Consider the following 281,574-nt stretch of genomic DNA (forward strand, 5'->3'; position numbering starts at 1 on the left):
ATGGTGCCCACCTCACTAGGACATGCTGTATACTCAGACCATGTTGGGATGAAATTGTTGCATATTTTTTGTCTGCTACCACTCTCAACCCCGTAATAGCACAATCTGGAGAAACACCAGATGGGATGATATTATGTATGCAATTTTTTTTCTACTATCCTATCCTATATTGACTGCATGTAGATTAATGTTGCTTAATTGGAAGAATCCTAATCAGGGTTGCCATATGTCAGGGATGGCCTGAAAATGTCCTCTTTTTAGGTGTCTATCCTGGTGTCCAAGTAGATTTTACAAAACTGTCAGTTTGTCTTGGTTTTTCACACTCTGACCCATCGTTCCCAATCAGGTTTACTTTTTTTCAATTCACCTTCTTTTTTTAAAGTTTTACCTACGATATAATAACATCAGATGAACTTACAATGATGATGCTGTAGTTATGTGGTTCTCAAAAGATGCAAAAATTATGGAAGTAATTACAAACACCAATTCTCTGACAAGGAGGAAAACTTCAAGAGGGACTCCCTGCAGTATCAACTTTTTTCAGCTTGGGAAATTATGTAACCCTAATCACCTCTAATAACTCAATGGGAAGGTGATGTCTCATATTGTCTTAAAAAATTAAACCTTTCTCCAAAGAACAGTTAAAAGGTTTTTAGAATTTGGCAAAGTGCACTAATTCTATCATAAAATAGCTTATAGGGATATTAACTTGATCTTTGCTATTGTTTTAATAAATATACTGAATGAAGAATCACATTGTGGTTAAGGGAAATAAATTATGCTCCATCTTCTTAGTTTGATAGACTTTTCATTTTCTTTGGAACGTAATGGTTGTACCACTGTATTGCTCATGTGAGTCTATCTTTGACTGAATTGTGTGTTACTGTTTATGTTTTTTTCTCTTACATGAAATTCTGAATACGTTAACAAAAATAAAAGTGTAGAAATCAGTTTTTGAGGTGTTGATATGGTCTGTAATCAACAGGAAATGCATTTATGTTGTTATGTAAACATTGCTAGAAACATGTGTTTGATGTTTCTAATATCATTATCAGAAGATCAATTGAACATTCTTACCAATACAAAAAAAATGTCTGCTTGTTTTAAGGTATAACATTACAGTACAACACTTCCAGAATACTGTCTGTTGTATGTTCTGTTCCTGATAAATGATTTCTTTTTTTTATTTCATGATATTATTTTAAAGGTAATATGTATTGGGGGCAGCACGGTGGCGCAGTGGGTAGCGCTGCTGCCTCGCAGTTGGGACACGTGGGGACCTGGGTTCGCTTCCCGGGTCCTCCCTGCGTGGAGTTTGCATGTTCTCCCCGTGTCTGCGTGGGTTTCCTCCGGGCGCTCCGGTTTCCTCCCACAGTCCAAAGACATGCAGGTTAGGTGGATTGGCGATTCTACATTGGCCCTAGTGTGTGCTTGGTGTGTGGGTGTGTTTGTGTGTGTCCTGCGGTGGGTTGGCACCCTGCCCGGGATTGGTTCCTGCCTTGTGCCCTGTGTTGGCTGGGATTGGCTCCAGCAGACCCCCGTGACCCTGTGTTCGGATTCAGCGGGTTGGATAATGAATGGATGGATATGTATTGGATTAGCTGTTCTGAATGTAAGGTTGTGTTTTTCATAAAGGATACATTTCCTATGTATTTCAACAAAGGAGCTCCCCATATATGGTCCCAGGATTTTGTTACAGGATCAGGCATGCATTTTAAAATGAGAGAAACAAAAGAAGAGAGGGTGAAGTATTACAAAATATCTCCTTATGTTTAATTCTTGAAAGTAATATTAATATTGATTTTTATTTTTAAAGTTTACTTTATTTAAGAACAGCCCAGCTGTCCAGCAGATAGCACTGCTGTTTAACATACCAAGGCTTTGGTTTTTGAATGCTTTACCATCATTGTGCATGAGGGCACTTCTTCCTGTCTACATGGTTTTACTCTGGGTACTTCACTTTATTAATCTCGTGTCTCCAAAGATTTCTTGATTACTTTAATTAGAAACTTTAAACAATCCCAATGTGAGTGTCAGTGTGTGCATGAAGAAGACCTGCAATGGACTGGTTCCCTGTCCCTGCACCCAGTGCTACTGGGATAGTCTGTGGTCACCTGCGATCTTGAATAGGATTAAGTGAATTTGAGAATATTACATTATGTACCTTAATTCTATACAGTATATAATTATATACTAAAACATGCAGTACATTAGACCATCAAACCTTGTATACTAAATTGTAGCTTACTATGAGCACTCTCATAATGGCATAACAAGCTGTGATAAGCCAGGGGGCTTACCACTCCCCAAACCCGACACAGACAGGCACAGAGACACAAGTGCAAGCACACAATTTTACAATTTTATTTTACTTCTTTTCAGCACACAAACCACCAACCATTAATAATAAGGCTCTTTAGCATACTGCTCACTCCCTTCTCTCTCTCTCTCTTTTGCACTTCCTTTATTTCTCTTCTTTGCCACCTCCACTCCTCCACACAAGCTTTGTCCTTGACCTCCCGACTCTGGCTCCTTGAACGGAGTGAGGCGGCCTGTTTTATACTGCAGCCGAAAGTGCTCCAGGTGCTGTTCGGTCATCTTCTGGCAGCACTCCCAGGTGTGGCAGAAGTGCTGCATGGGCACCTGGAAGTACTCCAGGTGCACCCAGATCCTCTTCCGGAGGACCAGGGCTCTAGAATTGTCCAAGCGTCCCCTGGCGGTGGCCATGGGCCCCAACAGGGTTGAGCTTCCAAGCTCCAAGCCTGTGGCCCTGATCCAATTCAGGGGGTGTGCCCTCTCATGTTCCAGGGGAGGTATTGCCCTGAATATGTCCTCTCCCCCGGTCCTTCCATCACAGGGGCGTCCCGCCCAGACAAGGTCCCAGGTCGTCTGCCACAAAGCCAACAGTGTATTGTCTCCGTTTCTAATATCTTTCTCAGAAATAGATAAGAAAGATACACCATAAGAATATTAATACATCACCAACCATTACATCTACCATTACTTGCTGATATTCTCCATACAAAATGTATTACCAACAAATTCCACCATCACTATATTTCCACACGTATTACAAGTCTGGGTACACAAGTAGTCTGCTAGTACTTTGTTTTTATTTTTCAGTACCCATCTGTCCATTGTCACCTGCTCTATAGAGACTTTTAAGCTTAAAAGGGACAGAACACGAGGGCACTACCAAAAGGTTCTGCAGACAATGCAAAGTGAAGCTTCTTACTGAAGTTCTAATTTTAAAATCAGCTCTCTAGGTTTTTATAATTACACACATTAGCCAGGGCAGTGAATATCAGATGGTATATCTTAATTTATTGTTTTCAGAAAATGCCTTAAATTGAACCCTGCAATAGACTGGCATCCTGTCCTGGGGTTGTTCCTGCCTTGCGTCCTATGCTTGCTGGGATAGGCTCCCCCACCCTGTCCAGAATTACGCAGGTTGGAAAATGACATGACATTAGATTGAGGCAGACAATTTTTAGGTTTACATAACTGTCTTCCATTGGAGATTAAAAGACTATAAATCTGAAACTATTGGTCAGAGTTTTTCTTAGTCTTAAATTCAAATATATGCAGCACATTGTCAAAAAATTTCATTGGATCTTTGGATTGTCTCATGAGTCTCTAAATGTCAGTGTGGTGTTAAAGCCCTTTCTCCTTGTGTAATTTTATACCTACTACTTTAATGAAATGAGATGTAGGGCAGATTGGCGCTTTGATCTATGATTATTTCACTATAGGCACATGCTTTTGAAAAGAGCTGCAGCAAAGCTTTGGAAACCTGCCTGACCTTGGTGTTTTCATAAGGGAACCGCTTGTTGATATCTTACAACATAATCATAGATCACTAGAATGGACTTCAACACTTAGCAATGCATTTTTAAAGCCAGACTATATCTGTTGCCACAATAGTAAATGGGAAATCAATAACAAGTAATCAGCACTCAAAGATTGTACAAGGAAAGAAAAGAAATAGACTATCAGCTTATATTCAGACTACATCTGGCAATACAAGATCACCTTCTGTGAATACCCCTTTTGACAGAAAAAATGTACTCGGTTCATAGCAAATATTAAAAAATACCTCTAAGTAAATTTCTTTGTTGGGTCTCCTGCTAATGCAAACTCAAAATACAATATGATTTTTCAACCATATACAATGGTTGCATCGTACTACCCACACTTCTATGCAAGATGATGCATTTTTATTTTATAGCGCTACAAAAACTTTTTTCTTGTTAGTATAAGATAAAATCATCACTGACATGGACTTTCTCTGTGTACTACACTTAAATTCCAAAGACATGTATGCTGAATTATTTTGGTCCTGTGTAACTGAGCATGACTGTCTTTTGTGATGGACTGGTACCCTCCACAGTTCGTTCAGACCATTTCCTGTCACTGGCTCCCTGTGCCATTTTAATGGAATAAGTGGTTTAGGAAGATGGATTGATGGGGGAATAAAATGCTGCACTTGTAACATGTAAATGTGTTTTTCTGAAAATACCCAAAGGATTAATGTATGTGTTCTTTGAGCAAACTTTTATCAATCTCCATACATTTCATTTGAATTGCATAAAAATAAATTGAACACAACCTTTAATTTTTTGCACAAACATAACAACACATAAAAATGAGTAAAATGCACTGTGTTTTTTAACATATAACACTAAATGCACTTTCAAAGTAGAATTCTGAGTAATGTCAACTGGCCCTAGTTCTACAATTAATCAATGCACAATTAATGCACAGGTATTGTATTTATGTTAATCTGTTTCTACTTTGTTGTTCATGTATTTAAACAAAACTGTATCTTAACATGTAATAATTCTGTATTTGGTAATTTCTAAAATCTATACTTGTATTTTCTCACAGTGCTCTGTCTTTGCATTTAGTGAAGAGCCTTATTCAAAAATAAATTAGATCAAATATTGCTCTTTAATAACAACACATTTCAACTTAGATAAAACCTAATGAACTGAATGACAAGAGAGTTGCTACATAACCTAAATAAGACATACTTTATCTGCATAGTAACAGCTGATAATGTTTTTAAAGTGAATTACATCTCTTGACCTCTTTGGTTCTTGATTAAGAGTATGTCTGTCTTATTGGTCAACATACTGTCATGCACATGGGCATCACAAGTGTTTACAACAACTTCTGCTCCTGTTGGAAGATAACTGATATCACAAACAGGACCCCAACTTCTGCTCCAGACAACATAAAAGAAGACCATCACAAGAGAAAGCCATCACTTGACCTGCTGCAGTCAAGAGCAACACAACTCCGACAAACTGAACTCCGAAAGGCCTTGGGCCTTTATCTACACAAACAACTTTCCATTAAATGGTGAAACCCTAGCTGAGGTTGAAGATCATTTTTATATCATATTGTGATTTCTTTCTTTATCCAATTTTCTAAATATTAAAAAAAGAGATGATGGGGTATGATAATATGACCAAGGTAAAAAAAAGGTTTGATTATGCTAAGGTTGTCTTAGCTGAGGGTCTCTTCAAAACCTCATTTGAAATTTACCAGTTGAGGTATGCTTTTGTGAGTTTGCTGTTGCTTTATGAGTACAGTAAGTATGCAATAATCAGTTATACAGAATATTGCATTCTTCAGTATATTAGAAAAAAGAAATTAAAATTTAGAATTCATGTGGCTGTAAATATAATAAATTCTATTGCTATACTATGTCACAGACTGACTATTTTAGCAATTCATATTGCTCTGTTATATGGTATTAGGTGAAAGTGAACATAAAAATGTTTTTCTTTACACCTTGAGCTCCTTGCTTATTTGAAGACAAAAGCTTCTTTCTGTCCCTTCAAACCAAACAGTTCAGGAGTTCATAAAATTTCTTGAAAACAGAGACAAAAAATATTATGCTATTTATGTGTTTTTGCAATAAAAATAATAATAAAATATCACATTTAACACATCTTTTTACTCTATTTATTGCTCCTGTGACTGGACTAAAATGAAGATTACAGAATGAATAACTGGTGTCGAGCATAAGTGGACAAATATCAAATGAAAGCCTGTGTAGGCAGAACAAGAAGGATACCCCAAAATGACAGCAATTATATTATTGCAGTAAATCAATTGAATATTTATTCCACCTGAAATGTCTTGTACATTTTCTTTATTGTGCATACAGTTTCTGTAAAACACCTGGTAAACTATACTGAAAACTTCACGACATCTGGAACCCTTAGGTGTCTGCACTTTCATTATAACAATAAATGAAAACTGAGACTACCTGGGAGTCTGCTGTGCTAAGAAGAAGACACTGAAGATAAACAGGCCAGGAGATCAATCCCAAATTGATGAATACAAAGATGTCTGATATTAAATGGTCAGTAGGACAATTCTGAATGAAAAAATGCACACTTAGAAATTATGCAGGATTTTCTGGCCTAGGTGGTCTGTATTTTGTTAAATGTTTCAATCTGATAACAGTTAAATGGAGTTACTACAATAGCCAGTTTTTTTCACCAGTATTTTCTCAGCATGTGTTACTAATATTAAATTTTCATGCCTACACTGAATATTGTTTGTATGCATATGGTAAATACAATCATTTTTATTTATCTACAGTATAGAACCTAATAATACTTTACTTTTTATGTTTAGGTTGCTTCGTTAGACTAAAAAATTAAATCTGTTTTACAGCTTCAGAAAAATCATTAATTCACCAATACAAAATCTGTACAGAAACAGCAAATATGGAAACAATCCAGTGTGAGGGATGGCTGGCCATATATTCCGGCCAACACCTCCAAGCCGCCAGATGGAGCCCTCCCGGCAGCATGGAAGTTCCCCGAATTCCAGCAGGGCCTCATGGACCTTGTAGTTTTTACAACCAGACCTGCTGGATACCATGGGGACCACCAGGAGACGCTGTAGGGAGGCTCAGGGAATACTACGTGCCCTATAACCCGGAAGTGCGTCCTGGTCACATGGACAAAAGGAACGACTTACTTCCGGGGTGAAGAAAAGGATTTTTACCTGACCCAGAAGTGTTCCATGTCACGGGGACAGAGTGGGCGAAACACTTCCGGGTCACGGACTATAAAAGGACCATGGGAAATCCCAGACGGGGAGCTGAGCTGGGTGGAAGGGTGGCAACGTGTCTGGGAGTGTGGAGGATTGTGTAATTATTAGTTATTGTGTGGTATTTATGAGTATATTGGAGTGGAGGGTGCTTGGTGCACATTATTATTATAAAATAAATAATAATAGGACTTTTATCTGGTGTCTGGAACAAGGGTTCAAGGGAGCGAAAGCGCCCTCTATCTGTTACACCAGTCAGGCTATGAAAAAGACCAGAAAGTAATAATTATTTTAAAATGAAATTTTTTTTTTCTCTTTAAACTTGTTGTTTTATTTGGAGTGGTAGTATACCCCAGTGGACTGACTTGATTTCAGAAAAGAGCCCAAGGCTCGTAACTAGGAAATCAGCCACTCAATAATATCAACTTAGAAAACCAGAATTCTGTGTCAGGGCCAAGAATAAAACAGACTTAAGACACTACAATCAACAAGAAACTAGGATATTTAACTGGTGATTTGCCAAAAAGAAACCTGCAATTTTAAAATGAAACTGGGCAACTGCCATAAGATGCCACTTGCAAACTTGAATTTCAAGTTGGTTAACTGGCTAAAAACATGGACTACAGGCACTGCAATGCAGCCATATGGATTTACTGTCATTCATGGGGATTGGACTGAACTGTCAAGTAAATGCAAAGGAGAAGTTGTGTGTTTTATGGTAAATATAGTGGGGTGTGTATGAATGATAAAATTGTCTTCAAAAACTTTTCACTTTATCTGGAATATTTATTGATCAAGTGCCATCCAGAAGGAATTCTCCTGTGTTTCTCTGACTGTTGTTCATATTCATTCTCAAACCAAAACCAACAATGCGCTAAATGATCTGTATAGAGTTATTATAAAACATGTTATTATAAAAACATGTTTACAACCTGAGGAGTAATTAATTCTTGCTATGGACTTCAAAAAAAAAATTAAGGAATACTTATTCTAGAAATCACTGGCATGTCACCCACTCCACAAGGGATGCTAATTCTCTGGATCACTTCTACACTTTGATAAAAGACACTTACCACCCACTACTGCCACAACTCCTCCTGCCAAAATGCAAAGAAAGGCTGAAATGTGAGAAGCCAGCAAGAAAAATGGAACAGTGCTGGACCAAAAAAAACTAGAGGAAAGGCCGCAAGACTGCTTTAATTGTGTAAATTGGGACATGATAAAAGACTGCTCATCAGATCTCAATGACTGTGCAGATCTCGCAACGTGATTCATCAAAAACTATGAATGTCTGTTTGCCTACGAAAACAATCCTCATATTCCCTAATGGACACTGTGGATCTCCGCTGACATAAGGAATTAACTGAAAGTATATAGTATTACATTTTGAAATGATGCTATGAAAACATACAAGAAATGCATATACAAACCAGAAAAATAATTTATAAGGCTAAACATCAGTATGGGAGTAAATTACTGTCGGAATATAGCAGTGTCACAAGCATCCTATGGTGCAAATGATCTGGCATTTGGAACCGACTGGAACTAAAGGTAAAGTGAAGGACAGAAAAGAGATGACAGTGTTATTCAACAGCACAGTTCAGTTCATTTACATAACAAGAGTTCTTGAAGTGAAACATATTTATAGTTATAACTGGGTTGTATCAAAGTACAGTTTAAATTCAAACATACACAAGTGGGTTTTACAAAACAAGACACACAACAAATAATAAACCCAACTTTGTCCATCTCAGAAACAATGGAAAAAAAAGTTCCTCTGTACAATTCTGTTTACCTGGCTAATCTACAGAAAGAAAAGATTAAGTCACAGCCCTCCAATAAAAAAGAAAAACTAAGCCCAAAATTTGATAATTCTCCCAACTACATCAGAAGCCAAACCTGGCTCACAGGAGTAATGCCAATCACACTCAACCTCAGAAGGCTATATCTTCACCATCGATGCACTCTTACTTTGCTCTTAGAGTGTTTGACTGTATCTAATTTTGATTGCCGCCTTTATAAAGAGTAAGCTGTTTTTCTAACACCTATCCTGTCTCTGAGCGCAACAAATTGCCAAGGGTCAAAAACTCTTGTCTTCTTTAAACTTCATGTAGTACTGCAGCTTTTAACATAACACAAAAGAAATACCCATATTCCGGGAAATAAATTCCAAATGACTAAACAAACCTTAAACCAAACATTAAGTATAACACATTCCCAAAACTGTCTCCCCCAAGCCAATCAATATGATCCCATTCGCTAACCCACAGCTACTTTGCTAGAGTGGCATCTTTAAACTTGGCACCCCAGCATGTGCAACTGCATAGACTGGAAGTAGCTTGGAAATGCAAATACAGCTGGTAGTAAAAATACTCCTGTTTTTAGTACCCTTATGTTGTAAATAATTAAAGTTTAACAGACTGGAAACTGCTGTCACTGTCAGAGATATGTGTACGCTCAGTGACAAACATTGCCTCACGTCCCTTTTAAAGAAAAGCTGCTCAGTCCACAAATGTGGACCACACTTATTTATATAGCAATTTTTCATACAACAATGTAGCTCAAAGTGCTTTACAAAATGACAAAGAAAAAGTAAAAAAAAAAGGAAAACAATTAAGATAAGGCAATAATATTAAAGAATAAGTAACAACAAAACAAGGTAAGGTCACATGGCTGGGAGGACAGAAAAAAAACAAAGAAAACTCTAGTTAAGCTGGGAAAGAAAAAAACAAAAGCTGCAGGGGTTCCAAGGCCACCACGTGGTATATAAGGTACTATGAGGCATCACAAGCAGCTGCAACAATTTACACAAATTTTGGCAAGGGCTAGAGATATTTATGGACTACAATTAAAAACTTATTACAATTTCATCTGCATTTTCCTTTCCCAATGAACCTAATGCCATTTGTGTGCATTTTCAATACACACAATAATACAATACAATAACTAGCAGCATGCCAATCAATTGCCTGCAGAACTACACCCTTCTTTGTTTCTGTACATGATGTAATGAGACCTTTTTTTAATAAGTTAATGTTCATAAGGCATCCAATTTAAGCTGGAATTTCAGGGCATTTTAAAAACCTATATGTGATGGGGGCGGGTCAGCTCTTTGCTTCCTCTTCATTTTTGGGAGCCTTTTCAACCCGACACTGTCAGTACCGTAACGAAATGAGCGTGGCAGATGAGGACAAACACACATGAATCAAGAGAATGATGAAAAGTGCTCAAGTGCTTTTATGAAAACAGTCAAACAGCAGTGTTCAAAAAGTCCAGTACTCTAAATGCTCCATAAACAACTAATCCATAAAAACAAAGGTGAGGTGGAGGTTAAAAGTCAAATAAATAAATCCATTAAAGTCAGAGGTTAAAGCACAGAAATAAAACTTCTCTAAAAACACTAGTCTCTGTGCCCTAAAACCGACTCCTCCTTGTCTAACTCCTTCCCGGATCTTGCAGACCAAGGAGAAGTCCACCAGCAGATGAAGACAACCTTTTGTCCTGGTTCGTGTCCTCATCGCCACTTCCTCTGTGTTCCACAGGGGAGACATTGAACCCTGCTCCACTCATAATCCTGCCAGCCCATTGGCTCCTCCCGGCGAGAGCACATTCCTGAGCTCAATGGTTGCTCCTGTTCAGCCCCTACCAGAGTGCTGGCCACACACACTCCTCTCTGGGGTTCCATACACGTTCGTCTGCTTCCTTGCCTCGCACTGGCTGTCTCTCCCACTCCTGCCTCACTTCTCTTCTCTTCCCTTTAACCTTCACTCTTCTTTTCTTTAGTTCGTTCCTCCCCCCTCTCTCGCACTCCGCACTCATTCATCCCTTTTTTAAACATGGGGACGTGGCATAGCTATAGCAATTCTACACCTGTGCACTAAGTGTAGGGCCTGTCCGCTCTTGCATAACGCAAGGGAACCTCTCTCGCCACGCTGTCATGCCCCCCCACATAAAGATGCGAATGAGGTGATTATTTATTTAAAACAGCAATCAGCCACAGACCCCACTTTACCACACTGTAACAACCAATAAGTTCACCTCTTCAGCGACATCTTTTACACGTTGCTGAGAGGAATTGTGGTCCCTGTCTGCAACACATTGCCATCTTAAACTCCTCCTTCATTGATGACATCATAACGCACAACTTCTGGGTATCTCAGAATTAATAGAACTGTGCTGCTATAAACAAAATGGCCACGAGACTCAAAATAATTACAAAATGGCGGTGTTTTATGTTAAACAAAAATACAGGTAAATGTTAAATTAACATAATAAAAAAATAGTCTTCAAAAGTGAATATAAGTAATACAGAATAGTACAAAGATAACAACAACTGTGTACCCAAAATTCATCTCACATGCTAAATATATGATATTGTGTTGATGGTTATTGTATTGAAACTACTTTTTGAGCAAAATGAATTACTATATAAAAACAGGAATTTCAAATAATTGGTAGTTTGATGAGGTGGATTGTTTTTATACAGTATATTCCATTTCAAAAGCAATATCTATAGCATGAAGTGGCTACTATAATATTCCCAGAATATTTTTCAGCCAAGCTAAAAATGCATTTGAGTATCGATCTGATATGCATTTCACCAGCTACATTCAGTGTAATAGTGTAATCCAGATGTTATGGTTAGTGTAGCTGTAAGCCCAAAGATATGATACAAATTCCTATTATGGTTTGTCCTTTTTGATTAAATGAGCAGTCCTATTTCATATGCACTAAACCATCATGTAGTGACCTAAACATAAATATCTAGAAAAGCCTCCTTATCAATATATTGTGTAAAATAAAATATTGGTAAGAATCGATATTTAGAATATTTTAACTTTAAGGGTTAAATCAGAAAACAAAATAAAGAAACTATGGCATTTTGAATGGGTGTTTTACAGATATTTTATTTATTTTTGACCTTAATCCAAATAAATACCATAATTAAATTAATTGAACAATATGAGTCAAGTAAATATTTTAGCTATGTGTTTGTATATCTTTATTTAATGTTTAGTAGTGTATAGCCACTTATGTACGAAGTACTTCACCAGCGGGATGCTGCCATAATTAAAAGTTGTTTGTAAATGTTGCAATAAACCCACAACTCAGTCAAACACAATAGTTATATTTTTACAGTCCCAAGGATGTCTTCTTTTAAATAAATCATAAGTTTCCATGTTGACTGTTCTATACAGTGCTGTTGTAAAATAAGATATTTTCATGATGCGAGTAGAATGTCACACCTGAGTGAATCTGCTTTTATCAAAGATCCCCAAAATGTTGCACCACATACAGTGGAAGACTCATTTAATAGCTGAGATCAGAGCTTTTTAATAATGTATAGTTGTCTATGATTGATCACTCGGTATACATGTCACAGCCATGTGTAATAGACAGGAAATAAATTGCTTATGCGACAGCAAATCTTTATGCCTCTTTATGCCAAAGCTTCTGAGAGACTCCATGAGAATTGTTTGGTTGATGTGCAATAAGACTTAAACTTTGTACTAGAGAAATGTCTTCTACTTCCAAAAAAGAAAACATTTGGATGAGGAAGTCTTAGAAAAATTACATGATGCTAACAATAAGGAATATGAAGAACCTGAGTCACAGTTTTGACTTTATTGAGAATGATGTCAGTAGTATAAGCCGGTTTCTGTCAAAATGATTGATGACCTTAAGCCTTGCCCCTTTTGGACGGTTGACCTTAAACCACGCCCCTTACCTGTGATTGGTGGATTTGAATGATGTGCCCCACCCCTCCACCTGATTGGTTCTCCTTTCTGTCAAGGACATTTTGATGGATGTCTGCCCCTTCCTTGAACCCACCCCCACCCCCACCCCCCTGTTAGCCCCAGGAAACTGTCAAGAGCAGACTTGATGGATGTCTGCCCCCTCCTTGAACCCACTCCCACCCCCACCCCCCTGTTTACCCCAGGAAACTGTCAAGATCCTTTTGATGGACGTCTGCCCCCTCCTTCACCCCGGCCCCCCTCTCCCGAGGACAAGTCCAGGCATGTCATTGCCGGACCCTCGACATGTCCGTGCAAGTTTCTAACCAGACCCTTCCACTTCCTTACCCACTTCTTCCGAGGACTGGCCCAGAAAATGTTCCAGCCGGAGCGATCTACCTTATAGCCGTTCCTGTCTATACTGTTTTGGGTAAGAACCCTCTGTATCTATCTATCTATTACTTTAAATATCTATCTAACCTTTGCTTTATCATTTGTAAACCGCTTTTATTTTATCTAAGTCAAGCCGCCTTCCCCATCTCACAGACAGACTCTGCAGTAAAAACAGCCTTAGCAAAAAACCCCAGTCTCTGCGCTGACAAGCTGCCCTGCTGTTAGCAGCCCCATGCTCTCACTCTCTCCCCACAGTTGACGAATGAGAGCAGAGTAGGCAGCCTCTGCGTGCGTGTGCCCGTGAGATGTCCAGGGCTGAAGCTCTAAGCGCACACGCAGGCAAGTGCGTGTAGTTCAAAATACAAGCTGACCAGCTCTCTCTGTCTACACAGACAGACCCCCTGCGTGCCCCACCGCGAGCAGGCACGTGTCTATAGCTGGAAGCTGCAAACTGTATGAGCCCTGGAGCGCTGCTGACAGCCCCCCTACCCAACCCCCCTGCTGCATTCGTCCCAGCGAGCATGCTTATCAGCAGATGGGCGTAAACCCCCACAAGAGGTAAAATGCTTTAATGATAACGTGTAAAACACGAGATAACTAGTTCGATATAAGCCCTGTAAAAATCACACACACACACACACACACACACACACACACACACACACACACACACACACACACACACACACACACATAGTTAAATAATATACAACAGGGCCCTTTTAAAGAACGTTTGAGACGTATACAAAATCAAGCCTCGGATGTATACAGTAATCCCTCCTCGATCGCGGGGGTTGCGTTCCAGAACCCCCCGTGAAAGGTGAAAATCCGCGAAGTAGAAACCATATGTTTATATGGTTATTTTTATATTGTCATGCTTGGGTCACAGATTTGCACAGAAACACAGGAGGTTGTAGAGAGACAGGAACTTTATTCAAACAATGCAAACAAACATTTGTCTCTTTTTCAAAAGTTTAAACTGTGCTCCATGACAAGACAGAGATAACAGTTCCATCTCACAATTAAAAGAATGCAAACATATCTTCTTCTTCAAAGGAGTGCGCGTCAGGAGCAAAGAATGTCACAGAGAGAGAGAGAGAAAAGCAAACAAAAATCAATAGGGCTGTTTGGCTTTTAAGTATGCGGAGCACCGCCGGACAAAGCAGCTGCAAGGGTGTACAATGTAAAGGTAGTCTTTCAGCATTTTTTAGAGGAGCGTCCGTATCCTCTAGGCCAGTGTACGAACAGATCCTCTGCTCACACCCTCTCCGTCAGGAGCAGAGAATGTCAGAGAGAGAAAGAGAAAAACAAACAATCAAAAATCAATACGTGCCCTTCAAGCTTTTAAGTATGCGAAGCACCGTGCGGGAAGCATGTCGCTTGACAAAGCAGCTGCACAGATGGGAGCAACGTGAAGGTAATCTTTCAGCATTTTTAGACAAGCGTTTGTATTGTCTAGGGGTGTGAACAGCCCCCCTGCTCACACCCCCTCCGTCAGGAGCAGAGAATGTCAGAGCAAGAGAGAGAGAGAGAGAAAAGCAAACAATCAAAAATCAATACGTGCTGTTTGATCTTTTAGTATGCGAAGCACAGTGCGGGAAGCATATTGCTTGACAAAGCAACCATATATAAGCCCAGCAAAGAAGAGAGCAATGTGAAGGTAATCTTTCAGAATTTTTTGAGGAGCGGCTGTATCCTCTAGGGGTGCGAACAGCCCCAGTGCTCACAATATAGTTGAGGAGTTTTATTTAATACGTAATACGCACTCTGGTTGGGTAGCTTCTCAGCCATCTGCCAATAGCGTCCCTTGTATGAAATCAACTGGGAAAACCAACTGAGGAAGCATGTACCAGAAATTAAAAGACCCATTGTCCGCAGAAATCCGCGATATATATTTAAATATGCTTACATATAAAATCTGCGATAGAGTGAAGCCGTGAAAGTCGAAGCGCGATATAGCGAGGGATTACTGTATCTTAAAAAAGCCCTATTCCATACAAGTTAGAGTGCCTTAAACAGATCGGACCTCTGGGGATAGAGAAATGCGTTTTAAAACACTCTTTGGCAAAACCTTTGGGAGCGATTCACAGCTCAGATGCAACTGTTGGGTCCCCTGGATCAGACTGGATCATGATCTTTAAACCCATGTCAGATCATTCGGGGGTCAGTGTGAAAAATGGCCTTTCCTTGTGACATACAGATGCTAAAAGAAATCAACGGCTTACAAAGGTGACTTTTAAAAAAATTACTGGACTTTTCGGCGTCTGGCCAAAGGTTCGGATGTGAACCCGGAAATCGGACATTACACAGATGTCCAGTAAAAATGATTGTCACACATCTGCTATCACAAATCACCATAAACCCTTCCAAAATACCGCTCTTTTTTTCTATAAATTGAGTTGCTTCGGGAACACATGCTCTTTTCCCTGCTCGCCGTTCAGAACAACAAGATGAATTTCAGCCGTGCGTTTTCATGAAATTCTTAATGAATTCTAGTGTTTATGGCTAGGACTAAATGAAATATAATTATCGTTCATACAGACTATTCTGCAGAGAACCACGTCTCCCATGATCATGGTAAGCCCTATTCATGATTCTTATACGCATTAAACGAGTATGTTTTAAAAACGGTGGGGTGAAACCTTAGCGATTGGCTCAATCCTTATATATTTTTTTTTTTCTTAGAACTGTACATCCGAGCAGACTCGGAAAACGGTAAGGAAATTTTAAAAAAATGATAAATATTTAAATATTCGCATGAAATTTGGGCATGTTTGCGCGTGGGAGCGTGTGCTTGCGCGTGGATATGTTTGCGAGAGGGAGTGCACGCTTGCTCGTGGGCATGTGTAAGCGCGCATGATCAGTTGTAGCCTTTTTATATGGACATTTTCTATCTGTCTGTACTGCTCATGAAAGGGTTTGATGAAGGGTCATGTGTGAGTGAATATTTGAGTATAATTACGGTTGTATAATGGAAAAGATACAGTGATAGAGGTCTATACACCTGTAGAGTCTCCGATTCATTATGCGGAAGCAGGTAAGAAACTTTTTTTTTTTGTTTTGAAATGCTCTGTTTACAACGTGTCTGAGCGCTCATGCGTGTGTGTGTGAGCTTGGGAGCACGTGTGTCTGAGCGCGAGCTTAGGAGTGCTTGGGCGTAAGCATTTTCATTCATTCAATTCACTAAATGTAATTATTTTAATACCGTCTAGTAGACCCTAAGTCCATGTGACTTTTAGACGTATCAAGTGTATTGTTGAATCATGTGTAAATGAATAGGATTAAGATGTTCCTGTATTTATGAGATTATATCTTAAGAACCAGGCTGTTCTTTTTATACATCTTGGTGTAGGGATTGCGCGTGCGCTTTGTTAAAGTGTTTCGGGTAGTTACAAAATAACCTATTTAGGGCGAGAGTCTGTCTAGCTACCATAAAATAGAATTTTTTATATGGACACGCTTCTATCGGACTGAATCGTGCATGAAAAGGTGCGACGTGGAATAGAACATGCAGGGTTTAATGGCATGAGCTGTGCGTGCACGTGTGTGTGTGTGTGTGTGTGTGTGTGTGTGTGTGTGTGTGTGTGTGTGTGTGTGTGTGTGTGGATTGCTTGTTTAAAGAGAGACTGCATTTTGTATGAACTGCGGCAAGCTTTGGAAGCGGGGCTTGTTATTTTAAAGAGCATATGCCTTTTGTTTTTTTTTTTTTTTAGACGATAACCCTTTACAAAGTGAATCAGTTTCTCAAAGGATTTCCCCCGGGCTGCCCAATCGCAGTAAGTGTCATTTTAGATTTCAGTTTATCGAAGAAACATAGGAGGCATACAGAGCTCCAGATTTTGTGAAAAGAGGTCTTTAACTGAGAAGTTCATACTTTATTTCCAGGTCCCAGTCCCCCGGGTATTTTAACACAAGATCAGAAAATCTAACCCTGTACCATAACTGGCAGAATCTACAAACACCTCCGCTCTCTGAGAGCAGCGTTCAGCATTGTCCAGGGCCCTCTGAGAGCGGAGTTCAGCATTCTCCGGCGCACACTGAAAAAAGATTTAGTTCCATTTTCCTCCACTATCATCGACGCCCTCTAATTCTAGCCGGTGGACCCCTTTGCCAGCAACGCTTAACTCTGACTGCGGATCTCGGCGTAGAATTCGTTATTCACACCGATATTCCCTTCGTCCTGACCACCAGCGGAGACATCGAGAAAGACTGGAGCAGCTGACTGAACAACTTCACCGATTACTGGTGTAATTTGTAGAATTAGAGGCTCCTGTGTACAACTCCATACCCAAAATGTGTTTATACTTGATGCATCTGTATGCTTTTTACATTGCTGTAACCCATAATTAAAGGTTAGGGTTTATATTACTTTTTTCATGAAAAATAACATTGATTGCAAATTATTATTATTATTATATTCTGTGTTAATAATTGCAAATTATTATTATTATTATATTCTGTGTTAATAATTGCAAATTATTATTATATTCTGTGTTAATAATTGCAAATTATTATATTCTGTGTCAATAATTGTACCCTTTGATTAAATTTAGGTCATGCCTGAAAGCAGCTCTAGCAGCAGCAGCATCACCGGCAGTGACAGCAGCAGTGATACAGACAGTGTGTGTGAATATTCTGGAGGGCGTAAAGGTAGGAAAAGACCATCCAGTGAAAACCTGCGACTATTAAAAGATATTTCTGATAACCTAGAATATACTATAAAGCCCCCTTAAATCCCCACCCCTTCGTGATCTCCTCAAATTGTTTAATCACCACACCCAGTGACACATCCGATCGACAATTTTGACCTCATTAATAATTCGCTCCAGGTTCTAAATTCTGATGAAATAGCTGTAGTTAACGCTCTGCTGGAGCTTTTGAAGAATACCTCTTCTGAGGCCAGAACGTCTTCAGGCCCTTCACAACAACCTAATGCCCTAGACACGGATGTAAAACCCCCACAAACTTCTACCTCGGGGATGTCAGAGTTCTCATGCTCCTCCGGTGCAAGTAGATCCCCATTTCAACACTTCCCTGTCAGCGACCCGGTAATACAGCCTTCTACCTCAGGGTGCAGCAAGGTCCATCTTCAGCACTCGCCTGCTGATGACTTAACAGGGTCGGATAATTCAACTCCTCAGACAGGATCTATGAGTGACTAATCCGTCCGGGGTAAACTCGACTCTCGAAGCCAACTCTCCACAGCCATCTACCTCGCATCAGCACTCGACTGCTGATGACTTAACAGGGTCGGATAATTCAACTCCTCAGACAGGCTCTGGAGTGACTAATCTGTCCGAGGTAAACTTGATTCTCGAAGCCTACTCTCCACAGCCATCTACCTCGCATCAGCACTCGCCTGCTGATGATTTAACAGAGTCGGATAATTCAACTCCTCAGACAGGCTCCAGAGTGACTAATCCGTCCGGGGTAAACTCGAGTCTCGAAGCCAACTCTCCACACCCATCTACCTCACATACGGACAATCCTTCGTCTCCAGACCCGTCAGTAAGCTCCCCACAGCCCTCCACTTCTAGATTAAATTATTTGTCTATAACGGGGTGTCCAAACTTTAACAATATCGAGATTAGACACCGCTTCAATTTTTTGGAGGCCTACACACTTGATTCAATCGCCGAAGTTTTTAATCATATACATGAGACCCTTCAGCAAATATTAGACAGTTTTACAAGCACTTTGAATCCTAAGGATCTAGTGCAGTTAGAATTACGTGCCGAATCTCTCAACCCCAGTGTTTTTTCCCTAACCCCCGCGGGTATGCTTTCTGTGGAGGATTTTTTTAATCAAACTGAATTACTTCTCCAGAGTCACGCTACTATTTTAGCCGATTCCAGTCTGACGCTAATTGTTCCGGTAGTGAGGGTTCCATCTGGTGGCAGGGCTCCTACACGTAAAGCATGTACCCTTTTCAATGATATAATCGTTCAGTAGAAACGGAAGCACCTATGGATCTCCTTCAACCCGGATGATCAGTGCTGTTTTGCCAGGGGTTTGCTGGCTGTATTAAATGCTAGGTTCAGAAACAATCAGAAATTGTGTGAACAAGAGGCTCGTCGATTGCATGTCAGGGTCGGATTATCAATGGATCAGAAACTAACGTTTTCAGATATTGAAAAGTTTGAGAGTTTAATGGGAATTAAAATTATCGTCTGGTACCGGGAACTGAACATTAGCAATCTATTAAAATTTGAAGCATCTTGTGCCAGAAAAACAAAGATGGCTTTCCTGTTTTTGCACCATGAACATTATTATGGTATTTTGAATCTAAAAGGCTTTCTGGGATTTTCCTACATCTGCGATTTCTGCTACACGGGGTATTCTAGCCCGTCACGACATAGTTGTGAGCAGCACTGTGACGTCTGTTTATCTACAGACTGTCGTTGGGTTGACGGGGAGGCTTTTCGATGTTCCGATTGCCATCGTTTCTGTCGATCAAGGTTTTGCTTCAAACTCCACAAAACGCGCAAATTGAATGAAAAGACGCGCAGGTCTGAAAGTATCTGCGATGTCCATAAAGTCTGCCCTCTCTGCAACGGGGATACATTGTGAATGCCGAGTCAAAACCTCACAAGTGTCGACCCAAACACTGTCGCGTTTGTAGAGCGGTCATGAAAGAATTGGATGAAAATCATCAGTGTTTTATTCAAAGCTTACTGCAAAGACTAATCCACGAAAAGTATGTGTTCTATGATTTTGAGTGTTGTCAAGATGACGGAATCCACATCCCCAATTACATCCACTGCATGCATTGGAACGGTCAATTGTGGAGTCAGGCCAGGGAGGACTGTGTCGCAAAGTTCTTCCACAGATATCGACGTCCGAAATAACAAGAGTACACGTTCATAGGTCACAAGTCTAAGGGGTATGACGGCTATTTCCTAATGAAATATCTCGTTGAGAGCGGGCAAACTCCAATTGTTACATCTCAGGGTTGTAAACTAATGTGTTTTATAGAAGAAGATTATGACTTGAGATTTATCGACTCGTTGAGCTTCTTACCCATGAAATTGGGCAGTATGCCCAAAGCCCTGGGATTCCAGGCACAAAAAGGGTACTTCCCCCATTTATTTAACACTGTTGAAAATCAAAATTACATCAGCCCGTACCCTGAGCCTAAATATTACAGCATTCAACACATGATGAGCCAGGAAAGAGAGGAATTTTTGTCTTGGTACAATTCGATTAAAAGCAGTACCTTCAACTTTAGACAAGGAATGGCTTATTATTGTAGAAACAACGTGGTTATTTTGAGAACAGCATGCATGAAATTTAGAGAGGAAGTGCTCAGGATCGGTAATATTGATCCTTTTCAGTGTATGACCCTAGCTTCTCTCTGCCTGTCCATGTACAGACAAAATTGCATGCCTGATCAGGCATCAAATCAAAGGCAAACAGGGTGTATCCCCAGGAGAAGTCAGAACGGCTGATGGCTAGAGGCTGGTCTTTCAAATGCTTTCTGGAGGCCAACACGAGGTTGTAATATTCTCAAGCTGTATTGTCATTAGCAAAATTGGGTTGAAAGGGCTTGGCTGGAATCTGCTCTCCGTCTAAATACAAGGCCAGGAACTCCACCTGGTTATGCTTGAAATTGAAGGGGTTTCTAGCGTAATCCCTCAAAAAGGCCTCATTATCCACCATGCCTATGACCACGTACTTGGGCAGCTGCCCCAAGAGCAAGTTCTCCTGATTGCATACTCGTATCTCTGCTGGTATACTGAGAACTTTCATATTCACTCTTTCCACGGGGTACTTGGCATTGGCGGTTGTGAGAGCGTGGGCGTGCCCTAATTTCACCGCCGACGAAAGGCCATCCATCGAGTTATAGAATTGGTAAGATTCAGGCCTTGAAGCCTCAGGCTTTGGAGCCTCAGGCCGGAACCCTGAGGTTGTTACGCCGAGCCCTGTCATTTCAGAGTCTGTAGCGGTCGACATGCGGGGATCTTTAAAAGCTTCAACGAATTCTTAAATGGTCTGGTCCTCCTTTTCGGTCCAGTGACTAACAGGCTGTGTATTTATGGTAAAAGGGAAGGTGCGTGGCATAAAATAAAGGAGGGTTTTCCATTTCGTCATGTTTCAGACCCCTTAGTCTGTTACTCGACCACCGCTTCAGTTTGCAGAATTCAGTCCTTTAATACTAAAGGCGGCGGACAGTTTTCCTTGATGTCGTCTGATGCCATCCGTGCTTTGCACGACTTAGACCGGTCCTTGTCTGCTGCTTCAGCTTCAAGAAAATCAGGCACCAAACATTTTTTAACCCTTTTCAAACTATCCTTCTAATAAATCCTGCGGAACCGACTCTTCACTGGGGCATTGGGCATAGATTCCAATTTTCTTCAGAGTCTTTAGAACTGAAGATGATCCACTTTTTTATACAGCACTTTCAGAAGGGGTCAGGATGTTGTGGGGCCACCAACAGGTGTGGACAGCAGGGTCTGGATAGAAACTTGCACGGACATGTCGAGGGTCCGGCAGCAACATGCCTTGTCCTTGGGAGAGGGGGGCCGGGGTGAAGGAGGGGGCAGACATCCATCAATTCTGCTCTTGACAGTTTCCTGGGGCAAACAGGGGGGGTGGGGGTGGGAGTGGGTTCAAGGAAAGGGCAGACATCCATCAAATGGATCTTGACAGTTTCCTGGGGAAACAGGTGGATGGGGTGGGAGTGGGTTCAAGGAAGGGGCAGACATCCATCAAATGGATCTTGACAGTTTCCTGGGGCAAACAGGGGCGTGGTGGTGGGTTCAAGGAAGGGGCAGACATCCATCAAAATGCCCTTGACAGAAAGGAGAACCAATGAGGTGGAGGGGTGGGGCGCATCATTCAAATCCACCAATCAGAGGAAAGGGGTGGGGCTTAAGGGCACCGTCCAAAGGGGGCGGGGCTTACGGTCATCAATCATTTTGACAGAAACCGCCTGGCTTATACTACTGATGTCTTTGCTGAAGGACTTGATGTCATGCTTGATTCGTGTGTTCAGCATAGTATAGCTCTGAAGCTTTGTGCCATGTACTTTTACAGTACTAGTGTCATAGGTTCAATTACCTCATGTTCTCAGTTACCGCAGCAGTGCTCTTCCAGTATCAACTTCTTTACGAACCTGCTTGAAGTTTCATGTGAGGAGCCCTTTGGTCAAATGTCACTGGCCATGCCAACTTTCAGCAGGGATTGACTCTTCAGTCAAATGGATTTGTATAGCACCATGCTGAGCTGATCCTTGCGATTTCACATGCACACAAAAGGAAATTGATTCCAGAGCTGGGCATCATGAATTGTCTTGGTTATGTACTATAAAATCCAGTTTGTTTTTTTTAAAGAAATCCTCTTTTTCTAATTTATTTAGTTGAAATTGGTGTAAACAAAGGTTTTTAATCATATAAATACATTGTTTTAAAAATCTGGAATGTTGTACTCAGTACTCCTCTGCCATTTGCAGCTCCTTTATTACATTAGCATAATAACAGCCATTTATTTTGGGTATGCAATTTAGGCACAATGATGCCTTAGTACATAAGGGGTTAACATAATCTGAAAAAAAGTCATAAGCACTTTCAATTTTGTTTTTGTGTTTTTTTAACTGCAATAGAGCTGTAGGCATCACAAATATCTTTATTTACTTTGTAGCATATATCTGCTATTAAAGAGGCATGGGTATTTAATTTACTTATTTGGCTGACGCCTTTATCCAAGGTGACTTACAACATTTATGATACAATTGATTGCATTTATTGTGGTTTTCCAATTGGAACACAGATCAGGGTCACACAGTGTCAGTATTGGCATTTGAACCCACAGCCTCAAGATCTGAAGTCCAAAGCCTTAACCACTACACCACACTGCCTGCCTGTATTATCGAAGTTTATATGATTTTGTCTGCCACTGTTCGGAAGTCTTCTAATTTACAATACGTATGTATTTTCACTTGTAGATTTATGCACTCTCTGCATGTGCACATCAGAGTAAACAGGGTAGGGAATAAAAAGAATAATCTCTTTTTAAAGACTTTTGCCTCAAGCACGTATCACTCACATATACACTTAATTCAGGCAAGCACAGGTACAGCATGTCTATAGTTATTTTACAAGATGACAAAAAGCTTGTAACATTTTTAAAGAAACTCTAGAGAAGAATGACTCATTTAAAGATGACAGTGTAGGAGGCAAAAGGAAAAAAATGATGAACTTAATCTTTTTATTTTACATAAATAGTGATCAAGCGGAGACAATGACACAGAAGACATAGAAGTGTTTGAAATAGAGATGCAGACGTAAAGCAAATGACAGTTGTTACTTTAAAACTGTTTTTTCAACAAGAACATGGGCACAGATAAAAGCTGGTCTAAGATATCTTTACACAAACTTAGGAAGTGCTTCTTCACAAAGTGAACTATAGATACATGGAACTGCTTACAAATTAGTGATGCTAAAAATACAGCCTTGGGAGCTTGTCAAGTCTTGAAAATATTTTGGAAACATTAGGTAATTAAGAATAGCTGAACTTGTCAAATAAGTGCCGCAAAGGCGTGCTCACAGGAATGGCAGGCCCTGTAGCACAGCTTCTAAACATGCCTTCCTGTTAAGCACCACCAACTGTACGCACCAAGAGTTCAGATCAGGGCAAGCCAGCAACGAAACAAGCAAATTGTAAAATATTCCTTTTATTATTATCCAAAAGCTCTAAATAAAATATCAGAATCAAAAAAGCCAAGTAAGGATGAAACTAAACTCTTAGAAGTCAAAATCTGGGTGCTGTCATTTTCGTTTTGAATTATAAGATGTTTGTTTTGGCTCTTGTATTGTATTAATTATTGTATTGTTATGTAGTTTATTGTTTGTGCTGTCATTTTTATTTTAAGTGTCTTTTTTGTATTCTCTGCCACTTTGTGTTCATGGTTGTGGCCATGTTGCTGACTGCTTCAGTGGCCTGTTGTTGTCTCATGATTGTTGTTGATGCAGCATGTGATGTCATAGTTACCAACGTAACCAGTACCATCAACCAGTGTCCACATTTTTGGATATAAATAAAATCAAAATACAAGGTGTTCTGCCCAAAAGCTACAAGAGGACCAGGAGATAATATGTACTTGAAACTAGAGACAAGTCAAAGCTCTACAGATGAAACCTTTTGCACCAAATCCTGACCAGAAATCAGAAAATTGAGAAAGAACTTTGCACTACATGCAATTATGTTTTCATCTAAATCACAGATGTGATGTCGGTATTTGAGGGGTCATGCTGATGACTTAAGATGTTGCATTGTTTGAAACCACATTCTTTGGCAACTGGGAGCAGCATACCGGTAATGGGAATCCTAACCTGGTGGCACCCAAATACAAAAAAAAACAAAACAAAAACATTGTGGCAATGTGAAATAAATATTCACAATAGTCGGAAACATTATAATGCAAAAGTAACTGCACAGAAATGTTCCACAAATAAAGAAGTCCATGATGCCACATATACATTTGCTTAGAAAACTGTGTTATAAGAAAAATACATTTTGCAATTGAACATTTCATGACACTGGGGTAAAGTGAGGTCCATGGCTGTTTGCCATTTTAAATAAATAATTGCCACACTTAAAGTGGGGGCGTAGTTAGTTTGGCCAGAGTGGTTTCCCGGGTGCAATAAGGGCATGGGCGTTTCTGCACTGAAGTGATTAATGTCGGGAGCTGCTAATTGGTACATTTGTGCCACGTCCCCATTATAAATAGGAGGAGTGTGAGTGCGGAGAGGGGAAGAAAAGAGAGAAGGATGGAGGTTAAGGGAGAAGAAGGTTGGAAAATTGGGGAGCCAGTGCAGGAGCAAACAAGCAAGAGCAGGCTCACTGGAGTAATGACATGCAGCTGGGAAGAGAGCCCTGGTGGGGTGTTTGGCCAGCACTTGGTGGCAGATGGATTGGGTCACTCATACTGAGTTATTCAGAGGAGCAGGAGTGATGAGGATCAAGGATGGCTCGCCGCAGCGAGAGTCGTGGAGGCTTGGGAGGGAGAGTCCCAGTGTGAGCACCCTAATCGTTGGGGAACCCAAATCTTGGTCTGGCGTTATGGCTGTACCATCACCTTGCTCAGATTGATTTATCTCCATCTGCCAATTCATCCGGTTACATTACCGACGGTGTTGGGTTCAAGAGGCTCCCAGAAGAGAGGTGGGAGCATGAAGCTGGACCCACATTGTCACAGACACAAGATGTGCAAAGGATTAGGTTAGAGATTCTCTAATTAACATTTGCCAGGCACGTTTTTCTTTTTTTTTGTGAGGAGCTGCTTATTTTGATATTTAACAGTGACCATTTCCTACTTCCTGATCATTTTGGATAGTCTATGAACTTGCTTTCTCTGCACCATCTCCACTCAATTTTTAATCTTTCGAGACTAATCCTTGAAATGACTGTTCCTGTGTCTGGAATCCTTTACAAATGATTACAGATACAAACCCCTGGTGCCACAGACTAATCCCTCTCTACCTGAGCAGTTGAACAGCTTTTATTGCAGCTCTGACAAGCCTCCTTCCACCACTTAGGACATCAAACCACACGGTGTATCTATGTTTTAGACCAACTGTAAGGACCTCTCCACACTTCTGAACATGGCTCTCCACTACATGTTGCAGAATTTAGACACATCAGCTACTTAAGCCAGTGATCTTATTTGTGGATTTCAGGTCTGCATTTCACACAATCATGCCAGAGCTTCTCTGTAGTAAACTTCGAAGTCAGAGATGTCAGATACAGTAGTAAAGATGAATGAATATTAGTCAGGGCTGTTTTCTGTTTCCTCTCATCTTCTTTTTCCTCTCTACACCAGTGATTGTGCCTCCAGTGACACTTTTGTTAAACTGCTGAAGTTTGCTGATGACACCACAATGATCGTCTTGATCTCAGATGGGTACAAGGTGCCAAATCGAAGGGAGGTGGATCAGCTGGCCAGTCACTGCATCCTCAACAATCTTAATATGAATTCCTTGAGAACACCAGAAATAATTGTAGATTTTAGGAGACACTCCTCATCTCACGTACCCCTAGGTATAAATGATTTCATTGTCAATAGGATGCAATAATACAAAAAAACGATTCAAACAATCTGCCAGTGTTTTCTAAGTCTAAAGCATACTGACTAAAAATGTTACAGAGCTTTAATAAACTCCATATTTTTCCAACAACAGCGAAATAATTGCATCTCTTTCCTCCTACATTCTGAGTCACCTGTCAACTTAAAGTATTAATACCTCTAGGTAGGTGTCAACTCACAGACTGTTTTGATTTTGGTAATTTAAACTAGAATTATATTTAAAAAGGAATATTAAAAGGCTAAATTGAATGATTCTGATAATTTTCTTTCTTTACCATAGTAAGTTTAAAGATCAAGATTAAAAACAATTACTGGGTAAACCTACAAGTATTGTCATGAATATTGGTAAAACATCCATCCATCCATTTTTCAACCCGCTGAATCCGAACACAGGGTCACGAGGGTCTGCTGGAGCCAAACCCAGCCAACACAGGGCACAAGGCAGGAACCAATCCTGGGCAGGGTGCCAACCTTGGTATAATATTTTCTTTTTAATATACTGTAAGCATACACCTTTTAATTAAAAAAAATCTTTTGTATATGAAATGGTATGCATTCTAGTCTTTGTTGCTTGTCATATTTAAAGATAACTTTATGTCACTTCAATATGTGTCACTTGTTTTTGTAAATACAATACACTGATGTGACAATATATTATACTACACAATAGTATACCATATTACAAAGAGTTTCTTTAAACTAGAAAAAGTTTAGGAATTGATCTTAGCCCTTCAAAAGAGTGGACTCTTAAATGATCTAACTAACTAAGTTAAAGAATATTTTCTTTGGCAGAGGGGTAGTCAGCATCCCAGTTATCTAAGAATGGGTTAAGCCTGGATGCAGACTCTAGCAGCTCTACCAGAGGAAGACACTAAAAGAGCTAGTCAGCTGACCTAAACCTCAGTATCTACAAGGGGTGGCTATTTCTGGACTACAATAGAACATTGTCCTAATATCCAATATTAAGATGCCTCGTGATGGTTTTAGCAATAGCCTAATTACCAGGCATGTCATTGGAGGCACATTGTGTGTGATTGCATTTAAGAAGGTATGTGCATTGCTTTTTATCTAAGCTTTACTAAAAGCAAAATTCTGCTTGGAGACCATCTCATTAGTACAGTTAGGTAAAGGAAAGCTTACTGACATTTTGGACCTCTTTTGCTCTTTTTTGAGTGATAATGTTTTGCCTTACAGTTGTGGGTTTTGTTCTCCAGTTGTTTACTTCCTTATTTTGAAAGAACCAGCTTAATGAATTTTCTTTTGGTTGGTCCTTAGTCCATTTTTGTATGAGGACCTTTTTCCATGTCAGGTCACAATACCTCAGCATGTATAATGTGCAATAAAATTTTGTAGGTAATATAATACTAAATATAGTGGCCAGTCAGAAAATAGCAAAGAATGGATTTTTTTTTTTTGTCACATCAACTGAGAATGACATCTGAGCTTGATGGCCAAGGCAAGCTAAGCACAGATAAAGTGGATTAAAGGTCTCACATGGTAATAGATATGACTGCACTTAGTCTTAGTCTGCTGCTAATCTGCAGCTCTGAGGCACACTGCAACAGTCTGAAAGTTTGGCACCATTTGTCTTGTCTCCATAAATATGTATTAAGACCAGGCGAGCACTGGATCATCTCCAGCTCAAAGCACAAAGTATGTTAAAAAGTATGCACTCAGAGTAGTCTATTAATGTTGTTTTTGAATACGACTTATTCTTACAAAAACATATAATAGAAATATATGATAACTGACTTTCTCAAGTAAATAAAAAATGATAAATGCTTTAGCTTTCAAAAAAGTTAACCAAATCCCTAAATGCTCCTGAATGTTGCACCAAGCTTACATTTTCTAACTTGTTCAATTTTGTGGGTGAAAGTCAAATATGTTTTAAAGGTGTTAATGCAGAATTAGATGAAGTCAAAATGAAAAATACTATATGAAGAATGGTAAAATATATTCTGTTTTACCATCACAACTGTATTAATTAAATTTTCTTTTTGAAGATTTTGAAATTGCCATCTCTGTCCCTAATGGCAAAAGGAGAAAAAAAAGTCTTCTTGAGTCACATAATGACACTGATTTCAGTCTAGCACCCTATACAGTAACTATAACATTATGAAATTCCCTATGTTTAAATTTTTAAGTTAAACTTTAGAATTGAAATGGGATTACTGAAGTGTGAAAGTGGAAATCAAAATAAATGTCTGCAAACTTTGATGATGATTTATCTTGGTGGTTTATATCGATTCAAAATCTGTTTTTGCATTGCTCCAGCTGGACTTGTAATGTGAGATTCAACAGTTGGAAGTTGCAGATGGTCAGCAGTTTTTATACATGTGAAACGTAAAAAAAATACTGTACAGTAATTATTACACTTCAGGGTAAAAATTATTTTAGATTGAAATGTTTTATATTTATGAGGCTGCATGCTAAGCATTTGAGAAATGATTGGCTCATAAAAATAAGTTTCACCTCATATTTTATAATTATTATTAGCTGACATTGTATATTTATGAAAAATATACACTTAAACATTTTTGTTATTAATGATTATGATTGAACATACAGCATTACTTCTGCTTTGTCATTAGTCTTAAAAAATATATTTCCTTCCATTGATATTTTTATAGTTATAGTAAGAAAATATGCAATGCTGCAGCTTTTTCATTTATAATGCAGTAGAACATACATGCCGTTCTCATTCCTGTAGTTCAAGCACAAGCAAAGTCTTTTCTTCTCCTTTAAAATAAAAAACTTAAAAACAAGGTTTCAGGCTTCACTTTCTATGCAATTCAGCCCAGAAAAGTCCATGTTCTGTATACAGAATGAAGAATGCACAGCAGGAGAAGTCTCCAATGAAATCTAAACATAAATCTTTGACTTAGTTTTTTTTTGTTACATGAAAAAAAGTCACTGGCTGATTCCTTTTTTTTCACCTTTACTTCTAATGCTACATCTGATGACATTAATCAATGCCTCTGCAGCTGCAAGGTTCTTTTTAAAATGTTGTCTGACCTTCTCAGTGAATCGAGGACTGAATGGACTTTTAGTTTGAATTGTAAAGGACAGTATAGTAACATCAGGGTAATAATCTGAAATAACATTAAAGTCATTTTTCTCTATCTGAAAGCACAAAATGCAATAAAATTCCAGAAAAGCCACCACATGCTTTTCATTTCAGGCATAATTAAGAGTAACATACTGCACTGTGCAAGCTATGAAGGTCATGAAATGCATATGGCAAGCCAGTTGTTAGTATCCCGTAAATGAGCCAGATTTCAGCTGTTTTAAGGTCTATCCTACCTTAGAGGAACCATATGTTCAGAAGTCAGCAGCAATAGTCAGGCGGACAGTAGGTTAATGGTACATCTGCTGTGCACATGCTTGTATTTTTCACATCCCATTTGCAAAACTTGCAAGTAGACATAAAGCAAGGCAAATGCATACACCGTTAATTTGCTACAAATTAAAACATTTGAAACAGTGCAGTAAGTTTATAAATTGGAAATTATAAATCAATTCAGGCTGAATATTGGAAGCATTGCAAAAAATAATTCATGGCTGTATTTTACTTTGTGCATCTGATTAGCTTCGTGGGTTGCATATTTATTGTTGGATTTTCCAAAATAATTACTAAGTTAATTATCAGTAGACCAATGGAGCTTCATATATGTGTATGCTGCCTCATCGCATTTCCTTTTTCACTATAAATGTTTATTAGTCAAACAGTAAAATGATATTAGGCAAAAAGATATAAACATCTAGTGGCTGACACTCTAGAAATTTACCAATAGTAAGAAATGGCCTACAGTACTACATGTTTGATGTATATTCTTGCTTTTTGGCAACCTTGACTAGCACTTAAATAAATACAGTTAGGTTTCACAGGTGGCTGGACACATTTTATGCCAATTTATGTGCTTTCATGTATTCTTTTTTTGCTTATATTCTCATGTTTTTCTCAATTTTTCTACTGGTTCTCCTACACGGCGCAGCAAGCATCTTGTGGAAGGCAGGAACAATCTCTGGGCAGGGCGCCAGCTCGTCACTATCACTGCGCCACCGTGTTCCCATGTTTAATAACATGCTTTAACTCCTATCATCATGAAAATGATATCAAGTATACATCTCGGTAGAAATTCTTCTATTTTCCCCCATGCATTTGCCATTGCCTTTTCACAGAACGCTGAGCTTAAGGGCTATTTATATTGATTTGCATATTCAAAGAGGCGAAATTCTGGGAGGAGATGCTGTCCGGGATTTATGGAGCGGAAGAACGTGGAGGCTGGCATTCGCACCGATTTATGCATCTGGATTTTTTCGTACGTACATACATTTCCGCTTTCGTCCGTACGCCATGTTATAGTGTAAATTCTACGCACGCGTTATGCACGAAGCCCCAGGTTTGAATCTTTTGAACTTACCACTATATTTATATTTTTTGACTTTTACTTCTGAAGCACTATTTTCCCCTTTTGTGCTTTTTGCATGTTAATTTATTTTACTGTTTTGTGCTTCTTTTGTCTTTTCTCCTGTTTTGGTAACTTTATTGGCTCTCTAGGAGCTAATTTATGTTTAGGTAGGTTCTTACTATTAGGATATTCATTTATTTTTATTTTTTTACACATTTTGTCGCATGGGCTTCCAAAATCAAACAGTTGTTTTAGAGGATTTTGAGACTCCTGGTTATGATTATGATGTTTTTATTTTTGAAAATTCCAACTGAATAAAAAATTATCTAATTTTTTGGACCTCTTCATCAGACATTTTGTATTACACATCACAGCTGCTATGGTTTGTTCACGTTGTCAGAACTGCTTTTTGTGCTGCCAGGGGTGTGTCCTCAGAGGTTGCGACCTTTGGGTAACAACGAGACTGGATAAAAGGTAATCTAAAAATGACTTCCTTAACCAAGCTGTGGATACAGAACCCTTTTCCATAATGGTCTTTCTAAAACTCTTCAGTGTTTCTTTCCTGGTTCTGACTTTTTTGCGCTGTGTTTTTGTCCTCAGGTTTTGTCTCTCGTTTGGTTTTAATGCTCATGTCTTTGATCTCCTAGTTTTGAACTTTTTTTGTTATTCATTTCTTCTCCTGTTTTTTTCTCAAATTTATTCAGTTCATTCACATAACACTTACGTCTGTCCATATTAGAAAACTGAGTGAATCAAATCTTTGCAAGTCTGATCGTAGGCTTATTATAACGAAGTCAGTTTGCTCTAAAAACATGTTCTTTTCTGCACATTTCTGTCTCCCTCTCATTGCTAAAATGTTGGTGACTCAGTAGCACATGTTGTGTATTTCAGATTATTATTTTTGTATGTATTTACCTGATAATTATCATCTATACTGCTCACAAGTGCAGAACTATAAATATCTACACAAACATTTGCACACAAACACAGTGTGATGAATGTATTATACAGTGAGTAAAGGAGGTTAAATCAACAAATGTAAGTACAGTGGAATTGTTAGCATTTACAGAATAGTTTTTCAATATTAATATGTCAGGAATGAGCTGGGATGCTATTCTTAGCCCCCTTTTTTAATATTTTGCCCTGCTTCCTCCAACCACGCCTGTTGCTATACGGCTCTTATTGCACAGTACTCATGTGATTCCAGCAGCCCATTTAGTTCCCCTTTCTATAGTGATATTGCAATAGTTAGCATTTTTTTGATTCTGAGTTTTCTCTAGTCATTTGCTTCTTTTAGAATCTACATCATTTTGACCCTTCCTTTGTTTTGGAACTGTTTGTTAATTTGTTCTCCATGTCTTTTGCCTCCTTGTGTGTGACCTCTTCATCTGTTTTTTCTTTTTTCTTTTGAATTTTCTTTTTGAATCAAATAAAAAAATATTAATTTTGTAATTGTCATGCCTGCTTCATTTATGGATTGCCTCAATTTGCAATATTACTTTGGTATGCAGATGTTCATCATGCAGAGATATGTCTCACAGTATTTACCCAGCTGCCTCTTAAATGTTGAAGAGTAGGTGCTGAGGGGTCGTACTGCATGTGCCTCGACCTCTGTGAGTTTACTGAACCAATGTACCCTTGACAGCCTGCACCTACATAAGGTATAAAAAATAAAGTTTACTTTAATTTCAGTTTAACATTATAAGCAGTTACCCTTGACAAACACAGAGGATTGTACATGCTCAATTCCATAATGTAATGTGTGCTGTTCCCCCTCCCATTCTGAAAATCTGCATGTTAAGGTAGTGGAAATGCAAAATTGGCCACATAGGAGTGAATATGGGCGTGTGTGGAAGTGCCCTGTGATGGACTAGTGCCCAGTTCAAAGTTGTTTTACACCTTGAATGCAGTGCTTATAGGATTGGATAAAGCAGTTAGGAATGGATTGATGGCTGGAAATAGGTACAAATTACCTTTGGATACAAAGCACAAACTATTAAACAGGCAAACAAAATACACATATATTTACATCCTTCCATTTTCATACAGATGTAATTCAATTTAGAGGTAGATATGGCTATAGCCCCACAGGAGCAGTGCAGGAAACAAGAGTGAATGGAATACCAGTCCACAATAGGGCATAGCATACAGATCTAATTAGTAGCTGTCAGCATAAAATGCACAACCTTACTGAATATATTTTAATAATTACATTCTTAGAGATTGTAGTAATAATAATAATAACGGAATTATATGCTAAAGTGTAAATATGTTTGGCTAGCCCCCATGAAGAAGAAGAGGACCTTCATTATGTGTATACCTGAAAAGGAACAAAAACATGGCACTTGGTCTAAAAAAAAGTTGGTCTACTGTCAAAATATTGTAATTTACTTGTAGCCCTTCAAGCAAGTGGTGACTAGTAAAGACAATTTTCTTAACAACTTCAAAAGTAAGAAAATTATGTTTTCAAAGATAATAGGAAAACACATGCAGAGAAAATTAAAAATAAAACAGTGCAGAGGCAAATAGTGATGATAATGTTTTTAATGGTAAGTCAGAAACTATTTATTTTTCCTATGATGAAAGCAGAGAAGCCTAATAATAACCAACTGCCAATTAAATGATTCTTTGATGCCTGCATTAGTTACATTCTTGTAAACTGCTTTGTCCAGCAAAACAACTGCCTTTAAGATAATAAAAAAGTAGAGATTTTTAACTCTTCATAGTGATAGAATTACAATTGTAACAACTATAAAAATGCAACAGCTGCAAAACCATTCACAATATACTATTTTCTCTTACAAATGTATACTGTGTAGCAAGAGAATACAGAAGAGTGTGGCATTGTCCCTAATTACTTATCAGCATACACAGAGATTAATTTGTAAATTATGAGGTGCTGGAACTAATAGTGACTACCTGGGGCGGAACAGAGGTATGCAGACAACCACAATTTGAACACTGAAGTGTAGCACTCCTAACATTAAATTATGTCATCAGCATAATAAACACATGAAATGAGCAGTGTTTACACATATACTAGCACACAAAAATTGTATTTCACTTGGATTCTTGCCATCTTACATTGTTCCAGTGTGCAGCACACTTGTATGATAATTTTCACACTCCTTAACCTCGTCTGACGTGTGTTTATGCCCTTTGCCTTGTTCCAGTTCCTTTTAGATTTCAACCACCTTTTTTTAATTACATTGACCTGGTGGTTTTTTACATTTTGTGTGGTTTCTGCTGTTTTTGGCACACCTTTATCAGCCAATCGGAAAACAGATAGACATAACATTCACTAGGCTACTTTTAGAAAGTTTAAACAAAATCTGTAAAAAAAACTTGTTTGTTTAAACAATTTACAATTTTAAATCAAATATTTTATGTAGATTTCGGGGTCTCAAAGTGGAGTGGGCTCAAAATCAGAGGAGTCAGCTGAGAACATCTTTAGCGATGAAAAGCAGAGCCTCATGAGCTAAACAACCTGTAATGATTTTGTATTCCTTGGTCACCTAATCACATAGGAGGAAGATTAGCTGGTAAGCTTGCATTTTATAAAATTGTCACTGACAAAACAAAGAGAAAAAAGCATTATCATTTGATTTCTAAGCCAGTGCAATAGTGCAAGGTTAGGACCTTGTACATAAAAAAGGTATTGGATGTAAACAGAGCATGACTTAATTGTCCTGAATAAAAAAGAGCTTTCTTTAATGGAGACCTTAGAAATCCAGATAATAAGTTTTCCATTATATGTAAAAGAGACCCGTGTTTAGTATCCTAAATGAAAGATGCATTGATTCCAAATCTACTGACGAGTAAAACAAATCATTAACCCATAAAGTGAAAGAAGTTCTCACAGAGGTTGTAACTATAACAATTTGTGACCCAAGCCATCTTCTTGGAGGTAATATGGATAGCAGGGGACTTAAAAATAAAACATGTTTTTCTTTTCAGAAATGAAAAGGAAATAGCAACATTAGAGAAATGCATTATCAGGAAAAATATACAGTCACTTAAATTAAAACACCTAAACTTTATGCCCTGATATTGATTGATGTACAAGTAATAGCACAAATTATGTTTCTAATCTTTCAGCACACTAGCTCTATCACCCTGTGGAGTGACATTACATATATGGATAAAGTGTGCTGTAGGATGTATCTTCTTATTGCTTGCCTTTAGTAAAAGTGGATGTCTTTCTACATGTAAAAGAGGAAGACCCCTCCATTATGTAGATTGCTCCCAACATATCAATGGTGAAGGCCCTCTAATAAAAGGACTTTTAACTTTTTGGAGGAGCAGTGAAAGTAATTCTTCATAAAACCAAAAATAGAATGAAAGTGAAGGGAGATTTGTTTTGGAGCCATGGTCAATGATATTCCAGATCAGAGGAATCACAGTTTTCTTACTTTTTACTGAATTATTTGGTCAACGATGCAGAGTGATACCTCAGGAAGTGATTGTGATTATTTTTTCTAGTTTGACTATAAACTCATTGGTTGTATAAGTTTGACTTGATTGTATAGAATGTTATCCATCCATCCATTTTCCAACCCACTGAATCCGAACACAGGGTCACGGGGGTCTGCTAATGTTATTTTCTTCAAAAAAAAAAACCACCTTCCAGTGTCTAATAAAGCAAAATCGCATTAAGAAGATGGAGAACCTCTATTCTGGAAAAAGCATTATACAAAAATAACTTGAATTTATCTTGGCACTGTAATGTACTGTATGGAATTTTTACCTAATACATAATAATCTACAGTGATCCCTCGCTATATCGCGCTTCGCCTTTCGCGGCTTCACTCCATCGCAGATTTTAAATGTAAGCATATTTAAATATATATCGCGGATTTTTCGCTGCTTCGCGGGTTTCTGCGGACAATGGTTCTTTTAATTTCTGGTACATGCTTCCTCAGTTGGTTTGCCCAGTTGATTTCATACAAGGGACGCTATTGGCAGATGGCTGAGAAGCTACCCAACTTACTTTTCTTTCTCTCTCTCTTGCGCTGACTTTCTGTGATCCTGACGTAGGGGGTGTGAGCAGGGGGGCTGTTCGCACACCTAGAAGATACGGACGCTCGTCTAAAAATGCTGAAAGATTATTTTCACGTTGCTACCTTCTGTGTGCAGCTACTTCCTGAAGCGACATGCTGCACAGTGCTTCGCATACTTAAAAGCTCGAAGGGCACGTATTGATTTTTGACTCTCTCTCTCTCCCTGCTCCTGACAGAGGGGGTGTGAGCTGCCGCCTTCAACAGCTTTGTACCGGCGGTGCTTCGCATACTGTTTGCTTTCCTCTCTGTTTCATTTGAAGAGGAAGATATGTTTGCATTCTTTTAATTGTGAGACAGAACTGTCATCTCTGTCTTGTCATGGAGCACAGTTTAAACTTTTGAAAAAGAGACAAATGTTTGTTTGCAGTGTTTGAATAACGTTTCTGCCTCTCTACAACCTCCTGTGTTTCTGCGCAAATCTGTGACCCAAGCATGACAATATAAAAATAACCATATAAACATATGGTTTCTACTTCGCGGATTTTCTTATTTCGCGGGTGGCTCTGGAATGCAACCCCCGCGATGGAGGAGGGATTACTGTATTACATTCTGTTACAAGTATATTTATATATATACTAGTGGTGTAAGCCCGTGCTGTAAAAAGTCCGGGGTCCTAGAAACTATTGAAATCGTCAGAAAAAAAATTGAAATGTAGAGATGTCAGGTAACTGAAAGGAACTATTCTGGGCATTTCTCTCCTAGGAGGATTTGTTTTGCTGACATGTTAACATTGCTTGAGCATTAGCAGAGGGAGGAAAAGTAAAAGGGATACTGTTTTGCTGATGTTAGCAGCTAAGTGACTTTGTCTTTCTTCAGAGGTTTCGTTTTGCAGATGTGCTGGCCTCGCTTGTGTATTAGCGATGGGAGGAAAAGTAAAAGGGATACCGTTTTGTCAATGTTACCAGCTAAGTGACTTTGTCTTTCTTCTGAGGTTTCGTTTTGCTGACGTGCTGGCCTCACTTGTGTTATTAGCGGCTAAGCGAGTTTTCTGTTTCATCGAAGGTGGAGCCCTTATCCCGACTCCACTTCTCACTTCCAGGCCGGACAGACAGACACACTTCCAGACGTTTATATACAAGATATATATGCTCTGCTTATTTATGTGTTGAAGATTCCTTCCATATTCCAAATACATGTGCTAGGATAATTCATTGTTTTAAATTGAATTAAGTGTGGTTGGGTGAGAGAGTAGGGGTGCTCTTCATTGGACTGGCATCCTGGCACAGTTGGTTGTGCCTTGGGCAATGGCTGCCCAGTCAAGGTCTGGCCCCTTGTAATAAATTCTAATTGTAGAATAAGTGGTTTTAGAAAATGAATGGATTATTTGTAATATCATTTCAAAAACTCACTTATTCTTTATTGCTGTCACTAAGATTTGATAAAAACAAAATGCCAATGTGTAACATTTTTACTTTCCAGAAGTAGAAATTTTTCTGAGTTTGTTTTCAACTAAGGTCAATCAAAAAGTAGGAGAGCATAATGAAATTTCTTTAGAGGATGCTGGATCATTTCTATCTGCCTTTGAAATATGGTTTTTTGTATGCAGCATGTCGATTTGGCATTTGTTTCATGAGACTTCATCACATTCTGCACTGCCTTTCATGATATTATGCTAAAATGTGTTTGTCAAATCTTATCACAATCGCACATGCATGGTCTTTAGGAAATTGTTTGAGAAACCCCACACAAGACAAATCTTTCAGGTGTGGACCTGAATTTATGATTATTCTGTACACACATGAAATTAAATCAACATCTACACTAGATGTTATTGGTTTATTAAGATTTATATGTCATTATAGAATAAGTCAAAGTGTTTATTATTTTTTCTTTTTTACTTTTGCTATAAAAAATTATCAAATGTTCTGAGATGTAACTTGATATAGTACCAACCAAAGCAAAACTTTACATTAAATAATTTAAGTCTGTGGCATGTAATCTTCTGTGTAATTAATTTCCACGAAATTCAAAAGTAAAAATCCATTGAAGTCAGTCAAGAAAGACTTAATGGGATTGACTACATGTCAAAATTCTTAATGTCACCATACCCAAATTTGTGGAGTCTACTTTTTATAGGTCTTCATTATCTACAATGTTAAGACTTAGTTTTGATCTCTGCTTTAGCCAAAGATTCACTTAAAATGTCCTCTAAAATTATCAATAAGGTTAAATTCTTTACCAAAATGCCAGTAAGCATTTTAACGTTGCATTGTCATGCAGTATGCTAGCACACAATAAGATTCAAAAAGCGATTGCAGTGACCATATTCTGAAACACTTTAACTATAATTACACTTTGATCCTGGATTTATACCCCTTGGCCAAATGCAGACCTTTGAGGTTATTCCAAAAGAGCCTGCTTTTGGATAGGACTATGGTAATGTTGAAAAGGTGGAAAATGCACACGAATTAGATGACATTTACTTGAAATGATTTTTTTTTAATTTGCTTTATTAAATTTCCCTCACAGATTTTAGCATAAGAAATACTTGAAGAAGATTACAGCAACATGCAATTAAAGATACGCCAGAAAACTGTTAACCCATTATTCAAAAAAAGTACAACATGGTTTTGGGTGACATACAGTAGAAGAAATAATAGTGAGCTTTTTCATTGTCGGCTATATTATGTTATTATAAAAAAGAATGAAAGAATGAATGACTAAGCGCAGACTCCACAATAGCACGCCCCTGGGAGTGGACGGCCAGTTGACCAAAGTCTCCAGGATTGTGACTGTGTCTGATCTATATTCTTTTATTTTCTCTCTTACAATTGACTATGGACCTGCAGAGGTTTTATTTTCTCCAGGGTTGATGCTGACTGGAGGTTTTGTTTTCCTCTCTTCCATTGTCAGCTGGCCATAGTTCAACAATTAATTAATGGGCAGATATTGTTGGTTCCCATTTATCTTAATCAGTTTCAAACTACTTTGTTTTCTTTTGTGTTTAAACAAATCTGTGTTTTACTGTGTAGAAATAATCCACACCCTCCTTATTTATTGGATAACAATGTGAATCACGTCTCCCCAGGATGTAGAAGGTGTTTTTGTTTTTTTGTCCAATTTGAGCCTTGTCTCAGGTTTGTTTGTCATTTGTAGCTTACTTCACTGTGGTCTCACTGGTGCAAGAATTTGGGGATAACACCAATTAATTTCCATTATCTTCTAAGAGATTTTCAAGTTACTTTAAGGCCTTGACATGGACCTTGACAGTCTAGCGTGCAAAAGCATATTTTCTAACTTAGATGCCATCGGTGGTAAATGGATTGATATTACATTTCTTTAAGAATTTAATCAATGGAGTACTTTTGTTCAGCTCATGGTATTAATATATGGCCCTCTTCTGTAATGAATGGTGCAAAGAATTTAGACCAACGGGCTCTCAGCCAATCTAGCCTGATTGCTATTACTTCTAAAACCCTGAGATGGACTTACCAGTCATTGGAACAGGTTGTTTATAATGACTTGAAGGTCTCTTGAGGTGTCTCTGGTTGCCTCATACCTAAGAAATGATGAGAGCTGTTGATATAGAGTCTAATTTGGAAGCTTCTTGGATCATCTTTCCTTTTTCAAAGCTGATGTTTTGTTTTAACAGCATTACTTGTATTTCACAAACACAGTATATAAGTTAAACCATATCCTGTATACCAGAAACTGTATATTCTCTCAGTTAGGAAAAATAAATCTGAAGATGAAACAAAAATTGTTCTGGAATCTGGAGTCCAAAAAACAATCTGGATGCTGTAATATTCTTTCAGCTGTTGGTCCCCCTGTTTATTTCCCTCAGTCTCTCTCTCTCTCTCTCTGTTTCAGTCATTCAGATATTTTCTGCCAATCATGTTCCCTCCAGGCAAGGGGGTAAGGTGGCATCTGTCTAACTGACCTGCTTGGTTCTGTATTAGTAATTATAGAAGTAGTGTATTCCATATGACTAATGACAGTTCCTCAGATTTACGAGCACATAAGACACCCCACTGTTGTGAAAAAAGCACATTTACAGGCTGACATACTCAGCATGGCTTCTTCTCTTATCAGTTCCCTGTCTAATTATTTCAACTGACCTGTTTTACTAAAATAACACTTGATGCTACTTGGCTACGAAAGTCCCAAAATGACCTTGTTCCAGAATGGTATGGGCTATCTCTTAACCAAATTTGAATCTAATCAAGTAACTGTGACATGAGATATAAACTAAAAAAAAGTTATTCAGCGAAGACAGTTACCACCAGCTAGTCTGCAAGAGCTATAGGTTACATTAGATTTGACCTGGACCAGCTGCTCTGTACCACACATTTAACTCCTTGTTGAGTCAATATCCTTGTGAACTATACATGTGTGCGAGTGTGTGATTATCGGTTTCTGAAAATGGGTTGAAAAACTAAAAATCGGATATTGAAAAACTATTTCACATTATTTTAAATGGAAAAAATAATAATGCTTTTTCATACAATTTCCTCATATAATATGGAAATACTCTTAAACATCTATCTTTTCATGTCTTTATGATATAAAACAGTTAATTTATCAATTACCTAATTAAGAGACTATTAATGAGGTTATCACTGGGAATGTCGTAGCACTTTAGACAATGTTCATAGTGAAACAGAAACCACTTCACAACTGTTAGCATTTCTATAGGTGTTTCTCCTAAGTGCAACAGATTTGTCACTTGGATGAACTTTCGGGTTCCAGTGTAACCCCTCTGTAACAGGGTTGCCTGCTAGCAGCAGCTTCCCCAGCAGCACCTGAGAACACCAACATGGCTGCCTCAGCAAAAGTCTGATGCAGCCCTGTTGGTGTCCGAACAGGAGCCATACCAGAGGGAAACTGCACTCCAGTGCACTGGGGAAACACAAAGCCTTGGGAGGCAGTTGTCCTCTGTCCTTCAATTATAGTGGCCTCCTGACCGGGGAAAGGTACCACTAACCAATGCGGTCAGGATGACCATCCATCTATAACCTGCCTTTATCTTGGCTTCCTGGGTGGGTAAGGAACCATCTACTATGGCCAATAAACCTGTGTGTTCTATGCCAAGAATATATATATTATATATATTGTCACAAACCATAGCCATAGAGCCATAGCAAGGTTTGGGGCAGCCACCCGTATATTATTTCCTGGCTGCAAAACTGAAAAACAAGTGATAGCACTGGTGTGCACAAATCAGAGTCCAAAATAGAACTGAGGGGATAGGGGAAAGGTAGAGGCTGTTAAAGGCCAGTACAGGAAGTAATGTCCAAGGGGCCAGGACCAGAAGGGTCTTCAACCATAGTCTCGGGCTCGGAAATGACATCAGAGGGGCCGAAACAAGAAAGGTCTTCATCCTAGGTTTGAACTCGGAAGTGACATCAACAAGGCCAGGTGGAATTTCCCGTGAGCGGTCTGCAGAAAAGCAAGAAAAATAATCAGTGCACTCTGTCACATCCTGGTCTGGTTCAGAATTGCCCTTATTCAAGCCCTTTAGCTGCCTCCCATGTGCATGTGTGTGACAAGAGATATATATACAGCCATACATACTGTATATATAGTACAAATACAGTATTAGCATATTTTCTTCATTACATCTGTCTGTCTGCTACCCACCCTTATGGGTTTGTATTACTTCAAATGGGAGCTGCAGCTAAAACAGACAATAATGAGTACAATGTGGTAGATAAGAACAACAAGTGAAAACTCTAAGAAAAAATGGAATACCTCAGTCTTCAGAATGCAGAAATAGTGAGGCTGCATCATTTCTCTCATTGAGTGAATCAGACGCCTAAAGACATTGCTGCAGCATGTATACAAGAAGCTTTTCCTGGCTTAATGTGTAATTTTATTTTTGCCAAATATTTATGATGGGTATTTGCTGGGTTTCGTTGACCTAATATGAGCTGACATCATTAGTGTCTATGTGGAGTCTGAATATTCTCTCTGTGTCTGCGTTGGTTCCTGCTTTGTTCCCAATCCTTCCTGAATAGCCATTTGGCCTCTGTTTCCCTACAATGGATTAAGTGGGTGTACTAATGTGTAAATAACATGTGTGGAAAGAACAATTTTCAAATGTATCTGTTCAAAATATGCTGTTTAACAACAGTGTGAGCTCATTTAAATATGTTGCCATTTTAGTAAATAAGAATGCACACTGTATTCCTTTCTGATTACTATTTTTTGTAAGCAGAGATGATAAAAGTAGGCAATATTTCTTATTTAATTTCCTTAAGTATGGGAAAGGTTATTCTGTTTTTATTTGGTGAACACCCACCTGCACTCTGAAGTGAAATTGCTTTTATTTACATTACAGTAAGTGGAAATGTCTTTTCATCTTTATAAAAAATGCACATCTGATATCTAAAGCTAGCTTGTTAGAGAAACCAAGAGAAGTAAAGTGAGTGCACTCTCAATATCATCATTTCAATTTATATGGAACCTTGAAAGTGCGTATGAAATGCCCACAAATTTTATTCCATGAATAGTTCATACTGAAAAATATTTTGAACAAGGTTGCATTGTTAAATGGAATTACTGTTAAAATAAAACTAAAACAGTGTTTACAATGTACATTCAGAGTGAAGGCTTCATTATTTTTACTCTCAGATTTAAATGTGTCGGTTTTCTCCCTGCTTTACATGAGACCTTTATATATCTGTCTTCAATAGCTAGTTGTTTTCTTGCAGTAAGGTTATCCATTATAATTACCATGAGGCTCTAACATGGATTTCAAGATCTATAATGCATTTATAGTGTAGCAAAGAGGGTTATTTCTTTACCATTTGCACTATTTTTATTTGTTTAATAGCACACATCTTCACTTTTTAGAATGACTTTTTTTTATCTTAGGAGCATATTGCTTGCAATTAGAGTTTCATGTTGGTTTCTTTCTGAAATGCCTGTGTGTGTTTTTCTACAAATTCTACCAAAATCTAGCAGCACATAAAATATTCTTCTGCTGCTGCCAAGGGACTGAATTCATTTCCAAGGAGAGCACAGGAATAAATCGAGTTGTTACAATTCAACTATTTAGCACATAATGAAATCTATAGCACTAAATGCATCAAGGTTAAAATGCTGAGGAGCCCGGCTGTAATTAAGTGGTCCAGAGTAAAAGCTAATTTAAAAGGCATCTTCTGAAAACTCCAAAAGAAATAAAAATGGCTTTATCCAATAGAAAATGCTGAAAAATAAGAAAGGAAATCTTGCTGCTTTACATTTATTTTTGTCCTTATAACACTGGTGTATTTTAATGGTAGAAGGACTATGTTTTCACCATCTCATTAAGGCCAACATTGTTCATTTCAGATTTCAGTTATATAACATTATTTTAAGATTGGATAAAACATGACCAAAATTGTGCAGAGTCTGAATCACTGCTTGTCACTGCTTGTTTAGACTTTGCCCATTATCCATACAATTATCTGTACTGATTTTACTGATCCCAAATGCATGCATTGTAGGTAAACTGATCCCCAGAGGAGTGCATTTGGGTATTCCCAGTGATAAACTGGTGCCCCATTTACAGTTAGCTCCTTTATGTACTCAATACTGTTATGATAGACCTTGTAACTGTGAAGTGCAATAAGTAGGTTCAGTGGGGGGTGGACGGATGGAGAACAGTGCCTGAAGAATTCACTGCATAATTAGAAGTAGCCAAGGAAGGTTCCAAAATATTCACCTATTTTTATTCAGCAAATCTCAAACTAATGCAGTTGTATTCCATTAGTGTAAGCTGCTAAATAAATTTAAAAAACACCAAACTTACATGTGGGGATGAAGGTTTGGACAAAACATTTTATCAAAATACTAACCCTATCTTCTTTAATGTGAATAACAACTTTAACAAGAAGCTCAATGAAACAATTTGCTTTAACCTAATTGTACACACTGTAGTCTCTGAGGGGCAGACAGGATTCTCAGGATGAGAATGTACATCTGGGGACAACTCATTAAATAGATTGTTGTTAGCAATGGCTCCGCCCACGGGGTTTCTATCTAAAAACCTGCCTCAACTTCCTACAGTCCATTTAAAGAGTTTGGGGCTGCAGTATCCCATTTCAACTCAAATACGTAAAATAACTATAAAAAGACAGGAAGAGCAAAACAGAAACCAAACAAAAGACTCCATTCTGACAGAAAATAAAAAGCTACTTTTGATGTTATCCATTCGAGAACTCAGTGGCTCAAGGTGATGAAATCTTGATTTATTTATATATATTGATGTCATTTTGACTATTGCATCACTACGTGGCATAATAGCAACAAATAGTGTTTAGAGAATATTGTGGTCTGTATATATGCCATGTGTTAAAATGCTGTGACTCTTTTCTGGTATGGTGCATTTAGAATCAGAATTCACTTTATTGGCCAGGTAAACTAATGTGTAGATAGAGAGATAGAGATAGATAGATACTTTACTGGGAATTTGTCTTGATAGTATTAGTGCAACATACAAGGACAACACAGGATACAAAAGATAAATATAAGAAGATAAAATATAAAATATGATGCAGCTTACAAGGGCAATACAAAAATTAAAGAGATAGTAGGATTTAAATGTTCAGGCAGTCTAGTATGCAGATATACATAAAACTTGAGTAGAAGCTCAGACTTGATTAGTGAGAATAACTGCACGTTGAAAAAAATTGTTTAGGTGATGTGTTGTTTTAGCTTTCACTGAACGAAGACATGTGCTGGAGTGAAGTCTTTGGAACAGGTGATGTCCTAGGCGTGTCGGACCAGTAATGATCTATGTGGCCCACGTCCTTACCCTAGACTCATATAGGACTTGAATGTGCGGTAAGTTACACTCTATGATCTGTTCACAGGCTCTGATGATGCGCTGCAGAATGGCCTTATCTAGGGAGACTAAATTTCCTCAGCTGACACAAAAAGACCATTCTCTGATGGGCTTCCTTAATAATACATGCGATGTTATTGGTTTAAGGTTTTGTGACAGCACAGTGCCCAGAAATTTAAATGATTCTGTCATCCCAAAGGCAGAGCCATCTATAGCAAGTGACTGTTTCCTGAAATCGATGATAATTTCCAGAGTTTTTTCAATGTTAAGGTCCAAATTATTATGGATGTGCCACAATGTCTGCTCTTCCACCTCTTGTCTGTATATGGAGTCATCATTGTTTGACAGTAATGTTAAATTACTTTAGTTGGTCACTTTGATGTGCAGTCAGAATGTGGGTGCTGTGCTTCCTCATCCATGGTCCTACTGGAGTAGTGTCAGTGTTGATAGGCACATTTACTATTTCTGCTGTTTTGAGTACCAAAATCTATGTCTGCTGTGACTCTTTATTGTAAATGTGCTTAACATGAATTCAATAAACTGGGTGTGACAGCACAATGTTTAGCTTGAATGAATATTGTACAGCTCATCTTTTCACTACTTCTTTGAACCCCACATCTATTCTGTGAGTGTCACAGAGCACAAACAGTAATGGATCATTCACCTTTACCACTAGCCCAGTGATATGTTTGTATACCAAAGTACAGTATAATCTCAGTCAGTCAGTCATTTTCCAACCCGCTATATCCTAACACAGGGTCATGGGGGTCTGCTGGAGCCAATCCCAGTCAACACAGGGCACAAGGCAGGAACAAATCCCCAGGCAGGGCGCCAGCCCACCGCAACAGTGTCACCATGCACGCACGATCAAACGTGCAAGCTACTGCAAAACCCCAGCAAGCTATAAGTGACCAAGTTAGCCTTCCAATTCATATCTACTAAAGAAGGAATATAAAAAAATGACTGGGGGGTGCTGGACCAAGTAAGAAATCAAAAACTTACCACTTCCATGTGGAATGGGAGGAGGATTTTTTTTCACCATGTCACATTCGAAGTGCGTTTGTCTGATCTGTCAATCTATCATTGCTATTCCAAAGAAAGGAAATTGGGAGAGGCACTTTTGAACTGTTCATAAAAACTATGACACTGACATTCCTCCAAAAAGCAAGCTGAGAAAATGAAAGGTGACTCTTCAGCTATCAATAAGTACAGTTATACGGTGCTGTGAAGTAATGGGCGATGATTTGACACAGCAGTTTTGGAAGGACATTGCGGACTGCGAGTGTTTCTCACTGCAATTAGACAAGTCTATTGACATAAGTGATACAGCCCAGTTGTGCATTTTTATTTGGATAGTGTTTACAGATATGACTGCAAAAAATGAGCTGTTAACAATACTACCCATGAAAGAACACATGCTGGGAAAGGACATTTTTCAGTCTTTCAAAAACTTTATTGAGTCAACCCAGCTCCCAGTGTGTAAACTAATGTCAATCACCACAGATGATGCACCCTCAATTGTAGGCCACTCAAATGGATGTATTGCCACATGCAGGGAGGACAATGCTTTCCCCGACTTCCTTAATTACCACTGCATAATACACCAGCAAGCATCATTTGCAAAAATGCAAAACATGAAAGAGATAATGGAAGTGGCAATGAAAATCGCCTGTTCAATTTGAGCGAGATCTCTTCAAAGACGTGCACATCTGGAAAAGGCTAACTGCAACTACTCTTACCTCTTGCTACACACTGACGTGAGATGGCTTAGTAGGGGGGAAATTCCTGCAGAGATTCCGAGATAAAGGAGTTTCTCCTTGTCATTAAACATGCAGAGTACAAGCAACTTAATGATGATCAGTGGCTATTAGACTTGGCATTTTTAAGTGATCTGACCAACATGTTGAATGAGCTTAAGTTAGAGCTGCAAGGAAAAGACACAACCGTGGTCAATATGATCAGCTCATTTAATGCTTTTAAACGAAAGATGCAACAGCTGCAGTGCCATGATTTGGGGAACTTCCAAAACCTCATGTCAGGGGTGGAGACGCAATGGAAGGCATGTGTGCGCTACGCAAAGCAGATTGAAAATTGTCTGTCAGACTTTGACAAACGGTTTCAAGAGTTTGCTTTACTCAAGCCAATCGCAACATGTATATGCTATCCATTTAGGGAAGATGTTGAGGTTGATTCACTCACATCAAAAATTGCAACACTGTTTCACCTGAACTTGTCTACAGTGGAGGATGAAATTTTGACACTACAGGCTGACATTCAGCTGAAGTCCAGGGCTCATGGACAATTTTGGAACTTACTCGCAGTGGAAAAGTACCCAAACATGAGGAAATGTGCTACCTCTTTGACTGTATTATTCGTCTCACTTTATTTATGCGAGTCAGCTTTTTCCCACATTAAGATTATTAAGTCCAAATACCATTCCACCATGACTGATGATCATTTGTAAGCCTGCTTGAAGATGGCTACTAGCAGCTACTGTCTGGACTATGTCACCCTGGCTGACTCCATTCAGTTTAAGTCATCAGAGTAAAGTAGTGACCATAAATGTATTGAATTGTATTGTGCCATAAGAGTTCATGCAGTTATGCAAGGTATGCCAACATATTGTATATATATAAATTTATATTTAGCATTTTCTAATGTAGGTAGATCAATTTGACCTGGTTATTTTAAAAGTAGCTCACAAGCTGAAAAGTATGGGCACCCCTGGTTTTATCTATTGTAACCACAGGCTTAAAGGTCAGACAAATGATAAGAAGCAGCTTTAAATCACTGCCTCTCCTTTTAGCTATACCTACAGGAGGCGCTGAATTGCTTTAGAAATGCCTCATGAAATGTCATCCGCATTTAAGCCAAATTCACTCATGGTTGTCTCCAGTTGTAGATGATCTGATACTGAAGACTGAAACACTGCATCACAGAAATACTTGTAAAACAGTTTGCTGCTATTGAGTGAATGATGTTTGTTATCTCATGAATTCACTATTTTTCTAAACCCCTTTGGTCCATGCCTGCAGGAACCTGAGTGAATCTTGAGAGCACTGGGGGCAAAACAGAAATCAATCCAGGATGAGATGCCAGACTACCACTGGGCACAGTCCCTTGCACAGCAATTCTCAGTTATATTGGAATAATAGATGGCCACCAGTTAACCTAACTCTATGAGGAATGAGAAGATGCTGCTAATATTGGGAGAGTGATGTTTATAATTGGGCGGCACGGTGGCGCAGTGGGTAGCGCTGCTGCCTTGCAGTTGGGAGACCTGGGGACCTGGGTTCACTTCCCGGGTCCTCCCTGTGTGGAGTTTGCATGTTCTCCCCGTGTCTGTGCGGGTTTCCTCTGGGCGCTACGGTTTCCTCCCACAGTCCAAAGACATGCAGGTTAGGTGGATTGGCGATTCTAAATTGGCCCTAGTGTGTGCTTGGTGTGTGTTTGTGTGTGTCCTGCGGTGGGTTGGCACCCTGCCCGGGATTGGTTCCTGCCTTGTGCCCTGTGTTGGCTGGAATTGGCTCCAGCAGACCCCCGTGACCCTGTGTTCGGATTCAGCGGGTTGGATAATGGATGGATGTATGTTTATAATTATGGCACAATGTCTGTGAGATTAGTGTCACAGCTTCTTCATCTTGTAAAGCCGTAAATGTGTTTGGAAAATGGATGGAAGGCTAAAAAAGGCGCAAAATAAAGAGAATAAGATCAGTTTGGGTGGCACAGTGGGTAGCGCTGCTGCCTCACAGTTAGGAGACCCAGGTTCGCTTCCCGGGTCCTCCCTGCGTGGAGTTTGCATGTTCTCCCCGTGTCTGCGGGGGTTTCCACCCACAGTCCAAAGACATGCAGGTTGGGTGCATTGGCGATCCTAAATTGTCCCTAGTGTGTGCTTGGTGTGTGTGTGTGTGTGTGTGTGTGCCCTGTGGTGGGCTGGCGCCCTGCCTGGGGTTTGTTTCCTGCCTTGCGCCCTGTGTTGGCTGGGACAGGCTCCAGCAGACCCCTGTGACCATGTAGCTAGGATATAGCGGGTTGGATAATGGATGGATGGATCAGTTTGATTACCAGCTTTCTTATTACCTTGGAACACACAAACATTTAAACTAATTCACAAAATATATATTTTTTTTTTACCATCAGCCAGTCTACATTATAATACCATGTCTTATGGATTAAATAGATATTATAGGTTTTAATGAAAGCAGATGTTTACTGTAATAAAATGCTATGCTATCTCTGCTCCTGTTTATCCCTTTATTGTGTGCCCTGACATTATTATTTTATTTTCAGATTACAAATAACAGAAAAGAAATGTTTAAAAAGTATCTGTTTCTGTACAATCATAGATTTCGAGGAAAATGAGCAGCAAAAATCAAATGAAGCTTTTCTACAGAAATGTAGTGTAGTAGTGACACCTGCTGACCATTGCAAATGTAATTTTTGCTACACGTGGTTGTCATAACATGATACATAATTATAAAAAGCCAATAAAACAAGTGTTTGTGGTTATGTAGAATAATCAAGATAATATATAAAGAAACCTAATTAATCTAATTAATCTAAATAATTTGGTTTCTAATTAGCACCACAAGGCTACTCCTTTGATAATGGCAACTTTGATCTCATTGTCAGTTCTAAATTTGGGAGAAGCTTTGTATGATTAATGGACAGTTTGCCTAGCCTTGAGAATGGGTGGCCATCACCTGCGTGCTTTTGTGTGACAGAGAAAAAAAGTAGAATCTATTGTTAACTTTCAGCATCACCCAAGAGCTTCATTTTAACACCCCTTAGAGTAAAGCTGAGAGATTTGAGAGATGACAAGCATTTAATGGTGACTACGTCAGAAGACAGTCAGGATATTGATATCAGCTGTGTGGGAAGAGAAGTGAGCAACCTTCCCAAGAGACAATGCTGTCACCACAGGAGGATTGGCTGTGATACAGCATTCTGCCAAATGCAATAGACAGGTCTGCAAAGCCAGACCTCCTTTGTATTTTCAGATGCTGAAAAAAAGAAACTTTGTGTGTGGGTCTGGAAGTACTCATTATTGCCTGTGTTTCTGCAATCCAGTCGAAGAGGAGGAGGAGGAGGAGGGGGAGGAGGAGGAGGAGGTGAGAAATGAGAGCAACAGAAATGCTCATGCTGATTAGTCTAAGTGGAGGGTTGGTTATATTCCCACCAACACACACACATTTTTATGTTTCTCTATGTGTGTGTGTGCATGCATTGGCATATAAAACAAGTGCTTCTTTTTGTCTTTTTTAGAGAGACAGTGAACTCACGAGCACTCAACATCAGATTTAAGATTTGTCATTGAGGGGGGTTATTTGGACTTGCTTTAGGCTTTCGCAGTCTAATTTTATTTTTAAATTTAATTTTAAAGATGGATGAAACCAAAACAATAGACATATCACATGAGCTATTGTTGTGCATCTCATTTATTCTGAAAAATTATTATGTACTTTAACCAGTGCTGTCGGTTGAGGGAAGGACAGGACTCGAAAGGAGTGGTGGGGTGCCAACCAGGCTACCCCGTTTACTTAAAAGGCAAAAAAGTAGCTGAAAAGAACATACACGTGATAACGCAAGGGCTAACGAAAGCATAGTTTAGCCATTGGCTTCAAAATGATAGGCTCTGCAGAACGGTCCAGTCACAGGTTCAGATCTCCATAAGGTGGTGAACTCACCTTTTGAATAAGACTCCACCTTTCAGAAGCACCACAACTGTATGGATCCTGGATTCAAAGGGGCATGGTCAGTTGCCCTCAGTGGGTGCTTTTTCTGAGCTGTGATAAAAGAGATACAAGAGTTAGCAATCACGAACCCTGGTGTCCAAGAGTGGTAGTGCTTACCTCAGACAAGACAAGAAGGTAACACTCGGACACGCATGCGTGACACCAGCATACATTAAAATAAGCTTTAGTCATTAGATTTCCACAAATGCAAGTAATATGAAGGAAAAACTAATAAGAAAAATAATAACAACGGAGCAGCAGAGGGTAACAGGGAGTCAAGATGGAAAAATCAAAAAAACCCTAATTTCAACCTGAGCCTACCATTGCAGGTTCTGTGCTTTAGTGCTCTAGTAATGTAGTGGGGTTACCATTTTTTCTTTGTTTTTTTTCAGCTCTGCCTTTCCTCTTTCTAACTTATCTCCCTCTTACCAGTTGAGTATGTACCCTTAGCTCTCCTCCCAAAGTCAAACCCAATTAAGCTAAGGCAAGGAACTACCTCTGGGGACATATCAGACATAACTTTTTAGGTCAGGAACAGACTATGGAATCTCTCAGGCTGTCCTGACATCCCCACTATGTTCCAGGTGTCCATGCAGTCCTAAACACCTTCTCATTCTCTAAGGGGTAGGAGGCCGGATGTCAGTAATGGGGGTCCATCCATCCATCCATTGTCTCCCGCTTATCCGAGGTCGGGTCGCGGGGGCAGCAGCTTGAGCAGAGATGCCCAGACTTCCCTCTCCCCGGCCACTTCTTCTAGCTCTTCCGGGAGAATCCCAAGGCGTTCCCAGGCCAGTCGAGAGACATAGTCCCTCCACGTGTCCTGGGTCTTCCCTGGGGCCTCCTCCCGGTTAGACGTGCCCGGAACACCTCACCAGGGAGGCGTCCAGGAGGCATCCTGATCAGATGCCCGAGCCACCTCATCTGACTCCTCTCGATGCGGCGGAGCAGCGGTTCTACTCTGAGCCCCTCCCGGATGACTGAGCTTCTCACCCTATCTTTAAGGGAAAGCCCAGACACCCTGCGGAGGAAACTCATTTCAGCCGCTTGTATTCGCGATCTCGTTCTTTCGGTCACTACCCATAGCTCATGACCATAGGTGAGGGTAGGAACATAGATCGACTGGTAAATTGAGAGCTTCGCCTTGCGGCTCAGCTCCTTTTTCACCATGACAGACCGATGCAGAGCCCGCATTACTGCGGATGCCGCACCGATCCGCCTGTCGATCTCACGCTCCATTCTTCCCTCACTCGTGAACAAGACCCCGAGATACTTGAACTCCTCCACTTGGGGCAGGATCTCGCTACCAACCCTGAGAGGGCACTCCCCCCTTTTCCGGCTGAGGACCATGGTCTTGGATTTGGAGGTGCTGATTCTCATCCCAGCCGCTTCACACTCGGCTGCGAACCGATCCAGAGAGAGCTGAAGATCACGGCCTGATGAAGCAAACAGGACAACATCATCTGCAAAAAGCAGTGACCCAATCCTGAGCCCACCAAACCGGACCCCCTCAACGCCCTGGCTGCGCCTAGAAATTCTGTCCATAAAAGTTATGAACAGAATCGGTGACAAAGGGCAGCCCTGGCGGAGTCCAACTCTCACTGGAAACGGGTTCGACTTACTGCCAGCAATGCGGACCAGGCTCTGGCAATGATCGTACAGGGACCGAACTGCCCTTATCAAGGGGGCCGGTACCCCATACTCTCGGAGTACCCCCCACAGGATTCCCCGAGGGACACGGTCGAATGCCTTTTCCAAGTCCACAAAACACATATAGACTGGTTGGGCAAACTCCCATGCACCCTCCAGGACCCTGCTAAGGGTATAGAGCTGGTCCACTGTTCCGCGACCAGGACGAAAACCACACTGTTCCTCCTGAATCCGAGGCTCGACTATCCGATGGACCCTCCTCTCCAGGACCCCTGAATAGACTTTTCCAGGGAGGCTGAGGAGTGTGATCCCTCTGTAGTTGGAACACACCCTCCGATCCCCCTTCTTAAAGAGGGGGACCACCACACCGGTCTGCCAATCCAGAGGCACTGTCCCTGATGTCCATGCGATGTTGCAGAGGCGTGTCAACCAAGACAGTCCTACAACATCCAGAGCCTTGAGGAACTCTGGGCGTATCTCATCCACCCCCGGGGCCCTGCCACCAAGGAGTTTTTTGACCACCTCGGTGACCTCAGTTCCAGAGATGGGGGAGCCCACCTCTGAGTCCCCAGGCTCTGCTTCCTCATTGGAAGGCATGTTAATGGGATTGAGGAGGTCTTCGAAGTACTCCCCCCACCAACCTACAACGTCCCGAGTCAAGGTCAGCAGTGCACCATCCCCACCATATACAGTGTTGACACTGCACTGCTTCCCCTTCCTGAGACGCCGGATGGTGGACCAGAATCTCCTCGAAGCCGTCCGAAAGTCGTTCTCCATGGCCTCCCCAAACTCCTCCCACGCCCGAGTTTTTGCCTCAGCAACCACCAAAGCCGCATTCTGCTTGGCCTGCCGGTACCTATCAGCTGCCTCCAGGGTCCCACAGGACAAAAGGGACCGGTAGAACTCCTTCTTCAGCTTGACGGCATCCTTCACCGGCGGGGTCCACCAACGGGTTAGGGGATTGCCGCCACGACAGGCACCGACCACCTTACGGCCACAGCTCCGGTCAGCTGCCTCAACAATAGAGGCACGGAACATGGCCCATTCGGACTCAATGTCCCCCACCTCCCTCGGGATGTGGTCGAAGTTCTGCCGGAGGTGGGAGTTGAAGCTGCTTCTGACAGGGGGCTCTGCTAGACGTTCCCAGCAGACCCTCACAACACGTGCACATATGAACACCCCTATGCTTGAACATGGTGTTTGTTATGGACAATCCGTGACGAGCATAGAAGTCCAATAACAAAACACCGCTCGGGTTCAGATCGGGGGGGCCATTCCTCCCAATCACGCCCTTCCAGGTCTCACTGTCATTGCCCACGTGAGCATTGAAGTCTCCCAGCAGAACAAGGGAGTCCCCAGAAGGTATGCCCTCTAGCACCCCCTCCAGGGACTCCAAAAAGGGTGGGTACTCCGAACTGCTGTTCGGTGCATACGCACAAACAACAGTTAGGACCCGTCCCCCCACCCGAAGGCGAAGGGAGGCTACCCTGTCGTCCACCGGGGTAAACCCCAATGTACAGGCTCCAAGTCGGGGGGCAATAAGTATACCCACACCCGCTCGGCGCCTCTCACCGGGGGCAACTCCAGAGTGGTACAGAGTCCAGCTCCTCTCAAGGAGATTGGTTCCAGAGTCCAAGCTGTGCGTCGAGGTGAGTCCGACTATATCTAGCCGGAACCTCTCAACTTCGTGCACTAGCTCAGGCTCCTTCCCCTTCAGAGAGGTGACATTCCACGTCCAGTAATGGAGGTGCCGGGCAAAATATATAATTTCTCCAATCAGACTGAGGACACCCTAACACATACTATTTTATTCCTTACTTTTCATCTAAGCCCTAGAGGTGCCTAACTGTAGAGCTACCTACATAATTATGGGATATGGTGTTCTTGGTGGTGGCAGCCCAGTTTTATTGTCATATTTTCAAAGACAACCATTGCCATTATGCATGCTGTATCAGCATCTCTCTTGTTCTGAATAATGCAAAACTGTTTGTAGCTGCAGGCCCAACTGTGGCCTTCTCCATGAGGAACCATAACCAATCTATAGAGTTATAGAGTGCAAGTCATTTCTCCACAATCTAGTCAGAACTGAATTCTGCATTGCTGAATAAAAACTATAAAAATGAGTGTGTTTGCAAAAAATCCATGGGCATAAAACTCAGGTCAAGTATTACCTGGCAAGCTTTAATACAGTTTCTGCACTACAAAGCAATCATATCAGCCATGGATTGCTATTCACGTACAGTACTAATGGAGGCATGAGAGATTTATTTACTGGATATATGGGGTAATAATGAACAATACAACAGCTTCCTCTGAAATAATCTCATATCTGACAGATGAGTCTTTAATTTGCTTCTTTTACAGAGTGTTCACAAATGGTGTTATTAAAAGCAGCAAGAAAATACTCAGCATTTTAGTTGTGCATTTCCATAGTAATTTGTGTTGTTTTTACTTACACACCGTCTATACAGCTGTCATTTGCAAAGAGAAAAAAATAACATTAATCACATCTCCATATATAAGATGAACAAATAATGTAGGTTATTTATAACAAGGTTAGGAAATCCATCAGTAGAAAAAAAATTAAAACATTGAGTTCTGTTTATGAAAAAACAGTTTTTAAGTCACTGGAATACTCTTTATTGAAGTTCAGCATATACAACCACACAACAAGCTCTCTCTTTACACATGTAAAAACATACACTCACTCACCCATGTGTGTGTTTCTTGTTTTCAAAACAATTTATTATCTAACATCCCCATCCCAAGAATAGAGAATAAAATGATATTACAAAATCCTGTAAATATTTTTTCCAGTAAGTCCCGTAAATAATAAGGTATAAGCAGAAATGAGTATCAAGGAAAAAAAATGTCAGATGCATACCAATAAGAAAATTAGTCAAAAGTAGTCAAAAATCATAATGTACTAATACAGATCAGAAAAGACAGTATACATTTTTTGATCTATTGCCTCTATAATGGGGGCTTATCTGTATATTACTTGCAGTTGCCCTCTATAAAATCCTATAAATTGCCAGTGCGTTGACAGAACAAGTGAGGTAGAAAATCTTGAGCAAATGATGATTTATAGGCTGGGACATCAATTCAGATGTAGTTAAGGAATTAAGTAAATTCTGTCTAGATGAACTAAGGCCAATTGTCAGTCGTAATCACATGTAGAAGTCCAAAACAATTCAGCAGGGTATCTAGTACGCTGATTACAGCCTTTGTAGTGATGGTGCACACAGGGACAGTTTCAGGCCACTTACAGTACAGATCATATATCAAGACAAGCTGGGGAGCATGCACCGGTACAGTGCATTGCCAAACCCAACACACGACGAAACAGCTTGGCAATGCCCCAGTCAGACACGCGGTCCAGTGCCACCCTCCAGAAATAATCCTCTATCTGCTGCAGCCAGGTGTTACGTGGGCGACCCCTTGGTCTGGTCCAGCCACTCGGGTCCCCAACAATGAGCATTCTATGAGTTGGATCACGCTCTGGGAATCGCCCCACATGGCCGTGGTGCCGTGAGAAGGAAATGATGGTGGAGGGGGCATCACAGATGTCCTGTTGCAGATGCTTCTGTGAGTGTACTGGCCATTGAAAGGGTCAAAGGGGTGGAAGTACATTATGCATGATCTATTCTTTCAAATAGCCAGACAAGCTCTTAATGAGAACTTCAGTATTGTGGTCAATACCCAATATGTTTCATCTTTACAATTCCTGAATGTCCTTCGTGAGTCATCAACCAAAATGCTAGACTGAAAAATGCATGGCACCACAGCACAATAACAGCAAACAAAGAAGGTATCATTAAATCATAACAGCTCCTCTTTCATGAAAGCCTGGGCCAACCCGTATGTTACAGCGTATAGACCTATTGAAAGGTGTATTGTCTTCTGAAGGCTGCTGGAACTATAAGTGTACTAGAGAAACAAAAGGTCAAACTTGGTGTTAGCTGATGGGTAAATCAGTTCCAGAGTGGGACAATAGGTCATCTACCATATTTTCCCATTCTGGCTTAAACACTAGTTGGAAGGCAGTCATACCACCTAAGCAACCAGAAGGGCTTGTGTCCTGTTCCAGATTTTGACAGCAAAGAAGCTGAGGGTCTGATGGTCTGTCCTCAGACTGACTAGTCTACCATATGATTATATGTCATCATTGAACAAGTGCAGATGAATACCAAGGCCTACTGCTGTGGTAGCAAATGCTTTTCTACTCCACTTGCATCTATCTATTAAAGAACAACCTCAAGGCCAAGACAAAGCATTACAAGTAGCTCTCTGAGTTAAAATAGGAGTTAAAATAGTTAAAAATGGTGCAGCTGGTATTTCAGGAGGCCCATGGTGCGTCCTTTTTTAGAAGCTTACATAATAAATGTGACTCAAAAATCACCAGGAAAAAATATTTGTAAATGTTAATGCAAAATGAATGCACTATAATGTGTAACTTCCACAACTATTGTAATTAGGAATCTTAATTCACTTTACAAAAAATACAAATGCAAAATCAAAACAAAATGGTTGGCAATGCTGTTTATGCCACAAATGATACACAAACACTTAATAGTTTACACAAAAGAAAACTGCAATGACTGCTGTTTTTATTTCTGCTTGTACTGTTTCAGGATAATGTAGAGACCATATGAAATGGATTAATGAGTGCTTATGATATGTGGATGTGTCTCTGTTGGTGTGTTGTGAACTACTGGTTAGTGCAGTTATCTGACCAGTGACAACATCCAAGTATTTTAGGGTCCAAATTAAGTAGGCAAAAGTGTGTTATGGAGCCCATTAATGCACTGCAGCTGTTAACTCCTTTCTCCTGCTGCTTGCCTGCTCACGTGCTATATAATGAAACAGTGAACATTTTATGGAACTTTGTTTAGCAGAGACTCATTTTGTGAGAGGTAAGATGGAAAATGCCTACAGGGCCTCTTCACATGTGTCACAGGTTTGAGTACATTTTTTGTATTAAATTGAAAATGATTTACTTTTGTCAATTATTGTTTAAATTGTTCACTTTGTTATGTTATTCACATTTGTTTTATTTGTTTTAAATTAGATTTTTTCTTTAATAAACTGTGAGTTAATTGATGTATTGCATGTGTTTTTTCTTTAAGTGCTGTTTTCATTTAATTGGTTAATTGACGGGTTAAGTCTTGATTTCTTCCAGATGAAGTTAGTTAGGGCAATAAATGACAGCTGAATGAGGCTGGGTGTAGATATAGAAGAATAACACTGCTTCTAGTTTTTGTTTTAATTGTTAAGATTTTACATTGTTCAAGTTGAAAACTAGACAATATTGGGGACCTAAACTGAGTTTTTTTTTTTTTAAATGAGAAAAGGACTTTGGCTGGAAAAGGGTGCACCCTTGTGTATGGGAAATTCATGAGGCTTGGAATCTTTGTGCCATGGCAAGGAGAAAGGTGGTGGTGGTGAAAACCTGAGACTTCAGATTCTAGTCAGTTATTTTCAGACCTGCTATATCCTAACACAGGGTCACAGGGGTCTGCTGGAGCCAATCCCAGCCAACACAGGGCACAAGGCAGGAACAAATCCCGGGCAGGGCACCAGCCCACCGCAGGACACACACTAAGCACACATCTAACCTGCATGTCTTTGGACTGTGGGAGGAAACCCACGCAGACATGGGGAGAACATGCAAACTCCATGCAGGGAGGACCTGGGAAGCGAACCCAGGTCTCCTTACAGCAAGGCAGCAGCGCTATTACAGCGCTACCACTGCACCACCCCTGTTAGATTCTACCTTTAACTAAATGCCTTGTGAAGCACTAACCTGATCACAGATAGTAGTGGAGTGTTCCTTCCTTCCACTTCCTAAAGGAGATTTTTTTTCTCTTCACAGATTGGTGGACCTGGTGCCAGTATTGAAGAAGCGGGAGTAACTGTAGCAGCTTCAGCTTTAAGTCTTATTGGGCATTCTTGCCAGTCTTATTTTATCTTTTAAGGGGTAGAGTGTGTATAGTAGTGTATAGTTTCATTGTGTGGAACCTGGTTTTTTAAAAAAAAATCTAGTAAAATCCTAGTGCTCGATGCATTATCTTCACTTGGTGGTATATTTGGCCTAGTTGGTACTAACATTTTGGGGCACATGTAATAATGTGTTTTCTTCAGTTATTGAGCACCTTGCACAGTCAGCCTGGAAAAAACCAAGCTGTTTCCATACAACAGAGTTAATCCAACTGTACTTTTAAACACCCCCCCACCCCCCTCATCACACCCAGCAGGCAACAAGAACAGAAACAATACAGTAAAAAAGATCAATTGTGACTATGTGGAAAATGTTTCTATTAGAAGTTGTCCAAGTACTGCACATTGTGATATTAGCTTTATTTTTACAGGGTTTTTTATTACTAAGTAAAAGTGAAATTTCTATATATTGCCCATCAACACATGAAATGTATTTTATTTAAGGCTGAGTTATTGTTTGACCTTTGTCATAAAGGAAACTACTTTTGATGCAGTGGTGTCAAAGTGTATCAACAAAAGAGAAATCTTGATCCCATTTGCACCTATGTGTCCATTAAACCATATTTGTTTTAACAAGATACTTGAAAATAAAAAGGGATGGTCTTAAAAATATCAATCCATATATGGGGCAAAAAACATTTTGATGGTGACCTCAGAAAAATGAAAACCAAGCATTAAAAACACCTGGGGTCTCACATATAAACTGTGTGTATGCACAAAAATGTTGCATACGCCTGTTTCCACGCTTACTTCAAAATGTATAATAACTAAAGTTGACGGAAAGCCGCACACATTTTCATGGCAGCCTCACATCATGCATATGCATTTTTTTGCTCGGTTTTGCAAACAGGCAGTACTCAGCGTCAAAATAGTGCAACTGTTTCTGTGTGGTCTCCCTTTCTTTTTTAGATTCACACCCATTATGTGGGCTTTATAAAATATACCAAAATTAATTGCATATCACTTACAAACTTAAGGCATTTGATTGCAGTTATTCTGTAACATATAATGGTGCATGGATTGGCCAAACTATTCCAAATACCATGGCTGCTTTAGCGTTGTTACTCTCAGTGCACCAATGTGTGTGGTATCACAGCTCCACAGCAGCTGAGCGGGAAGCCCTACAGTGGGTTGTGTCAAAAGCGCAGAGGAGTAGAGGGATAGAGCTTCCAGCCCTAGAGAACATTTGTAACACACACTGCCTCATGAAAGACACTGGCATCTGCATGGATTCCACTCACCCATGCCACAGTCTATTTGCCCATCCAGCAAACACTTTAGAGCTTTTCATGCACAGACCTCGAGGCTCAGAAACATTTTTATCCCAAGAGCTATAAATGCTCTTAATCAGTCCATCAAGTGCTCCTGGTAAAAGTTTGTGCTTATAATTGGCTCACTGTAAACCTGCACTACAACTGTAATATTGCACAGCCTGAGCCAGTTTATAAACCATTTGCACTACCTGCACTATATGTATATGTATATTGTACTTATGCATTCACATTGTATATTTTTCATTTTTTGTCATATTATTATTTTTATTTAATTTAATAGTAAAATGAGTTTATGGAGGAGTTGTATATTGAATGTACCATGCAATGACAATAAAGGAGTTCAACTCAATTCAACAGAAGAGAGGGTGTATTTACAGATGATTATGATTGGCTTCTAAATCGATTTAGATTTCAAAGATCTATCCTCTTGAAGCTGTGTGCTGTTAGAATACTAGGATGTATACTTGATATCATTTTTATGATGTTTTGTATAATACATTTTACAGATAACTTGTTAACTTTATTTAAATAATGTATACTGTTAATAATTAAAGGTGGAGGCAAAGTGGCACAACAGTAGCAATGAGCTGCTGCCCGATTCAGGAATTGCTACTGCTTTGTGCTCTATGCCTTCTGAGACTGGTGTGATTCTGGATGGATGGAAAAATCAAACATGTATAATGAAGATTTTTCAATGTTCCTTAAAGGTTTTGAAGAATTGGCATTCTAAGCTTGCAGCTGGTTTTACATTTATTACAGACGCTTATTGTGTGGCGATTGATTACGTGGAAAAAGAAAATGGAAGGGCATGAATTGGAGGTTGGTACGTTTGACAGAGAAAGTATTGCTGCAATAAATTATTCCATCTAGGTTTGCGTGCGTCCCAACAAGCATCTTGTGGGAAGAAGGAACAATCCCTGGATAGGGCACCAGCTCATTGCTACGACTTCACCACTGTGCCCCCACATGTTTAATACACGTGTTAATGCATTTCATCATGAAAATAATAATATCAAGTACACATCTTAGTATTTTTAAAAGTTCAGACAGCTGTAATATCATGAATGTAATGTGTTCTGTGTGGCGATCGCTGCCTGCACACTCCTCTTGGAGTAAGAGTAAGCCTGTTTAAGAAGCAAGTAGTGATTACCAACTGCATCAGGATACACATAGAATACAAAGCATTTAATGTGCTTTAATGTGTTTAATTACAAAGGAATTTGAGAAACTATAGTAAATTGATATAGAGATTTATGATATTCTACTTCAATCACAAAATAAAATTCAAGATTAAAGTGGAAATTTCGATATTAAAGTCAACATTAATCTCGACAAAGACCTTTTTTTCTTCACTGTGTCCCTTTTTTTCTTTCTCTGTGGCCCTAATATGCTTCCATATGACACTCAGACACTTGCCTTTTCACATCTACTTTGGCATCTGACTACTTCTTTTTTATTTCAGGCACTGTGCAACTTTTTGAACTTGATATTTTGAGTGCCACTCCATCAATTTCCTTTTGTTGCTCATACCACTGTCCAAGCCCCCAAATAGTATGTTGTTCCTTGCTTCCACTTCACTGAGTAGGGCCTCTATTCTTTTTTTACACTCGCTTTTACCATTGCCTTTTAACAAAACACTGAACAGAAGGGGCTATTCATATTGAGTTACATATTCAAATATGTGAAATTCTGGGAGGAGTCAGGGTTGGACTATAGGCATGTGCATATGTGTTGAAATTCAAATTTATTAAGATTTGTAAAAGGGAAGTGTGTAGAACTTTGCTTATGCACAGTGTTATGCATCTGAATTTTTTTGTGCGTACTCGCCTTTGTGTTTTTGTCTGTAAACCATGTTTAAGTGTGCATTCTATGCATAGTGTTATATAGGAGGCCCTTGGTCTGGCAGAATCAGAAGCAAACCTCAGAATTAAATAATGTGTATTATTAAAAGCAAACAATGGGTTTGAATAAAGACATTAGTAAGAGAGAATATAACTTCTGAGTTATCTGGTGTCACGCATGGGCAATAACCTGTTGGGACAACAGGAAGTGCTGGTGCTAAAAATGCCTTTTTTTTCTCCTCTGTAGTTCCAAGAAGCCACTCAAGGAGCACCTCAGCCACACCTCTGCCCAAATAAATCATGCCCCTTCCAGTTGGGACAACATAAATTCAAGGGCTTCTGGAAGATGGCATTTCAGTCTGAGGTACACAGTCCTGCAAGACAGAGCTCCATGCTCAAGAGAGCTGATAGTTTGGGGGAAGCCTCTGAGCCTGAAAAGGCAGATATTGCACCTGATTTTTGTTGTGCCATTGCACACTCATTTTTGTTCTTTGTTTTGGGTACTGACAGTAAATGGGGTGACCCAGCTGCCCCCCCCCCCCAACTTTTCTGTGGTCCTCCCCTTCCATATTTGTTTAGCTACAGATTAAAAAAAAAGTTTGGAATGATACAAAAACAAGTAAATTAAAAGTAAGGCAAATATAGAGTTTTCAGTCAGTATCAGTATCTATCTATCTATCTATCTATCTATCTATCTATCTATCTATCTATCTATCTATCTATCTATCTATCTATCTATCTATCTATCTATCTATCTATCTATCTATCTATCTATCTATCTATCTATCTATCTATCTATCTATCTATCTATTTGATTACTAATTAGGAAAATGGCTTGAATACAAACTTGCAGTTACTAGGGCCCACCAGGGTATGAATTTGACACCTCTGGTTTACCTTAAGAAAATGAATGTCTCTCTGCCAAATTTCATATTTTTGAGTTTCTTTTGTTCACTACTACATGTTGAAAAGTACATCATTGTTAGTCATGTCTTGATATGTTAACCCATAGAAATGACAGAGAATGTATTTACTATTTCTATATGATCATAAGTTTAGGGATTTTAACTGGTAATCTGCAAGCTTCCAATTATTATAGATTCAATTAAAGATACTTATTCCACTATGTTATCAGTTTGATTTATGAAGTAATTAAAAGTGAAGAGAAAGTAAATATTTTTAAATGAATATATTGTATTTAGTATTCTGGAGTGATTTAAGCGACTCTTGTCTTTGTCTTATATTAGATGTGATTATTCCATTGCTCTTCTGTAAGCACATTTTCCATTTCCTTTGAGACACTGCATTCACACTCCATTCAGCTGAAAATGTGAAAAGATTTAAAGTGTGACTAATTTCTTTCAAGGCCACACATTATGAACTAAGTTACTTGCAGAGAATTACAAATGAAACTGAATACTTTCAGACAAAAATGCAAACACCCACAAACAACTGAAGGACACTATGAATTTAGAAATTGAGAAATACAGTGTTTTATATAATTAAGTACTGTAAAGCAAATGCCAAAAAGTCAATCAGTTCAGAAGGTGAATAAAACTAAAACTCTGACATGCAAACAAAGTATTGTGCACTACAGCCAGAAGTAGGACAGCACTCTTTCATCAACAGTGAATTGATTAAATCCTTACATCTCTCAGCTTTTTACAAAGACGGCAGTTAGAGTGAACTAAATTATCATAATAATTTAAACTTTAGACCTGGTAAAAACTATGAAATTACTAAGTAATACTTTGCATTTTAGGAGTGTTTTAAGGTTTTTAGTCAGAAGTTATATTTACATGCATGGCATGTGCATCTTTCATTGCAGGGTAATTTTAGAAGGCATTTAATTCTGAATGGTGCATTCTATTCCATAAACATTGACATTTTAATAAAACTGTTTTGATAGACACGATGGGAATGATCTATTCACTTTCATATAAATGACTGTATGTTTAATACTGCTGATTCCAAGTATTTACCGCCGCAGGTGTTTCTGGAAAGCGAAACTAAATTAGGATAAACATAATGGCTTTTCTTTCATTTATAAAAAAAAAAGAAAGAAAGAACCATACATCAAAATAAAGGAGTGTGAGGAAGTGCTAAACATAATGGTACCTGACTGAGTTGCAGAAAATGAAACTCTCAGTCTGGGTTGATTTAACTCCGAATGCATTAATAAATCAGGTTTTATTTGTTGGCGGAGAGTTGGACCAAATGGAGAGTTTATTTGAAATTTCTGTAAAAAATACAAATATTACATGTATATAGAGTAGTCTATTCAAAACATGAGTGCAGTGAGGTTTATCCCATAGTAATCTGTTCATTTATCATAGCCTAGCTTATTCATTATGGGTAGCCAGGATCTATAGCACTGGCACAAGGCAGAAGTTCACTCTAGATTTGGTGCTGATGTTTCATAGTGCTACACATAAAGCCTACAACGTACAGGTATACTTTATTTTTATTGCACTGCAAGCTTTCTTATTTTTTTAATACAAATGTAATTGCTTCTCAATAGGTATAGAAATGTATTCCACAATAATAAAAAAGGTCCACCACTGACACACATTTTCAGTTTTTAGCACTGCTACAAGAAACACAAGTGATGCTCTGTTGGTCCCACGGCTAGGACCCATGAATGATGAGCTGCACATTTTGACCACTGTAAACACAAGTGTGATGATAATAAATTATAGGCATTTAAATGTCTGGATAACACCCTTCCATCTTTTAAATGTGTTTTTATTGTGACAGTAGTGTGGTGTAATGACTCGGGCATTTGACTTTAAACCACAAGGTTGACAGATTAATGTCAGATTCTGTGTTCGTGTGTGCATAATGTTGAAAATATTTATGTAAGTAACTGTAGTGTGTCCTGATTTTATAAGGCACCTTGTGCAAAGATGAATGCCAAACATGCAATGATAATTAGAATGTGAAGAGTGGATTAACATACACTTTGGTTTTCATTTCTTAGTAGTGTTTTGAAAAGATATTCCTTACTGCACACATCTTTGAAAATATTTGATTGTTGACTCTGCTTTGCTTAGCCTTTCTTGTTTTTGTTTTAGCTTAATTCAAGAACAAGCAACAATCATCTGACTATATCTCCAGTCTCTCAAGTTATGTGTCTCTCTTAAAATGAATTTACCTGTTACATTTCTCTGCTGTCACCCATTGTTGGTCATGTTTTGCTTGTGAAGACCAAGCCACCATGGTACTGTATGTCTGCTATCTCATTTGGCTCCCCTCAAAGAAGAGTTAGTTTGTGAAAATAGTAAGCACTGCAGTCAGTCGTTTGTATCACACAGAGTATATAAGAGGCACGTGAGATGAAGATGTTGACTCTTATCATGTGTTGTTAAGGGACAATAAGATGTCATATTTTATTTGGTGTGATTCTTGTAGAACATATCTTACTATTCTCAAACTGGCTTAATCCAATTCAAAGTGTCAGGGGGTCAAAGTCTATACCTTTAGCACTGAGTGCAAGGCAAGAAACAGCCGTGGTTAGGATGTAATCCATTGCAGGGCCCAGCCTCTCTCACATGTACACAAAATTCAGTGTCCTGTTTTCAGTTAACCTAAAGTACAGGGCTTTGGCAGGAACAACGGCGTATATGAAAGAAATTGTACATAGACGCAAGGAGAATGTGCATGTGCCATGCAGACACCAATCTGCTGTGAGATTTAATGGGTCCAATTTGCTACCCTGCTGCATCCTGTAGATCAAGTTAAAGAAATAATTAAGTATTAGGCTGGATAACGAATAGGTGAAGGTGTAAAATGGCATAGCTGTCTAAGGAGTCTTACTAAGATAACAGCACTTAAAAAAACAATGAGATGGGTAGCTGGAAAAGAAAAAATGTTTTATACAGAAAACGGGACAGGAAACTTAATGGATAGAATGGCAGGAGAAAATTAAAGTTTATTACAGAGTCAGAGCAGAAAAAACAAACTGTTTTTCAATACATTTATTTTCCTGCGGAACACCTGACTGTGCTGAATTTGACTTTTGTTTTAAAGTTTTTTGCATCATTATGATAATGATGCTCAGTATGCCTTCTTATTGCCAGCTCTCTTCTATACTCATTCACATAATTGTTTTATATTTTAACTGATACTAGGCTAACTGTAGTCTCTTTCAATATCTTTGTATCTCCCAGTGATTTATATAATAATTTCATTATTTTGTAAGCAACCTGATTCTGTGTTTTAATGTGTATTACATTTTTGTTCATTATTTAAAATGTTGTATTATGCTACTAAATATTAGGCTGTACAGAAAATAAAGATTGACTGTTTTCAATGCCAAAATTGCCAAGACTGCAGTGTAAAGGTGAGCGACACTCTACAAGGCTTGTAGACTTTCTTAACAGATTTAACAGTCTTTTCTGATTCTATTATATCACCTACTATTTGAGTCCCTGCAGCAACATAAATGTAATATAAAAAGCTTGCTATTTATATATACATACAGTGGCCTGCAGTTGCTGTAGCAAAGCCCCAAACATCATCCACAAGTCAAGTGAAGTTAATTTATTTTACAGTGTACCTTGCCTGACTCCAACTCCTTGAATGAAGTAGACTGGCTCCGTTTATGCATGACCTGGAAGTACCTCCATTTTCCACAGCATTTAACCCTGGAAGCAGCCATAAAGTAGGAGAGACCTTCCTTGGCAGCATCCCCTAAACACTCAACAGGGTTAGCTTCTCAGACTACAGCTCCCATAAACCTCTGTGGCAGCCCAAATTGAGGGAACGCCAATGGAACACCACCACCTAGTCCACTGGGGGACTCTTTACACTCATGAAGATGTCTCCTATTGTTGTTCTATCCTGACCAAGACACTCAATCATCTTGCTGCTCCCTCCAGGATGGTGTCCTTGTGGCCAGGCAAGGTAGGACCTTCCATCCCAGCAGATGGGTCAATCCACCTGTACACATTAAACTATGAATGTAATTGTGGTAGCTAAATGTGTGACAGAACTGCAGTGGTCATGGCACTGCTGTTTCTTTATAAGATCCTTTCTGAAGTTCACAATCAAGTAATTTTCTATATTCCACTGCCCTCATCATAGAAGGAGTATCAGCCATAACTAGATAAATAAATAAACTAAATAAATAACTAGATAAATAAAAAGTGTTCTCATACAGTTGGATTGTATTATAAAGTGACACATTTCTGATACCCTGTGTGACCTTGTAATACCAACTGACTGCTGCTGCACTAAATAAGGAGCTTCTAAATTTTAAGTGAGCAATTGGAAGGCCAATGAAAAAAAATTATCAGTTAGAAACAAACTGTATATATGACTTATATTTGTACATAATGTGTATAGATAAAACTTGTACACTGCCTCATGTTAGACGTGCCATTCTTCACCACATCAGTTTTTAAATCCGAAAATAAAAACATTCATTTTACCAATATGTTCTATTACATCTTTTGAAAATCATTTTCCTCTTGCAAAGTACTTGTTAGTGTCCTTCAGTGAGCTTCTCATTCATCCAAAACCTCTAGAAAGGAGCTTGCTTGTATGAAATACACATTCACAATAGATCAGCAGCTGTGGCCATCTTGCCTCCACACTTGTCAAAGTTGAGCTGCAGTGAAAATCGCATCTGCTTTCTTCTGAAATGTAATTTGAGCTAGAATGAGCTAAAAAGTGTGCAATTTGGATTAGTAATTAAATGCAAACATGTCAATATGTTTAAATGTAATGTTATTCACATGATTTCAGGTAACATTCTAGTATGGATTTAAATATATAAGCATTTAAAATAAACTATTATCTGCTCATTAATTTATATAATTTAATTATTGATAATTTTATGATAATGACAACCAAAATTTAGGAATAACAGTTCCATGTGAGGATCCTTCATATCAATCAGGCACTTTAAATCTCCTATGAGTAATGTTTAAATTGCTTAAAAATCTTCATTGTTGAAAAAATTGAACCTCACAATCATTCTCCTGTAGGCTTTTTATTAATTAGCTATGTAAACGGTAGTCAGTCTGTAGTCATAAAGTAAATATTCAAATAAAGGACAGACCCTCATTTACTACAAGCCACAGATTAAGCTCTCCAACTGAATTTCTTAAATAAATAACTAGATAATTACCCTGCTAATGAAATTGTCACAAAAATGAAATTATAAAAATAACTAGGTATTAAATGAGATCATCTTTATAAATTTTTAATTATCATAAAGCCTGTTAGGGATTATTCATCTGTTCATTTTCTGCATGTACTGTACTTTATTCATTGCAGGGTCATAACAAAGCACAGTTTATCTCAGCAGCAAGAGGAACAAATCACAGAACAGTAGACGGGACACCAGTCCTTCACAAGAAAGGCCCAAAACATGTACTGGATATGATTCCACACTCACTTATTCCAGTTCAGTCATTATTTAACATAGCACATATTTTTGGCATGTTGGATGAAACTGGAAAAAATCTGTTCAGACAGAGGAAGAGAGTGCTTCATATACAGTAGAAAGTGTTTGGGCCTAAAACTGAATACAGGTGAATGGTGATGTTAGCAACTCTAAGAATTTACAGTTTACTTTTATTAAATTTAACCCCAGAGGTAAAATACTTTGCATCTGATGGTCACAACTCCTGATGACACTCAAATCAGAACCAAATCAAATTTGATTTGTCACATACAAATTATACACACAGTATAATACAGTATGTAGTGAATAGCTTAGTTGGTAAACTCCAATGCAGTAAAGAAGAATAAAAAAGGACAATAACAATATTGCATGACTTTATAATTATCAATAAAAATCATTAATTGAATTGTAAAATATGATAACTAATGAATAACAGCAAAATAAATAGTTTAATAACTTAAATTATTTAATGTAAGAGACTTAACAATAGGACACCACGTAGTAATAGACACCTTTCTTATCCAAGATGTGGATAGACTGTGAAAAGAAGCTTCTCCTCAATGTCTCTGAACATGACTTCAGGCAATGACCTGACCATAGCTCAAAAAAAGAGGCTGCTGTTGGGTTGGCTGGTATAACTGATAATTGTCTTTGCCCTGGTCTGACATTGCTTGGTATAAAGATAGATTATATATTAAAATATCTTAAAAACATGTCCTGGAATGCTATCTGGATCTGCTTCCTTGTGATCACTTTCCTGAAAGCTCTCCTTATGTTATGTTCTGAGAAAGGGAGCGCTGTTTCCTCGATGATAGTTCTCCCGCTACAGATGTGTTGTTGTACCACTGCCTGACATTTGCACTTTATACATCGAAGCGTGCAAAGAAGTTATTAAGTACGTCTAGCAGAGATGTGTTTGGATTTACCGTAGTGGGGGTAGTTGCTTTATGGCCTGTTATTATCCACAGACCTTGCCACATGTGCCTAGGATTGGACATTTTCTTCACATTTTCACTTTACTTTCCAATACGTTTGTAAGCATTTCTTCAATTGCATTTTAACCAGAGAGACTGAGAGAGAGAGAAAGAGAAAGAGAGAGAGAGAGTGGGAGCATGCGCTGACAGTGCACTCACCACACAACATACCACCTGGATTGGAAGACACTGTTTTTTATTACTTAGCTTAATGTGTGTTTATCACATTGACACAAGTATTCATACACTTTGCTATGACACATGAAATTTGGCTCGGGTGCATTCCATTCTATTGATCATCGTTGAGAGGTTTTTACACCTTGTTTGGTTCAACCTTGAATGTTTTTGCACATTGTTTCACATTCTCTCTCTGTTACAATAACTCTGAGTACTTTCAGCCAACAGATTATTGCCTGCAGAGCTTAGGGTCAAGATTGTGCTGAGGAAGGCAACAAAAAAAAAACTCCTGCTGCATTGAAGATTCCCAAGAGCTTAGTTGTTTTCATAATTCTTCAATGGAAGAAGTTTGGAATAACTATGACTGTTTCTAGAGCTGGCCTGCCAGCCAAACTGAGCAAATGGTAAGAGAGGTGACAAAAACACCTGATGGCCACTCAGATGAGCTCCAGAGAACTGATGTGGAGAAAGGAGAAGCTTCCAGAAGGACAACCATCACTGCAAAACTTCACCAATCTGGGCTTTATGACAGAATGCTCAGAGAGAAGCATTTCTTCAGTAAAGGACACAATGAAAGCTCACTTGGAGTTTATAAAATTACAAATAAAGGAGAAAACAAGATTCTCTGGTCTGATGAAACCAAGATTACTGTCATGTCATGATTTTCTGGTCTGATGAAACCAAGATTACTGTCATGTTTGGAGGAAAGCAAGCACTATCCATCCCATGTACGATTCCATTCCAGCAATAAAGTGTGGTGGTCTGAATACTTTCCAAATACACTGTTTCTAAATATTGTATGATTGTGGTATATGATATTTTTAAATTGGTGTTTTAAAGTGCATCAAATGTTTAATCAATGAAGAACACTACATAAGGATGAAATGAATGCAATCAAATTCAGTTTGGTTCTTCAGCCCAATCTAATATCTAGAAAAACAGTGCATTTTTATCATTCATTGTCAGCCTATTATATGTTGCTTAAAGCAGTAAAAATAACAACTGATTTAATATTACATATACTGTAACCCTCTTTAGGCAGTTTTTACTATCTGATTATATTATCCATTGTAAACCAAATAAGAAGGCAAACATAACGCTGGGCTACTTGTCCAGAACAGTGAAGTAGCAGTGAGATTATAAATAACAAAGTCTTACTTAAGAATTCACATCACTGCCTTTTAGAGGTGATTAAACAGTGGCCCTCAGATAAACAGATCAGTTGTTTTGTCTTGGTAGAGTAATATATATTGCTCTACTTTCCCCTATTGTATTATTAATATGTAGCCTTAGAATGCCTAATCTCACAGACTTACCACTGTTTATACGGTATTATTGTATATAACTTATCCCCACCTTCCCTTCTATATCTATAACCTTAGGCAATTAGAAATAGTAAAAGACAAGCAGAAGTTAAGTTACAGTTTAAACAATGTATTAGTATTATTGATAAGATTCATAAATAATAACAAAATGCAAAGTACATTTGAATATTGGCAACCATACAACCTGATTAAATGAAGATATGTAGTTCAGGTGGCACACAGTCTTCTGGTTACTTAAATGTCTCTAGTTAAGGCATCATTGATGCTCAGCTTTCAGCCACATGTCTGTTCAAAATGGCTGCTGAGCTGTGCTGTTCATTGTGTTCTCTTCAGGTTAGCAAGAGAGATGCTTCTTCATCATATGTTGGTTGGTAAGAGAGAGATACTGAGGTTAAACACATACATTTATAGATGTTCTGTCCAACCTCGAGAGCCAATAGCACATCATGGTACTTAAAGACTTCTGAACTAAGCCAATTCCAAACAGCCATACTTCAGACCAATGGGGGAAATAGAACATCTTAACACCTGCCCCCAAACCATATGTTAAAGTACACCTTAGCCCATTTGCGGGGGTAGAAATGACTTTAGCAAAGAAACACTTGCCAAACTGATTTAAAACACACATCCCCCAAATCCTGTCGTAAAATTCAAATAGACCCATTCCTAAGGGGGAGGGGTAAACACTAAATTACATTGCTTTGTCTAAATTACAAATAAAGATATACAGTACAAAATATTCATCAAGTTATATGTAAAATCTCACATCACAACACCAGTATAAGGGTAGATGAACGCATCCATCTTAGTCCAGTTGAGGCTTATGGGGACCAGACTATGTTGAGGCATCACCATCAGCAATAGGCAGGGACTCACCCATGTGTATCACTGCAGCAAAGTGAAGCAAAAGAGAACAAAATGGATTGCATTGTATGGAATAACAAAAGATGCACATATTTAAATTTTTATGTATGAAGCAAACTTTGAACATCTACATTAAACTTATCAATTATGTTGATTCAATAATAAGTTTAATAAGTTAATGAGCATTTAATAAGCAACTACACAACATATAGACACTAATCTTTCCCTTCCACAACAAATCCAACAAATACCATATTTATAGAATTATTTCTTCATAATTTAACACTGATAAATTAATAAAGTTTGCTATAGAAACACATTTCGAGAATATAGTGTGACGTGTAGGGGGCGCCACTAAGCCCCCAAACACCCCAACATGGATGAGGTTGAACGGCTTTCCTGCAGGCACTGTAGCTCAGGAAGACTGCCACTTATGGTATCGGGGAGTCAATAGTCCATGTAATTGGTCTTTTCCAGTCCTTCCATTAAACTGTCCTTCTGGCCAGGTAAGGAACCTTGAACCATCCCGGCCAGAACACCAGCCCATGCCTGGTGTCCATAATAATAGATATAAATATCCTAGTGACGAGATATCTTTCTGTTTTCACTTGTTGTAAACACAATCTTAAAATATCTCTCTTTATTTCTAAGGATTTTAAGTTGTTTTTATCTGTAGCTTACCCTCAGTCCTTTGCTGCTAAATGCTGGATAATACTTAACAATAGTTATAGATTTGTAAAGCTTTCCACTATGGGAAGTGTGTATATCTTTTATAATTCCACTTTCTGAAGAAATCTGAGGTTAGACAAGATTCTAATTTAAAGAGTCTGAGCATATGTTACTTAAAAATGAAGCCACATGTCAGCAGTTCTTAACCTGGATAGATTGTAATCCACATCTGATGACCTCCCGTGTTTAAAAAGAAATGAATAAAAATTGTTTAAATGCTCCACTCAGCAAAAATGACAGTATATTTCCTTTTTAAAACTGCAGGCATTTAGCTGTTTTACTTTTATAAGGTGGGAATATGCAATACAGAGAATTTTTCAGTGCATTACCCAAGATTTAAATTGGCCTTTGATGCAATCAGAGCAACTGACTTTTCAGCTTCAAAGAAAAAGGCATCAGTGATAATATCACATGTTCTCTTTTTTTTGCGTACGATTTCTGCAGTGATTTTGGAGATGAGTGAAATGAGTGTACCTTCCAGGGCTGGTTTTAGCCTTATGTCTGATACTGCTGGGAAAAGCTATGAACCACCATGATTCTTGTGACCAGTTTCTTTCTCTCTGTCTCTATCCCTCCCCCGGAGGCCTTATGCAGGACTTATTCCTTACATCTGTCCTGTGCCAGCTGGCCACTCCTGTCAATTGGCTTCCAGTCAAGATGCCAGAAATTTGAAGAGACCTGTACAATTTGGTGAAAATGTACATTAAATAATTTTTACTTTTTCTGTTGTAGTTTGGACATGGTGATAGGCTATTTTTCAACAAATACCCCATACACCCTTGCAACAATAAACCAGATAATGAATATGGATAATAGAAGATAGAAATAAGCAAAGTATATATAGAGATATATTGGGAGGAACCAAAGATTCCCTTTATTGGTCAATAGAAAAGGAGTTGGGTTTAGTTATCAACTATGCCACAAGGTATCACATACATACAGTCTTGTTGATCAGTCTGCCAAGTGGCACTGTGCTGATTTGATTTAGATGCTGTAACGAAAAACAAACACAGCATAAAGGTTTGGGGTTTCCGGCCCCATATACTGTACAGTTTGCAAAAAACAGTCAAAATGAATTTCATAAATATCATCAGACAACCAAGATGGCGTGGTGGGGAATATTTATAGTGAGGGACCAGAATTGACAGAGGAATGCTGGGAAGGAACCGAAATGGAAGCTGGGAGTCATGATGTCATCAGAAGTCGACAGAGGGGAGGGAAAGAATGCGGAAGTGGCAATGCGTGGTCAGGGACTCAGAGCAGATTCATGGCGGCGGTGCTTCCTTCTTTCTGAGAGAGAGAGGTTAGTGCCCCGCCATTCCCTTTTTTCACGAGATTTCACGCTACGTTTTGGGTCCTTCCGTGGCTCCCTATGCGTGCGTGCGTGACATGACCCCTCCCCTCAGCCCAGACCCATCGGGGCGGGCGCACCGGACCGAGAGGTCGTGAACCCGGGAGAGAGCATCAGCATTGGCCTGAAGGTTACCCCGACGATAAGTGATGGTAAACTTGTAGGGCTGAAGGTCCAAAAACCACCTGGTGACCCGGGGATTCTACTACTTATGAAGCGCCATCCACTGGAGCGCGGCATGGTCCGTCACCATGGTGAACTCCTGACCCAACAGGTAGTACCTCAGATGAGTCACCGCCCACTTAATGGCCAGGGCTTCCCTCTCCACTGCTGCATACCTGGTCTCCCAGTCCAACAGTTTCCGGCTCATGTAGATAATGGGGTGTTCGACACCATCGACACTTTGGCTCAACACGGCACCCAGGCCTGTGTCTGAAGCATCGGTCTGGAGGAGAAAGGGTAAAGAAAAGTCAGGAGTTTTCAGTATTGGTGCCGTTGTCAGGGCCGTCTTTAGGTCACTGAATGCCTGTTCTGTTTTACTGTCCCATACCACGTATAAAGGAGCCCCTTTCTTTGTTAAATCAGTCAAGGGTGCTGCTCTCTCAGAGAAGCAAGGTACGAACCGGCGGTAGTACCCGGCTAACCCTAAGAAGGCTTGCACCTGTCTCTTGGTACTCGGATGGGGCCATTCAAGGATGTCTTTGACTTTGGAGCATTGTGGTTTCACCTGCCCTCGTCCCACTAGGTAGCCTAAATATTTGGCCTCCAACAAACCAAAGAAACACTTGCGGGGATTAATATGGAGGCCGGCTTTCGCTAGCGTTGCGAGAACAGCGTACACCTGCAAAATATGTTCCTCCCAGGTGCCGGAATAGATGATCACGTCATCCAGGTAGGCGGCACAATAGGACTGGTGGGGCCGGAGCACTCTGTCTACCAGACGTTGGAAGGTCGCTGGTGCCCCGTGCAGCCCAAATGGGAGGACCTTATATTGCCAATGTCCACTAGGGATACTAAAGGCCGTTTTCTCTTTTGCGGATGCCGTTAAAGGCATTTGCCAGTACCCTTTGGTCATGTCAAGAGTAGTCAGGTAGCGAGCCATACCCAAACGTTCAATAAGGTCATCCACCCTGGGCATAGGGTAGGCGTCGAACTTGGAGACCTGGTTAAGACATCTGAAGTCATTGCAGAATCTCCAAGAGCCATCTGGCTTGGAAACGAGGACGTTAGGACTGGACCAGGGGCTATGACTTTCCTCTATAATGTCCAAGTCCAGCATCCATTGGATTTCCAATTCTACCTCCGCACGTTTTGCTTCCGGAAGGCGATAGGGCCGTTCCCTGACCACCACCCCGGGCTCTTTGATGATGTTGTGCTCAATCAGCGAGGTACGGCTGGGCATCTCGCTAACCCACTTTGGGGACGGCAAGGATTGCCTGTTCCAGCTCCTGCCGTTGGTATGACATCAAATCCTGACCGAGATTAAGAATCGTTTTGTCTGAGTAGAGGGAGAGGGATGTACCGGAGGTCAGGTGGTCGTCCCGGTCTCTCCATGGCTTTAACAAGTTCACATGATACACCCTCTCGCGTGGTCAGCGATTTGGTTGTCAGACCAAATAGTCGACCAGCCCTTTTCTCTCCTTAATCTCATAAGGGCCCAGCCAATGGGCCAACAATTTGGAGTGGGAGGAGGGTATGAGCACCATCACCCAATCCCCAGGCTGGAATTCCCTGAGAACTGAGTTCCAATTATAACACTGCGCCTGCAGTGTTTGAGCATGTATCATGTGGTCTTTTAAAAGTGGTCGGATTTTATTCAGTCTATCGCACAGTTGCGCGATATACTCCAAAATATTACTGGAAGGAAGAACCTCCACTTCCCATCCTTCTTTCAGTATGTCCAAAAGTCCCCGGGGTTGGCGTCCATATAGAAGCTCAAAAGGGGAAAAGCCTGTGGAGGCTTGGGGTACCTCTCGGTAAGCAAAAAGCACGAGAGGCAAAAGCTGGTCCCAGTTCCTACCGTCCACGCTGACTACCTTGCGTAGCATCTGTTTAAGCGTCTGATTAAAGCATTCCACCAACCCGTCTGTTTGCGGGTGATAGACAGACGTCTTAAGATGCGTAATACGGAGTAACCTAGCCACCTCCCTGAACGTATCCGAAGTAAAGGGAGTGCCTTGGTCCGTGAGGACTTCTTTGGGCATTCCCACTCTGGAAAAAAGGCTTACTAGTTCCCATGCGATATTTTTTGTATTGGCGGAACGCAAGGGAACCGCCTCTGGGTACCGAGTCGCGTAATCAACCATGACTAATATATACTTATGGCCACGGCTCGAAGGCTCGAGAGGTCCCACTAGGTTGGCTCCGATTCTTTCGAAGGGAATATTGACGAGGGGAATTTGCACGAGAAAAGCACGAGCCCTCCTAGGTATCTGACGTATCTGACACTCCGGACAGGACTGACAGAAACATTGGACCTCCTCGTTTATTCCAGGCCAATAGAAATGGAGTTTTATCCTCTCCAGAGTTTTTTCGGCCCCGAAATGGGCACCTAGGCGGTGGGCATGCGCTAGTTCACAAACCTCCCGCCGGTAGGTCTGCGGTACTAGCAACAACCTCCGCACCACACCTTCGTGAGTCGCGACTCAATACAACAGGTCATTATCCAAAACAAAGTAGGGCTCTGGTGGTAAGGGATTGTCTGACAAATTGCCATCAACAGAAACAATGGCATTCCTAGCAAACTTAAGGGAATCATCATTCCACTGTTCACGTTTAAAGGTGGCCTGCGTGGAGCGAAACTGGTGATCCATGCGGCCTAAAGGGTCGTCTGTTGCCAGGAAGTTATCGTTTACTTGGTTTGGGCCCTCACCAGGTGTTTCCGGGTCAGGGTCCGACGCCTGGGAGTCTTCCCCCCGGCAACCTACATCATCAATGTTTGCCGCAGTGCACGGCATGGGAGCCGCGGGGAGGGTGCCCGGCCCGCCCCTTGCAAGACCCAAGTTGGCTACAGGAGTGGTTTTTATTCCACCACTTTTAGTTTTCAACAAGTCATGTCCCAAAATCACAGGGAAGGGAGGTTCAGGTAACACAGCGACCAATAGTTGGTTCATTTCCCCCTTCCAAGTAATATAGCATTTCGCGGACCGATATGCCCTGGTCTCTCCATGCACACAAGTAACTCTCATATGTCCTCACAGGTGGCGCGGTGGTAGTGCTGCTGCTTGCAGTAAGGAAACTGTGGAAGATTGTGGGTTCGCTTCCCAGTTCCTCCCTGTGTGGATAGCGCTTTGAGTACTGAGAAAAGCGCTATATAAATATAATGAATGAATGAATGAAAATGAATGAATGTTGGTTTAACCACTGTCGCTGTAGAATATAATGGCGAGCTACAATGGTAATGTTGCTCCCGGTATCAAACAAAGCCATCACGGAATGCCCATTTACCAGTACCACTCCTACATTAGGAACTGCCAAGGGATTAGATAGAGCACAATACCTTTCCACCGCTGTCCAGCTACAGTCCATTGGCTCCATATTCAAGGGACAGGCAGGTAGGATGTGACCGACCTCGCCACACTTGAAACAGCGCGGTGGGGCCGGCTTCTCTCTGAGCTTCACCGGAGCTTCCGCTGCGCGACGGGTGGGCTCGGGGATTGACAGCGTGTCCCTGTCGGGTCCCATGAACCGGCCTCTCCGGGCCCCCGGCTCAGTGTACCGCAAGCTGACGCTCCAAGACCTCGAGGAGGCCTTTCATGTCCTTATAGGGGTGCCGCCGGACCTGCTCGGCGAGATAATCCGGCATGGCATTGACTAAGCCTTTGCACGCCACTTGTTCCACTACACGGAGTGCCTGGGGGCCTTCTGGCCGTAGCCAGCGGCCCATCTTGCCCCAGAAATCAAACGCCTGCGCTTGGGCTGGGCGATCCGGATCAAAGTGCCAATGCCTCCACTCACTCGCCTGCTGTTCCGACGTAATGCCGTAGCGGCTAAGGATCTCTGCCTTAAGGAGGTCATAACTCGTGGCCTCCTCCTCGGGGAGGTCATGATATGCCCGCTGCGCGATTCCCTTCAGGTACAGCGCCAGTATGGACCCTCACTCCACCCGCGGCCACTGGTTCCGAGAGACTGTGCTCTCGAAGATTCCTAAATAGGATTCTATGTCGTCCGCCTCCGAGAGGGGAACGATCAGAGGAGGCAGAGGCTGGGCGGGCTCCGGTCTTACCGCTTCAGCTGTATCCAGGCGAGCCTTCGTCTCCTTTAATTCCCGCTTGGTCGTGGCATGCTCCAGCTGCAGGGTCTGGAGCTGAGTTGCCAAGGTTGTCAGAATGGTATTCAGGTCCTGTCCTTCTGTCATTTTCGGATACTTTGTATCCTGCTGACTACGCCACTGTAAAGAAACACAAACACAGCATAAAGGTTTGGGGTTTCCGGCCCTGTATACTGTACAGTTTGCAAAAAACAGTCAAAATGAATTTCAAAAATATCATTAGACAACCAAGATGGCGTGGTGGGGAATATTTATAGTGAGGAACCGGAATTGACAGAGGAATGCTGGGAAGGAACCGAAATGGAAGCTGGGAGTCGTCATGTCAGAAGTCGACAGAGGAAAGGGAAAGAATGCGGAAGTGGCAATGCGTGGTCAGGGACACAGAGCACATTAATGGAGGCGGTGCTTCCTTCTTTCTGCAGGAACAAAGAAAGAGAGGTTAGTGCCCCGCCATTCCCTTTTGGCACGAGGTTTCACGCTACGTTTTGGGTCCTTTCACGGCTCCCTATGAGCATGTGCGTGATGTGGAAGATGAATGTTCTCTTCGTTCCCTTGTACTAATCCTTGTCTAAGGAGTTAAGCAGAAGTAAGCTTTAAAAACATGCTTTGCTGAGCAAACAGAAAAAATATTTGTCAGAAGGACTCAAGGTCTAAGCTTCTACACTGAGACTGCCTTATCACGTTTTCCCTTTGTTTACATCTGAACGCCATAACAAGGAGCCAAGGAATCAAGTTGCACAAGGAGCATTGAAGGGGCTCAAGGATTGTGTATAATAAAGTGTTGACTGTTGCATTTTCATAATGAATATTAAATCACACATTCTATGGGTATAAAAACTTGCCCCACCCAATAAACAGGGTTCAGAAGAGCCCTGACGCTGTCATGTAATATTGATTGCCTGCTTTTCTGAAACCTGTTCACTGTGACGATGTGAAAATAAAGCTGCTATATGACCACACCTGCTGTCTTGTCTAAGTGATCGTCCACAGTGACAATGCATATTTCTGACATTTATTCTACAATTGTGTGGCCAATTTTTTTTCAACAAGCCGAAAAAAGCATGTCAGGTCATTGAACCATTGAAACAAAGATGATCTTATTTTTCGTCATTAACAGCTTTGTTAATAAAGGGTTTCCCCCAGGAACAGACTGTTGATCAGAAACATCATACTAAACTGCTGAGATGTCAGCGAGTAAGCATCAGGAAATTTATGTTTGGAGAAGTGGTGCATGCAAAACTACATTTTGCACCATGACAATGCACCTGCACTCGCTACTTTGCTCAAAGAGTTTTTGACAATGAGGTGTTGCTTCACATGTTCTGTATTTACCAGATCTTGCTCCATGTGACTTGTTATATTTCAGAAATTAAAATTAAGACTGAAGGGAAGATGATTTTCTAAGTGTTAGAAATCCAGAAAAAATTGAGGATGTGGACTCAGTAACCAATTATGTGTATAGGAAATGTTTCCAGGAATGGAAGAAGTGTTGGAATGAGTCTATTGCATCTCAAAGGGAGAATTTTGATGGTGACTAAAAGGAAAGTTGTAAAATTAAGTTTTTTTAAACAATTCTAGGAATTTTTGAGCCCCCCCTCAGATATGTAATAGGTATATAGATGATATATAGAGAGAAAAAGGCACATAACTTATGAATTCTATCTCTTGACTTAGATTACTCTTTTTATCACCTGTGGAAAAAGGCACACAACTTATGAATTCCGATCTTTCAATTCATATGGTCAAGATGGATAGTTCTTTAGCTAGTTATAAAGGTTCTAGTGCCTGCAATCTGAAGGTGGCATTGATTTGCTTACAGGTAGTCTGCCCTCGTTTACCTCCACATCCAGTTCAAGTGTGTGTGAGGTGCTGTTCTGAACTACCTACCGGATTTAGGAAGAGAAACCTATAAGAGCTAAAGACTTATCCCTGACAAAGGTTATTACTTTTCAGTTACAGCGATACGAACACCATAATATATTAGCTGGCTATGTCCCAACTACTAAGTTACAATTAATTATTCTCAGAATCAAAGTAGGTGTACTAATGGTTTGGTGTAGGTGATGCTTTGTTCCTTTCCATGTCCATTTGTGAATTTTAAAAAAGGACATTAACGTCAAACTTTTAATAAAGAGATGTGGAGACATTCCCCAAAAATTCTGCCCATACATCCACTAATTTGTAGAACACAAAAAATGCTAACTGCTAACCTGAAATGTTTAAAAATGACATTGGAGAATTCAAAGAAGGAGTGCCCCCTTTTTTACAAGACATTTGTGGATGATTGTCCTAGAAATGGCTTAGCAAGGTGCCCCAAGAATTTCTTTTGTTTGTATGTGGGCAACATAAAGAATATAATAACAAATCTTTGACTGAACTAGAATAACAAGCCAACAAATTTTATTCCATGTAGTTTGAGTCTCTTTATAGAGATGATGTTGAAGTCTATCTATTCATAAATATTCTTAAGTTTCTCATTTTTGGGACATACAGAAGTTACTATAAAGTAATTTTTAACACCGGCTGAAACACAAAAACCCCGCCCTGGTTGGGACATTAGGCAAGAGCAGGAAACAGACATCCACATACTTATACAGTGCCACTTTAGAGATGCCAATCAACCATAAGAAGCACACAAAATGTAAATGTGAGAGAATGTACAAACACCATACAGGCATTCAGCAATTAGTCCAAAATATACTGTCACGCTTGGGTCATATATTTACATAGAAACACAGGAGATTGTAGAGACAGAAACTTTATTCAAACACTGCAAATGAACATTTGTCTCTCTTTCAAAAGTTTAAACGTGCTCCTTGACAAGACAGAGATGACAGTTCCATCTCTCAATTTAAAGAATGTAAACATATCTTCCTCTTCATAGGGGTGCGCGTCAGGAGTGGGACCCCCAACAGGAGCAGAGGATGAGAGAGAGAGAGAGAGAGAGAGAAAGAAAGAAAGAAAGAAAGAAAGAAAGAAAGAAAGAAAGAAAGAAAGAAAGAAAGAAAGAAAGAAAGAAAGAAAGAAAGAAAGAAAGAAAGAAAAGAGCAATCAACCAACCAACAAGGGCAGGTGCGGTTAAGGCTTTTAAGTGTGTGAAGTGCTGCGCAAAAAGCTTATCAGACAACAAGTAAGCCCAGCAAGTAAGGGAGCAATGTGCAGGTAGTCTATCAGTGTTTTTAAGAAGGGTTTTTTTGAGGAGCGTCCGTGTCTTCTAGGGGTGCGTTCAGCCCCCCTGCTCACAATACGTTTTTCAGAGCCATGTGATTTTTTTAAGGCTTTAACTGATCTTGACATTCTTATATTTTGCAAAGTATGTGATCACTTGTAAAGACTGATTTAAGAATAAAGCCCCTAATACACCAGTCCATGTCTATGAGTACTTTAGAAAAGCAGATAAAAGAGTGTTCACTGAGGAAGAGTTCTCCTTTGAATTAACCCGGGATTGAGAGCTTTAGATTGGGAAGATAGACTTAAAAACAGCCTAATGTCTTGAGGAGAGGATAAGGAGATGTTAAATAGACGCTTTCTGATTCTTCAAGGGTGTTAGCAAGGTTAATTGTGCCCATTATTTTTCCCAGTAGATAGATAGTCCGGCACAGCATAATGGGTTTCAGCAGAGCACAGCTGATTTCTGAACAATGGTGTGTTGTGTGTTTTTGTGCTTTATTTCAAAGGCTCAAGATCAAGACTATATTGTCAAGACATGCTATTCAGGCTGATCAACAGCACATATTTTAGAGACTCGGCTCATTCGTTTGGACTGCATCCTTAATGCAGGGATATAAATAAAGCGTGAGTCTCATTTTTCAAAATAGAGAGGGAAGAAAGCCTTCATCACTGTCAATTAACAAATTTATATGATTTTTTTTCCACACTACAGAATTTTTACATATTCATTTTCATAATGGTTGTGGTAATTCTTTCAAGAAGTTAAACATTTAAAATGACATCTACAAAATTTATATATGTACAGTACACTTTACACTTTGCTCTGATACAAAGCATGTAGATGACTTCTAAAAGCAATTTTCTTTCTTTGTTATAGAAAATCTGCAGTGTGCCTTCAGTTTTAAGTACAATCATAAAGTATCCATTAAGGATAATCTTGCATAAGAAGACGAAGTACCAATTCAGAATCAGCATCAGAAAACTTTATTAATCCCGAAGGAAATTACTTATGTTAGCTTAACAACAGACAAGGGCCATGTTACACTAAAAGCAAGTATAAAAGTAATCATGTAAATATAATAAAGTATAATAAATGTAAGTATCAAACTAAAGTACAGAGTGTTGCACCTTAAGTTAATATTGCACATTTTGAGAACAAATAAGGTTATTCTCATGTGAAGAGCAGACAATTTATTGCACAAGAACAGATAGTATGTTGCACATTTCAAGTACTTGAAAAAATGTACCTGGATATTCAATAAAAAAAAGGGTAATTAATAGCTTAAAGTGTGGGTGAGTGACCGGAAAAAGAGTTATAGAGTCTGATGGCTGTGGGGAGGAAGGATTTCCTGTGACGTTCAGTAGAGCACTTGATGCTAGTCAGTCTACTGCTGAAAATGCACCTCTGTCCAACTACAACAGTATGAACACAACTATGAAGTGGGTGATTAGCATTTTCAATAATAGACTGAAGCCTAGACAACATTCTCTGATTTGCCACAGTTTTCAAGCTGTCCAGTTTCTCTCTTACTATAGAGGCAGCCTTCTGAATTAGTTTGTTTAGTCTCCTGATGTCTGCCACTTTCATGCTGCTCCCCCAGCATGCCACAGTGAAGAAAATGGCACTGGCCACCACACTGTTACAGAACATCCGCAGCATAGAGTTGCTGACACTAAAAGATCTGAGCTTGTGTAGGAAATACAGCCTACTTTGACCCTTCTTGTATATGGTCAGCGAGTTCTTGGACCAGTCTAGCTTATTGCTCATATGCACCTCTAGATACTTGTACTCCTCAATTCTTAAATATAAAAAAAATACTTTATAGAATACAACCATAAATCACCTTCTTCATTACAACCACCTACAGAAAGAAACTCTTTCCAATCAATTGAACACAAGTAATGTGTTAGATGGTTTGCTTTTGGTGACACTGTGATTAATTGGTAGAGTACACAGAGTGCTGCCACCTTAGCAGTCTTTAGACCTCAGGTTTAATTCTTGCTGGATGGACATTCAATATTAGGTTTGCATGTTGTTCCTTTATTTTTGTGTTTTTCTGGGCCAACCTGTTACAGATCAAAAGGATATAACCAGGTCCATTAGCTACTTTAGATATCCCTAATTTGCTACTATCAGACCACTGCAACAGCTGCATTCCACCTCTTCATTTTCTGGTCACACACCTGAATTCTCTTTGTAAACAAAGCTTGCTAAAAGGGTGAAGTGCTTGAAGGAATGAAAATGAAAAACTAAATGATAGATCCGAGTGGTGATTCCTGGCAAGATTCCAGGCAAGCCATAAACTACAGGAGTACCCCTTTCCCCCTACACATTGCAAGGAACAATCAGCTTGATGACAACCTGAATGTGTTTTACTGCAGGTTTGATAAGTCCAATGTCACACCCCTCATTAGCTCCAACGCTCCCAGTATACAAACAATTAAGACCTTCTCTCCCACACATTCTGCAATTCAACCTGCATCCTGCACTAAAGACACAATTAACATGCACAGTAGTGAGGGAGGAGCCTGGTAATGTGGGAATAGGCAACAATTGTATATAGTTAAAGTACATTCAATAAACAGTCAGTCATTTTTGCCTGCATTAAGAAAATGTTGTCTGGCTCGTTTTCTTTCCTGGTAGGGCACTACAGTGGTGACCCCAACGCTCTTGGACGATTCCAGAGTTATGTTAATCATGTCTGCCAACACAGTGGTGTTAAAGTTACCGGAGTTTTGGGAACAGCAAGCCACAGCATGGTTCGCCCAAGCAGAGGCACAGTTTGCGTTGTGGGACATTACGACAGATGACATGAGGTACTACTACATCGTTGCAGCTCTCAGTGGCTCTACAGCGTTCAGGGTGGTGAGTCTGCTTGAAAATCCCCCAGACACAGACAAGTATGTAACCTTAAAGACATACCTTTTAGAGACATACGGCCTCACAGAGTTGGAGTGGGCAAGGCGGCTACTAAATTGCCTGGCCTCAGAGACATGAAACCCTCTGTGTTGATGGACCACATGTTAGCTTTTTTAAGGTAGCCATAAGCCCTGTTTTATATTTAGAGAGAGTTGTGTCTCCAACAGATGATGGAACAAGTACGCACTGCCCTGGTCAATGTGACCATCATCACAACTTATAAAAACTGCTAATTCCAAGTATAATAATCACCTGTGGGAAGCCCATTGGCATACAGTAGAAATTTTGGCTCATGTGTCTTTTGCAGTTGACCTGCACTTGCTCAGAGTAATGGAGGGTATTGTCCCAGGCATGTTTAAGGTGGCACATATAACATACAGCAGATTGCCCATGTGTAAGCACCAGGATATACACCAAATATTCCTCTCTTTAGTCAGGTACAGCCTCGATTAACTAATATCGGGGAGTTGGGTACAAAGTATCTGATTGGGCATAGGGCTGTTTTGAAGATTTTTGGCGGATAAACAGTTATTTTCCTAACTACCTATCAGTCCATTGGCACTTTATAGGCAAGTACAGACATACCCTGGTGTAAGTCTGTCCAGCCCAAGATGCAGATCGTCCTGCCAGGTTAGTATACTTTTGCAGAAGTGGCTTTCAATAAGGAATTGTATCAAAATGTGCTCTAAAGGAAAATGTCAGAATATCCTTGCTTTTCATGCATACAGTGCCTATAAAAAGTATTCACCCCCTTTTATTGCTGTACAACATTGAATCATAATAGATTTACTTCAGCTTTTTTGGCACTGATAGACATGAAGACTCTTTAATCTCAAAGTGAAAACACATCTCTGCAACGTGGTCTACATTAATTACAAATATAAAACACAAAATAACTGAAACAGACCTAGAAATGTCATGTTTTCTTTACATCTGGGTTGGTCTTCTTCTAAGTATTCCAATTTTCCTCTCATATCACCATAATGTATGTGTTAAGGCAGTTTGGCCTAGTAGACAGGCAATGTCGTGTATCGCAGTTAAGACCGGACTTTCAGACATGAGGTTGTGTTGAAATCCCACTACTGACACTATGTAAGAATGAGTAAGTCACTTCCCCTGCCTATGCTTCAGTTGGGAAAAAAAACAAAAAAGGAATGTAACAAATCATATCTCAAAAGTCGTAAGTCACCAAGGTGTGATGTAAATACAGTAACAAATGAAAACATTTAAATGGCCTAGTATGAGTGAGAGTGGGTGTGCATGTCACTGTGTTCTCTCATGGACTAGCAGCTCAAAGTTGGTTCCTGCGAGTTCTGCCATGAGAGCCTATGATCCTCATGACTCTGCCGTAGATAGAATTATTAAAAATAGATAAATGGATATTTAAATAAATTAAGCTACTTTAATGTGACAATATCAACAAATACTAGAATACAATACTAAATATTCATGCTAGCAGTAACCTTAAATCTATTTTTATTTGATTATAAAGAATAACAATAAATTGATGAAAAATATAGCATTTTGCACCAAAATACATTCAAAGATATATTTAAAAGTCTTTTAACTTTCCCGCTTAAATAATTTTAAAATTACTTTTCTTCAGCAGGCATTATGACCTCCCAGAGAAGTATAAATGGTTTTGGATCAACAATAAATTAGCTTGTACATGTTTTGCAGAAATGATTTTAACACAAAATATTTTAAAAGGTACCGTAAATTCTATTTTCAAATTTTTTAGTCCCTCATAAGCCCCCAGTAGTCATTCTGTGCTCCTTTCGGAAGGCAATTAAGATGTCCTTGGCAGACCTTGACTCATTCATCCAATGAACAATAAACTGCAGTTGTATTGAAAGTTAGTAAAATGCTGCAAATTCATGGAGTTCCAGACAGGATTTTTATTTTTAATGAGATACTTGAATGCTAAGGATGATATCTGCACTTCTGGCATTCTTCATGTCATAATTCTTATTTTGTTCACCAATAAAGTTGAGGTAGCTGTAGCCGTAATTGGAAATGTGATAACAATACTGGAACATTCACTAATTAGCTTGAAGGGAGAGAAAAATGTAACTTTGTCCTTTACAGACAGGATATAAACACGCCAGAGGATATGATGGCAGAGCATTCAGCCATGTAATAATAGATACTCCACTGTCAGTTTTAGCAGACAGCCAGGGATGTCTGAGACTCTTCTGGAAGGAGTGACCTTATTAATAGCATCCCAGACACAGTGTGTGTGTATATACTGTATGTGGCTTTTTAACATAACATCTTGCACCCTGGTGACAACTTATTTTAGATGATATATTATTAATGTCTGCATTGACTACCATGGAGGAGAGATAATTTTTAGGTAACTTCAAGTTGTTGTGAATCACATTGTAAAAAGAAGAATTTTACCACCAAGGTCTACAGAGAGTTCTTTGGATATCATGGATTGTTTTTTGTGCTGTTATGCAGTGTGAATTATGGGATCTGCTCTACCCGGATGTGTGCCTTTCTAAACAATGCCCAATCAGTTCAATTTGCCTCAGATGGACTCCAGTCAATTTCTAGACCCATCTCAGGGACAAATAAAGGAAACAAGATGTACCTGACCACAACTTGGAGAGCCACAGCAAAAGGTCTGAATACTAATATGAATGAGGGATTTCAGTCTTTGATGTTTAGTAAATTTGCAAACCTTTCTGAAGACATGTTTTCACTTTGTCATTGTATGGATATTTAGGTACAGACTGATGGGTAGAAATGTCAAATTTTTCCATTTAAAATTAAATCTACAATACAATAAAGAGTGTAAAAAGTGAAGGAGTCAGAATACTTTCTGAATCAACTGTGTATCACTATATTTGTCTTAAAATATTTTGGAAACAAAAATACTACTGTTAAAATGCTAAGTCACATTATATTCACTTATCTTATATCTGCCATGAGCTGCTAGTTTTCCTTGGCTTCATTTACCAGAAATTCTGAAATCCAATAAAACAAGAATAAAGTATATGCTTTCATGAATGTGAATATATAAATAAGTCAATAATCTATTTAAACTTACAAGTAAAATTTTATATAGGTAATACTAAATCAATGAGTAAAATAGCTATAATCTTACATTTATGAAACTCTATAGAAAGTTTCATACAATCAACCTTAGGGGTACATTTACAGCTTTTCCAGGGGCAGCAAAAATACTGTCCTGCTAAGGTCCAGGGGCCTCATGTATAAACGGTGCGTACACACAGAAATGTTGCATAAGAACGTTTCCACGTTCAAATCGTGATGTATAAAACCTACACTTGGCGTAAAGCCACGCACTTTTCCATGGTACCTCATACCCTGTCGTACGCAAGTTCTCTGCTTGGTTTTACAGACTGCACCCAGCGTCAAAGCAGTGCTACTGTTCCTGTGTGGTTACCCTTTCTTAGATCCACATCCACGACGGCGGCTTTATCAAATACACTGAAATTAACCGCATATCGTTCATAAATTTAAGGCATCTGATTGTAATTAACCTGTAACAATATAATGGTCCACAGAATGGTCAAACTATTCTAAATACCATAACTGCTTTAGCGTTGTTCCTCTCACTGCACCTTCTTCTTCTTCTGTCAGCTGCTCCCGTTTGGGGTTGCCACAGCGGATCATCTTTTTCCATATTACTCGCACTGCACCACTCGGAGTATTTATATCACTGTATCTGAGTGTGAATCACAGATATTCAGCGATTGGAAAGAGAATTATCGGTATACAGAATCAAGCACTCGCTGCCTCAGCCATTCGCTATTTGAACTGCTCTCATCCGATCAATGCTTCACAGCCTTTCCTGTACTGACCTCGCGGTTCACAAACAGTTTCATCCCAAGAACTATACACGCACTCAATCAGTCCATCAAGTGCTCCTTGTAGAACTGTTTGTACTTGCAAGTTACCGTGAGGTAATTGTACTTATGATACAGTTATAATATTGCACAACCTGAGCCACTTTATAAAGCCCGTATTTACATATGATGACGATATCATTTTTAAGATGAAATGCAGCAAAATATGTTGATTATATTATACAGATAAAACTTTAACTTTAACTACATGGTGCCGCAGCGCTAGCGAGCTTGAGCTTCGTTCACAGTTTGTTCCTGCCTCGCGCTGTATTCATGCTGTGGCTGGCGCGACACTGGAAGGATAGATGGATAGAATAATTAAACATTACAAAGATGTTTCGATGTTCCTTAAAAATTTTGAAGAATTGCCGTTCTAAGCTTACAGATGGCTTAACGTCTATTACAGAGCTGATTGTGTGGCGATTGGGTATTTGGAGAAAGAAAAGTAAGGATAGGAATTGGGGGTTGGTACATTTGAAAAAGACAGTACTTCTGTAATAAAGCATTTCATTGAAGGTCGCACAAGGCGCAGCAAGCATCTTGCTGTAAGACATGAACAATCACTGCGCCACCGTGCTCCCATGTTTAATAACATGCTTTAACTCCTATCATCATGAAAATGATATCACGTATACATCTCAGTATTTTAATTATTCAGAGAGCTATAATATTACGAACGTAATGGATTCTGAGTCCTGTCGGAGGAAGAGCACGTAGTGATTCTCACACATAGAGGACATAGAAGATCAAATACACAACAAAGCATTTAATGTGCTACTTTAGTTACGATGGGATTTGAGAAACTAGTAAATTAAAAGATTTTAAGATGAAGTTTATGATGTTCTACTTTAATGACAAAATAAACTACGTGATTAAAGTGGAAATTTCGAGATTAAAGTTGACATTTCGTGCTTTTTTCCCACTGTGTGCCTTTTTTTTCACTGTACCCTAATAACCTTTCATATGACACTCAGCTACGAGTTGCCTTTTCACGCCGACTTTGATATGTGACAACTTTTTTATTTCGGGCACTGTGCGACTTTGTGAACTTGAGCTTTCGAGTTTCTCCGACACGCTATGTCACTCGATCAACTTCCTTTTGTTGCTTATATAACTGTTTAAACCAACAAATAGTACATTTTTCTTTGCCTCCATTTGGTATTCACTGAAATTCTTTTATTTTTCCTTGTACTTTTGACATAGCCTTTTCACAGAATGCTGGGCTTAAGGGCTGTTTATATTGATTTGAATATTCAAAGAGGCGTAATTCTGGGAGTAGTTGGGGTGGGACAGCAGGCGCGTGCATGTGCGTTTATTTCCACGCTGAGCGGGATTTTTGTAGCAGAAGAACGTGGAAGTTGGCGAACGCACAGATTCCTGCATCTGGATTTTTATGTGCGTAAGCACATTTTGACTTTTGTGCTTACGTCATGTTATAGTGCGAATTATGCATGAGGCCCCAGGACTTTAAACTACGAGACTGTCAGTTCAAACCCTCTCGCTGTTATACTGTGTCACCTTCAGCAGATCTCTAAACCTACCAGAGCTCCAATTGTTGAAATATACAGTAGACCTGGTGGTTCATATGAACAACAACAAAGTGGACTGGTCTGACAACACAGTGGCTCTGTATAAGAAGGGCCAGAGCAGACTGTACTTGATAAGGAGACTCAGGTCTTTTGATGTGTACTGCAAGCTGCTGAAAATCTTCTACCAGTCCATAGTAGCCAGTGTGGTGATTCTATGCTGCAGTCTCCTGAGGAAGCAACCTGAACTCAAAAGAAACACCATGGCTGAACAAAATTATCATTAAAGCCAGCGCCATCACAGGATGATCCCTGGACACACTGCTGTTGTGGAAAAGAGGATGGTGGCAAAATTGAACGCCATCATGAAAAATCCCTTCCTTCCCCTCCAGGAGGTGCCCTCTTGGAGCTCTTTCAGCCACAGGCTCATTCCACCACAATATCCTAATAAATGCCTTTGGAGGACTTTTCTGTCCACTGCTATCAGGTAATTCAATGCTTCCACCTGACTTACTCATTAAGTTTATTTTTATTTATTTATTTACTTATCAATTGATTGATTGGCTGTATTTTTTGCCTTGTGAGTCTGTATCCTTGTTTTTTATGTTTCTGCTGCTCTATGCATCTGAATTTCTCCATGCAATTAATAAAGTTTATTTAATCTAATTTACTCTAAATGTGAATTTAGCTAGTGAATGTGCCAGGTAAATAAATAATTATACCCACAAATTAATACTGCATATCAGGATAGGGAACATGTAGCATGTCAAGCAACTTACCTTATATACTCTGGTATAAGTCGGGTCTTGAAACCCAAAAAATCGATCATAAAATCAGACCCTGACTTATACGCCCATTCAAAAATACGACTCTTACATTTTTTTGCCTCCTCCGATCTCACATCAATTTCTCAGACAAATTGAATTTTGTTGCAGCATCGCAGTTTCCAATTTCTTTCGCCACTTTAACAACTTTTAATATAAAACCAGCTTCATATTTTCGAATGCTCCAACGTAGATAAGGGATGCTCTTACGATAAAGGTTTATGAGGGTGTGAGATAAAAAAAAACACCAATCAGTGCAAACGTTGCTTCGGACTAGTTTGGGTATTACTGTGTGGTCACATAGGCACAATGTATAGAAAAAAAAAGGCAGTGTGCTCTGTGGTTACTCCCTGAGGTGGGCGTTAGCATATCATAATCTCTTGGACCAATAGCGTGAGTTTTCCACATTCGACTTATATGACCGACATTATATAATACTTGAAATTATAAGGTAAAATCAAGCCCCAACTTATACACAGGAGAAATTAAATGCAAGTATATTTGGTACTTTCTTTTAATTTTAAAAAAAGCATGTCATATTACACCTTATTCAATAACATATCAAAAGTAAGAAGCAGTTCAATTAATAGTTGTTACGTATTGCTTTTTTTTATCAGAAACAAACTTAATATCTCTACTATTCTTAAAATTAAATAAATTTAAGTTTGACCAATGCAGGCTTCTCCAGCATTGTTTAGGCTAATCCCTGATAATATTTCTTTAGTTACTGGATATGATGCAGCTTTGGTACATCAAGAAAAAGGAAAGCAAACAATCGGGAGTAATTATGACTTCTCTTTGTACACAGGTACTCTTAATCCACAGACCTTTCATGTTGCTGTCTAAGAGATTGTAGCCTTCATTACAATTGTGCTAATAAACTGTATACTGTACTGCATCATTGTCCAAGCTGGATGTTACCAGTGTGTTAATGGCACAGATTTTGCTTGTAATGAAACACAATTTGCTTTGTGAATTTTTTTGCAAACTGAAAACTCTTTGTGTTTCACTGCATATCATATTCTCACAAGTCATTTCATTCATCACTAAACTGTGAGTGGAATTAGTAAAGTGGATCCCAGTTGTTTCTTTAAATGAATTCAAGAACGCAGGAACACAAATGGAAGCTGGTTAAAGATAAATTTTGCACAAACATCAAAACACAGAAAACCAAAAATAATAACAAATTACCAAGTAGTGTGGCAGATAGTAGTACTTTGGGAGCCTTTAAATGTGGAACTGATGGTTTTCAAAAAGAAGGAGGTGAAAAGGCTAAATGATTTGCTCCCGACTTCTTTTTATGTCTCTGTTGCTTCTTTCTTGAGGCTCTGGTTTTGTCCTATCTACAAAATATCCATGTTAGGTTAATGGTAATTCTCAGTTGTCCCTGTATGATTACATGAATAAGGGTCATGTCGTTTTGAGACCAGGGTTGTAGATAGATTTGGAGCCTAATCCAGATAGCAGAGGGTGCAAGGCAGAAACAAACCTTGGACAGTGTGCTTGTCCATCGCAGGGCGAGCACACATACAGCCAGGCCAATTGAGCATTGCCAACCCACCTAATCTGCATGTCTTTGGACAGTATGAGGAAATCGGAGTATCCAGTGGAAACGGGAAGAATGCAGGGAGGAACACCCGGGATGTGAATGCTGGTCTCCTTATTGTGAGGCAGCAGCTGCTATGTATAAGAGGTGTGCTTTTTAAATGACTGATGTTACATCTTGAATTGGTTCCTGTTTTGTACCTGTGGCTGCCAGAAATGGTTCCCGACTCCCATTATTCTCAGCATTTTCACATAATCTTTATATTTTTGATGTTTTTACAGAGAAAAGTCAACCTTTGAGACTTTCACATCTGGTGTATTTAGGTACTTGCTTTAGGTACATGGAAAATGTTATAATAAATTAATAATTTTGTTTTCAAGTCAGGACACTTGATTATACATTATATCTTTAACAACATTCTTTGAAAAATGTTTGAATATTTTTATATTCTGTATTTGAAACTGAAACATTAAGGTAGAATGTTAATGTCTCAAGTCACATACCGATGAGAGCAAGGGGTTGGGAGGATGCACTGATTACAGAGCATTGCCGCATCTACCACATGGCAAACCACCCGGATTGAGATCCGAGTGCAGCCGTAAAATGGGTGACACCTCAGCACCACACTGAACAGTGTGAGGTTTTTTACAGTTGGACGTACACTAAAATATCATTGTATTTCACCAAAAAATGAGCCACTTTTTTATCAACAGTAATTACATTACTTGGCCACTAGATGGCAGCAGAGAACATCTCATTCTTCACATTAACACACCAGCACTGCTGAGTCACAGCCAGAATGATTAAGCAAACAAGGCAGACCATCAGAGCAAAACCTAATACAGTGTCGCAGCGCTGCAAAAAATAAGACAAGGCAACTGTTGTTTTTCCCAATGGCAAGTTAGCAGTTAACTTTATTTATATCTGCAGAATCTTACCAAACAGTAGGTTAATACAGAATATCAAACAAGTAGTTTTCATTTTCTCTTAATACATACAAAACACTATAAAATGGCACACTGTAACACTGCTTTCAAAGCAAGCTTGTTTTTTTTCAACATTCAAAAATTTTAAAACATTTCTACATCTGGTTCACATGTTTAATTTTAGTCACTTTTTTAGAAGGGTCAAAAGTCACTTTCAATGTTTTATTTTTTCAGACAGTACCTGAAAAAATATCTAAAGAATGGTGGCACAGCTGTTGAGGTTGTAACATTGCAACACTGAACATTTCCTTCTGCAAACTGAAGACACTATTAAATATACTTTTTCACAAAATAAATTAATCCTAGCAAACATTTAGTTTCCTTGGATAGTAACCTCTGATTTTCTAGCTTATATTGGCCACCATCTAACACAAGCCAGGTCTGTGTTTAGATTGCTAAGTTTTCATAGATAAATCTTGCTTTTTTTGTTCTTTAAAGCTGTGAAAACACACTGCAGTCAATACAATCTGGAACCAAAATATCTTTAAAAAAATTCACATAGCTATTCAACAAAAATATAAAAATATAACCAAAAAGCAACTTTTAACTCAGTATAAGGACTAACCTTATAAAAGAAACTAACAAAAAAGGCAGAAAGTAAATCAAGGGGTGTTTCAGTTTTAGTGCGTATTTCCTTGGTTGTGATGTCAGTATTGTGTCAACATGCACGGCAAACACCTTAGTGCTTCTAAAAAAGTCTGGATATAATATTTTGGCACATTGTTCAAAATTTAAAAAAAATTCTTCATTTCTAGGCACTTTGCAGGTTAAGTCCATTGGGTAGCAAAGATAAGGATTTAAGAGCTTAACACAAGGGTGTGATTAAGGCACAGTGACATGGAAGGGGCTTCCTGGTACATTCTCATCCCCCCATTTCACAATAAGGATGTAGTCCCCTTTTTCTTTGACTGTGTATGTTACGTTGTACATTCTGTTTCCCACATGTTTCACATAGACTTCTTCACACGGTGTCTTAGGACCATGAACTCCTACCATTAGCATATTAGTCCCTGAAAACACAAACAGAGAAAAGTCCAGAATAACTATATAACTTTCACAATCTTTTGTAAAGTATACATCACTTTAGTTGACCACCCAACAAAGCAAAATAAATTGAGTATGCTATATAATGACTTAAACCAAATCATGGATATTATTTAAAAACGTAAATAAAATTAAGTCTACACAATGCACCAACAGTCTCTTACCTGCTTTACTGCAGTCTACTGTAAAAATATTTTTCTGTCCTACAAAGGCCTTGGAGAGACCAGCACCTCGAGATACAACTTTACTGGCATCCGATGTAAATTTTGGCATTGCTCCATAAGCACCCATGGTGGCTGATTTTGTTACGGTTTCCACCAGCACTGTTGATGTTTCATGTAAACTGTGACCACCGGACAAGCGAACACCTAAATGGAAAAAAGTTGTAGACATGGCCAACATTTTAGTGTGAAAAAATATAATACAGTATGCACTTGGTTAAATGACACTGGTGTAAGCATATACAGTATAACAATATGAATTACTCTTGTGTTGTGCAGTTATCTTCAGAAATATCTGACAATTTCATGTTTTATTAATTTATTAATGACAGTCTTTACATAACTTTACTTACACTAAAGGTCTGAGAGCAATGACTGGTCTAAAAACACATTCATTGATTAAAAAAATATGATGTTTTTATGTTTAAGATGCTAAGATTTGCACTGGGTGTGACGAGGATGGACAGGATTAGAAATGAGTACATTAGAGGGTCAGCTCAAGTTAGACGGTTGGAAGACAAAGTCAGAGAGGCGAGATTGTGTTGGTTTGGACATGTGCAGAGGAGAGATGCTGGGTATATTGGGAGAAGGATGCTAAGGATAGAGCTGCCATGTAAGAGGAAAGCCTAAGAGAAGGTTTATGGATGTGGTGAGAGAGGACATGCAGATGATGGGTGTAACAGAACAAGATGCAGAGGACAGAAAGATATGGAAGAAGATGATCTGCTGTGGCAACCCCTAATGGGAGCAGGCGAAAGAAGAAGAAGAAGAAGAAGATGCTTTTATGTTTACACTATATTTCAATATTTACTTTTGTTATTATTATGTTATATGTGGTGTTGTGCATGTGCGTTGTGGGAGTGTTTTGGGGGGCCCAATCAGGAGAACAAAATGGGGATGCACACACTGACTGTTCATCCTTTTCCAGAATGAGAATGGAAAAGGAGCACTTGGAAGAGTATCAACCTGACTCCTGGTGCCCCCTGGAAGCCCTGCCCCTTTCAGCACCATCACTATATAAACACCGGAATGGCTGCAAGTCAGCATTTATTCTTGGACCTGTGATGGTTGAAAGACAATGTATATTCTTGGACCCAAGTCTGGAGCCATGCTTGCCTGCAGAAGCATTACTCAGAAAAAAGCTTGGAATGATGAAAAACATCTAAAACTCCTTGTTGCCTTTACAGAATCTCTGGAAGATCCCAACACTTCCATTTCTCCTCACAGTATTATATTTGGTTCGAACTGTATAGTACCAGTGGGCACTGTATTTCAAAAAATACTCCACCCACAAATGATTCATTTTTTTAAATGTTACTCACCCTGTTTGGTTTGCAGTGATGAGAGAGAAAAAGTTTTCATGTTCTATGTTTTCATACCGATCAGAGCCAGAAAGTTTATGCTTTAATAATAGTATTGTAATAATGTAATATGTATTACATCTTGCCTGAAGAAGGGGCCTGAGTTGCCTCAGATGCTTGCATATTGTAATCTTTTTTAGTTAGTTAATAAAAGGTGTCATTTTGCTTGAGTACTCATTACATCCATAATGGCTAACATTGGTACAACACCCTAGTGCTAAAAAATAAAAAATACAAATTTTGGGATAAGGTAATAATTCTTAAAATAAGGAAAACTATATTTAATATCATGATTTAAATACTTTTCACTTGGCTTAGATTAAAATTTTTTCAGTGAAAAGTGTGACATGACACACTGGCCAAGATTCCTATCTTCCAAACCACAACCCTGTGTGAAATGGCTTATGGGTTGTGGGCTACTTTTTGTTTTCCTGGAGAAATTGATTTAACAACATTTTAGCAAAAATGCATACTTTTGGCATGTTTTGAGGATACAACTGGAAGACCTGATGTGGGTTATAAAATTCGAGTTATATGAACTTTTTTTCATGGATTCTTTGATATTGTTTGCTGTTGTCAAGTGTTGGTCACCACCCCAGTTGCATAAAAGCATAAACTTTGCTAGCTCTGTTCTGGATGAAAACATGACACTAAAATTTTTTTTTCAGCCATCACTGCAAACCACATAGGGAAAGTGACATTTTAAAAAATCCAAGACTACCCCATAATTTCTGGGGCTATCTTTTACCATAGAAGTAATCTGTGTGTTTGTCTGTAAGTGAACCCTGAGAATGATTTGGTTTAATGGTTATTTTTGTCAGTTGCTAAATGAATCTGTCTGGCTGGAGGTTTGTGGAGGAGAAATTGAATGACAAGAGATGCCTTATGGTGTTTTTCATCCAGACAAGTGGGTGAGCAATCTTGATAAAATGATTATGTAAGAATCAGATGACCAGTTAAGCAGATAGGCCTTTTACTTGTGCTTCAGTTATATAAAATTCTGTTGATTTAAAATGTAAAAGAAAAAGATTCTTACCTGTCACCTTTGCTTTAAAAGGGCTTCCTACAATGTGTTGAGGGCCACCGTATTTGATAGATATAAGATAGTTGCCAGGAGCCATTGGTGTGTATGAGACTTTGTACCCCTCTGGACATTCATTACAGTCCATCTTAACTTTTGAGGGGCCATCGATAGTCACTGACAATGCTCCAGAACCTGCATTGCACGTATTCACAATGAACTCTGAAGGCACACCTAAATAAAATGAAAAAAGTACTAAATTAACAATACTGTCTATGCATCAGCAACGAATACACCAAAAGAACTATTTTTTGATGTGATATATCCCACCTTAACATATACATTTTCTTATTACTAATGCATGTGCACTATGCATATGTCCTGGTAATACTAATTAAAAAAACAAATATTACTGTCTCTTATTTTAATGTATACATTCTGGTGTTCTTTATAAAGTTATCAAAGTGGTAAAGAGCATCATCATGTACCTGTAGCTCCGCCTTCAAGGCCTGGACCATATGCCGAGACAAGCCCAGGATCTCCCACTTGACCAGGTTCTCCCACTCGGATTCTAAAAGGACTCCCAGGGATGTGACTGCCATTGAACTTCACATCTATGGAGTGCACACCGTTTTCATGTGGAATGAACCGGATTGCATACTTATCTACATCAAAAGGGAAATTAAACAAAATTGTTACATTTGAAGTATTTTTTCCTTGAGATTTAAAATCTAAATCTAAGTATACAAAGAGCGTTTTTAGAATAAGCTATATGTTTCCTATATATAAAACATTTCAAAATGTAAAAGTAAATGTTATATTTTTATATGATCAAAAGAAACAAACTTCTGCTATATTTTCATATTTATCCCTTCTCCTATTATAGTTTAGCGCACAATTTATATAAATGCCTCAGGGACATATTATTGTAGCCTGGGATATTTCAGTCATAATTCCAAGGTATATTTAGTTGTGATCATTAAGACAATGACCAAGAACATTATGATAGCACTCCTCAAACAAAAGTAATCCAATCTAAATGACAAATTTAATATGAACTGCTGTGAAACAGACATCACAATACCCAACTAATGACTAAAGAAACCTCACATACGGAATTGTACTCAATTACAAGCAATGTGTTATTCTGCTAGAAGTTCACTTGCATTAAAATACTGTACTTTTCAAAAACATCTCATCAAAGCTCCACTCTTCTTGTTACATTTATGTTATCATATAAACTCTTGACTTGCATGGTAATGAAACAGTGCTATATTATTGTTCTTTCAAATTAAACGCTGACTATGTCTGCAGATTTGAAACCAGAAATTTTTGCTGCCCATCCATCCATCCATTTTCAAACCCGCTGAATCCGAACACAGGGTCACGGGGGTCTGCTGGAGCCAATCCCAGCCAACACAGGGCACAAGGCAGGGAACCAATCCTGGGCAGGGTGCCAACCCACCGCAGATTTTTGCTGCCCTCTTTCACAAAAATTGTATTGATCCTTGCATATCTGTTTTACATTCACATCTTATATATCAAAAATACAGCAAACACAGACTTGACAGAGTTGTAAAATAAGTAGGAAAGAAATTAATTTTACTGTATATCCTGTATATCAAGGGTGAGCAACGTTGGTCCTGGTGGGCCACAGTGGCTACAGGTTTTCTTCCAACCCAGTTGCTTAATTAGAAACCTTTCCTTGCCAATAACAGATCTTATTTAATTTCATAACTTGCTAATGTTTTAACATTTTTATTTTTTTAGTTTCTAAGGATATCATCCAAGTGATTTGAAGCCTAAAATGGATGAGTAATTTTCAGACCTTCACTTTTTGTCTTCAGCTTCCTACTAAGTATTTTATTAAACCAAATCACGCACAATGACTACACACAGGTGTAAAAGTTAGATGGAGAACTGCTGGTTCCTTTGTCATTTGCATCTTATTGCTAAAAAGGAGAATTAAAAACGGTTACTGCAGCTGTTTAAGATCAAAATAAACCAGTAAGGGTTTTAAACCTTAACAACATTTTGCACAACTAAAATGAAGAAGAAAAAGGATATTTCATCAATAAGTGTTTCATCAGCAATATATGACTTCTCATGGGTTGGAACAAAAACCTGCAGCTACTGCAGCCCTCCTGGACTGATGTTCACCATTGCTGTAGATCAAACACTTTACTATCTGTTTCTGCTATCTCTAATGTTATGAAATTCAGCATACACGACTGAAATGCTGCTGAAAGTATAAAACAACTCAACACCTTTCTATAGTTTATACATTTGTAGTTATGTATACATATTTACCACAATTTATACTGTGCTTTATTTTCCTCAGCTGAATTTAGAGATATATTACAATAAATAATGTAAAAAAAGAGTAATTGAACTTGCAATCTCATCATTTAATTTTATAAACTTTCAAATTAAATTATACTCTGAAAATTCAAAGCATATTCTGTTATCTTTTTTATTAATGATATGATGGTGCATATATTGTATGTATTTATGCATGATGGTGCAGTGGTGAACTCTTCTGCCTTGCAGCTCCATTTATTTGATTCTCAAGGGATCTAACACAGCCATCCCATGCCTACTTATTTTTTCCCCTAGGTCCCTAGTTTACCAACACATCCCAAAATAATGTACTGTATGTTAGGATAATTGCCAATTGTAATTTGGCCCAGCGTGAGCAAGTGTTGCTGTTTGTGTTAGTGTGCTCCATGAAGGGTTGACGCCTGCTTCATACCTCATTTTAAACGAATAGGTCTCTTCAGCCATCTAAAGGTATGCAACAGGTTTAAAAAATGAACAGCTCAACTCAAGGGGCTTCTTAAATTTTCAGTTAAAGAGTGAATTACTTATCTAAAAACATTAGTGGAAATTATGGGGAAGTGCGCTAAATTAAAAAAAACTTTGCAAGAATCAGGAATAAACTACCAAAGCTAACAGCTGATTCAGAAGACTTTAAAAAATTATCTGAAAACTATTTGGAACAATTTTCCCATTACTTAAGCAATCGACTTTAATGAAGTGAATCGTCTTTTCGAATTTGCCAAATTTCTTATATTTGAATGTACGTTTGTCTTGATCATCATCAGCCTGCTATTTGTGATCCGAATGTTCACTCCACAGAAGAGCTGACAGCTTCTGCGCTGTTTTTTTCAGTATTGGTATGTAAGTATGTAAATGTGGCACATGCTTTATTGACCAATTTTCCATGACAGCCTCATATTTGTATATCTGTACAGGTACAGTATTCTGTGTCTGTCTACTATTAAAAGAGCCGTATAAATTTGAAATGATTTCAGGTTAAATTGAATTGAGACTGTCACCCGTGAATACAGTTGACAGTATATATTTTTAGCAAATGAAAGCAACATGGTATACTAAATCAGTATCCTAATTATCAGTACAAATGTGTGAAAACAGGAATTCAGATATGTTGACATCTAATCTTACAGCTACTTTAGCAGTGTAATTTGAGGTAAAACACCGTCCCCTGTGCTTTCCCAGGAACCCTTTCTCTCCAGCATTTTTTCTGCTGATTTAATCAGTGATGACAAGTTCCTGGCAAAGAAGACCAAGACTTCTTACAGAGAGTCCAGGGCATCTGCTGTTATTCTTCTATGGAAAATGTCACCCAAGTTGTATGAAGAAAGGTAAAAATTATGGCTTTTCAGACCATGCTTCATTTAATGTACTTTAGACTAAAGCCAATTATCTTTTAAATTGTTTAATCCATTAGATATGTGCTGCCAAAATAAACAAAAACGAAACACTCCATTTTTACCAGAAAAAAAATGTATCCCAGTGTGGGCCTTTAAAACAAACTAAAAAGGGTATACTTCTTTATTTGCTCAGATTAAACATTTTCCTGATTCATTACCATTAAATAAACCAAAAAAGCCTGTGGTACAATCTGAGCAGGTCTGACCTCATCTTGTTGCAACCTACAATGTTACTGACAGCAGCAGCTCTCTGTTGTCAGAAATTTTTATGTGTGTTTTTTGTTTGTTTTTATTTTTTTTTGTGACCTTCTGTAAAATTTTAATTTCCTCTTGGGGACAAATAAAGTATATTCTAATCTAAATATAAATATTCAAGATTTATCATTTTGCATCCACAATGCTTATAAGTATACTGTATAAATTTAAAGGCAGACAAATGAAGATAGACAGAACTTTATTTGTCCCTAGGGGGAGATTTAATTTTTCACAGAAGCTCTATAAATAAATTCAAATAATGCTCTGATTGATAAATCTCTCTATATATAAAAGCCAATGTTTGTCTGTCTTCTTTTCATGAGAGAACTACTTAGCGGATTTAGATCGGGTTTTTTTCTATAATTTGCTTGAACATTCCAGTTGATTTTGCGACATCTCTCATTGCGCTATGTATCATAGTTCGCTTGCGGTACTGACTTATTTGTGTGAATCTGAGAGACATGAAGCAGGCCAAGGGCAGGGGGGCGGGATCCTCCTCACTCATGTTCCATTTGAGGGGTGTGTACCTTACCTCTACTTAACTAGCAAATGAGAGAATTACTTAACAGATTTAGATCAGCTTTTTTTCTATAATTTGCTTGAACATTCCTGTTGATTTTGCGACCTCTCTCATTGCGCTAAGTATCATAGTTTGCTTGCTGTACTGATTTATTTGCATGAATCCAAGAGAGATGCAGCAGGTCAAGGGGAGAGAGGTGGGGCCCTCCTCACTAATGCTCCAGCCTTAGGCCGTATCTTACATCCGCTTAGCTAGTAAACAAGAGAACTATTTAACAGATGTAGATCAGGCTTTTTCAATTTGCTTGAACATTCCAGTTGATTTTGCGACTTCTCTCATCATGCTAAGAATCATAGTTTGCTTGCAGGAACGATTTATTCACGCTAATCCGAGACAGAGGTTGTGGGCCAAGGGGAGGGGGACATGTGACATCAAGAGTATGGAGCCCAGCAGGACCCTCATCACTGTCCTGTTTCACTACTATGCTGCTGGAGCTGCGGGGGATGGCTAGTAAATAAATAAACACACCCACTATGATCTGAATACACTCCAGAATGACTAAAAGGAAGACATTTTGTAAATTAAAGTAAAGAAAATTGACTTGGCAGTCCCAGTCCCAGTGAGGCATGTTGCTATTGGTATAAAGGAGCCCCAGCAGCATTTCTTGACATAATTTTACTCAATAATTTGTGGGGTGAATGTCCTCAATATCAGTATGTAGGAGAGAGGGTGTACAGCATTGTTCATAATGGCACTCAGTTTTATTTTAGTTCTCTCCTTTGCTACTACCTCCTAGGGACCTAAAGCTAAGCTTGTCCTTTTAATTAGCTTGTTCATTCGATAGGCCTCTCTTGAAGTTATGTTACTGGCCCAGCACACCACAACATAGAAAATCACACTGGCCATCACAGAGTTGTAGAAGATGTGAAGGATGTCATTTCCTATATTAAAGGAACACCATCTCCTAAGGAAAAAGCCCCTGCTCTACACTTTCTTATATTGTTCCTCTGTGTTCCGGGACCAGTAGAACCTGTCATTGATGTGGACAAACTCTACACCTACTCCCTGAACAGTGACTGGACATAGAGGCTCTTCAGCGAGATGAAATTCTATAACCAGTTCCTTGTTTTTGCTGATGAAGATAACAAAATCCTAAAGTTAAATGTAACATACTTTATGTTGCTCCAGTTTGCTGCACCACTGGTAAAAAAAAAAATAAACTGAGGCCAGCAAGCCAAAATAATTACTCAGATGTTTAGTGGATAGATAAATAGAGGACACTACTTGTATTAGTGTATTACTGACACTTTGTACTAGGCTCATATTTATGTGACATGATGCATAAATAGTCAAACGGTTCTGTTATACATTCAATATCTATGAAGTTGACAAATGCCCCACAGATCTCAGGTTGCTGCAGTCAACAGTTAAGAAAGCAAACCCACCATTACAAGCTTGGCAACTTTTGGTGAACCTATGTTAATTAAAGTGTGTTCAAAATGTATATGACTTTAAATCTAAAAGAGTCTACATTTAATGTTTTATGTAAAAAATGTGCATATCCTAAGCATGCCATAAATTGTTTCTTTTATAAAGAATGACTCTGTTACAGATCATCTGTGGTAATGGAGGTGATTTAATCAGATTCAATATCCTACCTTTGGTCTACAATGTTATTTAAAAACATGTTGTATAATCAGAAAAACTGCCTTATTTTTATGTAAGAAACAACTTACTGTCATTTACAAAATAATGAAAAACAACTGCTTTTGATTTACATTGTCTGTAAATGGAGCAGTCGAGCACCTCAAGCACAGCAGAACAATAAGGACTTATGTTCTGTGAAAACACCTAGGAACACACAGTAATACTCTGGAAGTATGTCATCATGATAGTTTTTTAACAGTCTGGCAAACAGTCATTTAGATAGATCACAGAACACTTAAAAACATTACATACAATGTGATCCAGGATGTAAAGTTAAATCCGAGAACAAGACAAGGTCGTATGTATATTTACTTTTTAAAGTAGTGCATACAAATTTAATTGAGTGCACTGTCTTGGCATAATAAGTCACACATGTCTCCAGGCAGTATGCACATGCACATTTTATTGTAGTTAAAATAAAACCAGACACAGTATATTCCACGGACAATCCCATAATCTGTCCTGTCAGTACGAGTACTTCACTACAAAAGATGACAGAGGAGAATGACAAGTAAAGAAAAAGTAGTGATTTGTATTGGATTTACGGAGTTTCACATATTTTAAACTGCCAAAGTCTAATAAATGAAAAAACTTAGATTTTTACATATATGTGCAATGAAATGAACCTGGTTTAGCCCTCTGTATCTTGAATTATTACATGCTGCTGGTTAATTTTGGATACTTTTTTGCATCTCCCACAAGCTGATCAAATTGTGACTCTTAGTTTCTTTAATGGCAACAAGTTGCAGTAAAATATATGTTTAGAGTTGGTGTGAATGGGACATACACTATTCAATGCACAGTAAACTACACTATAGTTGTATTTTGAATTACATTTGATTGCAGTGTTGCAGCAGCTACAAGAATGCACGTTGCAGTGATTAATCTTGTTAGCATGAAGATTTACATATGCATAGATTTAAAATGTTTTGGGATTTTTAATTGGTCATATTTCATGTCTATTGTGAAACTACATTAAATAAATACATACATCCATCCATCCATCCATTTTCAACATACATTAGATAAAATTACTTCAGCCTACACTGATCTGCCTTTATCCCAGAGTCTTTTCTCAGATTTGTAAGACCCTGTACAACTGGGTTCATGCTGGTCAATGTATAAATGTCTAAAGGGATTGTTACACAAAACATATTAATTTCCCCGTGATAACAGATGAAATAGATCAAAGAAATACCACTTTCTTCAAATAATGGTCTGATACTGCAAAAGGCATTGTAACCTACTCAAAAGACACTGGGCAAAGAGGCTGTGTGATGACAGACTTGAGAGCCATGAATACTGTTATGTTATTATCCTCAACTAAAGAGAGAACTGGTCTTAAAGGTGAGATGCTCAAATTTATACCTGGTTTAGGTGCCCTGGTTATAGGAGAGCAATTATGGTGGGTGTGACACTTTCATATAATTTGAGATCAACATAGAGTACATGGCTTAATTCTTTTTGAATTTTATTAATTATGTTTCTTTTTAACAATTCATTTTTGCTTAGTTTTAAGCTTTCACAGAGGGAGTAGATACTATTACTTTATAAATAAGCATATACTCACCACTGTCCAGTTCAGAGACATAGCATTCTTCCACTGCACCAGAAGGCGTGTGAACTTTGGCATCAATCACTCCTCTGGCTCCATTCAACTGTACTGCAAAAGATGCTGGCTGGTTGACCTTTAACCCAGTTTCCTGGAGAGGGATAAGTAATCAGTGTCAGATTTAACTACTTGGTTATTTCTGCTAGATATGGAAATGTCATACAGAGACATTACTTGTGAAAACGTGTCCATGAAGTTAGAGCTACGAATGCCCCATGGTCCAAATTTGAAGTAAAATAAACAATAAAATGTAATAACAATACTTACAATATTGCAAGGGCAGTTTGCATTTGTAACAGAACACTAAACATTAATGAAAGTCCCCATAACAACTAAGGTTCTACCAACATTTAATCGAAATAGAAAAGCAAAATCAGATGGTCTAGTTCTTTCAGTATGTAAATTGATAAACAAATAGAATTGGGTATGAGTGTGGACATTCTAACAGCCCTTCACATTAATTTTGTATAACTAATGATCCAAAAAATTACAACTACGTCTACGAAACATTCCTTTATTAAATCAAAAAAAAGTCTGATGCCATATTCAGGTTTAGTTCTTTCTTTGTTTCTGTTAGTTTATATAGTTTTCACGTCACGGCAACCTAATACTAGATAAACGTATTTAGAAAGTGGATTAAAAAGTTAAAAAAGCACATACATTTCAAAACAAGCATTTACAAAGAAGAAGTACCCTTTCTTTTTATTTTAACATTGTTTTAGAAAGGTATTCACCTATTTTATGGAGGAAAGAATCTGATCCCATGCATTCATACAGAGCAGGATGTCACAGCCATCACCTAATGTCTTATCACACCACTAAGTACAATGTCAAGACATGTAGTGGGAGAGAGTATCTGTTCTGCTTGTACCATTATCATCTCTCATTAAATCTCTACCTCACCACTACTTTCATTTGTATTTTTTAAGAAATTGTTAATATTTTCGTACATTTTATGCAGCTCTAAACATTTTAAAATAACCAAGTTAATCCCCCCACCCAATATCTAGTCAAAAATGTCCTGAAGGACAAACAGCAACGCAGAACAGAAGGCAAAAATCACAATTATAACATTTCGAGAGGCTAACTTCAGCCCGAAGTCCATATCAATGCAAAAATTTTTTATCAAGCAATAATGTAAATGCTCTACTCAAAGAATGTATTAAAGTGAGGCGTGTTCCTAAATATTTTCAAGTAAGGACAGCAGGATCACCTTGTTGGCAGGGATGCAGTAGTAAAAAAAAAAATAAATAAATATTAGCTTTGCTTAATATTTGACGTTAATCTATTCTTTAGTCATACTATTCCTTTATCCACTGTTTAAGATACTGCACATAGAGTTTTGTTCGTATAATGACATTTGATCTTCAAATTATTCTATTTCAAACTTAAGCCCCCAGGGAGAGAGGGGGCATTATTGTGACCTGTCATGTCTCTTTCCTTCTCAGCGCAGAAAAGATGTCCCAGGAAGCCAATTGACCACAGCCCCATCATTTCCTCAACCTCCGGCCCCCTCAGTTAAAAACATATAAAAACATATAAAAGGAGCCTGTCCCTGTAAGGTGGCATCTCCCTTAGACCCAGAAAAGATATTAAACAGGGTGGCCTGGTTGGTGCCCCAACTATTTTTGAAACTCTGTAATTTCACTCATTCACCAAAGTAGTTAAACTCATTAATTAAGGGGGAGTGTGACATGTTGATTAATACTTGCAAGTAAAAATTTCAATCACTCTGCACACATGACAACACTAAGTCTATGAACCTATAAACAACTGATATATTCCCTTTCCTATAGGGAAGCTATACACACTCTAATACTTGAATTGCCTTTATTTAAAAAAAAAAAAAAAATATTAGCTTTGCTGAATATTTGACGTAAATCTATTCTTTAGTTTTCTATAGTTTTGTTCAGATAACGACTTTTGATCTTTTTATAGTTTTGTTCATTTAACGAGTTTTGATCTTCAAATGATTCTATTTTTAACTTACTTCTAAATACTGTCAAAGAACTGATACCAGAACTAGGGCTTGCCAACTTAAAACAGGTTAACTTTCACATTGGCTTGCATTTAAAGACAGTCAATGATTCTTGTTCCCATTACCTATCAGAACTTACTGCTACCTTCCCAAGTGGAAGAAAATGTAAAGAAGAACATGTAAAGAAAATAAGAAAATGTAGAGAAGAACATAAAGACATCTGACAAATGATAGACCATTCAGTCCAACAAGCTTCCTTGGTTAGCTAATAACTACATTTTCCCAGTATCTCATTCAGATACTTTTGAAGCATTGTCAAGATTTCCACTTTAATTATATGACTCAGGAGTTCATTTTCATTTCTAACAATCCTTTCAGTGAAGAAGTATTTCCTAGATTGAATTTTTAACGTACATCTTCTTGACTTCCGCTTGTGTCTTTGAGTACAGAATTCACAGTTTACTGTAAAGAGTTCTGCAGTATAAACTTTATAATGTCTTTCAGAATTGTAATGTAAGACCTGGAGTCTTTAGCTATAGGCCCCAACAACTTGAAAAGATCTTTGCGCTTGTTTAACAGATACTTTACTGATATCCGCATTAGAACCTAAACTGATTACTCATTATTTTAGGTTAGCATTAGGGATGTGGGTTTAGCTGTTCGTGTTATAAAAAAGCCAGTTAGCTAATTATATAAAATATTATTATGTAACTTATCAGGAGCAGTTATTTTCATATTCATCATGTTGCTTTCACATCCATGTACGATGATTTTGCATCATCCTAGTTTTATCTTGACTAGGAGACAGTGACTGGTCACTTGGCCCATTAACTCTGACGGGTTAATTTTGCTCACAAAAGTGCTAAATTGAATGTTTTCTAAGTACATCCTTTGGAATCAGGCAATATAAAGTATACAGTATAAGACTTTTTGTTTTTTGTAACTGTACATATAAATAGATATGTGTGTGTTTATGTAAATGTATTCTGTTGCTGATTATTATATGTAAGTCTCTGACAACGGTCTGAGGTTGATCTGAGGGAAGAGCTCCGTAGAAGGATAAATTAACTCAACAAACAAAAACTAACATTTTCTTATTCATGATTCAGCATTCCATTTTTTTCCAAAATGCATGCCAAGGATTTATTAAGAGATGCTCAGAAATGGAATGTTGGCTTTGTTGACAATGAAACCATGTCTCATTTAATAAGCTGAGCATCCTGAACCCTAAGGCTTCTGTTTCTTGATGAAAGCAACATAAGCTGCACTAATTTAATTAAAAACAATACATAATTTATGTCTTTATTAGTTAGCAAGCACCTGTATTCCATTTTATTTTTTGTGACTACAATTAATATTGTTAAAAACAACAAAGCTGAAGTGCCGATGTTTTCTGAACACATGCATGCATACAGCATAGAAATAACACAACATAATATTCTCAAACTAACTTAATCTAATTCAGGCTTATGGGGGTCCAGAGCCTATCCTAGCAGCACTGGAAACTGCTCTTCTTAAGGTGCCCAGGGTCCATTTATGCTCACACTCATAGCCACACTCACAAGGGTGATTTGAAATCACCAGTTAACCTGAAACACTCATTTCTGGAGATTTTTAAAGGAAAACTGGGGTTCCAGGGAAAGGCAAGCAGACAGAATAGAACAAGAAAACTCCACATGGACAATGCTGTAGTTTGGAAGTGAAACCCAAGGCTCTGGTTCCGTAAGGCTGTAGTGCTACTCAAACATGCATTACAGAAAAATCAAATATTGCTTTTAGTGCCGCCATTTACCTGTAAGCTTGTTACTGTGAGTCGTCTTGCATCGTCAGACAGAGTGGCAACTGGCACAATGAAAGGGCTGTCTGGGATGTGTTCATCATTAAACTTGATTGAAACTTCATAATCACCTTGAATGAAAGCAATATTTATTTTAAATAATTATCATGATAATACAGGCTACAAAAGCTCAATTATATTATATAAATGCCTTAGATTTCTGAGAAAAACTTGTCTCTTTGGCCAACAGATATTGTCGGACAGCTGATTTAATTTAGACATTCTCATATTTTAATGTGTATTAAGTCACAAGTCAATAACAGCAAAAATAAAAACTTACCAGGCTCTTGAACAACATATGATACACCACATGACCCATCTTTCCTATCTTCAAATGAAATTTCAGCTTTACTTGGACCCTCAATTGCTATGGAAAGACCACCAGCACCAGCTTCTCTTGTCCAGATGCTAAACTCAGCTGTAGAAAAAAACAACTTTCAGTTTTGGAACTGAAAAATACAGCAGACTCTAGCCATTGCTGATCTGTACTTCAACTAATATTCTAAATTCCTTCATTTTATGCATTTAGTCTTACAACAGAGAAATGTCAGTCTCTGAATTATATATTTTAAGTACTATAGAAAGATTTTTTTTATCACTCTCTATGTCGTTTTAGATAAATGAAAAAAAACTTTTTTGATTGAAAATTCTTTAAAAATCTTTTAGTGGTTAGCTTTGTTTCCCCAATGATACAGAACCAAATACTCAAGGGGCAGGTCCTGCCAATTCTGACACAAGATCATGGGGAGCTAGACACTATCTGAGTGCACAAAAGGAGCCAGTCCATCATAGGACACACACATCCACACTCACTTGCAGAATGAATATGGGGTGCTGGCGCTAACCTTTTTCTTGTCTATTTCTTCTGCAGCAAAGAGCAGATGCCCAGTGAGGGCAACAGACTCTGCCCCTTCTGGCCCGCAAACCTAAAAATCCTAGAACTGCCAGAAGGAGGTGTTCCATTTTGAACAGTACTCACCACAGAATGGCGCTCCTGTGGTGACTGAAATACGTTGCCTGATGGCTTTCTTTTTGTTTTGGAGTTTTCAGTTACATTTGTACCTTTAGTGGCCATTTTTATTTATTTTTCCTAAATTGGATTAATCGGGGACAACCTGGTTGGCTCCCCAACATTTATTCATGGGTGTATGTATATATTCTGTTTTTTCTAAAAAAAACAATCAAAGTAATCTACATTTACTTTATACACAGAGAAACTCTGTTATGTAAAACTATATAATATGTTAATATACTAGGGGAGTTTCAAGCCTTTATAAGCTAAAATATTTTAACCAAGAATATATGCCCCTCTTAATAAGAGGTCAGTAGGGATGAAAACTGTACGTTGTTCACCAAAGACTGGCCTATACTGTAACTAAGATGAGGCAGTTGCACTAACTACACTACTATTATCAAGAGAACGAAAAAATTCTTCAGTTGGAAACTGATTCAAACCACTTCTACTTTTTAAAAAAAGTTTTAGTTATTAAATATACAAAGCCTCTTACTGGTGGTTTATATTTATGTTTACATTCTTATTTCCTATTACTGATAAAAGAGACAGGTGTACACATGACATTTTCTAAAAATATCACACTACAGATGAAATGGCTGCAGTGATAGTTTATTACTGTAACTAAGAACTAGTGATTAGATTTCAACAGTACAAAAATAGTCTTAAAGATATATACACACTATTATTTGACTGAAAAAAGTTATTTTTAATGTTAGTTCAAGTAGTAAGGCTGCCTTAAATGCTTGTTCCCAACATTAATTGCCAAACAAGAGCTAAAACATTAACTTTTTGAGGAATGTCTCTAGTAAAACAGGGGTCTGCAATGTATGTTTCAAGCAGAATGAAATTCAGTTCATTCTCAGTTTATAATGCACATGCTATTGAGAAACTCAAAGCACATAACCTAATTTGTAAAAATTGTATGGTTTCATAATTACTAAATGCATTTATTTTATGATGAATATATAATTATAAATTACTAAATAAACAATTACATAATAATGATGATGATGATTGTAATTAAATTGTTAAATTATGTAATTTATTTATTGTTAGGGGGCAAAACAGCTGTTAAGATGTGTAAGCACTCAGCCTATACTCTGTGAAGTACACTACACAAAAAAGAAAAAAAATAATTGAATTTATAAATATAGTTAAAACAAATCCCAAACAAAACCATCTATTAATACCATATAAAAACAGAAACGGCTATACCTGGAACTCCTGCCACTCCTTTCTCCAGCCCAGTGCCACCTGCTCTGACCTTGTGGGCACCCCCTTCTCCAAGTGGCCCCACTGTGAACTGAAAGGGACTGCCTGGGACGTGCTGCCCACGGTACTTGACATTCACTGTGTGAGGACCCATCTCCTGAGGCACAAAGCGCACGCTGTAGGTGCTGTCTTCTCCCTCAATAATTTCAGCATCATTGGTTTTGCCAGAAGGACTGGTTACTTGTGCAGTCATTTCTTGGGTGCCAGCTTCTCCTGAAAAAAGGGCAAGGAATGTAAATGAAGTTTAGATTCCCACTGTGACTTCTGCCATGCTATCCTTTTTCAATTATTTCACAATATCCCATTTTTGTTATTGTACTGGTAAACAGCAAGAATAGAATAAAATATCCAATTACATCAGAAGAGATTCTCAAATCACACAAGGACTAAAGAGTCATGCAGATTTAATGAAAAAATTCCAGCAGAAACGCCTGTTTGTTTTATTTGGCAAAAAAGACTATTCCTGGACAGCTGCAATTTCCAGGCAGTTAAATATTGCATTTATTTAGTTTTTGCCTGAATTAGAGATTGGAGGTAAAACACTTTTTTAGTGTTGAGCTCCTGAGAACTTTAGAATTGTTGTTTATTAAAGAAAAAAGGAGCATTCAATTCAAGAAAACAAAAGATACATAGCGCATGGAAAACATAATGTTGTGTACTACGAAACAAGCCTTCATAGCTTTATCTTGTCAATGTAACTGGATAATCAATTTTCTGCAGCACAGGTAAGAACACCATTTCACCATTTGTAAAAAACTTTGTATAAGTATGATGCATACATTTTCTGAAAGCTTCAATTATGTGGTGCAGTTGGCAATATATTCTATAAGTATTTTATTGCCAGTAAAAATATGTATAAAATAAAAGGGTTAAGTCTATGACTGAATCAAGACTGAAATGCTAATGGAACACGTTTTACTAAACCTGTAACATGTAATGGCCAAAAGAAAGTATTGTTTGGCCATTTCCAAGTTTCTGCTCCTAGCCAAAAAGCAACTGAATATGTATTATATTCTGTATTATGAAGAAACACAGTATTACAGTATTTGAAGAAATCACTTACAACAAGACTGATAATTTCTGGGTAATACACATTCATTTCTATTGAAGTTAGTGTATTACAGCCATTTTAAAGAGCCAAATTTAAAGAAGGGTTTGCTAAAGTTTTCGTAACGTAAAAATTAATACCCTGTATTGACTCTTATTGTCATGAATCCAAGTATCTGTTTTTATAATATTACACACCAATAAATGTCCTTTAATCATGCTGGACACATATCATGATATTCTTGCTTTCCTGAACTTGGTGTGTCTTTGAATTTTCTAGACAATAATTTCATGCATTTATACACACACACACACACACACACCCTCTTGTCTTGTAATGCCACTGAACGTCCCAAGGCTCTCTCGGCCGAGAAACTCTCCGAAGACATCATGGAATGGGTCTCCGCCAACTTGCGTGGATTCCTCCACCCTCACCTCCCTCTTGGTCTCCCCTCCCCTCGTTTTGCTGATCTCAGTGCGCTCAGTGCGTGTATAGGTGTGACTGCTGCGTGTAAAAGTACGTGTCAGGCGTTCCTGGGCTGACACCATCTGGAACCAGTTTCCTAAATAAAGAGGAGAAGGAGAGAAAGAGGAGAGGAAAGAAAAGAAGGAATGAAGAAGATGGGTTTAGCAGACAAAAGGATTGTAAAGATTTCTTTCTAAAAGAGCAACCTTTTCTACTAATAAAGCAGTAGAAAAACTGTCACAGTGCAAGATTTACATTACTTTTTTAGTACTTTCTTGGGAAACATTTTTCATTCTTGCACTACTTTTCCATACCCTTTAAATGAAATAAGCGCCTTGAGTGAATAAATTTTAACAACATGCGGTTCAGGGGAGGAACAGATTCTGGACAATGTGCCAGGCCATTGCAGGACATTCTCACAACAAGTCAGTTTAAAGATTACAGTTAACACTAACTGACCCACTTTGGGGATATGGAAGGAAATCAAAGTATTTGCAGAAAAATCACAAAAACACAATGGGAAAGATTCTGAGGCTACGAGGAAACAGTATTAATCACTGTGGCATTGCATAGTCTGGGACATACTTCATCCATTAATACAGTATATCCATTTACCAATCCTTTTTAATCCAGCTTTACAGCCTATTCTGGCAGCAACAGGCACATGTCAGGTTCCAACCTGGGACAGGGTGTCGTTTCACCAGTAGGGCATGAGAAATACTTGCATAACCTAAATTGTTACCCACAGTTCCAATGGGGATAGGAAATACTTAATACTCTTGCATATAAAAATGAATAGGACTAAGAATCGAATCCTGCCTTTGCAGTTCTAATCTGTTAACATAAAGAACAAGAAGTCTGTGAAATGAAAGGAACTGAAGATAGGCTTATCAAGCTAATACTGTATGTTGTTAGAATAATAATGTATGGCAATTTTACAATTAAAATGGTGTTCTTTTTTTAAATGGAACCATGCATGACCAATCAGTTACACTAATTGCATCAGGAATGACTACATTTATTATTTGGCACACTCAAAAATGCTTTAGCATAATTTCCTAATGGTCACAGTTGAACTGGGAAACTGGAAACATGCAATCTGACTTTGCTGTTCCCCTGCTTTCCTGCCAAACCGGTGTTTCCTGTTTAGAATGGCTTCAGTTATTCCAGGAACAATACAGGAGGAAAAAGGTAAAGGCTGAAATAAACTGGAAAGTGCAGTGTACATTTACAAAAAAAAAAAATGAAAGAAAGAAAAGGAACTGAAATAGAAGTTACTGACTGTATAAGGGAGTCAATGGTAGGAGGTGCTTATTTTTTTTTAATCCTTGGCCATTTACTTTATAGTTTATGAAATAATTTTATTTTTAAATCTATAAATGTATCTGATACAAATTTGCTAGAAAACGTTTTTTACCTGGAATTTTAAGATTTAAGTCACAAGTGCTGCCAACAGTGGCAATGGATGGTGCTTGTCTCTTTCTGGTGATGCTCTCTTTCATACGTCCTTCACCAATCACCTTCACTGTAAATGGGCTTCCTAAAAGTAAGAATTTACATCATTAGTGTATATTATTGACTATAAATAGTTGTAAAAAGTATAATTATAATTATTGTTTAGGTTAAGATAATGTCCAGAATCTAACTAGAGTGGCTATTTAACATTTCTAATGTTGATAATGTTGCTTGTTTTTACCTGCTTACCCAAAGGACACATCTGACAGAACACACTTTGAACCATGTAGCTGCTTGGGTGCATTTATGTATGTGAATATCTGATATGAACACAAAACAAAATATAGGAAAATAAAGTAATACAACCACAAAAAATAGAAACTCTTACTTCAGATGAAAAAATATTTACAGCAATACATAAACTGCTTATTCAATGCCCAATAACAGCTGTCATTACTGGTACCTCAAACTGACAGCATTAACTTGCATCCAGTATTAAGCTTTTGTCATGTATCACGCTTTCCTTTTCTTTGAGAATCACCTTCTAATGACTACTACCAGCAGTGGCATTGTTTGTTTTTAATTCTAGAATGTGACATAGGACTATACTGACTAAGATATAATTGACAAAGGAAAGTATGTATGTCAAATTAGCAACCAGATGCAATATATGCAAACATATGTAATTATAGTGGAGAACTACCAAAGACTGCGGTGGGCTGGCGCCCTGCCCGGGGTTTGTTTCCTGCCTTGCGCCTTGTGGTGGCTGGGATTGGCTCCAGCAGACCCCCGTGACCCTGTAGTTAGGATATAGTGGGTTGGATAATGGATGGATGGATGGATGGCTGAACTACCAAAGAATCACAATACAGAGCAAGCACCATACACCAGCAAAAGATTTTGGTAGGAAAGTTGTCAGAAAGACAAACAGCAGAAGCATCATTAAAACAAACTAAAGAAACCAGATAAACTATCAAGTGATCAATGAATGTGACAAGTTTTTTAATATTCTAAATGATTAAAATTGGAAGTAATCAGGAGATAACAAACTAGGTTTGCATTGCCATTCACCTCCATGGTCAAGACTAACAACGGTTCTTTCTGCTTGTTGCATGTAATATATTTTTTGAAATGAACTTCTCTTGTTCTGGCTTCGTACATTTTCCCACTCTTACGTGGTATTATCACATTAGTCTTTGCTTACTCATTTTTGCTACATTTGCCAACTGCTAAGGAACAAAAACAATCATTTTTATATTATGGACAGTGACTACAGTCTCAGGACTGGTAAGGTCCAAACCCATGAACAAATGAAAACCTAAAGCAGGCCCCTAGCCATGGACATCTGCTAGTATTAATCACTATACGCTATGTTTAATCACTAAGTAGACTCATCATTATTTTTCGGTGTATTTTTGTTTGGGAATGTCATGTGAAAGACTTATGTGAAACAACTCTTTTTGTTATACTCCTTGACCTGTATATTTCTAGCTGTAAATAAAAACAAACAGTACAGTTTCATTATTACAATGATTCCTGTAATAATGATGGCTAATCAAATGAAGATATAAATATCTAATGTTCATTACTAAACAATGGTTTACTATGTCAACAATGAATGACTTTCACAGCATTTAGAAGAAGGTAAGCAGTGTATATATCACTTTAAAACTATGGAGTATCATTTCTCACACAGAAACCAATATATGGTTTTCTTGTGTGCTGCATGTGGTAAGTCCTGCAACATCTGCTACAACACCTTGTCCATCCTCTTGTAAATAGTGGCGTGACCCTGGTGAAGTGAGTTAGGGGTCCATGGTAGTGCAGGTTTTGAAAATAAAAACAGTGTGGCTTTGGTGGTGTGGGTGCATGCAGTAGGAGATTCAACAATATTCAGTGAGGAAATTGGCTAATCACATTTACATGTGAATTCGTGATTAGTTTAGCCAGTTTCCTCATTGATCTCTGTGGGTTGTTATTAAGGCACCTGCACCCACAATGTATAAATGGAAGCTGAGTAAGTTAGATGAGATTAATGAAAGGGAAAAATGATTTGAGGGGAAATCGAAAAGACAAGGTGATCAAAAAGGAGGGAGAAAAATCAAAGAAGGAAGTTTGGATGGACATGAAAGAGGACAATTTGTTGAGCAAGCTGGTGCATTAGGCAAGAGGCTTGGTGGTCAGAATTTAGGTTCCTAACTGGATTTGCTCCTGCTGAGCACCCAGGGAGCAGGAGTGACCGAAGGGCTTAGGAGTTCATCCAATAGATGTCAGAGAAAGATGGTGGTTAGATGATGGTGGTGGAGCTTGGATACCCCAGTGGTGACCAGCTAAAGTGTCTGGGGGACAAACCAGTTTTAAAGGGTTGGCTGCACTTGCTAGTGTCTCTTCTCCTGCTGAGTAGACCTAAGGGGTGAGCAGGGGCGGAGAAGATTTAAAGAGGCACCAGAGAAAACTGTATTATGGTTTTATTCCTGTTTTTACATTTTCTTGAATTGGATTATTTATTGATTATGTATTAACTGATTTTAACTTATACTAAGAATAAGCACTTGCTTTTATTGGATTACTTATTCAAAGAATAACTGCACTGCATTTAATTTATTTGTTATTTATATATACTGTATTTTCACAATACACATTTGCATCAACGCTATTGTTTGTTTCTGTGTCCTCTGCCAGCTGCACGCAACCCCACCATCAAAGTGACACATATTCTAAAATTCTCTTTGCCAAAAAATCTTGGCACATCCTGAGTATTTGTATTGTTAAAGGAGGTATATTTGCATTATAATATGTTGTGTTCCGTTCTTTGCTGACAGTCGTCCAGAGTAGAACTGAAACAAATGCACAGTATCATTTTAAACAGCCACAATCTTAGCTACAATCCTTGAAGATACAGAAATAAAGACTGTTACTTTGGGCTTAATAAATTAATCACCTGCTTTGACCATCCCTATTCTGCATTAATTGCAGTCATCTACAACCATTAAGCAGTTTCACTCCATTTACTACTGCTTTTTCCTTCTTGAATATTGAAGAGTTGACCTGTTTTGAGTACTTCTGTTATTGCTTTTAGACTTTTTGTACTTAGGGATTGATAAATTAAGCAGACAGTTAGCAGCAATGCACTGCATTTTTTACACAATGATTTGAATGGCAGTTGAAAATATAAAATTTAGGCTTCTTTCAGATTTGGATTGTACTCTACCTGGTACATGTTGGTCAGCAAATTTAATGTTGATGATGTAATTGCCTGGCTCAGTGGGGCAGTAAGTAACTTTGCATGTTCCATCTTCCACATCTTCACAATTTATATCAACTTTGCTGGGACCTTCAATTGACAAACCAAGGCCTCCATAGCCTAGGAAAACAATATACAATAACTGATTAACAGAAGAACTACAATATCTTGATTCCTTTCTTTGACATTTATCAGTGTAAACATATCATTATTTGCAAAAGAAAACATCTGGCTCTGCCAGAAATGTTGAAAGGACTAATGTACTGAATTTAACATTTTAGAAATGCTCATAAAAAGGAGAAGGTGAAATAAAATCTAAGAGAAAATTTGCCCACACTTTCACTCACCGGCATTTCGAGTGTCCACAATAAATTCCGACACCTCAAAAGTGTGACCTTCCAGCAGGCCCTTCCCTGAAACCTTCACCTTGCTGGCATCACCGATTTCTGATTGTCCAACCATGATTTTAAAGGGACTGTTAGTAACATGTTTGCCATTCTTCTTAACACTGACCACATGCTCTCCAACTTCCTTAGGGGTGAATGAAATTCCTTCAGTGAAAGAAGAAGAAAAGAAGGTCACATGCAGTAAGTCTAAAAAATTACTGGAATGTGTATATTTCAAGAAAATACAATTGTAACAAATAATGAAAAGAATTCTGATTTGCTACTTTGGATTATCATGTCTCCAAATATTCCACTTCCACCATGCATCTGAATCACAGCTGAGATGTTAGATATTGCAGAAAAAGACAACACATATTTACAGACATTTTCTTTTTATTATTGATTTTTATTTTCTGAAGAAAAATAAGTGAATCTGATGCTGGAAAATAAATTTGCACACTAAACATTTTTCCTCATTGGTCAAACTGTTGTGTTTTTATTTATTTATTTTTTCCAGGTGTACTGTATATAGCTGATTTTTCCATATTACAGATGTATGCTTATGCAGTATATTCCGCAATGCCCATTTTACTGGATAAAATGATCCCAGGAAGTTAAATTATTTTAAGTTTGGTACATTATATACAATAACATATACTATAAAAATATAATTTAAAAATCAGTAATGTATGATATGCTAATCAACCATTTTTCCATATTTTGGTTACCAAATCTAAGCAACAGGATCTCTGCAACCACAACGTAACCAATTAATCCTTCTTCCCTTCCACTTTTTGAAACTGCTATGTTCACTAGAGAGGAGAATTCAAACCTATAATGGCAGCATCAGGCTTAAAGCAGAAATCAACCATGGGCAGGTTGTTACATCATTATTGCTAGTACGTTTGCTGGCTGAACACATTTCATATTGGTTGTAATTGTTATATTATTATTTGTCTTTGTTTTTCATGCTGAATTTGTGTGAATGGCAAATTTACTTTATCTCTGACCAACATGGCTGCTACCTTATGATGTAATGGGGATGTGGCTGCTAACCATGTGAGTCGACAGTCATTTTCTTTTACTATAAATGCAGGCCTGTACAAGGGTAAGAACATCAACTATTCTAATCTTTTTTTTTTTTGAACATACACACACTGTTTCAAAATATTTGATTCTGCCAAAATTGGAGTCACTTATGTTTTATTTCCTGTTGTTTTACTTTGTACACAACGTTTTTGTGAACATATACACACTACATATTTTTTGCATTTCATCTTTTGTGTTTTGTGTACATAGTGACAGATGAGAAAAGTAAACCCTCACAGATTTTACAGAATGAACTTTCAAATTCGGCTCCCTTTCTCAGGGTAATATATAGGCCCAAATTGTTTCAGCATTGTTAATCACTGCTCTACCCAGCCACCGTATTAATCCTTCAGCAAAATATCTTTTGTCTAAAACTTATTGCTTTTATTCCATATACAATTAAAATAATTATAAGAATGAAAAATATAATTCTTGTGTTTCTTGGATGCTGTATTTGCAGATAAAATGTATATAGAAAATGTTAATTTTTAATGTGGGCGGCACAGTGGGTAGTGCTGCTGCCTCGCAGTTAGGAGACCCGGGTTTGCTTCCCGGGTCCTCCTTGCATGGAGTTTGCATGTTCTTTCCGTGTCTGTGTGGGTTTCCTCCGGGTGCTCCGGTTTCCTCTCACAGTCCAAAGACATGCAGGTAAGGTGCATTGGCGATCCGAAATTGTTGTGTGTGTGTGTGTGTGTGTGTGTGTGTGCGTGTGTGTGTGCGTGTGTGTGTGTGTGTGTGTGTGCATGCCCTGTTGTAGGCTGGCGCCCTGCCCAGGGTTTGTTTCCTGCCTTGCGCCCTGTGTTGGTTGGGATTGGCTCCAGCAGACCCCCGTGACCCTGTAGTTAGGATATAGCGGGTTGGATAATGGATGGATGGATTTTTAATGTATACAACTCTGAATCCTATACAATAATTTTATAACAATCCACATTTTATACTATTGTTATTTAAGCTTTTTTTAGCATTTCTATTTCATGAGTGACATAAAATGTTGAAAAACATTTGAATCTCTGGGCTATTTATCATGTGAGCAATAATAGTTGCCATTTCTTTTGCTCAGTACATTTTACAAAAAAAAAAAAACACAAGAGAAGACAGATCTGTTCAGCCTGGAAATAATAACGGATTTTTTAAAGAACTTTTTTTTCATGAAACAAGAGGCCACACAAGGAGAAATAAAATGAAGCAGACAAAGAACATATTCAGGATGGAGAAATAGCGCAGCCTTTTAATGTGAGTGGTTGTCAGCTTTGAAAATTTACTACCTGCACATGTACTGTTAGAATGGAAATGATAAGAGATTTCTAGGAAAACACTCAAGTTATAGACTGTGTCCAATTTGGATTACTCTCAAAGGTTCTTCATTGCAACTAGTGGGGTTTTTCTTTTTCTTCTGGGAATTCACAGCAAGAAGAAAGAGACTCAGCCTTGACATCTCTGGGTGTGTCTGCATGGTCCAATTGGCCTTCTGCATTTTACGTATAATGCTTTCAAATTTTCAGATTTTACAACAAATATATTGGTAGTGTTTTCATTAAAACCACATCATTGTATAATTTTTAGAATTATATCTGAGTACTGGAATTTAGATTTTGTTAATTTTAAAATGTACAGTCCTCTTTTTCTTTTTTCGCTAGTTATACTGTAAATGACACTATTATATGTAGGCATAACACAGAAACACTACTCACCAATATGTCTGTTTGGCAGTCTTTTCAGAAGGCAAGGTTCCTCATTACCAGATGGTGCACGGATACTTGCTGTTAATGAACTAAGATCTGTTTCTGTAATCTTCAGAGAGACATCTGTTGATGTGCCTACATTGAGCTGGGATGTCCTCATCGAATCATCACCTGCAGACACAAATGTTCCATTGAAAACATTAAGGCAGCAAATTTTAGGCCATAAATGTACTAATCTTTACACCATCAAGCACGAAAAACAAACGTTCACTTCCAAATTCAGCTAGAAGTCTGAATGTGTAAGTTCATTGGATCATTATTGCCATGAGCAGAAAGTACAGTTTAGAGGTCAAGCATATTCGGTACACTTTTCCAGGATGTTGTTTAATTCTTTTTTTGGTTTGCAAAAAGTAAATGAAATAAACTGCTTTTTCCTCCTTGTTTTGTTACTGTCCAAAAGATCTTAAGCTAAAGTGCAGTGCTAGCAAAAGGTAGTAAATGAAGATATCATCCTAATACCAATTTCCTTTACATTCAAGTGAATATTCAGTACTAGCAGATGTTCTTCTACAGATAGCACTCTTTCTTTCTTTCTTTCTTTCTTTCTTTCTTTCTTTCTTTCTTTCTTTCTTTCTTTCTTTCTTTCTTTCTTTCTTTCTTTCTTTCTTTCTTTCTTTCTTTCTTTCACAATATTTTTCCATTTATTGCCACAACAAATAATGCACCTGTAATCTTAGCAGTGAACGGACTTCCAGGGATGTGTTTGTCATCAAACTTGACAATGATGTTGTAATCTCCAAGTGCAGTCGGCAGGTAGGAAACAGTGCAGGTGCCATCCTTATTGTCCTTACAAGTGATTTCTGCCTTTGATGGTCCTTCCACAGCAAGGGACAGACCGCCTGCCAGAAATGTAGAACAAACAAACCATTATTTCAGAATGAAAGGTGGGCTGGCAGAAATTTCATTTGATAAGATGAGCAGAAAATGATGTGCAGGCATTGACTCTGCACTGTTGGAATTTATTATTTTGGGACAGTGCCTTAGATATACTGTGTATTAAACTACAATGAAAGTGAAGAGATACGTATTTAAGTTTAAGCATGGCTTAGCAGTACTGCATTTGGAGGATGGGACATTCTATTACAAGGTTACATTTTTTGTAACCTTTATGGCTGACTGTGTAGCCTTAAAAGAGTCACTTAACCTGCCTGTGCTCTGACTCTGGAAACAGCATAAGAAAGCATACTGTATGTGTACTGAGTTCTTGAAAGTTGTTTGCTTTGAAAGGGGCTGATTTCTTGACAAATTGTGACTAAAGCTTGACCATGCTGTTGAAGGAGATGAATTATAAATCACAATTTTGCAGTGTCATCTTCCACCACTGACAGAATGTAAGCATGGACAAATCATTTGATGTGCCTTTGCAGTGACGGTAAAGAATATTTAAAAATTGCACTATAGCACATGTGCAAAATGTTTTGGTGCAGTACGTTAATACAGACTCCATATAAAATTAATTATGTATATATAGAAATAAAAACAGAAATGTTTTGCTGAAACCAGAGAGTCTAAGCACTTGTTTTTTAAATGTTATAAAAATTATGTTAATAAGTAAATGTGCTAATATTATATTCTGAATATAACTAACTTCATCAGGACAACATTATTTAAACTGTTTTTTTCGGTGAATGTATGCATTGAAGAAAGCCTCTGTCTAAAACTTTCAAAATTACTACTCATTTAAAAGTAAGTTTCCATGTTTTAGTGCATCACTATGCATTGTTGTAATAAGCAGTATTTTAAAACATAATTTTTCAAAGTACACTAAAATGACAGAGCATTAAAATCAATTGTGAATGCTAGGAATTCTGTAAAAATGTGTGGGCCCGTTTTGACATGACACTCTGTGTTAATGGGACTATCAGCAGCATTCTTGGCTTTAAAAATTTGCAATTGGCTCAGTAACATTTTGCTTCAAATGTGCACAAAATGGATTACACTAGATAGCACACAAAATGCAGATTTATGCCTAAGAGTGTATGGCATGAGAGGGTGATGACAGAAGTTCAAAACATTTTGACCTGCTCACAAATGCAACATTCTCCAAGCGGTACTGTCATTTTTTTCTGCGCCTTGGTATATTCATACAATCGACTAACAGTTTACACACAGGCGTCAAAGCACAGGATTTTCTCAGTTCATAACAGTTTGTAGTTTCTGTTAGGCTTGTTTAGCTTTATAACTGAGATTCATAATTTATTTAAATATGTCAGACAACAGACTGTATTTTCCCATTTGCACTGTTTATAGTATTACTATGGCAACCTTTCTATTCTTAATGAACTACTTTTCTTACCTTCGCCAGCATCCTTGGTTACAATGGTGAAAGTGGCTGGTTTGTTCACCATTCCATGGCTTAAGCCAGGTCCATAGGCTGTTACGTGGCCGCTGTTAATAGCATCGACAAAGAACTGCAATGGACTTCCTAAAATTAAACATAAGAGATATTAATAACCTGTCTATGTCTACAGAACTACAAACACATGCATTGTTATTACAGTTATGCAGCTCCACTTCCAATGGAAGTTTTAGCTGTTACATTTATACAAGTTAGATAATTTTGTAGACCCACACAAGAGTAACTGTGATTACATAATATTCTATATTTTTCATTACACATCTTAAGATATTAAATGATAAATCATGGTATTTCTGCATTACTTTATGAACCTATTTCATTTTTGGGACCACTGGATCTTTTTGTCTTAATAAAAGTGTCTTTTTAAAAATGGAAAAAATGTATTACTGGTAAGGTTCCCCTTAGCATATCAGTGTAAGGGGATGAAATAATCAAGAAAGTCACTCCACATAAAGGTTTCTACTAAAGCAGCAAGAATGTAGCACAAAACTGTGATAATGGAGGTAAGCCTGGGACAGGTGTACACCAGCAGCTCCCTGTTTGCGTGGCTCGCCTATTTAGTATAGTCAGCCAGCTTAAACAAGTAGCATAGGGATTCTATATGAGCTCACCAACCACAATGTAAAGGTGGGAGTCATGGCTGTTTGTTTAGGGGAGGTTTAGAATTAGTAGAACTTGACACTTGGCACTCTCTCTTAGAATATGGGATACTATGTGACTGATGGGGAATGTGTCAAAAATTGTGAGACACAGCAGGTATAATCAAACTTGCATCTGCATAAGATATTGATTTTACAACCTGACTAACTCATCAAAAGTAGCCATATCCTAATGTTACTCCATGAGGTAGGCACCATGTTAGTGTGAGGATACTCTGCATCTTGGGTTTGTACTCAGGGATGAAAAGACCAAGCTAACATTTGTTTACAGTATTTGATATTCTTAGGATATGGATGTACTACATTAGGCGGGTACTACAGTATCTACTGACTTAAGTGAGTCTGCAATGTCAGCAATGTTAACAAACAGAATGATGACCACACAAGGAGTAGTGTGATTGTGATGAATGGCTTCATTGATTTAAATTTGACTGTTGACATATGGTTAAAAATCTATGCTAATTAGTTTACCGGTGAACAATGATCGACATTTGTGTCATGTCATCTTTCTGTGATTCTCTTTCCAGTACTTTGGGAATATCAATTGATCACCACTGAGCGGTGAGTTAAACCTCATGACTATGGACTTAGGTGGGTAGACTCAGAAAAACCATACGGGCATGGAAAGTTTCACAGTAATGCTTAGCACGTAAATCTTTTTTCAGCTGAGTTTCGCAACTGTTTGTGAAAAAAGACATTATCCTGAATTTCAGTGAAGTCAGAAGCTGAACTTCATCCGAATTATTGTAATGTAACTGTGTGTAACTAATTTGAGCCAAGATAAGTGATAAATGTTGCCTAGTAGGTTTATAGTATACCTAAAATGGATAAAACCTAAAATGGATAAAACTGAAAGAAATACATTTCATATTGCACAAACCTGGAATATGATTTCCATCATATTTAATATCCATCTCATGTAGTCCTTTCTCTGTTGGCGCATATTTTACAGTGACTGTTCCATCTTTATTATCAGTGATATTAGGCCTGGCAGTTTTACCTGATGGCATGCGTACTTCTCCTGCAATGTTTAATGAAAACTTTATTGGTGCTGACATTTCAAAGAACTTTTAAAAAATGATAACTGATGCTGTATTTCCCAATTGGAATTTTTAACAATCATCAGCATTACCGAGTCAGTTCTTCATTTTAGAGTAAATAATATCATTAAACATGGTTTGACTTCTTGATACTCAGAGACAGGGCACAGAAGCGCAATCATTTATCAAATCATAATACTATTGATGTATTCATAATAAAAAAAGCATACAAATAGCATAAAAATATAAAACAGTTTTGAGAAACATTATAAAATACAGCACTAAAAAATGAGTTTTAGGAAAATTAGATATAGAAAATAACTTGTATATACAGTAAATACTAAGTAGACATAGATACAGTATGTGAAAAACAAGAAAAGCAAATCAAATGAAACGTAACATTGTGCCAGTATGTCTACAAGAAAATTAGACGAAAGTACACAGCAAACTTCCTTTCTACAAATATTTGCATTGCTCAAAGCTAAGAAGTTGAAGTTGTAGAAATTTGCATTAAGGTTGGTACTAATCATACCAGAGATAAAATAATTGTTTTGAGGTGCATATCCAGCTTTTCTACAAAGTACAGAACTAAAGTCAATTGTTAAAATATGAAATTTTCCAGGTGGACAACAAATAAATGAAATGATTTTCTAGGGTCACAGCATGAGTCATTGGCCTAAATTTAACTGCCATCCATTCAGTATGCTGTTTAATCCTAGAATGCGTTGCCTAAAGAGCAAATTAGTAAAATGCAGTGATCCGGTCATTTCTTTTTAGGTAAAAAAGCCTATTTAAGGTTTTTTTTTTTGTTTTGCCCCCATGATTGCATTTTCTAACATTAATGATTGTCTAGCAACAACACTTAACTCTTGGCATATGTTTCTTTGGCCCTGCAAATTTTTATTTCCTATTGTGAAAGATTTGCCAATGCATGAATATACACAAAAATGACACCTGCCAATTTTCCAGTTTCAGTTTATTTATCCCTCATAGATCTAAAGTGTGAAACCAAATATAAAAATAAAAGCCCTCTGAAATGGAAAGTAAAAACTTTACTGAAAGCAGGGAAGAACTGGTACATTGCAAGAGAAAAAACAGACATTATATGCACACACTACATTTAAACTATGCATTTCAGGAAGGGTTGTTCTGTAAAAGAGGAGGTCTGAGCTACTCGGAGAGGGTTACTCTATTTACTATAGACAGTTTACATATCAGTACAAGCTATATAGAAAAATGGTATTTAAGTGTTTTTGGCTGGACTATATACAGGATAGGAATTCCAAATCAAAAACAAATGCTCTCTTTAGAGAAGTTACCTCTAAATTTAAAGTAATACAATATTTAGAAGGCAATTTTACAAATATAGTTTCAGGTGCTGAACTAGAACCCTAGTCCAGACATTTTCTGTGTGATATTTGTGAATCTTTCCTGGACTCTGGGCTCTAATACTCTGGTTTTCAGTCAACATCCTAAAGACATGTATATAAAGTGTTCGGAAACTCTAAATTAAATGAGTGTGGGTGCGTGCTCTGCTATAGCACACTCCAGTTTGCTGACTGCTCTCCAACCAATGCTGTCAGGATAAACATTGGTTCTTGTGACCACATTGGGTAATGGATGAATGGATTGATAATTCTAACAAATATACACTTGTGCTTTTGTAGTAGGAATTCCTTTTTAGAACAGACCACTTTTCTTTAGGAGCAGGCATTTTGTTTTGATCACATTTATTTATAATGCAGGACTAAAAGTTGTATTTATTTATTTTCTATGCATTTTCTCTTACTATCATATATGTGGGTCATCACATAAAAATAACACAACATAGAATACACGATGACATTGAAAGAATTCAGTTAATAATCTACTATTATCTCACTGTTACTCCCACATAGCCTCAAATGTAATATTTTCAGTAGCTAACCTTTATATTTTAAACAATAGTATGTAGAAATGTTTTTTCCACTGAATAAATTAAATGTTTCTTATAAAATATTATCTGCCAATCTTTTCAAGTTCAAATATTACTGTTGTTTATTCATAACTGTCTCTCTTTCATGGCTAGATTAGCCAAATATGACAGATTGACTGTTTTGTTGACTATTTTAAAACTGTTAAATTGTTTTTGTCTCAGCCTTAAATGTTTTTATAGAATTCCTCAAGTACTTGGATGGAGAAAATATGAATTTCAAGTTGCATTGGCCACATCACAGCATTCCTAAATTGTTTTAAACTGTTAGCTTTTCAGGACAGCATGCCACCTTGGTGGGTATTCCAGGCTTGCACTTCAAAACATCAAATGGTTTTACTTCAGGGATCATCAACTTATTTTTACAATGGAGCTGCTTACTAAAAGTTCAAGTTATTCACACTGACCAACGACAGATGATTTGTACTACCCAGGACTATTTCAAGTGTGCAAGATCCATTTTGTTCTTTGAACTTTGAGATTTATATAAGTTACCTGAGCTTGTACTCACTTAAAAATTCCATATAAGAAAAAACTGAACAGAGATAAGTTTGCTCTGATATCAAGTAGTTGTCTTACTCAATCTTCTAGTGTGTTATCAAGTTTACATTTTTGTTTAGGTTTTGATATCACTTTCCTTACTACCTCACAGTCGCCTACATGTTATAATGAGTATATTTACAGTATATATTAGAATGTTAATGTAATCTAACAACCAGCAGTTCTAGAATTGGTGTACTTCAAGGATGTCAATAATAGCCATCCCAATTCATTAATGAATCCAGTTATCAAACACTTTTTATAAACCTCACCTGTTATCTCTCCTTTTTGGACAGTAAAGGGGATGACCAAATTGAAAGGTCTGAGTATGGGCTCTATGCCATCAACTGGGGCAACAGGTTCCTCTGTGGCCTGAAAGAAAAAGTTACAGCTCTCATCTAAACGCAAATGAGTGACCAAGGGAGAAACACAGTTATGTCTGTGGACAGCAAAGATAAGGTAACTGAAACAGAAATAAGAAGAAAAGCATGATCAGTAGCTCTTGTTCATATGAGCTGTAGAGGCCCCAGGGTGGAGAAATAGAAAAATGAGCTGGTAAGAAAACTGTAAAAAGTTACATGAAACAAAACATGCTTACATTTATATGAAACAACACACACCAGAAACGTCATAATAAAGGACAGGTTGCAGATATCTGTCAATAACAATATGCATATTGATCACTTTGATCATGAACTTTATAAAGGTATATCATTAACACTGAGATATTATTTATTGTTATTTACTAAACTACTGTATCATCAGAAAAAAGTATTTCAAAGTGAGGTGTCTAAAAATTCCATTGCTCATGACTGCAGGTTTTATAATAAAATGAGCAAGTGGGGAGAGGAAAGCACTGAAGCCAATGATATAATGTACAGTAGATTAATCAGGGTTTGGAATTGATGCATTAAAATGAATTAACAGATATCTGTTTTTGCTTGTTGGTTATCATGCAGGCATGAAGAAAGAGGCTATACAGCGAACTGTGAAATACCACATGTGTAAGTGGGCGAGAGATGAGAAAATTCTGTTATAGGGCTGTAAATCCCCACAGATGCTCCAAGTGATGCTTCAGCATATACACCAAACTAAACAAAAATGTTAAAAGCATGCATACTCAAATCAATGTGTCCAAAGCCATCAATTAGTTTCTGTGCTATTTTAAATTTACTTTATTCATTTTATGGAAGTTTATTTTGCTTTCTGAGCCAAACATTTTTGGCTATATATTTATTCATAATTATTTGATATTTGCAAGCCATCTGCACTAGATTAAAACTGCAGATATAAAGTTGACTGTTGTGAATTGTTCACATTGAATAAAATCCCTGACATGACCTAAAGGTTCAATATAGATTAATTTTCAAATGTGGATGGAACCAAAAACATATATAAAAATACATCAGTCTTTACCAAGGGTGATATAGAACAGCATTGGCAGCATTGAAAATAATAGGATAGAACAGAAGAAAAAGTAAAAAAGATACATACATAGAGATTAATATTCTCTATAAAAGTATATTTGACAGTGTTAAAAAAGATTGTTTTTGTTTCATAACAGTATGAAAGATCAAAATCAGTTTTTCATTAATTAATAATATACCCAGTGTGAAGGAAAGCCACTGTGGTACGGTTGGTATGGCTGATGTAACTGCAGCATGTCACATGGCTCTTCAATAATGGGAATGGTGTCACACGCCTAATAGAAGGCAAGTTAAACATTAGGAATAATGTTACTTCATGCAGACACAACACCCAACCCTAGAATGAAAAAAATCAACATTGTTTAGATATGCCATTTCAGTGTATATTGAACATTTCGTGGATAACAAGAAAGTCATCTTTATGTTAGATCATCAATAACTTTTGGAATCAATAACCACTGTTTCGATAAGCCATCAACACATACTTGGCTTCCATTATTTCCATAATTACTCCTTCCTACAGATACTGTTTAAGAGGTTTTTGTGATTTCAAAAAGGCAACTGCTCAAGCATATGTGACAACAGTTCCCCTTAAAACCTTATAAATTGTCACTTGCATTCTTCTACAATATAATGTTTATACATCATTAAAATTAGATGCACAATGCAGATTAAAGTTTTGTCAAGGAATGCCCTCTTGGAAGGGGTACTGCGCTTTTTGCCTTGTGGGCAATTTTGCAGGAAAATGAAGCTTAAAAGTAAAAGGCTGGATTTTAATATTGTACCGATTCCACATTTTAAATAATTCAATATTACAGATAGCTAAATCCTTTAATTGTTCTACATTTGGTGGTTGATTGGATGTTTTGTAGCTTACTATATTTTTTTTTTCGGGTGGAATGGGAGTTGGTTTAATTTGTAGAAACAATATTTAAAATAAACACTAGTTTGATTTTCCCAGTGATGGACTGGCGCCCTGTCCAGGGTTTGTTCCTGCCTTGCCCCCATGCTAGCTAGGATAGGCTCCAGCAGCACCACGCCCCTGTTCATGACTAAGCAGGTTAGAAAAACTACTTAATGACGTTTTAATATAGTGTTCATTAAAACATGATAATATGTGCTAAACATACCTTTATCTAGCATATTCACATTTAACATTTCTTAATTTTTATTTCCAAATAGCTTCCTGCATTACAGTAATTGACATTCCATTGTTGACTTTTCAGTTTACATTTAAAAAATATCTCACATATTTGTCATGCTTCATGTAGTTACCATTTATATTATTATTTGCTTCTTCATGCATTTACAAAATTATATCATTGAAATCAATTAGTAAATGGAGCACCTACCACTACGTGGAATGGGCTGTTTGGAATGTGCTCCCCTCCAAAACGGATAGTAATAACATATTTTCCAGGCTCTGGTGCTGTGTAGTAAATATCAAAGGTCCCATCTGCATTTTCAACCACATCCACATCTAGCTCAGCTCCATCAGGGGTGGACACTTTGCATGTTACTTTTCCTTTTCCAGCAGCTTTTGCATCAACAGTGATAACTGTTTCTTCTCCAATCTGAATCGTGGGTCCTAGCCCAGTACCTGTGTAACAGGTATATTTTAATAAGATAAAAAAAGAAAAACGTATTTCACCCTATTGGATGGCTTGAAGGCATGTGGTTGCCGTTGATTTTTAATGTAATTCAACAAAGGCTAACTTTTGTTTTGAACTCTTTCCTTAATGGTTCCCTGTAGGCATGCTCAAACTGTGGATGTAGAGTATATTTAATCTGCAGTAAATATGATAATAATAATAATAATTCATTACATTTATATACAGTAATATATACATTTATTGTAATGCCTTTTAGTGCAGGAAACATGTAATCTATTCTCTTTGCTTCATTAAGAGCAATAGACAAAACTGAATTTTTAGTTTGTAAAAAATCTGCACTTTCAAGTTTAATATTTAACAAGTGTACCACCTGCAGATTCACATAAGTATGCATTGTGTGAAATTTTTCCACCAATTAAAATCAATTTAAAGGGATATGAGTGTTTATCAAATATATGAGAGCAGCTTTCAGTGAAATCCTGCAGCTGACATGAACGTCAAATGCTCCTTTGCTAATCATATTCATTTACAGTAAATTGGTATTACACTTTTAAGTTGTTCATAATAATTCAAATACATACAATCTATCTATCTATCTATCTATCTATCTATCTATCTATCTATCTATCTATCTATCTATCTATCTATCTATCTATCTATCTATCTATCTGTGTGTCTTTGTGCATACAGTATGTGTGTAAGGAAATGCATCTGTATAAATGAACTAAGTCAAAATATTTTACGTACCTAAACCATGTCCGCCAATGGATACTGAAAGAAAAAATTATTAAACGATTACTACAAATCAAAAGCAGAAAATGTATTAAATTGTCAAAAAAAGCTTTACAAAGAATAACCTATTTCACTTATACATAGTTTATAGAAATAAGCATACTTAATACTTACAGTATTAAGTTTAAATTACACATAAGTATGCATGCCTTTTCTATTTATATGAAGCAATAACAATAGTTTTAATATAATATAATTTCTTTTGATGCCTATTTTCAACCCTTTCAAATATTTAAAAGCAAAATTGTAAGATTCCAAAATCTCAGAATGAAGCAAAACAAACAAACAAACATGGCTATGTTGATACCCTAACATAAAGAATATATAATTTACAGTAGCCACATTTTATATACTGTATATATTGTAGCCATATTATTATAAAGTATATTATATGCATATTATTATATATTATATATGTTATTATATATATTGGATTGTGGAAAGACAAAGTGCTTGAAAAGAAAATCATAAAAAATTAGTTGCAATAGAAGGAAAACAGCCTCCATATCAAACACATAAGTTGGACTTTTAGCCTAGTTGCTTAAAAATTAGGCCATCATACTAACCTCTGTGTTTCCTGTTTTTTTTCTAAATAGAAAAAACAAATTCATGCTTTTTATAATTTTTTAAACCCCCCATTAATTATATATTTCTGAGTGTGACAAAAAGCCTAAAAATATATCTAATTCTGGAGTCAGTGACATCCTCAGAAGATGCAGACATTAGTAGGAGCCCACCCTGGATAGGATTACATTCCATTGTAGGCTAACCTTAAATATAGACACATGGAAATGGACACCAGCACAATTCCAAAATGGCAGTCCACCTAGCACAGCTGTAAAGGAGCATGGCTACTTAGCGGTTCACTGAGCTGCCTAAAATAATTTATTGAATTAAAGTAATTCAAGGGCCATCAAGCCTTTTCCCTCAAAGCAGTTGTTTGTACCACAACGAAGATCTCCTAATTTCACTAAAGCACTCCTCTGATTGTTAAATGTTTTTGAGTATAGTGTTATGTAGAAACAAAAGGGGCCAAATCATGCAGAACACAAGCACCGCCCACTCAGTGTCTGAGTAAGCATTGTCTCTTCTTAAATTAGAAGCTGTGAATCACAAGGTTTACATTACCTGTCACCAAACACTTGCTGGCATCTCCTGTTGGCAGTGCATGAATACGGAAGGGAGAGTATGGGATCTCATCACCACCATATTTAATGGTAATAGTGTAACGGCCAGTCATATCAGGCACATATGACACTGTATAGGTTCCATCTCCATTATCCCGTATGTTTGCTTTCTTTGGTTTCCCTTCAGGATCCTGATGGAAAAAGTGTCATACTGTACTTTAAATTCTTGTCACTTTCACATGCCCACTGCAATAAAATTTAATTCTTTGACTTAGTGTTATAAAATCTTTAATATGAAAGATCTGCATCTGTAAAGTAATATATTTAAGCCTTTCTTCCATAAACCTGTAGATGGTAATATTTGCTGAAAAAATGAAACACAATATTTTTTGGTATGTTCATAATCTAAATATTAAGCAATTTCACATGCAATGGAAAAACCTAGAAACTGCCATTTTTTTCAAAATTGAGTTTTTTTAGTTTTTGGATTTACTAGGTCTTTTGTGATGTTATAAGATAGAGGTGGAAATATGTCTTCATTCTGGTCATAGCAGAAGCTAGTATGTACACAGTATTTTACATACTGCAAGACAAAAACCTAGCAACACCACTGACCAATGAGGAAAGACCGCCTACCAATGAAAATGTCGGATAACGATCACATGATTTAAATGCTGTGACTGTGTTATTTAAATGGCAGGTGTTGTAGATTTTTGTAAAAAAAACAATATTGTGTATGTGAAGCTCGGGAAAAATGAAATCTAGAGATCGTTAATCATAGGGGCGACATCCTTTTCTCAATTTGCCGAAAACTCAAAAGAAGTGACATACTATGTCTTTCGATAGTGGATGACAATTATTTGTTATGCTCTCAAATGGAATGTATATTTAACATTGAATTTATTGAATATGTAATAAACCTATTCTGCATCTTTTATTCCGTACAATAAATATTGGGTAAATACATCTTAATAAATCTCTTAGGTTTCATGAAATTATTTTATTCACAATGCCCCCATTTTACAAAGTATTACTACTTTAGTAAAATACTAATTGCAATAAAAAACTTAAAAAGTAATGACAAAAAATTAATCCATCTACTTTCCAAGCTTGCTTTTTTCCTGTGCATTGAACTGAAGCTCTCTCAGCAGCAATGAGTGAAAAGCAGAAACCAACATCCACTTTTGGTGTTGAAAGAAATAAGAGTGAGATACAGGGAATAAGTTCAAACCGATATTGAACACAACCAGGAAGCTGTGAGGCACTAGCATCAGCAACCACTGGGCAAGTAGGTGGCTCAAGTCTAAAATAAACATTCTTTTTTAAGTTGTTTTAGGTAGCATAATTTCTTCAATAATATCTAAAAATTTCAAGTAAATTTTAAAAGGTCAAAATATACAAACTGTACATACAGTAGAATATATTGTCTTGATTAAAATTGATCACACTGAATTACAGCACAGAACAAAATACTGCACAAAATAATTGCCCATTAGCAGAATGGATTAAAAACAGATCAGTGGTATTTATTTAGAGGTTTTAGAAAACAAATTTATTGGCAAAAATATTTTAACTTTTATATTCTGCAACAATATTGGTACAATATTTCAGAATAATGTAGGGGAAATTATCAGCCATTCAGCATTTTTATCTCTTGCTGAAATAGGACTTTACATACCGATAAAGGTATTATCTATCTATCTATCTATCTATCTATCTATCTATCTATCTATCTATCTATCTATCTATCTATCTATCTATCTATCTATCTATCTATCTATCTATCTATCTATCTATCTATCTATCTATCTATCTATCTATGCTTTCCTTTAAATACAAAACCTTTTCGAGAGTAGTTACCAAGAGTGTAAACATTTAAAGCATGATTCAATACACCATTCTTAATTTTACATTAATTTTATATCTTAAATAACAGTGCTATTCTCAGAAATTTTATAATCACCTCACTTCAGTTCCAAATCTGGTTACTACAATCACCACTGCTTTAAAAAAGCTTAGTTAAAATTATTTTCATCTTGCTGAATTTCATCTGAACCAGAAAAGATCCATTCTTATAAGCAAGTAGAGGAAATGTTGACTCAGTGTAACGTTCTATATATTGTTTTTCAGTTCCATTACTTTGTTAAATTTATTTAATTTTATTTTCATTTGGTATTAACCTGACATTCGGCACTACTAACATTTGCTGAAATACATTCATTCATTCATCTTCTGAAATTGATAAAGTACTAAGTTGCAGGTGGCCAGAGCAAACCCTTCTATTCAAGTTATACTGTATAGCAATAAGCTAACACAATATTCTCAGACTTTCTTAATTCGGTTCAGAGGCAGACAGGGAACAATCCTGGACCACGTCTTCAGTCCAGTTCAAGGCCCCCACATGTACACTCACACTCACATGTCACAAATCACTTCACTTGCCTGAGCTCCAACTGTAAAAAAAGTCATATAAAGCCCAAACTAAACAGAAGTAAAGTAACAAAAGAAAACATTTCTGAAAACACTTAAAAATTGAGGGTCACTGGGCAGTATGGCACGATGAGGCATGGTTGAGTACAAAGTAGGAGCCACCTTTGGATGTGGTGCCTGTCTATCACAGGGCTTATTCGTCACAAACACACACACCATCATACTCCCACTGAATTTAAAATCTAAAATAAATTACAAAAATTATATTATTCTGCTGATGACTTTTTATTTAGATTTAGAAATCTTTAAACAAAATCAGTTTTAATTATTTAAACTTGAATTCAGTGCTTTTTTGATTTTTGTTTTGCTTTTTAAAATGTTTTTGTAAGACCAATGTGATGACCCGGGCCTTTACCAGTCAATGTATGGGGCAAAGCGGAACTATTACCTAAATCACTCTTAACACATGCACACCTTAATATACAGTATTTTAGCTTTCACAGTACACATAAATGAATGTGTAAGACTAAAAATGAGGGTGATACTTTCCACAATAAAGGAGATATTTAAAGAAAAACCTTAACTGATTTAAGTGGATTACTGACAACAAATCAAGAAGTTGTGTATCAAGGAGTTAAGTTGTCACTATTTGACTGCATTCTTTTGCTTTAACATTTAAACTGTGCTATAACTCCTCCACTCAGCACTACAGAAATAATGTTTTGAAAAGAATCTGCTTTTATTTATAGGATCCTGTTATTAGGTTTTCAAATGCCACCTACATTTGTACCACACACTGGAGGCTGCAAAAGCATTTCTTTTCAGGGCAGAAGATACAGAATGTTAAAACAAATTTCTCTAATGTAGCACTTTAGATGACGGTGCTTTTTTCTTTGTGAGCACTGCACACAATTGTACATTCTGTAAGTAAATCCAGCTTGTTATGTTGATGGCTATAATGATACAGACCACTGTCATGTGTTGCATATGACTGCAATTTACAGTACACTTAGTGTACATCAACAGTACTTAGAAGCTTTTCCAAGTCTTTTGTAACAATATCAAGAAGTTTTGTAGTTTTTTTTTTTTATATAATTTTTGGCAGATCCAGATATTTCACACATTGCCTGCAGATGCAACTGTTACTATGTGTAAAAAAAGTATAATCAACTCACAAGAATCTGGACAGTGAGAAGGCCTTCTCCAGCATCTCGAGCATCTATAGTGAACTCTACTGGCAAGCTGGCCGGTACACCTGAAGCATTAAGGCCTGGTCCACTGGCACGGACTTTGCTGGCATCATGAGTGGGCAAAACCTTGATTTTGAATGGGCTGAAACAGTAAAAATAATGACATTTTTGCATAAATGTATACATATGAAGTATGTTACAAATGAACTGTAAATTAAAAAATTACATTAAGAACACACTTTTTTAAATAGCTTACCATAGTGTGTTTAGGACTTACCTGCGAGGAACCTCCTGATCTGCATATTTTACAGAAATCGTGTAGGGGCCATCCATTGCTGGGGTATAGTTAACTGTATGAGTACCATCTCCATTATCTTTAATGTCCACTGGTTCTGCCACTCCTATATAAAAAAATGTATTTAGATCTCTAAAAAGCTTAGGGCACTTCAAAAAAATCTTTAATGAAAGTTTTCTTGAGTTATAATATTGGAAGTATTTTGGTGAATATAAAGTTTTTAGCAGTAGTTCAGTTTATCACTCTTGCCAAAGCAAGACTTTACATACAGATAGAAGCCAACATAAATATAAAATAAGGACCATCGCAAAGTAAATAATTCCTTTCATTGAAAATTGGCCAATTTTTAATTTGCATATTTAAGATATGTTTCACTGGTTCTTTCAGATTGTATTGAACATCTCTAAAGTAATCACCAACTAAGTTTAAGAAAACAGTACATGCCTAGTGTTGCTATATGAAAATAGGCTTGGTATTTCTACTGTAAGTACTCCAGAAAAAAGTCTTTTTGTTACATATGAAGCCAGGTATGCAAGTTGTCATCACTTGAAAATGAACCCAATCTTATAGCTATAATGTGATTTGCCCTATCATATTACTCTTCTGTTGGCGAGTACAATGGATGGTCTTAGATTCTTTCATGTTTCTTACCAGTAGTTGATACGGACAGGTGCCCTGAATGTTCTGCATCCGGAACACCTCTCCTAAACTCTTTAAACATTTCTATCTAGTTGCATACACTTTGATGAACTAACATATTATTCCACACTAGGGACATTAATAGGTGTGAATTTCAGCTCCTTTAACACTTTCTGCTCACAAAACCTACATAACAATGCTCTGTGTTTTTCTGCAAGCTTATAACCATGCACCCATGTTTAGGGCAAGTTTCATCCTAAGAGCTACAATGGCCTGAAAACAAAAAAGTGGAGAAACGTTTTGCGGAACTCTCACACATGTTGCTATTTATTCACTTTCTGAAATCATTTATTGTCTTACAGGGTAATAGTTATCAAAGCCTATCCCAGCAACATCAAGCACAAGGCAGGAACCAGCATTGGACAGGAAGTGTTAAAAATGATTTAAGCATGTACTGCTTCCATTTAGACATCATCCTATTTCACATACAGATATTCAATGCATTAGGCTTTTTGGGTTTTTATACAGCTACTGTTTTTGCTGCTTTTGGTTTTAAGTACTATGCCATTGCACCCAAAATAAAAGACGATGATTATGCTGTCTTTACAAGGAAAAATAAATAAGGAATTAAATTCAAAGGTTTAAAAAATACTAGTGGTTTCACTGACTCTTGATTACAACAATATTATTTGCACTGAAATGCCATTGTACTGTTACTAACATATGGTGTGTTCATGTATATACACCTACTAACCTGCAGGTCCAAGCAGAAGAACTTCAAGTGGCGCAAGGCCGGCCTTGCTGCTGTCCACAGTGAATGTCTGGGGTATGTGAGCTCGCACACCAGTCCCCAGACCAGGACCTGAACACTTGACTTTGCTGGGATCCACAACTTCCTTGACTGGCACTCTGAATGGACTTCCTGTGGGAAGCAACAGTTAGCTCCCATTAACTCTCCTTTGTATATGGAAAAACATACTTTCCCAAAATAAACAACATGGTGATGTGCAAATATTTTGTTTATTACCTGGAATGGGGCATCCACCAAAGGTAATGTTGACATCATAGTCTCCTGGTGTAAAGGGGATGTACTCCACACTACAGCTACCATCTTTGTTATCTTTACAAGACATCTTAGCCTCTGAAGGACCCTCAATAGCAAGACCCAAACCTCCAGTACCAGCACCCCTAGGATCATAAATGTTGTTATTAAAAACAAACCTATCATTTATATATAAACTAAATAGAATTTGTTTCCAAAAACCTAACTGTCAGTAAGATCATGTTGCACAAACACTTACCGAGGAGTAAACTGATCGTTTGTACCCACACTTCTCTAAATTTGTGATTGCACATACTTACTATAGTGTCTTATGTTTGGCACTGAAATTATGGCCAATTTTGACACTAATTTGCCCCATACTTGTTGCGAATTGGACGGTGGTATATCTCTACCACATATACAATAGCTTATTCCAGACCACTGCACTGAGCTGAGTTCTTTATTATGTTCCTGGAACCATTGCAGGACTTTGGTAATCTAGTAATATGGAGCATTGCCCTTTGAATAAAGCCAGTTTATAAATGAGTGTATTGATACCATGAAGGACCACATCCTATTAAAAAATGAACGTCAGATATCCTGCACGTTTCAAGTGTTGTTCTGCTCATATAATGCAGACTGATGTGCACACAAGCACCTTTATATTGATACCTCCAACTGACTTTGTTGACACAAAGCTGAATAAATTAATTGACTTGTCACGTCAATACTCTAGTGTTCTGTGCTGGTGTTCCTTACTATGAGAACTAACCTCCCAAAGTTTCACAGGTAGGAGAGGTTCTTGGTTTGATAGACAAGTAACACATTGTTAATACTCATTGGTTAGTTGACTCATTGAAATCTGTCTCAAAGTCTGCACAGATTGTGCCACACTCCTTAGCCATTTAATCAGTAGTGTGTTGTAGCAAACAGGGGGCCATCGGCTAGATGTTTTTTAGTGTTAGCCTATTCTCATTACATCTGTGTGATGATACCCCATCAGGGCTACTTCTTCCCACAAAATCTGTTGGCATGCCTAATGCCAACTACCACAAAGTATTCAAAGGCACTTAAGTTGTTGTTTTAATGTATTCTCCTCTATTGATATTGCTCTACCTGTTTTAAACAACATTTTTGCATATTAAATATTGTCATTAACCAAGTGATTAAAATTACCAAGGATGGGCAAGTGGATCTAATATACGAGGGGGGAGTCAAACTAAAGTTAGAAAACGGGATTTATTAGAAAATGGAATGAACCTTAACAAAATTGATAATGTCATTTCTCAATGTAGTCTCCACCCTTCTCAATGAACTTGCGCCACCTGCCTGGAAATGCCTGGATTCTAGCAGAATAAACAGTTTTGTCTCGTCCTCACACCCACTCGTACACCCGAGTCACTAGTGCAAGTTACTGTGACTTGCTGGAGACCAATGTGATGCCGATAGCAATCGATATCAATCCAAGCGGCGGAGGCTGCTTTCTCAAGGAGTCCTTTTGCTGCAAGACAATGCCCGCCCACACACTGCTAAGAACACAAAGGCCATTCTGGAGAAACTGAACTTTGAGGTATTGCCACATCCTCCTTATTCACCAGATTTGGCACCGTGTGATTTCCACCTTTTTGGGTGGTCATCGTATCAAGACTGATGACGACATGAAGAAAGCAGTGTATGAGTGGTTGCAAGGACAAGACAAGACATTTTATTCAACTGGAAGGTAGGTGGTGCAAGTGCATTGAGAAGGGTGGAGACTACATTGAGAAATGACATTATCAGTTTGTTAAGGTTCGTTCCATTATAAAATAAATCCAATTTAGTTTAGCTAAAAGTTTAGCTTGACTCCCCTTTGTAGTAATCAGTGTATAGCTATTATTATTTTCTCAATTTTTTCAGACTGCATTTATTATTATTATTATTATTATTTATTATACTACCACTGACAGACTGAGGAGATCTTCCTCCCCCACACAATGTGACTCTTCAATTCCACCCTTTGTAAACGTTAACATTATACAAAGTTATTGTCTGTTATACCTGCATTATTTATCAATCTTTAATTTATTGTTTTTTATCTGTATGCTGCTGCTGGAGTATGTGAATTTCCCCTTGGGATTAATAAAGTATCTATCTATCTATCTATCTATCTATCTATCTATCTATCTATCTATCTATCTATCTATCTATCTATCTATCTATCTATCTATCTATCTATCTATCTATCTATCTATCTATCTATCTATCTATCTATCTATTAAATACACTTTTGACAAGAATTCATTATTTCATACATATAGTCATAGTGTAAGTAAAAAAATCATCCATACCAAACAAAGTAAAGTTTTTAAACAGTTTAAAGGGTATAGGTATATGATGAACATTTTGATAAACTTACTAAGATGCAGAGTTTTAACTTGGAGGGTTTCTGGTTCAAACACAATAGCTTGAACATCTATGAACAAGTCACTAATCATGATCGTCCTCCACAAGAAAAAATAAATGGTAAAATATAAATGTTTTATTCATAATGTCTTAGAATAGTGTTTCTTCTTATGGTTTATATTTTAATATGCTGCACTATACAATTACATGCTATGTAATACTTAGTTACAGTGATGCATTTTAAACAGGACGCTGCTTACCTTGTTTCAACAGTGAAGCGATTGGACTTATTGACCAGTCCTCCTTCTAGCCCAGGTCCATAAGCTCTGACACGTGTGGGGTCACAGCCTTCAGTGACGCCTACTCGGAAAGGACTCTTGGGGACTGTCACATCATCATATAGTACTTCGATAAGATGAACACCTGTAATTGAATGTTAACAAGTCTATTTGCAATGGCAAAGTCTGCATCAAATTATTATTTAACATTTTATTGTTTTATTAAACATGCGGAATGTGTTTAAATCTAAGCAGATATAAGCCATTTTGCTAAGTAATACATACAGAATTTCTATATTTAACAATCATATTTAATTCTTATATGATGTGGCATTCATGAAATCTAAATGTTGTATTTTCTTCTTTGAACTGTAGGAAGTATGTTAATTATTTGAAAGGAAAATACTGAAATATTCCTAAACACACTTTTCTCCCACATCGCAATGATAATTATATTAATGTAAGTACAAATATATATACATTGCAGGTCCATTTGTAGAATATCACATAATGTACAATAGATTGAGGAATTAACATGTTGAATATACTCTCCTATTAAACTAGAATGTGACACCACATTAATTTTTATAAATGAATTTTATTCGTATTAATGATAAAATCATTTTATTTGCTTTTACTAAGCCTAAACTTTTAAAATGAAAGTGCTATACTAATAATTGCAAAGGTATTATGAAAAAAATAAAAACGCAACATAAACATAAAACAGAACGTTGAAAATAAGCAGAGCAACATCATGTAATTTGTCTGCATATTTATACAGTTAATAAAATGATAGTAAGAGGTCGAGCTTTTACCTATATTGCCCTGAAGCTATGGAGCAATCTGCCTGCTTATATAAGAGATGCCCCTTTCAGTCTCAGCTTTTCAGCTGATGACTCATTAGTTTAGTCTAGCATGCACTGATTAGAGATGCTCATTAACCGTGCTTATTGCTTGTTTGTTAGATATTTATAAAAAAATATAAGTACTATAATAGTGATGAACCATTAATAACTCTTTTCGATTGTGTTTCTCTTCTCTGTATACTGCTGTGGCACTTAGTGCCACTGCTCCACCACCAAGCTGTTTTACTGCCCATGAGAAAGTCACCACAGATACTGGGAGCCTTGGAAGCAACAGATGGAAAGACTCAGTCATCTTATTAGACTGCTAAGTAGGAACTTCTATAATATTGTAAAATATCCAGGACGGGGTGGGCAGCCAGTTGGTCTTAGTGTCCAGGACTGTGACGATGTCTGACTTTGTCATCTTGTCTATTAAGGCTGACCATGGACCCTAAAGCAATGATGCTGAGTAGACTTTTTGTTTTCCACTCCACCATTGTAAATAGGCCTTATCTCAACAATAATATTACAGGGCATATATTGTCAGGATCATTGCACATCTTTCAATTTGAAACAGGTTTGCTTAAAAGTTGTGTTTAACTAATCTTTATCTTTATGTATGTGTGCTTTGTAATTTGTAATTTATAAAATTTGTAATTGTGTTTTGCCTGGAAACCTGTTACAGAGCTCTGAGACTACACTCAGTGAATAGTAATATACAAAAATAAACTGAATTAAATTGAAAAGTCCAAACTATACCCTGTCATCTGAAAAGGATCATTCCTTAGGCAAATGGTTTTATTTAGATGAATATGTACGTAAATATAATATCAAACATATTACAGTATATATGGCACAAATAAAAAAGTTTTAATTTTATATTTTTCTCTTGTTTGCTACATTCATACAATGTTGTCCTTTAAGTCCAAATTTTACATTGTAATAATGTTATGTTGCTTTTCCAGAACACACAGCATATGTGTTCCAGTGTACTATGGCAAATGAAATTATTAGTCAGAGATACTTTTAAATGTCTTAAAATTAGGTTGAATTATTTAAAGATATCTCTAAAAATATTCTTTAAATCATGGGCGATGATGTAGATAGCAGAACTGCTCAATGGATTCATCATCCTGGGTTTGAACCTTGGTTCTGGTAATTAGCATTGTGGAGTTTATTCAATCTCTCCCTGTCTATGTGGGTTTTTCAGTCTTCCTCCTACTTTTCTCAAAGGCATGAATGTTAGGTTCACTGGCTGTGTGTGTGTGTGTGAGTGTTCCCCCATGACTGTTTCCTGCCTTTCACCCAGTGCTGCATTGATATGCTTCAGCTCCTCAAGACCTTAACCTGGATTTGAGGAGACGCATAAAGTGTGACTGAGGTTCATGAAAATGCATGTTTAGATGGCATCCAGCGATGAAAGGTGTAGATTAAAATCAAAATGCTGTCTGTATGAAGCATTTGATTGGTCTGTTGCATCAAATTCAGGTTTATTTTAATCCCACACACCATACTGCTCATGTCATGTAAATAGCAGATCTATCCTTGTATAAAGCGCTGTTTTTTATGTGTATCCTTTCAGTATGCACTTTTTACTTTCTGTGTGTTTTAAGAAAGGCAGCATTTTTAAGTGTGCTGAGGTGACTTTGTAAATTATTTTAAGACTAGGGGGACTTGTCCAAAGCTCTCTTCTCTCGCCAACCCCCCTGGCCTGCGCTACGTGCCAGCCACTTCACGTTTGTGCCGCTTGCATATGTGGATTTCACTTTCACCAAACAACAAATCTTTTAATTCTCGCGGTTACACCTCTTCATTGAGAAGAAACACTACTTTTCTCTCATGGTAACACGAATTAGACGATCTACAAGTCTCCGACTTAAATTTTAAATCCAAATAATATATTCAATCTCTTTTCGCTGTTCCGTTATTTCACCGAGTAATAATTTCCGTTTTTTTGCGCTAATGTGATCTTTACTATCATTTTTTGGGGACTTTCGAATTTTAGTACTTTCATTATCTCTAACCTGAATTCTTTACGACGTTCTACTTTGTCATCTACTCTTTGTCTTTTATTTCTGGCCCTGGGCATGGTTAAATCTCTTGGCACAAAGTCTCGTCTTGCGGGATGTGAAAGTATCTCTCTGAAAAAGTCACATCTCGTCCCAGGCTAAAAAGTCTCGTCTCATCCCAGGTTTTTTTATTATAATAGAATGACAAATTCCTGTAGATTATAACATGCCTTTCACTGACAAACAGGAATAAAAAGCTGCTAAAGTAATTTATCGTTTAGAGACTTCTTTGCAATATCAGTAAATGATTTCAAGATATTTGTACAGTTCTTAAAATCCCATTATTTTGATTTGCAGATATATTTTAAATGTCTTTAAAGATTTACAGATATCTTATTAATATTTCAAGATGTCTTCAAAGCCACTTATAGAAAATATCCAAGTATCAATTTGGCTTGCCACAGTGCACTAGTGAGTTTAAAAAAATCTAAGTGAATAAAAACGGCATGAGGATCAGGTTAACCCTATGTGTGATCACAAATTCATCGTACCATTGTGGAAAGTATTGCCAGGGCTGTATATGACGGAAGCCAGGAAATTTCACAGGTGGCTTTTGGAAATTTTAGTGGAAAGAAAGGTAATTGAAACTAAACAAGTGATTCCTGGCTCAATCTGGTTCTAGGCTGAAGGAAAATGTCAGCATTTAAGATCTTTGCGAGCAAGTGTCTAAAAATGCTGCAGTAAAAACCACGAAGGCTGTAGATTAAGTGCTCTCAGCATACTCAGCAAGATGTTTAAAAAGCCAGAGCTGCAGTTGTGGAAACACATTTGTAAGTGATTTTTTTTATGTCACTCTGGAAAACAATGTCAGTTAAATAAAATGCATTTTGCAATACCCCACAAGTGAAATGAATTACTATTTGCACTGACCCAATTTCTTCTGTGTCAATGAAAACTACAATTAATATCAAAGCATATTCACAGCTGATGCCAGGCTAAGCTTGGCTGTGCAGCTGTTGGGACCCTGACAGCTGCTTATAATGCTGTGCCTCCATACTGTGGGGAATAATGAAAATCAAAATGGCACAAATTAAGAAATAACATCTCTTTATAAGTGTTTCTTTAAAAATTAATGACAAGATTGCAGCAAAGAGATAGTACAGAAACTGTGCTCTTCATAAATTTAACTCATTTCATTAGACCTTGTATTTTAACTATTCCATGCAACATTTTTAACAAGCTCCTTATGGAAAAGTTACCATGCTACTAGTCCAAACATGTATATTTGCACAGAAACAATTTCTTTTTTATATAATTTCTTTGAGAAATTGAGAGATTTAAAGCATGTATTCTAAATATATTATGGAATAGAGACCAAATGAAATAAAAAAACAAGAAAATTGTCATTAATGGTCACTGTGGAGAAGGCTCAATGTTTAAAATGGGGTCATGGCTAAGCTACCCTGCTCTTGTTTCTAGATAAGTCCTTTCTTTATTGGTCACTGTCATGGATAAATGACGGAGACCAGGTGTTAGCCTTTTGCTAAAAGATCTAAAGCCAAAATGTCAGCACATCAAAAAAAGCACCAGCACATTTCCTAAATGGGCAGGCATTTCAGTTGTGCAGTTTCCAGATATTTGGGCTTTTTGTTGCTTTTATTATATGAGGCAGCAGTAGGCACGCATTGCTGACATAGCAGCGTCTGGCTGTTCGGAGCCAAAAATTTGGATCATCATGTGACGGTAACTTTATATTGTATCAAACATTTTGTTTAAATATCACCCTTGTAAAAATACCCTCTTTGACAACTTGAAATCTTTAAATTCTGCAGTTTGGTAACTCTGAATAAAACTTCCTAAGTAGGTAATTTTAGTTAATTAATTAGATTGACAGATAATTCATAGACAATGTATTTTCTGAGGAAAAGAAATGCCAAAATAAATGTTTTTACTGTAATTTGAACATTTCATTATATGTAGGTAAAGATACAATATATTAAACTGATTGGCTAAGTTCAAATGATAAAATTGTCAGAAAGAATTACACAGAAAGAATAAAAAAAAATTATTGAAAAGAAAATTAAAAAATAATATACAAAATGCATTCCTTACACTAATTTAATATTTTGTATGCTGTATCCATCTTTATAAACCAATCTAATTTCCACAGAGCAGTTGTGCTATTTTTATTTTTTTATATATGATTGTTGACTCTTACCATCCTCAAAAGCAGTATATTCTACTCGGTATGTTCCATCTCCTTTGTCTTGGATGTAGGCTTCTGTTTTGGCACCTGATGGATTAACAATTCTTGCTTTCACATGGTTGCCCCCCGTTTTGGTCAGTGTACGAGCATCAACTGTGAATTCTGTGGTAACTTCTTTTAGAACTCCTGCAATGTCATAATGTAGAATATAGTATATTAGAATTTTTTTATTCACAATGTAATAATACTGAATAAAATTGGAAATGAATGGGAAGCTGGAATATTATTCTTCAAACTCTACATATCCTATAATAACTTTTGTAATAAAAGAAGCCAAAATCTCACAGATAGATAGATAGATAGATAGATAGATAGATAGATAGATAGATAGATAGATAGATAGATAGATAGATAGATAGATAGATAGATAGATAGATAGATAGATAGATAGATAGATAGATACTTTATTAATCCCAAGGGGAAATTCACAAATTGAATAGACGAGTCTTGGCGTGTAAAAATCCATGCCCACGTTGTAAAAGTAAGTGTGTCCAGGGAACGAATCCACATAAAATAAAGTGATAGGAGTGATCAATAAAAAAGAGAAAAATAAAAGTACAAAAATAAAAGTACAAAAATAAAGTCGTACACGGAGCTGCTGAAAAAGCTGCCACTCTCGGCGGCACCTGAGTCACATACAGATTTGTAAAAAGGCTCAGTGTCATTTTGATACAAAGACACAAGATGATGACAGGTGTGAGCTAATGCTGTTCAGCAGACCTACCACTCTGTCTATGTACTCTGGAGATGAATATCATACATGCTATTACAGACTCATTTTGCAGTTGGGAAGAGATTGCAAACAGAGTTGGTTGAAACCCAGTGCAGTACCTTTAATATTCACAAACAAGTAATATGTAACCATGTCATTATTCATTATTGTCACCATCATCATTTCCACTCCACTTATTTAGATGCCAATCTTTTCTCACCACCGTATTCCAAGCTGTCATTGCCTCTAACATGCCTGATCTTTAAAACTCTTGTCTGTTACCCAGCTGGACTTACACATGAGCCTCATCTTTCATATCTGGGGTGGTGAGCTCATATGGCAGATCTGCATGGCTCTTTTGCACTGAGTCCAACTGAGCAACATGGGTCAACCAACTAACCGGTACTTGCCAGGGAACTACACACTCCCTTGAGTCCAGGAGTGAGTCCTAGCATCCCTTTTCCAGGTGAGGTTCTCTTGGGTTTATATAAGACTATCATGTGGGCCCTTAATGGACTATTCTTTATGTTTTCTGTCCCCTCTCCTTATACCAATTTATCAAAGATAACCGTATTAATAGCTCACATCTCTAGAGAACATGATTAATGGAGCCACTCCCACATGCCAAAATCTTATTTCTAAGGAATGAATGTTATAATTTTAATGTGTTAAATCTTATTAACTTCCAATGAAATACTAAACCATAACAAATAATAAATGTAAAACAAGAAAGAGAAGAACTATTAAACAAACATTCTGTTACTTCTACTTGCACTTCTACTTCTGAAGATCTCAAGAAACATTTAATTATGAGGCTTAAGTAAAAAGGAGGTGAATGGTAACAAATCTGGACTGTAAGATAGATGTAGTAGGATGATGAAATTCAACTTTTTAACTACTATGGTGGTCAAGGAAGTATGTGGCCAAGCACTGTTATATTATATTAAACTAGTTCTTGTGGTGACAAGCCTTTTCAAACTGTAGTTTCAAAGTTTTGATTTTTTCAGTGTATTCTTCTGAGTCGACTGTGGTCCAAATGCTCAACTAAATAAGTATGAAAAACCCAGCCTGTTATCAATAAAAATTATCACCATAAATTTGCAGGCAGATAATTTTGCTTTTAGATTTGTTTTTATTGCAGGTTAATTTCAATTCAATAGATTATTTTAAAAGTTAAATAATCCAGGAACGCCTTTAAAGTAAAATATTTGGCACATGTTTCCATTTTTCATACAGGGTGTTAGCAAAGAAACTTCAGACATGTTACAATCTACCAAATGCCTAAGATTAAGGCATTATTTTTCATTGAACCCCTGAATTATGAAATGTAATATATTAATATATTAAACAGCAGCTGCTTCCTGACAGACATTTATTAGTTAGTACCCACATAACTTTTATTGCTACTACAGGGGGTCCTCAGGTTACAACGTCTCGACATACAACGTTTCGAGTTTACAACGCTCACTCCCATAAAAACCTAAAAAAAATTGAGACGTGTGAAAGAATAAAGGTAAGGAATTTTTTTACACTCATTTTATCTGTTACTACAGTACAGCATACAGTACAGTATATGTATGTCCTTTTCCTTTTTCTGTGGCTTAATTGTGTTTTTATGTCCTAGATTATGGTTTTGCAAATGTGTTAAGATAAGTAAGTGACTTAGGCTAGGGTGTGTTTCGACTTACACCAAAATTCGGGTTACATCACTGTTGTAGGAACGGAACTGTGTCGTAACCCGAGGACCCCCTGTACTATAATTGTTCCAACATGCTGAAGTCATAATAATCTGATTTCTTACCCCGTGGCTCCACTCCTGGTCCATATACTTTAATTCCACTGGTATCGACTGCAGGATCCACCTGGACACGTGCAGGAAATTTAGGCACTGCATGTCCCCCATACTTGATTGTGATTGTGTACATGCCATGGAAAGGGGGTATGTAGGTAATAGAATAGGTGCCATCGCTGTTATTTTGGATATGCACTTCAGCCTTCACACCAGAATCTGAGATTATTTCAATAGTCAGTTCTGCCTCACCAGCTTTAGAACAGTCCACTGTGAAGGAGCCAGCCTCATTAACTTTTCCTCTCTCCAACCCTGGTCCACTGGCTGTGACTTTGCTAGGGTCGAACACTGGCTTTATTATGGCTTTGAAAGGTGAGCCTGGGATGTGAGACTCTGCAAACAGGATGTTTATAGAATATTCTCCAGGCTCTGTAGGTAGATAGGAAACAGAGCAGGAACCATCGCCATTGTCCTGACATTCAATTTTGGCCTCACAAGGACCCTCCACAGTAAGTCCAAGTCCACCTGTACCAGCGCCTTTAGTATCAATGGCAAAAGGAGCAGGCTTCCCAACGAGTCCACCTTTTAGGCCTGGGCCATATGCTCGTACCTTGAAAAAGAAACATTCACTTATACAATATGAACGATATGCATGTGGAAAATTTAGAACATAACATTTCTATTTGGATTACTGTGTACATTGTTTAGAATGAAATAATGAACAAATTTACTTCAAACTCAATCATACACAAGTTAAAAAATTGTCATTGACACTACATACAGAATCACAATTGGCTAAGTTATACTTTTCCCAACAACTGCATTTTAAAATGTTGGACTCATACAAAGAAGCAGGAAATTAGTCTTTCATAATATTTTTACCTTGGAAGAATCAGGAGGCATGACCCCTTCTACGGTGAATGGACTTCCTGGAACAGGATTCCCATCGTAGCTGACATCCACTTTGTAGGGGCCTTCTTCTGGAGGCATGTATTTCACAGTGTGCAAATCCTTTGCTGTCTCTTTCTCAACCTTGCATGGAATAGGCCGACGTGATGGAGAGGTGATCTTCACATCTACTTTACCTTGGCCACCAGCCCCACGAGTATTAATGGTAAACTCCTGGTCTTTTCCAACGTCCACCTCTATAAAAACACAATGTGTGAAAAAAACAGCTTAATAACAAAAAAAAACTTTTAATTTTGTTAAAAGAAAATGTGCTAAATGTGAGCAATATATTGTTACAGTCTTATGGTGGTTGTGCCCTGGATCAGTTTAAAGCTTGGGTGATTTCAGTGTGTATGTTGTCCTTGTGTCCCCTTACACCACCAAAACACTTGTGTTTCCTACCTTCAGTATGAATAAGATAGCCAATCAGGTTGGTTAGTGTTCAAATGTGTCCCAGTATAATGAGTGTGTGCCACTACTGGTGCACTCTTTCACACCTGCTGCTGCTGGAATTGGATGGATGGATTAATTTATTAAATTAAACTTTGAAGCTTCATTAAGGTTTTTTAGGTTTATTACTAAGTCAGACTAGAAATTGTGTTTTAATCTTCAGAATAATTAAATACAGAAGCTATAGTTCACTATTAAAAGTTGTTTGGAGAAATGCACCTATAGTACATGCTTTATGTCAATGAAAATGCTGTATTCACCAGTGAACTTGTTCACTGAATACTTTACTGGAAATTTGCCTTTAGCTGCCTAATTAAACTATTTTTTTTTTCTCGCCTCCAATGATTTTTTTCATGGCCAACATGACGTTCCAGTGCTGTAGCAGGCCATGTGCAGAACTTTCATACATGTCTACTGTAAGATCATTGGTGAAAAATTCCATTTATGCACGTGTTTAAAAAAAAAAGTCAAAAACCTGCAGTATTTTCATTTGAGAAGTACATTAGCTGACCACAATGAGTATTGCCAACAGATACTGTACAGTAATCCCTCCTCCATCGCGGGGGTTGCGTTCCAGAGCCACCCGCGAAATAAGAAAATCCACGAAGTAGAAACCATATGTTTATATGGTTATTTTTATATTGTCATGCTTGGGTCACAGATTTGCGCAGAAACACAGGAGGTTGTAGAGAGACAGGAGCTTTATTCAAACACTGAAAACAAACATTTGTCTCTTTTTCAAAAGTTTAAACTGTGCTCCATGACAAGACAGAGATGACAGTTCTGTCTCACAATTAAAAGAATGCAAACATATCTTCCTCTTCAAAGGAGTGCGTGTCAGGAGCACAGAATGTCACATAGATAGAGAAAACAATCTCTGGCAAACAAATCAATAGGGCTGTTTGGCTTTTAAGTATGCGAAGCACCGCGGCACAAAGCTGTTGAAGGCGGCAGCTCACACCCCCTCCGTCAGGAGCAGGGAGAGAGAGAGAGATAGAGAGAGACAGAGTTTGTTTTTCAGTCAAAAATCAATACGTGCCCTTCGAGCTTTTAAGTATGCGAAGCACCGTGCAGCATGTCATTTCAGGAAGCAGCTGCACAAAAGATAGCAACGTGAAGATAATCTTTCAGCATTTTTAGACGAGCGTCCGTATCGTCTAGGTGTGCGAACAGCCCCCCTGCTCAATCCCCATAAGTCAGGATCACAGAAAGTCAGTGCAAGAGAGAGAGAAAAGTAAGCAATCTAGCTTCTCAGCCATCTGCCAATAGCGTCCCTTGTATGAAATCAACTGGGCAAACCAACTGAGGAAGCATGTACCAGAAATTAAAAGACCCATTGTCCGCAGAAATCCGCGAACCAGCAAAAAATCCGCGATATATATTTAAATATGCTTACATATAAAATCCGCGATGGAGTGAAGCCGTGAAAGGCGAAGAGCGATATAGCGAGGGATCACTGTATATAACACTGATCCCTGTGCAGCACAGCCCCTCATGGCTAATTTGCACACAAAATTAGCCATGTTCCCAGCTAGGATCTCAAAACAAGCCTTAAAGGAGCCATCCCATTATCAGAAAACACAGGAGAAATAATAACAGAATGGAAGATTTATTACTGCTTACAAAGTGTTTCTTTCTTCTTCATAGAAGAAAAATGCATGAAGCATCTGCACATTTATATAAAAAACAAAAAAAGGTGTTCCAGCAGCACTTGGTGCCACAGTTTCAAACAATAATAATTTTCTGTATTTAGCTGCACGATATTACAGACTCCTTTCAGGAATTCTTACTTTGGTGATTTTGGCATTTCCCCATTTTTCTTCTCAGCTTTCTTTTGCACAGCTGATTAAACAATATATTGTAAGTTTCTTCCATATTACTACAATACAGTAATCCCTCCTCCATCGCGGGGGTTGCGTTCCAGAGCCACCCGCGAAATAAGAAAATCCGCGAAGTAGAAACCATATGTTTATATGGTTATTTTTATATTGTCATGCTTAGGTCACAGATTTGCGCAGAAACACAGGAGGTTGTAGAGAGACAGGAACGTTATTCAAACACTGCAAACAAACATTTGTCTCTTTTTCAAAAGTTTAAACTGTGCTCAATGACAAGACAGAGATGATAGTTCAGTCTCACAATTAAAAGAATGCAAACATATCTTCCTCTTCAAAGGAGCAAAAAAATCAATAGTGCTGTTTGGCTTGTAAGTATGCGAAGCACCGCGGCACAAAGCTGTTGAAGGCGGCAGCTCACACCCCCTCCGTCAGGAGCAGAGTGAGAGTGAGAGAGACAGAGAAAAAAATCAATACGTGCCCTTTGAGCTTTTAAGTATGCTAAGCACCGTGCAGCATACTTAAAAGCTGCACACAGAAGGTAGCAACGTGAAGATAATCTTTCAGCATTTTCAGACGAGCGTCCGTATCGTCTAGGTGTGCGAACAGCCCCCCTGCTCACACCCCCTATGTCAGGATCACAGATAGTCAGCGCAAGAGAGAGAGAAAGAAAAGTAAGTTGGGTAGCTTCTCAGCCATCTGCCAATAGCATCCCTTGTATGAAATCAACTGGGCAAACCAACTGAGGAAGCATGTACCAGAAATTAAAAGACCCATTGTCCTCAGAAACCCGCGAAGCAGCGAAAAATCCGCGATATATATTTAAATATGCTTACATATAAAATCCGCGATGGAGTGAAGCCGCGAAAGGCAAAGCGCGATATAGCGAGGGATTACTGTACTGTATATTTTGTCACATATTAGGAAAAGATGCTGTAAAATTTGGGTTTGTACAAAGTAATATTTTAGAATTAGTCATGAAATACTTTGAACACAAAATCCTAATACATCCTAAGTGTAAGAAACAAGCATTAAATTGTTATAATTCTTCAATCCTCAGGTTTTTCAAAATTGACTATTAAGTGACTTATTTTTTACAGCTTGGATGAAATGCAAAACACATTAAAATTTAGGGCCTAGTTCTTTGAAAGCTCATAAACAACCATAAATAAGAAAAAAGCAATCCTTAATATAAATTACTGAAAATTTAAGGTAAAGAAAATAACTGCAAAGTTGAACAGGAAGCAAACTTACTGTTATTAAGTCCTTGAACTTTGACTTTATTGAGATCAAGAGCTGGGGCCACAGTGATGTTAAATGGACTTTTGGGAACTGGATCTCCACCATATGTAACTGAGATAGTCATGTTGCCCTTTGTAAAAAATACAACATTCAAGAAAATTGTTGAACAACTTATGTTGAAGCAGTAATTTAAACTATGGTATAAAGACAGCAATGACCTAAAACAATAATGTTATGATTCTACTAACGATCAAATGAAAGATCAGTTTCATTTTTTGCTTCACTGTGCTGAATACCTTACCATTATGATGTAGAACAAATTACTGCACATTAGTTGTGCACTTCATTCTTACAATGGGTGCTAAACACATACATATTTTAGCCATCTCTGGTCTAGCTTTTGATGAGTTGTAAACTGAGGGAATTTCTTTCTTTATTTTACTGAACACTGAATTACACCTGGGTTAAGGTAAAGTAGTTATACAAATATCCATTGCAAATTAGAAACTTACTGAATACTCTAAGCTATGAAAGAGAAGGACATAAAAGCATTGTTAAAAAAACAAACCACTACTTCTTCTTCTTTCTTAGCTACTGTACAGTATAACAAACCACTAAGTATAAATATTAATATGCTTCATTTACAAACATGCACACACTTTCATAGCTATTCCTCTGAGTTCTGAGTGCTGATCCTACCTGCTGCACCGCTGTATACCTCACGGTGTAAGAGTAGTCATGGTTGTCAATAATTTCAAAGTCCTTGACTGCTTCTCCTTTTGCAGATGCAGCAAAATGGACATCCAGTTTGGCCTTACCGGCACCCTTGGTGAAGACAGTAAAATGAGTTGGTTTGCCAACCTCCACACCTACAAAAAATATGGACATTTATCAGTTTTACCATTTAACCTAACCCAGCAGTATGCAGAATGCAGGTGATATGCCCTTACATTTTGCATGTTAGTAGGAATACTGGTATGTCTTCTATTGTGTGTTCCAATATTTCTTAAAATAATCAATATTTGTAAAGCATTTTTCATTATATACTTTATCTCAAGGCACATTTGATTGAAATGACCTGGGAAAGCTACAATAACTTTCCTTGGATCACATAGTTAATTTGGTGCTAAAACAAGAAAACCACAGCATGTGCATATTTAGGTATGCTGTAGCGCCATGTTATGCTACATTACTCCCAGAAATCTCTCCTTTATTGTAACTGACTTACTAAATAATCTACCAAATCTAATAAACAGAGTCCAATGCATAACTTTAACAAATAAAATTTTGCTGTGGAAGTTTGAACTAGTGAGTCCTATGGTCTAATACATTGGACAGTCTCATGAATTGGCAATGCTAAATTAGCTGCAGTGTGTGTTTACCCTGCAATGGACTGATGCCCTGCCCAAAGTTTGTTCCTGTGCCCTATGCCATCTGGGATAAGCTCCAGCACCCAACCACAACCCTAAGCAGGTTAGAAAATGACAAAGACAGTCCTTACTTTGGAGAAGGCCCAATATGGAAAACTAAGCAAATCACTTATCCTCCCTTGCTGGAACCATAATAGCTAAGCAATAGTATCACAGTACAGCTGAACAAGTGGAAAAAAAACCTTGGAAAGGTAATCTCTGAAAAGAATTCACCAAGTCTTTTACAATTAATACAATTTTTTTCCATTTATGATATGAAATTTTTTTCCCAATATAATAATTTCATACCGGTTTTGCTAAGCCCTGGGCCTTCAGCTTTCACCTTATTGGCATCATGTGATGGGTCAACTTTTATACGGAAGGGGCTGAGAGGAATTTCCTGAATTGAAAGAAAGGAAAACAGTAAATTACATATAAAGAGTGTAACATCAAAGTTGGTTTGGTTTCTCAAGCTTTCCTGCCTTTACCTGATCTGCAAAGAGCACCATGATGGTATAACGACCTGCGCCAGGTGGAGTATATTTTACAGTGAACGTGTCATTGTCATTCTTGATAATGTCAAAATCAATGTCTGCCTCTGCAGGGCCCACCACTCCGGGTGCGCACTTAATTCCAATGCTTACATCACCTAAAAATATAACCAGTAGAAAAATTAAAATAAATGTTTGAATCACCCTCACATTAAACATAGTATGAGGAAATCATAATTATGTTTATCATAAATGTTCAACTTGACAACCTTGTCCGGCTTCACTGCAGTCCACTGTGAAGTATGTGGGTTCATTGGCTTTTAGACCAGTCTTTTCTACACCAGGGCCATAGACTTTGACATTTTCTGGGTGGCTACCTTCTCCAATGTTGACCTACAAAAGTAAATTTTAAAAAGAACCCCATGTCTATACAATTTTTTTTCAAATGTTACTTGAAATGTAGCAAGTAGTCATAGGCTAGCTGAAAAAGTTTGAGATGCCATTAACTGTGTTCTGTACTTGCAGGGAGACTTAGTCCTGGAGGGTTTTGGTATTTGTGCCATCATTGCCATGAACTTGCTGCTCTTTCTACTGTTCCCACTCACAGCCAACATATATATGTGTGTCACATAGTGAACAAGAAATGGAAATTTGTAGAGAACTTTTTCCCAAAGTTCCTCAGCAAGAGAGAAGTGTAGACAATTAAACATGTTTATGGGCCAGTTACAGTATATTCATGCCAATACCCATCATTTCTTGGTGGTGAAGCTCTTTAAAGCTGTTGACTGCTAACTAATTAATACTAACTGAGTATTTTATGTTTCATGTGCCAACTATAACTAGGTTTTTTTAGGAAAACGACATTTTTATTTTGAGTTTTGCTAAATAATAAAGATCATTTAGTTAGTTTTAGATTAGATTTACCTATTGTCACTGTGGCAGTCAAAGTGTTAATGTGAGCAGTTGGTTAATCCTAATCCTCATAATTCTTAACGGCAACAATAAAGTTAATCCAGCAAAATAAATATTGACTCATTTACTTAAATACAATGGTTTAAATTAAGAGTAAGTAAATTTAAGATAAACATCAAAGGTTGTGGAAATCTATAAAAAAAAAACCACTTAGTTATCTAGTTGATGAAAAAACTTTCATCCACCTAAGTTAGATGGACTGAATAGTCTTCTCTTATTTATAAAACTCTTCTTATATAAAACTTGATGACACAAAGAGTGATCCTTGGAAAATTCAATTCTTTTACGTTCTTGTTTTACATGTCCTAAGAAGAGCAGCAATAAAGAATTATCCATTCCATACCCATGTTTCTTAAATTTAAATTTCTCTTACTCTGAATGGACTTTTTGGAATGTTCACTCCACCCCAGGTAATGATGATAGTGTGCTTTATTGGCTTGGTGGGCACATAAACACAGAAAAAGGTATTATCTCCATTATCCTTGATCTCGATGTCGATAGGGAATCCTTCTGCATCCTGAATGAAAATCAGAACTGTGTAAATATTTGGGTAGATTTTTGTTTGGTTTACTATAAAACTAAACAAAGTGTCTGACTACAGTACCTGTGCATAGATCTTAAGTTCTGCTTTGCCTGCTCCACGGGCATCAATAGTAAATTCAGCTGGTTTGTTTACGATGCAACCTGTCGCCTCCAGTCCTGGACCAAAAGCTTTAACCTGAAAAAATATACATATATAAATGATACAAATGTTGCTAAAACCTTATCAGTTCATTTAGCAGATAGGAAAATGTGGCATCCAGTTTTAATGAATGCTGACTTGGCATTCTCATACTGTCCCACCATTTCATTTTAGAACTACAACTGATGTTCTTAAGAAGTATTTGATACACTTGTGATTTCTGTATATTTTACTCTTATGAAGTAGACAAGATAGTTTCTTGTAGTTTTCCTTTCCAGTTGTATAGAGCCTTCATTGGGTCTGTTCATCAATTGCCTCTGCATGTACCAGGCCACTGACCCATTGTGTTTTCTCTGTCATCAGCATACTTAAACCACCTATTCACTGTCTATCAACATGCACTACAAGTGTCATGGGACGTGACATTTAAACTTTTATGTTAGCAGGCCTTAGAATAAACAGAATTACAAAATATGACAAACAACTATACTTTACAAGATCATAAGATCTGTAAAATAACAGGGTGGTTGAACTAATCATCAATATCAATATCACTAAGGCAAACCTGCAAGGATATAATTATGACAACATAAAGGAAATTAAACAATACTAAACAAATGTACATATTAATGGCATACCTTCTCAGGGAAAACATTATTGGCAGCAGGGAATATGTGAGCCATGAATGGACTGTCTTTGATATCTTCATCATCACAGATGACATGAACAGCATAGTCCCCAGGTTCAGTTGGCCAATAGCGTACATCACAAGAGCCATCACCTTTGTCATCGCATTCAATTTTAGCTTGAGATGGGCCTTCAATGGAAAAGCCTATGAAAGGGAAGTAAGACAGCAATCTTAACAATGCAATAAAAGATTTAATTAAACAAGAGACAAAGAAGTGTGATCAAAGCAATTAATTTATGCTGCATCCTCTTACTAGTGCATATGAAAATGAGTATCTGAAAGAATTAATCAGCTGTGTTGGGCTAAATGGCTTGTGCTCATCAGGCCTTTTCTTATTTAAGCATGTGGTCATATCAGATATGATTAATAACTGGGGAAAGTAAATGAAGGCCATTACCTGTGAATAAGCTACACAACTGAATAATCTAAGCACAAAACTGCAAGGTCTAGGCACAAGAATATTTGCTAAAATGAAAATAGACATTATTTATTTAATTTAAATTGCTCTCCATAAAAATGAAACTGTGATCTGTAAACCAAGAGTTAACTTAAATGAAACTAAGCTTTATGTTATTAAATCAGTCTGGTTAGTGCAATTAATACCTCATATTCATTATTATTAAACTCTACATGTTATTTTATGTTATGTAACATCTAAGGTCAAAAACTACATAAGGTTTATTCTATTATGTGTATTATGTCTTCTTATATTTGCTCATACCTTACCAAAAACCAGTATTTGTATTAGCCTTTTCATGAAGAACTGTTAGAAATCCAACATACAGCTATCTATTGAAATTCTCATAAACTTAACACAAAAAACTGATGTGTCTGATTCTTTGGGTCAACATTTTAGTTACATTCTCAAGTCTACATGCTATTTTACAGATATTTATGTTTTTTGTTTTTTTCTTTTACAAAAATTTAACAATTAAGCAGAGAATACATCTTATATGAATATTAGCTGTGGTATAAATCTGTATCAGAACATTATTTGATTCACTAGAAACTGAAAGAATGTGCATTGACCTAGAGAAACATAATGGTACCTGAGCCAACCTGGAATAGAACACAATCTCTGGCAAGATGCTTTAATATTGTAGAGCAGGCTCTGAATGTTCCATGGCTCATGATCTTATGATTAATGTATGGTCTACAGCTTTAGTTTAAAAAGGAAACATGAGTAAGCAGCTACACAAGGCAAGGCCACACCAGAACATTAAAAAGAACACCTGGCGCCTGGTCTTGGAACGATAGTTTTGTATAACAGCCCAAGTCTGCTATTAAGACCATGGCTATATGACAGAGTGAAAGAAAATTAATAATGATAAAATCGCTGTATGCAACAATATTTAAATAAATTTTTGCATAAATATTTTTGGGGCGGCACGGTGGCGCAGTGGGTAGCGCTGCTGCCTCGCAGTTGGGACACCTGGGGACCTGGGTTCGCTTCCCGGGTCCTCCCTGCGTGGAGTTTGCATGTTCTCCCCGTGTCTGCGTGGGTTTCCTCCGGGCGCTCCGGTTTCCTCCCACAGTCCAAAGACATGCAGGTTAGGTGGATTGGCGATTCTAAATTGGCCCTAGTGTGTGCTTGGTGTGTGGGTGTGTTTGTGTGTGTCCTGCGGTGGGTTGGCACCCTGCCCAGGATTGGTTCCCTGCCTTGTGCCCTGTGTTGGCTGGGATTGGCTCCAGCAGACCCCTGTGACCCTGTGTTTGGATTCAGCGGGTTGGATAATGGATGGATAAATATTTTTGACATTATTAACCTGGAACACTGTAACCATACATACCACTTATATTTTGCAATATCATATATCTAAAATATGCATATCTGTATTTACTGTAAGTTCTATTTATTTTTTAAAGGGTTCAAATGTACAGCTTGGTGCTGCACACTTAACAGATTTTTTTTTCTCACCCAGAGTTCCAACTTCAGTTCCAATGGCCTCCACCACAAAGTCTGCGGATTTGCCAACCATTCCAGTCTCCAGGCCAGGACCCCAGGCTCGTACCTTCTGAACGCCTGCTTCAGGACTTATATGAACTTCAAAAGGACTATAACAGATAAAAAGTTAAAATGTAATATTACTTTAATAATGTACTGTTTTACCTAATACACATGTTAACTGCTATGGAGTTTTACTTAGAAATGCTTTCTATATTCTATTAAATGACTGAGTTTCCAAATGAAAAAAAGCACTTTTGAACAGACAGTGTGGACAAGGTACCAGACCATTTAATGGCTCACTTAACACACACACCTACACTTGCACTCACTCGGGACAATTTACGTTTGGCAATTAACCCAATCTGCACGTCTTTAGGATGTGGAGGAAAAGGAAAGCTCACACAGATACAAGCAAGATGGGCAAAGTTCACATGGACTATGACAGGTGGGGGTTTCAAACCCAGGTTGCTGCATAACACCACCATGCCATCTCTACTCAATACACCACAGATAAAATACATAAAATTACATGTTTTCTACAGTTACAATATTCTTAATTTGCATACAAAAGGGTAAATACTAAATCAAGAACTTCATCAGACCTTCTTGGGATGGCATATCCTCCCCAGGTGATTGTGACTGTGTATTTTCCAGGAATTACAGGGTAATATTCACATTCAAATACTCCATCTGCCATCTCACGGATTTTCACTGGCTCCTCTGCACCTCCTATTACAAACATATGAGAAATATTCACATAAAAACAAATTTAATGTATCACAAAAGATTCCAGTTAATTCAGACTGACGGTTAATGACCTAAATTGAAAAATTATTTGCAATCACTCATCTTTGTGTAGTCTGTCATTACTTTACTGCATATTGACTTGACATATAAAGGTTGCTTATGATTCACTATGTGATTTTGAGCACATCACTTAAGGTGGTCACTATCAAATAGTAAGGATATTAATCCACAAACGTTGTGCTGTACTGGTCATGCTAAGAGCACAAGAATGATGTGTTCTCAGCATGGACAACAGTGCAGATATCTCAGGAATTAAAATATATTTGAATTTGCTCTGAATGCACTGAAAATCCTGATTTTTTGATTTCTTTAAGAGTAGTGCATATTCATTCATTCATTCACTCTTTAAATTCACTTTATCTAACTTACATAAATTACCTTTTTAATGTTACTTTTATTTCTTAAATACCTAGAAACCATGACTTTATTAAGTGTTAAAGACAAAAAAATGCACACATGAAATAAAAATTGTTTTATTTTATGCAGTTTGTATATATGTAGTATGTCAGCATAGTCTTGAAAAATATGCATCAACAATGTGCTTTTTAATTGTTTTATATACTGTAAGTGTCACAGCAGATGGCCTGGCATCTCGACAGGGATGGAAGGTGAATCTTTGTTTGGCCAGGAGGCAGTAATGCAAGGACAATGTGAGAAGTAGGATGGTTAATAATTCCTATCCCAACTGGGATAAAAAAATAACGAATGGACTTAGGTAGACTGGAGATGCTGAACATTTCAATCTTACGTACGAGATGGGATAGTGTTCTTCTAGTTTGGCCCCAGTCTAGACAGTTGCAGGGTTTCCTGGGATTTTTCTTTCGAATGTCTACCCTGTTATGATCCTTGGGTGTTGCCAGGGGTATGCTGTTGGGAATACATCTCCCTAGTTTGGGAGGCTTCTGTATGACCCGGAAGTGCTTCCATTATATGAGGCCTTGGCTCGGGAAGTAGTCCTGGGTCTATCATAAAAGGAAGCAGTCTCACTTCAAGGGTTGAGTCAAAGTTGGGAGGCAGAGGGCAAAGCTCAACTATAGGAGTGGAAGGAGATATTGTATTCATTTGTGATTGTGGTTTAGACTTTGAATACTGGAACAAAAGGTATTGTGGATAATAAAACATTTATTTGTACCCAAGATTCTCTTGGTGTAATTGTGTCTGGGGTTTGGGGGCTCAATGGTGCACCCTGGAGGTGACAATACATACAACAATTTATACCTTCATCTGACTAATATCTCCCACTATGTATTAATGAAATGCAGGGTGACTACTTACTTGGCCCTTTTATTAGCACTTTCAGCTCTCCACTACCAGCTCCTTTGGTGTATACTTTGAAATCTGCAACCTCTTTTACTCTGACCCCCTTTGGTTGCAGGCCCCGTCCTGTGGCACGGCAAGCATTGGGATTACAAGCTGTAAAGAGAGGTGGGGAAAAAATGAGGAAATTACAAAAATAAAAAAGCAATGGAATTAATTGGCATATCAGATATATGATTTTATCATGGCAGAAAATTCACAGAATGAAATAAGAAAAAAAAAGGCAAACAAGAATATGGTACAGGACAACAATGCAATGATTCATTCTTTAGTTGTGTTTCATGCAGTACTTTTTTACAGATGAAAATTACTAAACAAAAATATTGAAAAAAGGAATCTATAGTATAATAATCAAAGATAGATAGATAGATAGATAGATAGATAGATAGATAGATAGATAGATAGATAGATAGATAGATAGATAGATCCATATCCCAAATATGGACAAAGTGGGTTTAAAAATGGATGGATAAATTTATGAACATATATGCTGTAGGAAATATAAATATATATACAGTGGAACCTCGGTTCACGACCATAATTCATTCCAAAACTCTGGTCGTAAACCGACTTGGTCGTGAACCGAAGCAATTTCCCCGATAGGATTGTATTTAAATACAATTAATCCGTTCCAGATCATACGAACTGTATGTAAATATATATATTTTTTAAGTTTTTAAGCACAAATATAGTTAATTAAACCATAGAATGCACAGCGTAATAGTCAACTAAATGTAAAAACATTGAATAACACTGAGAAAACCTTGAACAACAGAGAAAACTAACACTGCAATAGTTCGCGCTATAGCGCTACCAACTGCTGGCTAAAAACACTTTTTTAATGAGTTGTAAGCACAGGGTAAAAATGAACATTTGAAAAAATCCGTAATTTAATAAACCACCAAGAAAAGTAACATTGCAACAATGCACGCTATGAACCAATCGCTGTAAACAGAAGTCAAAACAAAATCAAGCCCAGTGCATTCTTTAACTGCCTTCTCTACCTTATGAGTCCAGCCCTCTCTCTCTCTCGCGCTGCCTGTGTGTGTGAGTCTGTGTCTCTCTAGTGCTGCCTGTGTGTGTGTGCGCGGGTCTCTCTCTGGCGCTGCCTGTGTGTGTGCGGCTCTCTCTCGCGTTGCCTCTGTGTATGTGTGTGTGTCGCGCTCTCTCTCTCTTGCTCGCTGCACAGGAAATGCACAGGGAGAGACTAAACATGTACAAACCGAAAGGGAAACTGGCTTGTTCGTATACCGAGTGTGTGGTTGTGAAACGAGGCAAAAGTTTGGCGAACTTTTTGGTCGTAAAACCGATTTGTACGTGTACTGAGACGTTCGTGAACCCAGGTTCCACTGTGTATATATATATATATATATATATATATATATGCAACCCTGAACTGCATTAATTAAGTTAGAAAATACATCAGTTTATGTATACTTGAAATTTATGTTGCTTTTTATGTTAACAAAACCCTTTCAGCTCCATTTTACACACATATGAAACAGTGAAATACAATTATCAATATTTGTTGGACAACACTGTTTGTGTGGAGTATTCATATGCTTCCTGTGGTGGCTGCATTGTTTTTACAGGTACTCAGAGTTCTTGCCACATCCCAAAGATATGCATGTTGGGTTACATGGCGACTCTAAATTGGTCTGATATGAGCGACTATACCATTTTTTATGGACTAAGGTTAGCTTCTACCTTGCGCCTAATGTCAGCAATTTATGGTGCAATATAAAAAAGGTTCTTCTCAAAAACAACGACAAATCAGCACTTTGACCTGGCACATATATTTAGGAAGTTGCGAGAGTTTTTCTTAGTCTTGTCAACATATTTTGTTGACTTTCAGAAGGGTTATGACTGCATTCCCTGCAGGTGCTATAACAATAGGGTCTCAGAGTTGTTTTTTGTATTCTATTTGATTCAATCTGTATTAACTGGGTATGTCTCCTCCCTTAGCCATGATATTCCACAGAGGTATAGACTCTATACAGTTTGGGGACTTGAGGGCATGCATCTTCCCTATAATTTGTGAATGAAAAGTCCACTTAGCCATATCTTCATCAGATTTTGCTTTTCTAGGTAGAGTGAAGACAGAGAAAAAGGTACATTTCTCAGTTGACCGGGGAACCACTGAGAATCTGTAAATTTCACAGAAAAAGATGAAGGCTTGCCTGCCCAACTTTAATTGCACTGGAACTTTCACAACGTAAATGAGATGAAATGAGAATATCAGTGGTTGGATTTTTTCACACTAAGATTGTCAGAACAAAACTTCTTATCATGAAAATGCATGATGCCTGACAATAAGGCACATAATGTTCCACCAGCCATTATAGCATTATATAAAGATTCTCTACATAAATCCATCCATTTCTCAAACCTTCTTATTCCATATAGTGACACAATTAACCAAACCTTATTCTAGCAGCAAAAGCCATAAGGCAGAAATAAATCCTGAAGAGAACAGCATTCTTTCCATGTTGTTCAAACTACACCCACTTGCTAGGGACATTTTACATCACTAGCTTTAAACAACATGCTACAGGATGATGGGAAAGATCCAAATATGGTAAAAAAAAAAAACACTGATGCAAATTTGAAAACAACATGCAAACTGCAGAAAAAATACATTTGCAGCTTGGATTTGATACCCAGGACTATTCTTTAAATAACAAGCTAAGCTAGAAACTTGCAAGAATGTTTGAACTGTAACCATGCAGCTGCAGAAGTCTTTCAAAGTGGGAAGTTCTCTGAACTTCTAATTGCAAAGTGTGTTAGAAAAACAAAACTGAGTTGAATTCCAGTTACTTTATCATGTATTTTTAACATAAAAATTTAACTGAATAACAAATAATTATTTTGTGCATTTTGTCATAATTGTAAAAGTCAAAATAAAAAAAATATATTCAAATACTTACATACAGTACAAAGACTAGTTAATTGATTGATGCTTATTCAATTGATATTTCTTTTCATTTTAAAAATCCTTACTAAACAAAATGATGCATAGTGAAAAACAGATTATTCTAAAAATTTTATAGTTTTCTAAACTGGCTGATATGCATATTTGCATTTATAAAGTGATAGATTAAAATCACTTTTTATTAAAGATAAAACAAAAGTTAAGAGAATCAAAATTTAGAGAAATAAATAAAGATATGCATTATTACTGAAAGATGACCTACTTTGTTACAAGTATACTGTAACAATGCAAGAGTTAATATGGTAGTAAGTAGTGCATATGTCTGAGTAATTTTTGCTTGTCTTTGTCTGATTTTTGAACACAGTAAATCTAAAACATGAAACATTTTGGTTTATCGTATAAAAAAATAAATACAAAAATAAAATTCAGAAGAACCCTAACAAATGTTTTGCACAGCAGACACTTTGTCATTCCATTTTGTAAAACTCACTGAACAAGTACTTTAGACAAATCTGAAATTGTTTCTGCATTTAAGACTATATCCTGATTTTTTTTTTTTTATTTTACAAAACAGTGTTAATAAGAAGGCGTGACACTTCAAAAAGTAAATTTCCTTTGTATCTCTACTTTATGAAAGTATAATTTGATGTTATATATATTTTTTAAATAAAACATCATGAATGAGAAAAGTGCCTGATGGTTAAGGAGCTGATCTGTAGCCTCAAAGGCTATAATGTTATACTTATTGCTGGTTTACTGCTTGTGATCAGATTGAATAAATGATGTAACACTTGTGAACCTGCTTCGTCAAATACAGAGTAATGGGTTCTATCGCTTATCTGGGCAGGACTTGGCACAAGATAGGAATCAAACTTGAACTGGGTGCCAGTCAGTCACTAGGCCCACTCATGTAAGCATGCTTATTCAAAATTAGGCCAATTTAGAATTACAAATTAACACACATGTCTTTGGGATGTGAAAAAAAAAACCCCAAGTACCCAGAATACAACACATGCAGACACAGGGAGAATGTACAAACTCCACACAGACAGCAATCAGGCAAGGTATTCAAACCCAGGATGCTGCAATCATCTGGACAGACTGCTAACCACTGTGCCATACTGGATGAAACAAAAATCTTTCTAAAAGTAGAATGCAGTGGATGTGTAAAGAGATTTGAGGTGGTGGCTACTCATGATAGGCCCAATATAAAATAAAGACTGTATGTATTTTATTGTGTTATTGGAGGAGACTTAACAGTGAATTTTTATATATGTATTTCTACATCATTAATTAGTTGCTTTTCTAGTTAGTGACAGGCAAGTAAATGACAAAATTTAAAATCTGTCAAGAAAAAAATGCATCACATGTGGGCAAATGATTAAAAATACAAATGAATGCTATATGACTGTCGTTGTGATTTGAGACAAGAATCAAATGCAGTTCAAGTACACTAAAGCTACTGTTTATGGACCCATGATAGGCGAAGCTTCAGCGCATGCCATCAAAGCTGTAAGGCCCTGGATGTCCAAACATATGAGACTGCACAGGAACAAGGCAAGCCAGCAGCCCATACTAACTTGGTCGATGCGGTTTAGGTGGAGTTGGGGGCGGGACTTTCTTTGGCTTTTCACTTGGTGGAGTGCAGATAGACTGAGGTATAATCTGAATGGCTGGAGCACCAGCTGGTTGGCCAGACTGGGGAGCTAGAAAAACAGACAGGCATTATAATCAAGATGTCTTTTTCTTCTTTTAGCTACAGGGAAATGCTTCTGCATATTATCTGTTAAGACCATATAGAAACCAGATTGTACATAGATGTTCACCACCATTGGAACAGCTAAGGCCACTTTCCACAACCTTTCCAATTCTGTTGCCTGCAATTTCTTTCTCATATTATGGTAAATCCATTTATATACGATAGCATTCTTTCGATATGAACAACAGCCCAAAAAAACTGAAATATTTAATAAAAATAGTGATATTGTAACAGCGGGGCTATTTTTTTTTTTAATAAGGACAATTTAAAAGTAAAATATAAAGAAGTAATACTGTTCATCCTCTAATTAAATTCTAATATTTGAGACTTGAAGACTTTTACTCAAGAAAGAAGCTTATAAATGGAGAAGAAACTACTGTTATGAGCTTCACTATCCCAAAGAAACTTTAGTGCCTCTTTTTTAAAAATTTATTCAAAAGCATAACTGGAAAGTGGCATTAGATACCTTCTGAAATGTGTACATTAAATGGGCTTTTTGGGATCTGGGCTCCTGCAAAAGTGACATAGATGGTATGAGGCCCTTCCATCACAGGTCGGTAGGTGCAACGGAAAATGCTGTCTCCTTTGTCCTCAAGAATGACCTCGACGGTATCACGTCGGCCTTGGGGATCAACAATAACAACACCAACATCTCCTGCTCCAGCTCCTTCAGAATCAAACATGGAGAAGTACAGTTATTTCAGGATTTCTGAAAACAATAACTTAACAACATCATTATTGGTTAGAATAAATTATGAAGAAGATTATAAAGTGCTTTATTATAAATTTAAATTCTGTACAATGTTGTTAACCTATCATACAAGACTGAAGAATTTTGGTAAATTGTACTGTACCTGCTGTGTAAATGTCAAAGTAAGTTGGTTTGTTGGCAACATTGCCTGTAGGCTCCAGGCCAGGTCCCCTAGCAGATACTTTGTTAGCATCTCCTACAGCCATAGAAATATTGACCATAAAGGGACTTTTGTCTATGTTTTGGCCAGCAAACAGCACTGTCACCTGCAGGAAGAAAATGTAATCATCTTTTAGAACAGTTTATATATATTTTATTCGCAAAAGGAAAATCCTAACAATTGACACCTACATCAGCAAAATTAGTTAATCTTTGTCCTTGCGAAGGTTTTCATTATGTACACAATGAAAATGTGATGATTTAATAAAGACTTAAATAAAAGTTGCAATGGAAAGGAGCATTTTGTGGTAGTGGTTAGCATTTCAGACATTGTACCCTACTATTTCCAGCATTTTTCATAGTATAGCTTACCTTGTGAAGGCCTGCCACTTTTGGGATATATGTGACTGAATACGTTCTGTTTTTGTCATTGTTGGCAATAACTCTGGCCTTTAAATGTAACACAAAAAAGTAAGTTAAACAAATTAATGTTTTGGTAGATAAATTCAACATTCCACGTTTTCACCACTAATGTACAATAAACACATGGTGCTCACATACCTCTTCTGTATGCCCCTCAGGGTCTTCTACAAACACCAGTACTTCTCCCAGACCTGCCTCAATGGTCTCTACAGTGAATTCTGCAGGCTTCAGTACAATGTTACCATGGGGTTCAATACCTGTGAGGAATTAAAAAAATTAGCCAGATAAAACAGAGCAAGAGGCCAGCAAACAAGAGCAATAACAATCTTTATACTGTTTGAATTGTAGTTTCAAAGAAAAAGAGTGATGGAAAAGCAGTCTGTATATTTTATTAGCCTTTATGCCAGCTTTCTGCATTGACATTTTATGGGGTTTTGATAGCAGACACAACGTCGAAAGAAATTAATGATATACTTGACTTAGCACTTAACTTTTTATTATCATTACTTTATTTCCTCTCTGCTTACTTCTTAATCAAATTAACCTGTTTTCATCACTGCCCTTGTTTTTTCAGAGAAAGATTTGCTGATTTATCTCTTTCATCGTTTTAAACTCTTAAGGCATCCTCTGTTTACTTAAGATGAAAACATTCAGCATGTTCAGTCATCGCTCAGAGCTTATACCCTGAAGTCAAGAAATAAAGTTCATGTTCATGGGACTTCATAATATGGAGAAGAGAGCAACATACGGTATTCCAGAAACAGTCTCTCAGGTTATAAATAATGTGTCTTGATTTGCAGTGCCATATAAGTATATACAGGCATTCTATTCACTTCTCTACACTGCCTGTTTGTATGCAGGAATGAGTTCACTAGGACTGGTAGATTACTTTCACAAGGCACACTTTCAAGATGCAGGCTCCCATTGTTTAATTATACTTATACCTTTACCTATGTATAGCTGTTTACATCGTACATCTTTGGCCAGGTATTCACAACAACTGAATTTTGCTTATATTTAGGTGCATTTTATCTGCTAATTTATGCAATTTTGTTCACTGTTTTCTATAAATCTGATATATTTAGATAAAGTACTACATACTTAAATAGTTATTTTTTGTTAAGTTAAATTTGTACCCATCTACACACAACAACTTGAATTCTTGCCTCGTGTGTAATGATTAGGTTTTCATTGCATATTTTCTCTAAAGATTTTTGAAAGTCAACAATTCTCATAAAACTGGCATAATAGTAAAATAGCATCTCCCATGTCTCATCCTGTGTTGACTGAGACCACTAACACAGCCATATAGTGGATGAAAGCTTCTTCCTACTTTACTGTGACTGAATTTGAACAATGATATTAAAAATGCGTAACTGAGCATATCCATTTTGAGAAGCCAGTGGCGGAATGCCAGCAAGAACCGTATACATCATATGGCATCACCTAGGATGATGTGATAGATAAGAACGTACAAAGGATGGAAGTGACAGCAGTTTGTGGCTGTTGAAACTCTGGTCTGGAGAAAAATTTGTAATTGCCTTCTAACCTTTACTCATCAAATATCGAGTGTTTTTAGCTATAGTTTAAACATCTAAAATTTCCTAAAAATAAAACTCTTAAATCCTGACTAAATCATTTTAATAAATTTAATTGACAGAATGAATGTAGCGTGGAGTAACAGTCACAGGATTATCCAGCAAAGGCTTTTGAAAGTGTATGTCATTTCCAACATTTAGTATATTTCATTATAAACAAATATAATCTGTATCAACTGCCTACACATAATATATTGTAAATTAATGGAAATTGAAAATACAAAATATCTGCATTCTAACTTTAATTCATCAGGTTGTATAGTATGTTTTCCATTCTTCCCAAAATGTAAATAAAAATATCCTTTTGTTCATGTCTAAGTCTTTACGTCATGACATAACATTTTTTAGAAACTGTACAAAATATAATTTTTTTTGTTAATTGAGTTTAATTTATAATGTTTTGCATTAATTCCTCATGTATTATATTTTGATATAAAGTGATTTGTATGATTTACCTAATTGTTACCTAGAATCTAAAAAAAATTGCATAGCTAAAAATGCAATATTTGCAATATTTTGTCTTTTGGTAAGGCTAAAGAATTATATACAAACCATTTCCTAATTTCTCTGAAGAAAAAAAGTATATAGATTTCAGAAATAGCAAAGTGCTGTTTGCTGGATTTACAGTATATGTGTTGACGTACCTGGCCCATAGGCTCTGGCCTTCTTGGGGTTCAACTGCTTGGATCTGAGAGGGGCACCTGGTTTTAGCTTGGCTTTGGGGAATTGAGATAGGTAGGTCATCACTGAGTGTTCATCCACATTGGGGTCAACAATCTCTTCTGGTGCTATCACCTATCAGAACAAGCATACATCAAGTTGAAAAACCTTTAAAAAAACATTTTTTTATCAAAACAATTTATATTTATGCATCTCCCTTCTTTCTCTCTCTATACATACACACATACATATATCATACATCATATACAGTATCTACACATACACACACACACACATACATACACATATATATATATATCTATGTGACATTTTTGCATCTTCTTTGGGGTTGCTTACTGTCAGATGCTACATGAATAAACTATATTAGACCAAACATGCTAAGTAAATGGATAGGGGAATGGATATCCAAAATTTAAAAAGAATAAAAAGGAAAGCTATATGTTTCATTATTGAATATAGACAGTTACTGCGTATAATACAGTATGGTCTAGTATAAGTATATTTAATCTGGTCCCTGATTTTGACAATTCAGCACTATTGCAGTATGTTCCTGTAATTATGAAGTTGTTTTCAATTAGTTTCAAATACCAGGCCCATTTTTTTTAGATTTCTTTTAAATATGATAAAACTCAAACTTAAATCTTTGCAAATTAATAATATACAAATGTCACCACTTATTGTTTGATGTATTTACTGCAAATGAAAAAAATATAAGCTCAGTATTATACTTCTTAGCATTCAAGAATATAAGCATGATGTCTTTAAACAGTCTTTTACTTTCTACAGCTTCACGACCAAACATTTCAGTATAGATGGATGGTTTAGAATGTCTGGATTGATCTGGCTAATATTCTTCTGAAGATGGTAGATCATTGCCTACTTAATGAACAGTGCATTCTAATCTGATTGCTGACACTGGGCTTTCTTCATTGGTGTTCTAAGCAGCGTTAGCGTGTATAGTGTTAAATATTGATAGTGACATTTGAAAACTGCTAATCTGAACATTTCTTGATTTGCTGCCAGCAATCTTTCAGAAAGTACAATTTGAGGATTACTGTTTTTATTTTCATTGTACTGTACATAAGTTAAGATGAGCCTCAATGTCCACTGTGTACAAGAGTAGATAATTGCTTATGAAAACAGCTTATTATGAAAAACATAAAAGAAATTACATTGCAGTATTGAACATGCAGTTAGGTTTGTTTTTATATGTTATGAAAATATCAGCTGAACATTCAATAGATATTAATTATAATTTGGCTTCAGTAAAAACATTTGAATAATATTAATACTGATAACTTATTCATACACTTCCCAGCAGTACTAATGGTCTTTGGCAAGTAGAAGAATGCAAAATGTTTCCCTAGTTTTTGAATTTGAAGGCTAAGAGAACAATGACTTTTCAGTTTCCTCCACAACAGTTGTGTGACAGACAAAAGTGATAGAGAAATATAAAGGGCATATGTATGAGTAACTAGGGTTATTTTGTCATTCTAATACTTTTTAAGACTTAATGAATTATAGTAGGAGGACATTGCCTTCAAAGACAATGAGTGCACATCTAAATGTTATACCATTGAAGTTTTCAGTACTGTACATCTTTTGGAATTTACAAGCTACATTTTAGTTTGAGGCAAGCATTGTAGCTTACATACTAGAGTTAAGTGGAAAAACATGATTTAGCCTCATGTTGGGTGTCCTGTTGATTCTGCATGATAACACAAGAGTCCTGGTGGTTTTGTTATTATTTAGTCAGCATCCATCAGTCACTATGATTTTTTATTGACTTTCTCTGTCCTTGAACTCTTAAACAAAGGCAGCATACAAAGAAGCACGTCCTATGAACATTGTTATCAGTAGAAGTCATTGTAATTCAGATAAAGCTGGAAAATCTAAGCTCTTTTCCTTATTAAAAAGTGTGCTTGTGTCACCACCATATTATACTGGTTTTGGGTATGAGAAATTAAATGGTTGGCCCCAGTGTTAAATGGTATTTCTGTGTTCTTAAAAGCTTTAAAGTAATTCTTACAATAGTGTGCAGTAAAAGATCCACATGTTCTCTCTCAAAAATAGTCCGCAATAATAACAGATATGCTACAGATATTAAACAAGGTTCATTATATTTTAATGAATTATGATTTGAATATTATACAAGATGCAATCTTGTATAATACAGTATGCTGCAACAATGCAGGTGAGAGAATATGCACTGAAGTATCCTTCTATTTTATAATCATGCTCAGAATAAATTGAAGAATAATGAAAAATTACCAATGAATCTGGTAATTTCAAGAAATTGTGTCATTATGCCAAAGTGTTTGTGAGCATATTTTTCAATATTTACTGAAGCAGTAAATCTAAGAACAATATATTTTTCAATAATTTTGCTTAAGGAATGATTGCATATTGACTTTGAGCTACCAACAACTTGTAAATGACAGCCTGTATGAAAAAACAAAATGTTCTTAATACATTTTCAACTTGAACTCACTGAAGTTTCCTGTTTACAATACTCTCCGTATTAGAATTTGTATGAGATAATTGAATCATTGTAATAATTAGACTCTTTCTATCTGTATTCCTATGGTGAATTAATCTTTACAATTTCTAAATCTAGGATAACAAAACACTTGTCATAGTAAGTAATGCCAATTGTATCTTGAATTAATTAACCCTGAGTCTGTTGACTGTCATAAAACAGTTTTCATTTAGCTAAAGTGGTGCAGTCATTGTGGCATACATTTCTCTGGAGCCATACTTTTATGATAAATTAAAAAGAATAACTTGTTTCAAACCTGAGGCACTCCAAGCCAGTCATCAGCCTGCTGCATGGCCTCTCTGGCATTCTCTACCGGCTGCTTTGGATCCCAGGTCTCCCAGTCCGGACACAGACCTTTCAAGTTAAAAAAACAAACATGCATGAAACACAAGAACCACAAAACAACATGAGGAACAAAATATGAAATGATAGATAGATAGATAGATAGATAGATAGATAGATAGATAGATAGATAGATAGATAGATAGATAGATAGATAGATAGATAGATAGATAGATAGATAGATTTGGGGTGCTACAGCAGCCTATAAATACAGTATGATTAACTGTCAAATATACAAAATTCTATGCAGAATATGCTAAAATAAATCAAATGAAATGCACATTTTCAAAATTAAATTAAATTTAACATATTAAAAGAAGTATATATATTGTCCAACTAAAGATTATGTGGTTATGATGACCATGCCAGACTTCTCTACTGACAAAATATAAATAAAATGTGTTTGTGGTTTCATAAATAACTGAATCAGTAAAAAGATTACAATTGTTGTTATCCTGACATTGTGTTTATTCACAATGTAATACTTTTTATAATACTGGATATTATGTACAACTAATGACATCTTGGATATTGTAGAATTTTAGTATTAGTGGACAAAGATAATTTTGTTGTTGTTGTTGAGTTTATGTCTTTAGTATTAACATTTTAACCCAGAGAATACATTAGATTTGCTTTCTTTCCTTTCTTTTTGCTGGATCAGGAAATGTTTCAGCTGCTAGATGCTTGTTTCCAACAGTGAGCATGTGTTTTAACACAAATCACATGCTTCTTGGACCACAGCACTCAGCACCAGGGCAGCTGAAGGACGGCAGCTTAGGGCTATCGTTGAGGGTGGCAATTGCCCACACTGTGGGGTGGCACAGTGGCAAGCATTACTGCTTTACAGCATCAGGAGTTTGTTTGATTCTTAGCTTAAATACGTGTGGAGTTTGCACTTTCTCTACATGATTTCTTTCCACATTCCAAATATATGAGTGTTAGAATAAACTGTGTTACTAAATTAACCTGCAGTGAGTGAATGAGTGAGAGTGGAAAATTTAAAGGATGATAACCTAGTACATTTAACAATGTGCCTGTAGGAACTAATACGGCTTATTTTCATTTGAAATGTGACAACGTAACTGAACTATTCTCTCCAGATGTTGTCCATCTTTCTACCAGATTCTGCGACACATGACAAAGCCTGTGATTGGTCTACTCAGGCATCACATTTCAGTTGATATTGTGTTTATACTATTGCTTGAAATACATTTACTTACATAAAATCAAATGGCAATGCACCATGAACAGAACTGGAGAGGCAGATCAGCCTAAATTTTAAACTGTTTCAACTTATAATATAAAGAGTTACACATCTGTGCAGCTATTCTTACATTTGCCTACTTGTTGTGTCCATATAATGTGTATGAGTAACATAGGTATGGAAAAAGCTATCAGTTAATTGCTGATAATAGCATTAATTAGTAGGTTAGTTAAAAATACAAAATCTTACACAAATATATTGTATTTGTTTGTGAATTGTTACTTGTTGCATATTTTTACTTAATATAAAATGTTCAAGAATTAATTTATTTTACTATGAACATAACTTCTTTTTTAAGATGTGGCTATTGATTATCTTAATCTCTGCAAAGACAGATTAAATACACTTTGTCCTTGGCCTCTGACACACAGGATTGAATGCAGTGTGCTGTAAATGGCAATGACTCTCATTTAGCACAATGATAAATAAATACCTATTATGGAAGTCTGGACGGCTACACATGAATGTACCTCATTCCCCAGTGCCAGTCAATGTAAAAGTCAAATACAATTAATAGTTGGGGATTGTTTGCTTGTACTTTTCATAATTATATTATTTAATCCCTAACTTACAATGCATTGTTAAGTATTGAGTAAAAGGCATTCTGTGTAAATGTATTGAACATGGGAAATCAGTAAACCTAAACAAAATTTAAAAAATCTAAAACACATTTCCAAGGATTTGGAAGACCAGTTACCACAAACTGCTTTAAACATCAAAATCCCACATTTACTGGAATTTTTACAGTTGAAATTTGTAACTTTTATGAATGAAGGGATTCTAATTAGTGCAAATGGGAATACCTATTATGGTAAATGTTTTCTGTAATATATATTGCATTAGTAGACAATATTTAACCAAGCATTTCTTTTAAACCTCAGAAATAGAGCAACATTGTTATATGATTGTTTAAAAAATAGTTAATTTTTGAGGCTAAAGTGATTACTTCTTTAGCAAACTGTAATACTACTGTTGGTGAATGTGAGCTTTCATTTTTTTTTATTAATTTGAACTTTTATTTCTTTAAGTCAAGTAGTGTACAGTGGTTAGAGTTACTCTGTTTTTTCTTCCCATTTCCCATGTTAGTTAACTGGGGGCCAGTGCTACTGAGTGTACACCATGACTGGTGCTTTAATCAAGGACAGTTCCTGCTCTTCTGAACTAGATAAAGATGGCACAATGCTGGGTGGATGCAAGTCAAACACACTAAAATCTGTTAAACATTTGCTGAATATGTTTTATGTATAAAGAGCAATAAAGCTCTGTTATTTGGCGTTAGAATAAAATGTTGCAACCAAACAAAGCGAACATATCTGAACACTAAATCATTTAATTTAATGAATAAACAATGAACAAATGCATCATTCTTTCTTGCCTTCTAAATTTGACTGTCTACGGAAACCATTTAAGACAGGACTAAGCTTGTGTTTAAATAATAAGTACAGTGCTGTACTGTTACATTATAAACTATTTCACCCTACAGACTACAGCCATGGCATGACATACTGATAAAATTAATTTTGTACAACCCTATTATTGTGCAATGAAGTGTTTTATTCAGTATAACAATAAATTCAGTTGTAAAAACCCAATAGAAATCAGCCAATTTCTTTTATTGGGTTTTTTAACATTGTAGCAGGACCCAGTGTGATGAAAAAAAGCTGACTCTTTTTCTCCAGTTAGACTCTTGTTCTTTTTTCTGCTTGGTTTTTGAATGGTGCTCTCATTTCATATGATTTTCCACTGCAGTCTTCAATCCCAAGGCATGCCATCAGCTTGATTGATTAAGCTAAATTGTGCGCAAGTGTGTATGTTTGTGTGGGCACCGTATAATAGGGTGCTATGCAATACACAGTAAGCTTTTGTTTGGAACAGCATTGACCCTCTTATAACCCTGTAATGGAATAAGGCAGGTTGGAACAAGGGTAGCTCTGGCTTCCTCCAACAACATTCATCTTAGTTGACTGGAGACTTTAAAGTTGTCCAGATTGAATAAATGTGGTTGTATATGTGAGTGTGAATTGTGAAGGGCTGCTGTCTGACTCAGGCTACAGGTTCTCTACAACCTTACTTTTGGAAGAGGGGTGCATTTGTTTCTTGAATACTGAAAACAGTGACCACATTGCATCACAGTTGGCTCAATTGCATTGACTTCCTATCAAACACAGATTATTCTACAAATTCTGCTATTAACTTGCAAAATCAAAGCCAAAAGAATACTTGGCAGTTTTTTTTACCTTGCCTTAACACAAAAAACATTTTTTTCTCATAAAAGTCTTCTTACTATCGGAAATACTCTTTCCACAACACTTCTTAATTTCAGAACCCTGGATCCTTGCTTTCCTTATTTACTCAGCCTACGACTGGATAAACAGGTTAGAAAATGGATGGACTAATGAATAAACCCATCAATATGGGCTCTGCTATGCTGTGGTTTCATTTGTTTCAAATTAATTCCTCTACTTTTTCGTGGCACTAAACATTATTCTTGGAGACAACTCTTTCAGAAAATACATGTCAGCATGGTGTTTGTTTTCTTCTGTTTGACCATAGATCAGTTGTTTTGGATCCAGTATTCCGTGCTTTTGTGTCTTGTGCATAGTTGTTTACAAGTTCTCATCTGTCTGAGTTTTTTCTAATCACATCCCCAAAGACATGCTCATTAGTCTAAATCAGGGTTGGGCCAACGTCAGTCCTGGAGTGCTGCAGTGGCTGCAGGTTTTCATTGCAAACAAATAGCTTATTTAGAAACCAATGACTGCCATTCTCAGACCTTATTCAATTTTATGGTATGTTGGTCGCAATGTAATGTTCTTATATAATAGTTTTTTTCCATTCCAATGAAATCATCCAAATGCTCTGAAGTCTAAAATAGATAATTTTCAGTCTGTAACATTTTTCTCTTAAGTGTTTTATTAAACCAAGTAGTGCATGATCAATCCACACTGGTGTAAATGGTAACACGTTAGAAGGAGAAATGCTGGCTTCTTTGTCATTTGGATCTTATTGCTAACGAGGAGCCATTAAAAACAGTGAATGCAGCTGTTTAAGACAGAAATAAGCAATTAAGTGTGGGGAGCCTTAACAAGCGAGACCACTAAAATGAAGCAGAAAGATGTCACTTGAGCAATAAGTGCTTCATTAGCAATAATTGACCTCTCATTAAGAAACTGGGTTGGAACGAAAACCTGCAGCCACTGCAGCCCTCCATGATTGACGTTGCCTACCCCTTAGACCAGGGGTAGGCAACGTCGGTCCTGGAGTGCCACAGTATGTGCAGGTTTTTGTTCCAACCCAGTTCCTTAACGAGAACTCAATTATTGCTGATGAAGCACATATTGCTTAAGTGACATTTTAATGCTTCATTTTAGTGGTCTCGCTTGTTAAGGTTCTCCAACCTTAATTGCTTATTTCAATCTTAAACTGCTGCATTCAGTGTTTTAATTGCTCCTTATGAGCATTAAGATGTAAAAGACAAAGCAGCCAGCAGTTCTCCAGCTAGCTTTTTTCCAATTACATCTGTGTGTGTTCATCATGCACGGTTTGATTTAATAAAACACTTAATAGAAAAATGTGACAGACTGAAAATGATCTGTTTTAGGCTTCAAATCATTTGGATGATATCCTTGGAAAGGAAAAAAATCTACGATATAAAAGCCTTACATTGCACAGACTAACAAGCCATAAAATTAAATAAGGTCTGAGATTGGCAATGATTGGTTTCTAATTAAGCAATTGGGTTGAATGAAAACCTGTAGCCACTGCGGCTCACCAGGACCGACATTGCCTACCCCTGTTTTACATCTTATTGCTAATAAGGAGCAATTAAAACACTGAATGCAGCAGTTTAAGATTGAAATAAGCAATTAAGGTTGGAGAACCTTAACAAGCGAGACCACTAAAATGAAGCATTAAAATGTCACTTAAGCAATATGTGCTTCATCAGCAATAATTGAGTTCTCATTAAGGAACTGGGTTGGAACAAAAACCTGCACATACTGTGGCACTCCAGGACCGACGTTGCCTACCCCTGCCTTAGACCCATTGAGTGCAAGTCTGGGTGTGTGCCTGTGTGGGTCCTGTGATAAATTAGACCCCTTTTCAGATCTGATTCCTGACTAGATAGGCTCCAGTGACTCTGATTTGGGTTAAGTAGGTTTGAAAATGTCATGTTATGGTAGCTTTTTCTTCAGGTTGATATTTATTCTAATATTGTTTGGTATTGTGTTGTGAAGACAGAAGGTGTGAAGACTGCTATATAAAATGGAAACACTTAACTGGACAATAGTAAACTTTGTATTGTTAGTGTAATTGATATTTATATTTCACAAATAGTAAAGCCACTGTACATACAAAATCAGTGTAAACCATTTGGAAATACAGGTTTTTGCTAAGATACCTTTTTAGGTTACTACCTCACAGCTGTAAGAACTTTTATTTCCAGTTCAGCCACAGGCTGTGTGGATTATTTTTCCACAATTTTTTCTGATGTTTCTACAGTGACCCTAGTTTCAGAAGATCTGTTTTTTTATCACTCAGTTGAGTGTAGGCTATCAGCTCTTATCAGTCTCATATGATTGGGCCAACAAGTGCATACATATTTAGCCTTTTATAACACTTTGCAGGTATCAGAAATTAAATGAGTGAAAACAATTATTTTAAGTGTAGAGGTATTTGCAGAACCATGGCATAAAAAACAGCACCATAACAGAATGTTCTCAAAACTAATCTTGTCCTAACCTTAGCCACTTTTGAAAAAAGAAACATTTTAAGAAAAATAAGCTTTTGTGAAAATGGAAAATTATGGGAAGGATTTATTTTAAATAGCTTAGCCCAGTGCCTAAAGAACTGAACCTGGAGGTTGCCTGGTCAAGCTCTGTTGTTGATTCATTATATCAGCCAGAGTAAGATGTGTGACTCGCCTTTGCTCCAGCACAGTTCTGAAACCACTGTAACTATAAGCCCAAAATGAGGTATTGATAAATCGCTTGAGTTTAACAAACATTTCCCATGTAAGATTTTATTATGTTTATGTCCTTAACAATGGATGCTGTATGTTCTATGATAAGCTATTAAGACAGAGCTCTATGGCTGCTTATCAACTGAAACATAGCATAGCATTCCCAAACCCACTTAACACAATTTTGGACCACAGTCTATCCCTGGCAGCACCAGGCACCAGCATATCACAGGTTCCACAAACACATTGTGGCTGATTTGGAAAAGCCAAATAACCTGACAAGCCTGTCTTTGAAGATGTTGGAAGAACACCAGATACTTGCAGAAACTCTCATGCAGAAACAGGAAAATGTACAAACTCCATACAGACAAGTATCAAGTTAGGGATTCAAATACGGATCACTGGATCTACTGCATGAAGTAACTGCACAAATCATATATGCAAAGCTTGTCTGACCCCCAATCAATCATGAGCTAGTAGATTCTGATTGTGATGGGCACTTTCTTTGAATTAAATAAACACCAGAGGCACAAATGCACATTTCAGCTTATAGTTTTTAATGCAGATACGTGTGCCTGCAGGAACTCATCACGTTGTGGACAAAGAACAGAGATACTTTTGGCCTGTTGTATAAAGCGTTAAGTTACATTCATTTTCAGGTTGCATGTGCAACTATTTGTTAGTTACGTAATGCACAGTCTAGCTATGTCAACAGTCTAGTACGAATATGTTGCATATAAGTGATGGGTATATTAAGATGTCTTCTTGTTAAAGATGTGTCTGCTCAAAACTGTCATAGAGTTATCTCACCTGAGAATATTACCTTACAAGAAAAAATGAACAGGCAGAAGCATAGCTTCAGCCAGAAAACATATTGTAACATAACTTAGGCTATAAACCATGCTCTTGTCCTTTCTGGCAGTGTCAGCTCTGTAAGCAGTAATTTATGTTGTTCTCTTTTACTTTCGACCTCCCACACCAGACAAAACATTCCTCTCCAAAAAAATGAATGTCAGAAAGCCTATACTCAGTAGACAAAAGGATTATGATGATCCCTGGATTTAGATCAATGTGCAAGAATAACAGTTGATGTTAATAGGTTCTTTTCACTCTTTTAGCATTAATTATATAAGAGAAGATATTGTAAAAATTGAAAGAATTTCTTATAATATGTTAAGTGTGCAATGTTTAAAAGCAAAGCTTTTGTGTACAGTACCATAGATGTTATATAGAACCTGTTTTTCATAAGTTCCTAGATCAGGATCTGAATGTAAACACAGGCCGGTGTTCTTTTTTTTCTCCTATTTTAAACTATACTCATGAGGGATCCTCTCTCACAGGTCAAAAGAATTCATGCCTAATTTGGACACTTTGGATGTCGGTCTGAGGGGAAACAAGACCTGGGCCTAAACTTATTATCAAGCCTCAAGAGCCTTCCAGGATCTACATCAACTGTTAATTTAAGCTATGATATGGGTTGCCATGCTACAAAAAGTGTAACAACTAACAGTGTTGCTTTTTTAATATTATATGGTGAAGTTTCCTTCTTAAATTTCACACAGAAAAGAGAGAAAAGTGTATTTTGTTCAATATTCTGTCACAACCTTTTATTTAGTAATAGTATGGTATCTAAAGCACAGCACTTAAGATTCACTTTAGTATGTGATCTGAGTTTAAGTTTTGCTGGTCATCTGTCTGTCTTCAGAATCTGCTTTTTACAGTAGAGCATCTGGATCCTATTCAAGTAGCATTAAGCATTAAGCATTAAGGCAGGAACCAAACAGAAATGGCATATTAGTCTAATAATTCTCATCTATTCTTATATTCATTTTCACACCTATTGAACCTAATTTAGGATTGTGGATCCAGATTCTATCCCAACAGCACTGAGTGCAAAACAAAGACACAACCCTGCATGTGAGGCTAGGCCAGCAGAGGGCAAACTTGGATATAAACCTGTACTCACCCACAAGAAGTCAATTTAGGGTTGTCTTTTAACCTAAAAATGCATGTTTTTTGATGTGTGATGTGTGGTGCACACGGATATACAGAGAATGAGGAAACTCAAACAGTGACCAGGCAAATAAGTAAGTTTAAGTTCTTGGAGAATTCAAAGTATTTTTCTCCTGTAGTTTTCAGTTACCTGGAATAAAAAAGATAATATTCTCAAACCTAACCCAATTCAGGGTCATGGAGTCGGGAGTCTAGTAGAATAACCCACTGAGAGCATGCAAGCTTCACTCAGACAATATCCAGGGCTAGGATTGAAACTCAAACTGGATCCATGAATAACGAACCCATGATCGAAGAGCCTACCTATTCCACTGCGCCACTCTAATCTATCTATCTATCTATCTATCTATCTATCTATCTATCTATCTATCTATCTATCTATCTATCTATCTATCTATCTATCTATCTATCTATCTATCTATCTATCTATCTATCTATCTATTCAAAATTTGTGCATATTTGCAATAATGTGGTGCCAGTAACAGTAGTGACAAGCATGAGTACACTATATTATAATCCTTTAACAGGATTGTTTTGTTTAACAGAAACAAAATTAGCCAGGTCAAGTATATTTTACCAAGATAGGTTGAGTGTTTAATACTGTTTTTGCCAACTGACCTGAAGTGAATCTAAAGTGAAAGGTAGAGAAATAATTTAAGCTCATGGATCCTTCCATTCTTTGTATCCACAATGTATTGATTCAGCATCACACAGACAACAGGAGCTTTTCCAGAAAGCAAAATAAGAAATACATCTGGACTAAATACCAGTCTCTTATAGGAGGGCCACAAAACAAACACAAAATGTAGTCTCAGCAGGGCAATTAAAAATACTAATTATGAAAGCAGCATGAAATTTAGGGAAAAAAACACAATATTCAGAGGAAAGCAGCAGAAATATGAGAAGAAATATGAAAACTCCCAACATCCACTGAACCAGGGTTCAAGCATTGTAATCTCAAGACTTAATGAGAACTAACTTTTTCCATTGCATCAGATATCTTATGAATTAAGATGTAACCGTGGTAAGATATTTAAATTCTGCCATGTTGTGGTTCTTTGGGATCTGAGATGAACTCTGAAAGGTCTGAGAATATCGTACATATTTTCTTTGAGTAAACTACTCTCCCATGTTTTAGCTAATGTTAAAACTTAAATTTTACCTGGTGCACAATTGTCAACCAATGCTCCTAAAGCTTTGCCATCCTGCCAGTCTCGGTTGAAATTGGTGATAGGCAATTGTGGGATCTTGTTTTGGATCCATCCCAAGAGCCTCTGCTTGGGAGTCTGTTTTTTAGCATCCTCTTCATCTTCATCTTCCCACATGGGCATGGAGATAGAATAGTGTAGAATTAAAGTCCATATTAGGCCCAAAATCAGCTTCAGGTTTCCATCAACTATGGCTTTGCTGTCTGTAAGGCAGAAAACAAGAACAAAAAGTGTTATTATTGCAGCTCTCTTAAGAAAAAAAAGTTCATAAATGTCCAGCTCAAATATTGGCAATATTTATTGACTGGGAGTTTTTTTTAACACAAATGTAAAACAGTAATAAAAAGAGTGCTATGTTACAACCTTCATCTTTACCTTACTCTGACCATACATTGCAGAAGTGAGAAAAGAGGAAAATTGACCTTATGTTTCAGTAACATTTTAATACAACTATAGGGCATTAAAAATCTGATGAGTTCAGCAGAGGACTTTTCCTTAATGAAGCTGTAATTCTGAAATTTTGATCCCATCTCAATACTCTCCCTAAATGTTTTATTTATCTATGGTATATGTAATCTTTATTGACTAAAATCTATTGCCACCAATAGTGCTCAACATTAATACTTTTTCTAGCATTTTACAGTGCTAGTAACTGTGCCAAGTTTCATCTTACTTGAGGGATTAATTTTTTAATTTTTGTGCCCAGAGACTATCATCCCGATACAGACAGACACACAAACACATTGAGACAGATAGATATGACTTTGAATGTGGTCAGATTATGTTCAGTAAAGTTTAAAATGTGTAAATCTGTTGAAAAATCAAAACAAAAATTTTGAACCTGTCAATAAACTTTATACACTGATCAGTCAGTCAGTCAGTCAGTCAGTCATCGTCCAACCTGCTATATCCTAACACAGGGTCATGGGGGTCTGCTGGAGCCAATCCCAGCCAACACAGGGCACAAGGCAGGAGCAAATCCTGGGCAGGGCGCCAGCCCACCACAGACACTGATCAGCCACATCATTAAAAGCACCTGACAGATGAAGTGAGTTACTTTGATTATTTTGTTACAATGACACCTGTCAAGGGGTGAGATATATTAGGCAACAAGTGAACAGTCAGTTCATGAAGATGATGTGTTGAACGCAGGAAAAATGAGTAATCGTAAGGATCTGAGCAACTTTAACAAGGGCCATATTGAGATGGCTTGATGAGTGGGTCAGAGCATCTCCAAAATGGCAGGTCTTATGGGGTGTGCCTAGTATGCAGTGGTTTGTACCTCCCAAAAGGGGTCCAAGGAAAGACAATTGGTGAACCGGCAAAAGGGTTAAGTGAAAGGTGTCAGAACAAACAGTGCATCACAACTTGCTCTGTATGGGGCTGCATAGACACAGAATGGTGAGAGTGATAATTCTGACCCTTGCTCACCACCAAAAGCGCCTACAATGGGCACATGAGTGTCAGTACTGGACCATGGAGCAATGGAAGAAGGTTGCCTGGTCTGATGAAACATGCCTTCATTTAAATCAAGTGCATTGTTTACCTGTAGAAGAGATGGTAGCTGGATGCTCTATGGGAAAAAGGCAAACCAGCAGAGGCAGTGTGATGCTTGTGGCAAGTTTCTGATGGGAAGACTTGACATTCATGTGCATGTTACTTTGACATGTACCACCTACATAAAGATTGTTGCAGACCATGTGCACCCCTTCATGGCAACAGTATTCTTCAATGCCAGTGACCTCTTTCAGCAGGATAATGTGCCCTGTCACACTGCAAAAGTTGTTCAGAAATGAGTCATGGGACAAAGACTTCAATGTGTTGATTAGGTTTCCAAATTTCCCAGATCTTAATTCGATCAATCTGTGGCATGTGCTAGAAAAACAAGTCCAATCCATGGAGGCCCCACCTTACAACTTACTGGAGTTAAAGGTTTTGTGGAGTCCCTTGCCTTGACAGTTCAGAGCTGTTTTGGTGGCATGAGGGGGACTTACATAATATTAGGCACGTGGTTTAATGCCATGTATGTGCAGTATTTCTTTACTGACACACAAAAAAATTAAACATTACATTAAGAAATTCTCAGGAGGCAAAGGTGGTATATCTATATTAAAGAACAATTAAAAAATAACCACGTGAAGATGATGGAAAATTGCAGTGGGAATTGTCAGGGATCATAACAAACCACGTAAGATCAAAATCACACAAAGTGCAATTATTGTATTAATCTGGCTACTTTTTAACTGTTCAGCTACCACTAGCACATATCTATGTAATCAGTTTGTGAGAACTGGTTTAATTTTTTATCTTTACATGTACAGTATTTTTGTCCTCTGAAAAGTTGACAACGTCTATGGTCAATATTGTAGTTGCCCTAGACTGGTAAAAGACTTAAGAATGATCTGTAGTCCTCCCTAGAAAGCTATATGTCTAGAGTCAGAAAAAAATATACGGAAGACATAAAATAGCATTTCTGATTGTTTACAAAGCTATCAGAGTTGCTACTGTTGGAATTATGTTTCAATGGTTAGATATGCAACTTTGGTAGAATTTTGACCCCACCATAAAACAGCTTGGCCTTCAGCTGATCTTCACCTTCACATTAACAATGGCACAAGTCAATACTTATTCCAGTCTATTACTTCCATTAATGATAACATACTGTACAGTGACAAACCTTGCGGCAAAGCCCAAGACATGTATACTCTCCCTATAAGGATAAATGCGATTTTAAAAGAATATATTATGCTCAGTATAAAGTGTGTAGAAAAGATACCACTAATTTTACACTAACTTAATAACTTATGCTTTTAGCATGTAACCTTGAAGCATATAATTCCTAAATTTTAAAATGATATTTAAATGGAACAGCCTCTTACTATAAAGGGCTTTCCATACAGATTTTATAAATTAATTTATAGAGTTACCATGCATAAAAAACATACAGAAAAGACTATAAAATATGCTAAAAAAACAATTTCCATGATAAGTTCAGTAACAGTAAGAGACTGATATTTCCATATTCCTGGACCTCTTCCACAAAGAATACCTTAACTGATCTGCTCTACATACACTTTACTAACAAAATCTGAGGTTTTACATCAAAGAGCTCTAACCACAGAGAAGTAAATGTCTTAGATTAAATTCATTAAATTCGAGCCATCAACCAGTGCAAGAAGATTTGTCATGAATATAAATGAGTATTTAGCTATCTGTTAATCCCTGCAGCATCAAAGTGTATATGGCAAGGATTTCAGTTTCAGGGACGTCACAAGACAGAGACTTAAACCTTCCTCTAAAAGCACTCCAAAAGAATGTGTACAGTATATATTCTGATCAACATAAATATGCAAATAAAAAGTTTACAAATATAGCCATATTTGACTGAACACTTAAACTACTTAATTTACATTTTATCATCATCATTATTATTATTGACAACTTTCTGCCATGACTCAACAATTTTGCGTTTCCTTAAGACTTCAAATAATAAAGAGGTTAAAAAATTTGATACCATAAAATATACTATATCATAACTACAACAGTACTATAGAAGAAATGGTTCCAATTTATATAGAATTTCTCACGTACTGATGACTGCAGTATATTAATCTTTGTGAAGCCCATTTCAAGTATTGCATCATTACAAATGCCTAAAAATGGATTTTGAATTAGAGTTCAAAAATAAGCATTATATTATACATAGACAATACCAGATAAAGAGAGGAAATGTATAATATGGGATATCTTTAATGAAGGATAACGCAAAGAGAAGTAATAGTGTAAACAATGTCAGTTTCATACGGTAAAAAAGATGATGTGCAATTTCTTTCTAAATAAATAGAAAAGTTGATCTGAATTTAGCCTACTCCTGCTTTCTCCCTGAAGAAAAGACCCTCCAGGACTGGCTCAAATGACTATAAATACAAGTATGAATGCACAATAATTGCTGCTAGGAAGCATTTGAGTCCAAGTGGCCTTATTACATGAAAGAACAATTCCTGGATTTATGTGACACTTTGAAAGCCTGCAGATCACCCAGCACATGAAGCTGTTTGCTGAGAGTTAACTAGTGTGACTCAGAGAAGTATCTGTTTCTTGATATAAGTGATGAAAACAGCATGAGACATGGCAACAAGGCTATAATTCTGAAAAACAGAAAAATATGCAGAAACTCTTTATTGCTCCACTTATAAAAATAAGTTATATTTTTGTACATTTCTCACCATAACCTCAGGTTTTTCTGTGGCTCAATAAATGGGGCCAAAATAAATCCAGGAACTTCAAGAACTTGAAACTGGATTCAGTAAATGGATATATGACTCTAAAATTGTGGATGGCCCCAGGGACACTTGATGAATGTGACGAATGACAAGTACTTAAATTTAGTATAATGGATGAAATAGTGTTGGGAAAGAAGGCAATTATAGTATTTTGGGAAAGGCTATCAGTCCCCTCTAGGTATTCAAGGGAAAAAAACATCCAAAGCGGTGGGTTTCAAAGATAGATGCCTATGTCAACAAGCTTTGGAAAGATGCATCATCCATAAATGTTTTTAATGAGAAGAAAAGACATAATGTAAGTTTTATTATAAATTTACTTGAGAAAAATAACATAACATACAAGTGTTGTGTGCTTTAGATGTGCTACTCCTTCCAACTGGCTTCCCAATTGACTGCCCTCCTTAATCGCACTGCATTATGCATAGGAAAATCACTCCCCTAATGACATCAAGGGAAATGCAGGTAAATATAATAGCAACTTAAATATAACCTGCACATTCATAAATCTCTTGGAATCAGTCTTTAGTGGAGAATCAAGTGTAAAACAATTATAAACTATACTTATTTTCTCCTAATGGGGGATTTCTTCTTTTTTATTCAGGTGGATTAATCAGAATAAGTATGGTAATAATCAGAGAGAACGAAAATATGGTTGGACAGGGTCAGACAAAATATTAAATCATTTCTAAGGATTCATGAAAGTTTACAGTACACAAGCAAACATTCTTTATTGTATGATAAGTCTTTCTATAATGACCCATATCATGAGAACTCCCACATTTTTCAGTAGTGTGTCCACCTGTACATGCATGTAGAGTAGATGGTTTGCTTACGATGTTACATTATCAGGTCTACAGTTACCATACAGTTTGTACATCCCCATTTCAGTTTTGCAGTTCTGTGACGCGTATCGTTTGCAGCATGTAGGCAATCAAAGCACACATACAATTTTGGAGGCATACAAGCAGATATCTGGATGTAGGGGTTCTTTTGGAGGACTTCTAGTTGATGTAACTGTGTCTGAAGGTAGATCTGCCAATGTGGAAAGTATGCTTAGGCTTTAAAACCCTTTTTACAAGAAATGGGCTCCTGTTAAGTATAGTCTTTTGTCTTTAGGAACAGCTGGAACACTTATAGGCTAAGTGAGTTGCGCAGGCTTAGGGAGTGAGTTGGGGATTGAACTGGCAGCCTCGATGGTTTAAAATCAGATGATCAAGATTAGACCACAAGACCAGTTACACAGAAAATGAATTGGTAAGGAATAAGTTGCTTTAGCATAATCAAGACTACAGTAAATAACATGTAAGACTGTTGCCTAACCATAAAACAAACTCAAGGATCAAGCAACCTTTTACTATTTATTTCCTATAGTACCTTCCTACTGTGAAAACCATTTAATTTACAGAGAATTATAGTATAATTACCTTTATGGCAACAGTTTAGTTTAGGTACTACAAAAATTCAATTATTACTCACTTACTATTATGTAACAAGACCTTAAAAATACTTTTTTGGGTCTTCATAACACTTACAAAGCATCCATAAAGTGTTCATCTCAGCAGTTCCGACCTACTAACAAAACTTTACTTTGGAGTTGTCTGAGGTTGCTTAACTGAGACACATTTCTCTTGACATTACATGTTTGGTATAAGACCTGTGGATCCTTTACATTAACAAGTAATTCTACTATCATGTCAATATAACACACTGCACAGAGATAAATAACGCATATACTGTACAGTATTATATTTTAACATTTGAAGACAGGAAAGTCCAACACTCGGAACACTAAATTGCCACCATAATAGCAAAGTGATAGGGCACATTGTAAAGAGTTTCGTGTCCTCTCCTGGATGTGATTCATTGCACTCCCTGGACCGATCTGGAATATATACACTGGAACAATCTCTAGACTGGATGGTGAAATAAAGAAAGGTCATTCCTCCAGATACACTGTAAAAAATAATGGTTCTTTAATGCCATTTCATAGTTCTTTATTGGGTTGTGTGGTTCCTTGTAGAAGCATTGCTTGACAAACCACTATTCCATTCTGGGAAGGGCTCTCTGCATATGAAATTGGTTCTTTGTGCCTTGGAAAACTTCCTAATATGTAGAAAAACTGAAATCTTTAATGCTTGGTAGGCTACCTTTCAGGACACTATCAAATAAAGAAAACCTAGACTTAGCCTGTTTTATTGTATGCAGGATGAGTCCTTTTAAAATCATGACTTACTGGTATTTCACAAATCTGTTACCATCTATTCATGGTTATTTACTGTTTGAATCCTGTTACAGATTTAAATAAAGGTTCTTTCTGGAATCTTCAAATGGATGGGTTTTTTGGGAACCAAATATGGTTCCCCTATTACATCACTCGGAAGAACCACTCTGGCACCTTTATTTTAAGAGTGTATCTGAGTGGTGCAGCAGACTGACACCACTGTATTTCAGACTCCTGTAGAGTTACCAAGGAGTTGTAGTTTATACAGCAACCCATGAGGTGGAGATTGCAGCATCTGGTGGAGGGAGCCACTGTGTGACAGCAAACCTACTTTCATAGAAGTCCGGCTGACCTTAAAATCCATCTTAGATGTGTCACTATAACACTTGAAAGTACTGCCATGACAGTCCTAGCCCTGAACCAGGGCAGTGTGGAGCCTGTTGCTAATGGAGGACAATGAGGAGAAAAGCGAGACAGTATCTTGAGGAGAAGGTTTAAAAGTGTGAGGGAGCATGTTATGAGGGGATTCAAGGGACTAGGGTACTTTCAATAGGTGCCCTGTAGGGTCATCTATCATCTACTCTAGTAAGGCCCAAAGGAGCATAGAATTTATTTTATGTTCTTTCTAACTAGTTTTATAGTCTCCTTTCATTCCTCCTGTAAATTCCTGTAATTTGTCTCAGTACACTCTATTGTTTGGTATTCTCCATTGCTTGTTTAGGATCGGGGTCTGTTTACAAGTGACACTCTCATATTCAAAGGACTACTGATGGAAATACATAAATACTGCATTAGTGCACTGGGGGCCCTTCTTCTTCTTGATGGCAGATCATATCTTTGCTGAATTCACACATACATTCACACTTAAACTGATAGAATTTACAAGGACCTATGCTTAGGATTTGAAAGACTACCAGAGTGCGCAGAGGAAATAAAAGGATGCAAACAGTGACTGGACAAGACATTCCACCCAGCTCTATAGAACTGTGCCATGGAGGTAGCCTTTGCACTTTAGCCTTTTTCACTGTAAGCACCAAACTACCTCCACTTTGTTGACTTTATGTTCCTATACTTCACAAATAAGCACTCTTTGTCAGCCATAACTGCTTTCTTATTTATTGAGTACTTGTGTACTTGGTCTTTTTTCCATCCATCCATCCATTTTCCAACCCGCTGAATCCGAACACAGGGTCACGGGGGTCTGCTGGAGCCAATCCCAGCCAACACAGGGCACAAGGCAGGAAACAATCCTGGGCAGGGTGCCAACCCACCGTAGGACACACACAAACACACCCACACACCAAGCACACCCACGGGCCAATTTAGAATCGCCAATCCACCTAACCTGCATGTCTTTGGACTGTGGGAGGAAACCGGAGCCCCCGGAGGAAACCCATTTTTCTTTAAACCAAAAATACCTACACTAGTTTATGTCATTTGCACTCGTAAGTATGATCATCTACAGTTAATCCACTACTCTTCAGTACTGTTTAGTGAAAGAAAGAAAAGAATTGTTGAAGTATTACACATTGCTACACTTAATCCGGCACAGTTTATCAGAAATATAAATTAAACAGGACAGGCATGGAAGCTGCTGATGTTTAACAAATATGGTGTGCAACATCTCAGCATGACATGATGTAATGTGAAAGTTGGGACAGCGAACAACCAATTTGTTAACTTTGTTATTGTCCCCAGGTCACTAGAGCACACTGGGGGGTTAGAATCACAGGCGTATTTGGGAAGCCAGGCAGACTGGCCCACCCCAAATATACTCTGTGGTAGGAGATGTCTGGAGTGAACTCTAGTGCCACTAGGAGGAGATCCTCAGGGGAACCTGCAGACCTTTAGGTGCTGGCCAGATAACCCAGAAAAAGTAGTGAGGGCTTACCCAGATGGGTTTCCAGGCCAGGGCTCAAAACGCTCCTGCTGTCAGTATACAGGGAGCTTTGAAGTTGGAAGGAAGCCATTGCTAAGTGGCTAGACATGGAAAAGAGACTAGAATGTAAATAGAATTGCCAGAAGGCTTAGGGGTTTGTTATTTTTAAGCTCCTATGTGTTAATGGAGAGCCGTTTTGAATGTTCACCTGCTTTGGGTAATAAAATCCTTTTCTATTGTCACTTGTGTTCGTTTTTGTTTGTTACTTGGGTTTGGAGACGAAGCATGAGCGTCTCCTTTAGTCCACAGTGGTTAAAGATTACATACAAAACTAAAGAAGTGAATCTCAAAACAGGGCCCTGCTGGCATAAACACCTGTATGACTTCTACTCTTTCTATTTATTGACTCCGGTATGCTTTACTTGATTGGGCATTGTTCTGACATTTCTAGGCTGTTCCCAGTTCTCAATATTGCTCTTGGTTTATCTTAGACCTGTATTGTCTTTAATTTACACTACTTTAATCACTTTAAAAAGGGACTTTTAAAGAGGCCTTGTCTTAGTATCACTGATAAACGGATTCATGTAATTTAAAGGTACAGCAAAAAATCAATAAACTCCACAGCAGGAAGATGTCGATGCTACACAGCTTTAACATTCCAAAATCAATATGAGTTCCTTTTAAAGATAACATGACTACTTTAGTCATGCAGCACCAGTGATTGCATTAATATATAATCTTTTCTTTGTTGCTTTAAGCAGAGGACAATGAAAATGTCAAGGTCATTCTTTGAGTAAGTGAGTTGTCATGATCTGTTGCCAGGATAAACAGGATCCAGAAATCAGTGCAGAAAATGGAAATTATTTTGCTCTGTCCTTTCTAAGATAGCTGCTAGGGAATTCTGCTGCTGGGATTTCCATAAATAGAAAGAAAAGCACTAAATCGTTCATTTACTTGAGCAATTAGAATTATGTGGACTGGCATTTCATATGACTTTTGTAAGGGCAGCAGTGCCATACACATCTTCATAAAGATCTTTATTGCCATTTGGAAAAGTAAGTAAAGCCAGCAAAATGTAATATTTAATATCAGGCCAACTTGATAAAACATCAAAAGAAGGCAAAAAACAGAAGAATGTAGAAACAAATGGAATCTGTATGCAAAGGAAGCAGTTATCTATTGATGAAATGGAAATGAAAGAGAATGTAGTCAATAAAGTACAGAACTTGAACGTGTTATAATCTAAAGGCACCTTGTTGAAATTCTTTCTAAATACACTCAATTACTTATTTGTTTTCTGAACCTCCTTATTTACTCATTTCAAGTACATTGTAGCTACAGTATGTGAATATGAAAAATAACAGTTTTGCAGCAAATCACTCAATAAAATAAACCAATCTGACAACTGGATTTATTTAAACATATTTTTTCACAACCTATTTTTAATAGAATTGCGCAACATACTTATTCTAATTAAATTCACTAATACTGTATGCTTCCAAGTGTCCAACCTGCATAATACAATTCAAAGCTGCCGGAGATTTGAGTCTATCCTGGCAGCATCAAATGCAAATCACAAACCAGTCTCAGATACAGTAGGGCACTATCCCATAATAGTGCTTATTCTACATGCATACACACACACACACACACACATGCACCTTCACACACAGGGTCCATTTAGAATTAATAATTAATGTAGCTATTCCATCTTTTGGGAATTTGGAAAGAAAATCTAAACAGACACAGGGACACTGCACAAACTTCACATAGTCAATGACTAGGTATTGGAATTGAAACCAATACTCTGGATCTGTGAGGCAGTTCCACAGTGTGCCACTGTACTGTCCACTATTGTATATTAATATTGTTAGAATGGTTGGCACATTGGATGACATTACTGTCTCATACTTCTGGGTTCATATCCCGGCCTGGTGCTGTCTGAATGGATTTTTCATGTTTTTTTTTTTTTAATCTGGAACTCCATGTCTGCACCTACTGTACCTCCCAAAGATATACAGGATAGAATAACTGGTGTGAGGGAGTGTATTCTTGAACTAGATGCTGCTGAGTTCTCCTGTATTAAACCAATATTTTATAAATAAATGAATGACTTTAGGACAAAAATGACATATATTTGTACACTGATGTGAAGTCAAATTCAAATACACTTTACTTGGCATGTCAGTTGTCTTTTTTTAAGAATTCTGTGTTCTATATTTGAATCCTGTGCCTGGTTATAGTCAGTGTGGAATTGACACATTTTCCTGTGTTTTTTCCATCACATCCCATAGATGTTTGTACGTAAAGGTGGTTGGCAATTTTATACCGATTCTACAGTATGTGATAGGGAGCAGTAATGCGTTTTTTTTGCTTTATGCACAAACTCCAAACTGAGTCTGATAATGTCATCTTATGCTTGCAAGCATAAACTGATGCCTCATTAATGTTAACATAATAATGAGTATTTGTAACTCACCCCTTCAGGCCATAGTTGCTTGCAGATTTAGGAAAAATATTATTTTGCTTTTTCTTGTACAGATTTAAGGATCAAATATCATTTCATTTTATTGGAAATCAGCTTACAAGAGTTATAAAATGGCAGAACTGCACTTAATAGGCTTTAAATTTTAGCAGTGTGTTATTGGCTTGTTGGAAGAAATTTGAAATCATTGAAAAAAATTTTGTCTGAATGAGTAACAACTTGGTGATATAAAGAATAACAAATATATGTTTGTTTCCACATAAAGTACACATAACTGCTTTTTAACATAATTAAAATCCTCTCAACATTTTCATGCATGACCTTGAGGCAGCTACTTAATTAACATCTTTTCACAATGTTAAAAAATTATGTAACCGTTTCAAAGTTTATGGGTAAAGAGTTTTGGAATGGTAATATGCTGTATATATACTCTATATAATATAATATAATATAATATAATATAATATAATATAATACAATACAATACAATATAATATAATATAATATAATATAATATAATATAATATAATATAATATAATATAATATAATATAACGTGTAAGTCCTAAAAAACTGTTTTGAGCTATAGGATCCATTTCATTCATTCATTACCTACAAAGTACAGTGTAAGGCTCCCAAACTAAATCTGTATATCATGAATATCTTGAAGATGTTTTGAAAATTCCTGCTTGGGGTTTGAACAAAAAATTTAATATTAAATTATGTTTGATGGACCAATAATAATTAAAAATAACTATATGATGATGCTTCAGGATTTTGTGCTCTTTTTAAAATTCCAAAACATTAGTATTTTATAGACCTTAATACTAATAATAACTGCTATAAGAAAATTACAATGCTGTTTATCCAGTGATGTATAATTATGTAATACTTCAATTATTATATTTTACAATGTTTGATATGTTTTTTTGACATTTATAAAAGATACTCAACCACTGAAATGCTTACATTACTAAAAAAAATGGCTTCTTTTACATGACGGCAGACAACTACTAATAATAAAGCATGACTCCAGTTGGACTCTAAGATCATATTTTATCAGCCACCTGTCTGGTATGCTCTGATTTTATTAATTTGCTCGAGGGTTTACTTTTCCTGCTTTTACCTGCTCTTATCATTTCTTAAGCACCCTTTATATTTAGGCTGGTATCTGAAAAATTCAAAGGTGTGTATCTGAAAAGTGTGGGGTCTGCCAATTCTGTACAGTCACAGCTTATTTTCTGTTATGGAAGCAAGAACTAATAGCAGACGAATCTTAAAGACACAATGAGTGATCAAGGAGACAGCAGAACTCAAACAGAGAACATGTCCTGAAAAATAAAGTATAATAAGTATCAAAATAAAGTATTAAAAAGTGGGTCTGAATTTTGGAAGGCCATCTGCATGTTAGACTACAGAGAGAAAAGAAGGAGGTTTGGGCAGCTTTCCTTAAAGTTTAACATCTGTCATCTACTGTCAAATGTTCTTTTAGATATTTTACAACAAAAAACAAAAAGAAAGGCATTGTGTTTACTAAAAATATCCTATAGTTTAGGAAATAAAAATTTATGTCCTCAAGAGAAAATTTTTAAGAGTATCATTTTTGTTTAATTGGCATCTTATTATTGCCCTGGTATGAGTGAGTCAGGCTGTACCCACTGGCCTGCCCTACAATGGAATGACATTCCATCTAGGATTGCCATATGCGCACTGTTTCAGTCTAAGATACAGTATGGTTTATCATAATTTAGAAAAAGAGAATACATCTTCTCAATGAGAGATGATCCAGCATAAAAATGTCAAAACAACTTTCAAAACATCAATAAATATGGCTTAATTAAATTAAACCTAGGATATAGACAGATACAAAGGATAACCAAAGCAATAATTGTACAATAAAATGAAAATAATAACAGAGCCTAAAGCTTGAAGGCCCTTGTTTTTCAACTTCCTTCCTTCCTTCCTTCCTTCCTTCCTTCCTTCCTTCCTTCCTTCCTTCCTTAGCCTTCAGCTAACTAACCCTCCTACTGTACAATTACAGGGCCTCTCAAGATGCTGTGTTTTAAACCCCAATGTAGTCTTACTAGGCTAAGCCAATCTTCAGGGATACCAGTTCCCCAAGTGACACTACACTGTGAGTTTGAGAGGCCTTTAAAATGGATGCTGCTACAAAACAGCATTTGGACTGCCACTTCCCTGTATTTGGCAGCAGGCTCCCACTTCATTAAGTAGGATATTCTAATGGCTGTTTTACAGACTCTAGGAATAGTCCTGGTTTCATGGCTGCCCACTAAGGTGACTTTGACTCACTTAGCTATATGAATGACAGATTTCAGTTTTTGATTTATAGTAAATTTGCAAACCATTCTGAAAATACATTTTTACTTTGTCATTATAGGTTATTGAGTGCTGCAAAAATGGAAAATGTATCCTTAAAAAATGAAATCTACAACAAAAAGAAATTGTGCAGAAGGTTAAGGGGTCTGAATACTTTCTGAATATACTGTATATACAGTATCTGTAATGAGAGAGTCAAAGAGTGAAAGTAACAACACTAGCAAGATGTACAGTAATTACAAAACTGGATCTAACAAGACTCCTGAATAAATAGAAGGGCAATCTGTTTCAGACTCACAAGGGTACACAGCTGGGCAGTCAGTCTGGCTCTCAGTATAAGTCTATGGTGAGGGCAACATGCAGAAACCAGTGCTGCTAGGGAGCACTAACCCCACATGATGCCTGGCCTTTATGTTGTGGCCTAGTTTCCCGGATGTGTTTTTCCCCAGGTCTATCTGGAAATGGTCCAAGAATCTTGCTACAGACACCTCATCTAGCCAATCTTTCTTTGAGCATGGATTTGAGAAACATCTGACTAAGGAGGACTGAACTGACAGGGGGAGAAAAGGCCAGAATAAGTGAAACGCTTCATGTGCTAAACTTGAACAAAGATGAGGATACTGTACTCTGTATCATGGACCAGCCAGTGCAAAAGGGAGTTTAGAGACTGCTGCTGTTTAGGAAAACTTTTAGGCAATAGTTCTTTGTTGCTTTGACTTTTTGGGTTTATGAAGCTCAATGGTACTAGATGCACTTTTTTATATATTTTAGTTAATAACTTTGGGAAATTTTACTGTAACCTGGGTCAGGTTTCAAAAGGAATATATATAACTGCGAGTTTTGTGTAAATAAAGTTTATTGAAGTTGAGTATATATGTAGGTGTCCTCGGATTGGTTGGGGGGGAGACGCCATGTAAGATAGTTAAACAAGAGATGTAAGATAGTTAAACAACAGATGTAAGATAGTTCAGAAGAGTTGCGGTACGAAGAGGAGAAAACGGGAGTGGTGAGAGAGAAAGAAAAAGAAAAGAGAGCTTCAGGCAAAACGCCGAAGCGAGAAGAAAGAGAGAGCTTCAGGCAAAACGCCGAGGCCAGAAGAAAGAAAGTTTCAGGCAAAACGCCGAGACCAGAAGAAAGAGAGTTTTAGGCAGCACACCGAAGCAAGACGGAGAAAGAACGAGAAGGAGTGACTGTTCAGGCAAAACGCCGAAGCAAGACGGAGAAAGAATGAGAAGGAGTGACTGTTCAGGCAAAACGCCGAAGCAAGACTGACAGAACGAAAGAGAAAGTTGTAGTTGAGGCAGCACACCGAAGCAAGACGGACAGAAAGAGAAAAGAGAGTCGCAGTTGAAGCAAAACGCCGATGCAAGACAGAGAAAGAAAGAAGGACTAAATGTAGCAAGCGGATAAAACAAAAAGGAGAGTTTTTGGATAAAGAGAAAGACGGCAGGCAGGACACAAGTGCAGAAAGGGTGATCAGTGAGTAAAGAGAGTGGTTGAGAAAAAGGGAGAAGGGAGAAGGAAGAATATACAAAACAAGGTCGGTGTGTTTTTTTGTTTATTTGTTTTAAAGTGGCTTGAGTAAATTCTCAAGTGAAGGGGCCAGTTTCTGTGTTGTTTGTTTGGCCACTACGCACCCGAGCTACGTTTGGGGCCCCCAACGGAGTGAGAAATATTCATTGACTGGAAATATGTCCGGGTGAGCTCACCAATAGTGTCGGGACCAAAATATATATATCGGGTTATAAATAAGTTACTGCTTGTATTTTATGTATAGTGTATATATTGTAAATTATCAATTTAAAAAGAACTTCACTTTCAATTTAGTAAAGAGAGGTTTTGTTTATATATTGGAGTAACTGAGTTGATTATTGATTATAAGGCTGAAGGTGGGCGACAATGTACATTCCCACAATAGAGGTGGCGACACCATTATAAAAGAGCTCAGGACCTTGCATCCCGATAACGGAAGGGTGTTGCAAGGGGGTTACATTACTATACTAATGTAAATTAACACTGATGAAACCTTGGAGTGTTAATTTCCAATGTATATCTTGTGAAGTAATATGACAAGTTATATGGGCTTGATAAGTTCAGAAGCATTAGATGCTAAATAATGCTAAAAATATATGTCTCAGTGCCATGATAAGGAAGACATAAGTGTCAGATCTGGTTTTATTTATTTGACACATTTAACATACTATAATTAATACAATACAAATATGTAATGTATATACTGTATTTGTATTAATATATTTCAATTTTGTTTTTTTAACTGTCAGAGCCAACCTAGTCTAATAACATCTGAGGTATTATACAGTACATTACTATAAACTATAAATAAATAAATACATATTCATGTACTGCCACTCTTGCAAGGGAACAAAAATATTTATATGGACATTTGAAACCATAGAAAAATATGGTTTAATATTATCTGAATTAGTGCATAAGTGGTGAGTTGAAGGACATTCTTCAACTGTGACATGTGAGTGGCAAAGGCAAAATGAGCCAGAATGTATTTTTAATTCTGTACCACAAATATATTATCACAAAAGGGTGAAATGCTGAGACTTTTAGACAGTCTCAAGCTGTGGATATTTAACATTACATTGCTTTTGCCAAAAACAATTAAACTGACATTTGTCGGTGACTGTGTGTACATCACACATTTGGCTGTAGGCCTGCAGTAGACTAGGAGTGACTAGCAGCTTTTATGATTTTTTTTCAAGTTCAATAGTCTGCCTAATTCTTACATTTATTTGACAATATTTGTGTTTATACTTTTGAATCCCAATATGACTATATCATTTAACTTTTTCACCACATATATTCATAAAAACTGAATATTGTTTAACTATAGTTATTATAGTAATAATAATAATAGTAATAATACCTTTCCATTTTAGGGGATTATATTTCATAGAACTGTACAAATCACCACAGATATTAATATTTGAGGAAGCACAACTCAACAGCAGTTTGCACAATCCTAGTTCACGTAGGTGCAGTAGTTTCCATGTATTTAAAGAATCATGGACTCATTCACCCATAACATGAAGTGAAAGCTCTATTTTTTCTTGTGATGAGTTGTATGAGAGGTTGGATACTAAGGAGGGAGAAAAGAACCTGTACCGATTGGCTAGCCAGAGGGACCGAGCTATGAAAGATGTGCAGCAGGTTAGGGTAATATAGAATAAAGATGGAAACATACTCACAAGCGAGGAGAGTATGTTGAGCAGATGGAAAGAGTACTTTGAGAGGCTTATGAATGAAGAGAATGAGAGAGAGAATAGGTTGGATGATGTGGAGATAGTGAATCAGGAAGTGCAACGGATTAGCAAGGAGGAAGTAAAGACAGCTATGAAGAAGATGAAGAATGGAAAGGTCATTGGTCCAGATGTCATATCTGTGGAAGCATGGAAGTGTTTAGGGGAGATGGCAGTGGAGTTTTTAACCAGATTGTTTAATGGAATCTTGGAAAGTGAGAGGATGTCTGAGGAGTGGAGAAGAAGTGTATTGGTGCTGATATTTAAGAATAAGGGGGATGTGCAGGACTGCAGTACACTACAGGGGGATAAAATTGATGAGCCACAGCATGAAGTTATGGGAAAGAGTAGTGGAAGTTAGGTTAAGGAGTGAGGTGATGATTAATGAGCAGCAGTATGGTTTCATGCCAAGAAAGAGCACCACAGATGCGATGTTTGTTCTGAGGGTATTGATGAAGAAGTAAAGAGAAGTTCCAGAAGGAGTTGCATTGCGTCTTTGTGGACCTGGAGAAAGCATGTAACAGGGTGCCTCAAGAGGAGTTGTGGTATTGTATGAGGAAGTCGGGAGTGGCAGAGAAGTATGTAAGAGTTGTATAGGATATGTACAAGGGAAGTGTGACAGTGGTGAGGTCTGCGGTAGGAGTGATGAATGCATTCATGGTAGAGGTGGGATTACATCAGAGATTGGCTCTGAGCCCTTTCTTATTTGCAGTGGTGATGGACAGGTGGACAGACTAGATTAGACAGGAGTCTCTGAGGACTATGATATTTGCTGATGACATTCTGATCTATAGCGATAGTGGGGAGCAGGGTTGAGGAGACCCTGGAGAGGTGGAGATATGCTCTAGAGAGGAGAGGAATGAAGGTCAGTAGGAACAAAACAGAATACATGTGAGTAAATGAGAGGGAGGTCAGTGGAATGGTGAGGATGCCAGGAGTAGAGTTGGCGAAGGTGGATGAGCTTAAAAACTTGGGATCAACAGTACAGAGTAATGGGGATTGTGGAAGAGAGTTGAAAAAGAGAGTGCAGGCAGGGTGGAATGAATGGAGAAGAGTGTCAGGAATGATTTTTGACAGACGGATATCAGCAAGAGTGAAAGGGAAGGTCTACAGGTCGGTAGTGAGACCAGCTATGTTATATGGGTTGGAGACGGTGGCACTGAAGAGAAAGCAGGAGACAGAGCTGGAGGTAGAAGAGTTAAAGATGCTAAGATTTGCTTTGGGTGTGGACAGGATTAGAAATGAGTACATTAGAGGGTCAGCTCAAGTTGGACGGTTGGGAGACAAAGTCAGAGAGACAAGATTGCGTTGGTTTGGACATGTGCAGAGGAGAGTTGCTGAGTATATTGGGAGAAGGATGCTAAGGATAGAGCTGCCAGGCAAGAGAAAAAAAGGAAGGCCTAAGTGAAGGTTTATGGATGTGGTGAGAGAGGACATGCAGGTGATGGGTGTAACAGAACAATATGCAGAGGACAGTTAGATATGGAAGAAGATGATCCACTGTGGCAACCCCTAACGGGAGCAGCTGAAAGAAGAAGAAGAAGTTAGGAACATTCTTAGAGAACATTTTGTCTAAAATGAAACAAAAAAAAAACATTCCGTTCATGAAGAAGTCAATGATACACAAGCAAAAACTGTAACCAACTCAGTATTTCTGGGAAATTGTCTTGCATTTTGTGTCACATTGTCTTTTTCAGAATATATGTCCTAAAAATGAGTGATAGCATTTCATATCTGAATATTACAAAAACATCTTTTCAAGATTTTATTTTTAATTAAACCATCATTGTGAATTTAACCTTGGGATTAATAAAGTATCTATCTATCTATCTATCTATCTATCTATCTATCTATCTATCTATCTATCTATCTATCTATCTATCTATCTATCTATCTATCTATCATAAACTACAATAATATTTGAACTGTTTTTAATAGTTAATGCTAAGTATATTTGAATAGAGGACTTGCTTTACTATAGGGAATTAGAAGGGCATCATTTCCTGTTAATGTTTATGCTTTGATTTTTTTTCTAAATATAACACTTTGATAAACACCTATTAAACCTAATAATTTGATAAACACCTACTACCTAAATGTATCCTTTATTTTTGGCACATACACCCAGATCAAAGCAGGTATTGCAATTTTTTTTCCAGCGTGCAAATATATTGTCATATATATATATATATGGACTTAATAAAGTATCTATCTATCTATCTATCTATCTATCTATCTATCTATCTATCTATCTATCTATCTATCTATCTATCTATCTATCTATCTATCTATCTATCTATCTATCTATCTATCTATCTATCTATCTATCTATCTATCTATCTATCTATCATTGTAACCCAGACAGAGAAGTGGTTAGTGAAAATGAGTTGGTAGAGTTTATTGTAGGAACAGGGATAGAGATTCCATGGCTTTGTGTGAGCCATAACCATCCCATCTTTAATCAAAACTAAAGACTTTCAATAATTATTTTCAAGGTATTATTCCTGGCACACTACCTACACTCAAGATTATTCTAAGATTAACTAATTAATTAGGAAGTAAAGCCACAGCGGAGCAGTGGTTAACGCTATTTCTTTCCACTTTAGTTGCAAGGCTGTATAGAACTGGTACATTCTTAGTCATCTGGATTTTATTAGAGTACGCTGGTTTCCTTTTACAACCCACAGATGTGTATGTTAGGGTAAAACTTGCTCTGAATGTGCACATGAATAGATCCTGAAACAGGCTGGTGTGCTATTCAAAGATAGTGCCAGCCCAAAGCTGCTAGCAAAGGCTTTGGTTTTCTATACAACTGAACTGTGTTCTATACAACTGAACTGTAGGTCTGAGATCAGATGCACGGGTTTCAGTCTCTTTCCCAATTCCAAAAATATGCAGTTTAGGTTTATTAATAATAATAATAATAATAATACATTTTATTTATTTGTAGGCGCCTTTCTAAACACTCAAGGACACTGAACAATAGATAAAACACAGATTATAAACAAAACTAAAATACAATAATTAAAATCAGACAGAGCAATTGTAGTCAAAGAGAAAAAGCAGTCTTAAACAAATGAGTTTAAAGTTTAGATTTGAAAAGTGAAAATGATTCAATATTTCTAAGCTCAGATGGTAGTGAGTTCCATAGTGGTAAGATGGATGTAGGGGACAGTCAAGTGGATGGAGGAAGAGGATCTAAGGGTACGGGAGGGAATGGCAACATGGATGAGGTCAGACAAGATATGGATGGGCAAGGTTGTGGATAGCCTTAAAAGTTAACAGAAGAATTTTGAATTGAATGCGGAACTTAAATGGAAGACAGTGAAGCTGCTGCAAAACAGGAGTGATATGGTGAATAGAGGGGGTTCCAGTAATGATGCGGGCAGCTGAATTCTGCACCAGTTGAAGCTTATAAAGAGATTTGCGAGAAAGACCAAAGAAAAGGAAATTGCAATAATCCAGATGAGGAGTGTCAAGGCTATGAACAAGGATATCAGTGGTGTGGTGAGTGAGGGAGGGGCGAATACGATTAATGTTACGCAAATGGAAATATGCAGACCAGAAGATGTTATTGATGTGGGACTGAAAGGATAAAGTACTATCAAGGATGACACAGAGACTCTTAACCTGTGGGGAAGGGGAGACAGAGGAATTATCAATAACAACTGAAAAATGATCAGTTTTGGATTATGTTGATTTTGTACCAATGAGGAGAACCTCAGTTTTGTCACTATTTAATTTAAGAAAATTTGAAGAAAACCAGGATTATTAAATTATTATATAATTATTATTAATAGTGATTCTAATATTATATCTATTGGATATCTAATGAGGGAGGATGTTGCATGAATAAGAAGGCCTTGTCAATTCTGTCAGGGTTGTTTTTGTCTTGCACCTGGTGCTGTCTGCATAAGCTCTTGCTCTGTACATCACGGTATATAGAAACTTTGGTTTACTAAATGATAGCTGGATGGAGGTAATGTGTTCATTCATTCATTCATTCATTCATCCATTTATTGACTCATTCATTCTTCTCCCGCATTATTATCCATCAGCTCAAATTTTTTAATCAGAGCTTCTCTGGCGCTCAGCTCACCTCATCTCACTTTAACCCCAGTTAACCCCAATTACCAAATAAATGTACAACATCTGGCCATTAACAAACGTATCATGGTTATAAAACATTTATTCAAACCATTCTAGCAGCCTGCTCTGATGGCACCTTCCACCCTGCTGCTGCAAAGTCAGATTTATTATCTCAACAGAAAATATGAAACGCTTGGGCATTCTTCAGCTACAAAAAAGACATTATCAATGTTACTCCTTATCTCTATTGACATTTTCCTGAAACATAAGCTTGGTGTCTGGTACAGGCTTCACTTCCTGCCACAGTTTCCTACCCTTATCAAGCCACAGTCCTCTCATAGTCCAGCTTCCGCAGTTTGAAAAAAAAAAAAAGAAAAAGTGAAGCCCCTGCCCCCCACCCTCCCGGCCATGTCTTTGCCTTTCAAATGATTCTGCTGTCTACTCCCCTCAGCCTTAATCCCAGAAGGAACAGAGGTCAATATAATTCCATTACAGTATTGCTCCAATGAAATAAATATCTCCTTCAAGAAACAAAAGAACCAGCTGGCTGGCCGCACTCCACAAAATCTCACTGTTTCCAGAGAGTTATTAAAAAGCACACAATGAAAAGGATTTAAAAACAAAACATGGACCGCGTAACAATTGTCTAACATGTACAGCTAATGACTCAGAGGGGGAGTTTAAAAAAAATGTCTGCTCTTCAGTAATTAGTATCCAATTGCTCAGATGAAGAGCAAATATGCAGGTATGAGTGAAACTTCTGTTGGGGGCTCCTTAGAAATTTAAAATATATATGATCATGTGGGATTAAGCTGGTTAGGAGGAAACTTTGCTATGTAAAGTATTGTAACAGTTTTTCAAAATGTGAGCATGTTAAGATAACAATGGCCTGGCTCTCCAGGCTATAGACAGTCTCCTTTAGTTTGTTGGATCATAGGAGTTGTGGAGCTGAACGAGATAAAACTGATGTTCTGTTCCAGTTTGGAGGGATAAATCCCAACTAGTACTACAAGTGAATTTGATTTTGTTTATGACACATTCAGACATAAATTTTCAGAGTTTTTTTTTGTACTCCTAAAAGGATCAGTCTACAGCAGTATTCTTTGAAACATGGCTGCTCAATTTGAAGCGTTTTTCTCTGCAGCATTCTTATTCTTCCAAATATTGTGATTGATCTATTTTTAACTACTCACAGTACTTTTGATTCAGTCAGAAATTTAGAAAGCCCTGGCACTGATGAATGCCTCATGTTCCAAGGCTCTCTGCCAGATTTCATTGCACTTGGAAAATGGCTTGATTTATAAAAGTAATGTCAAATAGGCTGGTTATGGAAGTGCTCATTTGCTTTTTTTTTGTCAGACACTCAGTCAAATGTTAGGTTGGCTGACCTTCCATCTTTTCTACCCTACTCTGAACAGATGTTTATCAGGTGCTTCACATCCATTCTTCTTCTTATTTTGTAACTTTTGTATTGAACACACATTCCCCCTAATCCTTAGAAATGAGAACTATAAATTAGATCTCCTGAAATCACTGCTCATCCCTTGGCTTCAAATCCACTCTCTGCTGTTACTGTATCATCATAACCCTTCACTTCACTGATGAAAGCAGGAACATGTACAGTAGTTGAATGTTTTGCTGCTAAAAAGATAATGTCCAACTTCTATCCTGTGTTGTAGAAAAATGTGCAAACTCCCAGAAAGAGTTTGATTAGATAGTCAATCTAACCCAGATTTCTTCAGCTACAATCACAATTCCACCATTGTTCATGTGTTCTGCACATTTCTGCCAGGATTCAGCACCTTGTGATCTCATGCAATGGATAATTCATGGCTGGAAGTCTGGGATGCAAATGCAAAGATTCACTTTTTAAATATACTAGCATTTACACTTTGACCTATGACTATTTATCAGTGAGCACTTGGTAAATCTGGAAAATCAAGAGCATGTCCTACTATGACAAACTAATGGAGTTAATCTCTTTAGGTTTTTATTGATTTCAAACACTGAATCAGGGAGTCAAGGACACTGATGGAAACTAACAGGAGGTCCACTCAAGACAACATCCAGCAAGGCACACAAAGTGAAGTGTGAATCTGGAGCAAAATTTCTTGTTAAAACTGAACTCATAAAAGGTGTCCAGGGTATATATCTGGCCTTCTTGCCCATCAGTTGATGACACAAGATTGACGGACTTGATGATCCCCTCTCATTTGTGAAAAATGTGTTTTGACTGCAGGTCAATTCCAGGCAAGGAATGTTCCATTCTTCATGTGTTACTGCAGCTATCTTTTCACAATCTAAAAAAATGGTGTCCCCAAACTAGTCTGGTGTGAATGTATGGGTGTGTGTGAGTGAATCTAGCAGTACGTCAGTTGGTTTTTGTCTTGTGCTCCCAGTGACACTTATTTCTGAAAATATGGGGAAAATGAAAGATGGATACAACATACAAGTAAGGAACATAGTTAAAGGTATTTTAGACAAATTCAAAAGTGTCAAGTGCAGTTCAGTAAAGAATTTAGCTGAGAACACAGTTGGACTGAAAATGAGTAGACAAATGATCCCATAGAGCTATATTTGGCAATCATCACTTGGAAGGAAAAAACTCAAAAAAGTATGACCTAAAGCGTGTTGCATGCATGTGAACACCATTTGGGCTTTGTCAAGTGTTTTGCTAGCAGTTAAGGACTTACTCAGAAATCATTTTGTTTTAGGGTTTCTCTGCGGAAATCATGCAATTAAAGAATATGTTATTTATAGAAAATAAAGAAGATTGACATGATTAAACTGCCAAAATTCTGTATCATTTAGTAGGATACTAATTTAATAGGTACTATGATCTAGTAGTTAGTATGTTGGATATCACAAGACTACGAGTCATCTCTCATTGATTTATCTTATGATTCCAAGCAAGCAATTTAGTATACCTTCCATAAAACTGCATATACTGTGTATATGTATTTTATTAAAAAGGTATTGTAAAGTACTGAGATCACTAGATGCAGGCTTGATTAAAACACCCAAAAATGGCTGTAGGAGAGATTCAGGAAAATGTATGTGCAGCAGGTTTAGCCACAATTCTGTAATATTTTTCTACTCAGTTGGAATAATACCTGAAGTGCTCCTGTGAAGTAGTTTATAAAGACCTGTCTAGCTTCATTTAAGGAGTTTGGAACTGTGAGCAGAGTGGAAGCAAGAGATGTTCTGACACAGCACAGGAGGAGAGAGAGAAGGGCCTGTGCACTTGAGGTTTGGAGGCAGAAGGAAGACCATGTTTGGGGCAGTTAGTCAGGCCCAGAGGGGATGTATTGTGTACCTATTGTGCCCTGTCTAAACTGAATAACAACTGCATATTATAATAAAAATTCTATATATTTGGTCTTTCTATTTAGTATTCTAACCATGGGTTCATCCTTTAGTGCCCCCCATAAATAACAAGTGTTAACCACATTCCACCAAAGTTTTATTTTATTACAAAGATCAGTCCTTCATAAGATACTTGAAATGGTAATCTGTGTTTCATTACTTATTTTTAAAATGTCTGTATGTGAGACTCGGCATGATAGATAGTTCTATAAACTGTGTTCTGAGTTTTTTAAAAAAAAGACAGAAATTGCATGTTGATTAGCACATGCAAGTAAGAATTTCATTTTATTCTGCACGTTTGATAATAATGATTCTACTAACAAATAGACCTATTCATCCATCCATCCATTTTCCAACCCACTGAATCTGAACACAGGGTCACGGGGGTCTGCTGGAGCCAATCCCAGCGCACAAGGCAGGAACCAATCCTGGGCAGGGTGCCAACCCACCGCAGGACACACACAAACGCACCAAGCACACACTAGGGCCAATTTAGAATCGCCAATCCACCTAACCTGCATGTCTTTGGGAGGAAACCGGAGCGCCCGGAGGAAACCCACGCAGACACGGGGAGAACATGCAAACTCCACGCAGGGAGGACCCGGGAAGCGAACCCGGGTCCCCAGGTCTCCCAACTGCAAGGCAGCAGTGCTACCCACTGCGCCACCGTGCCGCCCCAAATAGACCTATTTAGTAATAATTCAAAAAGTCCACTATGAACTGTCCAGCACTACTAAACAGACCTCCTCAACCTTAACATCTGAAATAAGGCTGAAGTCAGTCTGATGTTAACATAGCCTATACTTGTTAGAGCTGCTGTTGAGGTTGTAGCCATTCATCCATTTGCTGAACTTGCTTAATACACTTGTAGCGTTTTTCAGAGAATATCCTGGCAGTTTTAAGTTCTTTGGGTTCTATTTTTGTGACTCAACTATATTATACTGTAAATGTGTACTTTACTATAGCATTGTAAATGGAAAAACACTACATTAGAATAAATGTAATTGAATTGTTAAGATTTATCCATACTATTTTTAAACCATCTATTTTTAAATCTTTTTTAATGAGATATGATCTTCATAGCAGAACATGCAAAGTAGGGTGGCAAACCAATCCATATCAGACAATGGTTTGGCACTTGTAAGTCATCAGTAAACTTTAACCTAAGGAAGGAAACTGATATACCCAAAATAATATATATATATATACTGTATATATCATCATACAAAATATGTAAAATGTACACAGACAATGAATACACTGGAGTAGTAAGAAAGAAGCACTAACTTAATCCTAACTAAACTATTTTTTTTTTGGAAATAGAAGTAGGGATTAAAATATCTTTAACATCTCAAACTTTAACATTACACAGCCATATCTGATGATGTATGTTAGGGATCCACGGCTGTGTTACAGTTTTTAAAAACAACCTCACTGGTAGAAAACAGCCTGGAGAGAACATGATCAAAAAAGGGAGAAAAGAGAAAGAGACAATTTGGAGGTTAAACTGAAAGAATGAAAGAGAAGGGCAAAGCTGGTGCTGCAGAATTTAAGCGGTTCAGGATGATGCTCTGGGTAGAGCGAGTGGATAGTGGTCACGGGGTAGGGTCGCTCCTGAGGAGCACCCAGGGAGCAGAAGTGCTCATGAAAGTCCCACAGAATGCCAAAGAATGGTGGTAGATGAAGGGATCAGGGCTTGCAGTGTCCAAGCAGATGCCAAGGGATGGTAGTGGCAACACAAACCGGATTAAACGGTTGACTGTACTTATATTAGGACTTAAAAGGGTGAGCAGAGGAGGTGCTGGATTTGGAAGGGGGATATAGAGGCTCAAGAGTGTTTTTTTATGGACCATCTTTTAACCTTGGATTTTACCTTATTTATTGGATTATTTATTTATTTGCATTATAACCTCCACAAACACAGATTTATTTTAGAATTATTTATTGAGGATTATTTATTAATGGATGACTTTACTGTACTTTATTTCTAAATTGAACACTGTGTGGAAATAAAAGGACTGTGCGCTTTGCACCATCTCTTGTTCTTCTTTGTCCTTACTGCTCTGTCTATCTTGGTTTTGTGACTATCAATGGGCTCGGGCAGGAAACCTGGGCAGCACACCATGTTTATGCAATTTTTGGAACATATATGTATGATTAGGTGGGGTTACATAATTTTAATTGAATAAAATATAGTACTGTATGTCTCACTGATTTGTAAGTAGCTCATTTAATTCTTAAAATAAATTAAATATAAGGAAGAAAAATATACATGTATGAAATAAGAAATTTTTTTTTTTTTTTTAAGTTTTGGGTTTAATTATCTCATGATAATTTAGATTTTTTCTCTCATTAAATGTATGTTCTATGGAACAATGGCAGCAATGCCATACATTCTCTGTTGTACTTAAGTAAATGGAAAATAATTTAAACACAGCTGGGGCAAGTTGTTATCCACATCTTAAACTTCCACACCAAAATTAGCATGATCCACAATAAATTTTCTGACTTCTTTTTACAGAGTTATGTTCTAGATAAGATGTCCTGGAAGAATGTCATTTTCTAAACAATTTATAATGTAAAAAAAACAAGGATGCTGAAAAGTTATTTAATAAAAAAACTAAAGGTGACTATCCTATTTTTTTTAATCCAAAGGTGACAGTCAGTCTAAAATTATGGGCAAATCTGTGGCTGTTCCAATGTGGAGGGTGAATAAATGCTCTCATAAATGAAAAAATGTGACCTTCCTTGCTGACCTTGGGCACCACTGTTCAGACAGCTCCACCTCTAACACCCCTCCCCCTGCCCAATCACTAAATACCATCGTGGCTGACACGACAGCTACACTTAGCAGATGTCACACTTTGAATACAAAAAAGGGAGAAGCGAGCTGCCTGGCAAAATCATACCAGTCTAAATTACAAGCTCCATTTATTTGCAACATGAACATGATTGAAGTTTAGTTTGTACCAACAAAAAAAAATTCTATTTTTGAAATTTTGTTGGTTCTTGAAAATGTATTTTCATATTAAACAAAACAGTAAGAAATATACTTGTTTTTTCCCTCATTTTTATACAAGTAAAAATTCACTCTGCACAATTATAAGTTCCATCAAATAACCATTATCGAATGCCAAAAACTCACAAGTGGTTCTTGTGAAAGATAAAATTAGCTGCAAATTACTGTTGATACCTAGTTAGAAATGTCTTTGAATAGATAAAATTGTAAATGGGTATATCAAGACGTAGAAGGCACTGTTTGTAAAGGTTTCAGTATTAGCTACAGTATTTCTGAATTATTCTGTTTCTGAACCCTGTTCCATTTATGGATATTTTTCCTTATGGCCCAGGCTTCCAGATGCAAGTCTTTGATGACAACTACAGTTAATAAAAGGAACTTCCTTGATTCATACATAACTTGAAAGAATCTGTGACGTTCTTTGCACAAAAAAAATCTGGACACTATTCAGCTCTTTTGCCTGTGCAGCTTGAATTTTTCAATCTTTTCAGTGTACAATGATTTGGCAGTTTGTTTTTCCTGGGAAATGTAATAACTGTTAAAACAATTATATACTGTATAAAAAAAGCATAACAAAGCAAGAAGCACTCTCATCAGCACTTGCCATAAGACTGTTTGGAGGGATTATAACAATAGACAACAGAAATAATGAAGAAATTACTAAGTAATGGATTAGATGGTTGTATTGTAAGGACTCAACTTACGATATTTTAAACAGAGATGATTGATAAGTAAAGCTGAGCTGAATACCCAATCTTGTTAAAATTTATTTTATGTTCTTATTAAAATGAGGAATGTTAGTGGAGTGGATAGTTCAACAACTTCACAGCTCAAGCGAGTCTAATTTGACTAGCAAACGTGACACCACTTACTTTAGTTTCCATATTCATTCTATGTGCCATCTATGTGTATTTTCTCTCTGTATTCTCAGCAAAATGTAGGCCATCTAGTGACTTTAAATTTGGTCAAGTATTTATGTTTATGTGAATATGACCAATTGAGATTGATGTACCATTCCAAATTGGATCAGAGTTGGTGTGTGCCGAGTGTGTCCTGTGATACACTGCCACTCTGTCTAGGGTGATTGCTCCTGGCTTCTGCCTGATGCTGCCAGGATAGCTTCCAACCCCAACCCTGAATTGGATTAAACATTTTTAAGAATATTATATAATTCACTGTTTTTCTTTCTATTATCTTTCAAGCTGACGATACAGTATAACTGCTTACAAATACTTTTTTTTACAATTGATGCACAAACAAGTTCTGTAAAATGATTTGGAAATGGTGACACAATTAACAGGAGCTGGAAACTGAACCAATGCTACACCAACTTGCCTGTCTATTATAAATGTGTCTTACAAAAGTCACCTCCAATAAACAAAGCTGCTACACACCGACTTCAAAAGTCTCAAAGCTGTTGCAGTGTTAAACTTGCCTTAACACAAATATTGATATGTTCTTAATGATCTTAATAATTATGCAAATGGTTTCACTTTTTGACTTTTCCTAATATACTTTCTGAGAAATAACTGATAATGAATAAAAGAGATTGCAACAATAGGTGGGAGATGCAAGAGTTTTATTGAAATAAATGCTACTATAGCAGACAAATGCCTTTGCCTGGGATTGTATCACCTGTAATGCCAGTCAGACGCAGTCCAGTTGTTTTCAAAGCCTTTTTAGCTAAAGAGAACAGCAGACATTTGACCTTTCCAGGCAACCAACAGACAAGAGCAGCTGGCTCAGCCTTTAGCGCTACAGATCTCTCTTATATTCAGTGGTCTCCCTCACACATTCCACGTTCCGTGTGGGTGGGTAGACAAATAGGTGTTTTTTTTCACAAGCTTTTAAATGACTATTAATGGTCGCCAACTGGCACATAAAGTTTTGTAGCAAGAACAGAGAAAAAAATTGAAAAAATGACTCATAAGCAAAAATATTCTTTGCTTTAATTACAGAATTAAGTCATTTTGCTTTAAAAGACTACAATTGTCCTTTTTATAATCCCAGCCCCTTACTTCAGAATCCAATACTCAGATGAACAAATTTGACCTGCTAAAAAATGACAGCCACTCTGCTTGAAACTCAGCATGGTACTTAAGAAAAAAAGTATTTTAAACAGAGAAAGTGTACTTGCTCTTTAGCATACATTTTGTTGGCAGACCAATAGAAAGAAGTGCCCACAACAATTATGAAATATTACATCATTTGGATATTAGCAAAATAAACACAATATCCACATTTAACTTAACAAAATTCAGGAGATAAAATAGGTACATTAATTGAATACAATTAACAATTATGGAAAAGAAATCCACCTGTCATCTGTTTTCTATTTTCTTTATTAAATTTTGAGTTAGTGAGGCCCATTCTGGCAACATGAGGTATAAGGCTGGAACCATAAACTTTCAAAAGATAGACTTCTACGCTTAAACCAAGTTTAGGGAAAAAAAAAAAAATTGAATCATCATACACACATGTGGGGTGTTGCTTTAAAGGATTTTGTTACAATAAGCAAATTACAAATCATAAGAAAACTACATGGTAGTCAAATTACAGTAGATTAGATACTGTGGCGGAGAGCTGGGGAGCCTGCCTGGAAGGACCGGAAGAGGGACAATACCTCCCCCGGGACACAAGAGGGCAGCCGCCCTGCCCTGCATCGGGGGCCTTGGGGCACCTGGAGCCTTGTGGAGCCCTGAACTGTAGGACTTCTGCCATACTCAGAAGTGCTGCCAGAAGAAATTCCAGGCACACCCGGAGTGCTTCCGGGTGCTCATGCGGCACTTCCGCCATACCAGAAGATCATCGCAAAGCACATGGAGCACATCCGGGGCGTTATAAAAGGGGCTGCCTCACTCCACTAGTCGAGCCGGAGTCGGGATGAAGAAGACAGAGCTTGTGAGAGGAGGAATGAGGGTGACAGAAGAGTAGAAGAAGGAGAAAGAAAGGGACAGAGTGGTTGCTAGAAGGGTATTGTGAGGTGCTGTGTACTCTGAAGAAAATATTAAACGAGTGTGTTTATGGACATCTGGTGTTTGTCTGTCTGTGTTTGGGGCTGAATCTCCACAAGACTCACTTCCCTACCCACCTGGAAAACAGAGGAAGGGAAGATTTAATACGAAGGTATCACTCAGAGATACTGAAATATCCAAAAGGTTAACAATTGTTTAACATGTTTAATTAACTAAGGACAACATTAATGCATACCTGCCAGATTCTAAAGAACTTTAGAATTTTCTTAGTAAAGTGAATTTATTTTTTCTAAATTTAAGTGAACTAGGGCATCATTTTCCCATTGTGCTATTGCAAATGTAGTTCCTCATAGCTCATACCCCTTAGTCCTGAAATCAATCTAGTTACACTTCTCTGTGTGTGATGTACAATTCTGAGTTGAATAATACATGTCCTATTACCAGTCCCAACATTATCTAGAGAGGCAGTCTTTTGAAAGCAAAGGCTCAGTCTATGGAAGCTGCCTTCATGTTAAATACAACTAGAAAATATCATTTTTACAACAGAAGTTAAGGAAAGTTAGTTTCTTTTAACCAAGTCTCTAACTTGCATATAGTACAATTAATGTTTTCACGTTTTTGAGGCATATTTGTTCAAAGGGTGCATATACATTGTCACTTTACAAATATAAAATATGTATATGTCATGTTCCATATTCCAGAAGTTAATTACTGTGTACCTTTGTGGTGGTGGATGATATGGCTATCTTGTAAAAGTGCAATTAACAATAACATGTCCACATTGTTTCCAGTGTACCTTGCACTTGTGCCATATTCAAAGTGATGGCTTGACCACTGGATTTCCATTTAATTTGCAGTATTTAATGGTAACTGGTACACAAACCAAAGCATGCAGGGAGTAATTAGTACAAGATTACCTCTACATGGCTAACTAAACCAATTCATCTTCTTTTGTTACTGATTCCTTCCAAAGTGTGATGGTAATTATTTATTCTCACTATAATCATAGAACTGAAAGTAAGGGAGCACCATGTTCCTCTGCCTACACACACTTTAGATTTAAGAATTATTTTCTTTTCATTTGTGGCCCCCTCCTATTCCATATGAGCAAAGGTAGTTATATCATTTTTGAAACAATGATTTGTTAAAACATATTGGAATGCACTGAAAAAGATATAAGCACTTTGGCAGAATATCCAATGTTATTTTTGCCTGCTAGTGTGAGATGATGACAAGATCAGCTGACATCTTGCACAGCACATTCCATCATGCTAATAAACTTAAAGTTGAAAAGGTCTTAATTTCTAGGCATGTGAACTACTAAGAGACAGTTCAAGAAAAAAGAATCAAATTTAACATGATGCAAGGCTATTTACTGAAAATAATATGCTCATATTAATAATATTAATCTGGAAACTTGTAATATTGTAGAACTCCTTCTATATGTTTACTAGATATTGAAATGACAATAACTGATAATACCTTTAGTTCAAGTCTGTCCCTTGACAGACCAAAAAATCTTTGTTTTTTTGCACAAACATAGAAGGCAAAGGGTTTGACAGTCATGTCAAATACAATCTGTGATAAAGGACTCTCTATCTGAGTTCACATTCTTAAATAAAGAAATCTGAATTTATATTATTTACACAAAGTGATGCTTCTGGGCTGGAGTATGATATGTTAATCTACGCACATATTCTGTCCAAACCAACATTTGAATAACACTGTAAATAAGTACTGTCATCATATTTGACTTCAGAATAGCATGTTAGGAAGATGTTTTGCTGCTGAGGTATATTTTATGTTGAAAAAAAAACATTTAATAGTAATTCCCTGCCTTACATGAAACAATTCTGATTTTATGAATAATGTACAGAAACACTTTTTTTTCTTTTTGTGAGAACTTTGGCCAGTATCTTAACATTGATGTTTATTGGGGAAATTGGTCTGTAGGATATACACTGTAAAATCTGAAAAAAAATTAGAAATCGTTGCCTGGCATAGTGTTTTAGGCAGAAGCTTTTCCTTTCTGACCTTCATGAACATAATGTAGAAAGAATTAGTAGAATTAATTTAAAAGAGATTTTTTTTAAATAAACCCTACAGCATATTTGTTCTGGCCTTCTGCTTTTCTGCTATGTAGGGATTTAACAACATCCAAGATCTTGAAGGTTTTTAAAGATCTGTTCAGCTTATCTTTACACTAGCTGTCATCCATGGCTCCAGCCTCATAGTAGTGAAACAGGACAAACTTTAAAAATCAATAAAAAAATAAATAAGTAATTTGTATTGAGAAGAATTTATATTGATAGCTTTTGTATTTGAGGGCCTCTTGATTTACAATATTTTTGGTTTTGCTATCGGTGCGATAATGCAGCTCTGATCTCTTTGCCAAATGTAAAAAGTTGGCAAGATATCTCTGGCCAAACGGAAGGTAGGTACACTCCAACGTCAAACGTTGCCACTGTACTGTATCTGATCGTGTTCAGCTCTGATAGGAGAGCATCCCCCACGTGGGGAGAAGAGCATGTGGCTGTGATATCTCTGTCAATGTGCAGGTACTCTCTAAAACATACGTAGCTGTGATGTCTCTCTCAAAAACGTCAAACATTACTCTTTAACAATCTCTAGATGATGTCTGCTGAGCAAACAGGTATCGCTAGCTAAGTGGAGGGAAGGCGCACTCCAACACGTGGTGAGAGGTACAGTGACTCAAATGGAGGCTGGCACGTGAGTGAGGATGGCCCCGCCCAGCTCCCTACTCCTGAGGTCCCACCTCCCCCTCCCCTCGGCCCGCAGCCTGTCTCTTGGATTTGCGCGAATAAATCGGTGCCTCAACCAAACTATAATACTTAGTGCGATGACAGAAGTCTCAAAATCAACCGGAATGCTCAAGCAAAATATACAAAAAAACCTGATCTAAATCTGTTAAGTAGCTCTCTAGGGAAAAGCGGACAGACAGACAAACATACAGACGTTAGATTTTATATATATATATAGAGATGATGTCTGGACCTTTGGTATTTCACTTTTACTACAGAATATTTAATCAAACTATCATTTTAATTGGAAATCAATGCGTAAATCATTTTTACAATATTCCTTAAAAATTTTGCCTGTATTCAATAACTTTAGTTCAAATTAATATTCAATTTCAGCTTTGTTGATTTTTGTAGTAGCTTTCTGAACTTCTTTCTCAAGGACGTCAAAGCCATTTTTTAATAATTGTGTTGTATATTTATCATTGATTTTGGAGCTATAATTAAGTAATTCTGTTGTGCTTCTAGTTTACAATTTAACATGAGAAATGTATATTAATATTTTCCCTCAGATATGCTTCATGTGTTTCCCAAAGAGGTCTGACTTTCTATCAATTCAACAGCCTTATGAAGGCACAATGTAAGACTTTTCTCTACATGTGGTGCCAGTCATTGTCATTGCTGGCCAATCTAGAGACACCAGTTAAAGTAACAAGGATGTTTGTATCACAAACAAGTTACACTGACTTGATTCTGTCAGACAGTAGCCATTTTTCTTTTTCCTAATTTTAATTTGTTGCCATCAGGTTGAAGATTTAGATTCAAAAGTCAAGTGTGACAGAGTTAAGAGCTCTTTTATCCACAGAGCTATAGGTATTATGAATTTTAGTAGTGGTGGGGACCTTTTTGAGTACTAAATTATGACTGTGCACTATTAAGTGTTCATTATTCTTCTTAGAAGATATCTTGTGGGTATGAGTATTGATTGTAACAATGGCTGTCCTATGTTGCCTCTTTGATTATTTTATTGTATCTGTTTAGCATTGTTCTATGTTTTGTACATTCCTGAAAACAAATTTCTCCCTGGGGTAATACAATTCTACCTAACCTCACGTAACCTAATGTGTTTAGGTTAGAAAAGAAACTCATAGTACCAAGAGAAAATCCCATGTACACATGAATTTGAACCTACGTCTCTGACGAGGCAGAACTAAAAATACTGATCCACTGCTTGACTGTTGTCATTCACAATAATTTAGATTTTTTTCTTCATGTTGTACTTTAAAATTCGTTTTTTTTTTTTTACCAGATATTTAACAATGGAAGGCTGAAATGTCTTAGCTGATGAGAAGAACAGTGATGATTCACAGACTTGGATAGCTGTTTGCTTTCAATGGTTTAAAGCATTTTTCAAAAGCATTCGATGCTGGAAAAATCCTATAAAATATGTTATTTTTAGGGTTTGAAATTTAATATCTCAAAAGGATGCAATCGAATTGCTAAGCTATGAAGTAAGATGGCAAAGCTTATAGACAATAGAAGGAGGCTGTCCTAATCCATCACGCCTGCAATCTGGAGTCAGTCAGTCCACTGATGACATCATCCGTAAAACTCCCTCACAAGGCTCAGCTGTGGCCAGCTCATCCCCCAAATAGTATAGCTGCTTTATTCTTTCTTGCAAACATATGGCTTTCTTCAGTGAGGCACATCTATAAATCAGAGTGCTTACATGAGTTTATGGTTTGTCCTGCTTTTTCATGAAAGATGTAAACATTTAAGATGTTCAAATGACTGAGTGATACTGGCAGTATGGAAATTTATCTATGATACACATTTTTGGCTTGCATCTAAAACTGTGTGAAATACATTATATCCATGAATGTGAATCTTCCCTTTGAACTTCCTTTGCATGAAAAGTGAAACTTTAAACTTCCATTTGAAACAAACTCTAGTACGATCATAACACACAATACACTTGTTAAATCAAATATATCTTGGGTGGACACTTTATTAGGTACATTTACACATGACACATAATTTACTGCTCAATTAAGTGGGGCCATCTTAGATATAGATTATATAATGCTAAAGCAGGATGATCCACTCCAATTTGTTATGATCATTCAATTGAATCAAGTACACAGACCTATCAAGATAATATTGATGAGGTATGGGACCCTGGCTTTGCCTGTGTTCAAGCCCAGAGTTCTGACAGGGTCCCCACCTATCACATTCCACTTTAATTTCCTTTACAATGGTCTAGTAAAGGAGGAGGAGGAGGAGTAAGAAGAGGAGTGCAGGACCAGTGATTCAGAGGTACCAATTTGCAAACCAACATATTGGCAGCACTTGCTAGAAAGCAGCCTGGTTTTGGACTTCTTGTATTTGGTTTGGGTCTGCTAAGACACTTAAAACAAATATAGCAACTGTGCAGAGATTTACTGTATATGCATAACAGTGTAACAGGAGTAATAAAGATTGGCCAGCACCCAAAAGCATCATTCAGTTGTGGTTCTGAAGTCAGAAAGAGATTACAAAGGAGAGGGAGCAAGTTTAGACTAAGACACTACTTGTGCAAAGTACAGTAAGGTAAACTACTGAGTACGCTAGTAGTGTCCAATGGGAAATGTGCAGCATTTTGTACTTGTCATGGCTGGCATATTGTGCTTTACTCCATTATCAGCAATAATTAAGGCAGTAGTGGATTATGGCTTAATGAATAGAGGTGTGCATGTATAGTTGATCAAACAGATACTCATCATTGTGGCAGTATTTGAAATCAGTATTTGGGTATTCTTCCATTTGCGTTGCATTGCGAGACAACAAAAAGAGCTGAGACTGCTATGGTCTGCTGTTGATCCCAGGCATATAACTATGTCAGTGTTCTCAGTGTTGTGGTAAACATTTTTGTAAAAAAAAAAAGCAAATTGTAAAATTCCAGACAAGTTCCAAATGCTTACTGACCCCAACAGTGGAGGTAACAAGGCACTGGCAGCAGCAAGAAAAAAGATAATGACAAAAGATGCAATCTCTGTTTTCTTCAGTAACGAATACTGTGCAAAATGGTCAGCACCTTTTTAACTTATTTAACTCATTCCCAAAACCAAGTCACTTGCTGCTGAATTTTATCTATGTGCCCTCAGTGCCCTCTGTAAGGCGGGTTTCTGCTGTTGGCATAACTGTTAACAGACTTTCTCCCGAGCATGTGGATATGCTAGTTTTTGATATGCTGGTTTTCTTTAATAAAAGGGAACTGAGGTCCAGTTACCACAGAATTCCTTCATAGTTCTAATGTTTGCTATTATTCACCCTGATGGTGGTGACAGAATCAGCAGCACAAGACTGACCCTAATGATGTGTCAAGTCAAAACAGACAAACTTCTGAGAGGCTCTAATTTTTTACAGAACACTGCATTCAAACAAATGTCAACTTGCTTTTCTTCCATAGATTTTAGAAGCTGTTGAGAACCCTCTAATACTCTAGAAAGAGTTTTTACACAGAAAAGAAAACTATCATATTTTTTGGCAATGGCTTTTAAACAGTTTTTTTGACTACTACCACTAATAATTAGGTTACAACATTATTACCAGAACAGTTATTACTAGTGGGATAAACAGGAAGAAGATGAACAAATTGATTAGTAATAAACTAAAACACTGTTTACTGTCTTGCTAGTGTCTTCAGTTTGGCTAAAAGGTTTTGATTCATGCTATATGTAGCCAGGCCCTACCCAACATCTCATATCACTGTTAAGTGAAAGAATGAGGATGCCTCTCTGGATGCCTCTGTGTATTCTCTTCTGTCTCAGTGGGGAAGCACGACTGGAAGAACTACTGGGAAGCTACACCCAGTGAGGTCAAAGAAACCACCTAGGTGGATGACTGGACCATAAAAGTCATTAAAAAATATGGACTGCCACTTATGGACAGCTGAATTTCATTGGACCATGCATAAGGAGATTAGCTCAGAGGCCCAGCACTTAACTCATGATGCCACAAGGGAGCAGAACTACGCCCTGAACCATATAAAGAGCAAGTTCCTATTTCTGACAACTGAGGTTCAAGACAAAAAGGTTAAAAAAAAAGACAAAAAAAATCGTTGTTGTCCTGAAAAGCCGTATGATGTAATTGACAAGGAGCCTAGGACTTTGATTACTTTGATGACATGTAAAAGGGTGACTGTTTTCAGAGTGTGGTTTACTTTGCATTTTCACTGAAATTGAAGGCAACACACAGAGATAGAAAATCTATTAAAAGAGATTGTGTACTGGTTAGGAGATCACCCCCACACCTCTATAAAGTTTTGCAACTCTGTCAAGATGAAAGGGGTCATTTGCCTTTGATTCCTGTCAGATTGTTCCAGCTGATGTAACATTTATAAAGAATTCTTTAAAGAAATGAAGAAAAATACTGAATGTCAAAAGACATTTTCAACAGTTTGAAAGATCCCAGGTGTTGTTTAAGAGCGATGTGACTGTGACTGAAACCAAATTACCAAATATCCGGTTGGCTGTACTTCTAGCCTGGCTGACTCCACCACTAATGACCTACAGGGCAGTTACAATTGTAGTAGAGACATTTGAAAAAGAAACACATCTGGGATGTAAAGGGCTCTCGGAGTTTTACAATGAGTTGTAATTACACTTAAACAATATTATTATTTTATTTTGTGTGACTGGCAGTGTTTAGGTTAAAGCAGGTTGCTTACATATGGCCTCGAAGAAGACATTCAAGCTGCTATTAAATCTTTCCTCTTCTCTACCTGAGAGTCATAATTCTCTCAATTAAGAACACTACTGGTTTTCCTTATTAGACTCAAAAACTAAAGTGCATAGTAACACTTGATAGGTTACAAGTACTACTGATTAACATGGCTCTTAGTGTGTCTACCTTATAGGTGAAGAGCCCTGCATTCAAATCATGGCCTGGTTCCAGTCAATGTGGTGTTTGCACCATCTCCCTCCATCTACATATTCTTTACAACAGGATTTTCTGACAAAGTTGTGACAGTTGACAAGGTGTGAATGCCTGGGTGTGTCAGTGAATACGAACTGTAGTGGACAGACAACCCATCTTGCCTTGAACCAAATTTCTAAGGTAGGTTCCAGTCTCCCACTGTCCTGTACTGGATGAAGGGTGTTTAATAATAGATGGATGGAAAAATATTAATGACCTTAAGTGACTCTTGCTTTGTTTTGTTGTTGTTGTTTTTACACATTTCCTGTTGGAAACCAGTTTTAACTGCACTAAACCCACTAAACAGAAAAATGGGATCATAATTTCCTATAAATGCAAATAATCTTTTTTCTCAAGTAGTAAACAAAAACACTTTGATGAAAAAAAAAAAACTGTGTTGTTATACTAAAAAACGTTACAGTGCTTATTAACAAGACAAGGAAGCCTCTGTGCATTCTGTATAATAATTCTCCACGGTGCCAAGCTTTAAAAATAAGATGACTGAAGCTTGCTGTGCATGACATTCACAAGATGTACTCCCTTTATGTAAATAATAATACCTAATCTAATAGCTCACTCCAACACAAAGGAAAAGCCCCAAACCCTAACCTTTTTTATGTGGAAATGCATGGTAAATTTAGTTACAGCTTATATGTATTGTTTTAAAGAGCTAGATTGGGCTAAATGACCTATTATCATCAAAGTCATCATATCTATGTTAGGTAGAATGCCTAGAGGGGGCTGGGTGGTCTCGTGGCCTCAGAACCCCTGCAGATTTTGCTTTTATCTCCAGCTGTCTGGAGTTTTTTTTTTTTTTTTCTGTCCTCCTGGCCATCTGACCTTACTTTTATTCTATGTTAATTAGTATTGCCTAATTTGATTTTTAAATTTTCTTCATCCTGTAAAGCACTTTGAGCTACATCATTTGTATGAAAATGGGCTATATAAATAAATGTTGTTGTTGTTGATATGTTTGAAATGAACCATACCATACCATTTTCTAACTCTGCTTAACCCTAGGCTGGAGCTAGGGCTGGAGAATATCCCAGCAAGCACCTGGGGCACTTCAAGAACAATTCGCTGGACAGGGCGGCAGTCCATTGCAAAGTAAAAACACTCACGCACACCAGGGCCAATTTTGTGTCACTAATTCACCTAACCTGCATGTTTTTGGGAGGACACCCATGCAGGAACAGGAAGAACATGCAAACGACATGCAGATAAGACCCAGGATGTGAACCATGGTTTTTTTTACTGCAAGGCAGTAGTGCCACCACTGCACCACTATGTTCTGAATGTGCCATATTAAAGGAAAGGCACACTACATGTCTTATAAATATACATTTTAATATTTACTTATGGGCAGCACGGTGGCTTCCCAGGTCCTCCCTGTGTGGAGTTTGCATGTTCTCCCCGCGACTGCGTGTGTTTCCTCCAGGTACTCCGGTTTCCTCCCACAGTCCAAAGACATGCAGGTTAGGTGCATTGGTGATTCTACATTGTCCCTAGTGTGTGCTTGGTGTGTGGGTGAGTGTGTGTGTGTGTGTGCACCCTGCGGTGGGCTGTTGCCCTGCCCGGGGTTTGTCTCTTGCCTTGCTCCCTGTGTTGGCTGGGATTGGCTCCAGCAGACCCCGTGACCCTGTAGTTAGGATATAGCGGGTTGGATAATGGATGGATGGATATTTACTTACCAAGTTTAGGGTAGCAGGGGGCCAGGACCTATCCCAGCAGCATTGGAGATAAGGTAATAAAAAAAGCACCAAAGGGTGCAAATCCAACAGAGGGGACACTTATGCACCCACCTGCTCTTAGTCTTATGGAGCACATTTACAGTTATCAGTTAACTTAACACATACATCATTAGAATATGGAAGTAAAAAAAAAAAAACACCAACAAAAGAAGGTCTTTCAAACTCCATAAAGTCAGTGCCCACACAATGTATTTTTGTATGGCACCTTTCAAATTATCTTCTAAATTAAGAGTGCCACAATAATATCCTACATACTGGGGCACAAACAAGTTAAGAAGCTTGCTCTTGGTCACACAGTTAAGTTAGAGGCAGATTTTGAACTGGCAACCTTGTGGTTAAAGTGCAGTGCCTTGTGCACTAAGCCACACTGTCTACAAAATGCAACCAACTTCATAATAGACAACAATTGTGTTTAGCCAGTTTATCCTTATCCTCAATATACCTGTATAGCATATAGGCTGACTGCTTAATAAAGAAAGGTGGGAAGCGATAACAAATTAAGAATTGAATAAGAAAAAATAATTCAAATAGCAATCTATCATTTACTTTATTTGAAAAAACATTAACTACTGCCTTTAAATAGTAATGCAGCCAGCAAATGGCTGTGGCTATAATATCTACAGATAGGTGCACAGCTGGGTCATGGTTTGTCCTGTGTATAGAATTAAAAATTCTTGTGGCAATGTTGGAAATGAAAAGAATGATTATGTACACATGCTCCATTGGTGCCCCTGTGGGAAATACATTGATGACCTGTGTTTTACTGGAAAGAGCTGTATGCTATGCAATTAGTTAGAGCCAGAGATTGTTGAGGATTGGGGGCAGTAAATGTAAGTAAGTTATTCAATCAGCAACCTAAAACTTTTTACACATTTATGAAGCTATCATTTTTACATATAAATTTACATTGATTCATTTAGCTGATGATTTTTTTAAAGCAACTTAAAAAAGAGGTCGTAAACGTTAGTCTGGGGACTGTTTTAAAATAAATGCTATAGGACAAGATTACAAAGCTGATCATCATAAGTGAAGAACTTTAAACCAAGCTGGAAAGAAGACTAGTTGATCTTTCCTTATTTACAACAATCTACTATATTAAAGCCATTATCAGTTAGACAGATATTCACAGAACTACAGCGTCCTCAAATGCTTCTTAAACGCATTGAGTGAGGCTGCAGTTAACTGAACACACATAATTCAATTTCAGGTACCATCTCTGGACAAAAGAATTATATCGCAATTGCACACACACACCTATAGACACTAAAAGAAGGTTAATTTGAGTTACCCTTATAATGTCACCTTCTTTCTTACACAAAAATGGAATCTTATTTTAAAAAAAAGGTTATAGGCAAATTTTGTTTAAAAACTGGGTCTAGGCCCATTTTGTAATTAAAATAAAGAACCCCCAAAACATATACTGTATATACACGAAAACAGACAAATCACCAATTTTCATAACATAACAGGGGATCTTGTTACATAGCCTAGGTGAATAAACTGAAGATAAAAATAACTCCATAAATCCTTTTTTTCACTCCTAGTGCAAGTCAAGTTAAAATATTTGCAATATACAGGATGCTTGCACATGGGAATAACATGCAGAATCCACATCCAGTTGAGTTGTGTCATAGGTTAATTTGTAATTGTACATTTTCCCATTGTCAATATCTCCCTTATTCTGTCCTACAATGGTTGGGCATCCTACCCATGGATCTGTTTCCTTGATGAAGCCAGGGTGTCCTTTGGCACCTTGTGATGATGTGCTGTATGTTTTTGTCAAAACTTAATTTATATATGTATGTAGAGTGGATTCAGTACGCATTCAAAACCTGACACTTTTTTCACAATATTTATGTTGCAGCCTTGTGCTATAAGCACTTAAATTAATTTTTCCTCTCATGAAGCAACACCTTTCACCACAGAATGATAATTTATAAAATTTAGCAAATTTATTAAAACTAAGAAAGTTAAATTTCACATTGATGCAGGTATTCAGACCCTTTACTATAGAACTTGAACTTTGGGTTAGGGGCATTTCATTTCAAATATACATTAAATTTAATTACACTGATTATCATTGAGATGTTTTTATACCTTGCTTGGAATCCACCTGTGGTAAATTCACTTGATTGGAAATGATTAGTAAAGACAGTCCTATCCATATAAGGTCTCATAGCTGATTCTCTCAATGTAAATCAGAATAAATACCAAACCACGCGATGGAAAAAATGCCTGCTTACCTTTGAGTCAGTATTGTAAGGAGATGCCACAAAAAAATATCTTAAGTATTGAAGGTTTCCAAGAACATGGTGTCCTTCATAATTCTTAAATGGAAGAAGTCTGAATTAACCAAAACTCTTCCTAAAGCTGGATGGCCGTACAAACTGAAGAACCAGAGTGTCACTTTGTCTGAGCTTCAGAGAACCTGAGCAGAGATGGGAGAAGCTTCCAGAAGGTCAGCTACTACTGTAACACACCACTGATCTGGGCTTCATGGCAAATCTTGTTGCATTATACCCAAGAAGACTCAAGGCTGTAATCACTGCGATTCAATTAAATACTGAGTGAAGAATCTGAAGATTTGCATCAATATAATATTTCTATTTTTTATTTTTAGTAAATTTGCAAAAATTTTTAAAATTCTGTTTTCAATTTGGTATTAATATGTATTGAGTGTATGTACTGAGTGCTGTTTTATGAGGGTTAAAATTAATGTAGATGATTTTAGCATAACGATGCAACGAAACAAAATATGCAAAAAGTGTGTGTATTCATAGATAGATAGATAGATAGATAGATAGATAGATAGATAGATAGATAGATAGATAGATAGATAGATAGATAGATAGATAGACGCTGTAAATATCTTCTGCAATGGTTTGTCATCCCTCCAGTGTGAGTTCCTAATGTATGCACTTGCTATTAAGCTATTCTCTATCTGCACTTAAGCCCCAATGAATATAACGGAAAATGGAAAATTGGATGGATTAGCAGTTAAAACAACAACACTTGCTAAAAAACAGGCTTATGCGTGCTAGCAATGTAAGAAATTGGAAAATGGGTTCTGGCAACTCTAGATACTGTGTCACATTATGGAACTGATTCAAAGTGTGCATGAATCCTCATCCTGTTAATGATTTCTTGTAAGTAGAAAAAAAAATGCTGTTTCACTAAAGCACAGCAACTGGAAAGAGAAAACTTTACAAAACAAGATTCAAACAAATTCTGAAGCACTCGGTCACATTTGTTTCAAGAGTTATTTGCTAGACATAATTTTCCTTCAGTTTCTTAGTGCTTATTCTGATTAGAGTTGTGGTGGCAGCATTTTGAGCTGGACAGACCTAGTCATCCTATCCTTAATTCACCCGTAGCTCCTGGGGAATACCCTTACACTCCCATGCCAGCTAAAATATGTAATTTCTCTCGACTGACCTGGCTTTTATGCCTGGGTTTTTTACCCAGTTGGTCATGCCTTGCATACCTCTTTGAGAAAGGCACTTGGGGACATTCTAATTACCTTCACAAACCACCTGGCTCTTGTAGATTTAGAGAAGCAATAAACCTTCCTTATTTCTGAGCTTCTTACCCTGACATGAAGAATCAACCCAGGTACCCTCATTCAGTCACAACCCAGAGTGTGTGACAGTAGACAAAATGCTTAAGTGAAACAATATCTGTTAAAGAAGTCACTTTGTTTTCACTTTTCATAGATTGCAAATCAGTACAAGAAATGTTTAATGATTTCTTTCATAAAACAGAATACAAACATTAATTGTAATTGATGGGAAATGTTGATGGACATCCTTTTTTTAATACATCATCCTAATTATCACACACTCTCTACACTCTGCAAAAAAGATACTATTTGGCCTGATAAATGCATTCCAGTCTGCTTACTCTAGCAGACACATGGTTACAATTACAGGTCATGTAGTGGAGCAACGGCAAGGTTCAGAGTACTCCGCTGTTTCCTCCAGAAACCGCACCAGTGAAATCCTGCACGAGCCACATGTAAAGATCTCTGCCAGAAATCTGTTTTAGAAACAAAAAGCTTTCAATCATGCTGAACCTTCAAGTCTCTGAGGAATTCAAATGTATGTATGCACTTCTAGTGTTATTACATAAGGCCTTTAAGGGTAGAGTAATTGAGAAAAAAAGTTGAGGAGTTAAGCCTTGAGCTACTCCACTACCTCCTTCATCACAGAGAGAGAGAGATGCATTCTGCTTTTCATAAAGGATACATAATTCACTGGAATTCTGTTTTGCCCCATGATCCCAGAACAGGACCGGTTTGATAACTGCAAGGAAGTACAGTTTTCAGTCATTCAAACGATTCTTAAAGATGCAGAAACTGAGCAAAAAAATAATCTTCAACTTTATCTGTTTTTGGAACAGCCTAAGGCAGTCAGAACAGGATACCAAGTGGACAGTCCAGCTGAACATCTTTCATATCTCACTCTAACATTTCTTTTGTGAACTTAAGGCCAGGAATTGGAGCTGGACTCTTGGAAGAATAGTAAATAACCCGTGTCCACAAGGTAAAATATACTGCATCCAACGTTTCAGTTTTCATATCTGTTTTTCCATATCAGGGTCTTGGGGGGGTGTCAGCCTATCCAGACAGAACTGGGCATACTCTGAACCAACTCTGAGAAAGAAATCAAAACATTGCAGAAAAGTAATCTAGTCTATCCATCTATGTAATTACCCATTTCTCTTAATCTAGTATAACGTTCTGGGTGTGAGTGTCACTGAACACCAGTCCATCAGAGGAAATGCTCATGTAAGCACCTCTCACCTCTCATAAGGTGGCCAACACTGTGTCACATTTTAGCTAAACAAGATTGACAGTGAGATATGGGAGGACAATTCGATTACTTGCAGAATGTGCAAGCTCCAGACAAAGAGTGCCCCAGGACCAGGATATAAACTCTGCCTTTTAGCAGTACTAAGAATTGCTCCATAGCATTTACAAAAAAAAATGACTTATTTTTCATATATTTGATTTCTTTTTAATTGTTTTCTCCTTTCAATAAGAATGTTTTATTTCAAAACACACTCAACATTCTGCTTTCATAATCATGAAGGGGAGGGTCAAATCTAGCACTTCATTGCTAATTCATATGTAAGTGTTGAATATTTCCAAAGTCATGTAACATTCTTTTGTAATTCCAGTTAAAGTTTTTCTATCACAGGCAGACTGGAAAAAACAGTAAAATTACAGATATTAACAATCACATTAAATTAGATCTGACTGTTTTATGTTGCAAGGTGATATGGTAACTTTATTTGAATTATTATTCTAGGTGGTTACACATTTTTGTTCCATACTAATCCACTTTGCCATTTTTTGCTGGCTCTGTCTGCAGCCCTGAAAATGTCTCCATGATGTGCCACTCAAGCTCTACTGATATGTCTCACCTTCTTGCCTCTGAGCCCCTGGTTATTTTAAGTAACTGTTGCTGGAAAAAGCCCAGAGTCCAGCTGTCTTGCTATCAATCACTCATATGGGAGCTGAAACGGAGCACATCCATGACTGAACACTGATGCGTCATTTATAAACTGTGCTGCCATTTCATTGTTTCTTACAGGCTCGTTTTGAGCTCTTTATCCAATAGACTTATTGACATGGATGAAGTTACAACATGATATTTTGGATGGTCCTGGCTTGAAAAATTCTTTAGTGTAACTAGATAAATCACTCCCTGTATCTGCCTTGCCATTCTATAACTCTCATGATGCTTTTTAAAGACAGGCTGGTGTACCAATAAAGGCCCAGCATGGGATTAACTCTACAGCTGACTAGAGGAGACTCATTTTCTACTGTCTTTTAAAGAGTTATGGCTAAAACAAAAGTCTATCTGGACTGGCCAAGCAACATTCATATCTGTTACTAGGCTGAAGGGAGGACATTGTTATTAGAATGATTTAGGTAAATTGACAAAGATGTTTCTCTTAAAAACTGTAGAATGAGTAATGGTACACAGTTACTCATTTCAGTTTGCCATTTGGACATCGCATTCCACAGATTTGATGCCTTAGAAATAATGAGATGAGAACATGCCATTCAGAACTTACCAGTCCGATCCACCTAATTTCTCCAAAATAACATCAAGTCAAGATTTGAAGGTCCCTACGGTCCTACTCCCTACCACAGTACTTGGTAGTCTATACTTACTACACAAATACTGGACATTTAAAAGATGTGTACAGACTTTATACAGTAAATAAAATCAAAACATAATGAAACAAAACCTTAAAAGTAATTGTCTAACATTTCAGATTCTGAAATACCACCCATTCCTGAATAGCAAGTGCGAATTACATATTTTTATAAAGGAAACTTCCCCATTCTCCATATATAAAATTCTGTTGCACAAAGTGGCATAAATGAGAATAATGTACACAAATTCAATTGATCTTACTTTAATTAATTAAAAATCAACTGTTCTCTTTTTGATCATACAAACCAGTATTGTTTTGATTTTATTCTGGATGCTTTTAGTCAAGCACATCACGTTGTACTTATTGTGATTAGACACATTACCTCTGCTCATGTGCTTCCATGAAAGCTGCCAGAAATTGTACTGAGTCAGGCTCATATCTAAACAAACCAATCAGCCCACTACAGGCCATTTGCGGAAAATGGAGAAATGTTTATGAGCATGGCATTGTTCTGTATTATATAATGGAATGCATAATGAGAAAGGCACAGAACTTCAGAGAATTCTTAAATACACAGTGGACACAGTTGTTAAATAAATATAGCAGCGTGTTGTGAGCTCTTATTTCTATATTATATGTATTTTGGTAAATCACCACTCTATGTCCCAGGTTTAAAAATGAGGAGATAAGTTTATTTTATGTTGTCGATAGAAATGGCAACACGATAAAGTCATAAGAATGTGATGTGTCATTTCATCTATTAGGACCTTAATGATTTTTTCAGTCCATCCATGATGTTTAACGTTTGCACATTCTCCATTTTTCAATAAAGATTTGGTGCTTGCCCTTATTACTTGCCAGGGTTTGACAGTGATATGCCCCTCCAGATGCATTATTGGAAATGCTTTTCTCCATGATTTCTGTGGGTTCTCCAGTTTCTGCTCACATCATACATCATATTCATTGATATCTCAAAATTAAAGTAGCTAGGTACAAATGAGTGAGAGTGTCAGTCCTTGTGAGTGAGTATGTTCTCAGGTAAACTGGTGTCCCAAACAGCATAATTTCCCCCTTGCATCTGATACTTCTAGGCATATAATTAAATAAGAGGATGCCACAGATGCAAGGCTGCCTTAAATGTTGACCTAAAAAAACCTAGTAACCATGTAAAAGTTCCAATAAAAAATAAGGGGACTGGGCTGTGTGTAAAATTCAACCAAAAGAATGCTTTAAGGAATAAAATACCTTGAAGCATTTAAAAAGAGTATCTTGTCTGGAAAACAAAACGAAAGCAGAGTTTCTTTGCATAAATTAAATATCATCTCCAACAAATGATAATGTTAAGTCTCAGCCAGGATTTCTTTCCTCGCTGGGGTTCAAATTCATGTTTTTATGTCTCTTTTGTTCATTTTGGATTCTTTGATTTATGTTGATTATGGGTGTCATCCTTTATTTTTAATTTTGTCTATGTATAAGCTGCCTTTGTCATGTTCCATGTGTTTTGTGGGTCACCTGCCAATCTCCACCAGGAATTGCCCTCCGCCCTATAAATCCGGAGGGTCTTCCACAGCTCTTGGCGGTTCATCGTGAATACACTAGGAAGCTGTTGAGTGAACTTCTGCTTATTGTGATCTGTGAAGTAGATCTCTGATTTTTATGACTGTCGGCTCTTTTGTTTGACCTTGCTTTTGGAATCTGTACTGGGACTTGTTTGATTTCGATTTCCTTTGTGTTTAAGGCAATTCCATTTTCCCTTTGTGCTCCATGGAGCTTCATTGTAATTGGAATACTTTTTTGTGAAGAATAAATCTTTAGGAAATAAAGATTTGGTGCTTGCCTTTATTGCCAGCCAGGGTTTGATGGTGATATCCCCCTCCAGATGCATTATTGGAAGTGCTTTGGAACTCTTTACTGATTGAGACACTGAGTTCACACAGATGTAGTTTGAGTTTAATAAAATACTGCTGTAAACTATTGTATTCTTTTAATGAAACTTTTAGAAGCAGGCTATTCTGTATCACATTAAAATATAAATGGTAGGCAATGGTCAAGTGAAGCCCACCACATAAGGTTGGTATTTGAATTGGGCAAAGTGTCTGTTGATTGTAATAATAACAAAGGCTAATTACATTTAAATCAACCACTCTGCTCTGAACTCGACATTTTTTGGTGATAGTATATTGAAAAACCTGAATGTAAATTGTGTGAAAGGACATTTTCACATAAAAATTTGGTTAGATCAACATTTTTCATTTGAGATATTGAAAAAGCCTCTCCTGTATACAAAGGTTGTCATCCCACTTTACATCTCATTAGAAAACACTTCATTTATGATAACATACAGTATCTGAAGGCTAACAAAATTGTGAACATTAAATAAATATTTGAATTCCCATGATTCACATCTGTGTTGTCATGATATTGCTGAGCTCAACCATAAATGCAATTATTTTCACCTGTCTTCACATGAGCACCTATCTAGAATCACTAGGCACAAGATGTGAAACAGACATAATGCCAAACAATCTGAGGGCCTTCTCAGCAGTTAATCATCAAATAATGAACAGATATCCTTGGGGATTGAGAGAAAATGCTGTCTCCACAGAGGCAACAAACCCAAGACACTCTGCTACTCAATCAGAGTACTTGTCAAGTAATAATGAAAAGTCAAAATAAATATTAATGAATCTGCAGCTGTCTGTTTTAAGGTTAAAACATTTTTATGAAGTAGTAGTACTTTTTAAAATACTGAAGCATACGTTGCATGCCAAAAGTACTTACATAAATAAAACTCTTGACCAGGCCATAACAAATAACGTTAAAATAATGTTAAAATTTATGTAGAACTATTACTTAACTTACATGTTACAAAAGCAAGGAGATATAAAAGCCACAGTTATTAAGCATTATGCAGCACCAGATGGTGAGATGCTATGCCCAAACATCACCCCAGAGATGCTATCTGCTAGTGGCACTTTTCAAATTACCTTCATCTGCATGTAATACATTGTTAGGGGTGAGAAACAGAACAACAACATTGGGCAAATTAGCAACAGCAGTCAGAAATCAAGACAATCAAGTAATCCAGTAAAATATGGTAAAACACTGTATTCATCCTCTGGAAAGAGCCAGAAGGTCAAAAATTACAAGTGGGCAAAAATGATGAAATGTAAATTAAATAGCAGTTTCATTGGAAGTTTGATAAATTAAGTCAACCGTGTTCTTATATTGAATCCAGATTGTATTCAAGTAGATAAGTAAGACATCCATTTAGCATGTGAGGGCTGTCCAAACAAGTTTGAAAATGCTCTATAATTCTCTTGAACATCAATCAATCCATATTCTCACCAGCTTTTCTAACTCAAAGTCGCTAGATCCAAAACCTGTCTTTGCCATATTGGGTATATAAAAAGAACCAATCCAGGATGGAGTGCCAGTTCATCACAGGGAACAGTCATATATGTTGGACACATCTACAATAGGACAAATTTGAGTTGGTAATCAACACAGCAGGCACATCATTAAGGTATGGGAGGACCATATTGGTCCATATTGACATGATAGCATCACACAGTTACTGCAGATTTGTTGGCTGCACATCCATGATGCAAATCTCCCATTCCACCACATCTCAAAGGTGCTCTGTTGGATTGAGACCTGGTGACTGTGGAGGCCATTTGAATACAGTGAATTCACTGTCCTGTTTAAGAAACTACTTTGTGATGATCTGAGCTTTGTGACATAGCGCGTTATCCTGCTGGAAGTAGCAGGGATGGATATTGTCAGCAATAATACTCAGGTAGGCTGGGGCATTTCAATGATGCTCATTTGGTACTAAGGGGCCCAATGTGTGCCAAGAAAATATCCCCCACACCATTACACCACCACCATCAGCCAAGGCTTGAGACAAGGCTGAATGGATCCATGATTTCATGTTGTTGACGCCAAATTCTGACTGTACCATCCAAATGCCACAGCAGAAACCAAGACTCATCAGACCAGGAAACGTTTTTCCATTCTCCTATTGTCCAATTTTGGTGAGCCTGTGCCCATTGTAGACTCAGTTGCCTGTTCTTAGTGAACAACAGTGGCACCTGGTGTGATCTCCTGCTGCTGTAGCCCACCTGCTTCAAGGTTTGATGTGTTGTGCGTTCAGAGATGCTCTTCTGCATACCTCGGTTTGTAACAAGTGGTTATTTGAGTTACTCTTTACTTTCAATCAGCTCGAACCAGTCTGTCCATTCTCCTCTGACCTCTGGCATCAACAAGGCATTTTTACAACTGCCACTCACTGGATATTTTCCCTTTTTCAGACCATCTCTGTAAATCCTAGAGATGGTTGTGTATGAAAATCCCAGTAGATCAGCAGTTTCTGAAATACTCAGACCAGTCTCTCTGGCACCAATATCTGATGCTCGGTTTGAACTTCAGCAGGTCATCTGATTATGCCTACACAAGGGGGCTTCGCCCCCTGCTCGCTTCGCTCGCCTACCCCCGGTGTTTTGAACCCGTGCCCGCTGGGCAGCTACGTGTCCGGATGACGCACGTTTAATACGGCGCGTTTGCCCGTGTCATTCTGGAGTCCCCCACCGGTAATACAGAGCTTCGTCCGTACTATTACGTGGTGCATTGTGGACTACTGCGGACCCCGTAGTTTTTCTCGTTTCAGTTTGTATCTGTGGTCAGTTGAGCTCATGTTTTTCAAGCTTTTGAATTCCGGTCTTCATTATCTGTAACCTGCTGTCCATGTGCGTGGCCCCCTTGTTCAACCTGTTTATGACGTTTTAGTTTCCTTTCTACTCTGTCTTTAAGTGAATGACAATGATTGCAAATAACATTCATTAATCCCAATGAATTTTCCTCAATAGTGGACTCATTATTGAAGGCGTTGTCAGCCAACTGGCGTAAGCATTTAGCAGGTGTCTGGCATTGATGTCCGCGACGGGCATGTTTTGCTTGTGGCGTTTGACTGCCGCGTTGTTGCATGTACATTATTTGTGACGCGCTATTTTGTAGTTTTAATTGATTTGCCACCGCTTTGCGAAAAGTCCGTTTCAGTCTACGTCGTGCATTGGATAAGTAATAAGGAGGATTGCACTCACTGTTAATATGTAGCCTTTTCTGCAGTTGAACGGTTAATAGTGCTATATTGTAAGGAGATCCACCTATGCTCACACCTATGCTGCCTAGTGTGAAGGTGTTCAGATGACGTATGTTTAATATGGACGTTTCCTTTAGAAATGTGGTTTTGGGTGTCACTTCTTATTGATGGGGGGGGGGGGGGGGGGGGGGTTGAGGATTGTTGTTGCGCGAGCGTCTTCTTTCTTTTTGTGTTCCATGGGCTTGACACCTATGCCGACGCCTATGCTGCCTAGTGTGAAGGTGTCGACGTTCACTTTAGAAGATGTGGCTTTGGGTGTGTGTGTGTCCCGTCCCTTTCTTGTAGGGTCTGTGGGGTGGTTTTGTGTTCTTTTTTTTGTCTTCCATGGGCTTGTTGAATCTCCCTCTTGGTGTGTGTCTCGTGCCTGTAGGGTGGGGGGGTGGGGGGGGTGTGGTCGTGCCTTGCTGTTGTGCGCTCGTCTGTTCTTTTTTTTTGGTGTGTTTAGTTTCGTGTGACTCCTTTTTGTATGTGCTCACTCCTTTTTTCTGTGGTCTTGTCCGCCACTCGCGGCCCCTCATCCGCCTTTGTCGCCCTCTTTTGTCCGCCTTTCTCCAACTCTCGCGGACTCTTTTTGTGCCTGCGCCTCTCGCGGACCCTCATCCGCCTCTCTCGCCCTCTTTTGTCCGCCTTTCTCGGCTCCTCAGACGACTCTCGCGGACTCTTTTTGCGCCTGCGCAGTACGTCTTTTTGCAGCTACGGCCCATGGCCGGATGTGCCTGCGTCCATCATCCGGTTTAGCATTCTCGGTTAGTAATATAGATGCCTCAGTGCATTGAGTTGTTGACATGTGATTGGCTGATTAGATAGTTGCATTAACAAGCAGTTGAACAGGTGTACCTAATAAAGTTGTCAGTGAGTGTATGAAGATCCTTTTGCACCTAGTACTGCTCACCCATCCATCCACCTTGCTTATTGCGTTCCAGGGATGCTCAGTAAGGATTGGGTGCATGACAGGAAACAACTTTAGATAAGGGATAGTTCCTTCACTGGGCACATTTATGTCCATGTCCACACAGGAAAAGTTTAGAGTGGCCAACTAACTTTTGGGATGCAGAAGATAAACTAGAATTGCCAGAGAAAAACCTTAGCAAACCTGGGGAAGACATACAGTGACTGGATTGAGACAGCTGAAGTTTTGAGGCAGTATCTGTAACAAGCAATGCTCTAAGACAGATGCAGGTTTACAGTTAAACACCCTTTCTGCTAAAATGTGACCACTGGTTCGAGCATATCCAAAACAAAGAATGAGCACTAATGCAAAGCAAACAATCCCATTTGAAAAGAGAAGGTGCATCAACGAGGTTTATTATGCGGTAGAACTTTCTAGAATGCTTATGTGACAACTATAAAGCCTAGAAATTAAAGCTGCTCTGATATATCTAGCCAGGTTCTGTGACATGACCAGCAGGAGATTATCACTGTCTTAATAAGACAAGTATAAAATAACAAGATGACAGTAACTAGTGTCCTAACTATGAATTCCTCTTGCTCAAGGGCAGTTTCTCACATAACGGGCAAGCTTTTTCTAGGGGTTTCTGGACAGGTGGCAGGAACGTCTTGCAGAAGTTGACCTCTCAGGAGAAAAGGTCTTGAAAGCTATCCTTCTAGAAGGCTCCAGCAGATCTGCACTGTCATTCTGTGGTACAGCCTTGTTTTTGCATGCCTGCTTACCAACTCATATTCAGACACGTGGGGAAAAGAGGACACTGGCCTGCAATGCTGAGCTCAGCTGCTAAAATCAGCAACTGCTGGCTACTGGCAGGAATGTGATTGTGATTTAAAAAAATCTGGTTTAAAAAACCAGGGCCTCTGAATCGTTGTCTCTCATGTTAATTTATGCTTTTTTACACCTTTCCGTGTTTTTTCATTAGAAGGAAGCTGCAAAACTAAAAGCAATTTGACACACTCCTAAACATAATGTAGCAAATAGTTATGAACGTGGCTCTGAACCCAAGCATTCCACAAAGAACTGACCTCATCACTGTCTGCATTCAATGCCCTTTCTCGCCTTTCACCCTGCTGCTATTTCTAAAATATCTAAAAAAACCTCTGCGCAGGCTTAAAAAATGGAACACTGTGGATAATCTACAGTCTAGACAAGATCTTATTCAGAAAATTGTGGTGCCATCCACTTCACAGTAACACAAAACATATCCAGAATATACTGTATATATACATGTTATTTATCTAAATCTTTATCTGAATATCTAAACAATGCAAATTATTATCAAGTTAGAAAATGTATGCCTGGCATAACATTCAGGTACATTTGAGGACTGTGCAGGCACTACAGCCCTCAATGGACTCAGTTTAATCAGTTGGTTCTAGAACTTTCTCAATCCATTTCAGGTTTGTAGGGGCCAAAGGCTGCTTCACCATAAAAACAGGCCATGATAGGACTCCAGCCCATCACAAGGAACACCCTTACTGACAAGCACACACAATCACACACACAACACCCCATATTCACACACACTGACAATTTGCAATTGGCAATTAACATAACTAAAAAAAGGAAACTTTTGTAATTAATTCCTTCTGTGTATGATCATGTCTGGCCGTTGCAATTTTCAGTTATGACAAATGTTATGGAATAACAGCAGCTATCCACTCTGTCGAGTGTAGGCACTTCAAAGTGGAAAAAGCAAAAAACACTTTCCAGATCTACCACTAGCGTGCAACTTTAAACTTTTGCAGATGGCTGTACAGTAGTAATGGCTCTTATAATCAATTAAACATTCAAGCATCTTTCATAGTGATAACATGAGGAAAGGTACCATTAAATTTTCCTTTGATTTAAAAATAAAAACTTTTCCATAAAATTTCCTGTATTTAAAAATACAGCAGCAAGGTGATGTAGTAGTTAGAGATATGGTCTAATGGTTCAAAGAACCTGGATTCAATACCCAGCCTGGAAATTATTTAATTTGAGCTGACTTGTTATCCGGAGTTTGCATGTTCTCCCCGTGTCTGCGTGGGTTTCCTCCGGGCGCTCCGGTTTCCTCCCACAGTCCAAAGACATGCAGGTTAGGTGGATTGGCGATTCTAAATTGGCCCTAGTGTGTGCTTGGTGTGTGGGTGTGTTTGTGTGTGTCCTGCGGTGGGTTGGCACCCTGCCCAGGATTGGTTCCCTGCCTTGTGCCCTGTGTTGGCTGGGATTGGCTCCAGCAGACCCCCGTGACCCTGTGTTCGGATTCAGCGGGTTGGAAAATGGATGGATGGATGACTTGTTATCCCTGCACTTAAATGTGTTTTATTTGACTATTGTGGTTTCTTTCCACTTGTGTTTTCACTTGTTTCTGAAAACTGGTCCATGCTTAACCAGCGTAAATGCGTTCTTTTGTGTGCCCTACAATGGACCGGCCTTAAAGGGAGGATTGGGCCACTGCAATGAAAAAATGAGTAAAGAAAATGGATGGACAGTTTCATTAATCAAGTGAACCTTCAGATGAAAGATGTTAGAATATTTCGTAGATTATTAGTGCCTTTTATTGTAGCCATCCACAGCTCAGCTAGTCTAAACTTGCATGCGAACAGTAGATCTGGGAAATGTTTTTTGCAGATTGTAAAGTGAAATTCACAGTTTGGTTACAAACTGAATATTGAAAAAAACTACACCTGAAAGAGATATCTCCATCTGACCCATTTCACCCTAAAAAAAGTGCAAAGGTAACAGTACAGTTATGCTGTTAAAGGGAGTTTGAATGTGTCAAAAATTGTGTCAACTCATGTTAGATGGAGACAGTCTGTCCAAACCGTATCGGTTTTCCTGTAAATGGCTTCTTTTCTGCATGGAGATTACAGGATTTTTTGCTATATTTAAATATATAAAGAATAATTAAAGTATGATATTCATTCTGTTGAATCTTCCATATAAAAATCCTCATAATGTGAAAATTAGGTGATTAGCACTTTACATGCCATCGTTCTGGGCTATTTGTAATCCTATTTATACATTCATGTTAGTGATGCCTTAAACAAGTTTCTAAAAAAAGCCAACAAAGTTTCTCCTAAAAAACAGCAGGGCTGCAGGGTCACAAAGTGTGCAGAAATAAATGGGATTAATCTAAACAATTATGGTATTCGCTAACTTTATTAATATTACAATAATCATTATAATCTTCTTTGTGAAATTTGTTTGTGCCTGTTGACCAGCTGTTGCTCTCACTGGGGCTCACACAGCTGTAACAACAAATCTAAAGTGAAGACAAAACACCCAAGAAAGCCCCTTGAAACATTTTAAAGACAAAAAAAAACAAAAAAAAAACAAAGGCATGCTACCAAAAAAATATCTGTGTTTCATATTTTGTTTACTTTTGTTGCTAGTATATACAAATGTTCAGCCCCCTAGGGAAAGTCTATGATTTAATGGATTTATGTTGTATGTTGCTCGAAGCAGTAAGCAAGTTTATGACTTTTTTATCATGCAGCACATGAAATATTAAATAAGCTTAATTAAATATTTAATATTTTGAAGCCATTAATGCCCATCAACATGAGTTCCCACCTTACACTCATTGTTAAGATGAAGGATTTAGTTTCACCACATAGGGATCCCTCCATCACCTCAAACAGGAGGAGTATTTATAAGTGGATCGCCTCAAGTCATGCATGAAAAACATTATAAATTTTTTAAGTTTGAGGTTTCACATACAGTGCATGAATTGGAATATATTGTTATATAGTACATGTTTCTAAATCAGCCCACTACAAGTAAGTGTGGGTGTGTGGGTAGGGGTACCGTGCAGTACCCTGGCATTCTATCCAGGGAGAGCTCCTGCTTTGGGCCTGATGCTGTTGGGATAGGATCCAGTCATGAATGGGGTTAAGTGAATTTAATCATTAATGGACGAATGCATGAATGGTGATACCAAACCTTCCATCCATCCATTATCCATCCATCCATCCATCCATTATCCAACCCGCTATATCCTAACTACAGGGTCACGGGGGTCTGCCAGAGCCAATCCCAGCCAACACAGGGCGCAAGGCAGGGAACAAATCCCCGGGCAGGGCGCCAGCCCACCGCAGGGCACACTCACACACACACCCACACACCAATCACACACTTGGGACAATTTCGGATCGCCAGTGCACCTAACCTGCATGTCTTTGGACTGTGGGAGGAAACCGGAGCACCCAGAGGAAACCCACACAGACACGGGGAGAACATGCAAACTCCACACAGGACCCGGGAAGCAAACCCAGGTCTCCTAACTGCAAGGCAGCAGTGCTACCCACTGCGCCACCGTGCCGCCCCCAAACCTTCCAACCTCCATTATTTCATATTGTGCCTTTCTGTGATGAACACTTTACAAGTCCAATTTGTTACACACACACACACACATATATATATAATTCTGTAATGTGACAAACCTGTTACTATTACTACTATTACTACTCTATTTAGTGATTCTGCAGTTAGCACCTAACCGGGATAAGTTACTTGTTCAGATTCACACAAAAATGAAACTTCAAACTTGTAGTTACAAGGCAAATGCTAGCCTCGGCCAGTGCTCAGTTGGTACATAATCAGGCAAAACATTGCCTTTAATTGCTTGTACGTATTTCTTTAACACTTTGCCAGTTATGCTCATCAGCAGATGCTACTTATTAAGGCAATTAAATGCTTTTGTTTATTTTCACTAGAGAGAAATATAAGCATACAGAAAAGTCATCCAATTCTCAAAAATAAATCTGTATTGCTTGTGATGGACTGACACCCTTCTAGTTCTGGTTCCTATGTGGTACCAAGTGCTATCTGGAGTAGGTTCCCTGACTGTCACTCTTGCAGCCCTGTATTGGATTAAGAGAGTTTGCGAATGTTATATTATGATAAAATGACACAGGAAGCACATAAGAAGTGTTAACACATCTAATTGGATTTTTGTGTCTTCGTGTTAGGAGCTCATTTCAGTTCTAAGACTACTTGTTAAGAGAAAAGGAAGGACAGAATCATCAAATCCAATAATATACACCATAAATTTGTAATGTATTGGGTGCTCTATATTAGTTTTCGAATGAAGAAAGAAATGGAATGAAAGAAAAAGGCAATACATTATGGTGAATTAAACTATTAATTTACTAAGCTTGTTGATCCAGTTTCACAGTAAGAGTTGAAAGAATTGCTAAAATGCACCTATAATCAGAGCATGTGTTAAGATTTGGTACAGTAGCAAATAACTAAACAGCAGCCCCCATCGTAAAGTCTCACTGGGGCTTTGTTGGAGTTACTAAGAGCAGACAAACTGCATGTTAGGGCCTTGTTGCACATCACTAAGTGACAAATGTACGAACCTGGGGTAGATCCTATTCTAGTATTAGCCAATTTTTTAGTGTTTTGGGCTTATCCCAGTAGCATTAGTATGGGGAATTAGGCCATTGCATGTGTGCACCTACACTTACTCACGTCAATTTAGAATTATGAAGCAAATCTTTGAGATGCCAGAATAGAACAGAAATGCAAAACCTTAGGGGCACAAGGAAATTGTGTAAACTCTAAACAGGCTGTAACTGGATTTTAACCCATTTTCCTGGAGTTATACTGCAGCACTGCTAACAACTGTGCTTTCACACTACACTACAAAAACAGTGACAATTATATTAATACAATACCTTTAGCTCATAAGCACAACACACATTGGCCTCAGCAAGACGTCTATACAGTTTAATTGCTCTCACACCCAGTGAATTTCCCCCTGCTTGTTAGATGAGAAATTCAGTATAGGTCCAGAATTAATCTATTGTTGAAGGTTTGGCTGAAAATTTCTGTGATCTGTAAGGGACCTGTCTGAGATAAACTCCAAGTAAAATAACTTGAGCAGAGAGAATAAACCAGGAGATTGCTGGGTCAGTCCTTGCCGCTGACTCGCTGTGTGACCTGAGCATGTCTCTTTACCTGCGCTATGCCAAAAACAACAGTTATACTATCTGTACTATCAAACAATTTAAGTTTAGCAATTAATGTATATATTATATATTTTTCAAATCAACTTAACTCAGTTTAACTGTCAAAGGAGACCAGAGCCCATCTCCGCAACAAAGGATACAAGGCAGGACACCTTGGACAGGGTGCAAGTCTACTTCAGGGCCCTCTCATGCTTACCCACACCCACAGGGCCAATTTCAAATTGCCTGTTAACTTAATCTGCACATCTCTGGGCATGGGGAGGAAAGCCCACAAAGACGCAGAGAACATCCCAGCACAAGACTCAAAGCCAGGACTTGTGAAATGGCAGCACTAACCCCAGGGCTACTATGCTACTTGTACAAAGTTCCAACTTTGCCAACACAATTATGTTCATACAGCTTGTGTGTATATGGAGACCAAATTGTATTCAATTTTGGTAACAGAATTGAACTGGAAATTGAATTTGTGAAAAAGACACCATGTCATTTTGCATTCCTCTCACAGTCCAAGGATGTGACATCATATCACTTGGTCACAATATAGTACCCCAGCATACTGAAAGTATATGTTAAAATCTTCGCATCCTCCAATTGACTGAAGTCCAATCTGGTGCTGCTAGCTACATTGCCATTACTACTATTGCCCTAATCCAGCCATAATCACAAAAAAGCATTTACATACAACTTAATTTCTCCGTTAATACCATGTGTTTTTAAAGTTAAGTTTTCATAACTAAATATTATTACAATCGGGTAATCCAGTTCAGGGATGCAGAGTGGTGGAGCTCATCCCAGCAGTACTATGCCCAAGGGAGGAAAGAACCCTGGGTAGAATACCAGCCCATCACTGGCAGGGCCCAATCACACTGGACTCAATTTGGAATTGACAATAACACTTTTTTGTGTGAATGTGAATATTTGACATTGTTAATTTGGAATACATACTGTGTCATTTCTAATGATATAACGATACTAAGTGACTCAGCTTACCACTAGAGTTGGCCTGACAGTTTCTCCCAGTGGCACACACATACAGTACATTTTTTTCTTCATTGTTTTCAATAAACATGTTAAGAAGGTTGTAAGTATAACAAATATACACAGTAGATGCTATAGCACTGTGTTTTTCTGATCATTTTTTGTATTTATGTTTGTTGCAAGTGGCATAAATGTTTTTATTTAAATAGACTATATATGTGGTCAACTTATGGTGGTATAATTCAATTAGACTTTATCTGTAATAGTGTTTAGTACTCTAGGCTTATAGTCAACCAGTCATTGTGTTATATAGCACTGTTAATGGAATACACCATTAAAATCACTTTAGATACCAAAAAAGGTCACATTTCAAAGACAATTCCAAAAGAGGAAGTACTCTTAATCCATTAAATGAGCTGAATATAAATTATTACATTTGTGCATTCACTCAGACCATTATAAACCAGTTAGCTATCAATCATGGTCAAGCATTTAATTGATGGTATGGAATAAACTGCAGCTACTAAAAATACCTGGGTAAATTATTGAATGTAATGACCATTCAAAACGCAATTCTTGAAAGAAATCTCTGAAATCGATGGGCTTTTGTGCTAGAATGCAACATCTGTGAAAAGCACTGCCAAAGTTGTATCACAAAACGTTTTCAGCGGATGCCAAATTGTTTACTCGATGCAATGCGCGAAATTATGAACAAATTCAGTGCGATACCAGCACTTAAAACTGTAGGCTGCTTCAGAATTAGAAGGTGCTGTGTCTGGTATATCATTGAACTAAATAATGTGCCAATAATAAGTTAACGATTTTATAAAAGATTAATAACTGATGCCTTATAACTGCACAGGATGAAAAAAAACCCGGGTTTGGTAGGAAATTGATAAACGTAACAGCAAGACCACGTTGTATTTTGTAGCACTACTCGTGATTAGTTCAGTAGTATGTCAGACTGCTTTTGCTATATTCCCTTATTGCTCTTTACCTCACAGCTTAAACTTTCTATTTACTACAAGCGTGAGTAGCACTGTACGTTTTTGCAACTTGGGTGTCATTCTCTATTACTGTATGGTAGCGGACGGACTGTACATGTCGTCACCCCTGCCCTCCCTCTCCGACTGTCGCGTGTCTCGAAACACCGCTAATTCACACACAGTGCGGGGGCTCACTGTTTGCGACTATACCCCTTAAACACTTCAGTTTTCTTAAAAGATCCCGCAGATCTGACATCAGTTTAGAAAGTAGGCACACAGGTAACCGTAAAGTGACTAAACAAGCACATTTCTCCATTCAAACATAAGCGGGCTCCGCTTACCTATAGAAACGAGTTTGATGTGTTCTCTGTCCAGAAATTCCAGTGCCACCGAAACATTCTCCAGCTTCATCTGCCTAAAATTCGGTCTTGCGTGGTATTTTCTGTACATTTTCTTTTGGCTCAGAACCTCTAAGAGCCCGATCAGCTTCAGCCCGTCGGTCAGGTCTTTCTGCAAGTCGTTGATCCTCTTATTGACACACTTGAGGTGCTCGTTGCACCACCTGGTAAAGGTGTTCTGTTGGATTTTCTTCCAGGGTGCATCCTCTGCCAGGTCTTTCTCTGTGGCAGGCATCTCTTCTTGATCTTCTCCGTTGTCAGTACCCTGGTAGTACTGAGGCTGCTGATCGTATGCGTTATTGCTCGTCATGATTTTGGTCTCTGTGCCCCCTTTTTATACCTCAATCAATGAGGCCAGAAATCAATGCTGAAATCAACTGCACACTGTTGATGAAAAGAAAAAAATGTTCGGCGAGTCAGTGCCAGGCGCGCGGAATCCCTAAACTCCCAGTTGCTGGAAAAAAAGTTTCTGTTTTCGCAGCTCCTTGTTGAAACGATCTTTCTTCTCTGAGCACGCGGGTGTGTCAGACGAATGATAAATCCGGATTTGATATAAAAGGATAATCAGGATGGCTGCCCTCTTGGTCTTTTTTAATTGACGGTCTTGTGTGAAATCTGTTAGCTAGCTCTTAACAGGCAGCTTGGGAGAGAAAGAGAGCGAGAGAGAGCAAGAAAGTTTGAGGGCGGCAGTAGAAGCAGCTGCGGCTGTAAAAGGGTTCAGTGAAAAGAATGAGCCCGACCGGCGCAGTCAGAGAGGCTTGTTAACGATTGTCACTATACGGGACGGGAGTGCGGGGAGCGTTTTAAAAAGATCCCAGAGTCTTTTCCACGTCAGGGGGAAGGCTTCTCTGGAATGCCTTTGACATGACCATATACAACTAAGGATGGACGTTCTTCTAATCCCGCTGAGATAAATCTGTGCATCCCGATTGGGCACTAAGGATAGCAGGAGCGACGATTGGTTCGACCCCTGCATGTTGTAACAGTTGTGACACTCACTTTAATTTTAGGCTCTCCAAATTGAGACCAGAGGGGTTGGGTCTTGTAGATGCTCGACGGAGGTAAGATTTACTTTTACAACACCAGCTCATGGAGAGAATATCCTAGTAAAGCCATGCTTATCTAGCGCGGAAAACGGTGCTCTAATACTTTTACAAGTTTACAGTTAATTTATTTTAGCTTGTCCTGAAACACTTCATGCGCGCCCATTGAGTTGGAGTTTGGTGAAGTCATCTTCTATTTAAGAAGAAAGATAGCACTTGAGAATTCCACTTGATGGTATTAAGCTGGCACCTCCTCCTGCTGAGAATAGGGCATTATAGGCTCTGAGGTCATCGCTTCTCTCTGGAATCAGGTGGCTTCACTTCTTAAACGGTGACGTCAGGGACGAGACATACATTTAGAGCTATGTATCACCTTCCAGAAGACTCTTCGTCAGACGTGCGTGTAAACGCATCTTCAGATGAATCACAATATTCCTTCAAGGGGTGACAAATTCTGAAGGGACTGATCATTAATTTTTCTGTTAATGCCATGTGTTTTTAAAATTAAGTTTTCGTAAGTAAATAAATCCAGTTCAGGGATGCAGTGGGCTGGAGCTCATACCAGCAGTACTATGCCCAAGGGAGGAAAGAACCCTTGGTAGAATACCAGCCCATCATTGGCTGGGCCCAATCACACTGAACTCAATTTGGAATTGACAATAACACTTTTTTGTGTGTGGTGAAATATTAATAGGAAAATATGCAATGAAATGACAAATGTATTCAATGGACTAATTATAAAAAGACAACACCAAAACTACTTGGCCCTGCAATTAACAGAAAAAAAAATCACAGGTTAACAGTTATCTATATCTACCGTTAGTGGCACTGTATGTCCTGTTGATCAAGGACACTTAGACTTCCAAAAGAGTTAAATTGTAAAAAAAAAAGATGATTTCAGAAGGTTAGGAAGAAGAGAATCAGGTGGCTTCTATCAAAAGGTTAAGGTCAGTTTTACTGCTGTAGTGTCTAGTGAGAAGCATTTACATTGTATAGACAAAAGAGATAATGCTGGTATGGTAGATCTAAAAGCAGAAACGGATGAGATAGAATTTTAAAGATATGAGAGAGAAGGCCAAAGAGAAGCAAGAGTGGGACAGTCCCAGAATATGTGGATAAAGGTGCCAGGGCCATTAATTACACATTATTATTATTACACATTATTAATAATTATACATTAGGAGAAATGTCTTGGCAAAGTGCTTTCATAAAGAATTGACAGTAATCTAACCTAAACATCTTGTTTTTAGGAATGTGAAAGGAATATTGGATTATGCAGAGGAAAACTCACACAAATAGAGTGAGACAGTGTAAACCCCACACAGATAGCAAGCAACCTGAAAGTTAGGATGCCATGTGCCCCATAAATTTTTCAATTCTTTCAGAGTGCTTTGTTTTTATCCTTTACGTTTCAGGCAGTTCATCTTTGGTTCTGAACTGACTTCCTAAAATAGCTAGGTGGGGTGTGCCCTGTTGTGGAAAAAAACTTTTGTCTGTATTCAAATAAGTCATTCTTGGAGACCAGATGAAAATGCAGAATGGTTCTTTATTTGCACATAGATATGCACAGATATGCCTCGGGCCATGAAGTGAGCAATCAGTAAAACAATTAATTTCCTTTAATACATTTCTATTACTATTACCTTATCTAATACATCACAACATCTGACTCTTAATATGCAGAACTCCATCATCTTAGCCAATTAACTACAGCCACCAATAACTCTGTATACTTGTTGATTATTCCATTATTCAAATCATCACTTTGTTAATAGGGGTGTCCTACGGGTTTTTCCATTGGTCTTATCACAGCTTTATAATAGGGTTGTTTGAGCTTTCTCACTAGTAAGTTTTCACTTTTTAAGGGGGTGTTCATTACACATTTACTTTATTTTTACCTTAGCAGCTATCTTGGTAGCTCCTCTAGATGAGACAAAAGCCTCACGTGCCCAAGCTTTAAGCCACGTTTAATTAACCCTTTAGTTACCATCAGTCCTTTCCCTTATGCTTTTAATAATCCATTGTTACAACTTCACTTAAGTATATGCTTATATTAAATTGTAAAAATTATCATGTATTGATTAAAATGTTTTGATTAAAATTCTATAGCCCTGCAATAGGCTGGCAACCTATTCAATTTCTGGTTTGTGCCTTGTGCCAAATTCTGTTAAGATATTCACCATCTCCCCCCAGCTCTGACCTGGATAAGTGTGCTAGGAAATGGATGGATGGAATATCAAGTAGAGAACAAGTAGTAAAACAACAATACACATACCACTGAAAGAATACATCTCTGTATATAAAAAATCCAATTTCTGTCTGTCTGTTCGCTTTTCATGAGAAAACTACTTAACAGTTTTACATAGTTTTTTTATATAATTAGCTTGAACATTCTGGTTGATTTTTCGACTTCTCTCATCACGCTAAGTATCATATTTCACTTGCGGCAGTGATTAATAACCACGAATCGAAGAGAGGCTGCGTGCCGAGGGGAGGGGCACCTACAGTATATGTCCTCGCCACTTATAACAAAACCAAAAATATTGAATATAAAGAGACCCTTGAATAGGAAACATATCGATATAAATTGTTCTCAATACAAATTATATTTTGAAAATTTTTTTATCGATTTTTAAAGTTTGTCCTATTTCACTACTACCAGGTGGGTGGAGCCCCGGGGAACAGCTAGTATTTTATATAATTAAATCAATGTTCTTTTCTATCAATATCATGAACTACTAAGAACAGAAACAGTATGACTGCCTCACGTTAGGTGTTTTCCTATGGTGAACATGAATGTTCAGTAAGAACATAAGCTATGAATATGTCTTTACTTGCTCATAATGTAGATGTAGAGTCAATTACTATGACCCTTATTGCACCTTTTGTATACTTTTTTTTTCATTGTTTGTTTATTTTAAGCCTGCTTATTTTAGTTTTCTCAATAGTCAATAAAGTACTTTCTAACTGCAATTCAAGCTTTCCAAGTAACACTACCAATAAGTACATTGTCTGCAGTCAACTACACTTGTGAATCAGTTTTGCACAGAAATCAAATATTGCAAATACTAAATCCAATTAAAATCAGAAAATCGAATTCTTAAAAATGGAAGAGATAACAATGTTTTCAATACAGTCCTGTCATCTACAGGTGGGAAGAAACCAGTCACCAAAGTATCATCATCATGGCCTCATCAAAGGTGAGGTTCCAACAGAAAACTAAAATCTTGCGTGTGGTTCTAAGCATCTTTGTAAGAAAAAAACAGCACTGGTACTGCAGTGCAAAATATCTATAGGATACATTGCTACCTTGGAGAAAACCGGATGGGTCTAATGTTACATTCATCTGCCATGAAAGACAGGGTAAATAAAAACTTCCCAGTGGAAAATCTAATATGAACATCCTACCAATTGTGATGTACCAGTTGGCGAATTTAGAAATAACTTTTGATACCAGATTTCTTGAAGATCTAATGGAATTTGTACCTACTGTGCAAAATACCCAGCAGTAATTTGGGGGTCCTGTTAGTACTCCAGTGCTTTCTTAACACTGAAATCTCAGTCTAGTAGTGGCTAAATATGCAATTAGAAATATAGCATGCTATCCTGTAGGATATCCATCCATCCCTCCATTTTCCAACCCGCTGAATCCGAACACAGGGTCACGGGGGTCTGCTGGAGTCAAACCCAGCCAACACAGGGCACAAGGCAGGAACCAATCCTGGGCAGGGTGCCAACCCACTGCAGGACACACACAAACACACTCACACACCAAGCACACACTAGGGCCAATTCAGAATCGCCAATCCACCTAACCTGCATGTCTTTGGACTGTGGGAGGAAACCGGAGCGCCCGGAGGAAACCCACGCAGACATGGGGAGAACATGCAAACTCCACGCAGGGAGGACCCGGGAAGCGAACCCAAGTCCCCAGATCTCCCAACTGCGAGGCAGCAGCGCTACCCACTGCGCCACCGTGCCGCCCACTCCTGTAGGATATGAATATCTTAAAAAGACTAATCATCATAAGTAGATATGCAATCTGCAAACAAAAGCAACAGAACATCCACTTTTCTTGGTGTATAAAAACAACAACAACATTTATTTATATAGCACATTTTCATACAAATGATGTAGTTCAAAGTGCTTTACATGATGAAGAAAGTGAGAAATAGATAAAATAAATACGAAAATAGAATTAGGGAACACTAATTATAATAGAATAAAAGTAAGGTCCGATGGCCAGGGAGATCAGAAAAAAAAAAAAAAAAAACACCAAATGACTAGAGAAAAAAATAAAATCTGCAGGGGTTCCGAGGCCACAAGTCAACCAGTTCGCCACCATGCCACAAACTGGCACTGCAGCTCTATTTAGTTAAGAGCACAGAAGGCAGACACCCATTACTTTGAGTATAAAGCATTGTTCTCCTACAGCATGAATGCTGTTGATATCACTATATCAGCAATGGTTTTCTGCTATCCTCCACCACACTCTTCAGCATCACCCAGATCAAGAGAAGTACTGACAGCTGCATGGGGCTCCTATTTATAGTTTTTCTTCAACAGTCTCTGCCTTCTTTCTCAGAGTCTCTCGAGGGTTGACAAAGGATGTACTTCCCTTCCCTGCAGGAGAGGCTGCTGCCCCTCAAGCATCTAGCTGCACCCAGCCAATGTGAAATGCTCTCTGCCAGCTGCCATAGTATTTTCTGTCATACATGACATGGTTTTAAAATTATTTTCAGGGACTACCCATAAGTTTTGCTGCTAGGGGGCTAAAGGGTTAACGTCAAGGTCCCAGAATGTTCTGTGATCCAATTGGTTTTGAACCTTGCTCTCATCTTATTTTGTTAAACAAACAAACAAAAAATAGTCCAACAATGTCATTTTCAATTCACATTGTATTGGAGTTGTACAATATTTGCTGTGTTTCCATTTCTTTTAATTTTCTCAAAAATACAGTGAACAAATCTTCTATTGCTTCCTGCCAATCTGTGTTAAATTAGTTTTTTTATTACATTTCTACCAAACTGAAACTGTTTAGTTCAATTTTAAATTGACCAGAGTCTGTTCCCACAGCAGGAGACTTTAACCAACTCATTGCTGCTACAGAAATCACCTTTTCATTAAATTATAATATAATAATAATAATAAATTTTATTTATATTGCACTTTATATTTTAGCAATCCCAAAGTGCTAAATATAGGCATCTATCAGTTTTCCAGTACTTGATCAAATGGATCTTGTTCTGACCACATTAGGCTCAAGATAGGAACTTAAGGACAATATTTGACTAGAACTGGTTATTCAGTCTAATATAATGATTAACTATGGATGGGATGCCAATTCATCATTGTGGTGGGAGGGCAGTTCAGATTTATTGGTTTTTAGGATAAGAGAAGGATTCAAAACACCAACAAAAATCTTTGCAGACTAAGAGAGAATTTGGAAACATAAACATGAACAGTGACAATGCTGAGAATTAACTCAATGTCTCTGAAAGCTCAAGACATCCTCATTAAGTACTAAGTCACTTTTCTTTTTCTCTTCTTATTTTTCTTCTTTGACACATGCCTGCTCAGGCTGAAGCTGGTCTTTCAAGACTGTAAAAATTTAAAGATATGTGTCAACTGTTGAAAACAAACTCATCATTTTTGTTACTTCTGGCTACCTTTTAGAAGTTTGCCAATTAATTAAGTTTTCAAAATTTCCAACAAGAAGTGTCAGACCTAAAGTTCCAGTGAGAAACTCACATTTGCTTGGATAGCACTGGTGAGTGTTATTGCATGTTAATTAGCACATGTAAGTAAGAATTTCACTGAACTGTGCACATCAAACAGTAATTACCCTGTATTCATAAATAATGAACAGAAATTCATACATTTCCAAGAATTTTTCAATGCATGAAAGAGAAAAATTACAAGGACTGTTAAAAAATGCAAAAAAAAAAGTGAATATCTACAATCTAAAGACCGATTTAGCCTACGTTATGGAAAATACTTTGCAGATAAACAAGAGTCTTGAGCCATCATTATATATGAACTCCAAACTGGACATTCTTTATTTACACCAGCTGATGGAGCCCTTCACGTTTTGTTTAATGCAGCATGGAAGACTGAAGAAGCCTATCAGAAAGCATCTTTTAATCAGCTAAGTTCGTTTACATATAAAGACCACAAAGCGTTTCAGTCAACATAAAGATAAATGGTTTAGTCCAGAAATACCCCTCTATATTAAGTATTACTAGGGGGCTTTGCCCCCTGTTCGCTTTGCTCACCCACACCCTCCATAACCCCCAGGACGTGCTATGCGCGAGCCGCTATGTGTCTCTGTCCGCTCGTGTTGTTAATTGGGGGGGGGTTGGCTGAACTCACGCTAAGGAGATGCGGTTGGATCAGCTGCTGGCTTGCTGCTGCTGACGCCGAGCTATGTGTTCTGCTTGTCGCCCTGCGCATTGATCATTTAAAAGCCTGTACAGCAGCTGTCCTTTTGTCTCACTGCCTTGTCTTGCGGGACGTTAAAATGTCTCCGAGAAATTGTTTGTAAGTAGGGTGTGACGTGCAAGAGGTCTTGTGGAACATCAAAGTGTCTTTCCGAGAAGATCATGTCACGACCCAAGATATTTTTATTATAATAGAGAGATGTAAAGTCTCAAAATGGTTAATCATTAAGAGTCACGGGTGAATACCTGTTTAAAAGAATTAGGATTCAGGATTAAACAGGCATAGGGAATGGTATGGTGTGGCGTATGATCTCTCATCTTCTGATTCAAATGTGCTTTTATCACATCCTGCATCGATTATTGTAATTCCCTACTGGCAGGTGCCCCTTCTAATCTTATATCACAGCTCCAGCTTATTCAAAACTCAGCTGCAAGAGTCCTTACTTGAACCAGCAGCAGCGAGCACATCACACCCATCCTGCTCCGTCTCCACTGGCTCCCTGTGTCTTACAGAATTGAATATAAAATCCTACTAATAACTTACAAAGCCTTAAATAACCTCACGCCAAACTACATCAGTGACCTTCTCCATCACTATGTGCCTGCCCGCCCACTAAGGTCCTCTGATTCTGGCAATCTTGTTGTGCCCCTCACTAATCTACACTCCATGGGTGACAGGGCCTTCAGCTTTCAGGTATAGGTCCCTGCTTCCATTTCTCTAGGTGGCATATATATGTCTGGTGTCACAGTCATGCATGAGTGGGTGAATGAAGGACTAGGAAATTTAGTGGCCGCAGTATGCTAACAGTATAGAGGCAAATGTGGGAAGATCAAGGCAGAAAAAAGAGAATTTCTAGTACATCCAGTGGAGTGTTATGTGCACATTAGTACAAAATGGAAAAAAGTGTGAACAGGCCTCAAGGAAAGCCTGGCCAGAACTTAATTGGTCAATCGCAAAAACAGGCCTCCTCCTAGCTAGACCCCAAACTCAAGTGGCAGACTTTCAGGACTACATATACCCAAAATGGGAGACTTGCTTTAAAAGTTTAAAAATGCTTAAAAATCCATTCAAGAGAGAGGAAACCATAAAAGCTCTAGCTCTAACGACTGGACCAATGAAGAATAATAAATAAATAAATGAATTTATTCACAAACATTAGTACTAGGGTGTTGTATTGTGTTAGCCATTATGAATGTAGAGAAAAGCCAAGGTGTCATTTTGCTTGGCTTTTCTCTACATTCACAAACATTAAAAATTCAATCCATGGCAGACACGACAAAATTCACAATTCAACAGCAAGATCCAATAACCAGTATCAAATACCCAATTTAGAAATACTAAAAAATCCAATTAAATTCATGACAGATCTTAACTGTATAAACTCCAATGACATTCTACTGCATGGATGTCCATCTCCAATCCTGGAGGGCTATCTTGAGTGCAGGTTTTCCTTCCTACAACTTTCTTAATCAGTGACCAATTTCTGCTATTAATTGACTTCTTTTCCCTTCATTGTAGTTGCTATGCTTTTTAAGACTTGATCTTCTGAATTGCTTATTTTTTCCTTAAATGATGGCTAAACGAAAAGGAGAGGTGAAGTGAGCCAATGAATTTCTTACATTCATTTGCTAATTAACATGAAACACATTGATAGTTTCAAGCACAGCTGTATTTTTGGAGTATTTCCTGCTAAACTGTATGGTTGTAGAAGATGCTACAATTCTCAATTAGAAGTCTGTTGTTTGGGTCCTATGAACATACTCAGTCTCTCCATGTAAGATAGGTCCTATTTTGTGCAGTTAATGTTGGACCACTTGTATTTATTTCTTTTATGTTAAACACGAAGATGTCTGCACAATGCTGTGTAGTTGTGTTCTTCTGTCCTGTTTATAAAATACCAATGCAGGAAAATCCCTACACTTTTGCTAATGTAGTTTTTCCTTTTCACAAACATCATGACACTTATTAAATTCAGTGTCAATGTGCCACCATATGAATCTTGGATCAATCATTTTCATCATTTAGATTTATCTATATCCCAGATGTAACACAATATATTGTTTATTTTGAACTATGTAGAATTTCCATAAGAAACATGTCTACATTTCATAGTTATTTTTAGTTTGAAAGTACATCTCTTTTTTATTATACATCCAGGAAGAGTCATGAGCACACATACATAGATGTGCGGTGTGTGGAAAACATTGAATTTACAGACAATAATATAGGAAAAAGCAAACAAAAAGCAATTCTCACTGGTCCAATCTGCCATTTTTAAATATTCCTTTGGGCACTATACAGGAGAAGACAAAGTATTTTTGACAATGTCAAGAAAAAAAAAGAACTCTTATTTACTTCTATAGAGAATTGCTCACTTCTTAATTATTTAGAACAATGGAAGTGCAGTGTAATCTTAAAACATTATAGTGGATTTAGACAAAAAACAGAGCCATTTAGGAGATTAATTTTTGGTGTGGGTCATTACACACTAGACCTAATCACAATTGAAATAATGAGAAAAGGTTTAAAGTTCAGTTAAATTGGTGCAGCATATCCTGCTTGCTTACACTTAAAATAATTTATCCTGCTGGCATCCCGTTGTTCCCAGCTTTCTAATTTCTCCATGGCCATGAATGGGAAAGAATAAAACAAGATCAGCACTAGGACAATAGCCTCATGTCAGAGCTTGTGTTCAGAATATGCAGTCTCTTAGCAATCCAAAATCTCTTTACTTTTGAGTGTGGAGTTAAAAATAGGTGAAGTCAGTTCAGCAGTGGAGTCATATGCACGAGGAAGCTGGAATCGTACAAACATTCACATCCAGTTGTTTCGTCTGTTCTGCGTTACAGGAGCATGGAACTATGGGTGCAGATTAATGGCAAGTGCGGCAAAACGCACTATCCAGGCTCTAAAGCATGCCAAAATTCAAGTGAAAGATAAGAGCGTTACATTTGTTGTTTCATTTGCCAGGAGAATTCCATGTATTTGGCAGGCAGGGCTGTTGCTGTTCCCTTTTTCACATTGCTGTTAGGCAACGTGCTGTGTAGCTCTTACTTCCAAGAGGATTGTGGTACTTTATTTTAAAAAGTTGCTTGCTCTTATTAACAGCCCTTTTCCCTTCAGAGAATGCCACATATCCAGCCGATTCCAATAATGGTCAAAGAGGCTTAGGTTTGGACATAGAAGTAGCTTCTCATGTCATTTCAGCCAACATTGCTCATGTCCTATTAATCTTATTTGAAAGAAGGCACATGATCAAGACACATCTTTTATGAAAGTACACATCACAGGCTTGTGCCAGCACTAACAGATTAGAATACTTAAATAAGCAATACTGATGTGTTGTAATTTATATTGTAAATACAGGGAATCTAACAAGGAATACAAGAAATAAATACAAGGAGATTTGCACAACTGATTGATTTTCATTTTAATATCAATTCTGACTACATGTCACAAATGCAACACAATTTCTTTCTTTCAACATAAAATGTTGTGAAAGATGCATTAAAAAATGTCAGCATAAAACATAGATACATCTGTTTTTAAACCCTGGGTAACACAGCACTGTTCATTTTGACAGTTTTGGGCCCATAACAATTTAATATCATCAATCAACATAGTACCAAGTTCAAGTTTATCTTAATGTGTACAATGTCGAATGAAATTCTTACTTGCATGTCACCTCTGCTTCTTTGAATAGTGACAGTGATACAATACCTACAAGAAGACAAAAAAGCCTAGATACATTGAATGAAACATACCCTGTGTTTAAAAAATTGTATGAAGCATTTCTGGGTGAAATGGAAGCCGTGAACAACAAGGATCATGAATCCATGGGGCTCAACAGGGCTGACTCACAGCACTAGGTGTCCACATGGTTACTGAGGTCCTGGGAGGTTGCCATGAAGCAAATAGGGGATAAACATATTCCGAAATAGTAGCCTTCTCTCACTGCTCCTTTGTTTTGTCCTCCTGTCCAGGTAAGGGTCCCATACCCAACCCAGACAGGGGGTCAATTCATCTCTGACCTTTCATTCCAGCTATCCTTCTCTGCAAGGATCCCTCTCTTCTCCCGGGTGGAATGCATAATAATCCTGTCTGGCACTGACAATATTGTTACTATATTGTTTTTCAGAAGTGAAGAGAGAATAAAACAGTTCAGCGGGGTGGCTGAGGTCTTTAATGATACTGTCTGACTTTCAAAGGCAGCGAGTGTATTACATACATCCCGAGCAGATGACAGAAAACACAGAGTGAAGGGAACAAAATGTTTAAATGCTCAGAGGCATGGATTTGATCTTGAACCCTTCAAGGTGAAAAGTAGCAGCATAACCACTGGTCCTTCTAACAAATACAGATTGGCCATTTAAACATACAGTATATAATAAGAAGCCAAAAGAAGACAGCTCACAATAATAAGCAATAAATGTTTATTCAGCAGTTTGAATGTCGTAGTGATGACATCAGAGCAGATCACTCGAGATTTGTAAATCAAGGAAGACAAAAAAAAACAAAAAACTGACCAGTTCATTTGTCTGTACTAACTGATGCACACTTCTTAAGAATTCAAAGCTTTCCACCATCTTAATGGATGATGACTGAGTGCCAATTGGACATTACTCTTCACTGAGGACCTTGACCTCCAGCTCATTTTGGAACCTGTAACAGCAAAGTAGCAGCTTTTATTTTCTCCTCTGTTTACTTGACACTACCTAAGAATCAAAATAAGGAACAGTCAGCAATATATGGTTACTGTAAACAATAGGATCAATTGAATTAGACATGCTTATCTTCTCAGAGGACTACGTTCCCTGACACTTCCCATGCAAGTCTGCCTTCTCTACAACCAAGTGCACGGGTGGTTAGTCACAACTGTGTACACCAAAGTATGCTGAGCCACTTGCACATTTTGTACATTTTTATAAGACCCAAGATATAGATTAAACAAAAATCAACACCAATGCAGTTAAAATGAAATGTCAGCAGCTGTCTTTAGGTCTACACCACCATGACCTCACACCATGTTTGTTAAAAAAAAACAAACAAAAAAAAAATCTTCAACATTTTAATGACCACACACATAAAGTGCTTGTCTAAGCACATATTTCAACTGAGCAACACTGACAACAGCTCTGCATATAACTCCTGCAACACCCACCTGTGTGTTTTCTTTTTCTTTTTCAACACTCACATATTTATGGTGTGTGGCAGAATCACAAGAATTTTACATAACATATAAACTGTGTTTTGAGATTTTCAAATGTGCTTCTACAGTGTATGCTGGATCTATGCAGGTTGTATTTGACTAATGTCAACAGGATTCAAAAGCCTTTTGTCTTTTACTGCATTTTATTTGAAAAACTGTAAACTTTTCTCACTCCAGTGAAGCCTTTGCTGCCTCAAATTACATTTTATAATGATAACCACAGACTGCATTGTCAGCTGATATTGAGAGATGATTATGATTATGTACCATGCATTCATGGTCATAATGTCATTTTTTTGCATTTTTTTAGTATTTGAAATCTATAGGTTATTTCAGTGATGTGCACAATTAGTGTAATAAACTGAGATGAGTGTGGTCAATGCATTTTAATAACAATTGAAATAATATAGCCAAGACTTGATTAAGACCCCCATGGGACCCAGGGTGTAGAAGATGAAAAGCCTGTTCTGCTAGAAGTGCAATAACTACATGTTGAATTTAGTTTTGTTAAGTTTTGACTTGATTGTATGGAATGTTATATGTTTTTAATAAATTCAATAACAGATAAAAAAAAAGAAATCAGTAAGGCTATAGTGGTTTTTGTTTATAGATATAGTTATTATGTATTTTCATAAAGAGAATCTATTATATTGTTATGTATATTCTTCTTATACTTCCAAATGCATAGCATGGATATTCCTGGGTATTTCTAAAGTAACAAATTGTACCTTTGGTTGAGCATTTTTTTCTGAGCCAACTTTTTATTTTTACTTGAATAGTTTCCATTCAAAATACTTTTATTTTGACTTAAGTAAATTTTTGTCAACATAGTAGTACTTCTGCTGAAGTAGATTTTTTAAGTATTTTTCCCACCTCTGCTGAATCCTTGTGAAACAATTGTGTGAATGGGAGCCGGCATATCCTATAGGTTTGTGTTTGATTGAATTTAAAGTGGCAATAAGAAAACGTTTTGGGTTAGGTGGAAGAACAGTCAGCTGTAGCTAAAATTCTAACCAGTTTATAACTCCAAACAAAACAAGAATTCTAAAATAAAACATACCCTTGATAAACAGTTCTTTCAGATTGTGATAGCTTTAGCTTTGTTTTGTGACATTTGGTTATTAGATTCTTCAAATTTCCCAGCACAGTCTTGAATATTAGCCCCAATTTTAATATGCCAGCTTACTTTTAAATATTTCTTATTTGTCACATACTTAAGTCATGGCTAATATCTCATTTAAGTAACTTCTTTGGACATTGCGCTGTGCATGTTGTTGCACAAACTTTGTGTTCCTTGCTAGCTGTACATCATTGCACTTTGCTTAATCACCAGTCACTTCACTTTTATTTAAAACAGATAAAATCACATCAGGCCCGGCCTTAGGCATAGGCGAAGTAGGCAACCACCTAGGGCCCCGGGGTCCGGGGGGCCCCGGATTGACGGCGGCCAGGCCCCCGGCCCGCCCCTCCCCTCGCAATGCATTCCAAAAGTTTCAAATATCCCAAAAAATAAAAAAGGACAAAAAAACTAAAAAAAGAAAAAATACAAAAAAACTAAGCTGGGCTTAGCTACATACCGCCACGTGGTGCCCAGTGGAAACAGTTCAAACTGGCTAAATTGTAGCAGCTAACTACTCCGGGCGAAAAAGGGACGCAGGGTGATGACCTCGTAACGTTACAAGAAAACATCTCCTTGGTCTAATTTTCACGCATTTCGCAGAGCTTCCAGGGGGGCACCGCCCCCCTCAGGGGGCCCCTGGACCCCCCTTTCGCCTAGGGCCCCATAATACCTAAGACCAGGCCTGATCACATGTCCTGCAATAGAAAAGCTCTCTCATGTATCAATATGGTCTCTGGAAGGATGCCTTACTATAGTACTGCATGCATCCTTGATATGATCAATTGAAATGTAAACATAGTCCTCAAGCAGAGAATAATCAGTGCATCACCTCCAGCCAAGAAGGACTATTGAAACATCAGTAAGTGAAACTTTCAGTAACAATCCTTATTAGATTTAAATTCAGATTTTTGCTACATTTAAACAACTTCTCATATATTATATTGTATATATAGAATATCTGGACTTCAAACTCTGAGGTTGTGGATTCAAATCCTGCTACTGACACTCATGTGACCCTTAGCAAGTCACTTGACCTGCCTGTGCTCCAAATGGAAAACGAGAAGAAATGTAACCAATTGTATTATAAATGTTGTAAGTCATCTTGGATAAACAACAACAACTTTTATTTATATAGCACATTTTCATACAAATGATGTTGCTCGAAGTGCTTTACATAACGAAGAAAGAGAAAAAAAGACAAAATAAATTAGAAAATAGAATTAGGGAACACTAATTAACAAAAAGTAAGGTCCGATGGCCAGGGAGGACAGAAAAAACAAAAAAACTCCTGATGGCTGGAGAAAAAAAATAAAATCTGCAGGGGTTTCAGGCCACAAGACCAAATAAGTAAGTGTAAGTACATATAAATGTAAACTTTACATGTTTTTATCATGGTGTGCAAAGACTGTGTGAGTTCTTTTTTTATCAGACTTGTCCAGTGTTAACCCTTTGAACCCTGCCTTTTCCAAAGTTTTGGCACTTTAACCCTATAGCCTTCCCAGCAAATTTCAACAATTTTATAAATCAAAAGTTTTTATTATATGATGATAAACCACAATGTTATAACAACCGATTGATACTATCGAGCAAGATGTATCACCTAGAGTCTCACAGTTTTCGTCATTTTGCACTATCCATTACATGGACTTAATGCCAAAACGGTGATATGCTTCAAAACAGTTTTTTGTGCCAGAAGCAATGCACACTAACACTTCACGTGATTTCAAACTTGTCCAATTCATTGCCCCCCTCCTCCCCTTCCCCTGCAGGACTCTTGCTTCTAAAGTACAACTGAAATCCTTTCTGTTTCTTTCTGGAAACCTACAAGAAAAAAATTAATTGACCTGCAGCAAACAAACAACAGCGTAAGTAGCATAGCAGTGTAACTAGACAGCGGTATATTATGTGCGCAGTCTAGTGAAGGTCCAAATGCTGGGTTATGCCAGAGAGGTGTAGTGGCCTTTTGGGAATATGCCAGAGCAGCAGTAGAAAGTAAGATTTAGAACACAGGGTAGTGCAACAATAGCGTAGGCTGTTATTTAGTCCAGCAGGGTTATGATAGTAGAAAGGTGGGCCACTATACAGGGCCAACTTAACATATGGGCATAATAGGCACTGGCCAGGAGCCCCAGGACTTTGCCTGGGGGCCTATGATGCTGAAAATACGGTTGGCCTTTTGGATATAAACTGGTCCGTAAACCAGCCTGCCGGGTTCAAAGATTTAAATTTCCCTGCAGCATGGTAAGAAGAATGGTAGTGATTACTACTTCTGCCTCATGAATCCATGCTTCTGGGCTTGATTCCTGCACCCAGTCATAATCTATGTGATATTCATATGTTTTCACCATATCTGCATGGGTTCTCCTTTGGTTACTCTTCTTTTCTTCCCACATCCAATAAGATGTGCAGGTTAAATTAATTGTCACTCTAAACTGGCTCATTGTCAATGTGGGTGTATGTGATGTGGTTCTGTGATGAGCTGGTGCCCCGTCCACATTTGGCTCCTGACTTTTGCTGAATGCCACCAGGGCAGGGACTGGCTATCAGTGATCCTTTAAGTGGATTGAGTGGGTTATGTGACCTTAAGTGAGTAAATGGCAGGTAAGTATTCTCCCAGAATGCACAGTGCATTTGTGTGTTATAAACTGAATTTCACTGGAGTGAAATACAAAATGCTATCAATATCAACATTATAACATTATAATTAGATGTAAATCAATCCATTCAAGCAGCTATGTTTGGAGCATCAAGTTTTCACACTCCTAATTTGAACACTCAGCTTTGCATCATTCTCAATGTACAATTAGTCATAATTAGTAACATAGTGGCAAAATCATATTATCATTTTCCAACCTTTATTCATTTGTCATTTTCACAAAAGAAGCCCAAAAACAGGATGATCTTTATCAGAGTATAGCAACTCATGCACTCAGAATTCAGCAATGGAAAAGGGTAATCATAGTTGACTCAGACTCTTTGCATTAAATTAAGTAATCTTAATGCAGCAGATTTAATTAATACTTTCAGAGATGTCTTGCTATGAAAAGCAATAGCTTAAAAATAATTGACTGAATGGACCTAAATTGGTGCACTTGGTACTCCCCTGAGAGCACTATAATGTACTGTTTGTACAGAACTACTTCTCTGACTCTGACTCTGACTCCAGTGGGTTTAAATGTTTTAAAAAAACATCATATAGAGGTCTGCTGTAAATCTAGATGGGGTGCCTTGCTGTGTCACTGCTCTAGAGTCCTGGTCAGCCGTGGAGTTTTCATGCTCTTCCTGCATGTGTGCTGATTTTCCTGCTTCATTCCTTAGGCACTGCGATGGATTCCTAAACTCAATTAAGTGGATATGAGAATGTTACTTATTTTACACAGAGAAATGTTAAACCTAAGTCACCAAGGATCAGTTGTCATAATGCAAAGTTTCTGTGACAGTGATGCTGCTAGCTTGTAGCAAAAGATTCTTATTTTTCCTCATACATGTCAATTGCAGGGTAATCAGGCATATGCATTAAATAATTTGTAATCCTCTTCTAAATTTCTCTATAAAGCTCTAGTGGGTGGCCACAAAGTAGCTTTCAAGGTGGAATACAGACAAATTTGGAGCACTCCTATGGAGACAAAGCCCCAAGGGGCCTCCCACAGTTGCTGTCACAGATGTCTTCAATATTGTGATTTGTCATGCTGTGCTATGGTGAAAAAAAGAATGGAAAAAGCAGTTGGTTTCTGACAGCTGATGGTGTACATCAGTTGTCCATTACTGAGTAAATGAGTTGTCTTTCCAGTGTATGTGGCTGGTGACATCCAAGGCAAGCATTCAGCTGTCTATTATGGATGGGTGCGTCATGAGTGATTCATTCACAAGGATTTGTAGTTCAGGCACCAAATGTTGATTGGTGTAAAAGTGACTATTGGGTTTCTGCTCATTAGGTACCCACATTACAAATGAATCTTTCCTTGGTATATATTATTCATTTTTCTATCCATCCATCTGCCTAGGCTGCTAAGTTCAATGCAGAGTGGCAGGGAGATGAAGCTTATCCGAGCTGCATAAGATTCAAGGCAGAAACCAACTCCAGAGGGATGGACAGTCCACCACAGCGGACCACCCCCAGAGTGTCCATTCATATCAGACAACAGGAGAGAAAACCAATTAAACTCTTTTCTGGGCTGCAGCTTACAGTGACTTATGAACTATGACACTTTATCATCAGAAAACAGCTTGCTCTGAAATAATTAAGAAAAATGAGTATAAAATTAGCATATAATAGTATATTTTTATATATACTAGCTGTGTTACCCATTTTCTTATTTTGTAAGACAATGGGTGTTAGTTATAGTGCTGTTGGTTAATCGGATGAATCAGAAGTACTGTGAAACTAACCAAGTGCTTCTCTTCATATGATACTTGTAAGCTTAAGGGCTATCAGCAGAGACTTTGGCCCAGTAGATTAAGGCTTTAGACTTCAGTCTCAGAGGTTGTAGGTTCAAATCTTGCTACTGACACTGTGTGACCATAAGCAAATCACTTCACCTGCCTGTGCTCCAACTGGAAAAACAAAAGAAATATAACAAATTGTATCTCAAATGTTATTAGTTGCCTTGGATAAAGATATCAGTTAAATAATAGTTAAGAGTAATATTATTAGGTCACTGGACCTGCTTACTCTTGAACATCCTATACACAATTGTCCTTTAGTAAAACATTTCTGCATTAGATCAATTTCTGCTTTTCTTAGTGACTTGGCTTTTGTTGATGGTCATTGCAAAATATAGTTTTACTGGAAATTGTATTTTTTTCAGTTGAAACCGGTAATCAGTAGGAATAATGTGAACTTTGAGAATATATTACTATAATTATTAGATGTTCACGATTTTCATTTGTTTACGTTGTACACTCAGATAAAGTATTCCTTTCTGTCTTTTTCATCGGCTGTGTTTAGTCCACCTCTAAAGTCTGCAGATGCAAATGTATATAAACCCATTCTTTGCATATACATAAGTATTTTAACTCATTGTGTTACACTAAAATATTAATATGAAAAGGGAGGAGCATTAAGCAGTAGCTTAGAGTGTTGCAACACAATTTCATTGGCTTACCCATTAGAAATTCAAACATCATTAAGACCGATGCATGGGTATTGTATGATTTAAGAGCATTTATTGGGAGGGGGAGTCTTCCCTTGGAGTTGGCAGCACTGCAGTCGAAAAGTGGGGGGGATTGGTCCCCCTTGCAGTTTTTAACACTGGAGGTTGATGGAGAGTAACAGATAACAAAGACGAGAGCTGGTAAGCATCTAAGAGTGATGAAAAGTTAACAACAAAAAACAGTGCTTGCTGACCAATAAGCTTTACATCTTTCTTCAGCTTTTTCAAACTTTCTCTTTGCATTTTGTAACATCATCTTGTTTCCTGTCCAGAACACTGCCCTGTCTTCAGTCCTCCGTTCACTCTAATAATTACTAGTTCTGTTTGTGTGGCCTGTCAATCACTTCGGTGCCATCCTTCATTTGCATAAAACACACTCTCAGTGCAGCACAGAGCATGTAAGTTAGCATAATATTAACAAATGTTGGCAAATAAAAAATGTATCAATAAATAATTAAACATGTGTCAGCTAATTTCCTTTTTTCTACAATGTCATCAGTTTCAACCAAATCTGTAAAAGCATTTTTGGGATTTTGGGACATTTAAATTTTCTATTGGGGAGGTGTTATACCTAAATATTGATATATTAAAATGTCCTTTCTTGCCAGATGGTTAGTGCTCTAGATTTTAAATTAAACAGAAATTAAACAGAAAATAGTGTTTTTGTTGATGAATGAGAAAATGAGTAAGTCAGTCAACTTTGCATTATAGACAGTATATATTAACTGTATGTAATATATATACTGTATATATATATATAGTGCATCCAGAAAGTATTCACAGCGCATCACTTTTCCACATTTTGTTATGTTACAGCCTTATTCCAAAATGGATTAAATTCATTTTTTTCCTCAGAATTCTACACACAACACCCCATAATGACAATGTGAAAAGAGTTTACTTGAGGTTTTTTGCAAATTTATTAAAAATAAAAAAACTGAGAAATCACATGTACATAAGTATTCACAGCCTTTGCTCAATACTTTGTCGATGCACCTTTGGCAGCAATTACAGTCTCAAGTCTTTTTGAATATGATTCCACAAGCTTGGCACACCTATCCTTGGCCAGTTTCACCCATTCCTCTTTGCAGCACCTCTTAAGCTCCATCAGGTTGGATGGGAAGTGTCGGTGCACAGCCATTTTAAGATCTCTCCAGAGATGTTCAATTGGATTCAAGTCTCTGGCTGGGCCACTCAAGGACATTCACAGAGTTGTCCTGAAGCCACTCCTTTGATATCTTGGCTGTGTGCTTAGGTTCGTTGTCCTGCTGAAAGATGAACTGTCGCCCCAGTCTGAGGACAAGAGCACTCTGGAGCAGGTTTTCATCCAGGACGTCTCTGTACATTGCTGCAGTCATCTTTCCCTTTATCCTGACTAGTCTCCCAGTCCCTGCCGCTGAAAAACATCCCCACAGCATGATGCTGCCACCACCATGCTTCACTGTAGGGATGGTATTGGCCTGGTGATGAGCGGTGCCTGGTTTCCTCCAAACGTGACGCCTGGCATTCACACCAAAGAGTTCAATGTTTGTCTCATCAGACCAGAAAATTTTCTTTCTCATGGTCTGAGAGTCCTTCAGGTGCCTTTTGGTTTCCGTCTGGCCACTCTACCATACACGCCTGATTGGTGGATTGCTGCAGAGATGGTTGTCCTTCTGGAAGGTTCTCCTCTCTCCACAGAGGACCTCTGGAGTTCTAACAGAATGACCATCGGGTTCTTGGTCACCTCCCTGACTAAGGCCCTTCTTCCCCGATCGCTCAGTTTAGATGGCCTGCCAGCTCTAGGAAGAGTCCTGGTGGTTTCGAACTTCTTCCACTTATGGATGATGAAGGCCACTGTGCTCATTGGGACCTTCAAAGCAGCAGAAATTTTTCTGTAACCTCCCCCAGATTTGTGCCTGGAGACAATCCTGTCTCAGAGGTCTGCAGACAATTCCTTTGACTTCATGCTTGGTTTGTGCTCTGACATGAACTGTCAACTGTAGGACCTTATATAGACAGGTGTATGCCTTTCCAAATCATGTCCAATCAACTGAATTTACCACAGGTGGATTCCAATTAAGCTGCAGAAACATCTCAAGGATGATCAGGGGAAACAGGATGCACCTGAGCTCAATTTTGAGCTTCATGGCAAAGGCTGTGAATACTTATGTACATGTCCTTTCTCAATTTTTTTATTTTTAATAAATTTGCAAAAATCTCAAGTAAACTTTTTTCACATTGTCATTATGGGGTGTTGTGTGTAGAATTCTGAGGAAAAAAATGAATTTAATCCATTTTGGAATAATGCTGTAACATAACAAAATGTGGAAAAAGTGATGCGCTGTGAATACTTTCCGGATTCACTGGTATATATATATATTAGGGCTGGGCAAATTAACGTGTTATTATCATGTTAACGCATTAATTAATTAACGCAGACAACTCTTTTATCACGTGTTGAAGCAGTTTTCGATGGAGATCAGTGATCTTCTTGTTACAGCACTTTTCAATATGCTTTTGATAGAAGGAAAGTTAGCTTTGTTGATTTGACCTCAATTCCCTGTGCATTCATGAGTAGCGAAGAGCAAACAGCTTCTAAAATGGCATGTGGAGAGATACCAAAGTGAATGCTCAAAGCAAAACTCTTTTTGTATTATTGCTGAATTGGACTCCAGACTCGGATTTGTCGAACTCCGATTTTGATGCAAGTGATCTGGAGATGTAGGTCGAAAACGAAGTGGAGGCACCGGCATCAGCTGATCGGTCCCCAGCTGATCGTGGTGCTGAACACATTGGTGTAGCTACTGTTAAAAAGCACCTTATTTGTTTAAAGTGTTTGCAAACCAAATACACACAATACACTACTTTTGAGTTTATTATTGAATTTCGCACATAACAATGTGGTTGTTGTCGCTGTCTGCAATTAATCGTGATTAAAAATTTTAATCATTGCCCAGCACTAATATATATATATTAACTGTACTATGAAGGTTATCATTTAAGTCAGTCAACAAGCTAAAGTATTATATCTTATATTTCTTTCATTTAATCTTCATTGTTATATTTTGTTTTTTATACCTTAATAAATAAGATAAAACATTCTTTATATTCATTTGATCTAGATTTGTACAATTTTCTGCTTAGTGTTTCAGATGTAGCGAGTGTCAACATAGGGCTTTCATTGAAGGGGATTGTGAATTACTGGACAACAGGAACTGGAAGCCTGCATAAGTTAATCAAACCTTTTAAAACCACATTAGCAAGGAACAGGCCAGAGGTCTGGGAATGCAAAATGAGCCTTAAAGGCCGGAAGGTCACCATTGCTTTACCCGGGTGAAAGAGACACTTATAATTTGGATATTCTCCCTGACCGGCATTGGAGGAACATGCAAACTCCACACAGATAGTTTTCAGTTTGGGAACTGTGCCTGAGCCCCTGGAGCATTAAAACAGCAGTACTAAGTCTTTTTTAGATGATTGTAAACCCAAATGCAGAACAACATTGACGATCCTTCCATCCATGTTTTAAACTTGGAGCTTATCATTGTATGACAAATCTAAAAATAATAAAAAATGTAGTTGATTTTTTTAAAATTATTGCTTTTAAAATTAGAGAAAAGATATCTTTTCAAGATTAGGAGGTGACGAATGAAATACTACTTTAATTCTTCATCAAAACTGATATCAATACAGGGCACACAATAGATCACAACTGTAATTTGAAAAGAATTGTAATGATCATTTAACATTTTGGAAGTTAATTTAAGTAAAATCCAGGTTTAAAAATTAGCAGATAATCAACAAATACACATGGGAGTTTACCAATACACATCAGAATCCCTTTATTAAAACTATAGTAATGTGACTGATGAAAGGGCAGCCTCATTTCCCATTGCAGCTGTTTTTTTTGCCTTTGTGTGTGTGCCACTGAAGATCTTTATCACACCCAAAGACAAACTCCAGTGATTGTCAGTGCCAAATGTGTCTCACAAAGGACTGCAGTCTCATGTTTTGGCAGACATAAGATTGGTTCTGTGTCTGTCACCAACATTTTTTCTTTATGTGCCGGTAGGGAATATCCACTTCTGATAGCATCTGGTGGCTATTTTAGGACTTAATGTCAAGTGGTGTCAGACAAATCTGCCTGATGGCTTCCATTCACAGTGGGTACTGTGGGGGTTTAGTATCACCTTATGGGAGCAGCTCCATTTGTCTTATCCCTGTAATTGTTACTTTTTGAAAATGAACTCGATCAGGGGTAAGTGAGAGAAATCCGAGGCTTTGTGTCATACATAAAGATGAACAGAGGAGTAGAGCCAAATCTGCCATTCTTGTCATAACTTTAGATAGATAGATAGATAGATAGATAGATATTGGCATACTGTGACCTAGTGCCTCCAAGAAATGTACTTGAAACCAACAAGTTACACAGACTTCCCATTAGTGACTTCCTTTGTATCTTTGTGCTGTTATTAGTCCCTGGTTTCTGACTGTGTGGAATTTACATGTCCCCTTCATGTGGATTGTATACCTGTGCTCCAGGTTTTCTTTCTCTTCTTAAAGACATAAATTTCATGCTAACTGGTGATCATACAGTGGGTTCCTGTCTCCCTACAGGATCTTGATCCCCAACCCTGAATCTGATCAGTCAGCTTTGAGAATGTTGCATTTTAAGTCTTTGTGTTACTCTATGAAAATCACTACAGTTACCTATACTTCAAAAGCATGAAAGCCTTGAAATGGTAATAACTGCACAGGAAATGTTAGTGACTGAAAAGACACCACAAAAAACATTATACCATATTTGTTCACTTAATTTTCTTTATTTTTGAAAGCCACTCTATGACCAATATGTATGTATCTCCATGAAACAAGTTTAATGTTGGCAGCATTCATTTTTTCCTAATGGCTGTGGATAACATAAGCTAACCATAGGAAGATCAGAATTTGATTTGATAAAGTGAACTTTTAAAACAGGTTAAGCCATGAAGTTATTTGTGAGAGCATGTGATGCGCTGTGCAAGAAAGGACAGAGCCGGGTATACTTCCTTAGAAGGCTGGCGTCCTTCAACATCTGCAATAAGATGCTGCAGATGTTCTATCAGACAGTTGTGGCGAGCGCCCTCTTCTACGCGGTGGTGTGCTGGGGAGGCACCATTAAGAGGAAAGACGCCTCACGCCTGGACAAACTGGTGAGAAAGGCAGGCTCTATTGTTGGCATGGAGCTGGACAGTTTAACATCTGTGGCAGAGCGAAGGGTGCTCAGCAGGCTCCTATCAATTATGGAGAATCCACTGCATCCACTAAACAGTGTCATCTCCAGACAGAAGAGCAGCTTCAGCGACAGAGTGCTGTCACCGTCCTGCTCCACAGACAGATTGAGGAGATCGTTCCTCCCCCAAACTATGCGACTCTTCAATTCCACCCGGGGGGGTAAACGTTAACATTTAACATTATACAAAGTTATTGTCTGTTTTTCACCTGCGTTATTATCATTCTTTAATTTAATATTATTTATTGTATCAGTATGCTGCTGCTGGAGAATGTGAATTTCCCATTGGGATTAATAAAGTATCTATCTATCTATCTATCTATCTATCTATCTATCTATCTATCTATCTATCTATCTATCTATCTATCTATCTATCTATCTATCTATCTATCTATCTATCTATCTATCTATCTATCTATCTATCTATCTATCTATCTATCTATCTATCTATGTTTTTAACAAAACATTTTTAAAATTGTTTTTCAAATTGTTTTATCGTTTTAAGTAACATACAGACAAGAAAAGGCTATGACCCATCATATTAAACAACATGGAGTCTAACACATCTTTTTCAGGAAGAGCAATTTAGATACAACATTGTTCTGACAACGCAATGCACAGTGGCCTTGCTCACTTCATTAGATACCTGAATTAAGGGTAGCCAATGGAAAAAAAAATAAAATAAACAACAAGAAGAGAGGTCACGAAGCTGAGAAAAGAATGAATACAGCATCTTGTTTACTTGATAAACTTCAATCACTCTGTCATCCTCTTTAAACAAAAAGATCAGATATCAAATAATTTATAATGGAAAGGCTAATATAAATATAGTGTAACTTTAAACATATTGGAAATGTATCCTAAAAACAGTTGATGCAGTGGAACAAGCATGGGGAACTTGTTGCAGAAGAGAAGAAAACAGCCTCTGTCCAAGGCTCATGATAATAACAATGCAGCTTCTCACCAGTGTCAGAGAATCACAAGCCAAGATGCAAGGCATACATCTTCAAAAGGACCAAACTGCTTATTGCTACTTGGATGGCTGTCTACCCTTTGCTTTTATATATTTTTTGGGAAAGTATCCTTTAGTATTTAATGCATTCTTGTTGGTGAAGTTTAGAATTCTAAAGTATCATGGGTGTCAGTTTTGCTTAACATTGAACACTTAATAAAATCATAGTTAACCTGAGCTATATGAGTACTTGGGCTCTTGTCAGTCATTGCTCTATCCTGGATACTGTGATAAGTAGATATATGAAAGAGAGCATCTCTAAAAGTAAGCACATGTACATTCAGGCCATGGAATCTGAGATGTGTGGCACGGGTGTTAGAGGCACCTTGGTGAATTAAAGGTCACATAGAAGGTATTATTCCTAGTAAGTGGGCTGATGGCACTTAAGTGAGAGAGCAAGAGTAGGCAAATGCTGTCACTTGTTTATGCCCCATCAAAATCAAAAGACACATTTGAATCCCTGATAATACAAACACCATCAATTATCAGTTTTGTCTTCAATCATCAGCCACTTGACCTAACGCTCTGCCCCAGCCTGACCTCTCCTACCTCTGAGAAGGCAAAGTCACCTAAGGTGGGGCTTGTTGTTACCCAAAATTTTTTTATGTGTTCTCTTGTCTCTTTTACAGTTGTAATTAAGTGATGCATGTGCATCATCATTGCTGCAACAGGAATACATCCCTAGAAAACAATAGAACACTAGCAGTGCATGTCAGCATTGATGTGACAGAAGAATATGAAAAAATAAAACAATCTTTCTAATACATAAAGTTGAATGTATGTTTATCTGGTAAATAAATCCACACCATTGAATTTACTTTTGCCACATTTTACACAGAGTCCACATTTACACAGGGGAAGATAATTGGTCAGCGCTTCGGTCAGTTGTAATGCTGTGTTTTTAAGCGCTTAACAAATAAAAATGGTATGGTATGGTATGGTTCTGTTTTTTCAGAAAATTTTCTGCTTGGGGAACATTACTTTATAGTCACAAGTGCACTATATTAGGGAAATGCCCCAGGAGGCATTTTTGGGAGTTGGTACAGGTAGGAACATTGCTCCCGATGGTGGGTTTAGTCAGCGAAATTTTAGTCTGGGGCCAAAATTCATACTTCTGTGGCTTTTATTTAGTGACTGCACCCACAATGTATTCCTCCCCAGGCAACACTGGGAGCCCTGCTAGCTTTAATGAAAGTAGCAAATATTCCAAACAAAACATTCTAAACTACATATTAATGGCAAAAGAATCAGAGGTAGCAGTCTCTCAGCTGTCTTTCCCCCCATACCTTTGCTCCACAGAGCACTCCAGATCCTGGATCTCAACCTCGAATCTCTCCAGCAAACCTTCAGAAGATCCAAATAAGTCTGTTTTTTTATTTTATTAAAATCAAATAACATTCCATACAAATAAATCAAGTTTCACAAAAATAGGTTCGAAACAAATCAACCCCCACCTCTGAGAAAGAGACCCTAAAACTTTAAGCTAGTAAAAATAAGTAAATTTATAAATTAATAAATGAATAAAGATAAATGGAGTAGAAGAGGGGAATGAACCTGCTTCCTCAATTTAAATGCTTATTCTAAAATGTTATTGATTAGATCCTGCCAGGTTCTGAAAACGTTTTTTACAGATCCTCTATGTGCGAATTAGATTTTTTCAAGTTTCAAATAGTATATAACATCAGTTACCCACTGACTTAGAATAGGAGAGTTAGGATTCTTCCAGGTGAGCAAGATAAGTCTACGTGCTAATTAGGGAATCCATTACCGGGCTCCCGATTACCAGGAGCCTGGGATTCCCGGACGTTTTTCATTCCCGCATTCCCAGGAATGAAACTGCTGTAATTCCCGGGAAAACAGGAATGGCCAAGCTCGCATACATAGCGTGTAAAAGTGTAAAAATCGATCAAGAAATAACAGAGTTATAGTTGAAAGTAATTAAGGAGGCGCCATTGCTGCAGCTTGCACTTCATCAGACAACAGCTTTGAACAGCAGCTTGAAATTGCAATGTGTCAGTCTGTTGCATCCGCATTATCTGTGCCAAGAAACTTGCCATCACAGAATGATGACAAGAAACTGGATGCATCAGTAAAAGCTGAAATGGCGGTGTTTCAGCACAATGGCAAGCGCGGACGTTGTTTAGAACAAGTGTATCAGTATCTGATGATTGTGCCGCCTACTTCAATGGAAGCAGAGCGTGCTTTTTCAGCGGCTGGCGTACTTCTGCATGAAGGTGCGCTCTCGCATGGACGACCGCATGCTGGACACGTTAATAATAGTAATTCATTACATATATAGTTATCTCAGTACTCAAAGCACTATCCACACAGGGAGGAACCGGGAAGCAAACCCACAATCTTTCACAGTCTCCTTAGTGCAAAGCAGCAGCTCTATCACTGCGCTACCTGTGAGGATGTTGTGCTTTCTATGCTCTTATTACCACAACTAAAGATCCATGTACTTCTATGACAGCATGAACTGCTGTAAATAAGGTTAGTCTTTTATTTGTGTCAACATATTGCAGTAGTTTTATTAAAAATAAATGTCAGTCTTTCTAAAACCGTTCACATGTGAGATGATCCCAGGAATGAAATGCGGGATTCCCAAATTCCCAGGAATGAATAAACCCATCCAGGAATGGATTCCCTAGTGCTAATAGTGTAATAAAGGCAATTACAGTTTGTTTGTCCTTCTCCACTTTAAACCCATCTGGGAGTACTCCAAACACAGCTGTTAATGGGTTAGGAGGGATTGTGACTTCGAGGCTGTCTGAAAGGCATTTAAAGATTTTGGTCCAGAATGATGTTAAATTGGTGCACACCCTAAAACATGTGGCCCAGTGTGGCTGGAAACTGATTACAATTTTAAACGAGAGAGATGCACTCGATATATAATTTTGAGTTGAATAATTCTATGGTTGGGTGGCACGGTGGAGCAGTGGGTAGTGCTGCTGCCTTGCAGTTAGGAGACCTGGGTTTGCTTCCTGGGTCCTCCCTATGTGGAGTTTGCGTGTTCTCCCCATGTCTGCATGGGTTTCTTCTGGGTACTCCGGTTTCCTCCCACAGTCCAAAGACATGCAGGTTAGTTGGATTGGTGATTCCAAATTGACCCTAGTGTGTGCTTGGTTTGTTGACTGGGATTGGCTCCAGCGGACCCCTGTGACACTGTAGTTAGGATATAGCGGGTTGGATAATGGATAGATGGATAATTCTATGGTCTGCGCATATGGTGCTTGAGTGAATTCTGTGCATTGCTAACTTCCACTCCTTTTCTCAGATGTTGAGTGAGAGATCCATTTCCCACTGTACTCTTGGATCTTTGAAAGGGAGGGACTGTAAAATGGTTTTATATATTATGGAAATAAGCCTGTGTCAAACACGTGCGAGTAGGAGTCAACTAAAGGGCCTGAATAATGGCAATTCCACATCTGACCAGGGGGCAGCAGGGTGCACTAACTGTCTTTCTCAATCCCTTGCAGACCATTCTCGGGAAATCCCACAGGGTTCCGGCGCCTTTGATGATGTCACTTCCGTTTCTGGTGCATTTGATGATTTCACTTCCAGTCCCCGGCTCTGATGACATCACTTCTGGTCCCGCCTCTGATGACATCATTTCCAGTCCCACCTCTGATGACTTTAAAGCCGCCATCTTGACTATATACTACAGTTCTGTTTTGGACTCAGTCTTGTGAACAACTCGCTGTCTTTATAAATACTGTACCTTTTTGCAGCCAAGGCACATTATACGGGTGGCTGCTGGTGACATCTGTTTTAGGTGTTTGTGGCACTTAGCACTTAAAATTAGACAAAATTTTCTTTTCATCGCTCTTTTGACATTAGTGTACCACCATCGCCAAGTATCAGAATGGATCCTCTTGCTCTTTACATGGCTCTTTTAGGTGATTTCCTGTCCTTTGCCTCCTTAGCATTAGACCCGAGCATTACACGGGCTGCAAAAACCGTGCTAAAAGTGTTAGTCCCAAGTGTCACTCGGGCAACTGTACAGATGCGTCTTGCATAAGTGTTACAACCGAGAATCACTTGGGCTGTAAAAGTGCTGTCAGTACTGCCATTCTTCAGAGAAATTAAGTTTGAATGCAGGTTTTCACTAATGATGAAATATCTGTACTTTACCAAAAATGAAGACTAGAGCATCTTATTGGTAGACATTTTATTGATTATATACCTCCAACAAAAAAAAAAAAATAGAATCCAACTCGTACCTGTGCAGTGTGCTATTCAAAAACTGATAAAAAAAACTGCTCCCCCACAGGTCTGCTGTTACCTGCCTTTTGCCTGATGCTGCAGCCTCCAGTCTCCTGTGACACTGAATTGCATTAAGTTAGTTTGTGAATGTTGTTACTTATGTTACTACAGGGAGGGGTATCCATGTAGATGTGTTAATCAGCTGCTGTCTGACAGCTCCAGGAGACTGGGTTTTACACCTTTCATCTGTGAGGAGTTCAGATGTTTCACCTGTGTCCACATGCATTTTCACCATGTTTTCTTTCCATATTCCAAACACATTCAAGTCTCATTAATTGTCACAACTAACATAAATTGGCCCTTTATGAGTGGGTGTGATTAGGCTCTGACTCCTTGCAACCCAATATCTGAATTATGTAGACTTTGAAATTGGACAGATAGACTATGAATGGTCTAGAGAGCTTGTCCATAACACAGGTCCAGGGCTTGGGATTGGTTCTTGGTGAAGTTATTATCTGTGTGCACAAAGCCGGTCAATCCGTTAGGCAACACAGACAGTCATCTAGAGTGCTGTCATCTGAGGGGTGCCATTTATGAAAGTTAGGTTGATCCCAGCCATCATCGAACTCTGATGATACTAAGTGGGCTCTGTTACCTGCTGGGTGCTATTTATGAAAGTAAAAGTGCACACGCTCAGTACACCAAGGGATGCATGCTCCTTAAAGTCCAAGGTATATACACAGGGGGGCGAAGGGGTGTGTGCCTTGAATACTGAGGGAGGCATCCCACCCACAGGTCATCAAAGTCTAATAATAACAATTATCTGTTATGGACAACAAGGAGCAACATCTGTCCACCCTGCAGATGCTCCAAATGTGCTTCGACTGGTACCGTGTGTGCAGTTTACAGGCTCTGACAATGTCCTACTGACCTTTATCTTTGTATTTCAGTTTGCACATGCCACTGACATAAAGTGTGTGGTGGCGCAGTGGTTGTGATGCTGCTTTGCAGTAAGGAGACTGTGGAAGATTGTGGGTTCACTTCCTGGTTCCTCCCTGTGTGGATAGCACTTTGAGTACTGAGAAAAGTGCTATATAAATGTAATTTATTATTATTAGTTTGTAATAGTATATCCTATAATCTATGGGTGTTCTCACCATGGTTGGTTTATGCCTTGGGCAAAATGCAGACAAGAAAGGCACATGCCTACAGTACAATGAATGACAATGATGTGTTCAGAAAATTGAACCAAATGCACAAGCATGGCTGAGTGTATGGATGTGTCTTGTGGTGGAGTACTATTCCATCTTAAGGTTGGTTTCTGTGCTTTATTGTGAAAATGTGATTTTAGAAAATGGATGAATGGGTCAATTAGAATTTAAGAATATATTAACTGTTGTTTCCTAATATTTTATGCATCATTTCTGTTTTAATATTAGTAACAACCTCCCATCCATTCTTGTTTAAACAAAGAGTAAACTACAGTGACTGCATATTCATACCTGATTTATTCACAGGACTGGTGAAATCCATCCATCCATCCATACATCTTTTTACCTGCAATCATCAAAGCAATGCAGGAAAAGCTCCTGGACAGGTCAACAGACTATCACAGGGTGAACACACACATAACTAGGTCCACCAGACTCTGGGCAGAAACTAGAGCACTCGGAGGAAATCCATGCACACAATGGGAAATCATACAAACTCCTTGCAGGGAGCATCTGGGATGCAAACCAACTGGCAAAATAAAAATAACAGAATTGGTAATCTATTCATTACATAGTCAGTTCAGTCATAGTTCAGTTCTACACACATTTATGCACAAAACAACACTTATTCAAACCTGGTCAATTTACTGAAAATATAAACCTTTGGGATGCTGGGGGGAAAGCGAGCAAATACAGAAAAAAACAAGCAAACAAACTTGACAGGTATGGAAACTAAGCCTAGAGCTGTGTGACAGGATCATTTATACCTGTAGTATAATATCCCCACATGCATTGACTGGGCTGGAAGCTCAGCACAGGGAAGCAATCATGACCCAGTGTGCCAACGCACAGCTCTTAAAAGCAGATGATGTAAACTTAAGTTTTTCAGTTCATTCAATGATTATATGAGCAATACACTACTGTGACGAGACACAGACAACCCTAGAACCATCAGCTGTAAGGTAGGAATCAATCCCATATTAAGACGTCAGGCAATCACAGTAAACTCTTCCTTATATTGGGGGACTTTAGAACCACCACAAAACCATTTTTAGGATAAGGGAGGAAATCTGAGCAGTCAAACAAAATTCAAGCAAACTAACTTTAATGTTGTGGTGCCCGGCGGGCGTCTATGCCTGGCCGGGATGCCCAGGAGGAGTGGAGGAGGGCTTGTGCCTCCTCCAGGACACGAGGGGGCGTCCTCCCTGGTTGTATTGGGGGCCACGGGTACAGAGCTTGGAAGCTCTACCCTGTAGGGGCCCGTGGGCCACCGCCAGGGGGTGCCCTGATGCCTTGGGGACCCTGGACCCCAGCGCTTCCGCCACACCAGGAAGTGCTGGGGGGAAGAGAAGAGGGGACACCCAGAGTGCTTCCGGGTACACAGCAGACACTTCCGCCACACTGGGGAGTGTCTGTGGAAGATTGCCGGGGAGCACCTGGAGCACATCCGGGTGTAGATAAAAGGGGCCGCCTCCCTCCAGTCAAGAACAAGAGTCGGGAGGAAGAAAGATGATGTCGGGAGGAGGACAAGGAGGTGGCCTGAAGAAGGCATTGTGTTGTGGCCAGGACTTTGGGGCTTGTGAGCACAGTATGGACAATGTATATACTGTATTGTAAATAAACGTGTGTTGGGTGACATGAACGTGTCTGCTTGTCTGTGTCCGAGCCAGTCTCCACAATGTGGGATGTGACATTGAAAGGGATGAAAATCAGTCCCAAGTTCTGGGAACTAGATGACAGTATAATATTATCACTCTGTCACCATGGTTCCCTTAAAAATAGTATAAAGTTAATTCAGGACAATTAAGTTTTTAATTTATCACGAATGTTTCCCCATTAAGATGCCTCAGATCATAGCATCAATATTCAAGTAACATCCATTCATCCATCCAGCCTTCTTTTGCCATTACAGAATTGTGGGGAGTCAAAGCAATACAAAATAAAAACTGAAATCACTAACAAACACACCGAATGTGCTTAACAATAGAATGTGTATCCTCTCCATTAACAGAGCAGCAACATCCTGAAAACATTGACCATGTTTTGATATATAAGGTGAGTAAAGCAATAAAGATCTTGTTTTTTCAAAGCTTTGCAGAAAAGAAAGATTTTTGAAATGTAAACCTAAATAGACCAAGTGAGGAGACATAATAGATTAGTATTTCATATAATACTGAAGTAGAATTGTAATAATATTTAAGATGTGACACACAGGTCACACTTTTCTGTTTTTGACTTAAGGCCATCATCTATTTCAGAATGCTTCTTCCAAATGGAATTTCATTAACAGCTAACTACTGCTCTCCTGGTGACTTGGCAAAGTATTAATAGCTTGATACTTTTATTACTTCTGCTCCTGGCATGTGTCCATTACTAGTAAATTCTTGGTCCCCAAATGCATGGTAGCTGGGAATCTTCGGCAGCAGCTATTGTTTTTGTTCATTGCTTTTCTGAACAAAAAAAGGTTCAATTAGCTGATTTGTGTGCATCTGACAAATGCAAACTTTCTCACAATTTCCAGCAAAGCCCATTTTAGCATGGAAGAAAGAGGATGATCAAGTTTTCTTGTTTCCAAGGAGATGTGTGTATTCCAAAAATTACACCTTTTTAATACATGAGAATTCCCACATTAAGAATTTGGCATAACAATTTTGTTACATAGTCATGCATAGAGCTTTTTTCATTTCATTGATACAAGATATAAGGATCAGAGACTGAAGAGATTATTGCAGTAACACATGGGGAAACCTTAAAAGGATTTTCTTAAAAATATTCATGACACTCTAGCAATTTAGTCATAATCATGAGGTGATCCACACAGATGGAGGGAACAGAACTTTGTAAGTTCTGGAAATAATGCATGTGTCTTGGCCAGAAGGGCTGAAAAAAATAAAAGCAGTAGTATTTTTTAAATGTATATTTATACACAAGATAGGCTGCTGAGTCACAAAGGTTTTACACAGTGAGGAAGATACAAGAACATCAAATATCACATGGTGAATGGAATTCCCTTAACTATTTATAGAGTCCCTATTATAGAGTTACAGTATATGAGTTCAATTGGCTTAATTGTCTGAGTTAGCAGAAGTGAGTACTTGCCTGTAGTAATGTAGCATTTGTAAAAAAAAAAAAAAAAAGATCTGCAGACACAAAAGACTAGAGAAGAAAATGGCACTTCCCATCTTCATACAACTCTGGAATAATTCAATAGCTGTATAGATGTGCGAGCTACTGTGCCACTATACTGCTCATCAATAGTTTATTAAAAACATCAATCCTTCATTTAACTCTATTTTAATTTTATGTATAGGTTATAATCATTGATTTATCTGAATTAATTTATTGATGTAGGGTAATTGGTGGAGTGAGAGTACTTTTTGTGGTGGGATAGCTGAATTTGGTTTATATAGGTGGTTCTGCTGCACTGATCTGCACTTTGCATCCATCTCACCTAGATTCCTCCCCATAGCTGCTTACACAATGGCAGCAGATGCCTACTGATATTGACTGGTCAGCTAAACTCTACTTGGGTAGCCAACTGGGGACTCCAGCTGGTGATAGAGAGCATCTGTCTGAAGAGAGGCTCGTGAATAAAGCTCCAGGTACAGATCGCTCAGGTCTTGAATCTTTTGTTGGAATACATGGTTCAGGAGCTATGAATGACAATTAATCCTGTATGCTTTCTATCTGTTTTGCTCCTGGTTTGGCTATCATTGGATTTTGGTTCAACTGCTGGCACGTTCATTGCATGATCTGAAACTCTAATGACAATACTGTAGGTTTGAATACAAGATTGCACATATTATCACCAGGGACAGGCTGCTCATCTTATTATGCTGATAAGACCACAATAATCACTTTTGGTTGATACCATACTGCAAATTAACCTTCAACAAGCACCTAAGAGAAGAGTAACTCCTAGGAAGTCCTTTGCCAGAATGTCCATCAAGGTTTTCTCTTAAGATCAGTAGTAATTTTGCTATTCATGGGGAACTCCAAATGATGCAGACACAGCTAGGGGCATGTTTTATATGATACTACAGTCTTCTGGTCACATTGTCATCAGTTAGAAACAACCTATAAAAAAAATTGTGGCTGTCCAAGAAGGCATTGTTATTAAACAGAACTCTGAAGAATATTAAAAGGTGACAGGTGCTTCTGAAATACTATGGAGAGTTTTCTGATCCTTTGTGTGTCATGTTAATGAACAGTTTTATAACTAATTAGCTGAAGAGGTAGACAAAGGCATGTCATACAATGACCTTCATTCTATGTTTTGTGAAATGAAGGTTTTAAGCTGTCAGTTCACTACCACCAATGGCTGCCAAATCCACAGAGGCTCTGCTGATACCTGCAAGACAGACAAGCCCATTTTGGGATGCTGGGCTGATTATTAAAATTTCATACTATCTCAAGTGGAGTTAGGTTGTACAGTGTCCACATGCATTTTTTTTGTCCTGGAAACTATTAGACCTCACCATTCCTTAATGTAAACAACTGATGAGGATGATCTGAAATAGCAACCATTTAATTCAAAGAATATACATTTTTATTTTCAGAGCTTCAAATACTGAGGTCATTAAATTGCCATTCATCTTTTCATTTCAATTTAGGGAAAGCGTCTTTATATTTTCAACAGATCTATAAATAGCACATAGATTCTAAAAACAACATACAACCATTACGTTTTTCTGCACAGATGATAAAACTGTTCCAAAAGGTGCCATTATTAATGACCTCAAGTGTTTTGCCAATTTTTACTAGAAGTGGTAACTAAAAGTGCTATTAGGGCCTACATGTATGGTATGCACAAAAAGTGAAGTGCAGCATTTATAATTAACAATGATTTCTGTTATAAGTTCATATTTGGACCAATGGTTTTGCTCCCAGAATATTCTGATGTGTTGGAAAGAATAAGTGCTTCTATGAAAGTTTAGTTAAACTACAGCAAATGGACAGAAAATACAGTAAAAACAAAACAATGGGTAGAATTTTATTTTTCCATTTATAGGAAAAATATGTTAATTTTTCACTTATATCTAATTTATGAAAGGACATTTACTTAGTAGAATCAAAAGGCAGTGTGAACATTTAAGAACATTTCTGTAATATTTCATGTATGACAACTGATTCGCTGATAGATCTTAACCTTTTTATCCATGTTTTTAATTGTGCTCTTAAGAGTTCCAAAAAAGGGTATGACTTTCATCCACCTGATACATCTTCAATGTTAAATTCATAATTGCATTAAATAATTTACAATATTTCTGTTTACACAGCAGAGAACACATATGTATGCATTTCACTGTACAGCTCTTAAGACTTATAAAAAATTAATGAGATGCTAAGATTATTTATTCCACCTTATCACGCGTTGCCAACCCACCACACAACAAACCCCCTGGATTGGTACCCAAGTGCAGCGGGTGACACCTCAGCACCACATGGGAAATGTGTGAAATTTTTCAGTGTGGCTGGAGTGCCAATCCTGCCACCAACCCCCAAGTTTTCCCTGTAAGTTGGAGGACCTGCTTGCAGGGCTGGATGCAGGTTAACATCACACCTAGGATGAAGCAATTGCAGGTTAAGGGCCATTCTCAAGGGCCCATCGGAGTAGAGTCACTTCTGGTGTTTAAAGGGATTCAAACTGGCAATCTTCCAATTGCCGGTGCAAATCCCTAGCCTCAGAGCCACCGCTCCCGCCTTCCAGAATTGCATCTAATATAGGAACAGCCACAAAGAGCAACCAGTGAGAGGATAATGAAAATATCTTTGTTACTTAATATTATTATTAAAATAAAAATAATATCACATTATCATAAACATGTCTCAGTTATGACCTTTGCTCATTCTTAGTTTCCTTGATATAAGTTTTTAGATTTAAATGACCAACTGACAACTATTTATAAAGTTCATTCAGTTCTGTGAATAAAATATTTGATAAATTCAGTACGGCCAACAGAAATAATCAGATTTGCATGATGCTCAAGAAATAGACAACACAAATCCCTGGCAAGACATTTGCAAATTGATGAATATTTAAACCTACAAAAAAATTAATTAATTACGTTCAACTAATTCATAAAAATGACATCAGATGCTCTGAAGTAACACAAAAATACACATTGTCACAAGCAGTTGTACATTAAAAGATGCTAACAGTTCAATCAAACTTAGTGAAGAAAGTGTCCACCAGCACCTATTAAGAACAACTGATTTACCCTAGACAATTTTCTAAACACAATTCATAACAAATCCCCTTATATTTATTGATTTCTTTATTAATTTGTAATGTTCTTATGCATGGTTTGGTTTGCTTTCAAAAATAGGTTGTTATTTTGAATGGTTCATTTTTCAAAGTGTTAAAACAACAATTTTATTTATCATCTTTTATGAAGAGTGTCATCCCATTTATGTTACACTTCCAATGCAAAACTGTTTACAGAGTCACATATATTTACCATTTTTTAACCCTATAGACCATGTATTATAAAATAACATAAAAAAATTTGTTCCATGAAGTGATACGAGTCAGTTTTTTTTATTGCAAGCAGATTTAAATTACAAACAGTATTTTCCATTGATTTTTTTTAAAGAAAACAACATTCCGTACAATCAAGTCAAATTTAACAAACCATAATTTAAGAGAGAGACTACAACATGAGCAAATCTTTAAAAACAACAAAAAAAAGAGAATGTCCTTTTAACTGATATAAATGCTTATTCTAAGATTTGAATAACTGATTAAGTAATTAATTAATCTGATTAAGTAACTAATCGATTGCAAATAATCTTTGCTTCCATTTGGGAGACAGGTGTCATCCCAACTGACTAGAAAATGGGACTTGTCATCCCTATCTGGAAAGGGAAGGGTGATCACCTGGATCGCAGCAACAACTGGGGGATAACACTGTCTGGTAAAGTCCTTGTAGGATTATCCTCAATAGGATCCGTGATCACTTGCTCATCTACCAGTGACTGGAGCAGTCTGGTTTTAAGAAGAAGTCTACCATCAACCACATCCTGGCACTGAGGGTCCTCATTGAGCATAAACATGAATATCGGCAGAGTTTCTTTGCAGCCTATGTCGATTTTCATAAGGCATTCGACTCAGTTGTTCGAGCTCACCTATGGGACATCCTGTGACTTCATGAGATCCTTCCGAAGTTGCTGGATATCAAGGCAGGCCTGTACACTAGTACTGTGAGTGCTGTGCAGAGTGTAGGCAGAACATTTGTGTTTTTCACAGTTGATTCTGGGGTATGTCAGGAGAGCGTTCTTGCTCCAACTCTATTCAATGCTTGCATGGACTAGGTGTTGAGCAAGGTTGTGGGGTCCAGCAGTTGTGGGGCATCTTTTGGTGAAGAGAGATTAACTGATCTTGAAGATGATCAGGGGCGGTCCTAGCCTGTTTGGTGCCCTGGGCGAACACCCCCTCTGGAGCCCACAAACACAGACACATAAAACACAGAAAGGATTGTACATTAACATATTTTATTGTAAAAACTGTGGTCGGAACCATACTGAATTTAACCAGATAAACATATACTGCATATATATATATATATATATATATATATATATATATATATATATATACAGTATATATATATTGTGATATGTGGCCGGCCGTTCATCCCGGCCAATACCCCCAGGCCGCCAGGTGGAGCCCTCCCTACAGCATGGAGCTGCCCCGAATGCCAGCAGGGAATCCTGGACAATGCAGTTTTTATCCCCAACCCTGCTGGATGCCGTCGGGGTCGCTAGGGGATGCTGCAGGGAGGAATAAGGATTATTTGCCCTACGCCCCGGAAGTACATCCAAGTCACATGGACAGGAGAAATTACGTGCTTCCGGGGTGAAGAAAGGATTTTTTTCTGACCCGGAAGTGTTCCTAGTCACATGGACAGAGAGGGTGAAACACTTCCGGGTCAAGGACTATAAAAGGACTGTGGGAAATCCCAGACATTGAGCTGAGCTGGGTGGAAGGGTGGCAACGCGTCTGGGAGTGGAGGATTGTTTATTGTAGTGATTGATTATTAATTATTGTGCTTATTATATGAGTATTGTGGAGTGTAGGTGCTTTGTGCACTTTATTAGTGTCCAAATAAATAGTTATACCTGGTGTCTGAAGAGTGGTCAGAGGGTTCAAGGGGTCGAGAGGAGACCACAATCTGTCACAATATATATATAGATAGATAGATAGATAGATAGATAGATAGATAGATAGATAGATAGATAGATAGATAGATAGATAGATAGATAGATAGATACTTTATTAATCCTAAGGGGAAATTCACATACTCCAGCAGCAGCATACTGATACAAAAAACAATATTAAATTAAAGATTGATAATAATGCAGGTAAAAACAGACAATAACTTTGTATGATGTTAACGTTTACCCCCCGGGTGGAATTGAAGAGTCGCATAGTGTGGGGGAGGAACGATCTTCTCAGTCTGTCAGTGGAGCAGGACATTGACAGCAGTCTGTCGCTGAAGCTGCTCTTCTGTCTGGAGATGACACTGTTTAGTGGATGCAGTGGATTCTCCATAATTGATAGGAGCCTGCTTAGAGCCCGTCGCTCTGCCACAGATGTCAAACTGTCTCCATGCCAACAATAGAGCCTCCCTTCCTCACCAGTTTGTCCAGACGTGAGGCGTCTTTCTTCTTAATGTTGCCTCCCCAGCACAGCACCGCGTAGAAGAGGGCGCTCGCCATAACCGTCTGATAGAACATCTGCAGCATCTTATTGCAGATGTTGAAGGACGCCAGCCTTCTAAGGAAGTATAACCGGCTCTGTCCTTTCTTACACAGAGCATCAGTATTGGCAGTCCAGTCTAATTTATCATCCAGCTGCACTCCCAGGTATTTATAGGTCTGCACCATCTGCACACAGTCACCTTTGATGATCACGGGGTCCATGAGAGGTCTGGGCCTCCTAAAATCCACCACCAGCTCCTTGGTTTTGCTGGTGTTCAGGTGTAGGTGGTTTGAGTTGCACCATTTAACAAAGTCATTGATTAGGTCCCTATACTCCTCCTCCTGCCCACTCCTGATGCAGCCCATGATAGCAGTGTCGTCAGCAAACCTTTGCACGTGGCAGGACTCCGAGTTGTATTGGAAGTCCAATGTATATAGGCTGAACAGGACCGGAGAAAGTACAGTCCCCTGCGGCACTCCTGTGTTGCTGACCACAATGTCAGACCTGCAGTTCCCGAGACGCACATACTGAGGTCTGTCTGTAAGATGGTCCACGATCCATGCCAGCAGGTATGAATCTACTCCCATCTCTGTCAGCTTGTCCCTAAGGAGCAGAGATTGGATTGTGTTGAAGGCGCTAGAGAAGTCTAGAAACATAATTCTTACAGCACCACTGCCTCTGTCCAAATGGGAGAGGGATCGGTGTAGCATATAGATGATAGCATCCTTCTGCTCCCACCTTCTCCTGATATGCAAATTGCAGAGGGTCGAGGGCGTGTTGAACATGTGGCCTCAGGTGGTGAAGCAGCAGCCTCTCCATGGTCTTCATCACATGTGATGTCAGAGCAACAGGCCGGAAGTCATTCAGCTCACTAGGAAGTGATAGCTTTGGGACTGGGGTGATGTAAGATGTTTTCCAAAGCCTCGGGACTCTCCCCTGTTCCAGGCTCAGGTTGAAGATGCACTGTAGCGGACCCCCCAGCTCCGAAGCACAGACCTTCAGCAGTCATGGCGATACTCCATCTGGACTCGCTGCTTTGCTGGCACGAAGTCTCCTCAGCTCTCTGCTCACCTGCGCTGTTGTAATTGTGGGTGGGGATGTCTCTCCTATGCTGGTATCAGCAGAAGGATGGGTGAAGGGTGCAGTACTCCGAGGTGAGAGTGAGAGTGGGTTAGTGTGGTCAAACCTGTTAAAGAAGTTGTTCATTTGGTTTGCTCTCTTCACGTCTCTCTTGATGGTGGCACCCCGCATCGAGTTGCAGCCAGTGATGATCTTCATCCCATCCCACTCTTCCTTCATGCTGTTATTCTGCAACTTCTGCTCCAGCTTTCTCCTGTACTGCTCCTTCGCTGCCCTGATCTGCACTCGGAGTTCCTTCTGCACGCGCTTGCGCTCATGCTGATCACCGACTTTAAAAGCCCTTTTCTTCTGGTTCAAAAGGCCATTGATGTCACTTGTAATCCATGGCTTGTTGTTAGCATAGCAGCGTACAGTTCTTACTAGAACTACAATGTCCATACAGAAGTTGATGTAGTCAGTAGTGCAGTCAACAACCTCCTCAATGTTCTCACTATGTGATCCCTGCAGGATATCCCAGTCTGTAGTTCCAAAGCAGTCTCACAGAGCATTCTGAGCCTCCAGAGTCCACTTCCTGAATGAGCGTGTGGTTGTAGGTAGGACCCTCACTCTTGGTTTGTAGTGAGGCTGAAGCAGAACCAGGTTATGATCTGCTTTCCCAAGCGCAGGCAGCGGGGTGGCGCTGTATCCGTCTTTAACGTTTGCATACAGTAATATATATATACATAAACAAACATAATAACTTACATATAAATTGGAAGAAATAGAACTTTAAATATAAAACAAGCACACACAGAAGTCAAAATAAAACATACATATAACAATTATTATATTAAATAAGTATAAAATGCAGATACAATTAAAATAAGGCATTCCTAAAATGCACAATTAACATGATTGCACTTCGCACAACACACACTGATATGAAATAATTGTCATCTAAATCAGGACCTTTCTTGCCTTCCTTGATTCAAAGTCATCAATAATGTCATCATATGAAATCTGGTCAGCAATTACATGATTGATGCTGGCAAGGCCAGTGAGGCGTTCCTGAGACATAGTGGACCTCAGATATGTCTTCACAAGTTTCAGCTTTGAAAAGCTCCTCTCTGCTGAAGCCACAGTTACAGGTAGAGTAACTGCAATTCTCAGAGCAGTCCACAAATTTGGGTATATTTCTGAGAGTTCACTGTCATGCACAAAGTTCAGCAGCTCAAGAGAGGTCATAGATTTTGATGGTAAGTCAGGCAAATTCTTAATCTCCTGTGCAAGCTCTCTGGCATCCAAGTCTGACTGGTTCTGAAAAAGCAAAGTAGCACTGAGGGCATTACACTGTTCAGTGAGGTCA

General features: G+C 37.8%; 1 protein-coding gene across 4 annotated transcripts; it reads right to left on the reverse strand.

The window, feature by feature from the left end:
- Nucleotides 1-91,873: 91,873 nt before the first annotated feature.
- On the reverse strand, nucleotides 91,874-240,596 carry flncb (filamin C, gamma b (actin binding protein 280)). Of its 4 annotated transcripts, XM_028813176.2 has the most exons (49): nucleotides 239,740-240,596; nucleotides 179,763-180,011; nucleotides 170,278-170,375; nucleotides 167,446-167,596; nucleotides 165,342-165,460; nucleotides 165,153-165,230; nucleotides 164,725-164,887; nucleotides 164,337-164,537; nucleotides 163,692-163,817; nucleotides 159,138-159,275; nucleotides 157,658-157,784; nucleotides 157,026-157,162; nucleotides 155,058-155,251; nucleotides 154,342-154,455; nucleotides 154,111-154,254; nucleotides 153,035-153,158; nucleotides 152,763-152,923; nucleotides 152,584-152,674; nucleotides 151,565-151,734; nucleotides 150,878-150,995; nucleotides 147,273-147,535; nucleotides 146,403-147,000; nucleotides 143,842-144,015; nucleotides 138,752-138,914; nucleotides 136,095-136,255; nucleotides 135,822-135,989; nucleotides 134,411-134,534; nucleotides 134,119-134,275; nucleotides 130,515-130,704; nucleotides 129,342-129,365; nucleotides 128,334-128,581; nucleotides 127,161-127,256; nucleotides 125,827-125,926; nucleotides 122,883-123,023; nucleotides 121,281-121,409; nucleotides 119,650-119,823; nucleotides 118,934-119,095; nucleotides 116,115-116,318; nucleotides 115,735-115,887; nucleotides 112,486-112,608; nucleotides 110,926-111,165; nucleotides 109,499-109,768; nucleotides 107,549-107,686; nucleotides 107,224-107,339; nucleotides 103,412-103,544; nucleotides 96,114-96,290; nucleotides 95,641-95,859; nucleotides 93,187-93,390; nucleotides 91,874-92,988 (listed from the first exon to the last, which is right to left on the reverse strand). In XM_028813176.2, the coding sequence occupies exons 1-49, from the start codon at nucleotides 240,104-240,106 to the stop codon at nucleotides 92,801-92,803; spliced, it is 8,307 nt and encodes a 2,768-aa protein (XP_028669009.1). In that variant the 5' UTR covers nucleotides 240,107-240,596; the 3' UTR covers nucleotides 91,874-92,800. The 4 variants fall into 4 exon arrangements, with proteins under 4 accessions (XP_028669009.1, XP_028669025.1, XP_028669018.1 ...); XM_028813192.2 differs by lacking the exon at nucleotides 163,692-163,817; XM_028813185.2 differs by lacking the exon at nucleotides 127,161-127,256.
- Nucleotides 240,597-281,574: the final 40,978 nt, after the last annotated feature.

This window comes from Erpetoichthys calabaricus, chromosome 1 (genome assembly GCF_900747795.2).
Source record: "Erpetoichthys calabaricus chromosome 1, fErpCal1.3, whole genome shotgun sequence".
Taxonomy (NCBI): Eukaryota; Metazoa; Chordata; class Cladistia; order Polypteriformes; family Polypteridae; genus Erpetoichthys; species Erpetoichthys calabaricus.

Bases quoted from the DNA above. Each gene is read 5' to 3' on its own strand.
- flncb (XM_028813176.2), bottom strand. From the start codon at position 240,106: ATGACGAGCAATAACGCATACGATCAGCAGCCTCAGTACTACCAGGGT. The intron at 115,888-116,114 runs GTGAGTGAAAGT...TTGTTTTCCTAG, and splicing joins TGTGGACACTCGAAATGCCG to GCTATGGAGGCCTTGGTTTG. The intron at 95,860-96,113 runs GTACATGATGAT...CATTTTATTTAG, and splicing joins CCTTGAAGGCGGAGCTACAG to GTGTGCCTTCAGAGTTCATT.